This window comes from Ammospiza nelsoni, chromosome 4 (assembly GCF_027579445.1).
Source record: "Ammospiza nelsoni isolate bAmmNel1 chromosome 4, bAmmNel1.pri, whole genome shotgun sequence".
Taxonomy (NCBI): Eukaryota; Metazoa; Chordata; class Aves; order Passeriformes; family Passerellidae; genus Ammospiza; species Ammospiza nelsoni.
In genome coordinates, this window is record NC_080636.1 from 31,994,071 (window position 1) to 32,196,027 (window position 201,957).

At 36.9% G+C, this 201,957-nt stretch overlaps 1 protein-coding gene across 6 annotated transcripts; it reads left to right on the forward strand.

The window, feature by feature from the left end:
* The first annotated feature begins 55,050 nt into the window (after positions 1 to 55,050).
* Positions 55,051 to 200,028, forward strand: SORBS2 (sorbin and SH3 domain containing 2). Of its 6 annotated transcripts, XM_059471433.1 has the most exons (31): positions 57,673 to 57,694; positions 58,440 to 58,579; positions 73,652 to 73,779; positions 121,841 to 121,890; positions 128,798 to 128,890; positions 129,467 to 129,493; positions 130,471 to 130,595; positions 131,580 to 132,197; positions 139,366 to 139,851; positions 143,589 to 143,733; positions 146,058 to 146,233; positions 151,497 to 151,563; positions 152,343 to 152,387; positions 153,565 to 153,748; positions 156,779 to 156,893; positions 163,984 to 164,067; positions 166,158 to 166,214; positions 169,845 to 169,897; positions 170,546 to 170,733; positions 172,971 to 174,530; positions 177,207 to 177,298; positions 179,759 to 179,805; positions 180,999 to 181,113; positions 181,208 to 181,336; positions 183,071 to 183,274; positions 186,574 to 187,362; positions 188,568 to 188,678; positions 190,675 to 190,782; positions 194,286 to 194,335; positions 197,090 to 197,196; positions 197,992 to 200,028. In XM_059471433.1, exons 4-31 carry the CDS (start codon positions 121,881 to 121,883, stop codon positions 198,051 to 198,053), a joined length of 5,847 nt encoding a protein of 1,948 aa, XP_059327416.1. In that variant the 5' UTR covers positions 57,673 to 57,694; positions 58,440 to 58,579; positions 73,652 to 73,779; positions 121,841 to 121,880; the 3' UTR covers positions 198,054 to 200,028. The 6 variants fall into 6 exon arrangements, with proteins under 6 accessions (XP_059327417.1, XP_059327420.1, XP_059327416.1 ...); XM_059471434.1 differs by lacking the exons at positions 57,673 to 57,694; positions 58,440 to 58,579; positions 128,798 to 128,890; ... (5 more) ...; positions 188,568 to 188,678; positions 190,675 to 190,782 and adding an exon at positions 55,051 to 55,235 and having other exon boundaries at positions 177,210 to 177,298; XM_059471437.1 differs by lacking the exons at positions 57,673 to 57,694; positions 58,440 to 58,579; positions 131,580 to 132,197; ... (6 more) ...; positions 188,568 to 188,678; positions 190,675 to 190,782 and adding an exon at positions 55,051 to 55,235 and having other exon boundaries at positions 177,210 to 177,298.
* The last annotated feature ends 1,929 nt before the right edge of the window (positions 200,029 to 201,957 follow it).

The window sequence follows — 201,957 nt, forward strand, 5'->3', positions numbered from 1 at the left end:
AGCATACAGATATCTTTTGCGATAAAGAGCCACATCAGTTTCTATAATCTAACTATATCCTTTACTTTCTACAAGATGAGGGAAGTGACTTTTGGTATTTTTAAGGAACAGCTGAACACCTTAAACTCTAGAGAAACTGAATTTCTCAGTGAGAACCTAGTGAATGTTGCTATAGTGTTAGAATAAAACACCTGTTATAGTCCACCATAAAGCAGAACATTTAACTTGGCAATATTTTTTCCTCATGGAAATGATCCATCTGTTTGCTGTAATATCTACGCAATAGAACACAAGCTTTGGAGCACCAATAGCTATGAAATCTTGTTTTCAAGCCACAGAAGTCTTGCACCTTGGGGCTGAATTGTAGGCATGATTAAAAATCTTGTTCCTCCTAAAAGTTAATTCTGTGATGTGAATGAGGCAGGCTTGTTTCTGCCCAGTTCCCTCCTGTTTCAAGATTTTTCCAATTATGTGGATGTGTGATTTTTACCTTATTCCTTTTTAGCACACCTCCCTAATTACATTGTTTGTGACATTTAATAGAGTCCTATTTTTTCTTAAAAAGGAGAAAATTTTTATGTATGAAATTTTAATTTATTCTATACTAAGCTTTTAGTTTGCTGGCCTTGGTGGATTGTCACCTACTCAACTTTCATATATTTTATTTAAGTTACTCATTGAGAAACAATTTCTGTGAGTTTTCATTTCAGTACTGAATAGAATTAGGGATAGAAGACAAGTTGGGTTGAGAACGTGGTCAAGACGTCTTTTTTTAAAAAATACGAACAAAACAAACGAGTGTTTTATGCTTACTACTGAGGAGAAGAACAGCTTCAGTATCTCTCCTAGTCTTTTTCCAAGCCTTTTATTGCTTTCATAATATTGGATTAAGGAAAGCAGAGTCAACTAAAATAACACTAATTGTATGCTTACCGAAATACAGTAATTCAAATATAAAAACCATGAAAACCATGTTGCACAGAACATGACCCGACTTCACACTAATAAAAACTTAGTATTGACAAAATCACTGTAATATAAGAAATAGTGGAAGTTAGAATAAGACCTAAGTTGTCCTCACCCTGAATAAAGCATCTGTAGATGGAGTTTCATTTTGCTTCTATGAACTAGTTGTATTTTCTATGGCAAGTGTGCTTTAAGAACTAGCTGATTAATGATGGTAAAGTGATTTTTTGGTGCCTGTGGCTCCTGAGCTTTTGAGAGAAGTGAGAGAAAATTAGCAGAATACTAACTTGTTTTGCTGTGGCAAGTTAGTGAAAATTCAAACTCTGCTTGGCTCATAAATTAAGGTAGAAGCTAGCCACGCAATTGATCTCAATGTAACACCTCTGCCCAGTGCTGCTGGGCAGGGCACAAGAATTAGAGCAATTAGAGTGTAACCCATTTATAATGAAGCAGCTGAATCCTTGTGGAGTGGAATATGAGCTGGAGTTATTTGCACAGTTTTATTGGTGCAAGGCTAGAGGGGAGTTTGCTTTTCATGGAAACTCTATCAACTTTGGCAGAGGAACAGAACTTGTATTTCTTCAGAGAGTCTTACATCTTTAATATTTTCATTTTTAAGGAAACAGTGAACTGTTTCAGTGAAGTTTTTGAAGTGTACTGTATGTGTAAAAATATCAAGCCCACCAAATACCAGCCAGATGCCAAAATAAATTATAGTTACAGCTACATTTACTACAAGAAATGTAAAAGTGACCTTTCAAAAACCAACTGATAAGTGAAAAGACTCTGTAGTAGCACTCAGAGTAGGTATTTTCAGATTTTTCTGCATGTGTGTGGCTTAACTGAAGGTTCTCTGAGACTGCTGTTAGAGTCTTTCTGCTGTAACAAAGTCAGTCTGCTTTGCACTTGGGTGGAGGGTCTGGGTACAATCAACAGTGAGGATTGGAGGGAACAAGGTTTAAAATGACAGTGGTAAAACATTTTCTCATTAGAGGTTATAGGATAAAAAGTTACCTTTAAGTCTTGGAATCTGCCATAGCATCTGCTGACAGGTAAAGACAAAGCACAGTTTGCAGTCCTGGTTGCCTCAGGTAGTCCACTTCTGTTTAACAATATAAATAAATAGTAGAAATAATTGCATCTTATATACTGCTTTCATTTATCCCTTTTGAACATCACCTCTCTCCTTGGAAATTCCAATTTAAGACATTGCTGAAGGAAATACAGTTCTGGGTAAAAGAAATGCTAAGTGTCTACTGTAGTATAAATAGTGTTTCAACACAACTGGCCACAAACCTCAACTACTTTTCTGCCAATGTATCCTTAACTGGGGCAAAGTACTGTGAGTAGTCTTATCTGCTGTTCCTGTAGTTGCCCATTCTGCTGTTAAATTCCTTGTTAACTCCAGGGCATTTTTATCTAGACTGACCCAAAGCTTCTTAGTGGTAAGGGAAAACTCATATAGTAGAAGCAAGGCTGGGAGGAGAGGAAGTGTCAGGTCTGGCACTTCTGCCACTTTCAAGAGTTGTGAATTGAGAAGTAAAGATGTTTTTCTATTTACACAGTTTTACTATTGTGTAACATTCTGTTCCAGACTCTTTTCTCCTTTTTCTCTTAGAGACAAGTTTGCAATTGCTTCCAAGACCCTGTCAAGTTTGAAGTAGGCAGTGAAGACTGATGTGATTTCTCCCCTAGACAGCTGCTTGCCTTCTGCCTTACAGTACTCAGCTGTGACTTAATAGCAGGGGGAAATAATGAACAATTGGAAACTGGCACAATAATATTATTCAAAGTTATGTGTGCCATTGTCAATATGAACTCAGATATTGAATGCTATCATAATGTCCTAGCAGCCTTCCAAATTGTCTGGTAGACTCTGAAAGCCCTCTTTATTGAGACTTTGTAAAACTGTGGCGTATGTTATTAAATAAACGGGTGTTGTGCTCTTGAGCTTTTCTAATGGAGATTAAAATCTTTGTCAGTTTTGCTTTCTATAGTGTGGCCTTACATAGGCCCATATGTTTTACTTGAATGTACTAAAGAGTCTTGCTGAGATTGGAGAAAATAGCAATCCCCTGAGGATGTGAGCACCTCCTAGGTTTTTTCTTTAATCTTATAGCTGTATTTGTTATTCATTCTTTGAAGCAGCTGCTGGTTTTTTTCTGACATTTGTCATTTCGACACATAGGATACTAACACTGACTTCTGGTCAAGGCTTTGCATTCCAGCAGTGTTGAAATCTGACTGCTAGTACATCATGTGATTTGAGGTTGGGTCCCGTGAATAATGTACAGAAAAACTGCATTTAGTAGCAGGATGCTAGTTCCACTAGTTATTTACCTGTTTGAATAGTAGGTGCTATGAAATAAGTGAGGATTATTGAGAAGAACTCACCATTTAAGAACTACACAACTCAGTATTTGGTAGCCTTAGGGTACAGGAGATCAAATTTATTTGTGGGAATGAGTTTGCAAGTGATGGCTATGCAGAGAAAGGAGGCAACAAATTCTCCATTAGCTGCAGATAAATCTGACTGTGCTTTCTTGAAGCCCAACAGCCTCTGTCCCTCCTAGCCCTGGAAGTGCCCCAGATCTGCAATCAGGGCTTGTTCTATGCAGAATTGAGTTTGCTGTAGGACTAATGCCTCAGATAACAGCAGCATGTCAATGTCAGTGGCTTTAGCCTGTTAACACACTAACTGGTATTTTTCAAGTGTCCTTCAAGTAGCACATAACATTTTTCAAGGAAAAATAGTGGAATATTAACTCCGTTGAATATTTGTAACATTTACTTATCAGTGATTGTTTCAACTCAGTAACCTGCTAATTTTGATAAATCTTGCTTTCACTGGAAGCAATTGGCTTTGTAACAGTCAGAGCTTCTAGAATCATATGAAAGTTGACAGTCTTGCTTTCTATCTTAAAAAAGAACTTCTAGTTCATGAAAACAAACAAAAGTGCATTGTAAAGGTGGTGCAAAGACTGGGGTTATTGCACACTCATTATTAACTTGACCTGTTTGGCAAAGGTAAGTAGCTGATCTTTGTTTTTAATGTTGAGATTTTTATTTAATAACTCAAGAAAATTAAATTGTGGCACATGGGATTTTTTGTTTCTGTGATGCTTTTCTTGTGACTTGAGACATGTTTCCTGTGTTCTTCCAAGATCTGTTGTGATTACAGCATTGTCTTCAATTCTCCATGCTGCACTCCAAAATATTGCTTAAAAAAAAAAAAAAAAGCCACTTCACATGAAACCTTTTAGATTCATTTTCTAAAAACACATTTAAGAAAAGACACTGTTCTTGTTTAAGAGAACTCCATGAGGAATTCTAGTATAACTTGCCAGAAGTCACTTAGAAGTCAGTTTAAGGTACTTACAAATGGATATATATCTGTTGTGCCTAAAAAATACCTGTGCCAAAACTTCTACCATATATGAAACAGCTTGAAAAACACCTTTAAGTAGAATAGTGAAAAATAGCAGTGTAGTGAGATTAATATACTAGCTTTCTCTATATTAAGGTATATTGGAGGGCTTTTATAGATAAAGCTCTTCTTTTGTTTTGATATTTGATCTCTTTAATGAAACTAATGAGTCTAAATTTTCTTCTGGTTCTATAGATACTGATGTTATCTAAGCTATGCATTTTAATTTCACATAATATATTTGCCTTGGAATTATGTGTTCTGTCACTAGCAAAGATTCCACTTCATATTCTCCACTGCAACTTTCTCTACTGAATAGAAATGAAAGAGTATATGGGATCTACCAAACATAGATTTAGAATGCTAATTCTAATCCCCTTTCCCTCTGGGTGCTGATTGAATTTAGTCTTAGTGAATTATACTGATGTTAGATTTCAGTTCAGTTACTTTAAATCCTGATGGTTAGAATGTGCCCAGATATTGTGAGTGCCCTGCAGCTGGGAAATTGTAGCAGAACATTTCAGTAGGTGATGGTTGACCTAGTGCAGCTCTGTTATTATACATAAATGCACAAGGAAAACTTCAGTTATGTAGATCTCTTTAAATAGTTGAATGTAATTTGCAGCTGAATAAAATTCTTTGTTTAATCTTACAAAGGCCATGAAGTAGACAAGTTGATTCCTGATCACTTTGTATTTTCTGGTGCAGCAAAAGTAATAAAGATATCAAAATTATTAGCAAATTGTACATTTAAAATAGGTGTAAGGTCATTTACTTTCAAAAATAGAGACATTGAAAGATTTTGAAAAGCCTCAGTCACACCTTCAAAATTTACTTTACAGTAACAGAACTTTAGATGTTAGGTGCTCCAGCTTGATTAAACTGTCCATATACCTTTGACCCTTATGTTGGAAATCCTTGAAAATAATTTCTAAGCTGTTTGCAAAATGGGATTTTCTTCAATTCAGAAAAGTGATTCTGGGAGCCAGTGCTGTTACCCAGTCTCCAGTTAACCTTGGGAACTGGGATTTGTTAGTCTGGGGATTGTAAAGATGGGGACAGGGAAGGTTAAAAAAGGATATTATATGGCTTTTTTGTATACTGAGATAGGATTGTAGCTTTGACTATTCTCAGCATATTAACACCAAGTCACAGCATATTAATACCAAAACCCAAACAGGATGCATAAACCCTTTCTCTGCCTGGAAGCTGGTTCTGGCACCTCTCCTCATGGTTAACACTGCTTCCTGGCTGGGTTTATGAGCAGCCTGTTGTCTTCCACAGGGAAGGTGCCTTTACACGATGGCCTGCTGCGAGGAATTTACCTTGTGTGCGTTGAGGTTTTTCTCTCTCTGATGTGAGCAGGCTCTTAACCATCTTTTCCACCTCATTTGTTTATGACTAGAAAGCTTTAAGCTAGTTTGGCTGCTTATTGAAAACTCTTTACTGAGCTGAAACAAGTTTTACAGGAAGAAAACATGGTATTGGTACAGAAGTGGAAGCTTGAGGAGAGGTTCCCAATCCACTTGTGTACACCAGACAATGAGGTATCACAGACATTTTTATCATTGCTATGGTAGCAAGAACAAGCCCTTAAAAGGCAAGTTAAGAGCTGTTGCCTGTATGAAGACAAGCTTGTTGACTTAAATTTGTATTACACACTTTGCACAGGTGAAAATAACAATGTGTTCTAAGCTTTGAAGGGCTTGGGGATTTTTGGGTTTTATTTAAAAGAACATCTCAGAATTCTGTACCATAATATTTGAGGGTTTTAGTGATAGAATTCTCATTCTCCCTAGATAGATACTATATGCTGATTTTTGATATGCTGATATATTGTTCTCATTGTTGAACATTCTCTATGAACTGCAACATCAGGAGAATTATCATCTTCATTGTTAAAAGATCTGTATGAAAGCCTTTCAATATCAGGAAATATCTTTTTTCACTCAAAAACTGAGACAAGTAGACATATATTATGTGCATGCCATTGGCTAAATTGTGTTGACAATTTCATTTAGTCTTGTAAAATCAAAAATAGATACAAGAATGCTATTCTTGCTTAAGTGATGCAATTCATAATACCCTTCTAAGATGGATTAGGTAACCTTATTTAACTCTATCCTTTAGAGGTTCTTAATAATCTTAACATATCTGTCATTCCCATCTGTTTTAATTTAAGGCTGATTATGCTAACATGCTTTAAAACTGCAAACCACCTGACCACTGAATATTGTTTTAAGCAGATACAGCTTACAGTATTTTCAGAATGTAAACACAAAGCTTGCTATTGTGAAGCAATTAATTTTATTAGGCTTGTCCTTGTTTAGTCTACATGTAAGCTTGGAAAGCTATAAACCTTTTTTGAGAAGCTTTTCTTGGTTTGGAATTTCCCCTCCCCCAGGCAAGCTCTGCTAACCTGCTACTGTTCCTGTAACTCTCAGTTTTCTGAATGTGTCTCCTGGGAAATAAATGAGCCCAGCTGAAGGTTAAGGTGTGAGTAGTGATCTCAGCAGCCATCCTGTCAGATGGGCAAGGAGGTAAAGGTTGGATGCTTCCTAACAAGTAACAGGTTTGATTGCTCTTTTTGCCTGTGTGTGAATGCAACATGTATGTGGTAAATGGCTCGTGGGGTAGGAAGGGCTGCCATGCAGGACAGAGACAGGGCAACACTGCAAGGGTACAGGCAAATGCTGTATTATAACCCTGCACACTCTCTGGCAAGCTGGCTGCAACCCTATTTGGTGTGTCCTCATTTTAAGGTATTCATATTTTCATTGTAATTGAATATTTCCTTCAAAATAGAAGATTTATTGGGATGGCTAGGCTATTGATGCATTAGGTTAAAGGATGTATTTCAAGAAAGCGCTTTTTAAATGTAGGCTGTCATTTTTTAAAGTGATTAAATTGCGTGTCTTGGTAACTGATATCCATGGAATAGTTTATATATTGAAATTTAAAATAAGCTGGGAAAGATGGCTAATTACAGAAGCCTTTTTCTGCTTCTATAACTTGGTTTTTGTATTGCTGTGAAACAAGTGGCACTTAAATATTTAGTCAGAATTGGAAAGAAGATGCTGCTGGAGTGACAAGGTATATCTTATTGATGATCTACATGAACATAGTTAAGGAATGGTGGAAGGAGAGTGTAACCTGCAGACTAATAACTGAGTCAGACCATGGCTGTTCAGTGGATTACAGTAGTGGAGATGGAAGTTTGGTGGAATTGGAGTGCTTGAAATATGCTCAATGATAACACTGATTAGTGACATGAGGGCTATCATATTAATGATGTTAAGAGTTATAATAAAAAGCAGGTATTGGTATGTTGAATATTTTTGTTGGTCAATAAGCTGAAGCTAAAGATCTAGAGAAATTTAATTGACCAGAAACTCTGCAGGGTGGTTTTTTTTTCTCTCAGTGAATGTCATCTTTTGTCTTCTGTCTATAGCATCCATCTATCAGCACAGATAGGTGTAGTGTATTTCAATAAATACTGTACTTCTAAACTGAGGCTGCTAGCTCTGTTGTTGCAATACTGGAAAATAGCAATAATTGTATTTAAGTAAGGGTTTACAAATAAAATGTGACACATGGTAATTACATCAGGTCAGTCCATGTATGCCACATGGGGGTAGCGTGTGTAAGTGTAATAACAAAACTGATGGAATTTTCTGAAACTATAGGGACATATCAGAGTTCTGATCTTTGTTGACTTGCTAGGATTGCATCTTCAAAGGTCATTTAAGTTTATATCCTGATATGATGTGCAGGAACAAATTGGTTAACTGCATGTGTCTGTAATTTTCTCAACTTGAACTAGTCCATGTTTTCACCAAAGCACTGGCTTATCTGAAGTTCAGTGGATGCAGGTTATATCTTGTGTTATTGGTCAAACACCTTATAGGTGAAAAGCTCACCAACCTGATGATTGATTTTGAGTTCCAGATGCCATGCTTTCGTTCAAAGGCTTCCAAATTAACAAAAGTATACTCTCCAATACAGCTGTACAGTCTACAGAAAATGTGTTCTCAGATGAACTGCTAAACCCAAGCAATTTTATTTATTTCCCTGACAGTACTCTCATCACACATTTTTGTTACTCTGCTTTACTTTAGCTGCCTATCCGTTTCGCCTCATTATTAAATACTTTGCGTTTTGCACATATTTTGATTTGTGGATTCTCTACAGAAAAAAAAAAAATGAAAAACAGCAACTTGTCATTATAGTAATTAAAAGGTATGAGGAGTTGGATATAGACAGGGCCTCAAATAGATTATATTTAAGAATTAGATTATATAGATAGTGAAACATGGATGTTCAATTGCTTTCCTTCAGATATCTTTAAGTGTAAATGTGGAAAAAAAGTCAGTGTTTTTCCAGCTGTTCTGGGGCAATTTGGTGTATTTCTGTTTCATGTATATGAATATAACTATATATATGAGTGTATAAATATTCAGATAACAGAAGAATTGGGCAAGTACTCAGTGCTTTTTTTATGTGGGAAATTTTAAAAAGTCATCAATGACTTCATAAAAGCAGTGCTTGGAGGAAAATTTCTTGAGGTTAACCGACTTTGAACTGTATATTTACGTGGAAGAAAAGCACTTGCTTTAAATAAATTTAAAAATTTTTTTTAGTGTTCAACTTTTTCTGAGGATCACGTGCCTTTGGCAGTGCAAAAGGGAAAACCTGATCTTAAATAAACATTAAGAAAAGGTGTGCATGACCCTGAAGACTGATTTCCTGGGGTGAATGGGTAAGGGTGAAGATGAATTCCTCAAAAGAACAAATGGGAGAAAATAAACAAAAGTATCAGTACCACTTACAAAAGTTAATGCACTTTATTTCTGTAATTGCATTTATCTTCAAATGTTTTTTCTTTGCAAGGGGACAAGGTTCGTGAGAAGTTAGTTCCAGAAAAGTTGCAAAGACTAACGGACTAGAGGTGACCCTAAGCACTAATTTTTACTAGTTTTATGGAGGAGACTCCATAGTAAGTGATTATTTTACACCCTTCTTATGAGTGTGTCTTTCTAGTTACTGCTTTGGCTCATAGGCTGTTTCGGTGTGATAACTGGGCACCAAAAGGGACTCCTTTTCCTATAGATCTCCCAGACGATAGAGAGCTATAATACTGCAGACACAGACTGAGAGGCAGGAAGCATGGGAATATCTTTATTAAGTACTTATTAAGATGCTTTAGAAAAATCAAAGCAGCTGTTCCTATTTCATGTGTAAATAGGAGGACCAACAATGTTTCTTTATAGTTCTAGTTAATATCAATGCAAATTTAAGGTCCCTCTATTAATAGCACATAAAAATCATATATGGAGACCCTTCAGGTGTTTCCATTTACAAATAATGTAGTTAGACAAGATGGATCTGTAAAATATGTGATGCTATGGATCTGTTATCCACACTGCACTTAGGGTGGAAATGCTTCACAGGGTCCTGCTAGAGCTAGCCCAGACTGAGTGAACCAAGATGGTATATCTGCCACTAAAAATCCACATAATTTTTGTTCTTGATGGATATTTGTCAATATAGCTAATAAAAGATAAAATTCAGACTTCAGAGCACATCGCACACTATGTTCTGTTTAAATTAAAAAGTTAGACTTTTTAGATTTCTGTATGTTTTCTCACTTGCGTAGGCTTTCAAATTTATTATTACTCATATCTTGATATATACACATCTAAACTGATGTATCAGAGAGTAAATTCAGTTTATAATATCAATTACTTATATTTAACAAGCTAGAACAGCACCTAAAAGAAATAGTAGAAAGTCTCTGTGTAATCAAATTAAAAATGGCTAATTAAGAACTACCAGATAGTTATTTTGTTCTCCTAATATTTGCTGGATTTCAGCTGTTTGAGTAGGCTGCTATTGGACAGGCTATTTCTATTAAATGCTTTCCTTGAAAATATATGGTCTTTAAGTAATTTAACTATTACTGGTTTGGGGGGAAAAGGTCAATCTTTATATAGAGAATTGAAGGATAAAATGACATAATCATCAATGCCTCAGGGCTATCCCAGAAATGTGTTTCCTCAGATAAAGCCAGACTTTTATAAAATTTACATTTTAATTTCTTTTGCTTGCTAGACTTAAAAACAGGCAGTGTTTTTTACAGACATATATGCATTTTGTGTATACTAATTTGGATATTGAACACATGTTCTCTTTCTGTAGAAATGTGCTTTCTTGCAAGCCTGATGGGTATGGCATACAAGATATGCCAAGCTGGTTTTATATAAAGGTAGTGCTTGCAACTGTGCTATAAAAGCTTGAAAACTGGGCTCTGTGTTTCTCAGCAACAGACATGGAGAAGCAGAGGCTTGAAGCCCTTGCCAGAAAGTCTGTGAAACACACCAAATACTTCATAAAACTATTTGAATAATATTTATATAGACTTAGAATTCTAGTGCTTCAGGGAGTCCTTTCATAAAATTGTGTTTGCATTTGACAGTAGTAACTCTCTAGTGCAGTAGGTATCAAAAGAGCATTTAAATATCAAAGAATTAGTCTTCAATATTAGTTTCTAGAATAACTATTAGGAATAATGTAGAAATGTTAATATCACTATGCACTGTACAGATGAAAACTTTGATGCATCATGACAATAATCTGAAATCTAGAAAATCAAAACTGCTTTAGTAATCCATGTAATTGCTGTGTTCTACTTGAGGTAAAACTATGAGGAATCTTGCCAGTATGGGTCAGAAAATTAGCTATGTCTAGGGATTTTAAATTTTTTTCTCAATTGTTGGATCACTTTGCTCAGTTAGAGTAGTTAGGTAAAAGTGTATTTGGGAGAACCAGTAAATGAATGGTGTTCCTGATGAATGGTGTAGCTGTGCTTTCAATTTTCCCATGTGAAAATTGATGAGTTTATTCTGAGCTATAAGCAATGTGGGGAATGACTCAAGTGTGAAATGCCATAACCTGGTGAAAAAGAAAACTGCTGCTTATAGTGGATTTCAACAACTGAGGGGGAAGGGGTGACAGAGAAGGTGTGTAGTCCCTCTATATACACCTCACTGCTCTGCAACTAGAGAATTCTGCCAATCTCCACTAAAATGAGAAAATGTCATTTGATTCAGCTTGCTTTATTAGCTCACACTCTGGATACAGCTGAAATATGTTTCACTGAAGTAGCCACAATCCTTGCAGTATTGCTGAGAAAAGGTAAAACAGACTGAACCTGTACCATATAATTATAATACTTTTTATAGTTCATTTGATGCCTTGTCAAGGCTGACCTAGAACAGAAGGTAGATGGAGTCAAAGAATAAAGTAGTTAGTTATTAAAAGGCCTCAATGGACACACCTTGGGCAGTACAGGAGCCCAGCCAGGGCTACACCCAAGATGGGCCCAAAATGGGAGACCGGTCATAAGGTCTCTCACTTTTACAAGTTCTGGTGCGTTTGCATATTGGAGTTAATTGTCCAATTGTAGCTTTAGATTATGAGGTCCCATCCTTCTTGTTTTTCTCTCTTCAGTCCACGTTTTTATGCTCTTGGGCCTGAAATTTGGATTGGTTGTCCTTGGTCCCCAACTAGGAAAGGAATTGTTTTGTCTGCCTACTCTGTGAAGAGAGCTTAATACCATCCCTTAAAAAGTAGCTCAGAACTACACACTAAAGCAGTACAGAATCTGAAAAATATAAAGACAAAAAACCTAAGGCATCACATTTTCCATACAATGAATATAATTACATCTTGTCAAATTAATGGAAAGTGCTTTTTTGAAGTATTCTAATAACCAGACTTTTTATCATTTATTTTGTGTTTCCCCAGAAGATGTTGTTTATTATTCATTTCTCCAGAAAAAAATTTTTCTTTATGGTATGTTCAAAAATATAAAAAATCATCTGTGTCTGAGGGCTACTCCCTACCTTTTTGCTGTGAAGTACAGGCTGACAAAATAAAGTAGCAATGTTCTGTCTTCTCAGCCACATTGTTACATATAACATCGGAGTGATGCAGTGTGGAAGTCATAAATGTGGAGATCATACATATACATTTTATGCAGAGTGCCATAACTGCATGCAGGCTGTGGACTAGAATTTTAAGTTCTTGTCCTTTCATAATGTCAGCATGGCTTTTGGTATAGAGTGTTTTTGCACTGGTAGATCTTGTTTGATGCATTCAGGATAAGGATTGCATGTATTCAGTGAAGAATTTGGCTGAGATACTAGATCAGAGAATAAAGAAAGTAGAATATACTTTGTAGACGTACAATGATTTAATTAGAATTTGCTAGTTTTGCTTAGAAAATATAGTTAAAAGCAATATGGATGTAATGCTCAGTTTTTCTGTTGGAAGAAGAAATGGATGTCAGCCAGTTACCCTAAACTACCTGCTCGAGGATACTGTGAGATCTCATTAGATGACAGATTTGATTAGAATAATGCTGTAAAGAACAGAGAGCTCAGTTCTACCTCCACCACAGAATTTTGGACCTAAAACCATTTAGGATTAAAATTTTACAATGGCCTTTGTTACTCAGAACTGGGCACCCTAGTCTTTGCTCTAATACTATTAAATTTAGTCCGTTATGCTTTGTCTTAACTCACATAGTGTAAAGGAGAATTTGGGCCCTTAGAACTAAAATAGAAAACACCTTGAGCTGGTACCTGGAACTATTAGTTAAGTGTTTCCTAGGATGATAGGAGGATATCTTGACCCATGAACTAAGGTATGCCCCAAAAATCTTGTTTGCAATTGTGAGAAAACATGGAGGAATCTCTTCTGAAGGCCTAATAGAAATAGTTTTACCTATAATAAACAACTTTTGCATCCTGTAAATGAGTTGATGTAAACACACCTTAAATGTCCTGTAAAACTGATTAGGTTTGCAATTAGCTGTTCCTCTGAAATTTTTTGAACACCCGAAAACTTTACACTTGCCTTTTTAAATTAGAGTAGTTGTAACTACTTTACTTTTCTATATTTTACCTCAAGACTCAACAGAAATAATATTTTGCAGTTTCCTGTAAAATGAGAAAGATTGTATTGGAAAGCTGAGGCTGAAAAGAATTTGCTGCTTTCACTTCATTCTGAATTGGTGGATTCAGATTACTTTAAGTAGCTATGTAATATGTTGCAAAGGTGGAAATCTAATGAATACACAGATCCCAGAATAGAAGATACTGTGTGCTGAAGTAAACTGATATTCTTGAGCTTCTATTAAACTATTCCCCTGAACAGACCTGAGCTTACATCAGAAATTGTGGGAACTGGCTTGCATTCAGGATTCTGTTTGGTCTATTCATATTTTGTGAAAAGGGGTGGATTGGGAGAAACTCTTTTATATGCAGTGTAATGGCTTACTCAAAAGGTATGAAAACATGAATAAAGATTTTTTGAATTGAGATGATTGAATGAAAATACATGTACTTTTGAGACTGATGGTCAGAAGCTTCTTCCAGCCTTATGTTAGCATTCAGATGCAGTCAGAGAGCTGACTTAGCTTCACACAAGCTAACACAGAACTAGAACCACTTAAACAGAGTTTATGCTGCATTTATGCTAGCCAAATGAGTCTTATGGACATTGTTCCCCTGTGTCTAGTCCCTGAACATCTGACTTCTGAGAACCAGTTTATTATGCTTTGGGTATTTCTAATGGTATTTTTCTGCATGGCCCTTTTTTTAATGCAGTATTTTTAAGACAAGACATGAAATTATTTCAATCCAGAGAATAATTCACTTACAGTAAGGGCAATGACATTCTGGCCTGTATCAGCAATAGTGTGGCCAGCAGAATTAAAATAGGGGTCTTTAATGATACTGTATTCTAATTGTACTGAGTTTTTTAATGTATAACTACATGTAGAAATACAATTGTTATTGGATCCTGCAGAATTTTCAGAATAGTGTCCCATAGGTGAAGAGTTGCAGTGCAGTAATATCTCTTTAAGCATGGTCTCTGTGCAGGGGGCTTGACAGAAGCACCATATCAATCATATATCAAAGTCATAGAAACTAATTCAAGCACTGCATAGCTTGGCCTGACTGGTAGGCCATTCATGGAGCTGGATGAGCAAGATACTTCTCATGGAAATAACTACTTTTCAGGATTCAGGTTATAATATTAGATGATATGTAATAGCTCTGCAGTTTGTAAAGATCTTTAAATACCTAGTATCTAATCCTGGGCTGCCGAAGTTGTACATAGAAAGTTTTTTATATGCAATAACTTCTAGTACAGGCATCCAGTCAGGTGAGCCAGGAGTTCTGTATGTCACGCCATGATTAAAGTCAGAAGCACTGCAGAAAGAGTCATATCAATATCACTTCAGTTTGAGTGTCATATTCACTGAGCTGTAAAAAAAGATGTGTGGGCATATTTTTTTGTCAGCCTATAAATTCTGAAATAGTGTCATGAATGTGGATGTGGAGTTGCTTTAGACAGAGATCTGCCTGAAGAGCAGGAAGGGTTTGAAGATTCATTTGAGACTGAACAGTACTTTGAAATGCAGTTTTTGCAGAGCACTGTATGTGCCATCTGAGCAGCTAAATTTGCTCTCTAATATATGGACTGACATAAACTGGTGATGCCAATGTTATACAAGAGTAGTGTGGATTGGACTGCAAGAGAAGGTTCTTCATGTGTGACACTGAGCCTATGAAGGACTCTCTGCACCAGCTGCTCTAGCCACTATCCAAGTCTGCAGAACTTGGAACTTAAATGTGTACATGCCTGAGAAAATCCTGCCTGCCTGATGTGCTTCTTAAAAGGAGAGAACTTGCAGAGACCTGTAGGTAGCCTGCCCAACTGTGGTACTTGTCTTTGCTGTTATTTGAAAAAACTTGTTATTCTTCAAAATGAATCAGTCTGCTTCAGTCTGACATTTATGTCTTCAATAGAACATAGGGAAATTGCAGAAGATGCTTTTTATGCCCATCTGTTCCAGAAGCATGGCAGGCTTCAAGACAGTTTTAGCTTAATATGCTGCTTAGGATGTGTATTGGAGGGTTAAAGATATCAAGTATCCCTTTCTCAAAGAGGAGTATCTCGTAGAAGTCAGGTGAATAACTTTGGAGATACTAATTTTGAGTTATTCTTTGCTTTAAGATCCAATACTAATCAGATCAAACTCAACTATTTTCCCCCTATTTAGAGTGGGAAGTAATTTGAGGTTTTACTTGCTGACAACTACTAGAAGTAATCATTGTAGCTAACTAATAGTCTTTAAATTTGGAGCATGACGAACTTTCAAATACTTTAGGAAGTGAGCAATTTTTTTAAAAGAAAGCTTTATAAATAATTTTCCAAAGCCTACTTGTATGAATTCATTAAAATTATTTAAACCAACAGGTAAAATTACCTATGTGTAAAAAACCAAAGAGTATAATGCTCGGTCTGCTGTCTCAAGGAGCCCTTTGTTTACATGTGATGGATTTGTTTGGATGAGTCAGATTTCTCTGCAAGGGAGAAATCTTCTGAATTGTCTTTGGATAGAGAAGTTGAGGTATTGCATTTTGCTCTCACTCTATCAATATCACTTTTTAAAAATTTTATTCTAGCTGTAAAGGTGCTTGTGTCAGGAGCTTTTTATTAGAATTAAGATATCACTGAAGGAAGGCTGCATTTACCATGAGATTTATTGGTGCAAGTCATGTGCTAGGAATGTTGACTGTTTTGTAATTGATATGTAATACACATGACAAAACTGTTCAGTAACTTTTTCTTAGCATAATTACAACAATACTAATTAGCTGCACATTTCAGCATTCACTTGTTTCCAGGTTTTTGAATAATATCACTGTACTGATTCAAATGCTGTATCACACCCCAGTACCAAAATACAGCACACCCTAATTTATTCTGTAATTAAGTCTTACATAAGCTTTAACATTTAAAACAGAAGTGGCATCTCTACAGTTGTTTATCTCCAGAGCACAAAGAAATAGAACATATGTTGATATAAGTTGCAATACTGTAAATCACTACAGAATTTCAACATCAGGTGTGTCACCAAGAAAGCTGTGATTTATAAGTTAGTCTAGACAAAAAAAATATCTCTTTTTTGCCAGTTTTTCTACTTTTCTATTTCAAGGACACGTGTACCTTCATAATTACATGCAAAAGATGAATCTAGTAGAAGCTAATTCAGAATTCTTCAGCACTAATTAGGGAGAATAGTCTTTAAAGAAAGCTGGGATCAATGGCATCATGAGATTTATTCCTCCTGGGCGCACTCTCCCAAATGGTTGCTTGATTGTGACGATGATCTTTGAAGTGCCCTTCTTGAAAAATGTAACTATTAAAGTTAGAGTGTCATTTAATGTTATTAGTAGCTTATTTCAGGATCAGGATTCTGTCAGCTGCTGACATTGGTGGTAATGAAAATACAGCAGAATCTGTGAAAACAGATAGAGACAGTGGCAGCCACCTGCATGGCCTTTCCCCTCTCAGCAAATTTTCATGCAGTGATTTCAATATAAGGTAAATTCCTAGTGAAAAGTATTCAAGTTGTCAGGCAAAAGGTTGAATGTCTGTTCCCCAGTTCAAATGCTTCTGAAATAGTTGAAATGTTCCCCATTTTTCTAGTGTTAACAAATCCCAGAGCACAAAGTCTGGGGAAGTTGAGAACATGGAACTGTTGAGAAAAAGAGGGAAGGGGCTGTATTTTCTTGTATAACTTGCACACTTTCAGAAAATTTATGATTTCTTTTGTACTTTACATGTCAGTAAGCAAACTGAGATCTATAAATATTTGAAAAATAAAATATCTCATCAATGGTACATTATTTCAGGTATAAACTAACTGATAATTATAACTAAGCATGTGTCCTCTTGAATTTTCAAATTTATCACCAACCTCAATCTCATGTTTTCTGTTGGTTTTTATTATTTTCATTACTGCATTCCATCTTTGCTATCTGTCTTCTGTGACCTTATTTATCCATGGATGATCTGAATGTTTATGACCCCATTTTGCTTGACAGGGAGCATGTCCTTTATGTCTGTCAGTTTTCTTTGACCTCATCTTAGTAATGCCTGAAAGATTTTTCTGCAATATTTTTGCACAATTCTAATAAAGCAGCTTCAGTTGGTTCTGCTATTGCTAATCATCTGCAGCTTTTTGTGGCTGCATCAATGTGCCTTTAGGACAAAAATCTGTCCTGCCTCTAGTGTGACTTACCTCCCCTGAAATGAAGCTTCTTTGCTTGTTATCTAATTGTCCCAAGCTTGATTGAGACCTGTTTCCACTTGAATAAAGTATTTTAAGTATTCCCAGTTCAAAACAAAGGGCTAAATTCACATTGTCCTCAAAAAGGAAAATATTTCATTTTATTTTTTTAATACTTTATGAGAGAAAACAAAGCTCTTCTTTCCCAGAAGAGCATTGAACTATATTGGGACTCCCAAAACAGAATGAAAATAAGCCCTAAAAACTAAGCTCCCAAGTTACCAGGTTCTCAGCTATGTGTGATTAGGAAATTAAAGGTTCATCAGGAGGCTCTTCTTCCAGATGAGCAGAATGCAATCTCTCATGCTGGCTGGAGTGAATGGAAAAGTGCATTCCACAGCTGCTGGTAAGGACATAGGCAGATTTCTTTGATCTGAGAAAGTTCATCAACATCAAAATATTACTGCCAGATATTGAGGCATCTATTATTTTTGAGTAAGGAACTATGTTGGAAAACTTTGAGCCACTCTACTTTCATAAAACGTGTTTATAAACAGTTATTTGAAGGGATCCTTGGGTGCCAGTGTTTTGCATTTATGTACTTACATTTGTATTTCTGGGAGTTTACATGTTGCTTTATGTAGTACTTACTCTGGAAAGCATAGCCCTGAGTTGGATAACTGTTGGACAACGGCTAGTTACTCATCTTTGTAAATTAGTTCACCTATGTAGAACAGTGGAGTTAAGTAGTTTTCTCATTATTTCTTTATAGTACATCTCCTGCAAGGACTATTAGCTTTTTGTAATTTGTCCAGAACTTAATCTTGTGTGGATAATCATGTTGAATTTTTAATGTAACTCCATTTGCTTCTTTGCAAAAAATCAACTTATGACTTTCTGCTGTAATTTTGACTACTTATTCAAATGAGTTTTATTTTAGCACAGCTGGATGCATCTGAAATTAGGACTCAGTTCTATGTTGAAAAAAAAAATTAATATTTCACTTGTGTTGCTCTAGGAACTGAGGTCTGTTAATTGTAAGGTCTTGATGGCTTTATAGGTGAAATAAAGTCTCACTATAAGAAGGTATTTCTGCTTGCATTATTCCATGTCTTCATTTATTATCCTTGAATAGAAATATAATATATGGTTACATTCTAGATTATGAAAGCTACGTGACAGTTCAGAGTTCATAGCATGTAAAAGGCAGATTTGACAGTCAAAAGGGTCTAAACCAAACCAATTGTTAAAGCAGCTAGTCCACTTGATTTTTGGTTTTTTTGTTGTTGTTTTTTAGTCTCCACCACCACCACAAAGTGACCATTATATTTATTGGTGTAGGTAAGCTTCTGAGACACTTAACTATAACTCTTGCACTGATGGAAAAGTTCAGCACTTTTTGTAGAATCTTTGAAAATGCTTTTATGAAACCATGTATTTGTTTTATTTTTTCATTATTGAAAATTAAATATTCACAATTAGAAAAGCTTTGGCACAGATTTCTAGATCTCTAGAATTGTAATCCAGAGTAGAAATAGTAGAAGTTTTCAATAGCTGTGGATTTAAGGCACAATTACTTTAACCTAAAGTATGAAGCTGAAAGGACAATTTTCCAGCTTCAGTTAAATTGTTTGTTTCCTTCCTATGCACTAAACTTGGCAGCTGTTCTTATAATCAGTGGGTCAAAGTATGTTCTTGGCTTTGTTGACCCAGCTGTACACTGTTACAGCTTGTGTGGAAAATGGAAGGAAGAAAATAATCCTATCAAATATCTTATGGAAACAGTTCATTTCAAGCAAGATAACTAAATTGCAAATGCACAAGTCTTTACAATGTAGATCAGAATTCTCAGTATGGATAGAAGGAGCAGCCCTTAAAATAGGGAAACTGCTGCTGAGGGGCAGAGATGTCCTCTATTTACTACCACTGCCAATTGCCTGAATTTTTCTTCTGAGCAATTAGATGTTTGTGAAGCATATGGTAAATGGTTTAATTTTCAGTGTACTTGAGGAATTTTTTTGCTTAATTAGTGAACAAAAAGCTTTGCTCACTTTGGAGTAGTGATTTGGTTAATGAAAGTAACTTCTAAATAAAAAAAAAGAAAAGGAACCAGTTATACCAGTCTAGGCCTGTTCACCAAGTGTCTCACTGTGGATTTGGTACAAAGAGCTTTTGGGAGTCTGGGAGCAAGAAAGGATCACTAAGGCTAGTAAGAAAAGTGCCAGGTAGGCAAGAAGTTTCATGTAGAACACTGACTATTGACCAGACTGGAGGTTTGATACATTTGCCTTTCCTGTGTTTGAGCACTACACCAAGTGAGGACAGATCCATGAAACAGCTCTGTGACATGATAGTAGGGTTACTTCATATTCTAATTCGATAGTGAGGAATCCTTTCTGTAGGACCTCTAAGCAACTTTGCAGTGTTTTCTTGTCTTAGTTTTTATTCTCATGCAGTGAAGTCTGAAAGTTGTATCTGACTTAAAAATCCAAGAAAGTGTGTCCTGAGAGCAATCTTAATCATAGTTACTTGGTTGTAAGATTGAAAGTAATTTCAATCTTTTGAAATTTCAATCTTGATTTATCAATATTTCCTTGCTTTGTGTTTTATGCATCTTTAAGCAAAACAATGGATCACAGAGATATTTACAGCAAAACAGAACTACAAAATGTATATTGTCACTACCCGGCAGCACCATGAATGCTGCCATGCTTCCTTTGCCTTTACCTTTCCCATTTCTGGATGGGTTAAAATAGATGATGCAGTAAATTTTGGATTGGACAGGCAGATAAGGACTGATGTCCTTTGAGCAAAATATTCAGGACTGTATCTTATGACATAGTTCAGTGGGGTTCTGTATTAGATTATTCTAGAGCACTTGGATTAAAAGTTGTTGTCCTTCAAGCAGAACTTTGATGATGAGCTTGAACACTGCTCCTGCAGACAAAAATACAGAATATTTCAGTCTTATTTTTTTGATACTGAAGACTTTTACTGTACTTCAGTTAGTTGTTTGTCCTGAGTGTTTTATATGTGAGGTGGAAGACAGTGCATGATTTCAGGCTCATGAAATATCACCCTTTTGTAAAGACTTAAGGGGTTTTTCTCACTCTCTGTATTGAGTTTTGTTTATTTGCATATATGTTGACAGCTGGAAAGCATATGGAACTTGTACTGAATATAAACCCTTTACAGAATGGGAAATCTACTTATGTTTAATCAAGTTCAAAATCTAAGAAAATTCCCAGCAGTAATTTCATTTAAATTTTTAATTTTAGTCCTTTCCATTTTTCCTATTGCACATTGACTTTTTCAATGCAAAAAAAATAAAAATGAACTTCTCAACTTCTACATATAAGGAAAAAATATATTTATGTATAATCTAGGCACAACTGTTCATGTTCCTGTTTGTCTATCAGTGGATTTTTCAGCAAGAAAATAGAGCAGAGCACTCAACATTCTACTTTAGATACAAGAAATTGTTAAAGGGAAGTGGCTATTAATGCAAATTAAATAATTGAGGAAATACATATTCTTCTTTTTGCAAAATAAGGCTCTCACAGTGATTTTATTCAAGCAAGTATTCAAAAATTCTACAAGCAAATATTGCATCAAATCTGTCACTATATAGATATGGCCTGAACACCATTACTACTGCATTGTATTCCTGCTGCATGGTTCTAGTTTTCCTAGTTTTGTTTAAGGTTATTGTGGTGTTTTTAATTGGAAAAGACAGTTTTATTGAGCCCAAGTACTTCTGAGAAATATGGATGCACAAGATGCAAAGGGAGAGCTCTTGCCTCATCAAAACATTCAGGGAACAAGATGATTTCACCAAAAATTTGCCACCACTGTGCGTGTAGCTCAGTGTTGTAGGTAGTTTAACTATAGGTGTAAGTTAGTCCATTCTACCATCCTGATATGGGAATACACATGTGTAGTCTTTCTAAGAACAGTGTCATAATAAATGATGTGTGCTTGGGGTGTATCCCAAAAGCCATTCTGTAAAAACAGAACTTGAATTTTAAAGTTCATGAGAAGGAAATTAAAAGTACCCCTAAAAAACTTGTAGCACTTGAGTTTCCCTGAAATGCATTCTCAAGGCTTATTAATAAAAAGATGAGTGACCTAAAGCAAAAAATTCACTTTTTTGCTTTATGCAAAGCACACTCATGTTTCTAAACAGACTTTGTGTCGAGGGTATATTAAAGAGCTAGTAATATTAGCAAATCCTGATAATTGGTGCTTAACAGTATAAATGTGTTTTCTTTAGCACCACAATGCTATGGTCACTTGAACTGCAGTATAAAATTCTACAGTTCAGCACTCTGAATGTGCAGTAAGGGATTTAAGTTCACTATAAGCAGCATTATAAAGAAATTGATCTTTCTTTCAACTAGAATTACTTCATAGCATCATCTGAAATTGCTATTCCACAGCTAAAAATCTGCTGGTTTTATGCAATATTACCTTCTGCAGGAAAATATTTCAGCTACTCTGGACTTTGAACCTTTCAGTTAACTCTGTGCTGTAATATCATAACTATTCAGGTCAGACTAATGTGCTCTCTTTGCCCAGCAAGGAATTAGTACTGGAGATTTAGATAACCTTCTTTGGCTGAAGAAAAATATAAATGTAGGAAATGTGAAGCTGTAGATCCTGCCCTGGAAGGGTAGGGCACGAGGGTTTACTAGCTGAGGGTTTACCTAAAAGTCAATTGGATTGATTAAGTGGCTGGAAGATTAAAAAGTGAAATTATACTATTATATTTTACTGCATTCTTCAAAATGAGAATCTCTGGCTGAGTAATAAACACTGAGCTCATTCTCAACTGGGGGAAAATCTTTTAAAAGGAAATTTTGTGGAGATAAATTTTGGATGTTGTTGCTGTCTTGATCAAAAATATTTCCTGTTTCACTGAGCTTTGTGAACAAAGCCTTGAGGGATGGGACAGTACTGTTTGGGTTAATATGTATGATGAAGTATAATTGGTTGATATAACAAAGAGAGAAGGAGATTATATGCATCAACAACTGGAAAATGTACTGGAATGTCAAATGTAGATTAAAGTATTCTTATATTAATTCCTCATAAATTGTTATATTAAGCATAATTCTTGTCCTTTTTATCATGCCACATGCTTGACTACCCTGAATTTCAATTAGCTAGTTGCATTACAAGCTTTAACTTCATAGTTTGTCCCAATTTTCTTTCTGAAGAATTAGTTCTGTGTATTTATGAAACTTTGCAAAGTTACACTTTGTTCTTTATCGTAAGTCAAACATCTCTGCTTTTGGCACTGTGTAGCTCTTTTATTCCAGCTTGAATGGTCTATGTGCTCTCTCCTCCCATTTGTTGAAATAAATGGGAGAGCTTTCTTTTCATCTGTAGTTTCTACACTACTATAATATTCCCTTTGGCTTTTTTAATTAAATTCAGAAGGCTAAACTTTTATCTACCAGTTCTCTGGCTATCACTTTTTTTCTTATTTGTCCTAAAATCTCTGGGAAAGCAGTATGAAAGCCGCACTACTGGTATTTGAGTAAAATATTTGCTCACTGTCATTTTTCTTTGCACTGATTTCAGTTTTATAGATTTTACAGTTCATGTCAACAATTTTTTAAAGCTAGTAAAGGTGGTCAGCATGGAAGCTTCAGTTGCTGATGACTTCTATAGTTGTGGAGGCTTTTGAAATTTCCTTCCACGTAAAATTTTATCTATAGCTTCTGAAAAATCTGAGTTACTCTCCAAGAAAAGCCAGTAACACTTACAGGTGTAATAATCTCCAACTATGACATGCCTATGCCTTGAATCATATGTATGCCTACAGTGGAACAAAACTATGACAGTTCACATAGCAGAGTAGTGGAATAATTCAAAACATCAAAATACAGTCTAACAAGGTGGACTTTGATCTGCAGCTATTTTAAGTGTGTGAACACATGGGCTGAGATATTCTTGTCTAATCATACTGGAGGTGATTTTCCAAGGGCAGTCACAAACTATTTCAGATAGTTCTTAGCTAGAATGGACAGATCCTAGATCCTAGAATGGACAGATCCTAGGAAAGATAGAGAAGATAGTAGCAAAACTCTTCTGCCTCAGTTGTGGGGATGACAGTACCCAAGACCAGAGGTTGCATTCTGTATGGAGAATTACTCTTTCCTGATAAGACTGATTCTTGTTAGTGGCTCAGCTCTTAAAATAATCCTGGAGAGCAATGGGAACCAGAGCACTGTTGACAAATTGATTTGGATGTACTCTGCCAAGTATAGCAAATATACTACAAAGATAACCAAAAGTCACAGCATAAGGCTCACATTTATTAATCCAGTTCTTTTTATTAAAAAGACCTTTAAAACAAAATAATCTAAACCCACAAAGATACAAATATGGAGAACACTGGTCTCCTTATCCTGCTCACAATTATAAAATACCAGCTTTTTAGCTTCTCCATGAGTATCAAGAAGGGCAGAGTTTTCTTAACATAGCACTGAACTCCTTTTTGACAGATTCAGTTAAGCCAATAGGGTAGACTGATTCTCAATAGTCCACTTTCATGTGGACTGCAGATTTGTGATGGGAAGACAAAGACCCTGGCCTTGATAGCAACCTGCATACATGCAGTATTTAACCAACTCAGATCCCTGTACTTATGATGCTGACAGGAAAGTAAGAAGTACTTATATCACTCTTTTCAGACAATCTTTTAATGGATTCAGTTGGACACTGGAGAGAGCCTGTTCTTATTTAGGGCAGTATGAATTTTAGTGTTAGAACAGAAACTTTTAAGCAGTGTGTGAACTAGAGAATTTTGTGGTAGGAGAGTTGAGAAACTATTAAATCAGACTAGCTTCAAACTTTAGAACAAAACACTATTAAATTCAAGCATTAACAAAAGAGTGATTTTTGGCCTGTAATGATAATGCAATTACTGTATACACCAAACTGGCCTTTAAGCATGTCTTATGCTAGCTGCAAGTATACAATATCTGAGAATTTGAGCTGTGTACTTAGAACTGGTGAAAGTTGTCCTTGATGCTCTTAATCAAGGTGATCAAGCCAATCAGGCTTTAATTCTGAGAGATTTCAGAAATAGAGTGTATTTCTTTTTCTCTTCTTCATTCTTAGTTTTATACTTCTTGCAACCCTATCAAAAAGGAGGATCTTGCCTGCTCTTTGTCTTGTTTGTGGGTTTTTTTCAGTCATTTTTCTTAGATATTTGGCAGGATATCCCACTTCTTTACAGTCCTGTGTAATACATTGTTCCATGTCTTGGAATTTTAACTCTAATGCCTCCAAAATGCAAGTACATGGATGATCTGGACAAGGGTATCGAGTGCACCCTCAGTCATTGTGCAGACAACATTTAACTTGTGTGGGAATGTTGATCTGCTGGAAGGTGTGAAGGCTCTGCAGAGGGATCTGGGCAGGCTGGATCAATGGGCTGAGGCCAAAGGTATGAGGATGAGTAAGGCCAAGTGACAGGTCCTGCACTTGGATCACAACAGCTCCCTGCAGCACTACAGGCTGAGGGCAGAGTAGATGGAAAGAGGTGCATGAGAGCCAGGACCTGAAGGTGCTGGTTGACAGCACCCAGCTGTGCCCAAGTAGCCAAAAGGGCCAATGGCATCCTGGATTGTATCCAAAATAGAGTGGCCAGCAGGACCAGGGCAGGGATTGTCCCTCTGTCCTCAGCACCAATGTGGCCACACCTCGAGGGCTCCGGGCCCTCACTGTGTCCAGATCTGGGCCTCTCACTACAAGAAAGACACTGAGGTGATGGAGCAAGTCCATGCAAGGGGAGTGAAGATGGTGAAGAGTGTAGAGAGGGAGTCATATGAGAAGGGGCTGAGGGAGCTGGGAGATTTTAGCCTGGAGAAAAGGATGAGATGTTATTGCTCACCACAAATACCTGAAAGGAGGTTGTAGCCAGTGGGAGTCAGCCTCTTCTCCCAGACAGCAAGGGACAAAAGGACACGGCCCCCAGCTGCACCTTGGGAGGTTCAGATTAGACGTCAGGAAGAATTCCAGAATTCCTTCACATAAATGGTTGTAAAGCATTGGAATTGACAACCCAGGAAGGTGCTGGAGTCACTTTCCCTGGAATTGCTCAAGAAACACTTTGTGTGGCACATAGTGCTGTGGCCTAGTAGACAGGGTGGTGATTGTTCCAAGGTTGGACTCAAAGATCTTGGGATCTTGGAGATCTACTCCAACCTAAATGATTCTATGATTCTATACATAATTTTATTAACACTTTTGATGGTCATATTGCCTCTAATTATATAAAATTGTTTTGTTTGGCTGCATCGTAAGTTACAAGGTATTTGTGTGCTGCTTGCTGTGGTTTTTGTAAAATTAACAATTACTTGCCTGAAACACAAATATTAAATATATCCAGATTACATATATTTACTGGTATCACAGCACTGTGCTTTTACTTATACAGGGAGTAACAGAAAACCTTCTGTATATTAAATGTCAGAATTCAATTAATTTGAATCTCATCCTGCTGTTACTCATGATGAGAGTGCTTCTCTCATAAAATGAGAGCGAATTCAATCATGTTTTAATGCAGTCAAATCACAAACTCAGATGGAGAGGAAAAATTGTAAAAAACATAAAGAAAAATATTCACTTGACAGGTTGACTAGAAAGTGGATCAGGGCTTTTGATGAATAATTGACGAATAATGACCCGAACATGAACTCCCTGGAAAATGTTGTGCTTAAAAGCTTCATCTCCTTTTAGGTTCTGATAGTAGCAGATGGGTTTACTTCTATGTGTTGCAAAGACAACATTTTCTTAAACAACCAAATGTGAAGAGGTAATTAACAGACTTTATAAACAAAGATTTTCCTCCAAGATGGTTTTTAAGTCTACTGCTAAACTGGGATATGATAAAGGTCTGTCTTATCCAGAGCCTGTATACAGTATCTAGGCTCAGGGAATTTGTATATATATATAGGCTCTGAACCTATATCATACCAAAATAATATGAAAATCCCTCATAGTGGCCTCACCAAAAATGCATATATCAAATTTTCTATCATGAAAGAAGTGTTAAGTCATGTTTTAATGTCTTTGTTAGTAGCTGTAGACCAGTTGCTTATGCTGCTGGCAAGAGGAAACTTAAGACTAAATTATGATTTATTTAAATACATAGAAGCTTTTGTCATAGCAACAATTCCTGTTTTATATCACATATATAATGAGATAATGCAAATTTCAATGAATTGAAGGTTAAATTCCTCTTTTGAAATATTTTGGCAGCAAGTACCTCTGCTTCTTTTCTTCTGACATAAAATTTTAAGTGAAACAGTCAGCAAAACTGTGGGATGTCTTAATCCTTCCTTTGCAGTTATTAGGAATGTAACCTTAGTGTCAAACATAATGAAACTTGAAGGTGGCTATAATTTGCAAAATTAGGCTTCCATTTACTTTTGTTTGCAATTGATAGCTAAAAGAAAAAACTCATAGTTGCTTATACAAGTATTATCTAATAAATTTTATTAGATAAAACCAGGCACAAACATGCATGTATTGGACTGCTTTTCTATACTTTTCTACACGTACCACCTACTGGACATAAGGTACTACATAACTGAGAAAGTTTACATCAAGTTAGAACAATCCTTTAGTTATCTTCCACGTGGGCAGATCAGAAGAGAAAATTATTTTTTATTGTGCTTTAGATTTCAAATATTAAAATAAAAAAATTAAAATGTATGTAGTTGTAATTGTTTCATGAGACTTTTGTAAATACCTTGACATCTTCATACTGCTTCTTCTAGCATGTAGCAGTTTAGAATTGTGATCCTGTGGTATTAAAATACGTGACTTTAGAAGTTTTTAAACAGCTTGTAATTGACAAGGTCAGCTCAATTTTGCCTATTTGATCACTCAATTAGACATACTTTATTTAATCAAACTTGATCTTGAGGTTGTTATTTGTTCTTCATACTATTACGGAATAATATGGAGTAAATTATATGCACTAAAGTTTTCTTTCTCTTATCAATACTGTAATTGCAGAAATCCCACCAATATTACAACCATTTTTCAAATTTTATTGCAGCTTTGCTAGTTCAGTGCCTGTTCAAGAGTACTGAATATGTAAGACTGCATCCTAAAGAAGCATGTAAATCAGGTTTTTCTTGAAGCTGTGATTTCTCTAGTGAAGGATTGTCTTTTCTACACTGCTACAAAGAATCAATTGCCAAACCCCTTGGTCATAGACATAGCAATTCTCAATTTCTAGGATAAACTGGATTTTATTAAGGCTAGTTCTGTCTTCTGTATGCAGATCAATATGATCATCTAAGGAAGGAGAACAGCCTTTCTAGGTCAGTTTTTTGCTCAACAGAGCCAATGATAGAAGCATTTGCTGTGTCCTTGCTCTATCTAGGCCTGAGGAAGGGCAACCTTTCCTTAGCTTGTGTCACAAATGAGGTGCATAAGGAGGGTCAGCAAAACAAGACAGACTTTGAAAGCCAAGCAGACAGTAAGACTTAATTCTTTCTAAGCACATACTGAAGTCAATTCTGCAGCATGTGCTAGGATAGATACTTATCAGCCAAAGAATTGTGTAGTTTTCCTCAATGAGGAAGAGCTACCCAAGGGACAACACTGAGGGCAGGACCATATTTGATTCCCTGCTCTTCTGAGTTGTAACATGAGTTTTACTGGTATTGGTCATTTAACTCATTTCAGTTGAATAGTAGAACTTTTCCTTCCTCTATTGCAGCATGATAAAATATCAGCAAATTGAAGAAATTGACTCAGTCTCCCCTTGCCTTCAGTTTTAGTTCCCTGGTTTGTCTTACAGAATACTCTAATTGTTGTGTCTTGACTTCTTCAAGACAAGTTCTCCTTTCTTTGTTCAGGGAGATGTCCTTTCATGTTTCCACAGGCCAGTGAAGGAACAGGAGCAAGGGTACCTACCTGGAAGGGCCAGTCCCAGGTCTCAGTCTGGTTGAAGGGCTGGCTATGTGTATGTTGTGGCCTTGAACACCTGAGAGAATGCACACACTAAGCAGTGGTGTCCCAGAGCCTGTGTCTGAGCTGTTCCATGTGGGCTGGCACCTCAGGAGGCAGTGCTACCAAGCTGCCCTTTGAGGTTTGGGTATCTGTGTATATCAGAGCAAGCCAACTGTCCCTAGCCCCAAGCTGATATGCATGTAATTCTATCTGAACACAAGGAAACTTATGTAATGAGAGTGATTAAACACTGGAAAATATTGCCTCTAGAGGCTGAAAATCTCCATTCTTGTAATTGTTAGACCAAACAGGCACAGAAAGGAGAAACCTGCTCTAGCTGATCCCACTTGAGCAGACTGCTGCTCTGGATAAGCTCCTGAAGTCCCTTCCAACCCCACTGCTGTTGTGATTATGTGAATATGCTACAGAGATCCTTGGGGTTGAAGGAGTGCAAAACAACTAAAATATAATGTAATGCATTAAAGAAATGCAGTTCTTTCATCTCGTTGCTCCTCTAGTTGCTTTTGCTCACAATCTTAGTAGTGGTAGAAACAGAATTACTACAGCTGATGTGAGAATAAATAAAATACTCCAGTAGCTTCATCTGAGGATGTACTACCTGGTAATATCTGACACTTGTAACCACAAAACATCACTGTATCTACAATACTTTAAGGCATTGCAGGAAAATTTCTACACTGACTTTTCATATTATGTTGGAATTTTGCAACTTAAGGATATCAAAGTCGATTCTTAAAACAATAGCGAATGAGTTGTAGCAGGAGAGTATGCTCCTGGCTAATTTTTTTTTCAGCTCAGACAAGTTGTGGGCTTGAAGGAATATTCAATAGCAAAATTACTGAAGGAATATTCAATAGCAAAATTGTTGCTATTGAACAGAAAACTATATTAAACCACTCTTCAGCATTCTAGTCCTTCGAGCTCATGTTCTCAAATCATCTTGTCTAGCTTTTTCTAGCTATTTCAGTGCATATGAGTGTCAAGCAAATACTGTCTGTGTTGTCTCCAGTTTCCAAAGCCAATTATGGATTTTGTGCAACAAATTTTAAAATGTAATACCAATATGTATTTTTGACAATGTGTTTGATATGTTAGTACTTCTAAGCAGCACTGTGTGCCTCTTCAGGAAGGCACAAATAATTTGTTTTGTACAATAATAAGCTTGTTCTTAGTACCTGGTAATCTGAATAAACCAAAAGTTAAATAATCTTTAAGGATTCATGTACAGAACAGTTGGCAAGAGAATTATGTTCAAGCTTGAATTATTTTAGAGCACTTGTGAGGACAGAAATAAATAATTTGAATTTACCTTCTGTACAGCAAACATGCTCAGCACAACAACTGCACTCTTTAGGTAGCTCCTAATTTTACAAAGTACAATTTTAAAGGTATTTATATGTTAACAAACGTAGTTGGGTATAGATGTCTCTAAGGTGGCCCTGCTGCTATACTTAGGAAATGCTTTCTCCTAGAAATACAGTCTAGATCTCTCATTTCTGCCACTGAGTAATTATGCATAATTACTTTAACTCCCAACTGTTTTTCTTGCCTAGTCTATCCTTAAAAGAAGAGCATTTCTCAGTTCCCAGAAGATGAAGTGTAGCAGCTTACATACAGGCAGTAACTTCTGTGTGGACTCACAGGTTTCTGTAACAGCTAGGAAGGAAATACTGATGTGTGAAAAGTAGAGGGACATAACTATCCTCGTGCCTTCCAGGTTTTTTCTGTCATTACTTTTTTTCTCTTGCGCTGGCATGTCCTAATGTATGAGGCTTGATTATATTGCTTGGCTGTGAGAACTTTAAAAGTATAAAAAACTAAATCTGGTTTAACTGTGGTAATTTTTGATAACTTTTTAATTTAAAATAGAAACATACTACATGCCATCTATATTCCTGCTCCTAATGAGATAAAAACAGTTCTTTAGGATTTAACAGAAGTGGGATTTTCTGTACTTGTCATCTGAACAAGTATAGTTGTAGACTGAAAAATTCAGTGGTACTATGTGTGTTCCTTCTAGGAAAGCTCTGCTTCTAGTTCATGAATCCTAAATGCTTAGCAAGGATGTAATATATCCTTGTAATAGTTAAATGTTTAACTATAACATTTCATAGTTAAATTTATTTGAAAATTTAACTATCAAATGCTGTTTCTGTTTGAGAATGGCTGAAAGGGTTCCCCTGTGAAGCAGCTACTTCTATTGTGTTTGCTCATATTCCTGCAGAGATTGCATACAGGCTCTTGCACACGCTTGCACACTCAAGTGAGAATACTGGCTGCATGTACTCTACTCTCCATAGCCTGGGAGTAGGCAAGTGTTTGCTCAAACCCAGTACTTCCCCTGAGGTGCTTCTTTACAGTTATTTGTCTGAAGTAGCAGCTTTATGTCCACAGTTCAGAGAATCTTTCATTGCTACTATTCATGCTGATTAGTGCAGCTAATTGAAATTCGTGTTAGTGACTTTAGCTTATTTTTCATTAAAAAAAAAAAAATCCTGTCCTCAGTTCATTAATCAGTTATGTCAATTTAATGTTTTCAGTTTTGAACTCAAAAGCCCCAAAGCTTCTGTAGTGAATTGTAGTCTAACAGCACTTTTGTAGAAAGAAGTTGGTTTTTTCATTTCTGTATTTTGTGGTGAATCTTAAAATGAGACCTAGAAAATCTGACAAAATCCTAAGAAACAAACCACTTTAAAACTGAGTTTTGAGCTCCTCAGCTAGAGTCATTGGTAATATAATTAATTCCAAGGTTATATTTCCTTTTTGCTGTATTTTGTTTTAATTAAAAGGAACTGTACAGTAAAAGATACCAGATATGTACTGAAGACTTTTAAATGCTTTAAAGTTTGCCTATTCTCTGTGGAGAACTGACAGTTGCTTGGTCTTAAGTGAATCTGCTCATCCCTCTGATACATAGATCACAGGCTGGAAGGAACTTTGTGCTGCTTCTAGCAGGGATTCCTTAGAGAACACCTATTTCCAGGCTGGCTGTCACTGCAGTGTACTTACCACAGGGACTGAGTTTATGTGCAGTTTTGTGCTATCAATCTGTTGAGTGAAGCCATCTTGTTATCCAATGTCTTGTATTTCATCTCAATATAGTGTTTTTTGCAAACTTTGTGATGAATCCCAAATTGTGCTCTTGAGGATTGATGGATGTGCAGTACAAGCTAAAGGATGTCTTGTAGGATGAGTGGGATGGATAAGCAGATTAATCTCTAGCCTGACCAAGTAAAACTTACTGAGACTGAGCCTGGTGAACTTAGGTTCAGACCATGCTAGTACCAAGGCACATTTTTCATAAGCTTGAACCATACTGGCTGGCAGTATGCAATCTAAATATATTTTCTTTACTGACTGAGTACAGGGGCAACTAGTAGCCCCAAAGAATATCAGAGTTTTTCTCAAGGGTATGGTTTTGATTATATTGGTATGGGTCAACAATTCAACCAGATAATTTTAAAGGTTTCTTCCAAACTGGATATCACATATGATTCTGTGTGATATCTCTGGTGTCTGACTACCCTGTTTTACGGTGCCTTATTTATCCTGCGTATTTTATAAGATGTGTGAACAGAAAACTGATTGTAGACCATAAGGACCTTTTTGAAATTTCCTACTGTTTGCTTGAATCTAGGCGATCAGGAGGGAAAAAAGCAAGAAAAATAAATCTGGAGTTCAAAGTCAAAATCTTTACATTTTAGTCATATCCTAAAGTTCTGTGGAAACTCAACATACTGGAAGCAAACTATATAAGTTCCCTTAGGAAAAAAACCAAAACCCTCCTGTGTCTGGTTTCTAGGATTTTGACATCTTGTTTTACTCTCTGCTTTTTCTTCCTTAATTGGGTTAAAGTATCCTTACCAAATCTTCTGTTGAGATTATTTCTATCGTGACAGTGCAGGAAGGCTGTAAATGATGAAAGTTCTCCAAGTGCCCTAATCCTGCACTCAGGAGTCACTTATCATGGGGACACTGCTATTAAGGTGGATTCCTGACAAGTAGTAATGAACATTTTATCATTTTTCAGAATCATTTGAGCATACCTTATGAGTATGAGTAAATTAATATTTTCATATTTAAAACACTTACTAAGGTTGTGCTCAGAAATTACAAGTCCTAATTAAGTGTTTGTCTCTGAACTGCAATACATTCCTATAATGAAGAATCCTCTACTGAGTAAATTCCTATGGTTTTTGTAGTTATAGTGGGTATCCATTAGCCTGAAAGGTCAAAACTATATAGACCTTCTGCTTTTTGTCAGGCCTTGTCTGACCTCTCACTGGCCGTGAAAATAAGGCAGTCCCTCCGGGGACTGTTGGGGGGACACCAGTGATTCAGGGCTTTCCGGGGTGGGTGAGCATTCCACACAATTTAGGTGTGTTTTCTGTCCATGCTTTAGTTGCCTAACCTGATGAATTCCAGGATTGCAACACAACTGGTGTTTAAAAAGATTTAGGAGACAGTCTAGTCCAATCCACTCTGCTCAAATCTGGATAAGATGCAGCAAGTTGCTCAGAACCATGTCCAGACAGATTGTGAGCATCTCTGAGACTGGAGATTCAACAACCTCACTGGGCAACTTCCTCCAGTGTTCAATCACAGTAAAGTTTTAAAATGGATTTTCTTGTTTCAATTTGTTTTCTTTTCGCTTTATTATTCTTTCACTGGATGACACTAAGACAAGGGAAAAGAATGCTGCAACCGTATACTTAGCAAGGTTAAACTTGTTATTTTTCAAAACCACACATGTTGCATGTATGCATTTTAATTGCCTCTTACGGAATAAATACCTCCTGTACAGTGCTTTCTGTCTTGTAGGCTCAGCTGACCATTTTATCAGTGACACAGTCCTCATCTTTACGATGAAATACCTCTAATCTGTTAAGGGTTTTGAGTTTTGAGAGCAATGCCTGTGCTGTAATGCAGACTAAGGTTTTCATCCACTGCTGTAATGAGGACCATTACTACCTTTTCTAGTGCTGACTCCGGAGGGAGATACTTTTGCATGTCATGAATTTCAGTTCTCATAGTATGATCCTGAATTGTGAGTCCTTTATAGTTAGCAAGATTGCAATGCTCACGTCCAAAGTGCTATAGGTGCAATACTTTTGGAGATTACACATTTTATAAAAATGACAGCCAAAACCTAAAAGCAAACAGAAAACTTGTATCACTGCAGAAAACATCAGAGATGGACCTAGCAGATCACAAAATGGGTGTGCTGGTGTATTCATGTATTTTGTCCCTGCAAACTTACTGTTTTGGTGCAAGTGAATGCTGTCACATCCAATAACTCTGTAAAAAGAATTAGGATTTAGTATGCTGAAACAACAAAGTATTCTTACTTTTTGAGAAATGCAGTCCATTGCATCTTCTGTTATTCAAACTGCCTTTGTTCAATTTCTCACATTATCTCTGAGGCAGCTGCACATAAAAGTACACCCGGGGTATTTCAGATATGGGTGGTGTTTTCAGGACTGGGAGTAGAGATGTGGAGTTGCTGCCATGCCACTGACTACCTGCTGTGAAATCTCGCATGCATTTGGCTTCATCCATGGAACTGCTTCTGTAAGAGCTGTGCTTCTAAGAATGGTTAGAATGAGCTGCTCAGCCAGGAATGCTGATTTGCCCAGCATAGTGATATACTCCCTAGAAAAGCTTCTTTTGTGTTTAAGGGATGCAGATTAACACAGATAAGAATTTGTAGTAAGCCATCTAATACCAGTTGTCCGTTACTTAAATATTTATCACATGAAAATGCAACATGCTTAGATTAGTCAAAATGAAACAGTGTAAAGTAGATGCTCTGTCAAAAGGCTGGATATAATTATGGACCTTTGGATTCTACACATTTAAATTTCAGTCCTACAAAATTACTGTGTCCTTCTCTGTGTGTGCTCTCGTCCTTCCATTCATTTTAACTCCACTAGGTATAAAGGATATTTATTTTACCTCGAATATTCAAATAGCCTGGTTCCACTCAAGACAAAATAGGTACTCTCTGTGTTCATATACATGATTGCTTGAGCATAAGCTAACAGATTTTAGTGCACTATTTGTATTTCAGTGTTATGAAATGTCCAAATTCTTTTAAAAGTATGTTTTGAATGGTATAATGTCATTGTGCAGCAGTGACTACTGAAAGCCTTCAGGACTGCTTTATTTCTGTGTGCATCACTCACCGCTGGAAGTTTGCTAAGGCTGGTTAGTGAGTGTAAATGTTTGTTAATGAGATTAGCTTACAAATAGCAGCTATGGTTTACTAGAAAATGCTTCTTAAAGCATTACTTTTTAAATAAAGCTTTTAAAATATCAGCATGAGTGGAGGAGGACTACAAGGATCCATCTTGAATAAGGAAACTGCCAAACATCTGCTATGTCGGGATTCTGGTTTATGATGCTAAGCCATAAACAAAGGACTCTTGGCCACGATTTATGATAATCACTGGCTAGAGCTACCTGCCAGAAATTATGCCTTCAGTAATCCAATTACATGACAGAAGATAAGAATCCATGGTCAGGGCAGTTTCCAGCATACAAAAGGCTTTTTCAATTTTTATAAGGTTTTCTGGGGTTTTTTAATACCAATAAAAATTATTCATGAAAATCCTAAGTAAATAGCTTTGTGATGGGTTGTACCAGTGTGGCTGTATCTGTAATCATAATACTGGGTGTCCTGCAGTAAGGCCCCAAGTCAGTAGAAGATGGAGCTTTCTCCTCATGGAAGGGGACGTGTTGTAGCTTCACTGCTTTACACTGGAAAGAAAGAACTCTCTGGAGTGGAGTCCCTTTTTAGCAGGACTATGTGTAGTTGCACATTTGAGGGGTGTTCTAGTGATGTTTTACATGTATTTTTTGAGCTTAGATTCAAGACTAACTAGGTCAAAATAATCAGTGAGGGGGTGAATTACCTTTGTGCTTAAAGTTTTTCAAAGAGGAGAGAGGTTTTTGCTAGTCTTTCCCAGACATGTCCTGCTCCCTGATGCAGGGAGCAGTAGAGTGCATACAAAAGAAATGCTATATATTAATATTGCTTGGTTACCTATTTGCTGTGCTAGAAGTCATCATAGTAAAATCTTTTTGGCATCTTAGTTTTCTGACCCTTAACAGCTGATGTGCTACTTGAAAAAAAGTAAGAATTATAGTTCAATCTCATTTCATACAGCTAAAAATTTCTCTTAAGGGTTGGGACCTCTCCTCTTGAGAAGATCAGGGAAGCAAGAAAATTAGTTAATTGTTTTATAGAGAACAAATAAATTCAGAGCTGAAGTCTAATATTTATTTTCATCTCATTCTGAGTATGCAAGCTCTCCCAAAAATGAAGCATTGATGCTTTATGCAGCAGGTCAGAGATTAAAAATACAAATTTATATTCATTCACTGATTTAAAGTGATTAATTTATCTGTTTTTGTGATGTTTCAGTAAATTGCTTTATTAATACATTTAGATTTATTTTTTTATAATCTAATATAGTCATACTCTATTTTTGTACAATAAACACTTAGTATGCAATTGTTTTACAGATTAAACACTCCCCATTTTACAATTTTTATTGAACTATGGGTGTTGCGAGGGAGTGAATTTTTTTTCTGTATCTTAAATCAATTGATTCATTTGAATTCAGTAATACCTAGACCAACCTCGCTACTTAAAATTGTACCTCTCGTTACACACAGTTGAAAAAAAGAAAAGAGTAAATGAATTGGCTAAGGGCAGGGATTTTGCACACATGGGACCTGGGATGGTATTGGGCCTGTAGGATGTTTTCTATGATCATGTGAATCTGTGTGACCATAATTGTAGTTTCAAATCTCATTGTAAAATGAGAGCTAGCATTTTAGAAAAGAAATTTACTGGTAAAATGTGGTGGATGTCATCCAGAAAAAAAAAAAGAAACTTTACAATGTTATTTTTACAAGCACTTTAATAACTTGTGAAGGCTGGATAGCCAATTAATGTTTTTTATTGTATTAACAGTCCAGATATTTTTAAATAAAACTGTAACTGTTTTAAGTGTGCATTTAATGATATTTAAGATAATTAAATTATCTATTTGGGGAAAAGACAAACTTCTTTCTAAGTTTATTTTAGGATTGCATCAGTTTTCAGTTATGCCACAGCTTTTTATAGCATGACTAGTGCTAATGATCTCATTCTCTTAACCTGATAATAAAAATAATGGAATACCTTGATTAACTTGAATGGCAGCTCATATTGATATGGTGGTTATAATTAACCACACTGCAACAAGTTGCCACCCTGTGCTTTGTCTTACCTTATACAACCAAATAACTAGAATATGATGGACTGATTCAAAACAAACAAACATAAAAATTAATCAGAGAGTGTCATAATAGGGCTGAGTATAATTTCTTTAGGAAAAAATCAGCCTTCTTTGTTTTTCAGAACACTTAAAAATAAGTGAGACCAATCCCATATAGAGAGCGTGGCCAAAAATACCATCAGTATTTTCACATCTCTCTACAGACCATATATAGTGCAGGCAGGAGAGGTGTTGCTGTTTTCAAGGATATCAGAACTCCTCTGAGAGGTAAAAGACTGGACAAATTTTTCTGTAATGGCAAATTTTAAAAGGAGTAGACTGAGATATGGATAACTCCTTTAAAATAGATAAATAGCTTTAGAGTTCTTAGAGGTTCTTTCTCTTTGGCTGCCTTTAGCTCAGTTTGACATAGGTGGGAAATGTTAGCGCATTCTTACCAGTTATTCAGGCTGACTGCTTGCTCTGACATCTGTTCCCTTCTGTTTCAAGCCCCAACCCAAACAAACAGGCAAGACTTGTCAGTTTGGTAAGGTACCTGCTTATGTTTCTATATTTGCTGCAAGCTTTGAAATGCTGGAAATGTGTGTGAATGTGAATTTATACAGTTTATTATGGTGGAACCAAATTCTCATTAAAATAAACAAGACGCTATGAGACAGTATTGTTATGGTATTGTTATAATCTTATTTTTATAATGCCTTTCTGCAGTTTCCTTTTTACCATCAGTTCACTGCAGGACAGTGTCATCGAGGAGTGCAGACTCTTCAATAGCTTCTAGTAACTAGCAGAATGAATCTTAACTGCATCATCAGCTGTTTAACTCAGTATAAGTGTCCTTATATATATATATGTCAATCAGTATGTCCTTACATATATATATGTAAATCAGCATGACATTATGAAAGACAAATATGATCGTACCCTCTTAGAGTATCTGGAAAACTTGCAGGAAAGTGTAAAAGGAGGCACTGATTACTCCTGATGAAGGAGGAAATTTGTGAGATCTCAATGATAAGCATGAGTTAATACAATTCTGAAGTGCATGGAACTTGAGGCTACTAAAACTAGTGCAAGACTTGCAGAAATTCAGAATAGGTTCCTTTGAGTTCAGCATATCAAACACTGACTTCTCATCATACAGTTTTCCATCCACTGAGCTAGCTACTTACAGAGTTAGGGCTCCTACCTACCACTTAACCAAATGTTAGTGCTAATTCTGGCATCTCCTGTAGGTGGGAGCCCAGGCAGCAGAAGAGGCTGAGTTGTTTTTCTGTTCTCTTCTAAAGTATGCTCTTAGCAAGCCAGTCTTTCAACAGACTATATATAAATTAAGCTGATGAGTCTCAGAAATGTATATATCACACTGTTTATAGACCTTCAATGGATGCTAATTCATTGACAAAGTGTGAAAGTGTAACTTTTCAGCTAAAAAGACTAGGTGTCAGCTCATTCCTTTGGAATGTACAGTATGTGATTATATAACTTCCTGGACTGATGACATCACTGATGACCAACCAAAAAGACTACACTCCTGACCATGATTTCTATTTGTAATATCCTAAATATCAAAGATTAGATTAACTATTTGGCTTAGCATTTTTGGGTAGAATTATAAACAAAAGTGCTTTAATATTTTTGAATATGTCTGGTTCTGCCAACCAAAAATGGTATAAAGTTTTGAAACTAAGTTCTGACTGCACTGGACTTTCAGGAGGGAAATGTAGGAATCTTTTTTAAAAAGTAGCTATTCCCTAGAGTCTGAGTGCTTGAAAGCAGGGACATGTTTTAGCTCAGCTGAGGTAATGGACACATATTCTTCAGGATGTGGCCAGTAATGAATGGATGTTTTTCATAAGTAGCTAGTGTTCTAAAATAACATCAAGCTACAGCAAGTTATAAGAAAATAAATTGTTTTGTTAAGTTAGCCCTTCAGAAGACAGGAATTTTACTTTAGACTTCCTTTGGCTTCCCTGGAAATTCCTTATATTTATCACTAAATTTAATGCTACTGTCATTAAAACACTAGAGCTTTGATTTGATTTGATCAGACCACAGTAAAAGATTTAGAGTTCCTTACAAAGAAGGCATACAGTATCACTCAGATTTTATTTCCTCATTGTAGAATGCCTGTTGTAGTCCTAAAGACAAGAAAATAGCTCTGAATATTTCCCAGCTTTCAGTGGAAGTGTTGGAAGGACAGCTTGGTGCTAGGTTTTTGGCTCTTAGCAGTGTTCTCAAAGTGTACATTGCTGCAGTGTAAATCTTCAATTTCACAAAGCAGATGCTTGTAGGCAGGCTTGGCCACTGGGGCCCTGCTGGTGGTACCAAGGGCACAATTGTGTTATTGGTAGAATATGAAAGAGAGAGATGGGATGGCTGAATCCACACTACATACATTTTGGGCAGGATGTGATGCTAGCTGTTCCTCTTCAGTAATAAGGAGCAAAAAGCTCGTGTTAGGAAATACTGAAGTCACTGAAAAGTGATTTCCCTGGCCTTCCTATGAGTGCATCCGAGTGAAAAGATTTATCTCTTTCCAGCATGATTTATCTTATTGTTTGCTGTGAGGTCTTTCTCCTGTCATTTATCTGTCCTAAGGGATAGGATATGGCTAATCCATAGACAACAAACCATTTTGATGTGGCTTTATCCAAAACAATTTACATGCTTCAGGGTAGTATGAAAGCTCCCTGATAATTCACTGTGGTGCAATTGTGTAGAGCATTCCCTGGCAAAGGCAGCTCACTCTCTTGTAAACTTGTTTTCAAATGCTGCACAGGAGAGAAGTGCAAGTTCCCTGGTTTTTGAAAATTGTCTTGCATCAGTATGGAACTCAGTAGGCTGAGTTTTATTTGGAGCCTGGGAATACACGTACACCCACTCAGTACTCCCTTGAAAGGTGTTAGCTGTGCAGAATTAGAATAACTGCTCAGTTCAGAGCTGTTATCAGTAATTCCATTGTAGCTCCTAATTGCGACTAACAGTTTTTATCAAGAGCTATGAAAGTTCACACAGCTACTCTTGTTGAACAGAGTTCACACTTCTATTTCTCAAGGAACACAAATTCTTGAGAAAATATCTCAATCATAAATACCCTTTATGAAAATATTAAATATTTTAATTATTTTATATTTATTTAATAAAAGTAAATAAACATTTATTTAAATTTTTTATTTAATATTTATTTTTTATACTTTCATCAGATATGACAATCCTTGTAAATCAGTATCAATTCTCTCTATCACTTCACTTATTTCTGCTGCTGTCTCTGATTAATAAAGATATATAAATATAAGGGCAAATATAAAAAATGAGAGAAGAATCCTGAAAATCATTACTTGTTCCACATAATTTTGTTTTCACATGCTACCCTTTAGTGACACATGTAATTTCACCTGTTCATTTGCCAACAGTAGGTATGTTGGAAAATAAAATGTCTGTGAAGTAGTAAAGGAGTTTACTGCTTAAAATTTACCAATGTGATTTCTGAATGTTCTATTGGGTTTTCTTGGAACTTTTTAAAAAATAATTTTATTACTCATGAATAAATTCAGGAAATCCAATTACTAGATCTTAAGAAATGTAATGAAAAATTTTGGAAAGGAAAAAGAAACCAAAACAAAAAGAGTCCAAACCAAGCCTGTCTGATTGTTTACCAAGGTGTACCCTTTAAAGATGTTGGAGCTTGAAATTTTTATTATAGTAGGAAAACTTAGTTAAATTAAGTATCTGATAACAATGCACAACTTTGGAATCTTTTTTTTTAATTTTCCCCTCAAATCTCTGCCTAAATTCTAAATCTGAAAGAAGGAAGTCTTCACCTTCATACAGTGAACCTCTACCTCCTTCAGACTCTTGGAAATTGCTTTTCTCATTGTGAAATAAGTCACCATAGTATAACTTTGAATATTCTCTATGCTGTGAATCATGCTTTTCAGGTCCTTTTAGTAACAAAGAATTCTTTTTCTTTCAATAAAAATAATTGATTCCACCTACATTTTCTTTGGGGACTCCATGATTACTGTCAGAACAGAAACCTCAACTGTACCTCAAGGTATACCTCAAATACTTGTTTAAAAAAACCCTCTGTTAGTAATTAGCTGTAAGAGCAGAAGCAGTGAAAACAACTGGCTGTGAAAGATGTTTTTCATTGCAATCTACAAAACTATACTGAATGGATGAAACTGAATTTTGTTGTGGTTTTTTTTGCGTGTTGTAAGACTGACTCACTGCCACTTCTTTTTTTGATACTACGGGTCTTAAAAGGAATTGTCTGACCACAAAGTGTGTAAAATGAAAATTGAGATTTGTCCTTAATCAAATCCCAGGACTCATTCCATAAGGAATAAAATTTTAATTGTTCGTTAATTTAATTTTCTAATATATTGCATCCTTCGAAATTCATAGTATTAATTATTAAGTCTTATTTCTCCAGTTGTGTATTAAGTTGTTCTTAGCAAGATTACTAGGTGTTCAAGAACTATTCAACTTCCACCACTATCTCTTTATTCTGTCAGAGCCATGGCCAATCTGCACCAAAAACATCACATGATGTTTTCTAAAAGCAGGGGAGGTTTTTACTTTTTCTAAATTCTTGCAGCTTGTTTTCCATGGTTGTGACTAGATTTTTAAATTTGTAAATAAGTTCTGGATGAACTCAGACAAATAATGGAAGCTTACATGTCAGTAATACTGTTCTGTAAAAGCACATTAACCAGGTGATCTAATCTGTCTGGAGCAATTTAGTAGATTAGGATTTAATAAGTGGGAAGAGAATGATAAATCTGCATAGGAAATGTGCATCCTGCATTCTAGACTGCTTTCTTCAAGAGTGGCCCTGGCTGTGGTCCTCAGCCTTTGGGGCTCTCGTGGCCTAACAGTAAATGGCCGCAACTGTAAAGCTGTGGTTCAGGTCCTAAAGCTGTGATATAGCAAAGGTACTGCTAACTTGGTAATTACTGTGCCTTTGCAGGGAAAAAGGGGCAGTGTGACAAAGTACTGTCATGTGATTTGTTGCTGCCATTGACAGCAAAGTATTTGGGATTGGACCTGGCTGCCAAATTTGGGATGAGCAGTTGCTGTACGATGCCTCTCTCCTTCCCCCTTCTGGAATGCTGACAAAAGTTGGACAAAATGAATGTTTTCTGTTTTCTGTGTATGGATAAAGGACTTGCACAAGCTAGAGGTGGACAGAGAGCATGCCCTGTCTTTTTCTTCTGTATCCCTGAATTTAGATCCAGAACCTAGTAGTGCGAGGGTTTGCACAGTGGAATTGGAGCTAGGATTGCACCTTACAGTCAATTGAGCAAATGCAAGTCAGTTATGTGCTCCAAACTGGGAAATGGAATTCTGTTTCATTTTGGACAGGTACACTAGAAATACCAGTTCTGTCTCCTCATACATTTTCAAAACTCTGGGCCGTTGTTTCACTTAGAAGCTTGAACATTTCCTCAATTTTGACCTTGGCCAATGAAAAAAAGCCCCAGCTTGGTACTCATAAATGTAATAGTGTATTCAGAGTTTCTCTATTTTTAATATATGCCACTTGAGAACAAGAAAGTGATAAGTCATTAAGTTTTCTGATAATTCATTAAAAAGGAGGAATGTATTTGGAATTCTTCACACTAAAATGCAATAAAATTTTTTCTGCCTGTTCCTGACTATTTTCTTTTGTCATGTTGAATATAAAGTCAAGTTTATTGACTGTATATCAAAGTTTGCAAGCGGGAAGTTAAAATTCAAAAAGCTGCCACTGGAAGAAATGATGGGTTTAGAGGAAAGCAACTGGGCCAATTGATTAAGGCCTTGTCCAGGACTAAAGGCAGTGACAGTGAAAATCAGGTATCTCACCATGTAGAGTGATGGAGGAACCTGAGGTTGGCACTGGTGTGATGTCAGATGACAGAGTATGTCTGGGAAGCTGGAGAGAAAAATGGTGAAAAAAGCAGGAAGGTAAAATTTCTTGATGTTGTAGACATTGGCCCATTAGATGATTTGGGGCAAGTTGCTTGTCTACCTCAAAAGTGGCAGTATTTTTATCTTTGAAGAGCTTCTCAATTGTTTTAACATTGTTCAGATTTCCTTCAGCTTCAGGCGCTTTGAAGTCATTGAAAATCTTTAGCTGTAGAAAAGTTGAGATGTTTTCATATTAGCTGGGTAAACACAAAAAAAGGTTGAATGAATGTTGAGTTCCAGACACCGACAGCTATAAGTATGTTGTAGGTACATACATTTGCACATCTAGTGGAACCCTTACAAAGGATTGGTAAACTGAGTATAACTAAGATTAGTCTGACTCGGGTGAATTGCATGAACAACAGCTGGCTTTATAATTCCAGAGATGTTTTAGAAACCTTGTACCCTCATCCTGGTTGCCATCTATGAGTTTTAAGTCAGGTTTTTCTAATAATTTTGGGCACTGAGACATCTTTCTATTCCTAAATAAAAGATTATCCTTCACAAAGAATACCAGAATTCTCATATTTCTTGTCCTGGTTTTTCACTCCTTAAGGAGAGAAGATGTAATAACATCCTCCTTGTTCAGATACAATCAGCAAAAAACAGATGAAAACATGATATTTACAGTGAGTTATGGGTAAAGTTATAAGCCTGTCACAAAACAGTAGTGTCATGCTTGGCCATTGCTCTGTGGCCAGTCAGAAAGATTTGTTAACCCTTCTGCTTTTAAGCTTTAGCATTGTTGCACTGGAATTACTCTACCTGATAAGCATGAGAGACCTGTGGCTTGCACTGAGCAAAGCGCTGTCAGCTAGAGGTGGTCAGTTATAAGTTAAAAGCAGGATAGTTTTCTTTCAGTCTGCTTGTTGCAGTTATTGATACTTGTGCTTCAAAATGCTTTTGGATCGATTCACAAATATTCTTCTGTCTGCTGAGGAGAGCTAAGAAAAGTTTTGATGTTTCCCTTGGGAAGTATCATGTTGCAAAGTACTGCTTACTAACTTCTGCAAAACCAGGAGCCAGGGTTTGGTGTGCTTTGTGAAGCTTGAACAGCACAATTCTGCAGTGTTTTTGGGCAAGAAAGGAAGGAAGGCTGACAGCTGCTATGCGCCAGGACTACCAGTCTGCATAACTATCTTTCTCCCTGTTTTGCTAGTCTAAGTTCCTACTAATGAAAACTATCATTATCTGGAGAGCCCAAGTGATCAATTTCTTTCCCTATCAAAATTCATTTTTAGAAATGTGACCCTGAAACATCTGAGAAAATCAGAAATTTTCCCCAGAACTGTTGCTTTGGCATGAAATTTTGTGGTATTACTTTAAGAATGTCAGAGAATGGAAATGCCCAGATGGGTGTTATGATCCCCTGGATGTAGCATTCCTCAGCATCAAGAAGAGTGGTGGTGTCAGGATTCTCCACTGCAGTCTCTCAGCATTGACTGCTGAATGTCTGTACCTGTAGGCAGAAGGTGGTGGCTGCTGCAGAACTGCATAGCATACCTGTAAATGAACTCTTTTTATGTAAAAAAACTAAGTTTATACATAACCTTAATTATGAACTGATAATCACTACAAAGCAAGGGCTTTTTGCTATTATAACATATACAGCCAGAATTACATACAGTGAAGTCTCACTGAATTTGTTACACTGTTTCATTTAGGGGTTTTGTTTGGAAAAGCTAACTTGTTACATAGTAGTGCATGGGCATATGGATTTGTTCCATTCTCATGGTTCTGAGACTAAAATTTGAGGCAATGCTTCTTGGAAATGAGCTGCCTCATCCCTGTAAACTCCACTCCCTGAAAAGTCAGGGAGTAAGAGGATCTCAGTGGTGGAACTTTCATTTCACTTAATGCTCAGTAAACTTCTCCAGGGACATACTAAATAACAAACAATGCTTTTCTTGGAGCACTGAGTGTCCCATTAACAAATCAGTTATCAAACAATATGTATCAGGTCTCTGATTGAATTTTTCAGCAACAACAATAATTGTAATATGGTATGATAATTTTCAACTTCTAAAGGGGTATTTCCTGAGACTCTGAGACAAAATTCCCTAATTTTTGAGGTACTGTATATTTTTAAATGACCCAATCTAGTCTTTATTTTTCAGATATATTGACATAGCTGTCTTTCTTACACCTTTTATGTGCAGTTTTTGTTCAAAATGGTGTCAATGTATCAAATAAATTAAATTACATGTCCTGTAGAAACTGAAGACTTTCAGAGGGAGTTCAAAACAGAGTTGGAATTTTGTGATATAGTTGTTCTTTTTCGCTCTTCAAATGCTGAGAACCTCATACTGCCAAATCACCTATTAAGTGCTTAAACAGGAGCTTTTATCAAGGTTTTTCAGCATTACAGCTATCTAGCATTACACTATCTAGTGCCTTACCATTTACCTATTTTAAAAAGACATCTGCTGTGCTGTGTTGTTGAACGTTGCCAGGTTTGATTGCTAGCCAGAGCCTGTTTGTCCTTTAGTCACTGACAAATTCGTGACTGTGTTCCAGAGATATGACAGATAATCAGCTGCCTTACAGTGTCGGTAAAAGGTAACCCTGACCTTTCCTACAAATAATTAGTGTCAATTATAGTCCCCACCTACATCCTTTTCACCACTGTGGTGAAAAAAAAATCAGGCTTTGTTCCTTTTTTTGTTCTAAGAACAAAAGTAAATTTTAGTGATCCAGTGCCAGAATTTTCTGCATAATTTGAATATTGAAATATATCAATCTGGGAAACTACTGTAGATTTTATTTGGTTATGTATTCTACCTCTTGTATGGATGTTAGGATACTGATTTCTAAAAAGATAAGGTACTTGAAAGAAATTCCAAATGAGGAACAAATCAACTGAAGTGGTCTTGGGTAGATGTTGACTTTACCTGTTGATTATTGGCAGAACACTTGAAAATTTTTATTACACCAAACCAAGTACTTGAAAATAGTACACTGAACTCATATCATTTTATAGACATTAACTTGGTAGCTCTGAAGATCCCAAGAGTGCTGTTAACACCCTTCTGAAACTTTGCTTCAGACTGATCTTTCCATGACGTTCCTGGTTTCTGATAAGCAAGAATGCCTTTGTGCTCCTGCTCCTGAAAAGTCAGTCACAAAGGGTAGGAGCCTGGCACTAGGGACTCAGAATTCCTTTGGTGTGTATCCCTGGACATGTGTGATGATAAAACTGCATGCAGCTATGCTATGGGGCTAATTGGCTTGAAACTGGATTTTGCTTTCCAAGTAACTTTTATGTGGCTGAAAATTCTGAAGCTGTGCTATATATCAGATGTAGCCCGATGTAGTGTAGAAATATACAGTTCATAAGGCTTTTCTGCCTCTGACGCAAAAGCCATTTATTGACCATAGACAGCACTTAAATTAGAGGTTTATGCTATTGCATTTCTCAGAAGTGGCGATAAATGGAAGAATTGTATACAGGGGTTTCCTCTTCCAGGGGTTTTATGCCTTTTGTTAGTATTTGCTGCAAAAAGTCCAATAAAGGCCTTCATCCAGCAGAATTACAGCACCTTTATTACCAAGCATTTTTCCACTACTACATATTATTTCTAGAACTGACATTGTCTTCCTTTGTCTTCCCTAAGCTCAAAAAGTATAAATTCTCTTATTTGCTTGTATTTTTTAATGAAAAGGGTAATTATATCAATGCCATCAACTGCATGGGCAAGAAGATATAAAAACATAAGCATTGGAAACCAATTGAGTAATCTGATTCAGGTTAGTTCAATGTATGTTTCTCCTTATCTACCTAATCCTGGCTTTCCTTGGAGTCACATAAGTCATTTATTCTGACTAATGAAGGAAATAACATTGGACACCCCCTTTGACAGTGAGTGCTGAGTGCCCCAGGCACAACTGCATTAACTGGGAGTGTATTGCTCATCTTGGTTTTAGCCTGCTGAAGAGTTGGAAGATAGGCTGTCAAGTACCAGGGGTGTTTCAGTGTGCTGTTTTTATTATTTCACTCTTATTTTATCTGTAGGGTAGTTTTATTGGATCTTGACTCCCTTAAAAAGTGATACTTCTTGTTATAAAATGTGTCATTTTCATCAGTCCAAACCTCAGATTATCATGGGTGGGCAGTATCTGCTTTTAATCTGTATGTGATGCTGTCCTTTAAAATCCTCACCCTGTTTTTTCCCTGCTTTCAAGTATATTAGTTGCTATGGAAACATCATCAGTGTTGTGAGCTTCTAAATCTTGAATACATTTGAGTCTCTTGTTTTCTTTCCTCTTGTTTATATACAGTGGTTCTTTCCCTCCCACTCTAAATCTGCAGTTTATTTCAGAAAGTGATGCTGACCAAACTCTCATCTGCTGCTTCCCTAAAGTTAAATGCTGGGAGTCTGTAGTATCCAACCATTCTTATATCAGAGATTCTGATACTACTTTTTGTGTTTCTGCTGATCGGAGTCTGATTCTATTTGGAGAACTCAAAGATCTAAATTTTTGTGCCAGAGAGTAATAAATATCTATAGTAATTGAAAAACAAAAACTTAGACAATTGGTTTTTCTTGTATCATAGAATGGTTGAGGTTGGAAGAGACCTCTGGAGATTCTCTGATCCAACCCCCCTGCTTTAGCAAGACCATCTAGAGTCAATTGTCCAGGATGTAATCCAGGAGGCTTTTGAATTTCTTCTACAACAGAAATGCAACGCCCGCTGGCCAACCTGTGGCAGTTCCCACTCACCCTCACATTAAAAAAGTGTTTTCTAATGTTCAGAGAGACTTTTCCATGTTTCAGTTTGTGCCTGTTGTCTCTGATACTGGATACTACTGCATGCAGTGGTCCCTAACTCTGGAGTTAAAGGCTCCTTGCACAGGGAAGCCCAGAACCAGACACAGTTCTGCAGCTTTAAAGGGCTGGCCTCACCAGCACTGTAGAGAAGGATCACATTCCTATTTGGATATTTCACCTTTCCTCACTCTAGTGTGACGTCTAGATTAAGTTTCTATGATAAACTCCTAATGTAAGTGAGGTACCTGATGGAAAACTGGCAGCAGACTTTTTCATATAGTCATGTTTTGTAATTTTATACCTATTGCTTGAACAATGCTCAAGACCAAAACTTAAAACAGAGTTGAAAGTCAGTTCAGGCTAAAAGGAAGTGAGTGTTAAATTAAGCTTAAGAAGCCAATCCATGGCCACACCAAATGAGAAGGCAATTGTAATCTAGAAGTACTGTAACAAAAAGGCTGATTCACTTCCTAGAATAAAGGATATATCTGGCAGGTGGTCTGCTAAAGTTCCTAATGTTTTATCCTCTAGAGAAAAAAAATAAGCTACCAAAAAAGTACAATTGTTAACCTCTAAGTGGAGGTAGATGCTGCTATTTGTTTAAGCAATTCTGGAATGCTTTGGCATTGTTTCACTTCCTAGCACAAAAGAAGAAATGACCTCTTCATGAAAAGAATGCAGTGGATAAACTGGTTGCTACCTTATCAACTCTGCTATTGTAGTTATGCCAGCCAGACATGTTAGCGTGACTTAGACATACCCTGCTATGGCATTTACACTTTGTCAGAAGTGTTTTGAGATTGATTTGTGACCTCATCTGGCATAGAGAGATGCTGCCAAGTTCTCAGAATTGATAAAATTTACGTCCCCTTTCCAAGTTTATTTAAAATTTCCTGTCTTCAAAGAACTTGGAAAAATATGGTGGTTTGCTACCTTTATCATACTTCTTTGCTCTGATGTTCCCATTCATCTGCATCTTATTGCTTCTAACAAATGATAATCTGAAATACCACAGCTCCTGGCATTTCTTTCTGATACTTTTGAGCTTAGGTTTTAAATAGTAAATTTTCCAGGGGGAAATATGGAGGTAAGAAAATGCTGAATTCAAGGTGTGTGGAGTCCAACTGTAGTGAAGGGCAGATCTTAAAATATTCTCTGGTTAGGTCTGAGGAGAGTCAGCGACAGATTGTACTAGCCCAACATGCTCTCTATCACATAATAAGCCAATCTAATCAGGCAAGAACAACTCTTTTGAGATGAGAGCCACAAGTATGGTCATGTCTAGGGAAGTGCTCTCTATTTTTAGTAAGCTGATTCTCAGCATTGTGCAATGTTGAAAGTAATGGGTGGGGGAGCTGGAAAGAGATCATTTGGGGTTGATTTTGTTACTTAATTTCTTCTTTGTTTTTCCTCTGCCAGATGGAATGAAATTAGATTGGTCAGAGGTATATTAAGAAGAATACTTACTTTTTGCTGGGTAGTAGCGCAAGGGGTAGGAAAATACAACAAAATGCAGGTGGCTGAAAGAGATTCAGGCTATAGGGGAAAAAAGAATATAGATATGGACAAACAAATCTTTAAAAAAAAAAGCGTAACAACCCCCATCCTAATTATTAGCAATGACTCAGCTATCTCTAGATAGTTCAAGTTGTACAGAAATAGAACAGTTTGAATTGATTCTTGTTGGTTTAGGTCTTTGTTCCAAATAGACCTGAGGAGGTCTAGGTCAGTTGTAAAAGTCTCTTGCAAAGCATTATCAAGAATTGTGGGCAGCATGTGAAAATCAATGTTCCTGCCCCATTTTTTCACTGACAAACTCTTCTTCCTGCCATTTTTTTTCCATTTCTTATGACTGATATTGTAGTTAGATCAGATGCTAAGAATTTTTTCTCAAAATGGAGGGGAGGAATGCATATCTCTTGGAGTATGAAAGAACAGCCCATGAAATGGTATGAAGCAATCTTTGGAAATGAAGGGACAGCAAATTGGGAATACCAGGGCCTGAGGCTTTCTGGCAGCTGCTCTCAAGGAGTTAAAAGCAGAGGCAGTGATTTAAGGAAGTGATGCCAGTGGAGAAGATGCAGTTCAGGAGGACAGTGGAAATAGCCCTGGGATGTGGCTTCAGGTTTGAGGGAAGGAGAAGGTGATGAAGGATAACAATAAGGGGTAGGTAAAAGTTTCAGATTTATGTACCAAAAATGGAGGAAAGAGGAGGCTTGGAGACTGATAACTTATCTTCCTAAATATCAGAAAGTGATGTTTGAGAAATACTCACAAATTTTCAGCATAGAGGAGTTGGCTGTTGGTGCCTAAGCAGGGGGAATAACCTTTGTCCTGGATATTTGTTCATTATGCTTCCTCTATAAATTCAATATGTGAGGAACCTCTTATTGAGAAGTTAATAAAATTTTCACTTAAGAATTCTGTTTGCCCTACTCTTGGAGAAAAGATGAGAAAACAGTTCCTTTTCATTATGTAGCTATCAATCTCAAGTTTATATTTCTCTACACAAGTGTAGAATGTGCAATAAGACTTCAAAACGTATGCTGCCAAGTTTGGTTTTCCAATAGAGTGGGAAGCATAAAATTTCTAGCACTGTCAGTAATTCAGGCCTCTGCACTGAGTCTGGAATTTGATGTTCACAGGAACTCAGGCTTGTAGGGTTCTCCAGTTCATAACAGAGGCAAAACTTGCTTTTTTGGGTTCTGGAAACTAGGTGGCCTGGGGTGCTCTTCAGGACTTCATCTGAACTCTTGCTTAGGGCTATGAATTAATGTAGTTATTAAATGGAACTGTTAGCACATGACACAATCAGGACTGGAAATCTTTCAAGTACAAATTGACCAGATAAACTATTAATTGTCTTGACAATATCCTTGGCATTTTCTGAAAGCACAGTGCATTTCAGCAGCAGTTTCTGATTTTTTTGTTTTGCTTTAGGTCACAGTTGACCTCTTGGTGCTATTTCCAAAATTCTGAGGATGACTTTAAGACACTTCCTTTCTGTATGCTAGTTTTGCTTTGAAGGCTTGCTATTTTCTGTTAAAACTGCGTGTTTAAGCATTCATTTTTGGGAGCACATTGAATATTAAGTCTTTTTGAGCTCAGGTTCACATTTCTTCTCTCAAATACCATCTTAAAGATCTGAAAATGGAATATTTATCCATACTATAGTTCTCCTGATTTAAAATCTGCTCAATACAATAAAAATTGAGATGTTTTCTTGGGATAAGTGGAAACAAAGTTATATATGTGTTATAGTGTGTGTGTGTATATATATACATGTGTATAGCTTTTAAACTTATATAATGCATTAAATAATCCAATTTCATAGCCAAGCAAACAGAAAAAAAAGAGTCTATTTTAGATTCTTTTTTATCTTACTTAAAATGCAGCAGAAATTATTCCAAAACTGTATGTCCAAACAGCTAGAAAGTACCTTAATTTAATTTTTGTAATATTTTGTATTTGAGGCAGTTATACTTTCACTGTTGCCTTTTTACTAAATTACATCGGAAAGTAAAACACTAAATGTAGGATAGGAAATAGTGTGGAAATTGCTCCAGGAATTCACTAGTATTTTTAACCCTGGTATAAAACATGAGGGAACTAGTCTTATTAGGTTAAGGCTCTTTCATCTCTAATTAATTACAAAAGGGCTTCAGGGTTTCCTTTTAAAATTTTTAAATATTTGCTTTTAAGAAAATCAAAGTTAGTTCTCTCTTCTCTGCTTTTTCTATGGCTGTACTCATGTGGTGAGGAACGTGTCTTAAAGGGCAACTGTGAATAAAAGAATATATTTCCTGTGGTAAAAATTTCCCAAATAGACTCAGGAAAATGTTTCTGCAATGCTCTTGTGATTGTTTTATTTAAATGCATGACACACCTTAAATACTTAAATCAACTCATTGCTCTATTCAATCTAGATAGAATTCTCTGTCAGCATCTTTGCCAAGTATGTCACTGAATCCACAGTACAGAAAAATTCATCAGAGTTGTTATTGGTGAGAACCTGAAAATACAAAGCCAATAACTGGAGGTGCACTCAGTGTTCAGTAGTTGGAGAAGCTGAGAACAAGTTTGACCGTGGATAAAATGAACTCTTTTTATTCTGAATTCCAGTTTTCTCGTCTACAGGTCGTGTCTCAGGCAGTTAATTATAGTAATGTCTTTGGAACTGGATATCAGTGCTTTTTTTCATAGGCTTATCTTCACCTGGTACCTTGGAAAAACAATGTTGACCACCCTGTACTTCAGCACACCCACCTACAGGTATTCATTGTTTTACCTACTGCTTTGCATTCAAGCAAGCTGACCAAACAGTATTAGAAAAACAAAAACCAGTCTCTTTAATTTTGAGAACTTTGATAGATGATGATTGCTTTGTGATTATAACAGTCCAATTTGCCTTTATAAGTCTTTCTCATTTCAATATACCATCAAGTGATTACAGAATTGAATGAGGGTCAGAAAGATGGGTAATTGTTAATGATATTCAGGATGGCTGAACACTAGGTGTTTTCCATAGGAATAATTTCAATGCCATGCAATAAATGAAATGCTGATTTTAATATAGTAATTGCTTCTTAACTTAGGATCTACTCTTTTGATATTTCCTGTCCAAGAGTGACAATGCCTTTTAATATGTTACTGTTCATGCTTTTAAAACAGTGTTAGAATGCAAATTAATTATTCATAAATCAATGAATTTTAATGAATTGTATGCAAATCACAGTTCTTGAGTTGATTTGGGAATTAAATGTTGCCTTGACTGAGGTATATGTTTTATATTGTATGGAGCTGGTTTGAGAGAGCTGCCAACCAGTTTGTGAAGGAAAATAGCAGGACAGGCTAAACTACAGTGGTGAATGATCTGCTGATACAAGTGTTTAGAGATAAGGCTGAGAATAATGTTACTTCTGTCCCAAAACTGAAAACTTTTAGCAATGTTCTGGTGAAGAATTGGTGAATACTAGTTTTCTTTCAGCCCTGATTGCTCTGGTATGAGCAACTGTTCTCCAGGTACCAGAGGTGAGATCAGGAAGCTCATTTGAATTAACGTGGGAGTAGGATTTGAGCAAAGATACCAAATGATGTGTTCTATTTTCAGCTCTGTTCTAATACAGTAGGCAAGTGGTTATCTTTAAGCACTTAAATACTCATTGTAGGGTCAGTATGACTCTATGCCTTGGACTTGCATTTTTATGTAAGGGGAGCATGCTAGCAGCCCCAATTTCAGCTGCCTGGTTCTGGAGCTTTCCTAGAAGCACAGATAGCAGTGTAACTGAGCTTGGGGGGGGACTACCAGAGGTTACTCAGTCTCACAGCTTCACTGTGGGTCCAGTTCACATCCTTTGACATCATGGTTTTAGTGGGTTTTGCCAGAAGAAATTTTAGGACTGTGCAGAGCATGCATCAGAAACTGTTTCAAGGACTTCTGTGGAGCTTTTAGGTAAACCCAGGTTAGCTTCTCACAATTGTGCTTCAATTGTTTGCTGAGTTGGAGCCATAATCTGCACTTGGGTTAAGCCTCTTCTAATTTCTGCCTAATCACTTACGAAACTGCAGAGAAGGAAAGGTTGCATGTACTTGTACTTTGTTAAGTCCTATGAGACACTGCAGGAAAAAGCTCCATCAGCCTTTTCTGGCTAAAAGTGGGCCTGCATTACAGACAGAGTTCTAGACCCCTAAATATTGAATTATGAACTTGAAATCTTAAAACACATTTTTATTAAAAAAAATCAAACACATTTTCATGGATATACTTCTACTGTACTTTCAGATGCCTGCATATGTTTAGATACAGAGATATGGACAAACAACCCGAAACCTTTCCAAGCTGTAACGTATTGTTTAAAAACTCATGGCCTCTATGTTTCCAAAAGCTATTTTAGCCTGTTTGTGGAGTGTATTGTGATAGAAACTACACTTAGTGCAATAAAGTGATAGAAAACCTCTTTGTGTCTTCCCTTACTGAAGAGCATTTTTCATCTTTTTTTAAGTCAGCCACTGTATTGGTGCATTAAAAAGAAAGATAGATGTGCAGTCTGTCTCATGTTGCTTATTAACAAAAAAGTTAGTGAACCAATCATGGTGAAACAGTGCTCTTGTAATGCAGGCTGGTTTTGTTTTAATACTTAGTATGTAAATAATTACTCCAGTAGTTTAATGTTTTCCAAGCAAAAGCTTCAGAATTTGGTTGCCTAATCAGCAGACATCCCTTTTTGATCAAAAATGAGTGTTGAACAGTAGTCATGGCACCAAAAGTATGTGTTTGAGTCACAGGAGCAGGGAATACTTTCACCACATTCTAGAACAGACTCTTAGCCTCAGCTGCAGTTTGAGAGAAAGATCCACCCATCTTTTTTAAGAAGGCTAAGAGACAAAGAAACAAGACTAAATTAGCATTTGTGTAGAAGCACCTGTATAAATATACTGGAATGTTTCAGCTCCAACACCTCAGAATTCTAAACAGAATTTACTTACTTGTTTCCTTGTGAGCCCTTTCCAGGTCACTTTCACAGAGCTCAGTACTCACTTTCAGAGAAATTTACACAAGGAAAAGAGGGTGAAGATGCTGAAGGAAAAAATGTGTAAAATCCACTCAAGTGGACCTTAGTTCTCTGCCCAGGACTCCACAGTGACACCACTGTCCATGGATCCTGAGACCAGCAAATTCAGTTGGAGGGCTGGAGCAGCAGAGCTTTATCTACAAGTTGTACTCAGAGGCAAAAAATCTGCTGTAGCCCTAGAAAAGTAAAGCTGGACAAGGAAATGCAATTATTTCACATATGTATTAAGTCAATCTCTGCTAACAACTGGGAAGTTCTGACCAATACTCATTACTCTTGGGTATGAAATGCAGTATCCTTGCTTAGATACATTTAATGCTTCTAAATGACTTTTTGTGAACTTTAGGCTGATGGATGTTGCTTGTGCTCTCTATCTTATATTCCTGACTCCTTAGGCAGTTGAGATAAATGCTCATGACAGGTCTTGAAGAGCAGAATTTTTTATGAGCAGTTTTAAATTCTTCACAAATATCTCATTTTCTTCCTACTTCCAACTGAAAGTAAAAAAAACCCCACACAACGTGTTATTCTAAATAGAATAAAATTGCATGGTAATTTCAATGTGCAAGCTTTGAAAGTTGTGTAACAAGCAGCAACCTTTAACCTTTAAGAATTGTGATGTCAGGGATTAGGTTATTGTGAATGAATGGGGACTTAGGCTTTACTGTTGAAAAACCAGCTGACTATTGTATAATGGCTATCCCTACTGTCTATTTCCTAGGTAAGGACGATTATTTACCCCGAGTGCTTACACAGTTCCCTGTCAATTTTGGCGCTTCGGTTTGGCGCAGAGAGGCGCTTGCCCGGCCGCGTTGGCGCGGCGCTTCGCAGCCCGGGGTGCGGGGCTCGGAGCGCTGCCGGGTGCCCGGTGCCCGCTCGGTGCGGGCGCTCCGCGGGCGCGGTGCCGGGCGCCGGGGCGGGCCGGGCCGCTGTTGGCTGTTGCCATGGCTCCGGCAAGCCGGGGGAGCCCAATGAGCGCTCTGCGGCGGTGCCGAGGGGACCAGCCATTTTGCTTATGGGAAACAATGTGACATATTCTGCTGTGCTATACCGGGGAATAAACAACAATCCCGTCGGGGGACGCAGAAGAAGCGGGCATATTAGTGAGTAATGCGGGCGGCGGAGCGGGCTCGCCAGCTGCCATTTTGACAGGCTGCCGCTCCCGCCGCTGCTCGGGGGAGGCGGAATGCGGGGCGATAATGCTGCATATCTGCTGTCAGGCGGCGGAGCGGGGGCTTGTCCTGTGAAGGCAGGGCTCCTCCGCACTGCTGTCTCGGCAGCTCGCTAGCCGCCGCTCGCAGCCCAGCCGGGATCCAGGGCCGGGGAGTCGCCGCTCGGAGCGCGGCTGGCGCCGGGCGCGGCGCTGCCAGGAGCAGGTGTGCGGCTCGGCCCGGCCCGGCCCGGCCCGGCGCCGCTGCGGATCCCGGGCTGCTCCCGCCGGGCGAGCCGCCGCCGCCGGACCCGGCCACAAAAGGGAGCGCTGTGCGCCTCGGCTGCTGCGGGAGAGGTACCTCGGCACGGGCGGGCGCGGGTCTCGGGCACAGCTGGGCACAACTTCGTGCGGGAAACAGGCTGCTCTCGGTGTCTGTGCCTTGGCTTCGGTCCGTGGCTGCTTTAGGGTGGTTGCTGAATTCATTGATCTCACTGCGTTGTCCTTAAACGTTTCGATGTTAGTGTTGTTCCGTATGGTTGCTGATTCAGAAGGATGCTTACAATAGATGATAAATTTTTAGTAGATAATTCTACTGAAAGGCAAGGATTATATTTTTGTTTGGATTGTCATTGTGTTTTTTATTATCAGGATAGCGTGGGTGAAATACAATATTATAGAACAAGTGAGCATGTTTGCCTTACATCACGGAGTTCATCACTAGTAGATTCCATGCATTGTGCTCAGCCACAGCGTTAGATTTAAATTGTCCAACTGCTACTGTGCAGTATGTAGGTCATAATAAAAAGCAGCTTTTTCACCAGCTTTCAATGGACTGCATGCCCCAGTGCTGTGGTTGATTAGTTTGTGGTACTTGTGCTGTTAAGAGCAGTGGTATTAAAGCCAGCTCACACCTCCTTTTTAAAGATATCGCACGTTCCGTGCTAGACAGAGCACAACACACCCATTGTGTCCCTCCGTTTGGCGTTCAATAAAAGGAAGGAAACGAGCACTCCACATGGAGTACCAGCACATTAATAGCACAAGACGGTTAAACTTTATTGAACAATCCCAGGGATTCTGAGATAATCTACTGAAGATACAGACAATAAAAACACCGAGACGTATACCAGGAACTAGTAGAAATGGGAGAGGTCTTCTGATAGGGACTGTTTGTTAATGCTGGAGATTTTTCACTGCAAAATGAATTGTTCTGAGTAGTTATTAATCACAACACATTTGCTGTAGTTAAACCTGGGTCAATAAAACCTCAATCCCTCAGGACAGATAACGTTTCTATTTAAAGTAGTATTTTCCTAACTACCAACTGTATTCTTATGCATTAATACAATTTCTGAATTCTCTTACAATGAAATGCATTGTATTATTCTGAAAACTGATCTAAATGTTGTGATTCACTTTGCATCTATAGAAAATGAGATGATATTTTGGTTTTAAGCCTTCTTTAATATTTATGTGGATTTAAGTCCCACTGAGATGAGCCATTTGTTTGGACAGTTGAGTGGGCATGAAATCAAGAATTCGAGGTCTGGTATCTTTATAGTTAAATTAGTAACCAGCACTCTGTAACTAGGAGCCAAATTCCAGTGTTGTTTCTGTATATATCCTGCAAAGGCATTTGAACAAGCATGATCAGCAACTATCCCCCAAGTGAGGCACTGCATTTGGAAACAGCAGTATATAATTGAATTGCTACTATGTGTTCTCCCCATGAGAAAAGCTCCCTCTGAACCATTTCAGGATTCTGTTTTTTGGTGAATGCACACACACCAAGTTCTTTATGCCTCTGTGCAGGGGTCATACGCTAAGTGGTTTGGAGAAGTGCCTTCATCTGTGATCTAGAAAGTGGAAGTGCCTTTACAGTGTGGCACTGCATTAATATTTATGATTGAGTCTGTAATTATGAGGAAAATTATAAACAAGCAGAGCTAGTATTTAAGATGTTGGAAAGTCTTTAACAAAGAGGGAGATTTTGTTACAGCAATAAGAAACATGGATGTAGCAGTATACAAAGTAAAGGATCTTGTAGTTCAAGGTGAATTGATTCTCACTGTGGATTCTTCTCACTATGAAGAATTTATGGTTTGAGGAAAACAAGTGAAGACTAGCAATGACTAATCAGTAAACAGTGTGCACCCATTAGGTGCTGATAGATGCATCTTATTAGTCATTATTATTTAAACCAATATTCTGTGCTCTTTCCATTCTGCTTTTCTCCTTTTGTTATTTTTCTCATATCGATTCCCAGCTTCCCTCTGCTTCCTTACTGTCTCTTTGGCAACATCTGATCCCATCAGAGCTATTTGTAAATCAAATCGGTGACTGTCAGTAGTGGTCATGGAGGTACTGCAATAGAATCTGATGTGGAGGAAGAATTTAAATGAGTTAGAGGTAAGAAACAGCAACCAAGTAATGAGTGTATCCAGTGCAAACTAATTCCACATCATGTAAGTTTTAAGGGCCTAGAATTGGGTCACTGATGTAGAAATCAAATGGGCATGCATGGAGAGGGACATTTTTTCCTTTCATGATGATTTGAAGTGTATTTATAAACAGAAGGTTTACAAGACCTTGATAATAATATGACATAGGACAAATTGGAAAGTTTGGTATTAGAAATGGTAGCGTAGAGTTCTAGTTGAAGTCTAGAAGTTTTTCAGGTTTCAGTGGAGCCATGTTTTTTATCAAGAGGTGATTATGCATTATTGGAAAGCCTCTAGGTTATCCAAAGTCAGGCTCTCTCTTGGTCAGCAGAGATGTAAATAACATCAGCTGTTGTGCTTTAACATTACAGTCGCTTCAAACGTTTTTTAGACAGATGACCTTAGAAGGTGACTCTGGGTCCATGTGTAGCCCTTAAACAGAATACCAACAAAGCAAACCCATCAGATTAATCCTAAAATGCAGTGTCATAGTAGCAGGTGCAAGCAGTAATAGAAATAAGAGACCAGGATGACCGAAGGAGGTAGATTGAAGTGGTGTGGCAGCTTATTTCATATGCTCTTTGTTTAAAATAATCAGGTTTGAACAAACAGTGATAAGCATCCACCAATCATGGGGTGTGAAGAGCGCAGTAACCTTATAAGAGCTCGTGTGGAAATGTGTTGTCTGTCCTCAGTCTGTGGACTCTTCTCAGTGTACTTACAGACATGACCAGCCTGTGAGCAGCAATACAGAAGGGATGTGCCCAGGGAAGACACAGTTATGGAGCTGGATATGTTGTATGATGTTACACTGTGAAATGGCTGAATGTCACTTCTGCACCTGAAGGATCAGGTATTGAATGTAATACATCAGTTATGTGGTTGTGTCTGGAGTGCACAGCCTCCATCAGGTGTGACCTTGGAACAGTACTTCTGCTCCAGTGAGGCTGTCTGAACAAAAATAGAAATAAAAATTGTCACTTTCTACCTGTTTGTAAACTAGAATTGTACAAATGTATTCTTTATTATTGTGTCCTACTGCTCTGATACCAGTCATTTCTCATGTCAGTATTTCCTATTGGATTAAGCATGTTACTCTTGCTAGTCTGAATTTCCTTTCTTTACTGCTGTATGTAGCATGTAGCTTCCTCTGTGAGAGAAGACTGTGCCATAGATGCTCTGTGTTCATTTTTATTCAAATAGTCTTGTGTCTTTTCATAAAAGTGTTTTGACCAAAGCTGACCTTTCTGATATTATGGAGCTTCTTAACATTTAAAAGCTAAAACAAAAACTAGTAAGACTTTCAAAGGCACTGATGTAATGGAAAAGTTCATGTATGGGAGGGAAAAGGGAGAGAAGTAAGTACTTAAAAGGGCAACATGTATCTTGGAGTACAGGCATGCTAGATGACGACATTTTAGATCTACTCCTGCTTTCAGTGTTTTTGAAGCATGTAATGTATTTTTCTGTTCAGATGTATTGTTCCATAACAGTGGTACATCATAGCTAATGCTGCTGTGAAGTAGGAAATTCCAAAGGCGGACCTGTTTCTTCTGTTATTTCTAACTTCTTTCCCTAAATAGATTGATTTTTTTGGTCTTTCTGTACTGAATACAGATAGTGTTCTGACTCATCCACCCTTAAAAACCTCACCAACCACCATCAGGGGGTTGAATAGCACAGATGTGGTTCTGTGTTCTTAAGTAACCTGAGTAACATAGTGCACTTTTAAAGAGGTGATATTGAAGGTCCTGAGTCTCAGAGAATAGTGGGAGAAACACACTAAAAGGAAAACAAACATTCTTCCTCTCAATCGTTACTATGATCAAACTATACACCAAGCTTTTTCATTAGCCTTTTTGTATAACAGCTGTTAAATAATGCTGAGAGATAGAATGATGAAAGCTTTACTTCTTTTAAGGGTACTCATCTTGCATTTTATGTACAAGTATCAAAGCAGTGTACAACTGAAGTGTTTGTCAGGTACCTAAAGCTATCCTTAGTTTAGCAGCAGTGGCTTATTAACTAAATTTATCCACAAGCATAGCAGCTTTACTTTTTTGCTTCTTCAGGACCCTGAAGAATATGCAGGAATGCATGCTGAAACCAAATGGAAATGGAATCAGTAACTGCAGTTCTCACAGCTGAAAATCAGATTCATTGATTTTTATGAAAATAGTAAAATGCATTGATTTCTAATGGTTGCATTTAGTTGTATGATGATGAGTTATGCTAATCAGAAATCAGTAGTTATGACTGAAGGTCAAAATAGGTGGAAGGGTCTTTGTGTCTTTTCAAACACAAAGTTTAAGAGTAACATGTCTGATTCCTTAATGTATTGTTGCTTTTGTGGGTTTTTTTTGGTTTGGGTTTTTATTTGGTTGGTTTTTTTGGTTGATTTTTTTTCTTTTCTGAACAGCACCAATAGGTGAAATCCCAGTTCAAGGAGGCAGCAAGGCTGAAAGGTGACTGTAACCCTTCCTAAGAGGCTTAGGTGGGATGGTGTGGTCTGTGATTAGAAGGGGTAGGGGCTGTGTCAAGAGCAGGAGAGCCACAGTGTGTTCTTGTCAGCGTGGGGTCTGGGGACTCCTAATAACCATAGCCTGAGCACAGAGCTTCATCACCACAGTGTACCTTGAGAGCTATAGTGTCTAATAAAGCCCCATATCTCTCACTGGGATTAACTTGCTGAAAACTAATGCTTTGTCAGAGTTCAGTTTTAGCAAAAATAATGGGGTGGGGGAGACTATCCAAGATTCAGTTATCTGGATCAATTCTCATGCGTGAAAAATGCATGAACTAGAAATTACATATTACTACAGAGGATCTCTGTGCATATGAACAGTATTTTCATGCTTGAAGTGACCACAAGTGAAAAGTAGTGATTCAGGCAATAGAACATAGCATGGGTTAGATAAATTGGGTGCTTTGACTGTTGTTTTTCTTTTAATATTATTTTTTTCTTAATAATGAAAAATTATATATTATTTAAAAATAAAAAATTTCTTTATTTTTAAACATAAATATGTATAAACATTTATAAAAACATAAATGTAATCTGACATGTTGGCATCAAGCAGGTGCAAAATGACATTTTTAAGGTACTAAATGCCTGTTTCTCACTGATTTTTGTGTTCATTTGAGAACTTCAGATTCTCTTATCTGTTGGTATGAAAGCTTTTCTAGTATGCTGGAGTATGATAAATAAGGAAGAGTAAATAATTGAGGCAATTATTGATTGGTGAGAATTACAAAAATATTGTATGTCATGAAGGTTATTTAATAAATCTCCAGCCCAGGATGTTTTGCTGTCTCCAATAAAGCAACCATCATGGACCTTCATAAGGAGCGGATTAATGGATTAGATGACCCAAGTTTGTGGGTATTTCAACTGGTGATTGTAAACATCATGTGAGTTTTGAATTTCAGACTGTTTCAGCCTTTGAGATAATCCTAAATTGTAGGGATTGGCCTAGGTGAAGTATCCAAGAAATAATTCCCTTTTGAACGTACACGTCACACTACTGACTTTTGTGTATTTTGTGCTTATTAAAATCTTACACAGTTATTGTCTGATTTAGGCATCAATCTTGTATCTTCTTTCTTCCCACTGACAGTAAAGATTTTAAAGAAAAGCAAGCAATAGCAACCCAAAGGGGTGCCAGTGCAAAACACTGGTTATGTTTCATTTAATTCATATATTGATCAGGTACGTCACACTGCTCCTTCTAGCCAGTTATGCAGTTACACATTTTAATAAGCAAATCCTGACAGAAGACAGCAGTTGCCAGCACAAATTTAATTTAATTTAGTTTCTAGTGAATTTCTAATGAACAGGGAACTCTAAGCAGTGGCATTCTCCAGATAATCAAATTCATGGTAATTGCAGTTTTTCTTTCGGAGAAATCTGTATTTGTTAGGAATCTGAAGGAAATAATTATTTTAGTGTGACTGATGCAATCAAATGGTTTACTTTGAATAAGTAAAATATGAAAGAGGCTAATCAAATGAAGTGCTACTGTATGAGAGCAAACGAAAGGGTGACAGGTTTGACAGTAGAATAAAGACCGAACCAAAGGCTTTGTTTTGACATACATGCAGATAATCAGGCAAATTCAAGTCTTTTAAGAGACCTCTTCTATAAGGGTCACTTTACAGATACGGATCATGTAATCTGAGCCTTGCAGATCATCATTCTGCTTCTAAACAAGTACAAGAGAGGTTTTGAATTCGTTATTTGCATAGCTGTAGATTTACACATTCACATGTTTTTGCCATTGGCATTTGATTCACAGATGACTGATATATGGTCTTGAGCAAAGGCCAAATTCAGGACACACTTTTAACTGTCAGGACTGCAAACTCTATAGAATTTGTTTGAAAGCCAGCACCTGTTGTAATTAATACATACAAAGGAGTAGGAGGATCCCTTCCAGCTTGAGGAGATTCTTCTCTTATGAGCAAGGCAATAATAATTGCAGAGATGGTGTGCTAAATTAATTCAGGTGTGAATTTGTTTTTTGTTGTATTTAGTGGGGCAATTATCTTAAACATAATTCTCTAAAATCAGTCACTGCTTAGATAAAGAACACAAATGAAAATAAACATGTCAGTAAGAGCTACAGAAAGTGCAGCAGGGTCAAGTTCTCTTTGCAATATGTGTTGAACATGAAAGATGGAGCAGGCTTGATGCAAAGGTAAACTGAAAAGCAGGTTTATTAACACATGGCTTTGACCTCTGCTTGACTACAACACCAGTGCTTTTCTTGATTTCCTGCAGCAGAAATGAAAATGTAAAGGGTGTCTGAGGAAGAAGAAAATAGTAGATTTGTAGATGAACTTGGGAAGTGTTCTTATGATGAAAGATTCCTGCTACTATGAGTGGATGAAATGTATGTGGGGAAATTTGAGCAGACACTGTGAAGAGACTTCTGGGAGTTGCAAGAGGAGACAGGAGGAGAATTACAAAAGTGCTTGAAAGGGAAAAGACAGATATAATTGCTGCAGTGACAAGACAACGAGCCATCTATATGTGCCCTATATTCTGGGGCAGGGACAGCTACAGTGGCATCAAAGAAAAAAAAATTAGAGGGGTCTCATGGGGTACATCTTGCATAGATCAGCACATGTTACTTAAAACCGTGGGTTCAGATACTGTGGTTAAATTGTGTGTTGACAAGAGGCCTAAACAATAGCATTCCTCATGGGGGGACCAAAACAAAATCAGAAATCAGATTTCAAAAGTGCTGTGGAGAAATCAGCCCTCTCAGGAAAAGCTACAACACACACTCAGAGTGAAGGGGAAACAAGTGTGGAGAAACATGAGCCACTTCCTTGAGGAGTTCACATACCTGAGCATTCAGGGGTTTTTTGGTGTTTTTATTAAAAAAAAAAAAAAAAAAAAAAAAAAAAAAAACCAACAAAAAAAAAACCCCAAAAACCAAAAAGTCATATTTGCATTCTAGTCAAATCTCCAGCCCATACACAGTGTGCCAGAGCAAACTACAGATTTTGTTTTTTAAATTGATTTTTTTGTCTTCATCTGCACGCATAGTAACTCCAATTGAAATTTTCAGATTTGAAAACAAATTGACCTCCTTCTGTGGGTTTTTTCTTTATGTTGTATTTTATTCTTGGCGGACCCAAATGAAAAAGTCCTGTCCCTTCACAAGTGATTTAGATGAAGCATTAGAAGTCTACATTTTCAATGTGATTATCCATTATGGAAATGGGATTCTCTCTAGCTGTCCTGCACCAGCAATGGAATAATGCAGTTTTGAGGGTGAGATCAGGTGTTAAGGAGCTCTAATTTCTGTCCCTTGGTTTTGCACCAAATTGTTTTAACTGGGACAAAGTCTGTTAGAATGTTGGTGGGCTAATTCATGTGTTTTGCTTTGTACACAAGTGAATTAGGACTGCAAATGTCTTTATAGAAAATGTCCATTTCTCAGTGTGTTACTTGGTTTTAAAATGATGAGCTGAGCTGGAGCTTGGAGGTGGCTTGAGTTCAAACATGACTTGAAAGAATAATTATATTGCAAGCTTTCTTGTGTGTAGTCCTGTCAAATCTGTGTAATTCTACTGTCATCTTCAGTATTGTATATATTGTATTTAGACTTCTATGGACTTTATCGTCCAGCATGTTTAGGAACAGCCTCTCTTTATGGTCATTAGAAAGTGGGGGGTTTTCTGAACTAATTGCAGATAATGCTGTGAAAATTTCACAGTCAATACCTAAAATTGTCAAAACAATCTAATAATATATATAATTTAAATCTTCATAAAAGAAACCACTTCTTTTGAATTCTGGACTTATTTTCTCTGGTGAGGACATGTGGATAGTTTTTACTAAGCACTTTTTTAAAGAACTAAAAGGATTTTTAGCTTTGCTTTGCCCAGAAGCAGATAATTTTTTAATGCACTTTTTTAGGGATAGGTTTGGAACTATACTCTGAGGTGTCTACCCTTTTTGGTGGGTACAATAAACAATTGTAGAACTCTTACCATTGTGTTTGCAAAACTGTGAAATCTGACTTGCTGTTTCTCATAATCCTAAATTAGTATCTTAAGCTGTTAAGTGCTGAAATGATGATTCAAGTTTGGCCTTGTGAGAATCCGATCTGAATAATATTTTTAAAAGCAAGGGCATGACTTCAAGGCAGTTGTTCTTCTGTGACTTATTTTAAACATGGGTGTTTTCTTTACCAAGACATTTTTTAAACAAGGAATTCAGAATTCATTTAAAGCTTTGTTGGAAGAGGGCAGAGAGGAATTTAGCAAAATGACACTTACAAATGATATTATTATAGACTTTGGTATTTTTGAAAGCTCTTATTGATGTTTTCTCTCTTTGAATGCAATGGTAGGAATCCTCCCTGAATTAATTAAAAGTAGTTACAGTAAATGTGTACTTTTAAAATACCATTGGAAAGGCCTTATCGTCCAGGTTTTTGCTATTGTAGCTTTAGGTTCAGCCCAAAGTGCCTGTAAATTTCTTTTGAAGAATGCTGGAAAGATTTAGCTAAAAGATGAAAAGAAGTGTTGAATTTGTGTTTATTTGTGTACCTTGATATAATGATTTTCTGATTGTCATTACTTACATTAGTATTTAAGTCTTACTATCATTAGTAAGATCTGGGCTGAAAAGTTTGGCACAATCTTGAATGAATTTACTAACCTTATTTACAGTGTATTTATTACTGGAAATAGCTTCACATGTTTATATACACAAATTTTACTATATTTTGGGCATGTTCTGTTAGATAAATAGTCCTGCCTCTTGATGAACATCAGAAGTTATGTTCAAATGGTGCATTTCAACTTGGAATCCTGCAAATGCTAACCGGATTTTCAAACTAAGGTCAGTGCAATTGTGCTATTTTTTCATCTTAAACTTCCTGTGCTGTCTGTATCAGACACACCTGTGATTTTGAAATGTCACTATCAAAACCAGGCTAGGCGGTCACTAGCTTCATGAGGAGGAGGAATCAGGAAATAGAGATGTCTTTGTGTTGTCATTTCAAAGGCAGCAATGTTTCAATGCTGCATCATAAAAAGATTTTGTGCGTTGACTTCTTTCGGTGTGGATCACATAAAAGTTAGCATAGAGACTTGATTTTTTTTTTTTATGTTTCAATGCCATTTTTCTTTTTGAAAGCACTGTTAAAATGATTTGAACTGCTCAACTTCTGGACAGTTTAGACTTTGATCTTAACTCACGTGTTTCTAGTTCATGCCACCCATCTATCATAAGCTGATTTTGTTATAAATAACCAAAAGCTGTACAGACACTATGTAAAACTATTAGTGATTTCCCCCCTCTGTTTTTGCCCTCTGGTTTCAAACTCTAGTCTTCAGATAACTGTCAATCACATGTAATTTTTTTTCACCTTGCTGATCAGAATGTAAAGGCTGACAAAAAATATCATCAAATGCTTTTCTCCTTATGAGAAATTTGTTTCTCCTTATGAGCAATTTGTTTAATTGCTGCAGGAATCAAATGTGCCTGAGCTTTAATTTTAAGTCAATGAGTTCAAAGCAGAAGGTAGGGCAAACAGAATGCAAGCATTTTAATGTGTTTTTGGACACTAAATTTGTAATAATTAAACTTCTGCTGAGATATGTCTGCTGTCTACTTTTGATGCCTTTACATACAAGGCTGTAATTTGACAACTATTTTATCTCTACCATCTCTTTTGGGAAGTAAGATAGAAAACTGTGTGATTAGCTATTCTGTATAAATTTTGTAGAGAAAAAATTATCTTTCAACTTCTCAATTTTGTTTTTCCATTTAGGTTAAGTTTTCAAGCCATTTTAGAAGCAGAGGATACCACAAGTCACTGACTTCATCCTTCACGTTTTTTAAGTGCAAATGTGCACAACTTTATTGTTGCTTGTAGTGATCATTGTTTAAGGGTTAAAAATAAAATTTTCTGGTTTGAACAGTCATTTCATCAAGCTGATGAACAGCCTTGAGAGGAAAGAAGGGTCTTTTGGGCTGTTATTACTAATAGGCAGAGGAATTTGAAAAACAGAGGATGTTAAAAAGTTCTTAGGAAGTAAACAATTTCTAGGAAGGGAAATCCACCTTTCCAAGTATTTATTTTTCAAAGAGAGGAAACTACCTAATAGGTGTAAAACTTCATGAATACAAAATAGGACATATACTTCAGATTATGTTACCTTTGACTTCCAGTTCTCACCTATCTTCAGAACCCCTCTCCCCACCTCCTTTTGTGCAACTTCAGCCACCTTAGATTTATGCTATGACAGGTGCTGCTTCCTCCACCCAATGTGCAAAATATGTACATCATGTTGTTCCAGCTTTGAGTTCGTTGCTGTTTAAGAATATTTTTAAGGATCTTTTCTCTCCACCTTCCTGGGTGGCACTGGCCTTTGTCATATGAATTGGGGTCTCATTAATGGCCTAATTTTCCTAAGGAGTATACACGGCATCTCATAAAATGTGTAGTCATACTGGCTACTGAAAACAGAGATAGCAAAGAAGTCTTGTTTAGAGTTGTGTCTGTAGACTGTCTTCCTAGTGGAAGATTTTTTCCATTCAGAGAGAAAGTTTGCAGTGGAAAATATGGCTGCAGTTTTGAATTCTTTATTACTGATGTTCACTGATCAGCAGTGGAAGCTAACTGGTGGAGAAGAATGAAGAAGTTTCTAAAAATCCATAAAGTAATGTCACCCATGGTGACTATGCTCTTCTTGTCTCTGTCACTTAAATGAGGGTCAAATTCTGTTAGCTGAAAAATTAGTTCTGACCTACAGATAATTCAGTACAGAGCAATTAACTGGCAGCACAACTGTAACATCCTGCATTGCCTTGAGTACAGCAAACATCAAATTGACTTTCCTGAGCTAGGAAAAGCATTAATATAGTTCAAACAAATGTTTCAAACTAATAGCCTGTTCTGCAATTAATAGTCCTGTAAAGAACACAAACAGCAAACAAAAACTGTGAAAGAGCTCTCATTTTCACTTAGCTGAAGCAATATATGACAGATGACTCCATTATCATGTGCCTCTGTTAACAAGAAAACAAAACAAACACAAGCTCAGCACTGATTTCCTGAGCCATTCCCACTGGCAGGTGTTGGTTTCATGCTTTAACTTCACCTTTGGGAGCTGTAAAACTTCCTGGAAACCTTTCCTGGAGTTCCTTTCCCTCCAAGCTACTGTATGAGGATTTGTCAATCTTTGGGTACATTATGATCTTCAGGAACAAAGATTTGAACAGGAAGGGGTCAGTTTTCTGTTTGAGGAGCTTCCTGTTGTGTGCAACATCATACTGCAGAGAGGAGATATTTTGTAAGGAGCAGGAGCAGGCTTGGTAGGCTCAGGCAATTTGGCAGCACCTTTCTTGCTGATAAGCAACATGAAAGTGGACACAGGTGGAGGCAGTGTAGCTGCAAGTAGGTTCAGTCTGCTGGTGTCGTGTACCTGAGCTTTTGAAATAGCTGCCTTCTGTGCAGCCTGAAGGACTGATAGTTGTCATGAGCATATGAAACTGTGAGCAGCAAAGAGTTTGCCAAAGCAATTGTGTCTTGATGAGCTTTGTCTGACTTCAGCTGTTTCTATTATGTCAATATTGTATTGCCATTAGAGGTAGGAAACATAAATACAAACATTGGGTTGCTGAAAACCAAATATTGCCTTTGAAATCTGACTAATGGGGGGAAAAAGAAAGAGATATCATAAAAATACTAGACTCTGGTAGTATTACTTTGTATTCTAAAATGCTGGAGAACTCTCTCATTAGGGTGTGTTTTCAGTTAGTGGATCATAGTAGTAAAATGAATAAACTGACTAAAGGACCACTGATGGAAAGATGGTTCTCTACACTGTTGTTTGCCTTGTAGTGAGAGGTTTTGTACTCATTTAAGGTGGAAAATGCTCGTGCTAGGGTTCAGTGCCTGAAAGCTTCTGCTGCAGCAGCTCAACTGTTTCCTACCTTCTATGCTGTGAGTAGCAGAAAACATTAAAATTACTTAATTGGTAAAAATAAGGACTGTTTTTCATATAGGTCCCTTTTTTTTCATTACTAGCCTGGCAGCTAAGCAAATTGGCAGAAAACCATTGTGTTAATTATTGAGAAACCTAAATTCCTTTGTGGATTTAGCCATGGTAATTGGAATAGAAGCTCAGTACAGAGTGTGGAGGTGTAAAGCTGGCCTGGCCATAATCTGGTGGTTTAAGAAAAAGCAGAATGGTGTTAGGCCTTGTGCTCTGGAACATAAGTCTTTGTGAAGCGGAAGGAAGGATATGGGATTTGTGTTACTTCTGCGGATTTCTTTTTTCCTTACATGGACCAGCAGCTTGAGAGTGCCAGCTGCACACAGGATCATGGCCCCAGAGCCTGGTGGTGGCAGTTCTCCCTTGAGAAGTGAGCACAGTTTTATCCACAGATAACTCTGGGAAGGTGTGAATGTTTCAGAGTATATTGCTCGCCTGTAAATATTTCAGAATAACAGTTGCTCAAACTTTCCTTTCTCCTAGGTAAGTTTTTCCTTCTTAAGCTTATGACTCACAGTTCTTGCTCTGTGAGCCACATGAAGTATGTGATTACTCTGTGAAATAGCACCAATGTCCTCACAAGACCAGACAATAGCATGACGCTTGGGATTGTGTCACGGAAGTGGGAGATGTGACTACAAATCCTTCTGGAAGTTTAATCCAGGTTTTCCATATCCGTGGCAGATGTTCTAATGTCCATAAGTACAGTGGTTTTAAAAATAACATGGTGGCATAACATCATCTTCCATGGTTTTGCTAAAGAGTGGAAAAAACCTGAGAACATCTTTTGGATATTTGTAGGTTGCACAGGACAGCTGTCACCAAAGTCGTTTCATTAAGGCAAGGCTTTGCTTGCTTGGTTCAGGAGGAGAATTTTAGCTAACTGTTAAAAGATATACAGATGCTATATATATATATATATATATATATATATATATATATAATGGGTATTTTAAGAATTGCCCCTTTTTATTTGGGCTCAAAAGACCCTGTTACTTGCATTGGTAAATCGGTAAATCACAGATTGAGAGTCCTAGCTTGTTTACATTTCTGAGGTTTAGGCCTTTAGGAAAACTCAATTCTGTAATGCCCCAGCAGCCTTCCAAAAAGCAGCCACAGTCTTACGCAAGAGTTAAGCACAGTCTAGCAGAAAACAGACCTGAAGGACAAATAACTTTGTACCAAGTTCTTGAAACAATGGCCTAGCTATGTATATTAAGAGTGAGATTAACAATAAGCTTCTGTTCCCCATTTCCTGAAAAGGCCTTCTCATATTTATTTTCCTGTTCAGTTTTAACTGTTTGCTCTTTGAACAGAGGAAGTTCGTTTTACTAACAAAGTAGGTAGGCATATTATCCTGTTGGTCCAGTTTCAGAATGATAGCTGTAGTGGCTGTAGTAATTTTTCCCATTTCTCATCATTATGAGAGCAGTTACATGGTTTGCACCCAGCTGACTAAAGTATTGGAATTGGTTCTAACAGGTGACTAAGAGCATTTAAATATTTAGATAATGTGCTTTCAGTAGTTGGAGGGTGTCAAATGCCTGTGATTTCTCTTCAAAATTGAGAGTATCCTTATGTTTTAATGTAGTTATTTGGTGCTGATTTACAGGTATAATAATAATTTTTAGTGGATTCTGCATTATTAAACATATTAAAATTATAACATAGCTGCTTATTATAACTGTAAAATGACTTACAAAAAATGGCTAGAGGTTTCAGTCTAACATAAATCTAAAGTCAAAAATGAGACTTCCATACAGCTAAAGATACTTGGTCTCTTAAAGAGAATGCAGGTCTGCTGTTCTGCAGAACAACAGCAGAGTCAATGCTTCCTGAACCATATGCCATTTTGCAGACCAGTTCGTGCTAATAACGTGAGAATGTGAATCTTTCTACTTGCTATCTTGATCCCTGTCTTTCCAATGCATGAATTATGTGTAGAACACTTCTGTGACAAATTCAGAAAGCTGCTTGGTGCTTGTTTGAGTATAGGCATCCCTGGCACTAAGTTCAGTTAACATATATTCGTGCATTTTTACTTATGTTACGTTATGCAGGATTAACCACAAATAATGTTGTGTATGACCTATGTGTAGCAAGGTATTCCATCCTGTCCAGGAGCATGGCCACCCTTCTTCACAGCTCCATTGCTTTTCAGCAGTGGAGGCTATTGAAAACACACGAGACATTGAAAAAAAAAGTCTTATTTCTAAGATCCTTCAAGTTCCTGTATGTCTAAAACACTTTTGAGACTAGGTGAAGTCCAGGACAAAGCATGTGATCCGTAGCTTTCCTTCTGTAGATTTTTTTTTTCCTGCACTCTAAAAAATACCCATTTCAGAGACTGAGATGATCAGTTCTATGAATGAACACTCTCAAGGGAGACTTCTGAAAACAGAGTTACATCCATTTTGCTTCCATTCTCTAATATTAAATTAATTTTATGTTACCTATCATAGTTCAGATGAAATTCAAATTTTATCTGGAAATAAAAAAAACGAATTAAAGAAATTGTATCCATGCTCCTCTCTTCTTCCTGAGGCAGGCAACATGCAATTCATTTAGACATACTGTCATACTACTCAAAGGTATTCCAGTAATCTTAAAGTATATTAATAGAATCATGTATAGAATAATACAAGGAAAAGGAGTCATTACACCTGGCTGTGCAGTGTTCACCTGCATACCTTGAAATGTACAGGAACACTTCTCAAAAGGATTATTCTCCTTCAGCCCTTCCATATGAAGCTGAGCAGTCACTTCAGTGACTCTACTGTGTTTGAAAGGCTAGGCTTAGAAAAATCAAGATTTCCTTTATGTGAATCCGTGCAGTGAAGCAGGTATACAAATTTTATCTTTCAGCATTTTGAACAACCTTCGGGATCTCTTACCTATCAAGATTGTTTCCTCTGGTTTATGGAAATTTCTGTAGTGTCTGGCTACAGAGGTCCTGGAGACTTGCACCGAGTACCTACAGCAGCAGCAGAACTATACACTTCTTGGTCATGTTTGAGTTCTTTAGTGCTAAAAATTGATTAAATCACACTGGAGTGGGTCACTAAAGAAATTATGTTGTTAATTTTAGTATTGCTAATAGCCATAAAATGAAAGAGATTTTTGTCAGTTCCTTAAAAGCATAAGGTGACAGTCTTGGTAGTAGTGACATATTTGTCTGTTTTACTAATAAACATACATGTACATTTATCTTTGAGACCTAGATGATATATGTGATATTTCTGACATCTCATGTTTCCTGTGGATAAAGATGATCTGATTTGTATGCAGTAGCTAAAGCGCCTTAGTATATATTGAAACAGTGCTTTTGTCATATTTAGTAAATGCTATAAATACTAATAGGTAAACTCATTTATTTACACAAGTACAGAGGGTGTGTGAAGAAACAAGGTACCAAGATAGGTTAAGTGCTGATGGTGACTCAGCTAATGGTAAATCTGTCTTCTGAGAAGATGCCTCTGAGAAGAAATGCTGAGCTGCCAAGTGTTGTGTATTAAATTGTGTCAGTAGTAAACTGATACTGCTAATAATGACTTCAACACATACTTCTAGTTTTGTACTTGTGCAGTATTAGTATTCAGCATGTGGATATTTATTGATTTGTAACCCCCAGATGAAAGCATTATGGATGGCAAGGTAATGTAGAATCTGACACTAGTGGTCTGCTAGATACAGGTCTTGTATTTATTTACAAACTATACTGCTTGTTCCACTTGGCATTACAGCTCTAAAGCTGGCTATAACTCACACATTATCTGAAATTTAAGCTATTGGAGTCCTTGAATATCTTTGTTCCTGAATGTCAAATCTAAACTGAGCTTTTTATCTTTGCTGGACTAGTTTTGTGGTAAAATGATGGTCTTAAAACTAGACATCAGGAATGAAGTGGCAATAATGATTAATTTAACAGGCTGATATTTAGAGTTTGTGGGTTTTGTTGTAGCTTCTTTTAATTGTTGTAACACTAGGAATAGCTGAGATCAAATGGGAAGGATGTTTTTGAGCTAACACAGAAGGAATTTTTGCTATATTTTTACATTTAGCAGCTTTTTTTGTTATTGTTTTAAGTGTTCTATAGCTAATGATTTTTATGCAGGTCTTCAGGAGAAAATGTGCTTTTCATGTCTGTTTACAACAATGAGCATCGCTTTACTCATTTAACAGTTTAATAAATAGCTTGTGTCTGGCATCCTGTTTCATGTGTCCATATAACTTCCAAACAGCTACTGTTCATGAATAAATCAGAAATGAAGGTGTTCGAAAATGTTATCAAATGATTGTGCTTAAGTAGATGTGACTGGAAATGTAGCAGATATTGAAACATTTTGAAATCTTACCACACCAGCCTGTTTTAGGTTTTGAGCTGTGAAAGTAACTGTAAGTCTCATAACTTTTCCTTGAACAAAAGTAAAAAAATTTTTCATTGGCAGTACCTAACAGTGTGGTGATGTTTGAGAACTTTTTCTGAGAAAGAAAAACCAAGAATTGCTGAGATGTACAGAGGGAAGTTATAGAGAGGGATATGATGGAACCTTTATCCTCTACCAGAAGAGGCTGCAAAAAATTAAACAGTGATAATTTTTCACTGACTCAGTTTATCTGTGTTTTCTTAAACTTCAAAGTAATTAGCTTTTATGTACCTGTGAAGATGTTCAGGGTCTTTTCTTAGTCATTACTTTATATTTACACTTTCTGTTTTCCAGTATTTTTACATTATGGGAGGGTAAATTGATTGGTTTGCAACATGACAGAGGAGGACAGGAAATATTTATCATGTCAGTGATATGGTCAAAAAAAAATGGAATTCCAGCAGCTTCAGCTCATTAGGCTTCCAGAATGGTACAGTTGCTGAAACTGGAAACTTGAGATGCAGACTAGAAACAAACTACTGCCTTCAATCTTGGTATACTGATTTGTCCTGTCCTTGGATGTGTTTACCAGTCAGATATGATGGACTTTAATGCACATAGAATTACTCCCATCAGAGATGAAATGCTGTGTAGAGAAGGCAAAATGTCTTCAGAGATAACCAAACTCAGGTGTTCTTCACATTGAAATAAATCCATGGTTGTTCATTGTCCAAGCTAAAAGTTATAATCTTCAAGGTCCCTGATCTCCTTTTAACAGTAGCTTGGTTTGTTTTTTTTCATCAACAGTGGTTGTTCCTGGCTTCTTCTGTTTCTTTAAATAAGAAATTGGACAATGATCAAAGTTTTTTTTGCTATGGATTTCCTGATTTTTTTAGCTTGGGTTGGGAGGCTGCTTGTCCTGTAGTACATTTTCATTTCGATAGTAGGCAAGCCCATTACTGCTGAAAATAGCTCAAATGTTCTTAGAAAAAAAAAAGCCAGCAGCTTAGACTCTTTCTCTTTCTCTTTTGCAGACTCTTGCATGTGAGTTAAATTAATTTCTTGAGAGAAACCTTCATAAAGGGCTAAATACACAAGGTCTACATACACAGAAATTTCTTTCTTCTGCTGCATTTGAGACACAGCTAAACTCGTCTGTCTGGTAAGTCATACTTTTCTTAAGGATTTGTCTTTCTTCCCACCCTTATGACTTGCATTTCTGAGTTTCTAATTAGTGTTCAGAGAAAACCAGCTTTGGCTTCCTGGTAGTACTGGTGCATTCTGTATATGAAGTACAAAGATGAAGCTCCAAAGGCATTTCTGTGCTGCTTTTACAAACTTCAGAATAGTATCTATTAGTGTCTATTCTGTATGGTACTTTGGTATACATGGGGTTTAATCATTTATCTAGTGCTTTGTTCTAATTTTGCTGTAATGAAGGCATTAAATGTTTTAAAGCCAAAGTGGTGATTGTTCTGCCCTGGATTTACCTGTTTGAATGTTCTGCATTTAATAAAGTAATGTAAGAATGTGTATTGCAAAGTATATTCAGTGTCAAGGCAGAGTTTAAAAATAAACTTTCCCAACATTCATTCATGTCTCATTGATTTTTGGTTTCACATCTTCTAGATAAAGTAGGTTGATGTTATTAAGTACAATGCTTTATTTTTCTTGGTGATGTGCCTTTTTCATGGGACAGTCAGCATACTTATCAGTAGTCTTTAATTGATCATACAATTCTGTAACAGTTCTATTAAAGGTATGTCTTATAGTTTCCTTGGGTTTTGACTGTACAGCTTGAAACATTTTTTTTCCTTTGATTATGAAGTATTAACTGAGTTTGACCCAAACAAAAGTAAGCTTGTCCTCTACCTTCCATTTTTATTCCTTACTGCAATAAAATGAAGAAAGTCTTGGAAGAGCCAAAAATGTTTTGCTCTGTGCTGAGGTTTTTCTAAGCAGTTGGCTGGCATTAGATGGCACCCTATATATACCCAGTCCATCTGATCACTTATGCTGCAATGCTTTGGCTTACCACAATTACTGTGTACTTAGATACTGCATGCCCTGGCTCTACACAGCTCATTTTGCAGGCTTTGCTATAGCCCTGACATCAGTTTATTTCCAAAAATATGTTGAAAACCCAATGTCATATTTAAAATAAGTGTTATATTTAATGTCAAGCAATAGTTATCTTTTCATAGAAAAAACCCCAAACAAAACAGATCAACATTCTTGCATAGAAACTGTTTGGAGGCTTTCTAATTCATTTAAGTTTTAATAAGAAGCTTTCCATCTTATTTTTGGAAAAAAAGAGAAAAGCTGGAATGGATGTCTAGACTCCATAAAAATATCTTACTTGTCTTACATTGATGGTTTTCATAATAAAGGAGTTTTTCACCTGAGAATTACTTCTCAAAAAGCTGAAGCTTCTGAAGGAACTTAAGACACCTCAGAGGCCATGCTGCAGTTACTCTTTGAGCAATTTAGAAATATGTGATCGCTTAATATGTCTGAAGACATAGCTGGAGGAGAAATTACACATAAATAGGCTGGATAATAGACAAAAAATATATACCAATTATTTTCAATTAAAAACACTGCTTGAACTGTTCAAAGTAAGGACCAGTGATGGTCTATTAATGGTAATTTCTTAATTCTGTAAGTTTGAATTTACTGTATATTTTGCATGCAATTTTTGAGTGAATAGCAGGGCTGACTTAGAGGAGCTGGTATCTGGCACGCTAACACAACCCAAACTTTAACTGAGTGAACTTGGCACAAAATTGAACATAAGAGAGAAAATCTCAGGAGAGCAGTGGAATTCCTTTCCTTGAATAAGTATACCTTAGCATTCATGGGGATCAAATGGTAACATTTGTGCATGTTTCTGCTTTTGACAATGTGTCTTTGTTCACTTCCCAAAAGGGATGTCAAAATATACTGAAAAAAAAAAAGCCAACAACTTTCTTATTTGAATTTTTCATTTTACTTAATTTTATGGTCCCAAGGAACGCATTAAATCTGGGGTGGCTTAACACCATTGTTTATAACTTTTGGTGTATGTAGAAAAAAGGCTCAGTTAGTGCAGTTTGGTTACACAACTGTGTTCCCTCCTTAGTGTCTTTGTGACCTCAAATAGAAGGGTGGGAGGCAGGTGTATCTATCAGCATTTTATGATGGAATTATTTTATCAAAGTGTCTCAGAAAATATTTTCTTTTTGCCCACATAAGTGTTATCCAAACAAAATACCATATTACTGAACTGTTACCTTGAGAAGCAGAGGATCATGGTAACTTAGATTTCTTGTTAAAAGCTTTGTGCTGAGAAAGACCTTAGATTAATGTGCTGTTTAGTCATGATGTTACTTCCATGGTGTGGTCTTCTGTTCATTTACTGATGGCAGTGGAGTTTTATGGGAACTGTTCTGTATGGGATTCTCATTTATGATCTAAGCATATCAGCAGAGCATATTAATGGGGTGAAACTGCATGGATTTAATATGTGACAATGCTGGAGAAGAAAAAGGTGTTTTGAACACTGGAAGTTGAGAGCTGGCGATAGAGTAAACGAATCTTAGTAAAAGGCCATGGTGCAGCCATCTCTTCCTCACATTAACTGCAGACTGGGGATGTACCAAAATGGAGATGCTGAGAACATTCATATGTGGCACCTATGAGTTGTGTCTGCACTGGACTACCTGGCCATGTGGTATTTTCAGATAGCAATACATAGCTCTGGAAAAACTTTGTGATTTGATTCTGTATGTAAGCAGCTGCTCTAGAGGGCTGCAATTTTCATGGCATCCTGGTTATCTCGTGTCTGCAGCAGTGCAAAATTGCAATGCCTCTTTGTTGGCTTTGGAGCTTTGGCTGTGCTTAACCTTTCGATTGATCCAAATGAAACAGGAGCTGGCAGGATTCCCAGCTTCTCACTGTAGCCTCTGCTCATCATCTGTGGTTTGGGGGAAGAGAGTAAAATTAATCACTTTATTAATATTCAAGTACAGCAGTCAGCATCTTCTGTAAGAATTAGTAATTTTAACTATAATGTCTAAGGTTTTGGTTGCTTAACTTTTTTAAGAAAACCACTTTTAGATAAACATTTTCCATGTTCTGCAACTTCAGAAGTATTAATTTTCCATGTTAAAAAAAAGTAATAGTTGCAAGTGAAAAGCAGGTACTTTTGCATATGAAGCAAAGAATAATTTTCACTTCTGCTCCAAGCCTTGACTTTCATTTGATTCTAGTTTTTATTATATGTTAGGAAAGTACTGTTTTAGGAATAAAGTTGCATATACATGGCAGAGAATTCACCTTTTTAGCTACAGAACCACAGAATGGGTAAGGTTGGAAGGAAGCACAGTGAGGTCATCTGGTCCAAAATCCCTCCATTTATGTGCTTGTACTTTATTGAGAAAAGCATGCTTTTAAGCACTTTCCCTTCCTAAGTAATCTAATAAGTATGCTTTAATCTGTTTTCAAGGTGGCTCACATAAGGCATTATCTGTTTCTACTTGTAAGACTGCATTTGTCTCCATAATATTAGTGTCTCAAGAATTGGTATGTTTCCTTAGTGACTTATGTGCCTAAATGTTTAATGCTGTTAGAATGTTTGATGCTGTGTCATCTTTAGTGCTGGACATGACCTGGGCACCTCGGCTCCTTCCACGCTTGAGACTGCTAATGACTTTGTTTCCCAGAAAGGTTCCCTGTAACGCTCATTTAGTACAAATGCAATTAGAAAGGAACTGTCCTTGTGCAAAGAGACTTTTAGCACGTGTATCTTTACTAGTCTGTGCTAAAAGAATGGGTGAAAAAGGCAGTAGCAGCTCCAGCCTTTTGAAGCCGAAAGTCCAAGCCCAAAGTTCCCATGTGAGGAGCCTCTTGACTTTGAAACTGCTCCTTTGGGCACCTGCATAGGATTCACTCACTTGTGTGGTTTATCTTGATGGATCTAGTGAGCTAAGGCATGAGGTGCAGCTGAGTGCAGCAGAGCTGTATGTGTGACCCTGAAGCGCTGTGAGGCCTCTGGACCTCCTGGAAAGCAGTGGATTTCTTCTCTGAAGTCAAAAGAGGGAGAAATAAGATCAACAGATATAAACAATTTATGTATCTAGCAATGTCCTAGTGTCTTACTTAATTCCTGGGAGGGAAGGAAGCAGAGGAGGTGCAAATGGGAAGGTAAACTATGTTGCTCATGTAAAGGGACAGTTGATTTGGAGAATGAGTTGTCTGTCTTGATAAGATTTAGTCTTTCACAACAGTCAAGTTCTGACCAGTGGATGGAATTTTTCAAGAGTGTTTATAGCCTTCAATATATAGAATTAGCTAGTTAATCAGTGATGGTTAGTCAAATAAGGGCACTTGGAACTTGCTCTTAGAGGTCTGTTGGATCTGCGAATGTGTAAAATCACCTTTTGGTTCCTACTTCCCTTCTGGGTCCTGCACAGAGCTTTCCAGTGCTGAAAAGGGAAGCTGATGGCTGATTTTAGGAATTTTACAGCTCAGGCCCAGAGTAATAGTTTAAAAGTGAGAATAAAACTCATGTAAGACTTAGTTAAAAGCAAGGATATGAAATATGTGTGCTTTAAACTAGAAATTTAGATGTTATAGCTTAAAGTCTGGGGACATTATAATGTACAGAAAGATTCTGCTTTTTCCTGTGATAGAAACAATGTTTTAAAATGATCTTAAACTTCTGTAAGCAGAATTAAGCTAATGTTGAAAGTTTTTGAACAATCTCCCTTAAAGTGTTTTTTGACTTCACCTGCAGGCAGGTTCCTAAAAGCCTATCTGTAATGCAACAACTGGATGTTAAAAGCTGTATCACCACTTCTTAGTGATAACTCAGTAATATGTCCACACAAAGCATTTTGGAGTAATGGCTTTGCATTAAAGGAAAGATTCTTTATTAAAATTGAGAGCAGATGTACAGTTTAATCTTCTGTTTGAACTGAAATTCAGTTTTGACTTAAGGGCCAAATTTCTGAAAAGCAGTTATCAAATAACCTTTTTAAAAACAAATCCAAAGACTAACCAAATTAATAAAACCCCAACAAACCCCAAATCTTTGGAATTAAAAGGCTGAAAAGCTTAACTAGGCAAACATCTGAATCCTAAAAGGCATAAAGATGTATTACGAATGGGCTGTTTGAATTGAATTATTTTGAGCTTTAAGTCCTCTGTAGTTTGCATATGCTGGTGCAAAGGTTGCTGTACACTGACCTCTCCACCCCTATCTGGATTTCCCTCTTTATGTAAATAGATGAACATAAATCCATTGGCTTGGAAATAATTGTGCAGTTTGTTGCTTTGTAGCAGCTGACTGCATGGTGATTTTCTAGCAGAACACTTAAGTGACAGGCGGCAGGTCAGCATGGTGTTGATCTGTCTTCCTGGGATCAAGGAAACCGCATCCAAATGACTTAGAGGGCTTAGATTTCTGTAGTGAGGTGTGCCAAATGTTTGGTTGTGAAACCGAATGATCCATCAAGAAAAGTTACAATTTCTTGATAGGTATTAAAATGCATATATTATTAATAAGGAATGGGTAGAACAGCTGAAATCAACAGAGTTCTGGCTTCTAATCAGAATTTGAACAAAACCATTCAACTTACTTCAGATTGAAAATACCATTATATGACATAGGTAAGGAGCATACTTTTGTTAAATTTCCAGGTCTTTATATTCTTCGGGAACAGGTAGAATGAAAAGTAATAGTGTGACAAAAATGTTCTAATGCTTGCAGTCTGTTCTACTCTTAGCAGTAATATTGAAGAGCTTGACCAGAATGTTAGTTTAGAGTTGGAGAGTTGTTTCCAGTTGAAATCTGGGCTCCTTTGAGGAAGTTGTTTATAGGCCAGCAAACACAACAAAGTTTGAAAGACCTTTGAGTCAGCTGGTTGAACTACTTATTACAACATGTTTTTTAATTGAGTTTACTAACTTGTCTGTCAATTATCTGACAAAGCAGAGTGGCCTGGACAAAGGTTGTTCATATTCTTAAGGCTTTAAAAGATTTGCGTATGTGTCTGAGCCTTTGAACTGTCACAAACAGCTCTGCACTTGCTGAATACTTGTCTGTTCACTGCTACAAGCTCTGTCTACCCATCCGTGCTAAAGCTCCGTGCCAGGATTGCTAGTGTAACCATGCAAATCATTGTCCTGCTGTGGGCAAGTGAAATAAAGAAAAAAACCTCAAAGTTCAGTGTAAGACCACTGAGTTAAAACAATGGTAGTTGGTTTGGCCTTTCAGATACATCTGTGCTAGTGACATGAGCTGGGACATGTCAGACCTTGGGCTTTCAGTCACTCCTCTGACAGCTACTCCATTTTATTGGCAAAGTGTCATTGCCTTTCACACTGGCATCAGTAAATGTCACTGTGACTATCTTCTGTGCAGGGTGAATTCACACATGGCTTTCAGTCACAGAAATTTGTCTATGTGAAGTCAGTGAAATGCTTTACTCCATTTGACACAGGCAGCTCTCTGCTGGCAAAGCAGTGTCTTCTGAGATGAGACCTTGCATGTTCCAGTCTGGCCTGGCTTCTTCTATGTCTGGAATGTCTGCTCTGTCACTACAGGGTCAGCCCAAGATACATTTGTCAATTTATGCTAGGATGGTTTTGGTTTTGCACTTCATTCCAAACAGTTTTTTGTGGAATAAGTACTGGTTGGTTTGCCTTTTTTTTTTCCCCTAGGCAATATATGAAGCATAATTATATTTCAGAATTCAAGTGCATATTTGCAAGAAGGGTGTTTGACTAATTGTGACTAGGTAAAACTTCACACTAGATTAGCTCAATTAGAAGATGCTCAGTTAAGGATAGAGTATAAAGAATTAAGTTGATGTGTCATACTTCAAAATCTGTGGTACAAAAGACCTCCTTTTGAACCAGATGTCTTTGGCTTTTTTAAATAGGCTTATTTGGGACCATAATGACCTGAATGAGAATTATCTGATTTCTGAATTATATCATCGACTTAGCTATGTATATGAATTGATGGAAAGAGAAAAGAATAACAAGCTGGAACGACAACAAAAACCTTTGCCCTCTGTAGCAGACTTACCTTAACACTTAATTCAGTGTTAAGACTTAATCTGTTAAAGTGTTACCTTAAAACTTAATTCACTGCTTATCAAATTTTGTCTTTTTGGAATAATTCTGCCTTGATGGCTGTGATAAATATAAAACTTAGGTTTTTTTGTTTTTCTTGCTTTCAAATGGATTTCAGAACTTGATGACCTTTGCTGAAAATAACTTGACTAGCTGGAGCCATAACAAGGCATAACTTTGTGAGTGCATGTGGTAAAGGCTCAGCTGTTTGCATGATATTTATCATTCCACAGCTAAAGAAATAGAGGAAATAGAAAATCAAACATGAGGGTGAAATATAAAACTTTTAAAAAATTTCCTAAATTGTTTTTATAACTAATTATGAACTTGAGCAATTTTTTTCCTATTAAAATACTCTTACTCAACTCTCTTTTGTGTTTTCTCATCTGTATTGGAGATGCATATTGGAACTTCTATAGCTAGTCTGTGATCATGCTGTGGGACTGTGAAAGGTCAAACCAGATCTATAAAATTTCCAATCTAGAGTGCCCTGAGTTTAGTGATGACTTTGTCATATTCCCTTAGCACTATTGCTGAATGTTCAGTGACGATTTCAGTCTTTGGATTGCAAGTACATTGCTTTTTGCAATTCAGCTGCAAGTGAGGACGTGGTTATTGTTCGTGCCCGCCTACTAAGATTCCAGTGAAACGTTTTCTTGGAACCAAGTAAAATATACTGCTTTAATAAAGAATTTTACCAGAAATGTTACTGCTAGCTTTTTAAAAATGTGGTAGACCAAGGTCATGCTACAGTCGAACATTTTGTTCATTACTTCCCAGGATACAATTTCAATGCTTGAAAGGGTGGAGAAATTCTAAAGGTTCATTAAGACCTTTGGTACAGTCATCTGTTTTTCTCTGCTGATGTTTTCTGCCTGTGAGCTTGAAAGCTTCAGAGTGGCTTTCCAGAGCTGTGTCTTGGAGCACCCTGGATGCTACAAGCTGCTCTGCAGAGGTGAGGGAAGGGCAGCTCCCTCAGTGGCTGCAGTGTGGCAGCTGCTGCTGTGCTCAGGATGCAGGTGTATCCTCACACATCACCTTGTGGCAATACCAATAGCCATTCCTATAAATCCATCAGTAGGTGTAAAGGGTAAAGTTTGCTATGTGTGAGGAAAGCCTAATTGAAGGAAATGTAGGAATCAGGAAGTTGTCTCATTTTTTTTTTAATGTTGCAAATAGTTCAGTGATCGTCAAATGGGCATTTAACTCTATATGAACACAAACCCTAAGGCAGCTTCAGTCTTGACTGAATTTACTTTTCTGAAAGTAAGGGGATTTCAACCTTGTGGTAGACAAGATATTATATCTGAAGGAATTTTTCATGTGCTTCAGGGAAGCTTAGGTGAATAGAGATGCTGTTGCAAAGTAGATTTTGTCAGTGTAAATTCTTGCAGGTGTAACATCCCCCTTTTCTGCCTGGCCCTCTATTACAATTTTTTTTTTCAACAGTATTCCCTTTCACATTGACAGATGCTTAATACTGGGAATTAAAATAGTCCTTGGGAGGAATTAGTTCTGTTTAGACCAGGCAGTGTACATGAACTCCTTCTGTACTGCTAACACTGCAAGTAAATTTCAAATTACCTTTTAAATTGGATCTTATATGGTAACTTATTATATTTTCTGTTACTGTATTTTAGAGATTGGGAGTAGCTTTAATGCAACAATGACACATTTAAAATAAATCCTAACTTGGAAAAAGATAATTTTAACAGTTGTTACTCTTTTGGGCTTTGCCCTTGTGATACAAAGCATAGTGTTTTTTACAAATGGACAGACCATTCTTTGGAAATGACATTTTCTTCTGAGAATGGCTAATTTATTTTGTCCCTATTTCTAATGTCATAATTTATTTAAATACCATCATTAACCTTTGTGGCCACTTCTTAATCTTCTCCTTTTGCTGTTACAAAATAGTATAGTAGTAAGAATATTATTGATGTTAGTGTCTAGAGCAATGTAAAGGTTATATAGCTAAGAGCAAAATCTTTTTTTTATGTTTGTTTGAAGCTACAAGTTGCAAAACATTATAGTATTAAAAAAAATGCAGAATGTTCTGGCAGGAAATGGTATAAGTAGAAATACTAAGACAAGCTGTCTTTCAGAATTATTCAGTGCTAGATCACAGTGTAATGCAGCTAATGTGGTTAATCAGTTGTCATTCCTTGGCTTCCTTAGTGTGCTAACTCTTCTGGCCTAGACAGAGGTACTAGCTGATAGCACGTCTCAGATAAGCTTGTCTGACCAGTTGCTTGTTATCAGTGGACCAGTTAAGGACATTAGGCAGTGAACTGTTAGTCTGAACCACCTTGCACATGAAGCCCATATGAACTGCAGGCCGACTGTGCTCACATTTCCAAAATAATGTTTAAACCAATATGACTTATCTAACTGAAACTGTATATGCAAAAACAGGCATTAGTTTTTGATCCTAGTTGCAGGATTAGTTCTTATTTATCTCAGTTCAAGTGATCAGTGGACTTAACACAGAGAAAGCAGAAATGACAGGGAAAGGAGATGCACCTTTCATGGTGAAGGCAGGATCCCAGATTGAGCTGAACCAACTTTAGAACTGTGTAACTTGTCTTTGGTAGCCTTTGTAGGAAATGGAGAAAAATCACTGGTTTGTACACAGCCTTCAAATGTAATATACCCTAGTAGTTCCACACCAGAAGTCTTACCTTTGAATATAACATTGAGTAGACATGAGTGTTTATTTTAAGATTCCTCTGAGATGTACAGTTTTACAGAATCTGCTTTCTGGGTAATAAAAATTAGATTCCAATGGTATTTTTAAACAAGTCATACCATTAACTTTTAGAGCAGAAGATAAGGGTGATATTAACACATGATAACTCAGGCTTCCTGGGCCATTCCCTGTGACTGCTTTAATGTGTGACAGATCAGTGTTGTCAAAGGGCCAGGCAGGTTCAGATATTTGCCTGTCATTGCCTTCTGAAGAAAGCTTTGTTGGTCTCCTTCAATAGACAGGGATGAAATACAGAGAAATAAGCTGTCATCACTAAAAGTTAGCCTGATTTACTTTACCTTCATACCACTGCATGGCCCACACACACCATTTTTTTTCTCTGTCTCAGTACAAGCAGCACCCAAGCAGTCATGAGGTACAGGATTCCAGAAAGCCAATAAAAGCACACTGAAGTAGAGAAATCTCTTAAATAAATCATATCTTCCCATACTCTTGAGGTGCCCTGTTTTTAATTCTCTAATTGTAAATTAAGAATGATTAAAGTGATTTTATTTAATATGAAGTGCGTTTTTTGAGCTGCTCAGGTGAACTCGGAGTGAACTAATATGATGGAAGAAAACCTGGTCTAGACAGGCATCTTACATCAGTGCACTTGGAAAGTTAGTAGGCATGTGGTCAGCAATGGGGTGTTCATCACAGCAGGTAGCAGATGATTGTCAGCTTTCCCAGTTCCCTGAGCAGAGATAAGTATCCATTTCTGCTTCTGTCTAGGCAATCATATACTCCCCTATATACTAGGTTATTTAGAAGGCTTCTGTTTAATCATAAATGTGACTGTTCTTATGCTCCTCCTTAACAACAAGATTTTAGCTGGATTTTGGATAAAATCCTGAAATACTTAATGCAAAAACAGTCTTTAGCTGTATAGTTTCTTGAGGAATAGCTCACTAACGTGACATAAGTTTAGCCATTACTTTCTTTAAAAAAAATTCATCCCCATGCCTTCTACCCTAAAAAGCAGAATCAGTTAAATACGAGCTTAAAACCACAGAGACAGTAGTGCATTTCAAATCCCAAATTAAATTTTACTATACAGCAAAAACTGGAGAACAAACAGATGCAAATTACTGTTTTGATAATTTTGCACTGGAATTTTAAAAATCGTGTTCCCAGAATATAAAATATTCATAGCTTATGGAATTTTCATAACTTCTTATATTGGGTGCATCTCAAGTTTTACTGTACTTTGCCTTGTTCATTAAACATTAAAGTATCTTCATATATTGACTTCACACATCATCTTTAATGCCAGATACTGATAGTCAGAACTTCTAAAACTTGTACTTTGCATATGGAATTTGCTTATTGATATCTATCATAGTTGCTGCAGCCTTAAATCCTGGAGAGTATAGAAAGTTTGGATGCAATAAGTAGGAAATCTGTCAGGTCTTGCAAGCAGGTGAAAGACTTAAGATGATGGCACTGTTGATAATATTTCATCATAATGCAATACTAAAGACTGGTCATTAGGAAAAAATTCTTTACAGAAAGAGTGGGCAGGCATTGGAACAGGCTACCCAGGGAAGTGTTAGAATCACCCTCCCTGGAAGTATTCAGAAAATGTGTCAATGTGTCCCTTGCAGTCATGGTGTAGTGATGAGCACAGTGGTGCAAGGTTAATGGTTGGGCTCAACAACCTCAGAGGTCTTTTCCAAACATAGTGGTTCTGTGATCACAAGGATTCTAAGAAAAGGGAATTCCCCCACTGTTGTTCTAGCTTGTTCCTTGAATTCTCCATAGAGCAGTATCCATGATGATTTGTATCCCATCAGGATCTCAGCTGTGTCTGGCAAGAGGGAATAGACTAGGATTTCACTGTGCAATCTGCACATTACTAGTTCTTTTGGAGGGGTTTTTGTGTAGTGAAAACTAGCTTTAATTTTCACTTTTGGGAAAAAAAAAGAAAAATTGGAACTCTGTAGCATAGACACCTTGTGAATATACTAGGGGCAAGACTTCTTTTTTATGTGTTTTGGCCTATAAACACTTAGATTATTGTCCAAGAGATGGTCTCAGCCATTGTCTTAAAAGAAGTCTCACAAAATTAATCTTTTGATAGTTCCTGTGTTTCAAAGGCTAAAAAATAATTACATGCCTCCCTTCTTCATATTGGTTTTGTAAGTAGAAATAATTAGTTATTATTTTTAATTTGAATACCTCATTTCATGTGTCAACAGCAGCACTACTGATGTTGTAATAGCTTCTACCTTATGAATTTCTTTTCATTAGAGAGTTAATTTTCAGATTGTTTCCATTTATTAGCAAAATACCTTCCTGTATGAATTTAGGTGGTTATGTTGCTGTTCTGAGCTCTTGTTCTTAACAGAATTCACAATTCTGAAAGCTCCATCTTACAGGTGTACTCCTGTTGCAGTCGAGCTGCGTAGGCTTCAAACAACCTTATTGCCTGTGCACAGGGAGGCAAATGCATCTGGATTCTCCTATGCTATGCAAGCTAGCCTAACATTTATCCATGTCCAGTATTTCTGTCAGAAGATTATCAACAAAAGCAACAATGCACTTGTTTAGATTGTTACAAAAAACCAGTCTGTCTAGGAAAATGAAATAGTGAGGTAGATGGTGCCATAAAATATTTTTTTACTCTCGCTTAGAAAGGTACTGGTGTTCCTGGAGAGATCTAGGTGAAGACTTCAAATTCTGCTGGAAACCTGGCAGTACTCAAATGATGCAGAAACTTGAAGCCTGTTGAGTTAACTCTTCAAAGAAATGTAAACTCTTCACAAATCGGGTCATAATGGTAATATGCTTTCAGGCTTGGGGTAGATGTACAGTAGAGCTTCAAAAGCACTAAACCTGTAACTCAAATCACTACAATGAGCAAAGATGCTCCTTAGAAAGGGATTGAGAGTCCTGTGAAGTAACATTTTAAAAATAATACACCTGAAATTCAGTATTTTCACAAGACTTGAATTAGACCCACTGAACTTTAGGCCCTTCACTAGTGTGCCATAATTGGGATTCCATATGGAGTCAACAGCAGCTCAGTCAGAAGGAAATTTGATCTGGAATATGTTTAATCACTCCTTGAAAGTACTTATATGCTTTGCTCACATAAATAGGACTTCCAAAAGAAATTATTCAGCTTTAAGTAAATGCAGTGATTCTAGCCTTTAGTCTCTCTTGCCGTCTCTTCTCACTTTCTGCACAAGTGTTTGTGTGTCATGAAGTCTCACTTCTGTATCTCCTAAAAATTTCAACTTTGCCTAAATTTGAAATATCTACCCAAAGCTTGAAAAGACATTCTAGTGAAAAGACCTGCTAGAAAGTAGGTTAGCTCCAGGTACAGAGGATACAGTATTTCATTTTAATTCCTAATAATTTTTTTTAAAGTTTTTAACTACCTTGGCCTAAATAGCTGATCCTGTCAATACTGCTGAAATGTAGTGTTTCTGCAACTGCTAAATTGCATGCATTAATATAAATTAGGATTCCTGCAGGTGTCTGATGAAACAATTTAGAATGTTTACTTTAAACTAGTTCTAAGCACCCACTCCTGCCAGTATTACTTTACATAAGTGATTTCAATTCTAATTTTCATTTATAGGCTCAGCTTGAGGGAGGAATGTTTGCCTCTGCTATTCTTCCTTGCATGGCTGGAGGAAAACCTGTGAAATACATGTTCTTGGAAGAGGCTGAGTCCCCAAAAATAAAAGTTTTCTTGGGCAGCACCAGAATTCACAGAAGCACATGCTCTGTTTCCCTTGGCATGACGCAGCTATGGAGCGTGTCTCAGGGGAGACTTTTTGTCTAGGCAAGCATGAAAATCCCTTCTGTGCTGAGGCCACCAGTTAGTGCCAAATAAGGTGGCAATTCTGTTTTTCTGATAACTAGTAAATAAACTCTGTACAGGCAAATCCATTCTGCACTCTGAAAAACTGTGAGTACTCCTAAGTGAGGGAGGTATCAGGAGCTGTTTAAAATGAGAAGTTCTTAGCCTGAGTGTGAGGTGTAAAATGACAACAAAGGAATTACTGTGAAATTAGCTTTGTACATGACAGAACACTTTATTTGGAATATATTTGACTTCAGGGTGTCAGTACCATCTATGGGAGATGCTCAAAATGTAAGGTTTCTTTTGACAGAAGAAAGACCTTGAAATTCTTTTCCCCACTGCTGTCTCTAACAAGCAGTGCTGGCCACTCTAAATCCTGTGTGCATGGTTTGGCTGAATGAGCTGTTAATGGTAACCTTCCTACACCTAAGGGATAACAGGTGGATTTTGACAAAGTTGGAACAAGGTTTTTAATTTAAAAAACAAACAAGCAAACAAACAAAATTGCTGAATATGCTAGTTTTAAAGAAAATTCAAAAATTCTTTTTATGCAGTGGTAGAAATGTTTCAGAAGATGACCTCCCTAATACCCAGATAGAACAGAACACTGAAATTTCAAGTGAACACAAAAATAAACATGCAAACTAACTTTTCTTCCTTATTTAAAGGAAACAAACTGGAAAAACACCTTAAAATACCAAGCTATCTCTTCAGTTGGAAATGTGTAATCAAGTATAGAATATGTTGACGATTTATTTTATGTGTGAATAGATTTCCAGTAGCTTTGGAGTCCTGAGTGGCTTTTCATTATCAGCAGTTTTTGGTGACAGGAATGTATCTAATTTAGTTATCTGAAAAGCAACACAGTTTGAATAACCAACTTTCCACTTTTAGATTCTCTTGGTAGAGAAGACACAGTTTTTCCATGTTAACTCATCTTTGAACAGAATTCACACCAGGTTGTCAGAATTTTGCTTTTAAATCAAATATTGTGCTAAAAAAAGAGTTGATCTGCAGCACCATCTCAGAAGCAGAGAAAATCATTAAGTTTAATTAGGATCAAATATTTGTTAAGCACTGGTAGATGAATTGAGTCTATTCAGTAACAGAGAAATTGTATTTGGGTAATTTGCTGTAGTAGTAACACATGAGGCATGCATGATTGAATAAATCTGCTCAGAGGTCTTTTTTATACTGAGTTGTTTTTCTGTAGAGTAGCAGTTTTATTTACATATATATGATTTTTCCATCATTCTTAGATATCTGAATGAAAATTTATTTTGAAGCCTCACTTGTTAAATTGATAGGTTAAGGTTCCTAAAGGTATTATATCTCCTCATACGCTCTTAGGTATCATTTTTCACTTGTAGCAAATGCAAGTATGTAGAATTTGGTAAGTGACATGATGAGAAACCCATGAAGAGTTTGTGCAAGGCATTTTTAGTGTCTGAGTATACTATTCTGTGATAATCAAACAAGAACCCAGGTAAGAAAACTGAATATGAATTGTAGCCTAGGCCTTTTGCATTACAGCCTTTTGGCTAAATTCTGGGCCTGTCCATGAGATGTATTTCTTCTTTATTTGCTGGAAATCAGTCACTATTGAGAATAAAAAACTTAACTCTGTAGCTTCAAGGTGCAACCTTGAATGTTTGCTAAGGACCTTCTTTATGATTTGGGTTCAGAGTTGTCTCATTTTGAAGCTACAGTGCTGTATTTTGTCTTTAGTAGAGACAAAGAGGTAAAACTAAATGTAAATGCACAAGATGGTATGGATAAGCTGAATGGAGGAAATTAACTAGCAGTGATCTGGACTTACTTATCAACTGTATGACCTCTAGGTGGATGCAAAAGCTTTACCTATGTTACAGGATTTCAGAAGGAAGAATGACAATCAATTTTTTCTTGAGTCTCAATCCAAGAACAGTTTATCAAGATTCATAACAGTAAGCATTGATAGGGTAATCTGACTTGTTTTTAGAAAAAAATTTGAAATTAGCGCTGGCCTTTTCCCAAAACCAAGAAGCACTGCTCAAAGGCAGTTCATTTCTGCACTTAGTCTCTAAACCCCAAAGAAGTTATCCTTGCAAACTAATGAAGATAAAATTTAGCACTGTAGCCTGTGGCACCTCCTTCAAAGCTTTAAATGTAAATGTAAGGGTTGGAATTAGGTCTACCATTTTCTGGATATATTTTTCTAATGGTGCTTAGTGTACTACTGAAACTGTAGAAAGCAGTAGTTTCTGGCTCTCTGAAGTTGTTAAGGAGCAGTGGAAGGAAAAGATTGTTTGAGAGTGGCCTCATTACTTTGAGTGCAGCATGTTGATGGCATTTCTGTTCCAGTCTCTTGGTTGTCATTAAAAAATATGATGGAGTAGTTTTATCCCTGCTAATGAAGTAGGAGTTTGAAAATGGGGGGGGTCCACATACAAAAGACACCAAAGTGCTGGGCTGAGATCTCTGGGTAACATCTTTGTTTGTCAGCAGCCCATACTGGTCAGTTGTGGCCCCAGCAGCAGCCAGCCTTCTTCAGCAAGTAAGAGACTGCAGCTTCTCAGGTTTAGCAAGGGCACTATAATTGCTGTCTTTGAATGGACCAATGCACACAAACTCTGAGATCATTCAGACCGGGGAAATGTTTTATGCAGTCTGTCACAGCAGCCAAGCTCTTTGCACTCAGATGCCTCAAATGCACGGGGCCTGGCAGCTGATTCAGCACAGGGACAGGCATACTGCTTGCTGAAGGTGATTGTAAGCCAGCCACAACAGAAGGGCTGGCAGTGTCAACCACTGAGGATTCTTTTTTAATTGGGTCTTCCAAAATGTCAAGAAACCCCAACCCAAGTTTTTGCGTAGTGCCTTTTGTCCTGTTGTGCCCAATTCCTGAGTGCTTTCCAGTTAATTGTATTAACTTTCTCCTACTGAGCTGAGCACATTTGGTTAGAGAACACCAGGGTTGTGGGTTCAATGCCCATATGGGCCATTCATTTAGGAGCTGGAGTCAATGATTCTTCTGGATCTCTTCTAACTCAGCATATTCTGTAAACTTCTGTGGGTGTAATGAAGATGTCCTCAGAACTAAACCTGGTCAAATAAGGTAATTGCTAAAAAAAAAAATGGGCAATTTTTTGGTGGCTGTTGAAGAAAAGGTATTTCCATAAAGTGTTCTGTCACAGGATGGAAATGTTTTTATTAAATTTATACAAATATTTATATATTTTATTAAGTTTTATACAAATATTATTCTACTTGGAAAACTCTACCTGAGATAACAGCAGATGTATACTTTGTAACTTAGCAGTGATGCCACTCAAAACAGGGTTTGTGAGTTTCTCTAGGAGACAAAAAAAGAAAATTCAGGAGCTGCATGGGTTCTGGTAATAAGGGCAGATATTTGTGTTTGGGGATAGCATTTGGGTAATACAAACCTGCAGTTACTCTGAAGCTTGCCACCTCCTCCGAGCCTAGGCAAATATTTCACAGCTCCTGTTGTCAAACTCAGGATTTGCTTTTACAGCCGAAAAGCATATATGTGTGCAGAAACAGGAATTTATTGTTAGTCTGTCAATGTTATGAATTCAGTCAAAACAGACCAGTACTGTTACTGGTTAACTGGCCTGTTTCTTTACTGGTAATGGCAAGAATTCCATTTACTGGGCTATTCTGGACTTGGCAACAGAAGCATAGAAGTTTGAAGTTTCCTGTGGCCTGTCTATCATCTTTGATTTTGGGATGAAAGTGATGCCTCAAATCTTAGCGTTTTTTGTGTGCATCTGGAATCTCCTCCTATTGGGGTTGTTGGCTGCCCAGTGCTGTCTACAGCCAGATTTACCTTCTGTTTCACGTTTACCAGAGCGAGTTTAATAAGAGTTGTTTCTGTGTCAATTATGTTGGTTAGCAGTTTTCTCATTTCTTCTAGTGAACACTTGGTTATGAGACCTCCAATTCTCTAGTTAATGGTTTTGGAAACAGTTTCTTTCTAATACGGCTTTCAATTGAAATTTAGTATCTTTGTAGCGGAGTTGCAATTGCTGTGATCAGAGAGATGATCTCTGGGACAGTAATTCAGAAGGAAGTTTAGCTACAGACTTATATACTTACTATATGGCATCCTATAATTAGATTTAATTGTATCAACCTTTATAGAGAATGTGAGTAATCTGCAGTTTTAACCAAGGAGAAAAAAAAATCACAAAATAGTGTCAGAAAAGTACTTGGGTACTTTTAATAGAATTATATGCAGGTAGATAACATTGAGCCTGTTATAATGGTGAAAGTGCCCTTTAGTAGAAAATAGTAATAAGTATTTTTTTAACTGTCAAAAGAATATAAATTACATACTGGAATTGCACAGTCAAACAAATACTATATGCCTTGTTTAAAATTAAGATGAAATAGTCTTTTCCATGTTTGTGAACATACCTTTCTGCCTTCTTTGTGGAAGTGTATGCATTGAAGTTTCTGGCATTGCAGCTCTAGTACCAGAAGAATGTGATAACTAAGACCTCTGTAAAACCAAAAGCAGATATGTCATTTTTTCTGCAAGAATGTCTTGTCCATTAGAAATATGGACCTAATATCATGACTACCCGACAGCTGCTGTTTGAAAACTCCACTCTGCAGACAGCAGCTGAGCCACTCACTCTGTACACTGGATAGGAATAAGCATGTCTGATGAGCATCTGAGAATGATAGCTGGAAGGCAACACTCATGACAGCTGGGGCAGTTAATACAGACACTCATGCCTAGTGTTGTGCAAAGCCTAGCACTTGAGATCCTGGTGGGTCGATGGGGAGCATGGCAGGGTGCAGATGACACAGGATGCATTTTCAAATATGGCCCATAATTATCCGCACCATTTCATGTGTGTGATACTAATTGCATACATAATTCTGGCATGCTGGTCCTCATGTTTACCCAACTATGGAATTTACATGTGACTTCTCTTTGTGCATATGCAAATTTTTTCACTTATTTTCACATGCAGTCATCTGAAAAGATGAGGACACACTGCTGTATTGCACCAGGCTGTACTCATCTGTGGGCTGAGTCAAGGCTGTCCCAAAATCATACCCAACACTTCTAGTCTGGAAAGAATATGTGTTTTGGTTATGAAAGAAATTATTGGGCAAAATATTTAGTGTGATCAAATCACACTAAATTGTGTTTTCTCAGCTCTTCTGTATTCCAGAAAGAGTATGTCAGATGCCGCATTGATTAAAGCAGATTGCTCATCTAGGTATTAGTAATGCTCTGTACAGTTCAATGTGGCTAATGAAGCACTGCATGCTACCTTCAGGGCTATAACTATGGCTTGGAATAAAAATATGACCTTGACATTCTTTGAGCTGCACAATGAAGTGGTCGATAGGAAATGACTACAGTTTGTTATCCCATATAGTCACAGAGTAAATGCACATTATGTTCCCAAACACAAAGAGAAGTAAAAGCTGAAGAGGAAAGTGACTTACCACTCTTAATATGTCCAAGCTGTACATTTCCATTTCCTATTGTACAAAATATCCTTTGTTGACAAGCTATGTTTACATTGAGGTGATTGGACACACTTTTCAAGTGATTAGTGGAACAGATGCAATAATATGCTAGGTATTCTAGTAGGACATGATTCTGACAAAGATACAGCTCATTGAAATGCCTTTAGTCTTTGTGGGATAATTTCCTGGCCATCTCAAAGAAGGTTGCTTCAAATTTGGGGGGAAAAAGTAACTTTGATGTTAAAAATTGAGGCCTATATATGTAACATACATGCTTATGTTCCTAACTACAGTAAACAATGGGAGCAACTCTGGAGTAGTGCATTAACTTTTCATTTCTATTTTTCATGAGAAATTGCTGGGTCACTGTAAAACTTTAAATCTGAAATTTTCTTTTTTCCAAGTTCACTTCCAAGATACTATTGCAAATTACATGGATAGTTTTAAAATAAAATGTATTGAACTTCTCTAGTATGTCTCTGTTCCTAGAACTAATGTATTAAATCCATTAATTGTAGTGGAAATATGTAATTTTAAAGAAAATTCTTGACACCACACTACAGTTTGTAGTCAAAATAACGTGAAATTCATAACAGTAAAAAATTACATAGTTCAAGAAGTTACAAACAACAAATTTTTTTTAAAAAAACTTTGCCTCCATTTATATGCCTCCCTTCACTTTGTGTCAATGACATTGATTCTAATCTCCTTTTCAATCTAGACCAGTCAAAAAAAAAAAAATCCAGCCATTATTTTTCTCTATGTGTTTCTTGTTCCCATTTTCAGAATTGAATGTGTACTTTGACCTTAGCTGTGCTGTTGAGATTGTGGAGCTTGTTACAGTGATAGGTAATGTGTGTTGGTTTTGCTGCTGTATTTTATTATTATAATTATTATTTTACTTATATTTTAGTTCTCACTGCCTTCTGGCTATAAGCTTTAGGTTTGTACTTTTTCTTGGCAGATCTTTGCTTTAGGTTTTCTGGATGGATGCACATGAGGAGTGCTCAGGGATGACTGTTCAGGCTACTGTTGCTTTCCCAGAGAGTGCTACTGCAACAGAGCTCTACCAAGGCTTTTATTATACTACTCTTTTTACATTCTGTTATGCAAAGTTTTTTAATGTTTCCTGATCTCAGTAGGGTTCAGGGGTAGCCCAAAAATATACCAATCAGGCCAAAATGTCTGCAGGCCTGGCTTCTTCATCAGCTCTTTGCCCAGTCATCTTTTTGTTTTAGGGCTTCATTGCTGTTTTCTAACCATCTGTCTTTTCCAGTTGCTGACTTCTTTTATTCTTTAGCAAACTTTTTAGTCCTACTCCTATTCATTTTTCTGAGATCACATTTTCTGGAAAAAACAGTGGAAGCTGAGTCTTGCTTGTTTCACCAGTTCATTAGGTGATCTGTTACTTTCACATTATTCACCACATTATTTATCACTCTTAGCATTCTAGGGGCAAAGTGAGGTTAGTCCCAGGTTTAAGCATACCAAGGGATTTGGATGCTGTTGTATAAATGGAAGCCATCAGCTGATAGTGAGTGTGTGTTGTTCCTGTTGTGGTGGAAGATAGGAAACATGTCAATTAATTCTGTCCTGTAAAAGAGTTAAAAGATAATTTAGAGTTCATAACTGTATCCAGAGATTTCCTGAAAGAATCTGGAGAGTTTTGTTTCTTTGCTCCAAGACTGTGGTATATATGGCGTCTTTGTCTTCTGAACACCAGATTCATTTTAGTAGGTAAACCATGACCTTGGTCCTGATCTTTCCTGCTAGTCTGATGTTGGTATGCTGTATGTTGATTTATTATACTGTTTATATGTACATTTCTTTTGTAAAATGTTTATAAACATTTTATATACTTGTAGTTGCAGGGTTCACGTGGAGGCAGTAGTCATACAGTTAACTTGAGTGGATATTGCATATAGTTAAACACATTTATACTTTCAAAGAAGTCCAAATTAAAAAATGTGAGATGAGATCATGCTGTTACAAATCCATGTAATCATCCAACAGATTTTGTTTACATTGTCACACATTTTGGTGTTTCTGCTTTATGCAGGGAGATGCGTAATTTTTGCTTGTTTCAAGAAGTCATGCAGTGTGAGAAGATGAATGAGCTGCAGATTTAGATTGTTTTAGAAACACTTGTCCAAATTCATAACTTTGCCTTTGATGCTACAAGCTTAATAGAGAATTTGGCTAGATGTTGAACATCTGCATCATTAGCCTTAACAAAAAATGTAAATGAAGAGAAAAAGGAGCTCTACAATTTAGCTGTGACGCATTTGCATGCTTTCTCCTCTTGGGTTGCTCTGACTGTTTAGGGTACAGAGATATCTTCTGTGGGAATTTATAAAATCAGAGGGTTTTGGGAAAACTACAAAAGGCAATCTTCCCTGAATGACATAGGACAAACTGCTTCCAAAACATCGTACAGCCAGGGTCCAAGTTAGAGTTTACTTCAGTTTAGAAATTCAGACTCTTCTGTATTCTATAGGGAACCTAGATAGGACAGTGAGCTTGAAATCCCTGGAATTCCCTCAGGGCCTGTAGAATTCAAGTGTATGTGCAATGAGGATTCAGATAACTAAAATAAGGAGTGCAGAATTGTGCTAGTTCTAGAACAGACATGTAAACATGGCACCATACCTGAGCTTGTAAGATTTGTGGGGGAAAGATTTGTGTGGGAACCCTTGCTACTCTTAAGATTAAATTATCTTTTTTGCTGTACTATGCTTTAGAAACCTGGAAGTTTAGAATTATGCCAGCTTGGGATCTTGAAGCAATGGCAATTGAATTTTGTAAACATACACTTAGAAAGCTGGATATACTAAACTCAGAAATATGATTATTATATGTCTGGGTTCTTCAGTTGGCTTGGTATCCCAATCTGAAGATTGTATCCTAATCCTGTGTTTCTGTATTTGCATGCATGGCCTCCCTGGGAATTCTGCAAGAAATTGGATAGCAGGTGTTGGCATTCACACATACATCTCTTGTTAAGGAGAATTTGTTTCTGCGTGCTCTGTCTCATTGACAGATATCACCGTACCTCTGTTACTATTAGTAAAAGTTTAGTGAAATATTTGTCTGTTCACTCACGTTGGCAGTTGTGTTCTGAAGTCCATTTTACTCAGAAGAGATTTGCAGTGGTCTGTGTATTTGTTCCCCTTGGTTTCTCTCCCAAGCATATCTGCTATTCGCAACATTCACCAGTTACAGAAAACAGCACCAAAAGAAGATATAGAAAAACTCACACATGGCACTTTTTAAAAGCTGAACCACAAGAAAGTTTATTTCTTACCTTTATAGGTATTTTTTCTTTTTTAAATTATTAATCATTTTCAGCTTTGTTTCTCCTCTTTGAGCAGCTAGTAAAATACTTGTATACAATATAAAGATACTAAATATATAGAATGAGCTTTGTTTATGTGCATTCTTCCCACAAATATGATGCCTTCATCTTGCTCTCTCAAGGGCTGAGTTTTCCATCATCTATATTTTATTAGTGTTGTTACTTAACCCATTGCAGAGGCTGAAGAGGGGGATGGGAAGGTGTCTGTTCTTGTAGCCATCAAGATGCTTTCTCCTCTCCTGAAATGTTTACTGCTAACATTTTGTAATTCGAAATAGCAGTCAACATACAGTTAATGGCATTTAAATGTGTAATGAGCAATTCCTACGTGTAGGATAGGAAGGGCAAATTAAGAGGCTGGATTAAAGTGATTGTATCAACAAAATCTGGCATTTGGAATTTGTCAAAGGCAGAGAATATTAAATCTTAGTAAGCCATGCCTTTTCAGCCCTAAGGTTTTGTCACCTTGTCACTGATGTGAGCTTCTTGGTATTGCAGATCCTTTGTGTGTGAAATAAGGTGGGGGTAGGTTCTGAAGAAAATTATTGGGATTTTTCTGTCAGCTCTTCAAGTGAGCGAGGCATCCTTATCTAGACCTGCTGTCTTCTTTTCCTATTACCATAAATACAACCTTTCATATACTTTGTAATGCAGAAGTGAGGCAAAACCATGCAAACCAGTAACAAAGGGCTTTGTGTTTGAGAGGTGCTGGGACTAATAAAAGAGTCTACACAAAATTTAGTATAATTTTTCTTTATTTCACTGTGTATGTTAAATTATTAATTTATAAAAGTACTACTAGTAGTTTGTTCATCAATAGAGAATTGCTATGAACGCAAAAATAATCTGGCTTTCGAAACCATTTATTATAACCTGTTCCTTGTGTCAAATGTTTGATAGCGTTAAAATACATCAATAATTTTTTAATTCCTAACATTTTTATTATTCTGAGAGAAAGACTTGTAACCTTCTGAATTCAGAGGTGAATAGATTTGGTTTAGGTTTTTTAGTTGCTCAATTTTGCAGAGGCTGCAGTTTTTGCAATATTAACATAATTTAATCTTTACCATAAGGCATGATCAGCAATGCAATGTCAAATGGTAACTGTCAGCTTCTTAAATTTTTCATATTGGTATTCAACTTGACAGCTAATTTGCAAATCCCCTCCCCCAATATATGTGATGCTGTAGCTTTTAGTATGGATGAATCTTCTGCCTCCAGAGCTGGAAACACAAATTCAGCAAGGTATGATCATGATTCTTTTACATGAGCAACAATATTCAGTATATTAGAGGCCAAAGATCTACATGACTTCTCATTTAATGCAAACAGGAAAAACAGAGCAAAGAAGCAAAAGACAAATAATCTTGTGGTTTCCACTGGAAATTTCTGTAAGTATGACCAATCAGGTAGGAAGGGAAATCTGACTTTATAGGTTCCCACCTAATAGGGCTGTCCCTTTGTAACCACATACCACACAAGAAGACTTTGGATGCTTTTACTATATAAAGATATGTTCACGTCAAGGAGTTTGACTGACAGTTTTGTAAACTGAAGTATTGTGTATTCTTAGAAAAGAAACAACATCTTGTGTCTAGATATGGAAAAAATATTTGGAGGGGACATTTTTGGAATGAATTAAAGAAAAGGAATAGTCTATAAAAAGTTCGACAAAGCAGAAAGCATAAAAATATCCCCGTACTTGCTGCATTGCAAAACTGCAGAGTTAAAGCTGCTTTTCCAGTTCTTACAGTAGTGAAAAAATTGTTTAGGCTGCTTTTAATATAAGCTAACTGAGCTCAGATAACTGTGTGCAAGTAGAAAATGTATGCTTTCTAGTATGCAAAATCAGTGCTAAAAATCTGTTTCATGTGAGGGGTTTTTTTTTCTCTGAGGCCTTAATCCATCAGATTTCTACAGTGCATGGTTAGTTGTAGCTTGGGAATAATCCCATCCTTATACAGAAAAGCCTGTTTTTAGATCTCAAAGAACACTCTGGATTCTATGTGCATATATTAAAGACTTTGACTCAGAGCCCTAATATTTTTAAATGGGAAAGCTAGGAATGGAATCCTACTACAAGCCTGGTATTAGCCATAATTACAGCTTCAGATATTGGAATCAGAAAGTTTAATTTCTTCACAATATGCACAGATTTGTGTGTATGAAATACACCATAGCAATGTCTGTTACAGGGAATACATCAACACTGTTGTCAGTAAAAGAAAAAAATTATTATTATGGCAGCAGTTTTCCTTTACCTTGCTTTCCAGCATTTCTCAGCTTGCAGATTGTCTCATGTCAGAAAACTCTTGTATCATATGGAATAATGCTATCATTCAAGGGCAAAATTGATAAGTAGGCACTTCTTGGGCTGCTGATTCTATTTAACACATGGGGAGCAGAGCTCACCCTTGGCCTTCCTTTTCTGTGTGCAAATTCCACATACTGTGCCTGAATAATTGGCATCTGCAGTGGGACCAAAACACCAAATAGAGGATGTGCAAAGCCCAAGACAGTCCCTGTGTTGCCTTGCTTCACAGCTGATGCATCCTCGGTGCTGTAGGGATATTGTAATGTTGTGGCATCATAATTTATCCTAGCAGCATGACACAGTATTAGTACAAAGCCTTGAAGCTAGTGTCCTCATTTGAGAACCTGTGAAAATCTAAGGTTATTTTTGGGCCTTTGCATCCTTCAGATAGGGTTTAGGAGATGTGTAGCAGCCTCATCTGTCTTAAGACAGCGGAGGAAACTTGCTTCAGGCTTTTCTATCATCCAGCTCTCTAAGTACCCTCTTTGTGTACCTATCCTATTAGGGAAGGTTGGATTTTCAGCAAAGATGTCAGAGCACTGAGATGAGCTGGGACTTCATGCCTTTGACAGGAGCTGAGCCATGCAGGCTGGAGGAGAGGCAGGAGCAGAGTGTTGCTGCCTTTCCCTTCAGCTCAGCTGCCTTGGCCAGCGTGTCAGAAAGCATTGCACTGCTTGGTCGGTGCTCGCTTAGGGAAAATGTCTGACAAAGCTGTTGTGTGCCATGAAACAAAAAGGTCTGGAAATTGCTATAATATTGTAAATTATTCCATTATTTGAGGCAAGGTCAGGTGTCACTGCATAGTTTCTGTAGGACTTGGAATTTAATACCTTTTCTGTGATTCAGTATTTACTCTGGGAAGGAAAGCAAGTTAAAAAATACGATTGCATACCTTATTGTGGCTAATAATTTTGCTTCTTGTGCCTTGTGGCCTTCCCCTACATGGATTTATTTTGTTCTTTCATGAGAAAGTAAAAATTCAAAATATGCTTCTGTGCTTTTTATTTTAAATGAACTTTTAATATTATGTAGGACTCGTGCTTTCTGATACACGTTTCTTGAGAATGAACTGAACATTTCCTCTTAGTGCAAGCAGGATGAAACGGGTTTTATGAATCTCATAAAACAATTGTTTATATACAAAAAGCTACTAATGAACAGGTTTAATGAATCTCGTGAAGCAATTGTTTATATACAAAAAGTTATTTTCATGTATATGGGCTGGGAATGTTTCTAAATAGGACCCACAGTCATCTAATTAGACACGCATGGTGTTAGTAGGCATTTGTAGTACTCACAGGACAAGGACAAGGGATCCCTGCTGAAAATTTCCATTAAAAAGATAATTGCATGGCACAAGGTCTTTCTAAAAACCTTGCTTAAATTTTTTCCTGTTTTTAATTAGGTTCTGAGATCTAGATCTAAATAGACTGAAAATAGAAAAAGGATTTACTATTGTAGGTAGTAGAATTAATCATGCCAGCAGTGACTATGCGACTGTGAAAGATTCAAAATGGTGTTTTGCTTATAGTTTTATGATCTGATGATCCTGGTATAATTGAGTGTGATCCTGGTATAACTGAGTGTTTGGTGTATACATGGATAAATTATTTCATATTTTGCATGCATTATGACAGATTACATCTGGGTAGTTATTAACTAACTATAGAGTACCTAGGTGTGTGCTACCACTACCAGGAGTGTCCAAATGTTCTTTTTTCATAAGATGAGATTTCTAGGAATTTTTATTCTCTACCATTACCCTATTGGATTCAACTGTGTGAAAAGCTGATGAAGGCAGAGAGCACCAGGCCCCTCTGGTATGCCCCTTAACAGGAAATGTCCCAAAAAATGCCTGGTTTGTGTGTTAGGTGGGAGTAATGTGCTTTCTTAAAAAAAAAAAATATTAAAAAAGTGTAAAAACCCAGCACAGAGTAAGCACTGGTAACTGTGAAGAATGCTGTTGAATTAATTAAAAAGTTGTTTTCACGGGTAACATCAGTGTGAGTTACTAAAACTGGATAAATAGGTAATGAGGTGTTTGCCCATTTTCAGTCAGAATTGGAGAGCAACCAACAGAGTGTTTACGGGGGTACTTTTACCATAAAATTTAGAAAGAACCTAAAAGAAGTACTGTGAATTTCAGCTAAGTCAGCGGGGCTCAGTGTAGGGGCTGTAGGCTACATTGAAATAATCTGTTATTCTTGGTCAGCATGAAGAAGGAAGAGATGTAAAGTCTTAGCTGTAGCCTAGTAATGAAGGGAATGAGAAAAAGATATCATGCACAGATGAAAGTGTCTGGTTACAAACCTTACGTGTTGTGAGACAATAGTTGCAACACATGGTAATACCATGAAGAAGAAAGAAGCTTTAAAGAATATTGTTAAATATGTTTGAGCTCTTTACATTGTCTTTCTGCTTAGTGTGTAGCATGCTTACTGAAATAATTTTTAATGGGCACCTCTAGATTGAGGAATGAGAAATAGAGCTCAAAGTATATTCAGCAAAATTGTAGAATGGAAACTGAATCTGCTTCTCAAGACCTTAGCAAGGGCTGGAAGAGAAAAACAAAGTACATGGCTTGTGGTTGGTAGAGGTTCTCAGTCCAATGGTTATTGCAGGTTGGACCTAGCAAAGATACACAATTCTCCATCTCTGGCCAGTACAGAAATAGCAAGTTACAGACCTGGTACTGAACTGCTTGGGCTGGGCTTGGGAATCACAAGGACAGAGTCTGGGCCTTAGAACTCTTGGTCCTTTCACAGGGAATAGCTGACAGCTGATGATTCCTGCCACGTGCCTATCCTTGTGCAAAGGTCAGTGCACCCATGTCAAGCATGATTTTGTGCTTGTTAGGAAGATCAGTTGAGAAGACAGACCAAGAACAGAATAAAACTTTTGAGAATTACTGATAGTTGTCTGTGCCATGTTTGCAATTTCACAAAGGTTTATTCTGAAATGTTATAAATGCACAGGGACTGTTATTTCAAGATCTGTAATTAGCTAAAGAGTCATATAACCACACACTGGGATGTCCTAAAGGTGCCTGTCCTTCTAGCTGCCATTCATGTCAATTTTCATGAGCTTTAGAAAATCCTGGGAGGGTACTTGTGTAATCTTTACAACACAAGAAGCAAATTAATATACCTATGTATAATTTTTACTTCTTGGAATGCAGGTCTGTGCAATTGTTGGCTCTTCCACCAATTTTTAGATAGCAAAATATAGTTGTAAAAATAAAGGTGTCAGGGAGATTCGGCCTTTGGATGATAATTTTTCTCTCAGGAAAGTGACAGTTGCAACAGAAGAACACAAATGTAAAGACTGAACTCACAGCAGCGAATAGGTCCCATAAAAACTCCAAATTAGGTCAAATAGTGATGCAAAAACTGATCCCAGCTGGGGAGGGTGCAGAACGGTGAGTTAAAGCATTGCACAATTCTACTGAGGGAAAGCAAAAGTAGGTGAAGTGCCTATTTTTGTCTTTGATGCTTTCAGATATATGTGATAACCTCTGATGTGTTGGGTTGTCCCATAGTCTTTTTTGGAACGTTATTTTAACAAGTTGGAAAAAATTAATGTGACATATCTGCCATAAAAAGCAGGAAAATTTGCTTCATAATTAATAAGTGCTTTAGATGTGTTTATGGAAATGAAAAGAACCTATTCAGACCTGTGCTTTAGCCACGTTTTGCCTTGACTCAAGCTTTGTATCCATTTTCAGCTACCAGTTTGTGGTTAGGTGGTGGGTTTTTTCACAACTTATTTTAAGAAAATAATAAAATAGTCACTGCACACAATCAACCAAACTTCTTTCATCACAAATGCCTAGTGAAAACATATAGTGAAAAGGTAGCTAAGACAGTTGTCATATCCTTGGCCATTTGCCTCTCTGTGTTACTACTTGCTTTGGGAGTTGTTTACATTATGGGATAGATTTGGCAGGTAATAAATTAGCTATAGCTGTGGAACATGAGTCTCAAAAGCTATTTGCCAATGTGTTAGCATGGCTAAGGCGTTTATGTTTCTTTACGAGGTAAAATGAAAATATTTTTGAATTTACTCTGAATAATGGAGACATTATGTGTATACATCTGTACGAGCTTTCTGCTAAAAAGCTAAAATATGAAATTCCTATAATGCTTAGACTGGTCCAGGTGGCAGAGGCCAGAAATAATTTATCGAAAAGTTAGCCTGTAATTAACAGATCTTGAGTCTTTACTTGTGTAATGATTTTTCATGGTCACCTCTTTAGGAACTTTTGTTGGCTAATGCAAAAACAGTTCTAAAAATAAAAATCACCATTTTTCCTACAGTAAGCTTAAGCTTGTGCCAAAAATTAGCTTGTGAATAATAAAATTGTGTCAATACACTATAAAAAGAACCCAGTACGTTTTATTGTAGATTAAACGGGTACATTTTTTTTCTAAAGCTGAGCTACAGAAAATGCAATTCTCCCTTACCTCTGCAATGTTCACTCACTTTACTGATGATACACAATGCATGTTGTTCGGATGCACTCCAGAGAACAGCTAAACCCATTCTTCTTCCCAGGCTTGTTTATTTCTGACCATCATTTTCTTGGTGAGCTCATCAAGGTCATTTTATGTCATTTCCTCCTGTACCCAACCCAAATCTGTTGGGTCTTTTAGTTGATTTATTTTTTCTTTGTTTCGACTTTTTTTTTTTTTAATATATAAAAGGCAAAAGAGCCCCTTTTCACCACTGCATGTTTTTTCTTGGTATGCAAAAATAAGGGCATTCAAAGTGGAAACTGGAATTGCCTGAGTTTAGACAGGCTGTCCACTGCTGTTTCCAAAGCACAGAAATGGAATGTATGCAAGAGTTAAAATGGAGCTGCAGAGCCAACCTGTAGCTACCCCTGACATACCTGTGATACTCTTGCTAGTGCAGCTCCTGTGCAGGGGACCATCATTGCTCTAAAGGAATGCAATCCACTTCTGTTCCTCTGGAGAGGTTCACATATATCCTGTTTTACAGAGCTGCTCCTTGGGCTGTAAGTGCTGCCTGGAGTTATCTCATCCCTGGAGCAGACTGGGGAATTTCATGAGTTTCCTATCAGCCTGTTCCTCCAGCACTTGAGGGATCCCTCCATTGTAACATGAACTTCCCAAGGCTGGTGATCTCCCTGAATTTGAATTCAGTACTAATGATGCATAAATACACTGTTTCAATGAATGTTTACTTTTTTAATAAGGAGCCAAACTTATAAGTTTGGTAACCTGTCTTTTTGTGCCAAATGCACATGAAATTCAGAAAGTTCAAAGCAAAAATTCCTGGCAGGCATTTTTTTTCTTGCTCCTTTACAGAATATTTAGTTTCATTTGTTTAACAAAATGATACTGCCAGAGTTCATATTGATTCTTTATTCTCACATTGAGAAATGAGAACCAGTGCCCTGAGGTGCAGTCCAGTACCTAAAACCAAATGGTTAATTTACTCTGAGATCATTTACAGATTGTTTGTTTAAAGGAAGCCTTAGCAGTCTAAGTTAGTATAGCAGAAAGTTCATTAGCACGTGCTCCACAGTGTCCATTGTGGAAACTGTGAGTTAGTTCATGTCTCAAAATTGCCACTTTTTGCTCCCAGGAAGAATTCTCCAGGCTCCTCTCAAATTCCTTTTAGAAAGACTTGTCAAAAGCAGTGCAGCGAAAATTGCTCTTACAACACCACTGCCTGCTTTCTCTGTTATTAAACTCTTGCCGTGTCTGTTTGCCTGGCAGCAGCTACGAGAGCTCCGAGGAGAGCAGCGCTGCTCAGCCACTCCAGTGGGACGCTGTGACAGCTCTGACCTCTGAGTGACTCGCTAACTCTACATCCACTGGAAGCTCAAAACAATTACAGCCTGTCCAGCTACACCCACATTTGTTTCCTGCTGTCATACCTCAAGGAAGTCTGTGTGGGACTGGGGTGTGTGAAATGCTCTGCAGCAGCTGAACAGTAGGGGCTGAAAACAGCACAGCTTACTGGTGTTAATGCCCATCCTCTTCTTGTGTGAGCCATACGTGCAAAACTCTGTGGAATAAAGTAGTTGCTAAACATAATTAGCTGAGATGTGCTGGAGTGTGGCAGTTCACTGTAATTTAGGTTTTTATTCACTCAGCCTAGCATTCTTGGAGAAAGAAGTGAATGGTTTGATAACCTTCTGGACAGAGTGTCAATGAACTACAAACTCCTGTGCTGAATAATTTCTTATAAGACAAATTTCAAAAGTATCGTTTTAGTAAAGGCACGCCTGCTTTTCTGTGAATCTCAACATCTCTAGTATCTAGCTTGGTTAGTGTGTGGCTTTTTGACAGCAACTTTCTTGAATAACATATCAGCTCATATACAGTACAAAAATTCTCAGATGAAAAACTGACATCACTGGAGAGGAGGGCTCTTCATCCTCCCATGTCTTGGAAACAAGCCTTTAAAAAAAAGTGCTTTTTACTTGTGTATGTGGTGATATTTATGTGGCAGGTGACAACATTGATCTTGGTTTCTTCAATAAAATAATGTTTGTAATGGTGAAGTCCTCAATACACCTGGTTCAAATATGCTAGTAATGCTTAACTCTTAAAAGGAAATAATTTGTACTTTAAACATTAAGATGAAGTTCTTAACATAAGCTGCTATGGTCAGGTTTTCAAATCACAGAAGTTGAGGGAGGAATCTTAGCGCAGGAATATTACTTATTTGCCTCAAGTACCTAGTTCTACAACAGTGTTCACTGTGAGTGCTCTTTTAGAATACAAATCTTTAGTTGTGTACTTATATATTTCATGGGGCAAAAGGAGCGACAGGTTTTGTTCCTTTGAGATAACAAAGGACAAACAAAAATGTTTTTCCCCTGAATCTAGGCTGTCTTAATGCTGTGAAGTCAGGAAGCCATTACATGTCCTTGGTTGTATGGAAATAGGACTTCTGTAATGGAAAAAGATAAAACCAGCATAAGAAATTTTCATTGATTTCATAATCATTAATATGTGCAATGAGTTTTGCTCTTATATACAATACTAAAAACTGAAGTGATGCTTAGGGAAGAAAAAATGACAGAATTGCTTTTCGATAGTTGCTGATAGTTACACCATTTTTGACATTGGTCATTTGAATTTCATAATAAGGTGTTACTTTGGAGACTTGCATAGAAGTTACTATAGAACTCCTATTAAAACACTGAGCACAAATTGTTTCCTGAGAATTTAAGACAAATGCTGGTCTCTTGTAAGTGTATCTATCACAAAACAAAAATTGTGAAATGAAAAAGCCCTAAAATTATTTTAGAGCCACTGAACAGATCTGCTTTGTGGTGCTTCTGTAAGCAAGTCCTCATATGGTAGCATTCCAACTATCACATGTACATTCTGTATCTGCTTTCTAGAGGCAAAATGCAAAATTTTTGTATTGTAGTAGTTGTTCTGTCCCCTTCTATTTGCTGTTTGGTAATACAACAGTATATATTGTTGACCATTAATGTGTACGGGCAACTACAAATTGTGATTTATTGCACATTAAGTGTAGCAATGTAGTGGTTACTTGCGGGTGACTTATTAATGCATAATAGTAGTTTGTATTTACACAGTCTCTAAATTAAAAACAACAAACTAAGAAAGCCTGTATTGTCTTTGATGTATTAAGTGGTGGAAGAAATTCCATAGTCTGTGGTCTGTTTACATAGAACTTCCTTGTATGAAATAGGTTTTAGTAAATGTGAAATAATTAAGGAGTTGGGTCCTAAACTGGAGTAAAAGGGCACCGTTGACCTCAGTTGAACTTCACTGGTTTATAACAGCAGAGGAAATAGCAGGAAGTATTTGCATTCTTCACTATTTCTAAGACTGGAGGATAGAGAAAAGAGCTGACCAGAAGGCAAACAGAAAAAATTACAAAGTGTTACAGAAAGTGGTACATTTTAGTTTGGAGTAGGACTTTCATTGCCAATGTTAGGCAAAAAGGTATTAAATCTGATGACTCATCTTTTGCTTTCAGTTAATTTAAGTAGTTGTTTGGTATCATTTAAATGAAGCTGATACCCTACTTATGCAAAACTTTAGAGGTCATCAAGTTTAAGCACAGTTTCCCTGCTTTTAGCAGAAAAGTAGAGGAATTTGTGTTTATACTAAGTGCAAGATTTCTGCTTGGAGGGATATAACATGCAGCATTTAGTTTCCGTATGCTTATGGAAACGAAGAGGCTTTATGCATGCATGGGCAGCTTTTCTACAAGTTCAGGTGTTTGGAAGACTTGTGCCTGATACCCACTGGAAATGGGGGACATTAGAGCAGCTGTCTGCAGTCACTGAATTGTGGTAGATGTGATTGAGGTATGGATTCGTGTCTTTGTGGCTCTTTAGCTCAGGCCATAGCTTCATCTGGTATCACTCTTGCTAATATCTACTAAACTGAAGCAAATTATCCAGTTTCTAAAAATGCTAGGTAGAGTGATGGATGGTTTTTGCCAGCCAGCACAGAGGCCATGATACACAATGGGACATTCAATATAAAATAAGAGTACCAAGGGCACGAGGGAACAGTTAATAATTTTTGAAACCTACAGTTCTGGTTCACTTAATATTCAGAAGCATTTGCTGTTTCAGAGTTTCTGCACTTCATAAAAATTCAGTGGTTTGTGGATGGCATGGCCTTAGTTACTAATTCACTGCTGATACATTCATAGGGCCTTATCTTCCACGCTAAATTTTGTTCATGCTTATGTCCCTCAGCTAAAGACAGTGCAGCATGGTCCTGCACTAGAGAACAGATGCAGCTTATATCTTTCTTTAGACATCCTCAAAGCCTGTAATCACATCTGTTGCCATGTCTAGTAATGCAGTTTTTGACATGGCTCTTCTCCCAGTAAGATAGTCTGCAATTTTCAAACCAAAGTCATATTCAAGTACCCTCAATTGCTAGACACTGATTGTACTGATTGTACAGTATACTTCTTTACCATCCTAGTAACTTATTGAACAATTGCAAAGTGTTTGTTTCTTTTTATTTGGTACATATTCTACTGGCTTTGATGTTGTACAATAAAAAGGCTTCCCACCACATGAACAATTTTATTCGGCAGTGCTGATTGCTTTTACTAATGGATCAAATTTGATGGCTGTTGTCAAAGCAAACTAAGAGTCCATGTTGTGGTTTACCCAGGCAGCAGCCAAGCCCCACACAGGTGCTCCATCACTCCCTCACCAGCAGAACTGAGGAGAGAATTGGAATGGTAAAGGATAGAAAACTCGTGGGTTGAGATAAAGGCAATTTAATAGAGAAAGCAAAAGCTGTACACTCAAGCAAAGCGAAACAAGGAATGAATTCACTGCTGCCCATGGGCAGGCAGGTGTTCAGCCATCCCCAGGAGAGCAGGGCCCCATCACATGTAACAGTGACTTGGGACGACAGAATCACAGAACCACTGAGTGACAGTGTGGATTTTCAAAATGCTCAATGTTTTTTGGTATTAGCACTGCTTGCCATGTGATGTAAAAATTTCTACCAAGAGGGATTTATCTGTTGTACAGTCTTTCATTGGAGTGGTTGTGTTGAAACTGCCACTTTTGTAACATAGTGAAAATAATAGAATAATTAAACTGAAAAACAGTGTGACAGACACTTAGAAATTAGTTGGAAAGTACATATAAGCAGACATCTCTTACCTAAGCAAATAACAAGTTATATTACTGTGCTATATCCACATGAAATACTGTGCTATATCAATGAAATTAATTCTAAACAATGTATCACAGATAGGAGTAGTACAGAAGGTTTTTAAAGAGTAAATATGAACATGATATCATGAGATGGCTGGTTTCAAGGAGGTATAAATTATTCTAAATAGGAGCAGAATTTCTATATTATAGCTATATAGCAGAAGGGAGTAGGAGAAAAAGATTAATCTTATCTTTACTTAAATCTGGTGTTTGCCTTGTGGTTCTTTAAGGTAACTAAAACTATATTAAAATATGCTTGAAGGCAAGGCACTGTTGCTGTGTCAGTAGTTAAATTGAGGTGAATCATTAGGCAGAGCAAAAGAACTGAGTGGAGTTATGTAGGAAACTGTTACTTTGCTTCATAGAGATTGTTTTGAAATTACAGAAAGTATTCCAGACTTTCTAAGCAAATCAAAACCTGAACATCAATGTCAAATTTCTGTGAGGGGAAATTCAGATTAAGATAATTTTTGGAAACATTTAGTTTGTGTTGCTCTTCAGAGCAAATTTACAGTGAACTAACTTATATTTAAATAAAAGCTTAGACTAGCCAAAAAATCAAACATGTAATTTGGAAAAAAGCTAACAAGTAAATAAAGTAAAACAGGACCACTTAACAATTTTGCAACTTATGCGCCATTTTCCATAATTGCTACTCTTCTCAATGAACAATTTTCTATGAAAAAGTATTTTCCTACAAAATGCTGTGTTTGGATGGTAATTTCAACCTCATCAAGTTTAAAAGGGGGTGTTCATACATAGTGTTCATTACATACATAGTGTTCATAACCCTATAAAGAAATGCACATTCCTCAGCAACAGGGGCAACGCTTCAGAATGGGATTTTGAGTGAGGGTGGCTGACAAGAGGTAAGACAGAATGGGGTGAAATTACAGCCAAAATACCAGAAAGCAGAGAAGTGTTCACAGCCACACCTTTGAAATTAAAGGAGTTCATTTAGGAACTTCTAAACCTATGACATTGATAATACTTAGAGCAAGTGGAGAGGAGAAAAATTATCTTAGATCACCTTCAGAAATGAGGATAGGATGCCAGGAAAGTGAGACAGTGTTGGGTTAGACACACAGGTGACAAATGAGTATGAAAAGAATTATAGTACTAAAAGAATGGAAGTAGAGAATTCCAGCAAGACAGTAGAATAGAAAGAAAAAAAAATAGACATGCATCAGCAATAATGCAGACCATTTATTCTCTAAAACTGTTAGTTTCTCAAGAAGTATATAATTTTTAATTATTTGAAATAGAAATCAGAACACTAATCCATCTTGGTAAAAAAATTCCTTGTAAAGGCAAATTGATTCCTACATACATTCCTTTGTTTATGCATGAACTTTCAGAATTATCTTTTGATTGGAAGTACTCTGATACCATTTCATTTAGATGGGAGAAAGAAAATCTTACTACTTCAAATGTTACTAATCTTCAGGGGAGGTATTTACATCTCCTGGGACCAATTTAAGGTGATGGCTTTTTTTAAACTAGCTTTTTACATTTTAAAAATTACTCCTTTTTTTTAGGCTTCTGGTTTCTTGTGCACTGTGTTTTGTAAGCAGCACCAGTAACTGCTGTAAAGAATGAAAAAGCAATTGTGTTTTCAGTTCATTAACTTTATTAATTTGACAGCTTTTCACAGATAGCTATTTCATGACTTCAGGAAATTTCAAGACTAATTAGCATAATTTCTTTATTGGATGAGAAAGATGCACATTTTAAAATGCAGTGCGAGTTTAAGCCTTCTTCCTTTTCATTCAGAAAGTTCAGGTGAAATATCAATAATTTGAGTCACTCTAAATTTCTTAAATCTGATTAAATGTTGGTCCTTTAGATGTTGAATCCTTTAAAAAAGGAGACGGTTACTTCTGTACCCATCTGCCATACAGTCCTCTCTTACTGTTTCGTGTGAGTAATTATACTTTCTTGGATATGAATGATTGTAAAATAATAATTTCTAAATAATATTGCTATAAGCCAGACTTTTAAATATAAAAATCCTTACAAAGCAGATATTGATGAATTCCATAGTTAGTATATTTTCATGCCTATAGCCCCATGATTTTTTAAAGATCTAAAAATTTTACCAATCTACTCTGTAGGACCGGAATTTGTAAGATAATTAAAATTTAGCAGTTGCCTCTGCAGACTCTTCTGCAGAGAAGAACTCTGGAAATGGTAACTTTAGAGATGCTGTATTCCATTGTGAGGATTGCTGGGCTGCTGCCCAGTAGCTTGTAAGTAACTTATGAGTGCTGAAAAACATCCCAGAAAGCTGCTGAGAAAACCAAGAACTGATAGAGCACCCTGACACTTCTTCCTGACAAAAACCTTGTGGGTTTTCATATGGCTAAGCTGAAAGGAAGAGGTTACAGGCTGCAGTGACAGTTTTGGAACATACACTGTTCCCATCACTGTTCAGTGTGAGGTCTGAATCCTGGTTAAAGTTCTAGATTTTCATACAGTGGTGAGTGAAAGCAGTAGAAAGGTAACAGTGTTATCCTTGTTTCTCTGTCTAGTTTGTTGATAGTAAGATTTGTTTACAGTTAAATTTACATTTTTCAAGCTATTTTAAATAAATTTCCTCTTCAGTGAAAAAATTACTGTGACTTGTTATGCCACTTAACAATCAGTGTAGTGTATTAATTAAAGTCATAAAATGCATTTACCTTAATGGTATTTTTTTCTTCAGAACAATCCTAAACAAAATTAGCATGCCTCCATGTTCACTTGAAATACATGTGCTGGAGTTGAAGCCTGCTCTCTGTGAGGTGCATGTGGGTTGGCATACAGCTGAAATCAGTTGTGCTCTACAAAGCAGGGGAATTTAATGAGCAAGTAACAGTGGCTTTCAGAATGACACACTGCTTCAGTGCACTGTATGGTAGGTGGCTGTGGTTATAAAACTATAATTAAGAGTGTGGGAACTGAGAACATCTGCTAAGGGAATGGCACTTACTGTTGCCAATTTAAAATAAATAAACAGATAAAAATGCCTAGCGCTGTAAAACTGGCATTAAGATACTGGGTACCCCAGATTAAGACGAGACCATTATTTTAATAATTATATTAAGTAATCTGGGGGGTAGTATGTGAAGGACGATATTCTGTCATGCTGCATTATGTCATCTATCCCCCTTTTTGTTATTCATACGGCAGTTGATGAGGTTGAACAGCTGGTATTGCAGCAAGGCATGTAACTGATCTATGTGTTTTCCTGAAACAGATACCATCCCATGTGCAGGCACTCCCTGAGTTAGCTGAGTGACACTTCCCAAGCAGAACAATGAGCCTAAATAACACTCGTGGTGGTGTCAGAGCTGGGGCTGCTGCAGGTACATTTGAGCTAATCTGGTAACCTCAGTGTAACACATTTGGAATCAGTGCTAAACCCACTCAATCCTGTTGCCATCAGTGCTCCTGGGAACATACCCTTGGCAAAATGTCACCAGGTGGTTTAGAAAGCAGAAAAGATTTTGTATATATACTATCATATGTCATTGTAATAATGAGACAAACCTTGTCTTAAAACTAAAATATTCAATCATTTTGTTTAGAACTGCACTGGTAGCCTCTGTTAACTAGCTGCAGCAGATTCATTATCTGTTTTAACTTTTAACATAATTTGCTCGTTTAAGATTCTGTTTCAAGTTTCTTGTCAAAAGCTAGAGATCGTGATTCTACAATATAATGGTTTTGTTTACATTAAAAATTCTGATCACCTATAGTTTAGCTAAATTTGGACTCACTGGCTGGAATACAGTGAGCTTTGATAGGAATGTGACTTTTCCCTCTCATTGCAAAAATTCACCAAAAAATCTGTTTGCAGGTGCTCAGTAGAGATTTAGCAAAAGCAGAATCTGAAAACCTATTCCCATTGCACATGAATGGAAAACTAGAATTGAGTACTTGAATGCTTCTAAGTGCCAGGGCTAGTATAGGGAATGAGTGGGACTATTCATGTAGTTGGTACTGCAATGAATGCTAGAGCAATCTGGAAATGAGGTGCTGGTGTTTGCATTCTTTGAGACCCACTGTAGACTGGTCTTTGCAGAGGACAAGGCTGCCTGGCTTGAGGACTGAGGGAATAAGAGCAGCAGACTGTGACAAATTGCCTTTGGCAGGGGAAGGAGGAGTTGGGAGAGTAGTGGCAACAAGCTGGGAGTTGAGTGAGTTAAGAGAGATAAGACTGGCTAGGAAGGGATCTAGGGCTGAGGGCTTAGAAGGCAGATGTTTGTCTAATAGCTCTAGAGAAGTGATTTGGGTGTACCTGTGGTGCCAGATAATGACACTTCAGTATTTCCCCTTCCTTTCACAAGGAAAGAAAATCCAGAGGGTGATGGGCACAGGAATTACCTTAGCATTGTGAAGGCTGTGGTAGGAAATGCCAGATTATGCTACCTGTACTGCTTCAGCTTGCTCTCTCTGTGTGGATGTAGTTATTGCAATCATTTTATAATCACTTGTTTCTGCAAATCTGTGGCCTCATCCAGAATACAAACTGGATCTCCTCATGGGATGTGAGAGAAGGTTGGGGTAAGGAGTGGAGTCAGTAGTAGACTATTTAGGGTGCTTCTTCCATTTACTGGCACAGTTTGCTTTGGTAGTAGGGAACTAAGAGAGTGAAAACTCATCCTGATTTGTGCCTCTCCCTTTTCATTCCTGTGGCAGTGGGTGTTGTACATTATTGAGGAAGAGCACAGAAAGCTGTGACCTGTGGGTGGCTGGCAGGCAGATTCCATGCTCTGGATGGCCACACATGGCAGTGCTGTACAGGCACCCCCCAGTCACCTCTTGGGTGATCCCTAACCTTGTCCCATGTTTCCTGCAAGCCTGGCACAAACCTCTGGTGTTTTCTTTCTACATTTCTGTGAAGAATGAACCTTTTCTGTGTGCCATCTCACAATTGTTCCAATAACATTCTGCTTAATCTTTGTGAGTTTTAATTTTTGACGGTTTCTGATTTGCTCTAGAATCAGCAAAGGATGTGCTCATTAGCAGAAATCTTAAATGTGCTGGTGAAGAATAAGGTATAGAGAGGGAGAGAGAAAGATAAGCATAAAATCTGAAATTTACCAAATGTCTAGCACTTTTGAAATTCAGCTAGCAGGTACAGATATTTAGTATTAACACTCCTTATTTACATGAGTTAACTATGCTCCCCACCATAATGGTTGGTGGTTCTTTCTTTGGCTATTTATATTAGGAGGAATTGTAGCTTTTGTTGTTGTTGCTCTGTATAGCATTGAGGCATATTGGATTTCATTATTGGAGGTCTGAAATCAGCTGACAGTACAGTGCACATACTCATGTTGTAAACAGTAGCAATGACATTATTTTGATGTCTGTTATCTGGAGGAGTGAAACTCTAAGAAATGAAAATTGATGATTGTGCCCCTTGGGAAAAAGAAAAATGCAGTATCAGCAAAACATTCAAATTCAAGCCTGCAAGGCTGATTATTCTGTTTTTTGTGTGTTGTACATAAGGAGTTTTCCTTAGTTTTGAGAGAAAAATAGTATTGCAGCTGTTAAATATCTTTCCTCTAAACAGTTAAGTCTCCAATAGGACTACAGCTGTGCAAAGCACTGCTATTATTCTTGAGAAATGGCAAAATATGCTAGGAGTTAATGAGATAACACTGCATGGTATAAGGCAGGCTTTATAGCAGGGATAGAAGATAGAAGTTTATAGCGTTTGACTTGCTGTCACTGAAGAGTCATTTAGGGATTGAGGCATTGTAAGTCAGCATGAAAACTGAAAGACCCGAAGCATTCTGGTGCTGCAGAACTGAAGAAGCCATATGACTGTCAGACCAACAGTGAATAAATCTACTCTAGGTTTTGCTTCACAGCTCCTTAATCTAAACTAAAATCTTATGATCTTTCTTTCCCCCATTTTATTGCTCTCTAGTTCTTGTCATTTTGGTTTCACATGGTAGATCTGCAGATGTACCAACAAACCTAAACTGGAAGATGTGGCTCAAGGAAGGAGCCTCACATGTTTCCTGTGCCAGGAGGTGGCTGAAGTAGGTGTGTCTGTAGCTCTGATTCTGGTCTGCAGGGCCAGAGTAGAGCTGACCCCAAGTCAAGCCCCTGTGTAGATGTCAGGCTTTGACACTTACCCTTTTGCTGGAGAAAGTTCCGTCTGCTTGCAAAGACTGAAACACCCTTTGGAATTGAATCACACTGAGGCAGTTCAGAGTTCCAACTGTGTTAGTCATCAATCCATGCAGAGCTTGGAATGAATGTAATGGAAAAAGCTTGGGTTCAACTCTTCACCTTTTTAGACAGCAGAAATATTTTGGTTGTTTTTGTTGTCTTCCTCCTGCCTAACAAGGCAAATTAAACTGGATGCTGTGTGGGAGAGAATTTTGTGGCTGGGTTTATAAGGTCTATGCATTTATCCATATACAGCTCCTAAGTCTTCCTTCCTGTATGAATTCACCTTTATCTAACAATGCTGGAGTATACTGCCCACTTGGCTCTGGTAAGGTTTGTATTCTCTGTGAGAATTCCTCATGGAACTTGTAAGCCTTCAATGTTTCCAAGACCTCTGCACCTCTGTCAAGCTTAGCCAAAATTGGTCACAAGTTTTAAGCTCTCAATAGAGGGGTACTGAAAGTTTTCCTGTACAATCCCTTCAAATTAATATCTTAGAAAATAATAATGGATTTTTTTCACTTGGTATCTTTTTAGTTAGTCTTTTAAGTTGTAGTTATTCTTTCTGGTTTTATGTGTGTGTTACAAAAAGATTAAAGCAAAATGCTTATCCTTCAGCACACTTAAAAGAATACATAAAGGAGTCTTGTATTACCTCACCCATTGGTCCATCTCTCTTAGCTATATGTGACATTACCCAGTAGTGCAGGGAAGCATATCTTTATATTTCAGACAAAACCAACAGAGGAAAACAGAAATGGACTTTTATTTTTTGAATTGACACTATTTTCACTGATTCTATAGGGAGTGGTAATGACTCATAGGGGGAAAAAGCCCTATTTTAATGAGTTCTAATTTAGGTAGAGATTTATGCATCTTTAGTCTGAAATTGATATATATTACATGCCTAATAGAAAAGAGCAAGAATGCATTGTTTTTCATACTGTATAGAAACAGAAAATTAGACAATACTTGAAGTATTCAAGTCATCAGTAATTTACAAAGTTCTGGAAATGAAGCTAAAACTGTCTTATGTTCCTGATAACTTTGGTAGTTACTGCAATCTAAAGAATCCAGATTTAACCCTTCAATGAGGAATTTTTGACAGGAACATAGTTCTAATGGTATTTCTCTTGAGAAAGATGGAGAAATAGTTGGATATTCTGGGAATATTTGCATTTTCTGGGAAATTAAACTTTAAGCTAAATTTTAAAGGCTGTCTAAAAGATTTGACAGGTGAATTCTGAGTTCCATTGCTTAAAAATTGTATTTCCTAAAAGACAAATACTTCATCATGATAAAATGAAAACTTTCAGAAATACTGAGAACATGCAGAATGCCTTTAAGACACTCTGTTTTAGAGTGGAGTTTTTTGTAATTACATCTGTGCACACCAATCCACTGTATATTTACTTCAGTGACATGCACCCGTACAGTAATCTTAAATAATTCCCAGCCTATGGAATGAGTCCATTTGATCTAATACAGTTCCTGTAAAACAACAGCAAATGTGGAACACAAAAGCAGGGAACAAAAATAACCACCACTAGAGGCAAGAAATTTAAAATTTGGTAGTATTAAAAACAGTAGTAGGTGCCTGGATAAAAGGGTAAGAAATGTGAATTGGAGTCAGCAAGTTAATGGAATTTTTCTTTTAACCTTTATTCAGTTAGTGGAACCTTTCTCCTTTTTTATTTATATTGAAGTAGTAAAAATAATGAAAAAAAATCACAAACACCACAAGCATGACTGGAATTATTAATTAAATTTACTGTAGTGGTAGAGGAGGAGATGCAGAATGTAAGAGGAGCAGTTTGTTCTCCTCGTTCCTTTTGCAGCTGTAAAAATAACCAGTAAAATGTACAGAATGTTGTCAGCTTGAATAACTTTCTTGGTATCCTCATATAATTGCAGTGTCCTTTTAGGAAAATGTTCTGCTACTGAAGTATCTGAGAAGTATTTTGTCATGCCATCAAGTGCCTATTTAGAACCAAGTGCAGAAATTTTGTTTGTTTTTCACTACATACCAAGTCAAAATAAGTATCTAGTAAAAATCATGCTACAAACCGGCAAAATTTTAAGCTTCATGTGTTTTCTCTAGAGAGAGAGAGACTTACGTTGATACCAACTTAAATGCAAGTGTTTGAACTTTTTCTACTGATGCTATGTGCACAAACAATGATTGCTGTTAGAAACCTGCAGTTTAGAAACATGTAGTCTTTGCTTTTCCTATCAGACAATAAGTTTTCTACATGGGAAAAGATGATGCCAGTTTCTCTTAATCTTGAATTTATAGCATTCTCAGAGAAATTACATTAGGAAAAGTATCTGGAAAGAAGTTCCTGTGTCATCAGATTTATTCCCCTGCATTTAGACTGTTACATTTTTCACTTACACCTGACAAGTTAAGAGTCTTAAGTCTGACCACAGCACTCCTGACAAGTGCTTCAGACTTTAATGATTCTCGTAAATAGAAATTACCTTATGATTTTCAACTCGCATTTAAGATACATTAAATGGTTAATAGTGCTTTTATTTCCTCCACTTGCATCCAATCTTGATGTGCTTATAGAGAATGATCAGCCACAGACTCCTGTGGTGGATTTTCCTGTATCTGATACTCTTTGTACATTTGTACATGGGAATTAGAACCGACTGCCATTGTCCAATACAAAGTCTTCAGTACACTGAATAACAATGTTAGTATTGTATTTGTTGAGGAAATAGGCTCAAATATCTGATCTGCTGTAAGTTAGATATCAGCCTAAGATAGTTTGTTTGTAGCACTGCAGATGGTCCAGGAAACAGAACTTTTGTGTGTAGAGATTTCCCTGGTCACGCACTTATTGCTGCTGAGTACAATGTGACTTCTCTGTTGTGTTCCAGTAGAAATTTATGACCATGTACAAATTATTCACCATCCCAATTGTTTAATGATCTGACCAGTACATTCTAGATAATATGCATGTGTGTAATATGTACAATGGCACTGCCCTTAGCATGAGGATCTCTTCTTTTAAGAAAAACTTTAAAGTTAAAATTACAGAAACTATGATGCGAATTGTCTGCCTATGTTTTTCTCTTTGATTATCTATCTGAAAACTCTTTAATTAGAACTAGACTTCTAACTTCTGAGTATTCAGATCCTTGTAGGCTGAGGTAGTGTGGTCTAGGGCAAACAGTATTTATGGTTGTGTTTAACATAAAGCGTAGAAATAGTTCTGTGAGGCTTTCATAAAGCACATACTAAAGCATATACTCAGCATATGCCTTGCTGCGTTGGATCTTAGTAAAGATCCCCTGCCATTTTGGGGACCTCTTGTTGCCTGTTAATAAAACTGAAACATGGGGGAGCCATTTTCATTACAGGCATCATCTGCCTGGGCTCCATCAAGCATTTTCTCATACAAAGAGTATATTTGCATATAAGCTTTCTACCTGCTTATAGGCTCAGCAAGAGAGACTTCTTCTAGCAAGGAAGTCTCAGGACAGTTGTTCCTTTGTGCAAGTGTTGGTGTCACAATCTAAACACTTGGGGTTTATCAAGTTTTCATTGCGTTCTTATTGCCATCATTTTCCTGCTAACAGTAAACATCTGAAAGAATTTCTTTAAAATAGGGAGAGAAATAAAATAGCTTCACCATACCTTCAGAACTAATGCTTCATACTTTTTTTACCCTCCAGCACTGAGTGTATGAGTTGGCATATGAGGTGTATTGTTGCAGAGCAGGAATGCTCTGCAGAGTCTTAATGATGTGCATTAAGAGAATATACTGCCTCCTGCAAAATAGGATCCTGCCTGGTAATAAATGTATGTTTGTAAATCACCTGCAATGTTTAAACTGACTGAATAAACAATCCTTGTAGTAAACTCACCACTGATTCAGTTCCTTAACTTTGCAGATATTTTCTCAAGTAGATTACTGTCTCAAGCTCAAACTGTGATGCTGGCAAGCACAATTAATGAAAGTCTGACACTCCTCATGCAAGACAGGAAAGCTCCTGTCCTCTCTAAATATCTGGGAACTGTTCTCTTCCTAAGAAAATGAAAATCTGTAATTTTCCAGACACACTTATCTATCCTGCTGTTGATCCATCTGCACTCTGTGTTCTAAATCAGTCACTCCTTTCACCAAAGGTCCTTGGAGTAGAATTCAATACAAAGGATTGTAACTGTAAAGAGCGTGTACTAGAATTAGATTTAGAATTAATATGAACACTCTATCAGAAAATTACATTTAAATCTGCTTTTCATAATATCTCTTGTGAAATGGCAAAGAGTAAATAACAGAATCACAAAATTGGTAAGGTTGAAAGGGACCATATTGGGTCACTTAGTCCAACCTTCCTGCTCAGGCAAGAACTGTGTTCTTCTGCCTTAAGGTCTGTAGGTGCTTGAAGATCTGAAAAAGAATGGAATTAAATCCCAACAGTCAAGTCATGCATCTTGATTCATGAATAAACTGAGGGTGAGGAAACCTTCCTTGACTTCTCACTAACCCTTTTTATAGCTCCATATGAATGTGGAGCAGAAGGGATGACAGAATGTTTTCTTCAGCACCCCACACTTCAGAACTTACCGGGAACAGAAGTAATTACAAGTAGATATCAGGGTCTCCTGGAGAAAATAGAGCAGATGTCAATGAGATTCCCACAAGTCTTTTCAGTAACCTCTTGCAATGCAAAGAATTTCTGAGCTGTTAATCATTGTAATATTATCAAGGATATGTATTTAGTGAAACTAAATGTAACAATGGTAACTACAGTTGTATGCAACCCAACAGACCCATTTTTGTGCATTAGCACAGCCATTCATTTCCTGCTGCATTAGCTCTTCCAGATGAAGTTAGCTATAGAAGAACGTCATGAAAATTAATCCAGGATTTCCCTCTGAAAAAGTTAGGCCTGCTACTGTGCTTAAACTTAGTGTTCTTTTACCTCAGCATCAAAGATGAGGTGTGAGCTTAATCCAGGTGACTGATTTTGAAATCTTACTCACTGCAGTGGTGCTTTGTGTGCACAGACCCTTGCAGGCCTTTGTTCCACCGCAGCATTGGCTGTCTGAGAGCTGAGTATCTCAGCTGATCATCGGGCGTGCGTCTTGGCACTGAAGCGTCCGATGCTTCCAGTGCAACATTCATTGCCTCTGTCAGGGGCAAACCCATTCCCAAAAACAATTTTCAGGAGGAAATTAGGAAGGAGCTGAATTACGAAACAAAACCAGCCCTTTGCTCCCTGTTCCTCCCCCACCACTTTCTTCTTGAAGCAAGGATCTTAAAGACTGATTGAAACAATCTTGAATAAAATTATTTCAGGCATATGGCATTTAATTTCATTGCATTCATTTGGCTTCTACCCCAGTGTCATTAAGTATTTGAATGGTACTTTAGCTCTTTAGAAGCAGAAAATTCAAAGTTATTTTAGTATTAAATACTAAAGGCCTGTGGTTTGCATGTGTCAGATTTGGATTGCCTCATTTACCTGCATATCTTTTAGGTATGCAGGACTACGTTGTTTCTCAGCAAAATTAGATTAATGTGGAAAGATTAGTGATTTGTATGAAGCCCCTTAGTGAGTGTCAGCAATGTGGCCTAAACTGTTCTGATAGAAGTTGTCAGGAGTACAGAGCTGTAGTGATGAAACTGAGTTTTGTCTGTTAAAGCTTGGGTAAGAGTTAAGCATGCTTTGGGTAAATATATTGAAGCCACCTGCTAGAAATCATTTTAGCTCTGCAGTGTTCCTGGAGTCCTGTACTTGTTGGGTCTGAAAATAAATATCATGTTGCATTTTGTATCTTATATGTGGTACTGTCAGCAATTCAGTTCCAAGCTAAAAGAAGGCATGGAAATGGTGTCTCCTCTAGCAGTCTGAAAATGCAGTGGGAATTTGAGGCTGTAAGAACATTCTGTAGCAGTGAAAGAAATGCAACATTTCAGTCAGAGACCATATATAAAAAAAGAAAAATTGTCATAGTTTTTATAAGAGCTTTTAAAAATTCACAGCAGTAGTTTACTGATAACTGCAGCATAAAAATAATATAACAAAACTTCATTCACTGCCCATTGTTTATTTCCATAGCTCTCAAGAAATAAAAAATATCAAAAAATCAGGAAATCTCAAAAAAATACATATTTTTTTGTCACAAAACTGGCTGAATAATAGCAGCAGAGATCAGATCATTGCTGAAAACCAGTAATTTTTTTGAGCAGTGGAATGTCTGGCCTTGTTAGGAATACAAGAGAATATGGTAATATACATATTACCTCGCTTAATTTAGGGTTCCTGTTGAGTTGAACTGAAACTGGAATTGTTTTGATATTTTGTTTACTTGTATTAATTAGTACCTTAATCTCCCATCATAAAAATGGCCCCTCATACATACATTCCAACTTACTCCAATATAGCCAGTTTATATTTTTAATTTATTTTTTGAAGCTATATTACATTATGAAATCTGATTTTACCTTTGTTTTATCTTGGACTTGATGTGGGCATAATGCAGTGGGAGAATTTTTTTTTTTTTTTTTCAGCCCTCAGTATTTTGGCCTCTGGTGTGTCTGCCCATTTGCTAAGTAGATTCTGTTGGACAGTGTATATGTAACAATACAGCTAAGACTGGCTAGTATGCAGATGCCACTTTATCCTGAGATAAAGCTGTGACATAAACTGGCAGTAGGTGGAAAACAGTGTCTGCTTCATCCCATGACATCAGTGGGTTAAAGTTGGCTATTATATAGCATGTTATGAGATTTCTGCAGTTGTAGTTTGGCTGATTGTGTTTTACTATTTATTTGTAAGTAATGTACAGAGTTGGGATATCTATATAGATTCAACTTTTGTGTGCACTTTACATTATTTTGGTGCAAGTTATTATCTTTAAAAAGTGACCTGATTCACTGCTCCATTAGGAGTTTTCATAAGGATTCCTGTGAGTGCCAAGACACTCACATGTCCTGATTCTGTGCATAGAAATACATCAAGCAACATTAAGAATGTCAGTGTTGTCTGGGGAGACATATTAAATCACTGGATGAAAACAACCACATCTGCTTATAAATTGTTGAAAAAGACTTGGTAACTTTGGCTGCTTAGAAAATATTTGGAGAGATCTACTCTTCACATCTTTTAGTTTGTGCAAAGGAGTGAATAAACCTTATAAGCAGCTTTTGAAAATATTTCCACATTCCTGTATGGAAAATATTTTTAGTTTATAGTTTCAAGACCAAGAAGTTAATCACTAGGTTTTTTATCCTACAGCAAATATTTACAAGAAAGCTACTAAACACTTGAAGATAGGGTGACTTATAATGGAAGTGACAGCTCATCTTTAACTTTGGAAGGACAAGCAGTACCAATTTAATTAAAGCAGTGTTAAAATAGGACTGCCATTTGTATCACAGTGATTCTCCACCCCTCCAAAAAGCTCTGCTGCCATTTTGTACCACACATTCTTGTCCTGTGCAAATTAATAGATCGTTTTATTTTCCGCAGGAAATCTGAAGACTTTTATAGCAAATCCTCCAGTGTCAAAATGAACACAGGTATGCTGCATCTGTGAGATTTTTTGTGTTGTTTTGTGAGCAGAAAAGATCCCAAATTTACTAGAATTTTTATAAACAAATTGTATATTAGTTGGTGCTGAACTCAAAATAAGCAAGATATTTTGACAGTATGCCTGCTTTTGTCCATTTGTATCCCATATATAAAATTTACATACATGTTTTTCTATGTATGGACATATATGGATACACAAAATAAAAGTGCATGCTTAGACTTGTGTGCTTAATTTAATAGTATCAGTTTTGTGCGTGTGTATGTTTTATGTGAAAATACATAGTATGAGGATACAACAGTGATGGAAAAGTGGAATTAAAGCATCACATTTCCTAAGAAAATGCACATGCTTTAAAAATCCCTTATTTCCATTCTGTCACTAAATTAAGGGGCATATAGTCCCTGTATTGAAAATGTACTTGCATATCAGCTGAGAATAATCTTGAGGATGTGTTATACTTAGAGTGCTTTGTATTTTCTCTCAAGTTGCTGTAACAGATGTATTGACCCAATTAAGGACTCTATAGAAAGTTATCTTCATGGTCTGTGACAGCATACTAATGTTTGCTCCTGAACTTCTGAAGCCAGTAAGATAGTGCTGCTCTTTGTGCTGGAAGAGAGAATATGCCTCTTGAAAGCAGACTGCTGAAATTGTGGCCTCACTCAGGTGTAAATTTTCACTTGCAGTCAGCTCTTTCAGACTCCATAGGTGAGCTGTCTGGTTTGCAGATTAACTGTGGTGCAAGGACAGACCTATCCATCCTTTCCAAACCAGTGGCTTTATCATTAACCACAGTGCTTCACCATGTCATGATATGTGGGACCTGGGGACCAGAACTACCATTGAAGTCTGAATTTCAGCAGCATGCTCTAAGTCAAAGGAATTGGCTTTTCCATGGTATAGGTGCCATTATCTAGATAACTGTATTAATCCAGCTTCATGGCTTCCTGTTGTCTCAGACAACTGAAACTCAGTAGGATCCATTTTTGGAGCATATCTTTTAATACAAAGTTAAAATATATCAGTTCACTTGTAACCATTACATTTGTTAATAGAAAAAACAGGAGAAAATAAGTTTCTAGTTTGAGTGTGTACTTTTGTTCCCCAAAGTTTTGGTTGTTCTTAATTGTTTTTCAAATCCTAATCAAAGTGGTGTATTTTCCATTTATAAAAATTCTATTTGAAATTTTTCCCGTTCCTTTCTCATTTTGGTGGAGATGTCTTTCCTAAACATGTCAGTCTGCATAATTCAGGTAGTACTAAAATACGACTTGCTTCACAGAACTGTAATTTCAGACGTAACTTTGCTAATCATCATACTATAATTACATTGTGCATTGCCATCATATGAGTCAAAATCACATGACAGAGGTAATTTTATAGCTTCTACTTCAAAAAATATGAATAAAGAGGTAAATTGCCAGTTTGTGCTACTTGGGCCCCAAAGTATGATGTTGTACCAAGATTTTTGATGTAAGTTAATGAATTTGATGTTGTTCAACATTGTACTAAGATTTTTTATGTAAGTTATGAATTCACAAGAGAGAAGAAATAAGATTTAAATAATCTGCAGCTGAATGACTTCTCTTGGGGACTGGGAGCCTTCTGATCACATAGGAGCCTTAAAAACAGACCTTAAAGACCTGAACACACCTGAAATCCTCTCCAGTTACTTAAAGATACCATGATTTTAGGTTGAACTTTAATCTACTCTGCACGTGGACAGTGAAAACATTTTTTTCATCTTCTATGTGCTTGATATTAAAGTGCATGTTATCAGCTGCACTGAAAGGAAGGTATTGACAAAATGTGGCAATTCTTATCAGTTCTATTGAGGTAGATTGTTTTCTGACTGTAAAAAAATTAAAAACATATGAGTAGGGTATAAAAGTGGATGTCTTACACCTATCCTTGCACCTATCTAAAGCATTACTTCATTAAGAAAGAGTGACACAGGTGGAAGCTGTTCTATGTTCTGTTCTGGTCTAGCTATTTCCTTTTTTCCATTTTTTCTTTCCTTTTTTTTTTAACCTTTTTTCTTTCTACAGTACTCTGTCTTTTGAACATGAGTGCTACAGCTTTGGTTTGGGGTTGGTGGTTTTTTTTTCTTTCACTGCTTTATAACAGAAATTTGTGCATGGTGCAATTGTAGGTTATTGGATGCTATTGATTTGCCACTGGTTTGTTTTAAAAATATGCATTTCATCAATGACTCCTGCAGATAAATGAGCTTTCTCGTTTGATGCCAGTAACTGGTGGAGTGGCAAAGCTGATGTATATGCAGCTTTAAAAATAAAAAGTAAATCTACTGCTTAGGCTGGGTTCCTCTAATCCAGAGTTTCTTCCCTGTGGCTGCAGACTTGGCAGTCTGTCTCAGCAAACCCTCCGGAAGATATTTTTGTCTACAGAGAAAATGTTTTGAAGGGCTTTGGTTTGCAATACTCTACCATATATGGGAGAGATTTTTAGCATTTGATGTTAATTCTGTTCCACATGTTAGGAAGGAATATTCAGCAGCATAAGGCAATGAAACATTTTTGCAAAAGCAAAGAAGCAGAGGTAAGAAATAGAGAAGGTTTTTCAGAAGTACCAAGAGTACTTTGGCTACTGCTTCCTTTTGGAGTTCAAATGTTGTCATAAATCTAAAATAGTCTCATAGAATGTGTGTGTGTTTTTAAACCTAGAGTAAGCAATCATCAGCAGAATCATATTTTAAGCTATATCTAGCGGGTTTCTTCTATAAGTCTTCAGGTATTTTACAGATTGATGAACGTCATTAACTTGGTTGCTTGATTAACTAACTCACAGAAAACATGAGCTGCCCCTGAAACTCACATCAGATTAAAACACAGGATAAATGTCCTTATTGTTCATTATGCATATGTGCATGCATAGCTCATGTCGAGGAGAGATAATTGCATTGAGGGATAAGAAATGGATAGAAGTTAGTAGTTAAACAGATTCTTAGTGTCCATCTGTAAATATTTTGGCTGAATTTCACACAGATCATTCTTGATAAATGCATTTAATTTTAAAGCTATTAAACAAGTTAGCTGTTTGCATTAGATGAAGCACATAAAGAACAGCCAAGAGTGAAAAGTATGCAGTTCTGGAAGACTGCTAATATTATCTGTTTGTTAAAATTATTAATGGAATTCATTACATGGACTATTCTCTTACATTTTGTCTGGGAGACAAGAACATAATTTCTTAGGTCCATGTAGAGTTCCTGAGCAGATTGTTAAGCCACTTTTAAATCACTGAAGTAAATTAGGTGGGCTTGAGTTCCAGGCATTCTACAAAAAATTTAAATTTTAGCAGCATGAAAGAACCAAATAATAAGTTTACCTGTCAGTGTAGATTATGTTGTAAAAAACTCATCAGCACATGCAAAAAGGAATTCAGATAAAGAGTGGAAGAAGTGGAAGCCCAAGTAATAGCCTGCTCTGCCAGGATATTCCCAGGCCTGTCATGGGAGCCATCAAAGGCCTATGTGTCTCCAAAAGCCTGGAAGAGCACAGGGACACAAGGGCAGGCAAGAACACAAATTGGGGTGACCCAAGGAACAAAGGGTGTCCCTTGTCCAGGGCTGTCACAGGAGAGCAGGCATGGAGGGAGGGGCAGACTCGATGTTTGAGCCCAGTTAGTTGCTGGAAGGATCCACTCTGTGCACGTGTGCCATTCTCCCTCTTGGAGCTTCAGCCAGAGAGGGGAGGGTGGTGAGGCCATTGTGCCATGTTGGTGTGAGTGCTTGGGGCTGTGTGTCCAGCCATGTAGGGATGTGGTGTGTACATCTGTCTGCTAGGAAAGCATTTCCAGTCTCCCTCCTGGTTGGACCTGGGGACATAAAGAGGCAGCAGCTTGGTCTGTCCTAGTCTGTTGGACCCAGCACTATATTTTTACCTCAAAAGGTCAGAATGCAAGTAAGGAGTAAGAAGCCCTGCTCTAAAGACTTCTAAACTTGAATTCACTGTGCAGACAAAAGGAAAAATGATACCATTCACAATTTCAGTGAATAGAATAATGATCAGTAAACCTAATGTTTGGATGCCATTTTTCTTCTCTTTAATAAACTTTAAGAGCTTATTAAAACTTTATTGCCCCTGGCTGCTCTCTCTCACCCCTTCACACAAGGTCAGCATCCTTTCTCTTTGCCCTCTTTGTTTATGCCCCTGCTTTTACTAACTCTCTGAAACAGTCTTTTTAAGAACCCACCCCTTGCTCTCAAATGGAATGATGGTGTTTTGAATCGTCTCCATCTGGCTTTGGGGCAGGAGCCAACCAGTAGACCATTTCTCAAACAGAGATACAGCTCACTGAGGATGGCGCTGTCTCTAGAGGGAGCAGCTCTTGGGGCTGTGAATTTAGGGGGAAGGGTTAAATGTGGAAACAATTAAGAGAGGAAGAGAAAAAGAAGCTGCAATTACATTTTAGGCAGCTGTTTTGATTATGAGTTATTGCCTGACTTCATATTCTAGCACTGCCTGCCGTCCTTAGCTAGTTTGGGTCTCCTTTGCTTCAATGTTAAAGCAATTTCTAGTTAGACAGGACTCCTTCCTGAAGAATTTTTCAGGTCAAAGGAATTGTGAGTGTGTGTATGCATATTTGTGCCCACATTTTTAATATATGCAAACGTTTCGTATAGAATGTTTCATATAACCTCATTTGTTCCTTAAGTAACACCTATGGGATATAATTGCTTATAGTTTGCAAGTGAAATGAGCAGAAGATCATTAATTCAGTCTTCCTTACTGTTTCTTAATACTCCACACTCCACTTAATGGGAACCTGGCCTGAACAGAGATGAGAGGATGGAACCCATCATGCATCAATATGTGCTTAGCCAGACACATTCCTATTCTACTAGAAATTTTGCAAAACTCAATATATAAATCATATAAATGTGAGGTTATGTCTTAACTGAATGCTAATTAGAGCTCATTATTTTTTCTACAGATACTGATAAATAATGCAGGAACAGACTTGTGAATATATATAAATTATATATATAGGGGTAAATATTGTATGTAGTCAGTTAAAATCTGTTTTATTTCTCTTGCATGAAGGTAAAACACTTTGCTAGATTATGGGTCCATGAAGTATAAAACTCTGACTCAATTGAGTTACATGAACAACTAAATGGAAGCAGAATTTCCTGAAGTTAAAATAATTAAATGTTTGTAGTCATTTTCTCGTGATCTTCCCTATCTCTATCATGAAATTCAGGAAGATAGCTCTTGAAAAACTACAAATAAATTGCCACTGAGTTTGAATAAGAGCTGTGACAGTATAAAAATTATTTTTTGCACATTAGCTTATATTAAGTGTACACTTTTAAAGTCTGCCAATATTCAGATTAGAAGAGAACCTCAGTATCAACACATCACCAAATCTCATTGGAATTACCTCTGTTGTATGTCAATGGTGGAGGAAAAGGAGTACAAGAAGGGAAAATGTAATCTCAATTACCATTTCCATTCTGTATTTATGTAAGCAAACTAAAACACATGTACAGGTTTGATAGCCATTGCCTTTGTGTCACATGTACAATGCCAATAATTACTGGCAGGTAATGTATTGCTTTCAGCTACTGCTGGCTGAAATGATTTGGCCTTTTGCCTTGCACCTTGGAATTGACAATGATTTTTTGGTACCACTTTCCTCTAAGGCAATGGCTCTGATGTTTGCCAATGTTAACAACTTCTTAATGCATGTCCTACAGGGCCTGTGGCCAGGGGAGTATTGGAAAGATTGAAGTAGCAGGGGCTTATTGGAATGAGCAAAGAAATACCAGGAGCTTACTTGTCTTGCAGACCTGGGTTAGAGATGACTCTGTGGCTCAAATCACTGCTATTATGGCAGATACTTTCTGCAAATAGGTTGCAGGTCTTCATAAACACCTTAATTTTATAAAACTCCCTGTCATAGGTTACAGAAATAAAAAAGGCATTTATCTTACTTGTAGTTCTTGAATTCCTTGAAGCACTAAATCAAATCTCAGTAGTATCAAATACTAAAAATAATTCTTTTAGTGAAGAGCAGAAAAATACTCTAGGTAAATATAATTGCAAAGAATATTTATTAACTTTATTTTACAACTATGCTAGAGTTGCTAAAAAGCTAAGTTGTGTCTTCTAATAATAAGAGAGTATTTATAAAATGTAATAGCAGCTCCAGTGAGAGAGGAGTAGAATAAAGAAGGGAGTTGAGCAAGATCCAGAAGGAAGGTTTTTTCTATACCTCATTTTTTAAAAATTTTGAAATTTTAGATTTCTAGTCATTTCCTGTTATTCGGTTCCAGATAAATATATATTTTGTTTTTTTAACTTACATTAGATAAAAAAGGGGAAGAGGGACAGCCAGTTCATTTCATCAAAATGAAAAAAAAATTATGCTTTCACTGGCAATTTTGTTTCTTGAGCATAAAGGATCCAAAAGACTGAGGAAAAGTACTTTGTCAGCTGATCAAACATGAGCTTAGTTTATGAATGGTGTCTTTCTAATGCCTACAATGAAATTATTTTACAGTGCAGATTATTGATTAATATTATTCTGAAATGCTTAAGCCTTTATCTTGATTACTTGTTTGCTTTTGCTAATTAGCTGTAATTAAGCAGTCTTTCAGGTAACAGTGTGTATATATTTCCCTAGTGGATTAAGTATTAAACACAGCTTTCTTCACTTATTCTCTGTGAGGTTTATTGTTATTTAAAGCCTGTGAAATTTTATGTATTCTGCTAATCTGCCAAACCTGCAAATTCACACATTTCTGCAGCAGTTCCCTAACTGCATGTTTATTTTCATGTGTGTTTGGCATATCTCTCAGTGTGATGTGTTGCATGTGCTTGCTCCCTTTGTCTGGGGCTGCTGTCTGTATTGTTTTGTGCTTCCAGATAGCGGTGGGTGTGCTCGCAAACGCGCTGCAATGTCTGTCACACTAACAGCTGTGAAGAGGGTTCAGAGTTCTCCAAACCTATTGGCCTCAGGTATCACCACCAACCACTGAGATACAACTGCTGAATGGCTTTTTTCTACCGTGGTGCACTCCTGCCACGTTACTTTGCCAGGAGAAGGGTAGCACTATTTCCTATTACACTGACAGATGTATTACTTCTACAGTGCTTTTTAGAGAGTGTTCTTAATTCCTCTCTGCCTATGTTTAGTAGTCATTCATGAAAAAAATCAGGAATACTTCGGGAAAATTAATTATATTTGTAAATTAATAAATTAGTAAATTAATTTTGCTCTTGATATGTGTTTTGGGTCTCACACCCACTGTATTTGTTTCAAGATAACAAAGCATGTAAAAGACGTTTTGCTTATTACATACTTTTTACTCTTCTCAAGGAAAGGATCTGAATATTGTTTTTAAATTATTTTCAGAAGCTAGATTAGTTTTAAAAAATAATTTATGAAGATCATTTACCTAAAAATATTCATAACAAGTAAAAGATACTAAATATTCATTAGACAGGCAGAACTGCTTCTCATCAATACTTCTGTGTTTTTTGTAAATTTGATTTATTTCTAACACAAATTAATGTTGAATATTTCTTTTTCAGGGTCTGATTCTCAGTCTCCAGATTCAGGTAAATGAAACACTGTATTATTTATGTATCAGTGTAATACCATGTAAGTGGATGAATTGCAATAATCTTCTATTTGATTTCATTATTCCATACTTCCTCATTCTTCAAGGAAAGCACCTCTGAGATTAGGTAATTCTAATTGTTAATGGTTAAGACCTCAAATTCAGGGTTCATTTGAAAGCAGTTATTTCATGTAACACAGAATATGTTGTCAGAAAAATGAAATGTGTGGGAAAAAAGCAGGCTGCTAATTTGCCACCTTTAGCTTCATCACTGTGGCACCATTCAGTGGTACTTGCTATTTCCTTTTTAGTGCCTTACTCAGGATTGCAAGTTCTGCCCACCTTCACTTAGCAGCCTGCTCACATAATGTGTCACTTTTCCCAGCCTCTTACAGTATTTTGTCTTCAACATCTCCCTCTATGTTTGGCCAATGCTTTGAGGGCATTCCAGGTCTGGGGATAGAGAAAAAAAAAAAAACATGGTTTGTAGGAAAATAGAGGTGTAATTTAGATTTTGCAATAAGATTGGAACACTATTGGAACAACCAGGTTACTGTGGTGAAATTTTTTGAAACTGCCATGACCAGCTAACCTTACATGAGTTGAGATGTTTTTCAAAATCTAACTCAGCCATGAAGTTCAAGAATGTAATCTGAAAGTGAAGAAACTTGAGCCTGAAGCACCAGCACCTCAAAAGGACTTTCAAGGTTAAAAATCCATAGTCTGTGTGAAAATTGTGGGAAGATGTCTTCCTGCCCAACAGCAGAACTGCTGTCAATGCTTAAATTCTCTGAACTTTTAAAGATTAATATTTTGTAAAGTGGCAGATTTAGCCATGTTCTTATAACTTCCATGGTAAAACAGCATCACTGTCAGTTGTGCAGCTTGTTTAGTAGCTGGGTTGCTATGTTGAGAGCAGTGCAGATGTACTAATCACACCCAAAAAATGGTTTCATTCTTTTCTATTTGCAAAAGCTTGGCAATCTTGCAATGATGGCAGCCGAGAGACACTGAATGGGGATGCTAGCAGCTCATCTCTTTCAGCAAAAGGCTTCAGGAGCGTGCGGCCAAACCTACAGGATAAAAAATCCCCAACTCAGGTAAAACTGGACACACCACATTTAATGCTACACCACTGCTGGGGGGTTAGCACATATGGATGGGATACCTCTGTGAAACATTGTCTGATGTCTTGCAGACAGTGAGAATCACCTGCTCATGTGGGTCACTAAAGGCTGGTTTGCTGCATAGATAAAGCATACTGCACACAGGCTGTGTGCCCCCAGGTTAATTACCAGAAATTGCTTTCACTGAGCAAGACAGCTAAATAAAACTAGGTCATACACAAGTAAAAGCTTTCTAGGAGTGTTCCCAGACTTCAAAGAGTATTTATTAACAGTTTACACTTGGAAAAATGCACCGGTCATCAAAATAGCTGAGGATTAGGACGTATTAATTATATGGTAGAAAATGCTTCTGCCTGTTTTGCAGAACAATGTCATTAGAGCATACTAAAAGCAGAAACAAAAAAAATCAAGCAAAAAACCACACAACATAAACAAAATACCACCTCCACACTTAGAAACATCTTAATCTGTCCAAAAAAAATCAGCATACCAATTTTAATACTCTCTCTGGTACTATTTTAATTCAAAAGACTAAGGGGCTCTGTGTTTTATATATGTGTGTTACCTGTGAGTAATTGCTTTCTATCTAAGATCATGGAGTACTTACATACCTGAATGCTTTCACAGCAATAATTCTTTTTCAGTGTAAGAATTGGTTTTTTTAAAAGAAAACTAATGACTGTGGGCTTCCTTCTGATCCTTTCTGATCCCACTTTGGTCTGAGCAAATGGAACATGTGGCTTTTTAAACAGAAGTTGCACAGGAAATGGTGGTGGGAACCTGACCAATTTAGTTGTTCATTGACTTTAGCAATGTTGAGATGAAGCCCTTTAATTTGCTAGTTCCTTTGTTTAAATATAAAAGTAAAACTGAACTATATCTCCTACTAACATTTACTTTCTTTCTGTTTCTTCTTCAATGTTATTTTGCTGTGTGTGGATGCTTTTGGCAAATAAGGCACCTGTGCCACCTCCTAGAAAAGAAAGCTTTCGGAAAGCAAGAGTAACTAATCCCGAGAACGAGATTAATCTCCAGGCAGGAACTGCTGGCCCAGCTAAACACCTCCTCTCAGATACTGCCTATTTCACTAGTGAGACATTTGTGCAGGAGACAATGTCTTCTCAAGTATCTAACACAAGTGTGTCCTATGCACAGAAAATCATTAAACCCCTGCCCTCAGTCTCCAGTGCAGACACAGGCATGGGAGCTGGCATTAGCACCACTCTCCATCAAGGCCAGAGGCAGCAGTCTCAAAAACGTAAAATATCCACCCTGAAATTAACCCGGACCCGTGAGCCAGCGAGTGGCATTCCTTGTCATTCCCAGCAGCAGCCCAAGCCTGGTGAAGAGCCAGTGTTGTCACAGAGGCCTGTCTCACCTGCCTGTAACCCCATGCCTGAGATACACACAGCATCTCTTTCCGTTCAGATAGTTCCCACCCCTGACAATAAAGCAGAGCCTGAAATCCAAGATCATCCACCTAGTATTTCTCCAGACACTTCAAAGATGTCTTCAAAGGAATTGGGACAAAAGTCTACAGTTCTTCCTTCTTCACAGGCTGCAGAATGCCATGTGGTATATTTAATTTTTCCATCTTTTATTTTAGATCCTCATGAATCACTTAATAACCATCTGTTTAGTTATACTTACTTTACCAAAGTTAGAACTTGTGTTTTCTGGGTAAAACTACCTGTCACATGGACCGAAACAGAAATGAACAAAAACTGAAGGTTTTGGAAGGTTATTGGAAAAAAAAATTACTTAGCTGAGATGGAAGGCAGACTTCTTTGTTCCTCTGTGAGCACTTCACAGAGTGCAAACACAACATAGGAAATTAGTGTACTAATTAGCTCAAGTGGCTCTTCCTAGAGAGGGTTGCATTAGAGAGTTGTGCTGCCATAGATGCTGGAAGGATCAAGTATGGATAGTAGGGTTGGATTGGGAGGAGTTAAATGCAGCTCTGTCAGTTCTCTAGGGCCACAAAAAGTACATTTTGTCAGTCAGTGCTTTCTGCAAGGCTGGGCACTGGCATCTCCTATGTGTCCTGTGCAACAGAGCTTTTTAAAGAAAATGGGTCTGTAAATTCTTTGTCAACAACCTCCATATGAAATATCACAGGGCACTGAACTTCTGGGTCCATCTGTTTCCTCTATACCTTACACCTACTGAAATGAAAATTCTTTAACTATGCTGATCTCACCTAGGAGGAGTTGGAGTATCAGTGTAGGATCAGAGGAGTCTGAGCAGGGTATGCCACCATTCAGAAACTCCCTAAGTTAAATAAAATAAGCCTGGGCACAAGAAAGGAGCAGTGAATACATACTAGGCTTTGTAATTTCTGCTCTGCTTTACCTAGCCACATTAGGATTTTTTCTATTTAAAAAGATATAATTATTCCAGTATATCTACCAATATAACAGCTTATCTGTGTTTGAAGTGGATGTGCAGATTGCTGTAGGTCTAGGCATGTCTGCCTCAAAGCTTTCTCTGAGGGAAAACCCCATCATGGCATATTTGTGTTCATCTAGTTCTGCTGGAATAATTGAGGCTACTCTGAAGTAAATACAGCACTATCTTGTAAATTAAAAAGTCCATTTACAGCCCTGTTGTCAATAGTAGTAACACCTCTGCTTTTCCAGACTGAGGTTCTTTCAGAGCATCACCTTTAACCAGGTTTCTACTCTGGAAGACATAAGTATCTGCATTAAAAACAGGGTAGTTTTAAGGTTGTGGTATGTCTGTGTCCCCCTTCAAATGCCAAGTAAAATTTTTGATCAGAACAGAGCTCTGGTAAATTACATGGCAACAATCTGCAATGCTCCTTTTGAATTCTCTCCATTGAAAAATAGGAGCACAGAAGCCTTAACCACATTTTTCCTCCTCAAGACTAGACACAAATCTATCATCTTAAATCCTTCTTTTAGACTGCATAGAATTTAGAACATTTCGAGAAAAACAAGTTGCTTTACCCTTTAGGAGAACCAGTCTTCTACTCAATGATTTTTGTCAGGTAAGACAAGTTAGTTCAAGCAAGAGCCACAGTAAAGAATCCATGTGAGAAACAGTAAGGAAAGCTGAGCCACAGCTTTTTCTGGTAGAAAGGGTAGATATGAAGATATTGCAAGTCTTTTAAATATGGGCATCAAAGGATACTGTCAAACAGCAGAACAGGTGTAGGTGTGGCCAATTCAACTTTTGCATCTGTTATCTTTTCACTAAAAAATAGTTGCTCAGCCTCTTAGAATATGATGCATTATATATGAGCAGATCAATCTCTCAAACAGAAAGTATGATAGCTAATAAGGATTAGGGGAAATACCTTTTTATGATTAAGAATAATACTCAAAGTTGAATCAAAAAACTAAAAATAATTCATCTTCTAGCTGGTATTTTAGGATTTTAGAAGTCAAATTTTGCATAAATTTAGAATCACATTAATTTAGAATCTTGTTTAGTTTCACTTCAAGCTGAAAAAATCAGAAAAGTATCTGTGGCTTATTTGGCAATTCTGCACTTAGTTTTCGGCTTTCTCATTGATTTCAGGATGTGGGAAGCACTATCAGAAATTTAGTGACTGGGTTGTTCTGAGTAAAAGGAGAAAAATTTCACTTGATCACAGAGATCATTAAGGCATGTAGCCATCTTTTGAAGCTGTATCCCTTTATGGATCTCTTATCTGCAAAATGCAGCTGACATTTTCTCTGGTGTTCAGTTTTGAAATAAATTCTAATGAAGGGGAGTGTATTTGGCATCACAATTGAGTGGTGGAGCCAGTGGGTTTTGTAGCTCCTTATTAAAATACATACCTAAAACTAGAATACAATCAGCATGTGTGAGATGGTGTAAAAATCTGCATCAGGTGAGTTCCCAAAATGAAGATGCCATGAACTAAGATTAGAAATAAAGGCTACAGCAATATGTTTAAAAAATATCTTTCTGACTCAGATCTCAGTTTAAAACCTTGCAACTGTTCTAGCTAATGCCAAATATTAAGATCCCTTTAGTGCTATATATCATAGTATTTGCAAGGGTCACAATTTCTCTCACATAGAAAATTAACTTTCATGCAGGATAGTATTTTCATTTTTTAAATTATTTTAGATCTTCAGGCTCTACAGGACTTTGTGTAGGAGTTAAAATACTTTTTTACCTGCAGCTTATAGGTTGTATGTCAAGCTGTGTCCTCAGAGGATGCTCTTAGACTGTAGATTAGGCCTGGCAGCAGTGTTTAAAGTTGCCAGAGAAACTCTCAAAAAACAAACACACTTAGAAAGGTGCAGCTCTCCCTCTGCATATGGGTTTATGTATGTGAAGGAGAATGAGGTAAGATCAGGTAATTATCTCTTCTTAAGAGGTAGTAAAGAAGAAATACTGTGCATGTGGGTTATCTGTGTCTAGCCAACGTGTACAAATGTATTTTGTCACAAAGTATGGAAATATAGAGCCCAGAGGGAGCTTGTGTGGTCCGGGTTAATGTATCTTGCTGTTTGTGCTCCTATTTGCACTGAATTTCACTGATATTTGCTTATCTGTTGAAGCTTTAGGAGCAAGCAGAAGTGTGCTATGACTCACTGAGTGACATTTTGTAAACACTCCTACTCAGAGAAAGGTTAAACCCCTTAAAAGTATATATGAAAATAGATGCATTCAGGTTACTCAATATTGTTACATTATTACAGTCTCAAGAGATGCCGCTTCTTTGTACCATACTGCAGATACAGGAGCAATAATTGTATCTATCTCAACAGAGAAATTTGTATTTGCTAGTATGAAACCAGTAGAGGTAAATTTTATTGTCTAAGTTTCTTATAAGAAGAAGTTATAAACTGATGAAGAATTCTGAACTGCATCTTCAGAAATAATCACCTGATTTTTTTTTTTTATTGCTTTGTTCTTGGGTTCCTAAGTGTCATGGTGTTCTAGATATCACTCTCTGAAACTGAGGTTGCAAAGCATTTTTTTTGTTATTTGAATTCCCCAGATAAGTTGAACACTTGGTTTAGTCCTGATGTCCTGGAAGAGTAAAACATCTATAGCAGATGTTTATGAAAGTGTTTCTTTTGACAGCCTTATAGCTGTAGAAATGTGCATCAAGGAAAATAAACACAGAATTTTTAGAAAAATCTAAATCAATTCATCTAGTACATTTCTGAGTTTTAGGTATTGGCAATATGTAGAGTGATATGGAAGAAAGAGAAAACTGGTTTCAGCATTCTGGGGACAGATGTGAAGCAAAGAAAATTGAGCATGTATTTTTCATTTTAAGTTCTGTATCACTAGTATTGCTTTAAACACTCTTCTTATACTGAGTTTAGAATAAGAGGGCTAGGCAGAAAAATGAGCATTGGAATATAATTTGCAGCATCCGTTTGAAATCAGCTTTTGATAATTAAAAATAGAGGTATTTTTACCCATTTACGCAAATGTATGGGTGTAATTTGATTGTTGATTACTAAACTCTGCTATGTATTAACACAATGAATTTATTCACTTATCTCTGAGTCTCCTTTTCTGTGTCTTGACTGTTGAAGCAAGGCCAGGACTCTGGTGTCATTAATCTCACACCACTCCCCACATATCTTGCATTAAAACAAGAGATGACTGATTTTGAGACCCATACTAGGGTCACCTGTTTACTTTATATGAATTGGATACCAGCTGTGCTCTTCAGGCCTGACATTTTACTATTTGATGGAAAAGAAGCATTTCAAAGGACCAGCAGATGGCTGCAGCAGAGGCTGCTCTTCAGACCTTCAATTCACATCAAGACTGATGACATTTATCTGTCTCTCAAGTGTTGCTCCACAACCCAAGACAGCCACAGTCTAGCTGGTTTTTCATCATTTTAATCGATCAAGTATTTGTTGGGCATTTAATCTGCCTGACTTCTGCTAGCATTTCTGCTGCTATATCAATAACAAACCTAATCTGAAGCATGCTGAATGGAACCAGTATTAAAAGTTTTCTGAAATGCCTTCAGCCTTGTCTTTCTCGTATTTTTCACAGTGAAAAATATAAGAAAATATGATTCATAGCTGAGATTGCATGCACAGTGAAAAATGTGGATCAGTAGTAGCCAGTTGTATGTGAGATTACCAACATTCCATGTTTTTTTAAGTGATGTAAATCAGTTTTCAAAAACAAGGCTGTTTTAAATCACAATTTCAGCCACTCTTTCCCAGAGAGATGATTATATATCTGAAAGTATTCTAGAGCCAGGCAGAATAGAAGTTCTACTCTATAAAGCCAAGAAGCTTCATGTTGGGAATCAGCCCCTAGAATTGCTGCATTCCTTCTGTCTGCATTGTAAGAATAACAACTTTATATTCTTTTTAATAACTTGGCTTGATGAAATCAGCTATTATTTGTCAATCACAATGAATTAAATTCTTTTAAATCTCAGTTTCGTTAGCTCTCTGGATGCACCCTGAATATCTGTCCTTGTGTTGTCCATCCCTTCTTTTCTCAAGAATGCAAGAAATCTCCTCAGTTCAGAGCCAGAAGGTTTACTAGATTTCATAACTCCCCAAGATTTCCTGTTATTTTAACAAATAGAGATTAATTTACACATTTTGGCTGAGTCATATGTAACTTTTCATCTGGGGATGCTGAGAGGATAAGTGGTCTCAAGAACATCAAAGCTTCTTTTTGGCCCTGCCTCATAAATGCAGTATGATCTCCTGGTTCTTGTCTTTTGCTGGAGATCTTGATATGATGATCTGATGACATAGATGATGAAAATCATCATGAATGATGATTCTGTCTCCCCTTTATGTACCTGTGTGGTGAAATTACAGTTTCTTATATGTGTATGTAAATGCTAACATCTCAAATATATTATGCTGTATAATCATCCTAATTTTTCATGACATTATTTTTAATACTATTCCATTGTTCTTTTGAAGTTTCCATTGGCAAATTAGTTCTCTATGAAAATAGTGTCCTTTTACAGTCATACACTCAGTTATTGATTATTTTAATTAAGAGGTAATCTGTTCAGATCTCCTGTATGAAAAGATTAAGTTGGGGGGTGTTCAATTGTAGATTTGAAACATTGATGTGAATAAGATTTGGATTTTAAGCTGTTTGACTAAGTTTCTTCACTGTTTTGACTGCAGATTTTAACAGCAGCTTTTGCCTATTGTTGTGTACCCTAGACATCCAATGATGCCAAAGATTTATTTTTAATCAATTGGAACAAGTAATAGATATCTGTTCACATACTTAAGATTCTTTTCTGTAACTCTTATTCATAGGGATGGTCCCATTGACCTCAGTAAGGTTATTTGTGTAAATTCTAGTTGATCTCAACAAGAATTATGCAACTGGAACCCCAGTGACCTCTTGTAAGTAGCATAATCTGGGTTGCGTTCCAAGTCTTCCATAAGGGCTTTAGAAGATATTTTCAGATTTTGGATTAAAATGCCAAAATGGCATTTTAATCTGATGGCTTGAAACATTTTTTGAATGATTAAAGACATCTGCCTAGTCTAAGCATAGAAAATATCCATATTACTCATAACAAGGTGATATGGATGACTGAATGTTTCTTTTTATAGTGGTATTTACTACATATAGTGTCTTACTGTCCTCTGTTTTACATAAATTTAAAATCCCAAACACTCTTTTCCAGTAGCTATTCCAGATGTCCTCAGCCCTATCAACAGTGAAACCCTTAGTGCTGAAGTAGGCAGCATTTTGAATACTTAAGAATTAATGGAAAGCTTGTGGTTTAATAGGCAGTATAGAAGGATTTGTGTAGCTGTTTAACAAATACTAGATGCCAACATGCTTTAGTTCAAAAAGAAGCTGCAGATGCAAAAAGCCAGTTGCAGGGCTAGTTTAAACTGAGTGCCCTGTGACTGATTTGAAATGACAGAACATAAAGCTCATACATTGTGTGGCAGTTTTCAGAAGCACTCTCATGAGACTGTTCCCTTCTACTTTTAAGGAACTGTGCTGAATCCAAACTGGCATGTTTTGTTTCAGTATGTCCTGTTCTTGTGTTCCCAGTCTTTGTTCCCCTGATTTATACCAGTTGCCCTAACAATCCTTATGTCCTCTAATGTTGGAAAGACTTCTATGCATACACCTTATAGAGTAGGTTGTGACAGGGTGCTTCCAGAGTGCTTGGAAATTCTAAGATCATCCAAATATTTTTATTAGAGTGGCAGTGGAGAAGATGTATTCAGTCACAAGAGGCAAAAATTCTTCTACCTATTACTTGCAGATCATATGAATAGTCATTAAGCGTGTTCCTGTATATCTGGCAGTCCTGTTCATCTTTATATTACAGTTAATTTCAAAATCATACCTATCCTTGACAAAATAAGTGCAACATTTACCGAGATCAGACTTGCAGATACATTTTTACTTTGAAAATTGCATGGACATGACATTCTCTAGCCTCATATATATGTGAAGAATAAAATAGTGTGAGCCCCTCAATGCACAATGGAGATCATTAATATTGCAGTACATTATGAATATTCATCCTCAGCACACTATGGTTTCTGGCATTGCTTCCACTAGTATTTTATGCATTCATTTCTTTCATGTTGTCCTACTCTAATATAGAGCATGGTTGATTTATTTCCTAATCTTTGTAAATGTGAACTTCCTTGGGTGGCTGAAAACCTTACACTTCTGTAATCCCCCTACACCCAGCAAGAGGCAAAGGGAAAAGTTCTTTATTCATTAAGTAATCTGTTTCTTTTCTTATTTTTTTTCCCTCAAATCTCAGCTTGGAAACCAGAAAGTAACTGCCCCTGTGATGGAGGTAAATGCTTCACAGACACACAGACAAACAGCAACAGAAGCTTCTCCACTGCCTCTTCCTTCTCCTGTGGTACCAGTTAACAGAGCCTCTTTCTCACCAGACAGTGGCGCCCACCCAGTACCATATTCCTTGCCAACGCTTGATGATTTTTTGCCTTCCCTCTTTGATCAGAGCCCAGCCCTGTCCCAGTGTCCCTACAAATGCCCGTTCCTGGCTGCTGCCAGTGCTGCCCCCAGGAACAGGAGTGAAGCAGCCTCTGTGAGCACAGACTCTGCCATGAGCGAGTGCTCCTCGCGCACGCTGAGCGAGTGCTCCACTGCCATCCTAGATGAGCTGCAGACTTGTAGCTATGACACCACTGACTGCTCTGAAACACCTTCCCCAACCCCGAGCCAGATGTCTGCTGTGTCAGATGGCACCACCTTAACCAACACTGCTGCCACCTCTCATGTAATTATGCTTCCTTTTTTCCTCCTCCATTTTGTTCAAACAGGTTGTCAGAGGGGAACAGAGTTTGACCTTGTCTGTTATCCCATTACACAGACAAGTATTTTGGTAGTAATTTTCCATGGTCACAGTCTGACAGTGTTTTGTAACAGTTGTTAAAAAAAAAAAAATCATTGCCATAGCAGATTTGGGAGTACAAAATGATTGCTGCACAGTTGTGTGGTCAGCTAAGGTGTATCAAACACTTTGCCTAAAAGGAAATAAATTCAAGAAATGCTTGTTCCAAAGTATTAAAAGCAAACATTCCATGGAGTCTGAAGAAATTTGTTTAAAATATTGTTAACAATTTACAGGTTTTTGGAGTCTGGACTACCACCATTTTGACTTACACTGAGATGCAGACTTTAATAATGTTATTTGTAAATTCATACTAAATGTTCACAGTATTTAATGCAGTTTTTTCCCCAGCCATGATGACTGCACAAAGCTGATTTTCTCTCCTCTAATTAACCTTTTCCTTTCCTAAGTACAGTTTCTTATAGGACTGAACTACATAAATAATCTTGAACTATTCAAGTGTACTATTACTTTTCTCTTAGTTAAGTGAAGGGAAAAACCAGTATGCAGTTAGACACTTTACACATACATTTAGTTTTCTGTACCTTAGTATACTCATATATGGGGAGAAAGAAGGTATGGAATCTGGGTCAAACCCAGATCACTTTTGATTTCTTTTGAGATTATCCACATGATTAAAATGAGTCAGAACAAAGCCTTCATTTAAATTGAGCAATTCATTGCTGAATTGCAAAACAGAGAGATGTTCTGAATCCAAAGTTTTACTGGGTCACAGCACTGTTCAAACTTTGTATAAATACTTCAGCATACAGTAATTTTCAAGCCTGAAAAGAACAAACAGTATATATATTTTTTAAGCTTTGTGTATGATTTTTAAAAAGTATTTTGAGTCCAACCTTGCACATAGTCACCTGGAAAGCCAATGTTTGGTTGTCATTGCTCTGGATGCTGCTAAAAAATACTAATAGCAGTCATGTAAAACTTTAATTCTTAACTTCTGTAACACAGCTCTGAAAACATTGGGGTTTTTTAAGAATCATTACTATGAATTTGCATAAAACACAGTCATTGTAGCCAAATATACCATAATAAGTATAGACTGGTCAGACAGAGTCACCACATGACCATTGACTAGCTATGGGAAGCATGGAATGTTTATATTTTCTTGTAGCCTACTTCTAAAATTGTCAGCTAATTGTATTTGTTTTCTTTGAGCATCATTTTTTGCAAGCTAAAGTGAGCAGTTGGTCCTTCTGTCTCTTTTTGGGTTATTCTTCCAGTAGAAGGCTATGTAATGGTCAGGTCTGACCATCACTTTCTCTTTTAGACATGGCAGGGATGAGCATAATGTTTGTTCACTGTTAATGGACAAAGCCAAATGAAAAGACATTCACCCAAAGAGCAAAAATCCCCAAGTAGTCCTAAGAACCCCACAGAAATTAAACTGCTGACAAAACCCAACTCTGCAGTATAGAAAAGTCATCATCTCCCACTCTCTGTAGAGAAAGGCCAGATGGCTAAAAATGCATCCATTAAATGAAAAAACATCTAAAAGGATTTTACTTCCTTGTAAAATCTGGGAATAAACTCTGTCACCTGGACCTAAATTGTCACATTCTCAGATTGAAATGTCAGTAACTACCAAATTATTCCAAGGGAAGAAAAGGCCTTTGAAATTTTGTTGAACTGTCTTCTATAGCTAACCTTCTAAGCCATGCAAGATGCAGCAGATGAAAAAATGAAATAGCCACCTTCACAGACATTTTCCTCAAGGAGAAAATCATTAGAAACTAAAAAAATATAACTGAGCTGAGATCTTACCTAAGACCTTCAGAAGCAAACCCAGAAATGTCGTGAACATGCCACGTACACATTTATGACTGATGTCCTTCAACTGCTTGTGCAGGTCCTGTTTTCATGATATGTTGTACTACTTAGTGTAAATGCCTTGCTGTCTAACTGAGCTATTTGGTAAAGTCCTTCTCTGGAATATCTCAGTCTTTTATTACAAAAATTCATAGTCTGCAAAGAACTCACGCCAGTTCTGCTCAGAGAAGCAAAAGCCATAGTAAATAAGTATGAAGGTGTAAGGCTCTGCACGTAGTTGCACCCTGCCTTCCCTAGGGACAAGCTTTCCCAAAGATAATGTGTAGGAGAAGAGAATGGGTGAACACCTGAAGCAGAGGAGAGATAGCTGGCCTCAGTTTGAAAACTTGTCTGAAAACATGCCTTCATTGAAATGCTGTCTTTGAGTTATGTCACTTTTCTGTTCTTACATCTCCAAAGCTGGGTTGTTTTGCAGGAGAGGGTCATGGAAGAAAATCCATCTTACTTTTGGTTCTGTAGTTTATTAAGAGAGGAAACATTTACACACAAAACTTTCAATGGAGACATCACCACGACAGAAACTTTTCAGCTCATTTCTGAAAACAGACATCCTTAAAATGACAAACCCCTGAATGCATATAGGAATTCACACAATGTCTGCATAGGACCCAGAAATGGTATTTCTCCCTTAGCTATGGGAGGCCAAGATGTTAAAAATTTCAAATCAATTCTGTAATCTCTGAAATACAAATGCATACAGAAGGTCATTAATAATTTGATTTTTATTTGTAAAAATAATATGCATTTTAATATGTTTTTATTTATGCTTTGCTGCTTCAGGTAGTCTCTTGTTTACATCTGCAGCATGTTTTAGTTCATTTGTTATATAAAATTGAGACAATTTTGTAGTTCTTCTAATTCAGATTTAAAGAACAGTTCTGCATTAAAGGAGATGTTGCAGAGAGCTTCGCTTGCTTTTCTGCTGAAATATTCACTACCCTCTTACTTCATTCAATGCTTTCTCAACATCTCAGTTTTGATTCTTTCAATACTCCCTGTAAAAGTGATGCAGCCCCAGTGCAGGGATTCTAAACCTGGGGGCAGATAGTTTCCTCTTGTGAAGTGCCTCTAGTGACTAAAGCCTAAATGGCTTTACATGCTTTCTGCTTTTTCCAGTTTGCTCATCTCTCCCACTTTTGATTTTGATTTTGTTCTGTCATTTTGTGATTGTGGGTTGTTGGTTTTTTAATTGGTGCTATTTATTTTTATTGTGATAGATTACATATCAGCATGCCACAGTCACTCCAGCTGGTTTCCATTTTTTAAAGAAATTTTTTTCACTCTTCTCAGCTAGTCTTAATGAGACTTTTCCCTTCAGTCTGCACAGAAGTTCCCATTAATATCCATAGTGCTTGAGTATGTGCACTAAGGGAAGGTGTCTCTTGATGTGAGGGATCTGTGGCAGACAGCCTTTGTCACACAGTGTTGGGAGCTTTTACTGCCATCTTCATTTTATATTGCTGTCAGGCATCTGCAAACCTCATTTGTGCCATCTTCATTGCCTTGACCATGATCTCTGCCACCTTCCCAAGACAGCATGCGTCACAGCCAGCACATACAAGGAGGGAAGAGGGGAGGTACAAGCTATATAAGGGCCACACTCTGCTCCCTTTGTGATAAGTTTTGTGTTTCAGTGAATGCAGATGCCATTATGGCTGTGTACCTGACAACTGGGAATTGTTGTGTGGATGACAGTCTTGCATCACTCTTTCTTTGGGATTGCAGTTGGAGAGCTTTGTGTGTAGTTTAATGGGATATTGTTTTGTCTCTCTCAGGCTCAGATCACAGTGAATGGGAATTCTGGCACTGCTGCCAGCCCAGTGAGTCACTTTCAAAGGCCTTTTTCCCCTTCTTCAGCTTACCCTCCACCAGCTTCACTCAATTCCAACATTGTTATCATGCAGCATGGCAGGATGATGGGTAAGCCTCGCACAGAATGTTTGCTTTATACATTACACAATGTATTCTGATTCATGTGGTAAAGGCTGCAAACAATTGCAGAGTGCTTCAGGTCCATAATGAAGGTATTGTCTATTCATCTACCTTGGGAAGTAAATGCAAAAACATAATAGCATTTATTGTTAGGTACAGCAGTGATCCTCAACTGGAGTTACTGTTAAGTTTTATAACCTAGGTGTGTGAGCTAACCTCTTGCCAATTTTCTACTGGCTTTACCAAGGAAAGGGCATCTATCAAAATCACTCAACCTGTCCAGCCCTTTCAGATTTTGCCATAAGAAACTGAGGGCACACTTTGTACTTTGCTCCTCCCTACAACTTCCTTAATTCTTCAGCAGAAATACTGTCAACAAAGGGAGAGGCTCTGGGCTGTTAAAAACCTAAAGCCACATCAATCTCAAACTTGTTCATGTATTTTTTTAGAGCATCTTTAATTTAAAAATTAAACACAAACCAAGTACTATCAGCCTTGGGCTCTTTGCCAGTCTTATCCCATTTTGCCAAGAGAATAATTTACTTGCTTTTTCTACCAGTGTTGTGCATATTTAGAAAAGATTATACATGCCAAATAACTTGAATGTGGTCCCACAGTTTACATTTTTTTTTTGTGCTTGCAGAGAAATTAGGTGACAGTTCTTGCTCTGAGACATCTTAGACAAATGCTGCTGTCATCATAGCGATAAGTACAAAAACTGTATAGATGGGTTACTCCAAATCCCAGAATTCTAGAGTTTTTGAGTGCTTCCAGTTTGCTCATTTAAAGATCTATCAGTACTGGTTTGGATATACTTGAAATATGTATTTTCCCAAGACTTTCACTCTTGCATGATGATAGAGTTCAGTGTTCCACAGTAAGAGCCTGATTTAATTTTCTTTGCTCATGTAAAAAACCCCCTGGTGGCCTCAGTTTGAGGCCTATGAAGAACGAAGGATCAAATCCAAAATGTTTTCTAAATTTAACATCATGCATTTTGGGAAAAAGTTCCAAATATTCAGACGTTTGCCACACAGAGTTGCCCCTCGCCATATATGTGTAGCACTGAATTATTTACAGGATTTCAGACTTGAGTAAACAGCTGAAACAGCCATGCCAAATCCAGCACTGCAATGGGAGTGAGCAGAAATATACAAATTAAAATTAGAGCTTTCAGTCACTGGAGCTCATTTTACTGAGGAGTCACTGAGGCTCATATTAAAACTCATATTTTTCTTCAGAATATTCAGTGGATGTTAATGCCACATGAAAGTCAATTTTTATTGTCACCATTAGTGTTAGAACACATATTTTTACTCCCTGCATTCATTTATTCTGCAGTGGAACCATCTCACTTTACCTGAATTTGCAAAATAGAGGCTTTGTAATAGCAGCCCACTAATTTACTGAAACCTGCTGCCTGAAGGAGTAGGGCTCTTTTTCCTGTACACAGGAAAGAGTGTATTTTCTGCAGTAGTACAAATTTTCATGTCACATCCCAGCATTGAGGTGTTTCTTGTTAAGTTTTGTTCTGCGTTTTAGAAGGAAATGGTAATAGTGATATATGAATTTCATTAGTCATAAAGGAAGATTTGAAGGGGAAGGGTAGAAATATTACAGGTCACTATAAAACAGTAGCAGATTGAACACTTCACCTGAATTACTGTAGGTGGATTATCAGATTGCTCTACAGGTGCTGGGTTACCAAAAACCATTTTTATGGATTATACGTGGAGTCACATAAACATATCAACACAAATAAGGAAGAACACTGTATGTCAGGATTTTTTTCTTAAAAGTATTCATGCATCAAAACTTCATGTTTCTTAGCATGTGTGACATAAGTTTTTGTGCAAGGCTGTCTTCTGTGCTTAGAGAACAGCAATTTTCTATAGTTTGCTGGGCTTGGTGGGTGGAAGTTTTGAAATTATGTCACTAGTTTCCAAGGAACAGGTAGAAAAGGTGCAAAAGTTTGATTTATAGGAGAAAGGCTACTGCACCTTTCTCAACAGATTTTGCTATGTTTTTGGGTTTTTTTCTCTTTTTATTGAGCAAGACATTGTGAAAAAGTACTTCTACTCTAATTCTGAGTTTAATAGTTTGTCTGGTCCTTAAATAAGTTTATAATTCTGTTAATATAACATTAGTAGTGCAAATCCCGAGTTAAGATGATATTTCTTTTTAAAAAATGTATATGTATGCAATTAAGATTGTCAGCCTTTGTACAGTGTACTGAAATGGGAAAATATGTTTTAACTGCCAAGTATGATTATTCTGTCATTACACAATTTTCTGTCATGTTATCTTTACAGAGTCCACAGAGACATACTCACAGCATGTTCAGAATGTTGGCACCACCACCACCACCAGTACAATACCAATCTGTAGATCCTCAGAAGAAGAAAAAAAAATCACAGTAATTAAAGCTCCACATTATGCAGGGATTGGCCCGGTAGATGAATCTGGAATCCCTACAGCAATTAGAACGGTAGGAAATTCTGGGAAATCTGTGTATGAACTCATACAATGAACTGATTGTTGGTAATGGGTTTTTCACATTCTTCTACTCTTATATAATTTGGAATAGAGCGTGTGTAATCAGCAGCCTTGTGAATATAATATTGTGTGTTGACGAAAAGGAGAATGCTGATGGGAGCATAATTGGGCAACCTCATGTTTCTAGTTTTAATTAGAAGTAGCCAAAATTTTGTGTCTTTCTTGTGTCTCTTGTAGTTCTTCCCTTTTGGAGATGCACAGTAATTGCATTTGGTTTATTTCTGAAATAAAGCTTATGCATACTATATATATGTATATATATGTGTGTGTGCAAATAATCATATGCACATCTGTGTGTATATACAAAAATCTTACACCTCTGCATTTTTTGGGGCAGTGTTCTCATGTCATCAGGGTAGTGTAGAAATGTGCGGTTTTGTTCTGCTGGCAACCTAAGGGAGCAGCATTTTCGTGACAGTGCAGTAAATAATCCTTGTGCCCTTGAGTGACACATGAGCGAATAGCTGGGGAGCCCTTTCATTGTGAGCAGCCCCGTTCTGATCATCTGCCGCTGGTCACTGCTTGAGTGGTCCCAGGGTGTCAGACTGAAGAGTTTTGTTTTCACTATGCTGCAGCATTCTTTCCACTCTGCTGTCAGGGCAGCCTCTTCTGGCTGCTCCAGAGAGCGCAGAGGCAGCTGCACTGGGTCTGTAAAGGCAGCACTTGCTGGCCTCCCCAGCCAGAGAAGAACTGCTGTGCTGCACGGACAAAGGGAGAAGAGTGGCAGCCAGGATGAAAGCGGCAGAGCCCTTGCAGGTGAAGTCTTAGTGAGGTGCAGGGATGTAGCAGCTGTTGGATGTATCCTGTCTGCCAATATTGACATATGGGGGGCTATGTTGTATTGCCAAGAATTGCTTCAAGGGATTGAAAAATTAGAGGGGAAACCAGGAATTAATGGAGAAAATCAATAGGAAAAAATCAGGATAAGTGGTAAGGTGGGGGAAATTTTTATAGGAAGGGGGGGGGGGGGAAGTCTGGCGTTTCTTGCTTTATTTATGACATTAAAAAGTTATATGATCAGAATCTTTTAAAAGGAAGACATTTCTTTCCAGCAATGCTCTAGCTTTCTGTCCTCTTTTTAAGTAAGTAGTCCCTCTGCTTTATACTGGATATGGTAATTGGTTTTGTGCTTTTTTAGTTGCAGATTGTTCTAATAGGGAGCATATCAGTTATATAAGATTATAACAGAAATCCCCCTTAAGCGTGCCTAATGAAGCTGGCAATCTGCCAAACTATATTTAACTTTCAGGTTGTATGTTCTGAGTCTTTCACATTTTCTCCTAAAAATATAATTCAGTTTGCATTAGAACATTTTCCTGCTGGTTTTGCTTTGATTTTTGGAGTGTTTCAATTTCAAGAAATCTCATTGCCTGTAATCTTGCTATTATAGAAATAATTCTCACGATCAGATAGAAGTTAAAACTTTATGCTAGCGTGTGTATGTATGAGTGTATCTGATGTGCCATTTTGCATCCTTATTCTGCTTCCTTAACACATAGCTGGTAGTAAAATTGTTTTCAAGATACTTATTTGTGATTCCTTTATAAGTGTGCACAAGTATATTTGAGCCCTGTGTATCCCAGCTGAGCAAGAACAAAGTTGGTATAGTTGTCAGCAAGACTCAAATATGCTGCACCTTGCAAAAGTGCTAAAACTGCATTTTCCATTAATAGTAGAAGGTAGAGTATATCATCTGCCCTTTCTCCAAGGTCTGTGAGCAATCCAAATAGGAATCTTCTCCCAGAAGGTCCACCCTCAGTCCATCTGAAGAGAGAAGTTTACAAATTAATTCAATTTATCATTGCACATAAAGTTTAGAAGTTTCACTCTTCCCTCTTTGCAAAAATGGCAACAGTCTATCAAAAAAGCAGTAAATGAATATTCAGGGGTGATAGGTAAAACACACTGTGTTCCAAAATGCTGTGCTGCTCAAAGTTTAGCATGTTATGAAGAACTCAGGAGTATCTGTGTTCCAGATTTTGAGTGCTTCTTAGGAGTAAAGAGGTTTTGCAAGATGTGATCGTCTCCTCCGAGTCTATCTTCACTCTTAGATCATGGTTTGAGACAGCTGTTTAGCCAAGGAAAACAGAAAGATTTTCTTCCTATTCCTGCTAACCCATTTTGTATCAGGTTTTTGAGAAGGGAAGGCTCCTGTAAAGCTTTTTATTCACTCAGAACCCCTATCCCATGTTAACATGTTGCTTCTATGCCGCTTTAGCTCCTTCTAGCTCTGGGAAATGCAAGTCTGAAAATTCAGATTGTTGTTAGGTTCTGCCTTTGTGCCAAGCCCTGCCCCAAAGATGGTAAAATTCCAAGACACTAAAAATGAAGTCTCTGGAAAAGAGAGGATAAAATGCTGTTCAATCAGAAAAGCATTCAGTCAAATATAGCACAATTTACCACTGATGGGGACCTGGGAAAGGAAAAGCCAGATTCATGGAAAGCAGTAAGGCTGCACTGTTTTATTCCATCCAAAATGATTACTTTATATCTAATTATCAAAATTAATTGGTAGACTGAAAGGCCTCTACTTAGTAAGAAGGAAAAATACCCAAGTCCCCCTAGGTTTCTTTTCCATACTTAGTGATGTAATATTTCAGCTCATAAAAAACAATAAACAAAACACAAAAAAACAGAGGTCCACTGAAAGTCTCAGAATATTCTGAGTTGGAAGATCCACAAGGATCATCAAGTCCAGTTCTTAAGTGAATAGTCCATATGGGGATGCAAGCATTATTAGCTCCCTGTTCGCACCAGCTGAGCTAATCTCAGCGTCAGAGAGGCCTCCTTTAATTGCATACTTCCTGATGGATGATTACAATACTGCAGGGATTATGGACTCTCCAAAGGAGCAATTGCAGTTGCTTCTTATGTCCTCTACGTGCTGTTTGCTGATTGTTTTTTTCACGTATGATGATGCCGTGTTCCAACATTTAATTGCATCAGCTGTAATATATGCAAAGCAGGATGGTATCTGAATGGCTTCGTGCATTGTGAATACTCTTAATTCCTCAAACCATTTTGGTGTGTGGGATTAGTGAATATAAATTGAGAAAATGAATTTCAAAATTAATGTATTCTATTTCTTAATCCGTTCTGGTTTATAACATAAAGCCAAGTTACTGCCTGAGGCTGAAACCCCTAGGAGGGTTTGCTGGGAAGATGATGAGAGAAAGAAACATTCAAATATCTAGAAGGATGTTGGGAAACCTTCTCTATTCATGGAAGCTTCTCCATACCTGATCTCTGTGTGGGAGCTTCCTTTGACTTTGTGGAGGACCAGACAATGCTTGACAAACAGCAGGGACATGGCAGCAGTATTCATGCATTATTTGTGATTTATTCACCTACCACTGGCTGGAAGACTCTTCTTCATTTAATACAATCAGAAAGGCAGTCACAATATCATGGGACTGTTGCTGTGGGAAATGAGGAGAAGCAGGGAGGTTATGTCCACCAGTATGAATTGCTTCAGACCTCCTGGAATTGTAAACTTTTGAGGATATATCATCCTGGAGCACTAAACAGCATACTTGTTTCAAGTCCAGCTAAATTATTCTAACCAGAGTTCCACTAGTGTAGGTATTTAATACCTTTAGGGAAACAATATGAATATGACCCAAATCTGCTTCTGAATATCTTACACTTGGCAGAACTCAGCACACTGGTAGGTGAGGGAAGGGACCTATTTTATCTTGAGACAAAATTGAACCTCCTTTACCTCTGTCTTGCAAGGCAGGCCTAGGTAAAAAGCAAAACTCTGCTTTATTTTTTTCTTACCCAGGAGATCCCCAAGTTCTTCAACTGACTGCTCTTATTTTAAACATTGTTCTAATAATAGTAGCAATTTTATGAGAACTCAATATGAGTCCTCAAAATACAGGACTAGGCAGAAATGCCTAATCCCTCATAGTAAGAGCTGACCATTGTAAACAAAGCATATTAGTTATGTAGAGATAACAAGTAATCATGGCAAAGGTGGGATTTAGTAAAGATGGCAGTGTGTGGTGAACACATGCACATCTGTCCAGTGTTCTGTAGGGAAGAATTCATAGATTTTTGTGGTAAAGAGGAGGAAGCAAAGTAATTGCAAATTTGGTGCTTGCTGGTGCAGAATAATGCACTTCAAGAGAGGTCCTTTGAATTTTCCCTGTGTACCATGAGGTTTGAACATAGTGGGTTTTGTGGATGCCCCATCCCTGGAGGTGTTCAAGGCCACACTGGTTGGAGTTCCAGGCAACCTGGCCTAGTGAACATTGTCCCTGTCGGTGCAAGGGATGTTAGAACTTGATGATCTTTGAAGTCCCTTTCAACCCAGCCCATTCTATGATTCCATGATTCTTTGCATTAAAACTTCTGCTTTTATGGCTACTGTGGGACAAGTAAAATTCTAGCACCTAAGAAGGATAATACTGAAAATGTTTGCCTTTGTGTTAATCCTTTCCTGGAATATTATCATCCTACCTCAAAGAAAATTGCAGTAAAAGAGAAAATTCAGAAGAGTAAGAGATAAAAAGAAGCACAAGCAGGAGTCAATATGAGCAGAGTTTGGGAACCTTGTGATTAGGACTACTTAGTTTGCAAAAGTAAAGATAAGTATAATTTCATGAGTGATTATTGAATAAGTTAAAAAAAGTTGTCTGGAAAGGGCTTTTAAAACTGGTAAAAAGAATACTCTTTGTCAACAATCCAAACATTAACTCTGAAATATAGTGCGGTTTTAGTTCTTTTCTCAGTAGTATTACAAAGATTTTCTACATCATTTAACAATTACATTTAGAAAGTAATTTAAGCCAGAAATTGCCAGGAGGTCAAAAGAAGCACTTCTTACATGCTTGTAATCATAACTGCTGAGGTGTTTCTATTTTCCTGTATAGAATCTAGCATTCATCATTGTCAGATATAGGGCACTAAGGTGATGAACTCTTGATCTCGTAATAATTCTGATGTTCTGAACCATTATACCCTCCCAGGATCACAGTTCAAGAGTGACTCATTCTTCAGTGTCTTTCAGATTTTTTTACAGAAATTCCTGGATAAAATGCATAAATAAATTCAAAATACATGAAAATTATTATATTAAATAGGGAATAACATATAATATTTCTTTCCAGAATAACATTAAATGTCTGATCCGATCTGTACACATGGGTATTTTTATTTTGTTGTAATTGTTAAAACTGTATTTTTTTCAGACAGTTGACAGGCCAAAGGATTGGTACAAGACAATGTTCAAGCAAATCCATATGGTTCATAAGCCTGGTGAGTATGTATATGTCCAGTTTGAGGGATGAGAAATTTTCTACTGTAAATCTACCATCTGCCTTGCTTTTGGAGAACTCCAGTGTTAGAACAGCGTGGGCTAGTAAACAGGCTGGTTTAAGGAAAAATTTTGTGCCTGAATTTAATTGTTTTCATAGAATATACTACTTGGTTTTGCTGAAACTGAGCTTTGGTGGCATTGCTAGCTTTAATGTCCTTTATGATTTGCTCCAAGGATGTCAGGAAACTGTGTAAATGGCAATTATGCTCATTATGCCTCCAGAAGGAAGGAGACACTATTCATCTGAGGTAGAGCTAACATTCAGTATGGCCACACAGAATGTTAGTGGGAGAATAAGAAATGTAGGCAGGAGAATGTTGGCTTACAGGCTCCAACTTGAACACATAGAAGATATTTAGGATTGCCTTTTGTGATAGGAACAACAGCTTAACAGTCTGTAGCAGAGGAAAGCTGACAAAAGGAAGGAATCAAGCTTGGGAAGGGGAAGAGAACAGACAGTAATTTGCAGTTTGGTGCTAACTTAGTAAGTATGCAATATGAGTGACATGATCAGAAGATAAAACTCAATAAGATGGTAAAAACAGCCTAAATATAGTGGGAAGACATAGTCTTCCAAAAGCACCTATGAGACAAGGAAAAGAAATACAGTGCTTGATTGCTTACCAATCTTTTATTTGTATTTGCAAAGACAAAGCTCAGTTTCTGTGATGAACTGGCATGTATGGCACTACTGTAACGTATGTATTTCTTTTTGTAGATGACGACACAGACTTGTATAATACTGCATATGCATACAATACTGGTAGGAATTACTCCGTGTTCAAAACGACGCTTTGTTAATGTCAGCAAGTGATGGTGTAGTTAACTCTTCACGCTCGCTTTTGCAATGCTTGTAGACACACTTCTAGTGTCTCGTTTGATCTCAGTTGTTCATGCCTTTTTCCCCCACATGAAACAAGTTTAATTTTCATTTCATTCTTACAACAGAAATTAATTGCAGCTGTGGACCTCTTACTGTAGAGGGATACCCCATGGTTTCTTGATTACATTGCATATATTTTCACTAGTGATTGTTAGTAACGCAGCCTTTCCTTTATAGAAATGGAAAGGGGACTACTGTGTGAAAATGAAAATACTAATTACTAACATGGAAAGACAAAAATAATGTACTGAATACACTTTAAAAATATGCAGTGAGAGTGCCTAATAAAACAGATTTTTTTTACAAACATCTCCAATTTTGTTATAAGCATTCATGTTGACGTTATTTAGCCACAAGAAAAGACATATTCATCTAAGATATATAATCATTGTGTCTTAAGAAGATTATACCCATATGGTAAAATTATTTCCAAAACAAGTAAAAATGAAAGCATTAATAGACTGTGTGCAAAAAGGCTATAATGCCTTCTGCAAAACAGCCATTGAAATTTTTTTCATTTTAGTTTTTGTAGCATTAAACATGCTTTGAATAATGCCTTTTTCTGTGCTGTTCAGATGACTTGTTGTGGGTCAGTGGTTTGACATCTCTTTGTACTCTTGTGATCATCCTCAAGATACGCTATTGCCTCATCATCACAAATCAAATAGTTATTAAAACAATCAAAAAAGGTGTGTTTCCTGCCTCTTCTCTATCTTCTGAACATGGAACAACTGAGCAACAGGATGAGCCTGGAGATTAATTACAGGCTGTCATTAACAGATGTGATGGATGTATACACCCATTAACTTATCCATCAAATTAATTTATTTTAACTGCAATGCACTTTACCTATGTGTTTGCAATTTTGTGTAAAAATATATAAGAAGCTCTCTAATGAGCTGCACAATACACAGCAATGTACTTTTAAAACTCATTTACATGTTTTTGTAATCTTGCCATTTTATGGAGTTACTGTGGGTTCTTGTAGCAGTCCATGTTGTGCTTTTTTAAGACTAAATCTTATGTTATGACTGTTTCTGGTTTTGTTTTATATTAGGTAGCTACAGTCCATCCTTCTCTGCTCAGGCACACCCAGCTGCAAAGACACAGACATACAGACCACTGTCCAAAAGTGCTTCTGACAGTGGCTCCGATGCCTTTAAGGTCTCATCCCCTTTGCCACCCCACGTGCCGCCACCAATACCACCACATCGTATGAGGCAACGCTCTACACCAGAAAAGTAAGTTTGTGCATTTTCAAAAGGTCTTCTTGCTAAGTACAGTACTCCAATTGCAGAATATAACAAGGGGTAAAACAGCAGCTTTAGAATAATGTGACTTCAAGGGCTTTATTCAAGGGCCAGTCAGGTGATGAGGGGTGACATTTGCCAGGAGTCTGGGCATCATGCATGGTGCTGTCATTTCTTCAGTGTGCTAAAGAATTGTTTTTTCTTATTCATGATGCACCCATGAGCATCATTAAGGATTTTTATTCTCATTAGTGCTATTGTCCTGCTTGCTGTGTTTCAGAACAGTCCGTGCTCTAGGAGCTGTCTTCAATAGTTAGTCTCTGAGTAGGAAAGGCCATTTATTGTATCCAGCACCAAAGAGAAAGCATCAAAAAGATGATGTAATTCAAAAGTCAAGGGAGAGCAAAGCTGTACAAGAGCATAGAAGTCAACCCACATTTCCCCAGAGTTCAGAAGTGCTTTATACCCCCATTTTTTCAGTCTCCATTTTGGTAGACCAAGGCAGTGTTTGCAGATTAAAGAGGCATTTTGGATATCTTATAGTTCTCTATCCAAATTCTCTGCACAAAACCAAGTCCCACTGGTTAGAGTTCAGTCTGGAAAAAGTTAATAATAAATAACTCAGGAAAGAAGTACTTACCCTTTTGATAAAAGGGTAAGTACTTGCAAGAGACCTGCACACAAATTCCATTGACTTTAGCATATCTGTAGGTCCTAGCTCAAGAAAAAAAATCTTCTTCTGTAGTATTATATTATTAATACTACCTGTTAACATAATATTATGCTATTATAAATCTATATGTGTGTCTATGTATATATTATATATTAAAAGGGTAATATTTTTCCTTTCATCTGTGCCTACAAGCTCCCCTCTCTTGGTTACACTCAAGCAACAAAAGAGAATTTGACCATTTCTGTCACCTTGGATATTGTAAACATATTTATATGTAGAAATGTACTTATATTAAACAGGTTTGATTAATTAGCAATTTGAATAAAATATTATGAGGAAAAAGCATACTAAATGTCTAAAAAACTATGGCTTTTTCAAAAATTTCTAGGTCATGGCAATCCAAAGTGTAAATCAGTAGATACACATACTGGAGAGGAAGATGAGATTGCTTGATAGTTACTGATTTTGGCTTCCCTGTTGCCAAGGGCAGGTTGTCAAGAGGAAATGCTAAAGGTTAGAGTTGGGCTGCCTCACAGAGGCCATGAGGCTTGAGTTTTGTTAGCAGGTCATACAGAAGTGCAGATTTTTTTAGCAGGACACCAAAATGTGGAACTGTTTAGCTTTGATCTCTGAAGTTGTGTGAGTTGTTGTCCTGTGCTAGGCCAAATGCCTCGGTCACAGAAACTGAGGCCTGTTGCAGTGCACCTTGTCAAGCTTGGAAACAGCTGCTGAGTACTGATTTTGGCTATTTAGCCTCCCCTTTTAATCTCCTGCATGATACAACAGGCAGTGGAAATCTGTGTTCTCCAGGCCAAGGGATGCCAAACACGTTAGCTATGCTTTGCCCACTGCTGAAAGCTACAGTGCATCAATCTTTTCCTGCTGTTGGGAGATTCTTTTTTTAATTGCCTAGAAACCACAGTATTTAAAATCTCACCTAAGAGGCTTAGGTCCACATATATCACATGTTTTATAGCTGCAAGGCAAGATATGGTTTGCATTAGCAGTTGAGCTCAAAATATAGCCCGTACAGGATTAAAGGCTGAAAACTGTAAATTAGTTGAACTGAGTGTGAATCAGAATTTCAGTAGCATCCTTTTTTCTTTAGTGGCTTTCAGTACAATGCAACTTCATCCGAATATTTCCATTTTCCTGTTCATTCTCAAAAAATGTAACATTTTCTGCTCTGAAAAGAATTTTTTCCTTAGTGAAAATAAACGATAAACCATGTAGAACTACTTCCCTTTAAATGTAGGGCATTTTATAAATAGAGATGTCTGTGTCCCTGAAATGCACTTGCAAGCATATTATAACCAAAAGCTACCCCATAGATCTTTTTAAGGCACATGACATGTGCATTATTATGTCAGGTCACATCAAACCAAGTCACACCAGAAAAACCAATAGAACTGATAAAATTTAATCAGTGTGTGCTCTTTCTTATCAAATACAGACAATAGCTGGTAGTATTTCCCCTCCCCTTTCTTCCAACCTTTGAGTTACTAGTGGGCCATTTTACACAGAGTTAAATAAAAATATGTGTGAGCTACAGGTTTACAAGTAGAATGGAGGTAGGTACTACAAGAACTGCCATGCAAAGGTAGCTCCCACTGTAAGTAGCTAAGTATTCCCCCAAAATGTACATGTACCTAGTAATATGACATAAATGACTGAAAAAATATGGTAGCATGGGTTACTTTTTATTCTTTGCATAGCATTATTAAGTTGAAAGCAAATTTGTAATTATAGAGAAAATGGCTACATTTCTATTCCAAATTCAACTGCCAAATTCTTCTTCTTGTTTATCTATTCAAGACAGAGAAACAATATGCTGCTTACAAGGATATTCAGAAGCAATTCTACAATGATCAGGATAATGATCATCACGCGGTCTTTTAAAATAATTCCTCATTTTTTGCCTCAGAAAATTATATAGCTTTTTCAATATGGCCTTATTATCATATTAAGTGATGACAAAAATATCTACCACTTGCCTATATTAGTATAGTGCACAAAACATGTATAGTTATTTGCAATGGTTTGCATCTTTTTTTGACGTGGTATGCAAGGATACTTTTTAAACTGGTTTACTAGTTAAAAGAAAAATATGAGTGATCACAGGCTGGACATCTCTAGTATTCTTCCTGCTGTACTGAGCATACCTGCTGTAAACAGGTTAAAATGTTACAACAAAACACTGCAATGCCAGGCTCTATGTTCCACAGCTGAGATCTGGAAATAAGAGCTGTCGTGAACATCATCTGGCTTTGCAGGTTTCTGTTGTACAGGGCTGTAAATCACAAGGTGGTGACAGTAAATTAGCTCAGTTACCTGCATTTGTTGTTCAGGAATGACTGGGACCCTCCTGACAGAAAGGTAGATACTCGCAAGTTCCGTTCTGAACCAAGAAGTATTTTTGAGTATGAGCCGGGGAAGTCATCGATCCTTGAGCACGAACGACCGGTAAGACACACAAATGAAATGGGTAGTACACTAAGAGATTTGGTAAGAGCCTATCTTTTTATTACTTAGTGTTAATAATTGCTATTTGGAAGAATAGTGAAGATTCTTTCTCAAATACAATTTTGCAGCAATTTGTCTTTGTTCTTATCTGACGGTTGTATTGAAAAATTTGGTTTGGCTTATTTGCTTAACTTACATCTTCTGGTGTTTCCAAGGAATCACCACTGTGCAAACCTCATGGATGATAGACAAAACAGATGGAAACTGCTTTTTCTAATTGGTGTGCATCTACAGCACTTATTTTCAGTAGTGTTAACAGCACATATGATATCTGAATAATTAATGCATAAAAAGAAGATATTTGCATTTTCAGGATGTGCTGAATCGTATATCTAAGGAGATTTTGGTCAAATGCTGGCCAAGGTTGCCCAGACAGGACTTACCTGAACACAGCCCTGAGCAACCTGATATGATTATACCTACCTTTAGCAGGAGGTTGGGCTAGATGACCTCTGGGGGTCCTTTCCAGCCTCAAATACTCTGTGATTTGAGTGAATGTACATTATGATGAGTATACATTAACATGTAATTAGAAGTCTTTATTCCTGCTTTCTGAATAATTATAGCAATTGTGGAATAAAGCTATGCTTAATGCTTGCAAAATGACAATTAACAGAAGTTTTCATTTGCTGAAAGGCACATTCACCCAGCTCTTCTTATTTAACTTTGTGCTATCTTAACATTTTCTTATTTTAGAAAAGCTGTTATGTATCAATGGTGATATTTTCTTTTCTTGGTCTTTTACTTTGAGGTTGAAATGTGTGAGGGAGTCCAGTTTTAAGGAAGAGGTTTATGAAATGAGTACTGGATTGTTATTTGCTTCTGTATTACATGCTTGTTCACAGAATTGATTTTGCCAATTTAAAGCAAATAAGGAAATTACTGAATTTCAGAATATGCAGTATATCAACAGCGTGAAACACCTGAACCAAGCACCTTTTCCTTTGTTTTTCTGGTCTTTGCAGGAATCTATTTTTTGTTAGCTAGAAAACACAAAGCTCATTTTCTGTGAAATTGAGTTCTTGCAGAATTAATGTGTTTTCCAAAGAGGAAATTGCCATTTGTGTAGGAACTGGTAATGAATAAATATAATTAGTATCTGAGTGCAGATGAACTTAACAAATAATTTTATCTAAATGGCAGTGTCATTTGTCCTGAGAACTTTTTGAGTGCCATGGCTGCATTATAAACACTGAGGTAATTTTCCAGTTTTCCCAATGCCAAAGTGGAATAGCAGATTCAAGTTAAAAATAAGAAAATTACACTGATTTCAGTGTATTCCAATAATGGCCTCACTTTTCTAATAAATTATATTTTTTGCTAATGTAATGTGAACAAAAATAATTCATATAACCATTGCAGTGATGATGAATATTTTCAGAGCTATATTTTTTCAATTCTAGCAAACGAATGAAATAACAAGAAAATTAGGTTTGCTGACTGTTCTTGGATCTTTTTTTCCACTTGCTTATGCATTTTACTTTTGCTAATCTGAACCAAGAGATGAATTTTGAGCTTTGGTCATTAAGATATTTTCATACAGAAAAGCTTTAGTCATGTTGTAGTCATGTTACTTACTAAGCAATATCCATCAAGGGTAAGGTCATACTTTGCCATCTTGAAGCTTAGACTAAAAGTTTAGGCTTAGCTGATGTACATACAAGGAACCATCTCATTGTATAAGAAATTTTTAAAGCTGAGGAAAGTACATTCATGTACAGAATTGAGAGATTTTTTTTGTTTATGTATGATTCAGAGCTGTAAAAAAATGGAAATTATTATGAGATTAAAGTTTTGCTGACACTAGTGTAACATAGTTGAAAAATTAGGGAGCTATCACAGTTTCATCAATCTGGAATGTCTACTGTTGATGAAGATGCTATTTAGCTTTATATAATTAAGATACTTCCTTTGAACCATGTTACTAACAGAAAATTAATTGTTTTCACTGAAGTATTTGCTCTCCTTGTATTGACTGAATGGGATATAGAAAGTAAAACTTAACTTCTTAAAGGATGATCAGCAAAACACGTCAAAAGCGCTTTTCATTGTGTGTAGGAAAAGCTGATCTCTGAAAATATTGCATTGGTTCCAAATTCAGATGAAAACTCCAAATTCTCAAATGTGTCAGTACTGCATGAATTAAATCTTTCATCTTAATAATCTCAAAAGATTTGATTTCTAGTGTCTGAAAATTTTTTGATGATACTGAAGGAAAGTAGTAATAAAAATGTGGAATATAAAATTATATAAAAATATAATTATATAAAAAATATAAAATGTGGTAAATATTGCAAAAGACAGACATTTATAGTGTCTGAACTAGAAAGTCATACTTTATTCGTTTTGTATAAATCAAAGGGAGTTTTTCTAACACTTCAAATATCCAATTTTTTTAATTAAATAATTTCCATGTCTACAAGATTGTAGTTTTGGTGGCAAAGTAATCTGTTAAAAATATAAAATATTTACAGCTTCCTTGTATCATAATCTGTCAAGTCTGAAAAATCAGACTTGAGAGATTAGCATTCCCTTTATTGGTGTAGGTAGCAGATTGGAATTTAGTTCTGATTAATGGGGAGATGAGAACACAGCAAGAATAAAAGAAATGGAGATTCAGCGTGAAGCTAACATTTAGTGGGAAATACTATGCAGCAGATCCTCAATGATGAAAAGAAAATCTGCATTAATCAAAACAATGTGAGAAATAATAAAATAAAACATTGACCTAGTAAGAAACATGAAATGGATAGATTGGTTAGGGATCAGTAATTGTTATAGATGCAGAAGGATGAGTGTAGTTGTATTGTGTAGTATCCTCCTCCATGAAACAGGAAATTAGTGTGGTTTCTTCCATAATTTGAATTTGTAAGAGTATAAAACATCAGCATAAAGGAGAGATTTGGGATGAGTACTTTGAGATTGCAGTAAAAGTTTGTGATATTAAGGCATTAAATAGTCTTACCAGACATGGTGATACAGCTCCTTTTTTCCTATTTCAAGAAGCCACTGATAGGGTGGTACAAAAGTTGTTTTGATGTGTGTTTCCATCTCCAGTGTCTGCAATTCAGCTAAATATTCCTCTTTTTCTCCAATATCATCCAAACAATGGAATTGTTTCCTAAAATGAATATTTACTTTCCATTAATAAGTAAATGGCAATGTAACAACTTAATCTTACTCATCTGTAAATTAATTTTTTTTTTACTAGTTTCTGCCTTGTATATATGAGAAGCAATTCCTCCATACATGAACATATATCTATTTCTGCAGTAGAGTACGTAAGGAAAACTCTCAGTGTTGATGTAAAAAAAACCTCATAAAACTCGTATATGCAGTGCCTCTATTTTCATTAGTTATTTTACTCAAAGCATAAAAGTATACATGTGCTATTCAAATAAAACTGTTAGGTTAAATTTTAGTTCTAGATTTTTTAATCTCTGCTCAACAAACAAATTTTCTACTGAGTTTATATGCAAGAAGAATTCATTATTAGAATCAATTTTTCTAAATTACTGTTTTGTCAAATACCAGAAATAGACTGGGCTTGTTCCATGATGTACATCTGTTGTTTTTTGTTTGGTTTGGTTTTTAGTGTAGAGAAAAATTGGAAATTTTCTTTAGAGCATGCATATTTGGTTGCTTTTGACATCTCAGTCTGGTTATCTGAATATTCTGCTTGTTGTGCTTAATATGGCATTATAAAATATTTCTTCTCATAAAGAAATAGACTAAGTCCATCTGGTATTAGACTTGGAGTTACCACAGCTATTTAAAAGTAGTCCAAAAGGAAAAAAAAAAAGTGAAAGAAAATTCTTTAGAGATAATAAAGTGCCAAAGCCAAATTTACAACAGGCATCTCAGCCCTCTGTTTCAGACAGGCTTCAGTTTGGTGTCTGAACTTGCAAATGCAAAATACTGATCTACACGAAAGAGCCATTTAACTCATGAGTTTAAATGCAGTTTTGATTATTATCTGTGGATGTCTATCTGTGTAGCAAACTAAGAACAGGCAAAGCTACATGTAGTACTACAGATGTAATTTTGTTCCTTGTCCATGTTCTATACTTGAGAATGCTGATTCAGTGTTGTGATGACCATCTGGTGCAAAAGGCAAAAGGAATGAAGTTACTTAGGGGTCTTCAGTAGTATATTTTCAATGAATAATCAAAATATTACTAAATTGCTAGATGAAGGATAGATTGTAAGAATATTATTTGACTAGCAAATCATAAAAAGGGATTTCCCTTTATTGCTTTTACTTTCTATTCCAGTAGTTTGGGAGATACTTTGTGAGACTAAGCCAAGTGCAACTTCTAAGTCAAAATGATTAATTAATTTTAAGTCTCTTAGAAAGGGAGATAATAGAAAAAGCTCTGTCAGCACAACTGAACCCAAAAGCCCAACAAAATCAATTGCCTCTGTATTGGTCTTGGTAGAAAAGGGATTGCAGTCGTCTCCAGAACTGCCAGCAGCAGGGAATTTGCAGACTTTAGTGCTCAGTTTCTTTTTGTTTGCTGCCCTCTGCGGCTGAAGCTGTAAATTAAAGTGGACTTGGCTGCATGGAGTTAGCTTTACATACTTTTGAACAGCCTCATTTTATTTGCTACCCAAGAAGAAATTAAAACTTAGAAACTAGATAAAATACATGATTTCTAGCTTCTTCTTTACCAGCTGAAACACAAGGGTTCTTAAACTTACAGCTAATTGCAGGAGTGTCTGAAGTTGAAAAGGGAGGCAACTCCCATTCTCATTTTCATCTCCTTGGCTGGTTTAGGGGAGCCCAGTTGATCTGTCAGTGTGTTCTGCCTCCCTGCAAGGAGGGACATGGTTCCATCACTGGGTAGGGGTGGGGCTGCTGCTCTTCAGGGCACCTTGAGGCTCACAGAGTAATGTCAGTAGGCCAGGACTTCTAGGACCAAAAACTCCACAATTCCAACCCTATATACATTTTAAATTATTTATTTGTTTGTTTGTTTTGTGTAAATATGCCCATTTGTTGATATCAACATTTCTCTGAAAATTAAATTTTTATAGAATTCAAAGGTAAAAACATGCAGTATTTCAACATACAATGACTGAATTTGGAGAAAGGATGGAAAATAATTGTTTAGTAATGTCTTCTCAGATTATTCAGGTGCAATTTGTGGATTTTTTTTTAATATAAGCAAAAAAATCTCTAAATATGGCAAGCATTTCCTGTAATTCCTGTATATCAAGTTGATATACAGCAAAGCTATCTTCTGCATTTTGCATCTGTCATTTTTTGCCCTCATGCCTTCTTATCTCTGTAGAAGAGAATCCTGTGTTTTTTTCTTAAATTAGTCCTATTCTCTATTAAATTCATACATTTTAGTAGTCAGTTCATGAAGCTAACTTCAGTAGTGTTTCTCTACGAAAGACTTGGGTGTCTATAGTTGAGTTCAAGCTGTACTGCTGAGGTACAGCTTTGGATGGTGGAAATATAAGGGCAAAACTCCAGAGGACCTTCATTTCCTAACCCTTCTGTGGAGCACAGCAGGTTTTTCATCAGTGACATTTACTTGCCTCTGCATTCACAGGAATCCTACTTCCCTTACTTGAAAGGGCATTGTGAAGAGAAGTGTATAAAACAACAGCTGGGGTCCAGGTACTGCATGAACAGCTCACAGATACATGAGCACCAAGGTAGTTCTGAAGGATTGTTGACCTTTCAATAGAGCAGAGTTGGCAGGCTGTCCCAGTAACACCAAAAGCAGCAGGAAAAGTGCTGTAAGATGTTTATTACCTGAAATGGTCAAAAGCACAGTGTTATCTTTTGCAGAAAACAGAAATAGCTCTGTGTGATTGCTCCAGTCTACTGGAGACAGTTCAACTTGAGGAAAAAGTGTTACATACTTGATCACCAGTGTCATTCTTTATGCAGGACCCTGTCTGCTTTGATGATTGCTTTCTAGGGCACACCATAATTAGTGTCTAGGTTCTGATAATTACAGTTATGGAGAAGCAAATTTTAAATTCAGAAATGTCTTTAACAAGAGGATTTCTCTGTTTAGAGATATTTAAGCCAACAGTTCACTGTAATTCTGTGCTGCATGAAAGCCTACATCAGATGCTACAAAGAAACTGAAGCTATTTAGAAAGTAATTAATGCAGCCAAGTTTACAGTTGATTAGATATCCCATTGAGAGCTGCACTGTTTTGCACCGTCATGTTTTCATGCTGCTTGAATAAATCTGTCAATTATTCTTCTGTTCACTGAAGAATTTCCTTACTACTATCTTCAATTGCTTTATCCCTTGGTTGTGAGAATTTTCAGATGAAAACAATGTATTCCACTGTAGAAAAAAATTCTTCATTATGTCAACGAGGCTATGCAAGATAAAGCATTTCACAGTACTGCTGAAACAAATATTAATGGAATGCATAATTTTTTTGTTCCTTATCTTTTGACCATAGGATTTAAAATATATCAGTTCCTTTTCATAGGTTGAAGTGGCTTTTTAACATAGTGATGCTTGCATGATGCATATTCCTTATCTCTGCTCAGTGCTTGCTTCAAGACATCAAGATTCAGAATTAACATGCTTTGTGAGAAGACAAAGAATGACCAAAAGCAATACAGATAAAGTTGTGTCTTTATTGCTGATCTGATGGGCAATTTCCTGCCTATGCTGGAGAAGACAATCATTTAAACCATCTTCCTAACAAGGAATCTTTAGCAGCATTAAATGTAATTAACTAATGCAGTGATGTTAAAGAAAAGGTCAAAGAGCCCTCTTAGCTTTAAGAGTGTAATTTTAAAATGTTTAACATCTTCCAGTCCTTGGAAGAACATCAACAAAAAGAAAAGTATTAAAGCTACCAGTGAATGACAGCTCTTGAACACGAATATCCTCTATCTTAAATACCATCTTCATTCTTTGATTTTATTCCATTTCTTTCCCCATATTTGTTCTATGTCTGTGTGTTTGTTGTTAAAGTGACAGCATTTCTAGCACTTTGCTCAGTGTGTGCCTTTTCCTTCCCTTTTCCTTCACAACTGCTCCAGACTGATCGCATAACCCCAGATGACATAGATTTAGAAAACGAACCCTGGTATAAATTCTTTTCAGAGCTGGAGTTTGGACGTCCGGTAAGTGAGGACAGAATATTGATATTTCCACTTTAGGAAAAAATCTTGTTAGAAGGAGGAATTTAAATTACCAAGTTCACCAAGTATAAGCCAGTAAAATTATTATAAGGGGTTTTTTTTGAGGAAAGGCAGTAAAGTCCCATAAATATGAGTATTTTTTTCAAATAGACTCTTAAATTGCTAGAGTAGTTTTAGTAATAGCTTTAATAAGGAGTATGTATTAGATTAATAGTAGTGTGTAAGTACTTAATAACAAGACAAATTCCATTATAAACAGGATGGTTTCTCTCAACTTGTTGCATTTGGCTGGATTATTTTTGAACAATCTTCTAGGACAGAAAAATATGACAGTTTGCATTAAGGAAGCTAAGTTGCAGATCATATCTTTTACTTAAAGGACCAGATCTAAATTTAAATGTATGAAGCCAGAAACAAATTTCTTACAGCAGGAGCTACTGAGAATTTTTTTCCTTTTCTTCATGTCTTACATGTATACATGCAGGATATGTATTTTTTACCTGAACACAGAGATATGGGTTTGCTCTGTTTTCAAGCTGGACACCTGTTTGAATGGACAGACTTCAGTTCTGCTCCAATTTTCACAGAGAGCCATTACCCAAAACAAGGGCTTTGGCAAACAGGTGCTGGTTTAGACCTGCTGCCAGCACTTAAGTCTAAAATTATAAACCTGAATGGTTCCATCTGGCCAAAACACGTAAAAATCAGAAATATCTCAAATTTTCACCTTCAATTTTCTTAGCACTTTCAGTTCTTCTGCAAATACCATAGGCTTAGTTGTATCTAAGCACCTAAGGCTGCTTGTATATTTTTTACAATCGTAAAACAGTAACACTGTCCTTGAGGCAAGACTGAGAACTAGATTTCACTTCCTCCCTACACAATACCTTAACAACTGGGTTGGAGATGCACCTGCTCTTGCTTTTGCACACTGCTTCTCTGGCTCCACAGAGCTCAAAGTCTTTCCTGTACACTCTAACATCTTTAGGAAAAAGGATAGCAAGTATCTTCATCCCAGAAGAGTGCCTAAGAGGATAGTTGCAATATCCAGATAGGCAGAAAATTAAAAGAAGTTAAAATCCCCTTAGAAAAAGGAGGGAAGTAAACCTAAGCACTCCCTCAGTCTTTTTAAGCATTCTCATAGCTCCCCAAGATCCTCCCAGAGATTTTTTTGAGTTTAAAAAGCAGAAGCCACAGGCCACAGACAGGAAATCTAAAGACATGAGCTTGAGAGTATCAGGACTTAAAATATCCCCATTCTTTTCATTCCCTGTCAGCCAACACTTCTCTGGAGGCCTATCAGGATTTTAATTAGTGACATGCCAGCTACATGAGGAGCCTGAACACAGACACAGGGCCTTGGAGGACACCCTGGAACCAGGCACCTTAGTCCCTTTCTAGCTAGCCATAAGCCAAAATCAAAACTCCCTGCTGCTTCAGGGAGAGCAGAAGAGAAAGCAAATGGTATATACTCTTTAAAAACCTTAATGTTTTAATCATAGCATTTTAAAAATTACCCATTGAATATCCCGTGAAAATTTAAAAAAATAATAAAGGTAAATATATCTGGGTTTAATTTCTTGTGCAGTGGTCTGTGCAGTTATCACATTGTCATGGATTACTTTTTATCTCCCTTATCCTGCCATTCAAGTGGTATTATCATTTCTCCCTCTAGGTGGGCAGAAACAGTACAGATAAATTCTTCTGATATCTCAACAGATATCTCAACAAAATTTTACTGATAACAATAAATTTAAGATAAAATATATTGAAATTCCCCCAACAGAGCATAACTGCGATGCTTTAGACCTTTCTCTTTCAGTGTTAAAACTTACTGGTATTTATTCAACCATTCCAGTTGTAAATTTTACCACCTAAAGTTATTAACATTTTATTAAGATATTTAAAAAAAAAACACATTTATCCTTCCATTCTACCCATGTGTGTCACTCTTTGTATCTGACGCTGTCAACACTTAATTTCTAACTGTGTCACCTTTTCCACATGTTTCATTCCTTGCTGCCATTGATCCTCCTTCATTTCATCTCTACACTTCTGCTTTTATGATGCAGCCACCTAAAAAGCTTTTGGACTATGTTCAAGACTGTTCTTCTGGTGTTTCCAATGAGGTAAATGAATGGTTCTTTTTCAGATGATTCTCTTGGGAAGAAGGGTTGGAATGCTCACCATTTATATCTTGGTTTGTTAAAATTTAGTTGTTTCCTTCTGATAGCTATGAAACATTTCTAATTCACAATCATTGTATCCTTGTCTTCATATCTTTCCAGATCACTAGTGCATTTGGATGTTGATCTTATTATCCTAGGAACTGTGAGTCCTTATAACCAAAACTTCTCAGAGATTAACACCCAGAATTACACAACACTCCATACGTCTCGAACTCTGACAAATTCCCACTTTTCAGAGTTGGGCAAGTGCATTGCACAATTAATCCATCAGCTCAGTTTATTTTTTTATTAAAATATCTGACTGCAAATTTTATGTGTCAAGTGAAAGCCGTTGTGGCTAAGCTGTCATTTCTCCAATTAAGTATTTATGACTAAGGTTGGTCATCAGGTAAAACAGCAATTAATAGTACTTTTGTAATTTATAACTCAGGATTGACAGTTGCTGTCAGTACTCCAAATAAAATTAATCAAGATCAGGTTGTGGGTTGACATTGCCCTACTCTGAGTGGGAGAGACTCAGGCTTTCATTCCTTCCCCACTCCCTCCCCATTTTTACAGCGTTAGGGCAAAAGTCAGCAAATCCTCTACTGGCAACTTTGCTTCATGTGGTGGCTTTACTTCATCCATATTTGTGATTCACTCTCATCTTCTGTAGTTTCTCCAAAAGTTAAACTCAAATTGTGGTCTTAAATTGTTAATTGTTTGCAATTTACTCTCATTTGATTTTAAGCTCTCTATAGATCTAGAAAAAGCTCATAGTTTTGAAATTTGGGCCCAGTTCTCTGAAAGAAAAAGCTTCTAGGCCTTTTCTAATTCCTGTTGGTTTTCAATATATCAGGGAAGACAATTTGAAAGCCCTAACATGACTTTGAAATATTCCCATGTTCAGTAGGTCTGGGTAAAATGGCTATTAAGTATCACTGGTTTTCTCTTGGATTAATTTACAAAGTCCTCTCTTTAATTTTGAAATTTTAGTAATCTTTAAATATGCTAAATCATGTTCAAAAATGACAGCAACTTAATACTTCTCCAGAGGAGGAGACTATTCAAAATAACTTGATAAAGTATTATTAACCATCATGCAAACAAGCCTATTTGTTATTTGCCTTTTACTTTTGACTACTTTCCCTAGCTCCATTTTTAATCAGCATTAAAGCCTCGATGCATGAAAACAGCTAAAATACTGAGTTAATTCTAAATATATATATCATTTTTTTAGTAAAACTAAATCAAAGTATTCAGAAAAGATTTGAAGTTGTCATCTCTTTTTTTCAAGTTGCCTTTATTCATATAGAGCAGTGTTGACTATTATGGAAGATGGCTAATTCTTTTTGGAGATGGGAGAGATGTGTTCAGTTGGGCAATCTAAATGTGGGTCAATAAACACCCAAGAGCTGATAGGGCAGCTGCAAACAGTAAAACAAGTAGTAAAAAACAACCACACACAGTATTTACTTTCACCTTTCCTCTATATGTCACATCAATGAAGCTCTTCCTATGGAGAGAAGGTATAAACTCCACATAATCTATAAAATAATATATGCCTGTAGTGAAAGCTAGTGTTGTAGAATGGGCAAAGTACAGGATCTGTCATAGAGAAAAAACTTCAAAGCCAGCATCAAATAAAGGATAAAAGGGCAAGTTGCATTCAAGGTGGTAAAAGAATCTTAAAGGATGTAAAGTGAAAGCCAGTAACCCAGCCGTCAGTTTTGGCATGATAGGCACTTCTAGCCATCTGTGTATAGCCTGGGGAATGCTGTGGATAAGGAAGTTCCCTCTGGTGGGATTTCCATTGTGTGATCCCATAGCCTTCCACAGGAGACAGTGAGGATCTGCTCCACCCTTGAGAGTGACATCGTGGTCTGTGCAGGCACGGAGCCACTACAGGTGGTGGGAGGCAAGCACTGCCTCAGGGCCATTTGGCCACTGTCCCCTCCGATGTGGTCAGGGGTAGCAAGTGGAGGTGGTTGGCATCTGCACAAAAGAATCCACAATGACAATTTATCTGCAGCGTTTGCACCACCTTGTGCTACATTTCTGAGAGATCACCTGTGGTCCCGAGTTTCCTTCCTGGCTGCTTCCAGACTGTGGCAGTGACTGGTCAAGAGAAGGAAGATGGCTGTGGCCAGTTTTGAAATGAGACTGGGGTGTTTTCCAGGACAGGCTGAATGTGTTTTATGGGTAGTGCAGGGAAGTACACAGACCTGAGGCCTTTGCTTCCTGTGGTAATACTGGCTGTGGGTGTGAGCAGCGCTGTGTCTGCCTTCTATGGTTTTATTGCAGATAGACCTCATAGTATTGATATATATCTTAAAATCATTGCATTTGGAGAGTGATGGGACATTAGTCACAAAGTACTTATAAGCCTTCAGAGAGTGTAAAGAAAAACTTGAAAATACGAACTATGTGAAAATAGCTCAAGTTTTAGATAACATTTATTTCATATTGTGGCATGTTTGTGTGGCTCTCCCAACCCCATAGTTCTAAAAAATCTGTTCCCAAATATTCTAAAGATTACTGGTGACTTCTCTACCTGTCAGTTAACAGATCTGGGTGAAGTTCTGTTTATGAACTTGCAAATCAAAACACTGGGGAAAAAAATCCAACAAAAGAAAGAACTTGTACAGCCCATGGGTGCCCTTACTTCAGCAGTCCTTCGGGGCAAAGATTTTTCCATGCAAGGAAAAAGCCAAGAAGGCTCTCTATAAAGGGAAAAAATATTTCCTGCACCTTAGAAACCTGTATGATAGTTCTATTTCTAGTCCATTGAGTTATGGAAGCTGAAGTGACAAGGCAAGAACTTGAAAGAAGTTCAATTCTTGAACCTGACTGCTTTATATCCAGGAAGAAATACTCCAGAAACCAAGCAGTTCATTCTAGATTCATACCTGGGTACCAGAACTGTAATATTACTTAATTCTGACTAAAGGTTTAAAATGGTTGATTTAAAATCAGTAGTCATTTAAGGCTGACTTTGTATTAATAATGTAATTATGGAAGTTCCATGTCCCAGTAGCTGCATCTGTAACTCCATAAGCAATGACTAATTTTCTGTGATGAGAACTGTTCTTACCAGCATTATAAGGTATATGAGGCCAGTTGTGCACCACAAATGTCATGGGATTGACAAAAGCTTCTGGCTATTATTGATTGTAGGATTTTGGTGAGTAACTGAGGGATGAAGAGAAGCTTTGCAGACCTCACATGTACATAAAATAATAATTTTCAGATTTTTCTGTTTTTACAGTAAAGATTTGTTTCAGCTGTTCTGTGTCTGGTTTTGAAAAGTATATAGAAAAGCATAATTAAGGATCATTATGTAACAGTGCTTTAAAGGAAAAAAATTACTGAAGTAGAATAGGTAATGAAATCTAGCAATGCTTTTTAAAAGCTGCATAATTTATTCTCATAAAATGTTGCTGTGTCTATGATGGAGTCCTCAGGATGTTAATTATCATGGGCTGTTGTTATAGGATTTGCCACAGAGTAACAAGGAGTCATCAAATATGTTAAACAAAAATTGTCACCCTTTCTTCAAATACAAACATAACAATGTGTTTGTTTTCACAGGCTTCCTTATATCATCACTATTCAACAGACAGAGGCCTGGACAGGCCCTCCAGGTAAGAAGCACTATCTATACTTCAGCAGACACATATTATCCAGCCTGAGGGTCTTCTTTGGGACCTGACACCAGCAGATTTTGTGAAGAGTCAGATTTTAACATTCACCTTGTTAGCTACTGGCAAATTAGATGCTTGGAGTGTTAATTTTGATACTGATGTGTAGATTTTATTTTAGTTTTACAGGGACTTAGTGTTTGCATTTAAATTAATCACACTGTGTTCTGGGTCTTTCCACTAACATCCCTGAGCTTCTCTCTCAGCAGCAGTGATTTATTCTTTACCTTTACTGCCTGCAGTGTATTCAGTGCTGTTTCCCTAAGCATGATACCTTGACTGTTCTCAGTCTCTGTCTTTTTCATATCTTTGCACCTAAACTCTAGTTCCAAAAAAATAGTCTAACATATCTTGATGCATTTATTTCAAAGAAAATGGCATAGTAATGTTGTGTACAGCTTTAAAACAATCAGGTTAAGAACAAATTAATCTTTTCACTGGGAAATAGGCTGTAAGATATGTGAGACCAGTGCTTCTTCCCTTTATGTGTTTTTCATTTATAAACCAATATTACAATTACGACCTTACTTCTTAAATTCCTGAAATCTGATCTCAGAGTCAGACTGCTGCTGATCCTGCTTTTTTGTGTAGTTCTGCAAGTACTGCGAGTGACTACAGAAAGCGAAGGAAGTCAGAGCCTGCTGTGAGTCACCAGAGGGCACACAGCGACCAGAACGCCAACAGACCTAACCTGGGCCATACAGACACACAGGGCTCGTGTTCCACCCTTAGGAAGCCTTTGACTAGCTCATCTCCTTCTTCTCCATCACGAGCTAAAGGTAAGAGGAGGCCACGTTAGCTCGCAGAACACTGCTGCTGATGTGTAGTACTGTATGTGGGCAGCAGCTGCTTGCAGTGGCTCGGTGCGTGTCCTCAGGGGATGTGATGTGAAGCAGCAGCTTTGAGCCTTTCCTGAAAGGCTGACTGCTTTATTCTTACAGGTGTAATTTTAAGCTGGCAAGCTGGATTTGTAACAAGTATTTTCCAGTTTCAACTGCTTGTTCTGACAAAAGAGAATTAACTAAAAGAAGACTATGAATTCTACCACAATATATAAACCCTATTATTTTTATTAACTCTACTACTCTCTTACTAGATTATTGTGATTTTAAAGCTAGTTTTATTATATTGAGAAAGTAAATTGAGACAAATTACCTGTAAGATTAAAGATGTATGTCCAGGACAGTAGACGTTTTAAATCCATAGGTGATGTCTTAGTTGTCAGTTATCAGGACCTAACGTAATCAAGAAAATATCCATTGTTATCAGGATGTGATTTAATCAAGAAGGCATCCATAGTCTGATTTCTTATTTTTTAAATCCTTGGAAGTATTTAGTAGAGCCGATGCAATCTAATTAGCTTATTTTTGGCAAGTAACTCACCATCCTATTACTGTTTTCCATATCTCTCCAGGAAAGAAAACACAGAGTCAGTTCTTCATTTGGGTTTTTGGAGATTTGGATGGGTTTTTCTAGAAAAAAAAAAAGCTTGCAGTAAAACATCAAATGGAAGTAATATATAGAATAATACTGAATATAATATGTCTCCATCTGTTTGAATTATTATTTTTATTATTCTCTTAATTGCTCTGTTTTGTAGCTCAATAAACTTTTGTAACAGTAAATTCACACTGAAAAGAACATAATACCCAAACTGCAACAGATAGTGTCTAAGAAAAGCAGTGGGGAACATTGAGAGTGAGGTGATTGAAAAGCAAATGTATTTTAAACATTTAAAACATTAAAGTGTTACAGCAGTAATTTTAAAAGTGGAATAACTCATCCATTTGGCTTACCAGGCCAGGCAGTAAAAAGTTAATAGATTCTACTTGCCTGCATGTGCCTTTGACTCCGCCACCAATAACAAGCACTTAGCATGACTTCAACACTTCCTGTGTTTGAAAATCCTTCCATTAAGAATATCTTCCACAGCCAATTACGTTTCAGAAGGTGTCACCATTCTCTCCCAGCATTATGACCCCTGTAGAATTTTAATTTTTCTTGAAATTAACCAATTTGTTAAAGGAGCACATTATAAACTGTTTGATCACCATAAATTTTGAAAAGTGTTTCAGTGACAGATCTAGATTCCATTATTTTTAGAAAGCAGACTGAGCTGTTTGAAGCATCTTCCTGAACTGAATGTTGCGACTTGAGACTATTTTTGAAAGTTCAGTACAATTATGAAAGACCACCGTTCCAGATTTGTCTTGTAGTGTCTTCTAAATCTACCATGCACATAAAAATATGTCTTAAAGCTTGAAAAATCAGGCTTTTGTTATGGAAGTCAGTTTAAGGGTTGTTTTTACTTCTATATTGTGGTTAGGCTCAGTAAACTGATACACCTTCCTTTACACTTACATAGCACTTCCTGAGCTGCCTTCTTCTGCCCTGCATAAGCTGTACAAAACACTGCTCCCTTCAGTGCTGCCACACAGGGAAGGAGTAGGCTACCTGTGAATAACATGAAGAAATTTCCTACTTGGTCTTATTCGAAGATTCATCTTTATTTTAACTCTCTTAGAATATGTGGATGCTGTGAACTCTGGGCAATTATACAGGTTAAGAATCATAAACAACTTTTTCAGAATGCTCCATTGGAAAAGTCAGTATTACCCTGAGGTCTAGATTTGTTGTGTGGCTTCATCTTTAAATACTTTGCAGCTTTTATTTTCTGTTGACCTGCTTAAAAATCTCAATTAATCCCCAATTAATGCCTGGTTTCTTATGTTGCTTTGATGGCAGCAGTTGTAGAGGAGATAATATCTCTATAATTAATAAGGAATTCTTTTTGTTGTTCAGATTATCATGAGTGCATTTTAGGAGCTGGAAAATAATTATTAACTCTGCAGTCCTAGTCTGTAACAAACTATGTACTGACCTAAGATGATAAATGCACTAATTACTATCTCTTTTCTAGTCTTTCTAATACTTACTGATGCTAATTCCAACTTTCTGAATCTTTTAATTTCTGGCAATGTCTCTTTTTTACCATGCTGCTCTATGGATTATAAAGGTGGGGATATTAGCAAAGTATATCCATCCCTTTTAAGTTACTCAGTGCACAACCACAACACCTCAAACGAATTAGATTACTGTAGCACTTACAGACAACATTTAGCTGTTCCAAATGATTCAAGAAGGGCAACCAGCTACAAGAATGGCTGGCAAATGACTCGCCAAAATGCAGAAGTCTGGAGTAGCACAGAGGAAGCTGCTTCTCCAAAGAGAAAATCTCGTAGCTGTGATGACCTGTTGACAGATGATCACGATAGCTATCCTGATGCACAGGCCAAGGCTGAAAGCATGGGCTCTCTGTTATGTGAGGAGGACTCCAAAGAAATTTGCTCAATGAACTGGAACTCCCCATACGCTGAGGGCCGTGGTAGCGGTAGGTCAAGAGTTCGTCACAGATCCGCGCATGATGCTCCAGGTTTCCTGAAGATGTACAAAAAGATGCACCGCATCAATCGCAAGGACTTGATGAATTCTGAGGTGATTTGTTCTGTCAAGTCCAGAATACTGCAATATGAAAAAGAACAGCACAAAGGTATTCTTCAAGGCTGGAGAGAGTCATCTACTGAGGAGGTGCCCAGAGACATGGTGCCAACCAGAATATCTGAATTTGAAAAGTTAATTCAGAAGTCAAAATCAATGCCGAACCTTGGTGATGACATGTTGTCAACAGTTACATTAGAGCCTCCTAAAAATGGCTTGTGTCCAAAGAGGCGGTTTTCTATCGAATCCCTGCTGGAAGAAGAAACTCCAGTCAGACATCCCACTCAGGTACAACGGAGCTACAAGTCTAAAACCCTGGTGCCAATTCATATTGAAGTGACCAGTGATGAGCCACAACGATCACATATAGATTTTTCAGACAGCGATCAAGACGGAGTGGTTTCTGATCTCAGTGACTTTATCCAGATAGAGGGTTCATCCTTTTGTAGTGAAAGTGACTTTGATCACTTTTCCTTCACTTCATCTGAAAGCTTTTATGGATCAGGCCATCACCACCACCACCATCACCACCACCACAGGCATCTCATCAGCTCCTGCAAAGGGCGATGCCCAGCATCCTACACCCGCTTCACCACCATGCTAAAACATGAAAGGGCTAAGCAAGAAACCACTGAAGATCCAAGGAGACAGGAAGCAGAATCCGGCCTGTCTAAGATAGCATTCCTCGTCAGTCCAGTGCCTTTCCGGAGGAAAAAAAGTGCAGCTCCTAAAAAACAAACTGAAAAGAAAAAATGCAAGTCATCTGTGTTTGAAGCACTAGATTCTGCACTTAAAGACATCTGTGACCAAATCAAAGCTGAAAAAAGGCGGGGAAGCTTGCCCGACAACAGTATATTACACAGACTTATTACTGAGCTGCTTCCAGACATTCCAGAAAGGAATTCATCTCTTAAAGCTCTGAAAAAGAGTCCCACGCACCAGCCTTTTCATCCACTGCCTCAAGATGGTGCTATCCATTGTCCACTGTACCAGAATGATTGTGGAAGATTACCTCTTAGTGCCTCTTTTCCAGACATGGATGCAACTAACAACAATGATAGTGCACTGTGTTTCCAAGGTGGATTTACTTTCTTCCTCTATCCTTGTGATTGACTTATCCAACCTTACTCCCTGTGTTTCCCACCCTTTCTCATTCCACTTTGTGTTGTCTATAAGAAGCTTTCATCCCACAAAATTCTTAGTGAAGGACATAATTTTCACCTAGGTGTTGAGGATAGATAAATTTGCTGTCTATTCACAAAATACAGCAACCAAGCCAACTGAAGTAGCAGTGCATTTCAACTAATTGAAACTAAATCAGTTCTATAAATTATAATGATGTTATTAAGCAGTGAATTCATGCATCATAAGATGCTGGTCAAACTGAAACCAATATGCAGATAATCCTTTCTTTATCAGTAAGAAAAAAAGAATGTGAATCTAAAATATATTTTACTATATAATTTTATTAAATGTAAGTGATAAAAATGCTGTTAATGCTGCCAGTATCATAGAAAGGCGGTTCTATTTTCTTATGAATCCACTACTTTGTGTTATTTTTTGTGAATAGATATTAAGGTCATTTTAGGAAGTTTCCACTGTTCAAACAATTTCCAATTTCTGTGGCAGCAAAACTAATTCTTTCCATAGAATTTCAAAATAAATTTTAAGAAATTTCCTGTCTTCTTAGAAGGGAATTTCTCAATAATCAAAACAAGAATGAAATTTTCAGGGTACGTATGACCAATCTGTTTTTAAAGTTACTGCTTTGAGTTGTTTGTTGCTCTGCCTCTTTTTTTGATTTTTCTTTTATTTTAATTTTTAAAATAAAAAAATAGTTAAAATATATTCTTGAAATCCCAAATGGATGTAAGAGATAATGCCTTTAAAATAGAAATTATGCAATATTTGATCAGACCCATCTTATCCTTATTCTCACATATTTTTGTGTAACTTTTGCAAGTAGCACAATAATAAATATGTATTTCAAGAGAAATCAGAATTGAACCTATTACCATCTTTTCTTAACTAGTTGTAACAGGCATATTTAGAATAGAAAATTTGGTTAAAAAACAGCTATAAAACACAATTCAGAATTTAATTAATCATACTTGATCATAATTAGCCCTGGCACACAGTACTACATGATGAGACTCAAGTTGTTGAAAAATGTGTTTTTCACATATTGCAGTTGCTAAATGAGAATTTTCCAGTCTGTGAAAATAAGGAAATCCATAGTGTAAAGTAAATGTGGATTTCTATTAGCTTTTGTAGTTATGAAGGAGCCTGGTATGAGGAAAGCAATACCCTCTGTCAACATTAATATCCCTAAAGTAGCGTGGAGAATGAGTAAAGCAGAATATTCCATTAGTTTCCATCAGCACCAGTCATGGCTGAGCTCTACTTCTAATTAAGTTTTCGTGTTTTGCTGAATGTGTGTGCATCTCTTACAGCCACACAGAGACCTGAAGGTCACAGCAGATGACTGAAAGCTACCAGTGTTGACTGCATAAGGAGCTGTGGAGAAACAGAGGAGAATTTTTTGTCCTAAAGCTTCTGCATCTTCACTCCTTTCCAAATCATTCTCTTACTGCTAGAAATTTAAGAAAAAAAAAAAAAAAAACAGATGCGTTTGGAGTCATTAATTGTATCTCTAGGTTTATGCAGTAGGTGTACATCCTCATTCAGGAACACACGCTATATCAAAAACCTGTGCAGAACTAGGGCTATGATATACTTATTGGGAATGACATGCTTACAACCAATGGCATAAATAGTAAAATTATCTCTTTACCTCAATTGTATTTATCAATACCCTCAAGTTTTTGTGGCTTAGCCAACAACCAATTAGAATGGATGAGATGCTTTCAGTTATTTTCTTTGTTCCACTTGCATTTCTTTAGAAATGTATGAGCTTGGTAGCAACAGATTGTGGGAATGATGTCAAAGGAAGACAAATATAAATCATGCTTCCACTAGAAAGGACCACTGTGGTAGTAGGAAACTAAAACAGTGCTTCTAGAAGTTAAGAGGCAGTTCATTAAATAGTTCTATTTTCATTTCACATTTGCAACTTGCAGAGCTATAGACTGTATAAGATTTTGATTTTATCCTTATCAAAACATGAGAAAATATTCACCATCCTGTAATAAACACTGGAAAACTGTGCTTTAGAAAAGTCTGCCACATAGATTGGTGACTAATATAATTTGTATTCCATCTCTTAAAACATAATTGTTTTTATGAAGTAACATCCTTTTAAATTTCCTTGTGCTGCCTAACATGTGCCCCTGGTAAAGTAGAAATGCGTCTTAGGAGGAAACAATGTTTCTTCATATTTTCTCATTGAAGCATGCTTGAATCATGTGTTGTGCATGTAATTATGTGTTTACATTGCTGGCATTCCAAACAATGTCCTGCAACCTGATGCAGTCTGGGTACTGCCGTCATGTCTTCCACTTGGCCCAGCGGGGGAGCATCCCTTTTCACAGTGAGGCATAAATACACTCTCTTGATCCTCAGTCATAGAGTTCCCTTTGCTCTGGATCAGAGGACAGCCTTAGCCTTTGCTTAAAGTTAGTAATTTTTTTTTTCCTTTAAAGGTGCTCTTAACCATCATACCACGGTGCTTTTCTTGCTATTAAATGTGAAATAATAGATTTCAATATCTTTTCACCCCCCTAAATCAAAGCAAGCAGCATTACAGATTTGAATGGTTTTGTTTATCATAGTTTCACATAATTTCTGTTTTCAGTAGACCAGGAGTCTCCTGGAAGCTATTCTTCTGCTTTCACTGATGTGGGACGATGTACTCCAAGGGAGAGAAGAGGAACTACAGACAAAGAGGTAGTGAAACAACAATAAATAACACAGCAATATCCATATGGAAAATTGGTAACATATTTGAGACAAGATTTGTCTCAAGATTTGATTTTAAGACTATATAATGATGCAGACCAAAGGAACAGCATCTTCCTTTTTCATTAAGGAGATTGGTACTTCAAGAAGTTAAAATAATACCAGGCTTTGTATTATTTTATTAATAACAGAAAAATTATTTTATTATTAACAGAAGCTGTATTCTTCTGTTCATTATTAAATAGAAATGGAAATAAATTCACTAGTTATTGATCAGCTCTGTCAAAACTGGTTGGAGTGTGTGTTTGGAATAGAGAAAAATAACAGATTTGAGTGGGGAAAGGCTGTTCAGAAACCCAAAGTATTACACAAAGAAACTACCTTGGTAGTTTCAAAACTGATACAAAACATCTATATTTCACTGTTGTTTTTGTTTGGAAAGCAAACCACTACTGTTAGTGTATTAGACAAAACCAGTTATCCTAAGAGGAGTCTCTAACATCTGTAGCCGTTGGTGATTATAATTATGTACTGATTGCTTGTAGTAATGTTTTGGAAGAGTAAACAGAAGCAGGCCACCAGAAAATGGAAGTGTACCACCTTTAAAGTCACACAAAGCATCACTGAAAAGTACATATTGAAAAATAAAGTAGATTATTTTGTATCTTAAGAATGCTTATAGTTCTAGAACTATAAATGCTCTCCAAACAACATAAAAGATTACTATATTTTAATTGCTAATAGATAAGATTTTGGTCTGGGCTATACACCTTAATAAATGGTGGTATGGTTAGAACTGAATTCAGAACCATTTATACCCCACTGACTTGCTTATATTTCGGCAATTGGATTAAAATTCTGCTTTTAAAAAAAAAAAAAAGATTTCTCATTACAAAATACAGTCTAAAAAAATTCCATAGTCATATTATTCCATAGGAGTTCCATAGTTCCATAGGAGCCATATTGTATGTTTCTTTTAAAGAATCCTGTGACATGGAAAACCATCTTTCAATTTGAAAATACATAAAATACTTAAATTACAAGACATTTCTAAGATAATTTTAAAAGGTTTAAAAATGTTAAATAGAAAAGGCATCTCTATTTCCAGTATGTTTTGTACATTTCAAAGTATTTTGTATTTAAATAGCTCCACTGTTCTTTTCATATCCACTTTTTCTCTTATTTGCTTTAATAGTTACAATACCAGCTGTACCCAAATCAGGAAAGACTGCATAGAGCTACAGTTGATATGAATCATATGTTGATATGAATATCCCCTCCTGTCAAAAAGACTGTTTTTAATAAGAGCAAGGAACAGAAAAATGCTTTTAAATTTAGGCTATCTTATTTGAAGGAGATCTGTAATGGAAAATTGTATTAGTATGGCAAAATTCAAATTGACAGGATCCCTATAATAACTTCAGGGACTTTTTATTATAGTGAAGACAATTCTGTAGGTGTGCTAGATTTGCTAGTCTTAAAATGACAAGAAGCGAGAGAACCAATTCAAGAACACCTGGCCTGGAATAAAGCTAAAATGTAAAATTTACAAGTGTCCCTTTTTATTCCTGTCATAAAAAGATGTGCACCTTTGCATCATGACAAATAGTATCTCTCAGAAAAGCATAATCAGTTCATTCTAGTCACTAGGACATCCTAGAGAGGCATTTATTAGAATGGGGTGATCTTATCTGTGCAAGTACTTGCAGAGCAAGACTAAATCACTTCAACAAATGCCCTCATGTGGTTCTGCTTTTCACTTCCTCTGAAGTATCTGGTGCTGGCTACTTGTCAGATGCAGACAGTCCTATTGAGCTTCCATGTACTTGGTGACAGAACTTGATAAATGTATGAAAGAAACGTTATCATGTGATTGCCTGTGACAGCAAGACAGCTGCACAGATTATTCAGATCACCTCCAGTCCTGTGCTTTCTTAAAACTATGAATGTAATTATAGAAATTAAAAATATTCCAACCATTTCCAGCTATCAGAGAATATGCATATATACAAATATTTATATAAATATCAGGCATCATTGCAATTGAAATTAGCCTACAGATAACAAGTTTACATTAAAGGCACCTAAAATACTACAGAATATTAAGTGTGTGCATTTATGTTGTACCTAGAGTTCTAGTTGCCTACAAGTCACATTGACATAGTTAACTTTTTTATTTACTTTGGTACTTCTCTTAAACATCAAGCTGCACAGTAGTCTGCATTAAAATTTAGCTATTTCTAGTTTTAGAACACTAAGTCCCAAACACCTAACTGCCTTAAAAAAAAAAGATGTATATTTTATTGCCTATTTCTTCAAAAAACACTGTAAAGCTCATCCTTTTTTTTTTTTTTTTTTTTTGGATCTTGGTCACCTTTTCAAAATTGAAACACATTTATCATATAGTAATACTACCTGAATGTATTAATCACTTCACCTGTTTTTCAGAAACTGCCAGCTAGAGCTGTATATGACTTTAAAGCTCAGACTTCTAAGTAAGTACTAGACTTTTGTTCATTCAAGAATTCATAATTCAAGCAAACTCTTTCTGCCACTTAAGTGGTGTTCAAGCCAGTTTCAACAGTGAGTGCCATGGGCAGGAGGACCCTGCTTGTTGTCACAGTAGTCCCTACCCTTTCAAATTGTGTGAGAAGTTACTTTGTAATAAAATTATCTTAAATTATTATATTCTCCATTGTATCTGTTTGAACACATGAATAGCTGTGCATCTTAAGCCTTCTAGAGCACAGGTTGTGAAGGCTCTTTCTTTACTGTGGATTACATTTAGGTGACAGAGGGTAAATTGCTTAAAATACTGTAATAGATAATGAGTTTATCAAAAGTCTGTATAATGCTTAGCCTCTTCCTGTCTTAACATACATAGGCTTTCTGCAGGATATGACCTGCCACATACCAACACAAAAAGCAGTGGTCCATAACAAAAGAATGGGAACCACTGATTTAAGACATGAGACAGTCAAAGTAGAATGTCTACAATTCATTTCTGCTGTTGTTCCAATGATTCAAGACATTTAAAAAATCTTTAGATAAGACAAAACATTGACACTAGAATTACATTAGCTGTGTTAGGACAAAACTCACAACTGAAATTACCAGAGCAGCACATTAGCTCTTGAAAAACCAAATGGATGATACAGCAAAGATCTCCCAAGCCAGGATCTGAAGATATTCTTAATGATGTTTAAAAGTCCCTTTTTTGGTATCCAACATTTAATAACCCACCATCTCTGATATTGAGAAATGGTGAGAACATAATCCTGTATCCTTCATGCTTCTGAATAGCTGTTATGAAAGAAAAAATGTGTAGAGCAGAAGTACACCAAGCTTTATGCTGCAGAAGGGTAGTGATAAGCCATGAAGATCATCATACTTGCATGCACACATCATACTAAGTTCTCTGGTGGTAACTAGCAATGCTTCCTTGGAATGACAATGTAAGACAGGCCTTTGTAACCTATAGATACTGCATGGGATTCATAAATTCAAGTAATTTGATTTTATATGTTATGATCAGCTGATAAATGTACCACAGCTGTAACACTTTTTCTTCAAATGTTTAGTCGTTACATTCTGTTTCAGTTCCAAACTGTAAAGATCTCAGGAACCATGCAGGGAGAAGAGTTAAATGTAAAGCTACAAACATCTGATATAAATAAATTTGTTACAGAGAGCTGTCCTTTAAGAAAGGAGATACTGTCTATATCCTCAGGAAAATTGATCAAAACTGGTATGAGGGTGAGCACCATGGAAGAGTTGGAATATTCCCAATTTCTTATGTTGAGGTTTGTTCTTTGTTTTAATTCTTTTAAATAATTTGGGTAATAGGTCCACAAACCACGTGAAAATGATGAAAATCTGGTTTTTCTTTTTCCTTAGAAACTTTCTCCCCCAGAAAAAGCACAGCCTGCCAGGCCACCTCCCCCTGCACAGATCGGAGAGATTGGAGAAGCTGTTGCCAAATATAATTTCAGTGCAGACACAAATGTGGAGTTATCACTTAGAAAGGTACAGTTGAGAACTATCTTCCATCAAAATAGCATTATAATGTCTCCTGCTACACAGAATCAATATATAGGTAAATACTGCTCTTTGTGCATTCTGCATTCTAGATTTGCAATGCACAAAGCATTGCCATGGTAGGAAACTCTAACATAATAGCTTGTTGCCTTGCAGTCTGTCTCAGCTACCTGCAAATACTGTAAATGTGTTTTGCCTTTAATTTGGACTGTGGCAGAGTAGCATATGCAATCAGCTGCTAACTGCCCAGATAAATTTTGAGTTTTCACTTCAATTATCTATTCCTTTTTTAAATTATTCCTGGCTGTCACAATTATTATAGTAAGGATTTTAATGCCAAATAAATAGAAAATTACACAAGATAAAATATACGAAAAAAAGCCTCAGATATATTTTTGTGACTGTAAATATTTTATTTAATAACAGCTCTTTGTTTATAATGTTCTATTATCTTTCCTGTGCATATCCTGTTGGCTATACTGAATTGCACATGAACAAAATGACTTTTTAATTTCTGAAGTTTGTTAGACATTGGAATATTAATACTGTAGAGAAACTTTATTATTGCAGACATTAAATACTTAGTTGTAAGCAGTGGTTACTTCTCATGCACTGAAAAGTTCTGCCCCTTACTTCTTTTTTTCTTTTAAGAATTAGAGTTCATAGAAGCTTTTCAGTGGTTTGTTTTTCTTTTAAGCAAAAAAGTAAGGATAGAGATGTTTGCTGCTGACCTACAGCCTAATCCAGCACTACTGAAAATAATGGATTTTTTTTATTAATTTGAAATTTGTAAAAGTCAGAGAGGTCTAAAAAACCCCAGGAAGAGGAACTTAGAGAAGTTAGAGGTTGGGGATAATTGGGTGTCTTATTTATTTCTAAAATTAGCTTTTGTGGTTATTGAGGTGATCATAATCTTAATGGCCCAATTTTGGTTTGTTTGGAAAGTTGATTTGCATTGGTTTTCCTTTGTTCCATCTCACTAAGGACAATTGTGGTGAACTCCACACATCAACTACAGAAACAAAATTGAGGAAACCCAAAAGAATGCAAAAGTAGACAAGGATTTGTTTCAGAAAGACATGGTGAAAAGAACATCATGTAAAGCAAAGAAGGGTCTAGCACGTAAAGTACAATGTTTGAATATAAGGTTGATGTTTCCCATTTCAATTTCTACAGTCCCTAAGAACAGTGAGGTTCTGCCCATTCTACATAGGAAAAACACTTATTTCTCTCATATTTTCAACAGACTGACACATTTTAGTTTTCTACCTTCACTTACTCAAATTTTACTGATAACAAAGCACTTGTACAGTTTTCTCTGTTGAACTTTTATCACTCTTAAGAAAAAACGGGCATATTAGTCAATGCATACTATGGTTGGGGCATTAGCTAGTGGTTTGGCCAATAAATAAAACAGGTTATGTTCCAAAGAAAAGTGTTAATGTTAATCACCCAAGCAAGAGGAAGGACTAGATAAGATTCCCCTCCGATAAAAGAACAGCATTTATAGTCTATGCCTAACCCCTCATTTTACTGGAATTATAGTTTTATATATGACTGTTATCAATGGGAGAAAAAAATGGGAAAATGGAGATGATGCTCAAGACTGATGGGAAGCAGCACTGTAGGGAAGATAATATTATATATTAAAATAATAGTTGTTATGTACAAAATTAACTTTCAATGTATGTGCTGATAACTCATTTTCATAATGCGTTTCAGGGAGACAGAGTAATTCTTCTTAAGCGAGTTGATCAAAACTGGTATGAAGGTAAAATACCAGGAACCAACAAACAAGGCATCTTCCCTGTCTCCTATGTAGAAGTCATCAAAAAGAATCCATCAAAAGGTGTAGATGACTATCCTGACCCTCCAATACCCCAAAGCTATTCTAGTGACAGAATACATCATTTAAGTTCAACTAAGGTAAGGATTTTCTGATGTTAGCTGCCACCCCTAGAGTGGGTTTAGAAGGACTCGTAATATTTTGTTAACATTATACATAACTTAGGATTAAGTACACAACATTTTCTTTCTTGCACAGGTAGAATTGCATTACTATGTTGTTAGTAAATAATTTTTAATAGACAAGTGTTCTCATATTCTGCCAGGATTTATGCTCTTTTCTTAATTGGCTATTACATTATTTTTAGTAGAGACAGGTGAAATTTGGGCAGAAAAGTCAAGTCAACAGAGAAAAATTTATTTGGGAATCTTAGCAAGAATTTGAGCATTAAGAGTATGTCTAGCAGATTTCTAATAGTAAAATGTGAAGGCATTCCCATAACACAGCTGTCCTAAAAGCCTACGGTTCCATAAGCGTGCAGGACACTGCTTGCCAAGACCAGTTCTGTACCTTTAAAGCAAAGGAGAACAGCCAGTGATTCTGTACCAAAACCTTCCTCCTTTTGCCATTCACAGTCTATGAGGAGGCTAGAATGTTGGTACATTCCTTGGAGTGGTACAAACTGACAGTGTTGTTTCATTTAGGAGTGAGAATTGTCATCACATTGTCAATCAACTTGAATGAGACCTTTATGGTTGTATATTTTTCACACCAGATGCATATCATAGGTTCCAAATTGTTCTCCTTTCTAGTCTAGATAACCACCACAAACCATACTACAGGGTGCTGCAGAAAGATTCCTGTGTTCTGGTTTATCACTCACTTGTGAGGCTTTGCACTCACCTGCGTGGGGAACATAACATTTTTGGCAGCAATCGAAACTAAGGAAGTTTCTGCATACAAACTGTGCTTAGTATTAACTTGCTGTCAATTACTTTGAACATTCAAGATGGAAACTTTTCTAGATCTTCCTCTTTACCTTTGCTGTTTATCTCTTCAGCATGGGCAGTGAGTTTTGTGTGTAATTATAAACTTATTTGTCCTGCTATTAATTCATGTTTCATTTGGGTTTGTCCTCTTTTCTGCTTCTATCTACTTCCATACTTGGTGATCATCCACACGCTTCAACTTTGAAATAAATTCCACATTTACTAACTACTTTGGGGTTGTAAAAAGCTACCCAAAGATGTCATTTATAGGCAACAGTAGCCCCTGAAAATATTTCTTAGTAATAAGTATCAGTTAGTTTGGGACAGTTGTTAGAACAGGTCTTGTCTGGTTTTCCAGAATGTGTCACAACAGAGAACTAGATCCTATCTCTTCTATTCCCACAAAACTGCTCAAGTAACATCAAATTCTGTAGCTGCCAACTGAGGTAGTCATAAGCTAGGGCTCCTTATTGTTACCTCAGGAGGTAACAATAATAATCCAGAGGGTCCTGAAGGCAAGTCAAGACTATGAGGCAGCTTAAGTGCTCCCTATTCCAGAGATGCCTCTCCCTGGTTTCTGTGGAGCAGGCTTCTCTCTGTGGTTTCCTGCCAAAGCTCCATAGCTCTTGTTGAGCACAGGTGATGCTTCAGAGCATTTACATCCATATTACAAAAGTATCCTTCTGCTATTATTAAGTTAGTTTTTACTAAATTAGTTCATGAGGGAAGGAAATTGGTAGAAGCCTTCTTTTTAACATAGGATACTTCTTCAACAATCAGGTTAAAAAGAAAAATCAAAACCACCTTCCACTGAGACTCTTAAACAGACATCTTTTTTCTGGATTCTGCTGTATTCAGAAATGGCAATACCATGAAGAAGACATATTGTTCCTGGATACCTATTCATCAGTCCTGAAGGTGTTCTAGAGTTTACCACACTTTCTGATACCAGTTTCCCTATTCCTTTGGAGATTTTTACCACATATCACTCCTTGTTGCTAGAACAATTGTATGAAACTTCTCTGGCCTAATGGCAGTAAGATAAATAAGCAATAAAAGTTGTGAGCATGTTTTGCTCTCTGTAACTTGACCTAATCCATCTATATCTTTAGATATAGATATATAGTACAGCTTATAGCCATGGGAAAGTAAAAATGGTGAAATCTCCTCAGCAGTATTATTGACCTTAAAAGCACAGGTAAGGGACCCTTGCTTTAGAGGAATGATGAGGGAAAGGGACTGAGTATTTCTGTAACAGCCTAGCTCTGTTTAGCAGGCTGTATTGTAGCAGTCTATACTGTTTACTTTGGTACAGAAGACTCTGTAACAAAGGTTTGTCTAACTATAATATGAAGCTGTTTGCCTCAAGAAAACTCAAGCAGAAGGTAAGTAAACTAACCTCCCTATTCTGCAACATTATTGTAGACTTTTGAAATTTTTTTTCTCTACTACATTAATAATTAAAGTGTGTAGTAGTCCAGATAACTTAGAGGTGTACATCTAATTATTTTGGATAGTTGTAACAATGAGATCAAAATATTTTTGCTCAAGTTTAATTTTGAGGATTTATAGTAATAAAAATGCATTTTCAGTATTTACTGAAGCAATGGATATCTACTGATGCTGTGTACGTATGACTCACCAGTCTCTCATTCTTAGAAAAGGACGTTTCTTTTACCAGAAGGATACTTCAATCAATATTGTGTAACGGTACTCAAAGCATCCTCTTGTGTACTGTGCTGTCACTATTTCAAAAGCATTGTTGATTGCCTATGTCCAGTTTGAACTGAATATACCTTTCACAAATGTTGACATAATTTTGAACTAATAGGGTTAATTTTGAAAAAAAAATTCATTCTGAATTCTCAAATTCATTCATTCTGAGCAGCAGCTCATGCCTTAATAAAAGTATGCAATGTATTAAAGATGTTTCTTAAACATTTACTCAGAAGTACTAAGAAAAAGTAGAAGTATTAACATTTTAATAATTAGAAATTACCTTGGTTGTTGTACTTAGAAAGAAGTATTTAATAACACCTGAAGTGTACTTCTGAAAATTCTATTCTCAAAATAAGAGTAATGGTTTGGGAAAAATGTATTATTATTATTAATTGTATGATTTAATAACCTGTGACAGGCTCACTAACAGAGCACCATGAGTAACATAACTTCAGCAGATCAAATGCAGTTGCCTTCATGAATGTAATGACTCAGATCTGTCTTCATGTTTGACATTTATGCCCTAAGCTAGAACCTGATGGCTTCATGTTTCAGGTGTCTTTCCTGCTGTTCTGATTCATATAGTAGTGATTTCAGACACCCATGGTCACTGAAATTGTACCCTGTAATCCAGATGCTGGCACAGACATTTTTCTTTTCCAGTTTTCTCATATCCTAATTCTCTGTCATGCTTATCTATTTCAATTCCCATGTTTTTCTTATTTTTGAAGTTGCCTTCCCAAGCACTGACCTCACTTTCCAGACAACTTCCGTTGTCTTGGTCACACATTGATCAAAAGATTCTCCAGGTTGACTGTAGTGACTTGTTCTCAAGGACTGTTGGGTTTTCACCTTCAGGCATGTGCAGCTTAACTTCTCCATCAGTTCCAGACAGTTTTCTTTGTGACTTAGAAGAACTCAATTCTTTGGCATTAGCAACCTCCCAGACTGTAGCAATCTCCCCAGGTAATAGCATTCACCATGTTAAGGATGGTCACTTTATGCCAAATACAGAGGTGTTTCTCAGCTCTCCTACAGATCTCCCTCTGTCTTCTCTTGTATCTCCCTCTGTCTCATCTTCAGCCAGCTCATCTCATGACATAACACATAAGCATGTCAGCAACAATACCAAGTCAGGAAAAGATAAAGACTTAGAAAGCATAATTGATCATTTAGTTATTGAAGTACCTAGAGATTTGTCAGATGCTACAAGAGAAGGTGGACGCGGTGCTATGCATAACATCCCTTTGCCATACGAAGAAGGTTCCTTGTCCAGTGGGCTAGCTGCAAGTGCTGAAAACGAAGAGGAAATCTGTACTGCAGACCTGTCACTTAATAAAGAGGATCAGTCAGAATCTCAAGAATCAGATTTCTCTGGAGAAGCACAAGACACAACAGAAGAACTGACTAGACTGTATATAGAGGAGGATCTGGTACATGACAATTTAGAATTCCCAATAGCAAGTGGAGAAGATTCTATGGATTGTTATGAAGGATATACTTCACCAGATAATTTTAAGGTATTTTAATTTCTGACAACCCTGACTTCTGTGTTCAGATAACTTAGTATATTATTCTCTGCCTTGTATCTACCATTTGTATTGTGCACAGGCACACTTTTATATAATTGCATTTGATAAAACTGAGCTCTGAGCAAGATGGTTTAAGAAGAAAGGTGTCCCTGCCCATGGGAGGGAGGTTGGAACTAGATGATCTTTAAGATCCCTTCCCACCCAAACCATTCTATGATTCTATGATTAAACATTGTCAGCGTTAGGGGGCAGTCCCTTCTCAGAAGCAGGCATATGCACTATTGTAAATTCTATGATGTATCAATTGTGCTAGTCCTTTCCTGCTGTTTGCTGAGGAGTTTCTGATGTGAAAAGCCAGTGAACCATTTCCCTCCCCAGCTCATTGCATGCTGCCCCTTTTGAGAGAGGCCCCAGCAAGCAAATGCTGTCAGCAGCCTGCAGAGGGAGGGACGTGTGCCTGCTGCAGAGACTCTGCGGTTTGTGCTTGGCATGTGTCAGCTCACAGCTGATGTATTTATAGCAGGCTGTGTTACAAGGATCTGACTAACAGTAACAGATCAGATTATGTTTGGCAGTTACACAAATGCTTCCTCCCCAAGCCCTCCCCGTTCCTCTTTGGGACCCTACATCAGTGAGCTATCCGAAGTGTGTGCTGGCCATTAAATGCCACAATGTAACTATACATTTTGTGTGGCTCCCAGGCATAGCTCTTTTTTCTGCTCAGCACTTACTTTAACAGAATATTCAGGTAGTTGCTTTCACTGACAGCATGCATGTCAGGTGCTTAGGACAATATGTTTTAGACCAAATGTTAAACTATTTAATTACATTTTGCCCTTTAATTACATTCTACCCTTAAATGACCTGAAAAACAAAGAAGAAAAATTAAGAATAGAGGAGAAATCCATGGCCACAAATGACATCGTTTTAATGCTTTCTGAGGCAAGAGATGTCTTCCAGAAAAGTAGATGACTAATAATAAGATTAGCATGAGATTTGTGATTGTTGAGGTTAGTTACATGTCCTCTTACTGAGCATTTGACATCCTTCAGCTGATTTTGGAACACAGTTTTATAGCAGAACTACTTCTCATACTTCTTAAACATTTAAGCCAGCTCTGCTTTCTGCTGGAACATCAAGAGACTGATCCTCTTTTCCATCTTTCCTCTAATCTTCCATTTCCCTCTGCCAAGGCACCTACTTCCCACTCCGTTCCTACAATATCCCTGTCTACTGCTTCCCTCTCAGCTCCTCTCCTCTCTAAACCCTTACATCAGCAGGAGAAAGACTCACTACAGTTAAAGGTAACTGCACCCCTTGAATATGGATTGTTGTAAAGCTTCGTGTCTATTAAATAACTGCAAGGCTAACACTGAGTTTGATCTTCTCAGATGTACTGCTTTCTCTACTAATATTAAATAACATAAGAAGTGGAGGATTGATAGGCCTTTTTCAAGTGAAACACAAGGTAAAGCTATAACCATTGTGATACAATTCAATAGTTTAAGGAGATACCAATAATAGGAAAGCAGAAAGCCTTCTACTCAATTTCAGGTTCATACCAGGACAGCAGTGTAACTGAGTTATTGAATGAAACAGAACTGTATTCAACTATGCAGAAACTAGATAACATTTGTGTTTTCAATTTCAATCCAAAGCCTGGAAGAAAAGTCATAAATTTCACAGGAAAGCACCACTGCTGAGGGTCATGTTCTAAATACCAATTCTGTTAGTCAAGGACCGGACAAAGATTATTCCCTCTTCATTTTGGACTACATTTTGTGTCAGCATTGAAGCTCTGTGGCAGAAAAATGAAAACTTGCTCTAGAAAGACAAAGTTAATTTGCAGTGCTAACTTCCAGAAGATTTGTCTGCTCATGAATAGGAGAAAAAGTAACGTAAAGAGAAACTATCCTAGAAAAGTGATCATTCCATCATTACATCTACGTCATAAATGCCCTTCTTTTTTTTTTTTTTTCTTAAGATCTATCCCATTTTACAATGTGCATTCACAGAAAAAACAGACATAATGGACTTAAAGAGGTCTTAAGATCAACAAATCTGTTGGGTTTTTTTCTGAAGCAGGGAAGAGACATAAGGCTTTTTCCAGGGCATGAATCTGTCATGAGCTTAGGTTTGTTCCACCTCAAAGAAGAGTAAAATAGAATGCTGCACTTGTGTCTGCAGCTTTTAATAATGTAGCAGTTGGTAGAGTGCTTTTGGTGCTTTTGCTTAGCCTAACCAGAAAAATTAAGAACATTCCTCATCTACACTGAAATTCTTTTTAGGTGACCTGTATATTCCTTGCCCTTATTTGAGCAAAGTGTTTTAATCCAAGCTGAAAATAAATAGAAAGAATATATGTTCTAGAAACAGTATTTGCAAACTTCAGTAACTTTTGTTAATTTTAAAATATATATGTACACCCACACACACACACACACATATATATATATTTGCTATGTGGCTTAAAACTAAATGGAATACAAGGAGCACTTTGCATTTTGTTGGTGGGAGGGATGTGTGCTCCAAAAAAAGAAGTCTGAAGACACATCATAAGGAGAAATGCTGACATTTTTCTGCCTCCTTGGCCTCTCTTGGTATCTTTTTTTGCTCTTTTTATTCACTCCTCTCCTAAGAGGGGGATGGGTTTTTTTGTTTAGTCACATTCTACTGACAGTGAGAAATACCTAAGAAAAGGTTTCCAATATATCACTCTGCTCTCCTCACATTCCCCCCAGCTCACTCCTGCCCATGAGATTTCACATGGGCTGCACACACACTCCTTTAATAACTGAATTCTGACAAACATGAAGCTGATTTGTAGTGATGCTAACAAAATGAGGATACTTTCATGAAGTACTTTCCACCAAGTATTTACTTGCTTTCTAAATGCAAATCCATGGGGTGTGTTCTGTTTAACAGCAAGGAATTACATCCACCATTGGTATTTCTAAGGTAGCATTTCTGCTCTATGCTATTGAGCTTTTCTGTGTTATTATCTGAGCTACTTCAGGGGCTACACATGCAATAACTGTTCCAATTGCATATGCTATACATGATTCATCTTACAATTGTAACGTGTAAGGGCGTGTACCAGAGCAGGAAACCTTTGGGAAAAAAAGATACAGTGGTAGCAATGAAAATACTGTGTACTAACAGTACTCCTCCTACCTGTAACAATTGCTTTTTGTTATCAGGAAAAGCATGTCTGACTTGCATGTAGGAATGAAGCAACAAAAATCCCATGGTGCTTCATTCTTAAACTCTGGCTTGACAAAGTTTTTGTGGTTCTTCTAGGCTAATTTAAAGAGGGAGCTATTTGTTATGGGTAAACCTCCTCGTAGCCCAGTGATGACTAAGAGATCCTGCAGCTCACCTGTCAGAGGTCACAGCTATTCACACAGGGTATGGTACTGGATGCCCAGTGTGCAATAACAGCTTTTCCATGGACAAGGAGCTCAGTGTCTAGTCTTTCAGTATTTTGCTTTTACCCAAGTGTCTCAATACTATCAGTATGCTGTGTTTTCTTCCTGTTGTGCTTCTGTGCTATGACTGAGTAAAGGCAACAGGTCTGTGTGTGCCTGAACTTTTTATATAAATCCACTGGTGTATTGCATCTCTGCAGTACTGCATGGTATTTCCAGTGCTACAAGGTGTTTATATTTAGTTATTTATAGTTAGTCTAGTTCTATTAAAATTACTCCTCTCTTTCAAAGTATTTTTTATTTATTAGAATTACAGCTTCTAACAGTAAAAAAATTTATTCTCCATTTCATATATACAGGCTTTAGCATGTATACAGACTGAATTTTTTGTTTTGAATCCACGTCCTTCTTTTCAACATGTTTTGCTCCTGCTACATTTTTTTTCACTCAATACTGTCCTCTTTATCCAAGCATTCCAGATTTTAATACTCTTTAACCTTTCACTTCTTATCTGTAATGTAACATAATTCTAATTCTTTCACCTAGCCAGAAAGTCAAGTTGTTTCGAATTTGCATGGATTTTGCTCAAAAAGGTAATCTACATCATGAAAAAGGAGAAAAAAAACCCCACAAAAAGTCAAGCACAAAAACTCACCCTCAACCTAAACAATATGAGAATGAGAATTTGTGGTTTATGCTTCACTTTCAGCTCAGGATTTATTTGTCCTTTGCATTGGTTTCTTAACTTTAGGTCTTAAAACTGGTAATGGGATTAATTATTTTCCATACTGTTGCTGCTGATTTTAGGTGATCATCTTTCTGGTGTCTCCCTTTTTAAAATTTGAATCTTAGTTTAAGATAGGCAGGTTTGTGTAACTTCCAAAGTTTTAGCTTTTTGGCAGGCCTCTGTTTGCTTCCAGGTATTGAGGGGACAGCGTTTTCTTCACTAATGAAGAAAGACAGTTCAATCCTAGGAAGGCCAGAATTCTTGTGGTAGCAATCAAATACCATCTAACAGAAAGGCCAACTAGGAATGAGAGCTGTAAAAAAGGGATTAGGCCCTATTTCAATTTTGCACATTACTCCAAATGAATGAAATGTAACCAGTATATTAAGAGGAGTCTATTGGTCAATGTGAAGTGTTTATTACTTTAATTCCAAAAGTACAAGAGCACATATCATGCACCTAATTTGTATACTCAGGACTCTACAGTACTTTTATATGTAAGTGCAGTGTCAGTCATGCATGAAAATCAGGCTTACAGCTGGGACCATTGACTTGATTGCACACTCCTTAATGTTTTTGGGATTAGGTCCTGCAGTATTTCCCAGCAAATAGGACAGTCTGGTAAATTGAGTTGCAGTTGGAAACGAGGAATCTTTGTTAACAGTCCTTTGTCTAGCCAATACAGCTGTATGTGGGAATGAGAGCTTAGGGAAAGAAAACAGGGAGAAAGCTTCTGGATGTCAGCTGGGGTATTACTGTGGAATGCCTCCAAACAGAGAGCAAGCACCAAGGTCCCCCTGCTCAGACATACCACCAATCACTTCACCCTATTTCTCCAAGATTGTAATTTTGTCACAGGACTGTTTTCTCTGCAGCAACAACCTAGAGTTAAATCATGAGTCACCTTGATTCTTATCTATTTCTACAGTGGTTAATTAGCAATAGAACCTTTTATGAAGCTTATGCAGAAAAAGATGATAATACTAACCTACCCAGTTTCTTCCTGGCTTGGTATTATGTTCAAAGCATTAAATCATTTGTAGCATTGTTTAGGACTTTTACTTCCATTGTTTATAGGAGAAGTCCTTAACCTTGGCTGAGTTCTTTTTATCTCTATCTTTGGCATTCAGCTCAGTTACAGACCTGATGAAAGATTAGCAGCAAATCAGGGCAGATTCCAATCTAAATACAAAGAATTTTGACTATTCTCTGCTTGCTAGACAAGCCAGCCATTGAAGGAGGTTTACTGAGAACTGTTTAATTTGTAATCTTTACTGTTTATTCTTCAGTAAAAATTATCCATCTTGTACATGGGCAGAGGCAGAGTTAAGAGGGAGAGAAGACAGTAGAGTTTAAACATTTTTATTTTTACTTTGAAAATCTGTTTCCCACCTAGCATTCAATAATATGAATTTAAAAAAAAATCTGTAATCTATCTGCCTGCAAATTTAGGCACCTTTTAAAAGTTATACTCTACAGACTGTAAAGTACAGATTGTTCACAATATTTTCTGCATGTATTCATAGAAACTGCTGAAAAGAAATTTAACTAATTCCATCTGGAGATGCTGAGAGGAAAAAGAGGGGAAAGAAACCTAACAAACCAAATCCTGTGTTTTTCTGTTCAATTTTTGCCATCAGCCTGTGGATTGTTTACGGCTGCCTTCTCTCTTGGAAGACTGTTATCATCTTCAAGAGTGACTGAAATAGTCAAAGCAAGAGAGAACCATGGGGCAATAAGACAAATTCCATGGCTTAAAGATCAGGTTGCAGTTTACTCAATTCATGAAAGAAAGTGCTGTGAGCAGTGTTTGATACCCACATTCCCAAAACAGATATGGTTCCCAGACTTGTCTCTACAGAGTGACCAGAGGGCATCCTCAGTCAACAGAGAATACGATCCCTGCTCATATCAAGAGCTTTTCCAAGCAGCTGCTCCTGCACTTTCTGGCCCCAGCCAGATTCTAATCAGTATAAGTCAATAACTTTCTAAGCAGGATATGGTTTCTGTAGAAGGTTAGTATTTTTCATTTACATGCATCCAGATGTATTGAATATTATTGCTCAGTAATGCTCCATTAAGAAGGAACATAGTTCCTTTCAAAAGTTCTGCACTGGAAATACAGACTACTTTTTTCTGTTGAAGTGTTAATTGTTATAGTCACACAATTAAATGTATTCTTTCAAAATTGTTTTCTGTTCTTTGCCTCCCAACAGCCTGCATGGCTTGAGATGAAACAGAATTAGTTACAGCATAGCATGTTTTGCCTGCCAAGTTAGTACTCTGTGTGTGTAATGTAAATTGGTATGTTGATTGTCTGTGAATATTCTAGATTCTGCCGTTATGTATAGGAGATTTTATCTGCTTATCTAAAATATATTTCATCCAAAAAATGTATGATGTTCATCAGTTGCATCTGATTTTTTCTAATGTTATTTCTGTTTCACAGTGAACAGGCAGCAGGGTTCTATTCCAGCTTTGTACTATGCTATAAATAGAATGGACTGTTGATGAAGTTCACAGTTTTGTTTAGTTTTTATTATGACCTCCAAAAATCAGATCTTTAAACGTGCCAAGATTCAATTGTTTGACATGTCTCTTAAGGATTTCTTGTGAGTTGGAAGGGGGGCATAATGGGCCATGGTTTTACACAAGGTAGAACATGGACTCTTGAGCAACTATGTGTTACACCCCTATCCAACTATTTGGACCTTAAACTGCAAATCTTTATTACATTTCAAACCATTTCATTTCAGCCACAGCGCCCTGTGCTTTCTCATGAAAATATACACGGTGGGGGGGAACCGTAAGTATAATTCTTGTCTACTAAACCAAAACCTAACGTTTAACTAACAGCCAGCACGTCATCAGATAATTTTTTTACTTGCCAAGTACAATTATGAAGAGATTTCACAGATTTATTGATAACTGCATGATGTAGGAAGATAGCCAGGAAGGTCCCAGAGGGCAAAGCCTTGTTTAATTTCACATTCAGTGCAGCCAGACATGGCAACTTAACAGCTCTCTGTTTTCTGTACTTACAGAAGAGATTTTGACTTTTTTTATTCTCTCCACTTTTACATCTCAGCAAAATGACAATTACAGATTCAACATTGATTCAACTGATCTGCTTTACTGACTTGATACAATTATTCAGAAACAGTTCAGGATGTGAATAGAGAGAAAAAAAGTAACTTGATAATGTTGGTCACAGGAACACAGGCTCACACTTTTTGGTGTGATTTACAAGTGCAATTCAAATATGAGATACAAGAAAAGCTTTTCTGAAACCTGGAGAAGAACCTAGAACTCAAGTCTTATTTTAAGTGCTTGGGATATTTCAGTACTGACAGTTAAAATGCAAGATTGTCTTGAGATTTCCACCCCCCCAGCCTTGCACTCAGGTCCTACTTCAGTGATCACTGAAACCACTAGCCATTCTTCCTTTAGCATCAGAGCACTTCAGTATATGTTCCATTAGATATTTTTTCATAAAATGTACTTAAGCTTTATTGTCTAAAAATATTTATAAGTTTTCCTTAGTCATTTAAAGATTAAAAAGAGGGGCCAAAAGTTACTACATACCACAAATACATAATGAGATTGGGATATTCAATCTCACTAAAACCACAACTTCCTGTTGGTATAGTTAAGCATACTGAAACACCTAACTCAGTTATGAAAGCAATAATTTTCTAATTCATTTTTTTCAATAAGTAGTTCATGACTAAATTCATTGATTCCTAAAATTAAAAATATAAATATATTAATTTTATATTTAAATTTATATATAAATTCTCTTGAATATGCTTTCTATCAGTATTGTAGATGGTAGTAGAGTTTTCATACTTACAAAAGTCTTAGGTTAGCATAGAGAGAATGAAATTACTACAAAGGAGTTTTTAAGATGGATTATCTAGAAATTACTAAGATTCAATTTCTAAAGTACAAAGAGAGCTCATTGGTAAATTCTTGTTACTGTACTTGAGTAAGTAATTGGCTTGAATCCTATTCATGACACATTGCATCTGCAAAGCTTTTCCCTTTGGAAGCTGCATTTAATTATTTTTTGGAATATCACCACAGCTCTGCTTTCCTGGAATGATGATAAGCATAACAGAAAACATTATTGCCACTTAGCTCTTTGCACAGATTGTTCTTACTACTGCAATACAAATTACCAAAGGTAATTGCTTAAACAACCAGTCTCTTTCCATTTTGTTAGAGTAATTAAAATATAAAAAGAGACTTTTGGGGCTTGGGAAGATGACTGCCAGTGACAAGAAAGTAAGGTGGTTTTCCTTTTTTTTTCTTGGAACATTTTCTTCTTTTCTAATCTCTGAACCAGCAATGTGAAAAATAAGTGTAATTTATTTAAGATAAACATCATGAAACTAAACCTAGCACCAGTCTGTATACAGGATTTTCAAATTGGGCTTTCAGGAGCAGGAATTTTTTACTGAAGTAAACATCTTATTTAAGCCATGAAAACTTAGCCAGAATGATAAACATATCAATGAGCAAGCTGTCTTGTTTGTACTGGGAAAAGTGTAATGATGGTATTAAGGTTTAAAACTCTGTGAACTGTTCTAACAGAAAAGAATGGATACAATTATGTTTTGCTTCAGTAATCTGAAATTAAAACTATATCACTTTCCCAATTTCTGCAGTTGTGCCCTGCTTCTTTTTAGAACATCAGTCATATCTAAGGCACGGTTGCTTAGGAAAAAAGGCCAATTCTGACTATACAGGATTCACAGGCTTTTACAGCAATCTTCCTGTGGACTGTCAGCCCAAGAACCTTCAGTTCCCCCTACTGAGAGTTTATTCTTTCAATTCAAAAAACGTTAATTAAAGCTCGCAAGGAATGAAATACAATGTATTTAGTAATTGCACACCTCTTGCCATTTATCCACTTACATCCTGCAATCTGCAGCCCTGGCCAGGTGTAGAAGCATAGCTCAGGGTTTGAATATTGTTTGAGTTTCCATCCCTATGTCCTCTGATTTGATCCAGGCCTCTCCCTCACTCTCATAGATAGCTTATCTGTGTAGCCACTGAAGGGCCCAGGGAGCTCCCCCAGCCCCAGTGACATTGTGTGAGAGCTGCTGTGCTGGGTACCCTCACTTGTGCTGCTACTGCCTTCTCTGGAGCTTAAAGGCAGAACCACAGTGCTGACCATGGCAGCCTACAGGGCTAGCACATCTAGACTCTCCTTTAAATGTCCTCTGTTTGGTTACTGAGCTATAAAATAACACTAAAATATTTTTTTAAAAATGCTTTTGAAACAACTGGTTGAGGAGCCATCAGACTTGCCTTTAAACCCAGTCTTCAATGTCTCATGAGTTGTCTTTCTAATGAAGGTTTTATTTACTATAAGTTCCTAACCCTCAAGTCCACTAGGCAAAAAAAATTCCTTTTCCCCTCTCTTTGCAAGAAGTGTTTCTTCTTAATGTTTGAACCAGCTCCTTTACTTGAGCAAAAGTGCTTACTTAGCAAAAACTCTTACTGAGCAAAAACTCTTACTTCTTTTTAAAATGCCTCATTTGTCCTATTTAAGGTTTCAGGCTCTATATAACTATACCCCTAGGAACGAAGATGAATTGGAGCTCAGAGAGGGAGATGTCATTGATGTGATGGAAAAATGTGATGATGGATGGTTTGTGGGTATGTTTTGATTTGGTTGCTCTTCTTTTTTTTCCCCCCCTGACCTGTGCTGCCCTCTTCATGTAGTGTCTTTTAAACAACTTGATTTTTGGCATTTAGTGTAATAAATCTGAACCTGGCTTTATCAGGAGAAATCCCAATCAAAATCCACTGAAATGAGCAGGTGATTTTGCACTTTTTTCTTTTAAAATTTATAGATGCCAAATTGACACACAACTCCTGATTGTTGTTATTTATAGTTAGTCTAGTTCTAAACAAATTTGCATTGTTGCCATTTGTGACACAGAATGGACCATGTATTACTTCTCTCTTTATAAAGGCCAGGTACCTTAAAAACTTCTCGTGAGAATACATCCACAGCATTGACCACTTGTGAAACCTAAGTATTACTGATCAAATGATCATTGCATGACCAGGCCTAGATATGGTGGCTTAATCATTTCATAAACCCTCATGCAGACAGCAGCTAACTTAATCAACTGACAAGTTCTTAATACTTAAAAAATTCATATTATTTTAATAGACTTTATGTTGATGAAATTAAATTATTTCTATGTACCAAGAATTTTAGCACAGCTTTTAATCAGGCCTAACAATTTAGTCAAATATGCTTCTTCATTTGCATTTTGCTTCCCGTGTTACACTTTGTTAAACCTCACAACTAAAATTATATAGTATAAAGAACTCTAGATCATTCTGCTTGTGCAATATTAAACACAAAAAATTTTAAGGCCATGCTTACATAGTGATTTTCTGTTGTTATTCCCATCTTTCATCTATTGCTTCTAATTTCAGGAACCTCAAGAAGAACCAAATTCTTTGGTACTTTCCCTGGAAACTATGTCAAGAGGCTGTGAAATTTTTTTTTCCTACTTATTTATGCTGCATCTCTGCAACACATCTGCATAAAGCTGCTAGAAAACATGCTACGCTGGCCTTCTGTTTTCTCGCTTGCAGTCTCAACTAGAGGCCATCTAGTTCACCCTCATCCCATCCCACCCGCCAAACCGTCCCAGCAGTATTACAGCAACGACCACAGTGTGAATAACTAAGCTTTTCTGAGACAAGAGGAAGCATTTCAACATTTAAATACTCCCTGATTTAAAGTATTTTCGTGTGAAACACAGTAGGAAAAACCTGATGACAGGTACATAAATGAGTTGCCATGGGGGGGTAGGGGGGAAGGGGGGAAAAAATTAATCTTGGTTTGAACATTTGTGGTACTACCATGAAGTCTGGTGGGATGTTTTCAGCATGCATGTAATACAGAGGAAAGTTGCTGTTTACTATTTTTTAAAAAATTGATTTTACACAGTCTTATTAGCTTGGCAGCATTTGTTGCTTCCACATTGCTGTGTCACGGGTTTGCCTATTGTACTGGTTTACAATGTATGACAAACTATAATATAGACTTTTTGCCTGCACTTGTATGCTGTAACAAATGCACAGTGATTGTAAAATCTCAAGCAAGCAAAGTAAAAATGGAAGAACTGCAAGTGTTCTGAACGGGTGCAATGGTATTGGCTACATCTTTTATCTTTTTTTCCCTAATGAAAACTGTAGTGAACCTGTAGTGTTTTCTGTTAAAAAGTAAGAAGTGCAAAAGGCACAAAGACTGGGGAAAGAGGATTTAAGGAAGAGCAAGACAGTGCTGTAAGCATAGACAATAATAACCTGCTATTGATGTCTGATATTAAATGGTTGTAATCAAAATGTTGTAATAGTAAGCAACATGAAGTGTAAGAGGTAGTGTTTTTACTTATCAGGAAATTAAAGAAGCAGGAAAGTAAACAGTGTTAGTGCAAAGGGTTGTTGGATTTTGGTTTTTTTCTTTCCTAACATAGCCACCTGAAAAATATTCACAAGCATCATGTACTGATTTATTTCACTATATATGTGTATGTATGTTAATGAAACCCAAGTTACACATTCTTTTTAGGAATTTAGACAGAAAAAAGAAGTCACAAGTAATAAAACAAATATATTTTAGAGGTGTTGGGTTTTGGTTTTTTGTCTGAATGAACAAGTGTTTGAAAACATACATTTTCCATAAGCAAAGGTAAGCATAAATAGCAAATGAAATTAAGGCACAGGATGATAATGACTATGGCTTTATGAAAATAAAAATTTGGATTTGGTTTCTTTGGCACCTTATAGATGGCAAAAGCTTCTGCTGCATTTTTCATGGGTAAAGGATCAAAATTATCAAAATGTATGTAGTCTCTGTAGCATTTTGTACATAATTTTGCTTTTTTGTACAGAGCCATTTGGTTGTTGATTTTTAAAAAATTAAGTTTCTTATTTGCCCTCTTCACATACAGAACATTTCAATGCGTTTTTCTTTTCTTTCTCTGTTTACCATAAGCACATCTGGATAGTGCAATTCTGTAAGATAGCCTTTTATGCAAAATTTTATTAATTAAAATATGGTTTACCAGCCAAATCTAAATGTACATATGTCTTTATTACTGAGAAAGGTCATTAAGGCAAAGGTAAAGAAACATCTTTGTGCAGCATACCTTTATTATTGCAGATTTCATGGCAAAAGCTTTATATTTCAAAGGCTTTCAATTTTAAACTAGATCTGCATGCAGCTTTGCTGTGAGATTAATACTATCTTTGATGCCATTTATGATTGAGGACTTAAATATCTGTTGCCTGTGATATTTAAAAAGTACTGTTTCTACTCTGTATCTGATTTTAGAAAAATGCAGGTTTTTCATACCTGAGTTTCAGGTAACTGACTTTGAATTCCTACAAGCAAAAGGTCTCTGTGGTTTTTTGTTTTTTTTCTTGAATAGACTTCTAATAAATTTTGCTTGGAGTACAAAACTGTTTCCCCCATCATTTCTCCAAATACAAGTAGCAAAGTGCTTAACTCTTCAAGCTTATATGCAAATATCAGTACACCTTGTACTTACACACACACCCCACACCCCCACCAAGCCTACAGCAGTTATATATATGTGCCACTAGCATTGCCCACACAGCTCTCGCTTGGTCCAGCTTCTGTGTCATGCCTGAAACACCTGAATGCAAAAGCAGAATTATGGACTTTCTGCATAGAAAGTCCATAATTTGAGATGATTTTTCTCTTGCCAGAACCACCCTTCACAGAGAAACACAATGTATAAACCCTTTATACATGCCAGAAGTTCTTACATCCTAATCCTTCAACAAAAGCAAAACGAGAACTCCCATGGTAAATAACAGCATAGGAAAGAAAATTGAGGAAAACACTGCTTTTGGGAAAGATTTTACACTTGGGACATCTCTGCCTGGCAACAACTGTCCAAAAAAACTTACAGCAAGAAGCAAAGCAGGTTCTAGGTTTTGGGTGGGGGCTTGTGTTTGGTTTGTTTGTTGAATTTTTTTTTCACTGCCTGGTTGCACAGGTACTGCTGGAGCCTCAGAGTAGCTCTTCAGTCCTTCTTCACCATGCCACACTGGCCATTCCTGCCAGGCTGCTTCTTCCCAAATGCTGTGCATGGTTTACTTCTACCACTAAAGAATCCACTGGAGCAGCAACCTGCATTTGGACAGGAATAATCCATTTCCTCAAGTCTGATGTATGCTCTTTTGTCTTCACAATTGCTGGGCTGGAAAATGCAAACCCACCAAAACCTCTAAATAAATAATAAATATGTAGCTGAAAGTGATAGCTGTCTACAGGGAGGCTAAGACCAAGGACTGCTGGTAAACTCCAGCGGAAACTCCTTTGTCAGTATAATTGTCAGTTCTGGGAGTGCTTTCAGTCAGGACAAGGCCTGATTTAGTCACTATGACTGAAGTGACCATTCCCTTCCTGTGCTCATTTAGCTTAAACCCACCCCATGCATCTCTTCTCACAGCCCAATAACCAAATGCTGGCATTGCAGCATGGTGTGGTTTGCCCTTCCTGTTTGCTGGGTGACACAGTATGGCATTTAGGGCATCACTGAAGTCCTGCTTTATGCCAGGTACCTGTGAGAACTGTCAGAAACAGGCAGTGCTGTGCTTTAATAGTCTTCTATAAAAACTAGCCTAATAACATCAGCTGGTTAGTATAGTCTCATTAATATAAAGAAATTCTGGATGGTTAAGGGTCTGAGTGATTAAGGGATGAAATAGAATCATCTGCTAATTGCAAAGTGAATGAAAACGGGGAAAATATTTGCCTTTTTAATGAGAATAGCAAGCCATTGACACTTCAGGAGAAGATTGTAGTTCTTAATGTTTTCATCCAAAAGTAGATAAATATTTAAGTATATCCAGTTAAACCAAACATACTCAATTCTGCTAAGTCTGCTGAAATCCCAACCACACTACTGAAGGGGAAAAAAAAGGGATTTTTTGAGTTTCCTTGGATAGGCCCCTATAAAACCAAGAAGGCCACACCCCACCACCCACCACCACTTTTTTGGTGTTTCATCCAAAAAAAGCCAGAGCAAGAGAGGTCTGGGGAATTAAAAGCCAGTCAGTTTAATATCTAGGAAAAGATGATAACATATCAATTAAAAGCTTCAGATATTCACTGATTTTTCTGGAAAATTATGTATCAAACCAAATTCTTTTTCTCTTGTCAGCATATGTAGCATGCTTCTTGATTTCTGTTAGGATTTGCTTTAATGCTGTGAGTTGGCAGCTGGATTTGCAGACTAAGAAAAGTCAGTGCCACAGCAATAAACTGAAGTCTGTTGCAGAGTTGCACATTACAGACAAACAGGTAATATAACCCCAGCATCCCGAAAAACCAGTTGATCTCAGTCCCTACCCTACAGG

Excerpts from the sequence above, each read along its gene's own strand:
- SORBS2 (XM_059471433.1), top strand. Across the intron at positions 152,388-153,564 it reads TGCATATGCATACAATACTG|GTAGCTACAGTCCATCCTTC; the intron begins GTAGGAATTACT and ends GTTTTATATTAG. Across the intron at positions 153,749-156,778 it reads CAACGCTCTACACCAGAAAA|GAATGACTGGGACCCTCCTG; the intron begins GTAAGTTTGTGC and ends TTTGTTGTTCAG.